A 243,649-nucleotide genomic window follows, 5' to 3' on the forward strand; every position below is an offset into this window, starting at 1 on the left:
ATTAAAATTCTCTCTGGTCCAAGTATAAGGGTCAAGATTCTGTTGTTCAGAAAAAGCAGGTCAGGTAAGCAGCCCCTCTTAACAGAATGCTGCTGCTGCTAAGTTGCTTCAGTCGTGTCCAACTCTGTGCGACCCCATAGACGGCAGCCCACCGGGCTCCTCTGTCCCTGAGATTCTCCAGGCAAGAGTGGATTCTCCATGCATGAAAGTGGAAAGTGAAAGTGAAGTCGCTCGGTCATGCCCAACTCTTCGCGACCCCATGAACTGCAGCCTCCAGGCTCCTCCATCTATGGGATTTTCCAGGCAAGAGTACTGGAGTAGGTTGCCATTGCCTTCTCCCTTAACAGAATGATACCTCACTAAAGCTTTTTTCCTGCGTGAATGGCCAGCTGCACTAATGCTGGCTTTCCTCATAAGCTAGTTGGGTTAGGCATTCACTCACAGACCATTTCATTTTATCTTATTTAGAGTTTGAATAAGCCTGATTATCTGGTTTCCTAGTCCTTAGCAGATTTGAAATAACAAACAAGAAAGAGAATGACAATAACAAACATGTACTGAGTATCCATTATTTTCCAGGCATTGTTCTAAACAGTTTTATTTCACTTAATCTTCATGACAACCTCATGAGGTAGGTGCTATTATTATCTGCCACTTCATTCAGGAGGAAACTGAAGAGCAGAAAGGTTAAGTAACTTGCCCAGGGTTTCCTGCTCTTACAAGACACATCTGAGATTTCTACCCAAACAGCCTGGCTCCACATTCACTCTCCAGTCCACCACCTCTACTGTGAAGAAGGAATATTAGCTGGCAGGCCTTAAGACAGCAGCAAGAAATGGCTTGACAGCAGGGAAAGAGAGGACATTTGAAAGGCAGCTGAACTGATTTAAAATTCACAGTAACCTTGGATCATTTAAAACACCAGAAAACTGCTCTTTAATTACATGTTTTCTGGATTTTTTTCAGGATACTTCAGATTTTAAGTATTTATTTCCATAATCTCCATAGTGACACTCAAAATTTTCCCACTGTTTTTCCTAATTTTCAATTAAAAAAAAAATAGTTAACTACATACAAAAGTTTCTTAGCAGTAAGTGCAATCAATGATGTAGCTCAGAGATCATGAGAGTCAGTGTCTGAAGGTGCTGGTGTCCTGGAGGAAATATCACTGATCCAAGTTCTCTGAAAGTTATTTGTGTTCCGAGTACTAGGGCCCATGATTAGGGGCCAGGATTTCTGTAAATGGGGGCCTGGGGTGTATGCAGACGGCCTCTGCTAAGAGGAAAGCTTAGAGAGAAGCCACCACAAATCTTATTCAGGTGGCAGGGCATGTGCCCCACCCCACTTGCAGAGCTAGTTACTAGGCATGCAAGTGTGCACACTAAGAAACCAGTTCTCACAGCCAGTCCTGTGACTCAGCCGAAGACAGGAAAGCTGCAGGAATACAGAGCCCTATCCATAAGACACGTGAACACGAGGGGACACTGGGGTACTACTGCCTGCTTCCCCTGGAATCAACATCCTGAGCTAGCTTTTCTGAGAAAGGAAAAACTAGAAAACCTTTGAGGGGATTCCGTCAACCTCCTATTGTTATTTAGTCAATAAGTCATGTCTGACTCTGTTTATGACCTCATGGACTGGAGCCTTCCAGGATCCTCTGTCCATAAGACCGCCAAGGCAAGAATACTAGAGTGGGTTGCCATTTACTTCTCCAGGGGATCTTTCCATCCCAGGGATTGAACCTGCATCTCCTTCACTGGCAGGTGGATTCTTTACCCCTGAGCCACCAGGGAAGCCTGTTAACTTCCTATAGGAAGACAAGAACAGCATAAAATAAAAAGCTCAGTGTATAAATTATGCTAAGAAAGTGGGACAGGTACAAGGATGGGTCCACGTTTTATGATGCATGATGCTAGCATAATTTGGGAGTATCTTTTAAGAAAAGGAATAAAAACTTATGAATTTAAAACAGGGTCAAAATGAATATTCATACAGAATAAGAACAGAAATTACAATAAATTATAAATTTTAAAAAGCTGAAAAATATCACAAACTTCCCTAAATCCAGAAATAAAACAGTTTACTAATTAATTTTATGATAATGTAAAATAGTTTTCTATATTTTTGGCTATGTATTCTCTGATAACATCTTTAAATGATGATGATTTTATAAAATTACCTATAAAAGAAATTAAAAGATAATTCATCTTTCCTCTAGAATGATTGATCAAAGATTTTTAGTTCCCTGACCAGGGATCAAACCAGTGCCCCCTACTTAGGGAGTACACAGTCTTAAACACTGCACCACCAAGGAAGTCCCCAAAGTTTTTTATTATTATATTATTACCAATAGATTAGAAAAGTTTCTTCCAGGTTCACAGTTCACTATTCCCAATGTCATTTTTAGGACTGCTGTCAAACTCTGAGAATATCAAATTTTTATTATAAACCAACTACAAGATTTTAGGGCAATTCAAGTTTTTGTGGCAAGAACTATGATAAGAATTTTGCTGGCATATTGAGCATAGCACTTTCACAGCATCATCATTCAGGATTTGAAATAGCTCAACTGGAATTCTATCACCTCCTCTAGCTTTGATCCTAGTGATTCTTTCTAAGGCCCACTTGACTTCACATTCCAGGATGTCTGGCTCTAGGTGAGTGATCACACCATCATGATTATCTCGGTCGTGAAGATCTTTTCTGTACGGTTCTTCTGTGTATTCTTGCCACCTCTTCTTAATATCTTCTGCTTCTGTTAGGTCCATACCATTTCTGTCCTTTATTGAGCCCATCTTTGCATGAAATGTTCCCTTGGTATCTCTAATTTTCTTGAAGAGATTTCTAGTCTTTCCCATTCTGTTGTTTTCCTCTGTTTCTTTGCATTGATCACTGAGGAAGGCTTTCTTATCTCTCCTTGCTAATCTTTGGAACTCTGCATTCAGATGCTTATAGCTTTCCTTTTCTCCTTTGCTTTTCATTTCCTTTCTTTTCACAGCTATTTGCAAGGCCTCCCCAGACAGCCATTTTGCTTTTTTGCATTTCTTTTCCATGGGGATGGTATTGATCCCTGTCTCCTGTACAATGTGATGAACCTCCGTCCATAGTTCATCAGGCACTCTGTCAATCAGATCTAGTCCCTTAAATCTATTTCTCACTTCCACTGTATAATCATAAGGGATTTGATTTAGATCATATCTGAATGGTCTAGTGGTTTTCCCTACTTTCTTCAATTTAAGTCTGAATTTGGCAATAAGGAATTTATAATCTGACACACAGTCAGCTCCTGGTCTTGTTTTTGCTGACTGTATAGAGCTTCTCCATCTTTGGCTGCAAAGTATATAATCAATCTGATTTCGGTGTTGACGATCTGGTGATGTCCATGTGTAGAGTCTTCTTTTGTGTTGTTGGAAGAGGGTGTTTGCTATGACCAGTGCGTTCTCTTGGCAAAATTCTATTAGCCTTTGCTCTGCTTCATTTCGTACTCCAAGGCCAAATTTGCCTGTTTCTCCAGGTGTTTCTTGACTTCCTACTTTTGCATTACAGTCCCCTATAATGAAAAGGACGTCTTTTGGGGGTGTTAGTTCTAAAAGGTCTTGTAGGTCTTCATAGAATCGTTCAACTTCAGCTTCTTCAGCATTACTGGTTGGGGCATAGACTTGGATTACTGTGATATTGAATGGTTTGCTTGGAAACAGAGATCATTCTGTCGTTTTTGAGATTGCATCCAAGTACTGCATTTTGGACTCTTTTGTTGACCATGATGGCTATGCCATTTCTTCTAAGGGATTCCTGCACACAGTAGTAGATATAATGGCCATCTGAGTTAAATTCACCCATTCCAGTCCATTTTAGTTCGCTGATTCCTAGAATGTTGATGTTCACTCTTGCCATCTCCTGTTTGACCACTTCCAATTTGCCTTGATTCATGGACCTAACATTCCAGGTTCCTATGCAGTATTGCTCTTTACAGCATTGGACTTTACTTCTATCACCAGTCTCATCCACAACTGGGTATTGTTTTTGCTTTGGCTCCATCCCTTCATTCTTTCTGGAGTTATTTCTCCACTCATCTCCAGTAGCATATTGGGCACCTACCGACCCAAGGAGTTCCTCTTTCAGTATCCTATCATTTTGCCTTTCATACTGTTCATGGGGTTCTCAAGGCAAGAATACTGAAGTGGTTTGCCATTCCCTTCTCCAGTGAACCACATTCTGTTAGACCTCTCCACCATGACCCGTCTGTCTTGGGTGGCCCCACACGGCATGGCTTAGTTTCTTTGAGTTAGACAAGACTGTGGTCCGTATGATCAGATTGGCCAGTTTTCTGTGATTATGGTTTCAGTGTGTTTGCCCTCTGATGTCTTCTCGCAACACCTACCGTCTTACTTGGGTTTCTCTTACCTTGGACGTGGGGTGTCTCTTCACGGCTGCTCCAGCAAAGCACAGCCACTGCGCCTTACCTTGGACGAGGTCACCCCTCCTGACCTTGACCGTGGAGTAGCTCCTCTTGGCCCTCCTGCGCCCGCACAGCCACGGCTCCTTGGACAGGGGGTTGCTCCTCTTGGCTGCCACCCCTGGCCTCGGACATGGGGTACCTCCTCTCGGCTGCCGCTGACAGAATGACGACTTGTACCAGAAAGCCTTCAGTTAGCAATTATTATTAAAGTCTGTCCACAGTAAAGCCAATCTACTGACACCAGGTTGTGTAGAAGGAAAGTGCAGGTTTCAGTGATGGAAGTGTACCAAAGAGTTCAGGAGAGCATGTGCAGGAAAAAAAATAATAAACACCTGAACTCAATATGCCAGCAAATTTGGAAAACTCAGCAGTGGCCACAGGACTGGAAAAGGTCAGTTTTCATTCCAATGCCAAAGAAAGGCAATGCCAAAGAATGCTCAAACTACTGCACAACTGCACTTATCTCACACACTAGTAAAGTAACGCTCAAAATTCTCCAAGCCAGACTTCAGCAATACGTGAACTGTGAACTTCCAGATGTTCAAGTTGGTTTTAGAAAAGAGAAGAACCAGAGATCATATTGCTAGCATCCACTGGATCATCGAAAAAGCAAGAGAGTTTCAGAAAAAACATCCATTTCTGCTCTATTGATTATGCCACAGCCTTTGACTGCGTGGATCACAAACTGTGGAAAATTCTGAAGGAGATGGGAATACCAGACCACCTGACCTGCCTCTTGAGAAACCTGTATGCAGATCAAGAAGCAACAGTTAGAACTGGACATGGAACAACACATTGTTTTCAAATAGGAAAAAGAGTCCATCAAGGCTGTATATTGTCACCCTGCTTATTTAACTTATATACAGAGTACATCATGAGAAACGCTGGGCTAGAAGAAGCACAAGTTGGAATCAAGCCTGCCGGGAGAAATAGCAATAACCACAGATATGCAGATGACACCACCCTTATGGCAGAAAGTGAAGAAGAACTAAAGAGCCTCTTGATGAAAGTGAAAGAGGAGAGTGAAAAATTTGGCTTAAAGCTCAACATTCAGAAAACGAAGATCATGGCATCCGGTCCCATCACTTTATGGCAAATAGATGGGGAAACAGTGCTGACTTTATTTTTCTGGGCTCCAAAATCACCTCAGATGGTGATTGCAGCCATGAAATTAAAAGACTCTTACTCCTTGAAAGGAAAGTTATGACTAATCTAGATAGCATATTCAAAAGCAGAGACCTTACTTTGCCAACAAAGGTCCATCTAGTCAAGGCTATGGTTTTCCTGTGATCATGTATGGATGTGAGAGTTGGACTGTGAAGAAAGCTGAAGGCTGAAGAATTGATGCTTTTGAACTGTGGTGTTGGAGAAGACTCTTGAGGGTCTCTTGAACTGCAAGATCCAACTAATCCATCCTAAAGGAAATCAGTCCTGGGTGTTCATTGGAAGGACTGATGCTGAAGCTGAAACTCCAATACTTTGGCCACCTCATGCAATGAGTTGACTCATTGGAAAAGACCCTGATGCTAGGAGGGGTTGAGGGCAGAAGAAGGGGATGACAGAGGATGAGATGGCTGGATGGAATCACCGACTCGATGGACATGAATTTGAGTAAACTCCGGGAGTTGGTGATGGACAGGGAGGCCTGGCGTGCTGCGATTCATGGGGTCACAAAGAGTCAGACACGAGTGAGAGACTGAACTAAACTGAAGTGAACGTTAAGAAACTCCTTGAATTCACAACATTCAATTGGCCTGGTTGCTGGGTTCTTGGAATCAGCCCAGGCAGGTGTTGGGCCCTGAAGCTTAAGCTTCAATGACTTCATGATAAACCCTCTTCTGGGTGAGCAGACAATTTCCAGCTGAGATTTGGGAACCAGTAGAAAGCTCAGTGGAAGATGTCTGTGGCAGCAGTGGCAGCTAGCTATGCATAGTGGAACACTCCCACAAGTGGCCATCTGAAGACTGGGAACCACTTCCAATCTTAACGACTAAGCCACACAGCAACAACACAGAGGCTTTAGCTAGGGGATAAATCTCTGCAAGCAAAATAAGGAAGCATTGCATGAATTTGGACCAGTCAGTCAATAGTAAGAGTAGCCAGAGCTATCATATATTATTGGTCAAAAGGAAGACATACTCCTTCTATTTCCTTTCTCAAGGCCTGACTCCTTTAGAGGAGGTTTAATAAAAATGCAAAGGCAAAAGGAATAGTGCATCATAATAGGTGGTTTTCAAAAATCAATACTTTACTTCATTTTAGAGGAGACCTAGAAAATATGGTATTGCAATTGATGTTTGGAGGTCACTCCTGATAAAACAGTGTATTGGCTTTGGAAGCAAGTGGACTTAACCTCAGATTTCATCATCCAGTTCAAATTATTTTCATATTGACTGATTAATTGATTTGGCTGTGTCAGGTCTTTGATGAGGCATGCAGGATCTTCATTGCATCATCTAAGATATTTCACTGTGCTGAACAGATTCTCTAGTTGTGGTGCTTGGACTTCAGTAGTTGTGGCCCAGGAGCTTAGTTTCTCTGCAGCATGGGGAGTTAGTTCCCTGACCAGGGATTGAACCTGAGTACTCTGCATTGCAAGGTGGATTCTTAACCACTGGACCACCAAGGAAGTCCTCAGTTTCAAAATGTGTTAACTCATGCTAAGCTGGTTTCTCCTATACCCAACCCACACCCCATCTCCTTCATCTCCAAACAACTGTAAAAACAAATCCCAGGAATCATAACTGCTCATTGGCAAATATTCTAGAATGTATTTCTGAAAGAAAGGGCTTGTTTTGTTCAGCTTGGGCCGCTCCAACAAAATACCATAAGCTGGGTAGCTTATAAGTGACAGAAATTTCTCACCATTCTGGAGGCTGAAAGTCAGAGATCAGTATGCCAGCACATCAGGTTTTGGCCCTCGTCCAGGCTGCAGACAGCTGCCTTCCAGTTGTAACTTCACACAGCAGAGCCAAGAAAGGAAGCAAGCTCTCTCCTGCCTGTTATAAGGGCATCAATTCCATTCATGAAGGCTCCACCCTCATGCCCTCATCTAACCCTAATCTCCCAAAGGCCCCATCTCCTAATACCATCACATTGAGGGAAGGTGTCAACATATGAACTTTGGGGGACACAAGAAATAGCTAGTCATATCTTCCTTTACCAATGTAAAAAACCAAAAACTTAAAAAATGAAGAACAAAAATTTTAAAAGAACAATGAACTGAAAGTGAAAAAAAATATTTAAATCAGTTTTTTCCAGTATGCATACATGGCAAATTCTGGACTTTGATTCATCCTTATAAAATGAAGACAATTCCTATCCCACGTAACTCTCATTTTCTCATCATTATACAAAGAGCAAGTAACACTTCTCAGAGCTTTAGTACCTCATCTATAAAATGGGAATAATACATAACCACCTTATAAAGTTGCTATGAATATTGGAGGAGATGAAACATTTGAAATATCTGGCACATACCACCATTGAGAAAAAGAGATTAGTTCTTTTTCACTTTTGAATCCCAATTTCAACTTCAAACAATACTGCTACATTTCATGGTGTACAATCCTTGCTCTGATAATCTCTCTCAAGTATTCACAACAATCTGGAAAAGTAAATAGCTCAGGTTGTGTGTAATCCAGGGATCAGAGTGACTGACTTGCCCAAAGTGCACAGCTGTTAAAGGATGGAACCAAGATTTGCATAGAAAAAGCTCCTTAATCTTCTGTGTTCTTTTGAATTTGTGACTTCAAGTGAAAGCTAAGTTTTATTCTGAATATTAGTTCACAAAGGCATATATATATCATATATATATAATAGTCTTAAGGAAAACTTCCATCTAAAATGGTTATATATTTAAAGTTTTTCAAACTAATTTATCTCAGAAATTTGTTTCTTAGATGTTCAGGACAAGAGGTTTCAGTTTTATCTGTGCCAAAAAGAGCTATGTGAAGGCTTAAAAAAACTTAACTACATTGACACTCAAGTGTCCAGTTTGTACATATTTCAAGTGCAGTTTTTTAAAGTTGAATGTTTATTGGCTTTAAATAATCACATTTTAAATCTGTTAATGATACTTCACAATGATTTTTAATTTCTTAACAAACATGCCTATAGTTTCTGGTAAAATAAAACCAGAAACCATTCCTGCAAGAAATACCACAATCTGACCAAATGCTCATTCTAATTAGAATGTTTATTGCAATTCAGGTTGCAGGTGGCCCCAAACCCTTTACATTTCCTTGATTCGGTGTACTTAGAAAGTAACAAGTCACAAAGTGTGTAGCTTTCCACCACAGCTCTTCTGCTACAAACAACAGCATGCGTTCGCTTAACCCACTTCACCCCTGGGTGAATACTAAGTTTTTCTCAGCTACAAACCTGTAGGAAAAGTTATTTTATAGCTCAATAGTCCTATATTTTCTTTACATGAGTCTCACATGATTCTTCTTAAGGTCATTTCTAGGTATTTTATATAGTTTGCTGCTACTGTAGGTGAAATTCCCCTAGAGGGATTTTTTTTCACTGATATTTGCTGTGCCTGAGGGCTTAGTTGCTTCAGTCGTGTCCGACTCTTTGTGACCCTATGGACCGTAGCCCACCAAGCTCCTCGGTCCATGGGATTATTCAGGCAAAAATACCAGAGCTGGTTGCCATGCCCTCCTCCAGAGGATCTTCCCAACCCAGGGATCAAACCCATGACTCTTAAGTCTCCTTCATTGGCGAGTGGGTTTTTTACCAGTAGCGCCACCTGGGAAGCCTGATATTTGCTGATACATAAGTAAATGGTTGGGCTTCCCTGGTGGCTCAGTGGTAAAGAATCCGTCTCCCAATGCAGAAGACTCAGGTTCAATCCCTTGGTTGGGAAGATCCTCTGCAGAAAGAATAGAAATGGCAAAGTAATCCGATATTCTTGCCTGGGAAATCCCATGGACAGAGGAGCCTGGTAGGCTATAGCCCACAGGGTCACAAAAGAGTCCGACATAACTCAGCAACAACAAGCAAATTATTGCAAACCTGGGTGATAGAAGCTCCTAAATATTTCTGATAATGGATAACCATTAGCCAAAAGGTTACACCAGAATTCAAAATGACCTTGAAACATTAGCAAAGTGTTAGAAACAAAGAATAAAGTATTTAGCAGAGCAAGCACAACACAAAACGACAACCACCCATTTTTCAAAAAGAGGGATTCTGGAGAAGGCAATGGCACCCCACTCCAGTACTCTTGCCTGGCAAATCCCATGGATGGAGGAGCCTGGTAGGCTGCAGTCCATGGGGTCGCTAGGAGTCAGATACGACTGAGTGACTTCACTTTCACTTTTCACTTTCACGCATTGGAGAAGGAAATGGCAACCCACTCCAGGGTTCTTGCCTGGAGAATCCCAGGGACAGGGTTCTTGCTGTCTCTGGGGTCGCACAGAGTCAGACACGACTGAAGCGACTTAGCAGCAGCAGTGGCTATACAAAAGACTGTCAGCAAAACATGTAGGGTCAAAGTGAATAAGTGGCTGTCTATTAATAAGCAATGAAGCCCTGCATTTTTCTTATCTGGAATCTGATAAGAGAACCAGTCCAGATCCCTGGCGTGTTCAGTGCTAGTGGAACCTCTACCATGACACACACTAAATGCTGACAGCCACCTCTTTAAGAGCAATGCAGAGATCTTAGAACCTAACATGACAATGCTGAGGATACCTATACAGTTTTTTAAAAATTAGAAGATGGAATTACCAAAAAGATAAAGGAAAGGTCCTATAATAATAAGACAGAGACCAACAGTAGCCATGTACACAGATGACAAAAGATAAAACAGGCTTAACCTACAACTTGAAGTCTTGCCATAAATGGCAATGTTTTTGGATAGCAGGTTTATTAGTCACTAAAATGGATTAACACATGAGATTGTCAAATTTCCTGTTCTGGAAATGTAATTTGTTAAAGTTCTCTACTGTGTTTCTCAATTCTAAGAATACTGACAACTCCAGTGACCTCAGGCTGTTTTTGAAGATGCTAATAGCTAAGATATCCACAGCTAAGAAAGTAAATAATTCACCTTGCTCCTGAATACAAACAAAAGGATAGTCCAGCTAGTGAGTGACTGGGAAAGAGCAGAATGTTTATCTTACAGTGCTTAGTGGAAGAGGAACATGGCGTGTTTGTTATGCCCAGCAACCATCCGGGTCTAGTCTGTGGTGTCTGCTGTGTTTCACAAGAAAAGACAAGGAGAAGCAACTTGGAAATAAGGTAGCATCTTGTTGGATCAAATACAAAACTACCTCCTAACCAGTTCAGAGAACAGGCAAAAAGAGACTCCCAGCATCTGAGAAACCATCCTTAATCGAGAGGGACAAATTCATTTAAAGAGGTTTTGGACCAAGGTATGAGAGTTTAAGTTTGGTATGACCTCTTAGAGAAAAACGTTAAGAATTGATAGGGAAACATAACAGCAGTGCTAAAGATTATGGCACAGGTTTTCATTTAAAAATAAAGAGGAATATACCCCTTTTTTCATGGTATATTCAGATTATTTGAGATATGGCCTCTTGAACTGTCCCAGGTCAGTACTGATGTTTTTATTTACCTCTTTCTGGAGCCCCATGAAAGTCACTATTCTTTTTTTTTTTTTTTTTTTTTTAATACCAGTGTGTTTTCCTTTCCCATAATCCTATGTTCTTTCTTTTGTAATATGCCCTTTTCTTACTTAAAACTTATTCTACAGTTCATTACATTCATGTTAATGACTGTTTCCTATTGTCTTAAAAACTTAACCTCATGAAAATGCGCAGATAGATCTGTAATGCAAACTGACTCTCCCTAAATTGGCTGTCTTAGAGTTTGCCCCCTGTTTTTATTTTTTTTTTTTTTTTGCCCCCTGTTTTTATATCATTTCCTGACCTGTAATTCACTACACTAGCAGTACAGAGCAATGACACTGAGTAAGGCTAGATGTGAAACTGGAAATACATGTGGAAGAGTCAGTCTACTACTTACGAAGGAAAACTATATTTAGAATACCTATAGTACAAAGACTTGAGTTGGCATAGGTTGGAACAGAACACGTGCTCTCATTTTGAATACAGGGAAGTAATACTTTTTCCCTTTGACTTTCTTTCTCAAAATTTTCAGGTGTCCTTAGATTATCAGATTAATGCTGACCTGAGACAGCAGAGAAAGGATTCCAGTTCTTACTCTGCTGACAACAGATCTTTACACATGGCTAGATTATAGGATAAGTCAACATATTTTTTAGAGGCATGCTTTTGTTCATAAGGAATCCTTGGTTTGGTCTAAGTTAGGTTTAACTGTTTCAGAATATTTTATTAAAGTTCCAAATTTTAAAATTAATACACACTAATAAAATATTATTTTAGGGTCATTAAAAATGATGAAAATAATACAATATTTGATAGCTCAGTGAAATCTGAATTTGTATTTTTATCATTTGAGATTTGGCAGATATAGCAATAGAATATTACTCTGAATCAATGTAGATCACAAGGGGCCTTGTATGATATACAAACAGATAGGATTTTAACTGAGAAGTAATGGGGAGGCACCACAGAGGAGCAGCAAAATCTGATTTGCATTTTAGAAATGCATCTCTAGTGGAAGTAAAAAGATGTATTACAAGGAAGTGAGGATAGAGACAGGGAAGCCTTTTAGAAGGCAACTGCAGAAGCCCAGAGGCGATGACAAGCATCTGAGGGAAGATCCTAAGGCAATGGCCATGAGGATGATGAGAAGATTAATCTGAGATAAAGAGTAGGTTTGACATGATTAGTACTAGATGAGAGATAAAACACAGAACTAAGGAGGCCTTACAAATAGCTATGAAAAGAAGAGAAGAGAAAAGCAAAGGAGAAAAGGAAAGATATACCCATTTGAATGCAGAATTCCAAAGAACAGCAAGGAGAGATAAGAAAGCCTTCCTCAGCAATCAATGCAAAGGAATAGAGGAAAACAACAGAATGGGAAAGACTAGAGATCTCGTCAAGAAAATTAGAGACACCAAGGGAACATTTCATGCAAAGATGGGCTCAATAAAGGACAGAAATGGTATAGACCTTACAGAAGCAGAAGATATTAAGAAAAGGTGGCAAGAATACACAGAAGAACTGTACAAAAAAGATCTTCACGACCCAGATAATCACAATGGTGTGATCACTCACACTCACCTAGAGCCAGACATCCTGGAATGTGAACTCAAGTGGGCCTTAGGAAGCATCACTACGATCAAAGCTAGTGGAGGTGATGGAATTCCAGTTGAGCTATTTCAAATCCTGAAAGATGATGCTATGAAAGTGCTGCACTCAATATGTCAGCAAATTTGGAAAACTCAGCAGTGGCCACAGGACTGGAAAAGGTCAGTTTTCATTCTAATACCGAAAGAGTCAATGCCAAAGAATGCTCAAACTACCACACAGTTGCACTCATCTCACACGCTAGTAAAGTAATGCTCAAAATTCTCCAAGCCAGGCTTTAGCAATATGTGAACCGTGAAGTTCCAGATATTCAAGTTGATTTTAGAAAAGACAGAAGAACCAAAGATCATATTGCCAACATCCACTGGATCATCGAAAAAGCAAAAGAGTTTCAGAAAATCATCTTATTTCTGTTCTATTGACTATGCCACAGCCTTTGACTGTGTGGATCACAATAAACTGTGGAAAATTCTGAAAGATATGGGAATACCAGACCACCTGACCTGCCTCTTGAGAAACCTGTATGCATGTCAAGAAGCAACAGTTAGAGCTGGACATGGAACAACACACTGGTTCCAAATAGGAAAAGGAGTACATCAAGGCTGTATATTGTCACCCTGCTTATTTAACTTATATGCAGAGTACATCATGAGAAATGCTGGGCTGGATGAGGCACAAGCTGGAATCAAGACTGCCGGGAGAAATAGCAATAACCTCACATATGCAGATGATATCACCCTTGTGGCAGAAAGTGAAGAAAAACTAAAGAGCCTCTTGATGAAAGTGAAAGAGGAGAGGGAAAAAGTTGGCTTAAAGCTCAACATTCAGAAAACAAAGATAATAGCATCCAGTCCCATCACTTCATGGGAAATAGATGGAGAAACAGTGGCTGAATTTATTTTGGGGGGCTCCAGAATCATTGCAGATGGTGATTGCAGCCATGAAATTAAAAGACGCTTACTCCTTGGAAGAAAAGCTATGACCAACCTAGACAGTGTACTGAAAAGCAGAGACATTACTTTGCCAACAAAGGTCCGTCTAGTCAAGGCTATGGTTTTTCCAGTGGTCATGTATGGATGTGAGAGTTGGACTGTGAAGAAAGCTGAGCACTGAAGAATTGATGCTTTTGAACTGTGGTGTTGGAGAAGACTCTTGAGAGTCCCTTGGACTGCAAGGAGATCCAAGCAGTGCATCCTAAAGGAGATCAGTCCTGGGTGTTCATTGGAAGGACTGATGCTGAAGCTGAATCCCCAATACTTTGGCCACCTCATGTGAAGAGCTGACTCATTTCAAAAGACTCTGATGCTGGGAAAGATTGAGGGCAAGAAGAGAAGGGGATGACAGAGGATGAGATGGTTGGTTGGCATCACTGACTCAATGGAGATGGGTTTGGGTAGACTCCGGTAGTTGATGATGGATAGGGAGGCCTGGCATGCTGCAGTTCATGGGGTCATAAAGAGTCGGACATGACTGAGCAACTGAATGGAACTGAACTGAGGATAATTCTAAGTTTTCTGACTTGACCAATTAGGTGGCTAGCAGTGTTAATAACAAAAGTAGATAATATAGAAGGAAATGTAGATTTGAACAAAAACAATAAAATGAGCTTGGTTGAAGATAAATGGGGTTTGAGGTAGAACTACTTGGTTGTTCTTTAGAAATATTGTGGCTAGGACAAAGATATAAGCAGGATAAACATATGCATAAGTAAGTAAGTGTTAGTTGCTCAATCGTGCCCAACCCTTTGTGACTCCATGGAGTACAGCCCACCAGGCTCCTCTGTCCATGAGATTTTCCAGGCAAGGATACTGGAATGGGTTGGCATTTCCTTCTCCAGGGGATCTTCCTACCCCAGGGATTGAACCCATATCTCTTGCACTGCAGGCAGATTCTTTACTGACTGAGCTACAAGGGAAGCCTAATTATGCATAAGTGATAACCTAATTAACAGGAGTTGATGAATTGGCTCAGGTATGAAACACTAATTCTTAGCCATTTCCCAGGCCAACATACCTGCATGATATATCGCAGCCCCATTGGTGACTGTGGCAATAGTGGCTTTATAGGTACATGATCTTAGCACTCTCTCCTTTGTGTGCTGAGAAAGAAAGTGACAGAATCCTTAAGAATTGATATACTTAAAGCACTACTGCTTAAATTCAATGTGTACAGATCACCCAGTAAGCTTGCTAGAAGGAAGATCCCTAGACTCACCCCCAGAGACTTGGATTCAGGGTGTAAGACTCAGGACTACACTTGTTTAAAAAGTAACTTCTACTATGTTGTATACACACTGAAGTTTGAGAGGTTCTAAGAAAAAGAAAGAAAAGGTAGTCAGAAGTTTGCATATGTGAATTTTACCTTTAAAATGACCATATGTTTTGCTTGAATCCGATTATTCTTTTTGTTCATTTTAAAGTTCATGGTTTTAGTCAAAATCTAGAGACTATTTTTCCTAGAAAAGTTTGTAACAAACAAATTTTCCTGCTTTGAGTCATAGCAGCATAATTCCAAAGACTTAACAAGGAAAAAACCTAAAGTTAAAAACAAAACAAGCAGTGAAAAGCAACTGGTTTATAAAATCTGGAAATTTCTAATTTAAAATTTTAGACTCGTTACGCTTAATGGAAAGGGTGCTGGACTGAAATTCAGAAAACCTGCATTATTTGGTATTAGTATTAACCTTGAACAAGTCCCTGGAAGTTTCTAGGCCTTCATTTTCCCATTTACCACAAGAAAATCTTGCATTGGGAAAGTCTCATAAGATTCTAGATAAAGATGAAATGTGATCTTTTAACTTATATAGTAGTTTGCGTCAAGTAAAAATGATGCTATTATTATTTAACCATTTTGACCTACAAAAAATGGCAATTTCATATGTTTCAACATATCTAGGATCAAGCTGGAGGAGGGCATGGAAACCCACTCCAGTGTTCATGCCTGGAGATTTCCCATGGACAGAGGAGCCTGGCAGGCTACAGTCCATGGGGCGGCAAGGAGTCAGACACGACCGAGCAACTAAGCACAGCACAGAACAGCACCTGATTGAGCTGACCCACTAGGCAGGAGCAGCCCAGGGGCTCTATATCACCCCATCTGACAGTCACAGTTTGCTTTATGTTCTCCAGCTACAAGTAGTCTTTCTCTATGGCCCCAAGCAGAGCAGACACACATGTCTATCCTTCAAGTTCTGTAATTTCAAACTGAATACTCATGGCTTGGATCATACCTTCACCTCAGCCAAATGCTGCAGTCAGAGTACCTTTTCTGGATGGAAATGGATCACTTTCCTGTCCTAGTGACCAGAGGTATAGAATATCATGAATGGCTGCTGTTAGTCCCCTCAAAGAGGTGTGGCACTGAACAGAAAAAACTAGATATCCTCTACATGTCTGTATGGCTCTGGGTGTGTCATGACTTAAACCATACTTAATGCATTGAAAGTAGACATTATGAACAAACCAGCCAGAAGGAAGATGATTTGGATTCAAAATCTTTATGACTTGGGAAGTTATTTCCTTCTTTTGAATCTGTTTTCTCATCTGATAAAAAATTTATTATAAATACCTCAAAGGTTTATTATGGGATTATATGACAGCATGTATATGAAAATTTTCATGTGTATGACAGTATAAAATACCGTACAACTTAAAGAATCTTTCATTCAATCAACTATTGAGTACCTACTGAGGGCTGTGAACCTTGTTAGGTGTTGGGAACATAAAGATGAATGCAATATGATATTTTTGCCCTGTGTAAAATCACAATAGATTAGCATAACATCCAGTATTTATCTCAGTGCATCTTTTAAAATATTTTAAATAGATCAAGTGCTTGACGAGTTGAGTCAAAGAGTACAGTAGTTTAACAAATGCATGCGTGCATGTTCAGTCGCTTCAGTCATGTCCGACTCTTTGTAACCCTATCGGCTATAGCCCACCAGACTCCTCTGTCCATGGGATTCTCCAAGCAAGAATACTGGAGTGGGTCGCCATTCCCTGGTTCAGGGGAACTTCCCGACCCAGGGACTGAATCTGCATCTCTTATGCCTCCTGCATTGGCAGGCGGGTTCTTTACCACCAGTGCCACCCAGGAAGACCTTTACAAATGCAGGGGTAGGCAATATACTACAGAATAGAGATATTACTAAAAATTTGAGTATAAAATTAATTTCTTCAAAGCAAATCTTTCACTTGATTTACCTATATTGACAACACTTTATTTGGTTCTGTTCACCTCTTGAGCCGGAGAAGGCAATGGCGCCCCACTCCAGTACTCTTGCCTGGAAAATCCCATAGACGGAGGAGCCTGGAAGGCTGCAGTCCATGGGGTCGCTGAGGGTCGGACACGACTGAGCGACTTAACTTTCACTTTTCAGTTTCATGCATTGGAGAAGGAAATGGCAACCCACTCCAGTGTTGTTGCCTGGAAAATCCCAGGGACGGGGGAGCCTGGTGGGCTGCCGTCTATGGGGTCACACAGAGTCGGACATGACTGAAGCGACTTAGCAGCAGCAGCAGCAGCAGCAGCATCTCTCAGCAAATGATTAATTTCCTCGATTAAGATTTATTGCCTCAAAACTGGCTTTTATCAATAAACAATCATATAGCTAGTATTCTATTCTTTGTCTTATCTCTATACACACTTAGCCTGAATACAACAATTCTTACCACATAGTCTCTCGCACACACTATTTTCAAACTCTTTCCTAAACAAATCAATTTTGAACTTGATTTGTGTTAGTTTTTATTTTTATCTTTTCTCAGCACAATTCTCTTATTAAATTGTATTGTCCCACTCAAGCTCATGCTTTGGGAAAAGGTTGATAAAACTGAGACTTGTCCATAAAATGATCTTACAATTGTCCTGCCATTTGGAATCTAAAATTACCAATATCACTCAGGGCAGTCAAACATTTCTCACAGTGGTCTACATTCTCATCATTATGAAATATATTTTGAAACATGACTCATTCAAAATGTTAACAAGATTAAATAATAAATTATAAGAAACTTTTCAGGAACTTCCTGCTAAAAAATATTTGCTTGCTCTGCACACAGTTTATATGACAATCACATATTTATTCAGCATGAACTGGCCACACTGCTATGAGTTCCTGTCAGCATTGCTGCTGCTAAGTTGCATCAGTCGTGTCTGACTCTGTGCGACCCCATAGACAGCAGCCCGGAGGCTCCCCCATCCCTGGGATTCTCCAGGCAACAACACTGGAGCAGGTTGTCATTTCCTTCTGCAATGCATGAAAGTGAAAAGTGAAAGTAAAGTCGCTCAGTTGTGTCCAACTCTTAGCGACCCCATGGACTACAGCCCACCAGGCTCCTCCATCCATGGGATTTTCCAGGCAAGAGTACTGGAGTGGGGTGCCATCGCCTTCTCCGCCTGTCACCACTAGAACTGTATAATTCTCAAACCACAGGCTAGCTTAGAGTTCCTAATGCCACTCCTTATTGCTAGTACTTTATACCTATTGTTCAGTTTGGCATGGGTTCCTAGATCATTCTTCTTGAAATTCTTTGCCTGGCTTTGCATATTCATTTCTTCAGCAAATATTTACTGTATCTTTGGGGGGTAGTTACAAAATTAACAAGGCACAATCTTTGCTCTCAAGGCCCTTACAAAGCAGTAGAGGAGACAGAGACCTAAAAAGACAACACAGGAGAACAATGTAATATGGGCAGTATGGTTTGTGTCTATCTCCTCCTAGTTCCTTTAGGTGATTCTTCCTCAACTCTGCTGCTGCTGCTGCTGCTGCTAAGTCGTTTCAGTTGTGTCCTACTCTGTGCCACCCCATAGATGGCAGCCCACCAGGCTCCCCTGTCCCTGGGATTCTCCAGGCAAGAACACTAGAGTGGGTTGCCATTTCCTTCTCCAATGCATGAAAGTGAAAGTGAAGTCGCTCAGTCGTGTCCGACTCTTTGGGACCCCATGGACTGCCGCCTACCAGGCTCCTCCATCCATGGGATTTTCCAGGCAAGAGTACTGGAGTGGGGTGACATTGCCTTCTCCTGGTCTAAAAGCCCTACTGGCTGATCATATGGGTTCAAGGATGGGCATGAAACTGGCCCATGTCTGTCAAAGGACTCCTTAGAGCTTTCCTGCTGGAGTTAGAAGGGGAGGAGTATCCCTATGTCACAAGCTCCAGGTGTGGAGACTGAAGCATGCAGGTGATTTCATTATTCAAAATGAGAAGTAGCACTTTTCCCAACATATAGAGAAAACAATTCCGGAGAGACCACAGGTAACATCCAAGGAGTAGCCGAGGAGAGCAAGACCTGAGAGATGAAGAAATCCTCGCTGGCCCCTCGGTCTGGTATGCCTGAAGCTGTCACTTCCCTAGACTGACCATATGGGGTGGTAGGCAATTCTGGGACAGTATGGGTGGCTCCATAATCATCAGGGATCCAGGTTTCTTCTGCTTTTCTGCTCTGCAGTCCTTAACATTTGACTTCCATCCTCATATATCAACTGCACTTTCAGGCGCACTTTTACTACAGTCTCCATTATTTCTTAACATTTCTGGCACAGACACTGTGTTCTGTGCCAGTTGTCATTTATCCTCAAGTGGCGGTGTTTTCCTTATTCTCTGCCCACTTCACTCATAACTCACTTCAACTCTGTAAGCTTTGAGAGTATTGTCCCTAATCAAAATCAAGAGGGACATCTACTTAAGTACATTTCTATTGGGCTCAAGCAAGAAGTCTAACCCCTCCTTTGTTGTAAATCTTCTGAAGAAAAAAAAAAAAGACTCACCAATGGCAATGTTCTCAACTCCAAGGTTATGGGACAACGTACATCTACCTATTGTGAAGATGAGGCATATCTAGTAAACTTACTAGAGAGATGTAGATTGTTTTTAAAGTTTGCTAACAGTGCTGTCTTTCTTTTTAGAGAAGACTAAAGTTCATTCATATAATGACATCATTTTCTGTCTCTTGTACTCTTGTATGCTTGATAAAATAGGAAGATAAGAGGGTCAGAAGTACTGGTTAATTTACAACCTTGAAGCCTATTTAAATATATTCATACGTGTGGCATGGGGGGATGGGAGGGAGGCTCCAGAGGGAGTGAATACAGGTATACTTATGGCTGATTCACGTTGTTGTATGACAGAAGCCAACGCAACATTGTAAAGCAATTATCCTCCAATTAAAAAAAGGTGTGTCACAGATTTGAACATCTTTATAGGCAGTAGCAGCAGAATGTCTAAGTATAACCCCAAAGCAGGCAGACATTATGATCAAGCTTGGAAAGGGACAGGGAGTAGAGACCAACTGTCATCACTAAACATACAAGTTATTTCACTAGTCATGTTAAGTGCCAAATGGGATTCACTTTTTGGCCAAATGGGGCCCTGTGTGAACTCTAGCATATGGCAGCAGTCTTCTGGGAAAGTCCCACCTTAAGATTAGGAAGAGAAGATTGATGTTAGATTTAGGAATGGAGAGTTGTGGATAAGGAAAGGGAATGATCTACTTCTGAGACCATGGCTTACTCCTCTAGTAATTTGGAAGGAGCAAGCTGTAAATAAAGGGGATCTAAGACTAAGTAAGAACTTCAAATCAGAAATGATGCTGCCAGAGATGTGGACTCTGCTACAAAATTTGTCTTAATAGAAAAATAGAAGGAATCTGGGCCTTCAGGTGTAGCTGTTAGCCCCAAACAATGAAAAAAAGAGAAAAGAAAATCAGCTAAGAGAAAAATACTGGCAAGAACCTAGATAATAATTTGATGGTGGTGATGATGGCAATAAGCAGATCTTAGCAGCAGAAAATGGAGCAGCCAATTTTATAGGAACAAGTCACCCAAAAATTGTGTGATTTGGGAGAATGCTTAGTAAGAGATATTATGAGCCTATGAGATATATTAGAGACTGTGACTAGCAAAGTGGCCTTAGGAAAAAAACTAAGGGATAGAAGTAAGAAACACTCAGTTTAGTTCAGTTGCTCAGTCGTGTCAGACTCTTTGCGACCCCATGAATCGCAGCATGCCAGGCCTCCCTGTCTATCACCAACTCCCAGAGTCTACTCAAACTCATGTCCATTGAGTTGAGGATGCCATCCAGCCATCTCATCCTCTGTTGTCCCCTTTTTCTCCTGCCCTCAATCCCTCCCAGCATCAGAGTCTTTTCCAATGAGGTTGCTCTTCACATGAGGTGGCCAAAGTACTGGAGTTTCAGCTTCAACAGCAGTCCTTCCAATGAACACCCAGGGCTGATCTCCTTTAGAATGGACTGGTTGGACCTCCTTGCAGTCCAGGGGACTCTCAAGAGTCTTCTCCAACACCACAGTTCAAAAGCATCAATTCTTCAGCCCTCAGCTTTCTTCACAGTCCAACTCTCACATCCATACATGACCACAGGAAAAACCATAGCCTTGACTAGATGGACCTTTGTTGGCAAAGTAATGTCTCCGCCTTTGAATATGCTATCTAGGTTGGTCATAACTTTTCTTCCAAGGAGTAAGCATCTTTTAATTTCATGGCTGCAATCACCATCTGCAGTGATTCTGGAGCCCCAAAAAATAAAGTCAGTCACTGTTTCCACTGTTTCCCCATCAATTTCCCATGAAGTGATGGGACCAGATGCCATGATCTTCGTTTTCTGAATGTTGAGCTTTAAGCCAACTTTTTCCCTCTCCTCTTTCACTTTCATCAAGAGGCTTTCTACCTCCTCTTCATTTTCTGCCATAAGGGTGGTGTCATCTGCATATCTGAGGTAATTGCTATTTCTCCCAGCAATCTTGATTCCAGATTGTGTTTCTTCCAGCGTAGCATTTCTCATGATGTACTCTGCATAGAGGTTAAAAAAGCAGGGTGACAATATACAGGCTTGACATACTCCTTTTCCTATTTGAAACCAGTCTGTTGTTCCATGTCCAGTTCTAACTGTTGTTTCCTGACCTGCATACAGGTTTCTCAAGAGGCAGGTCAGGTGGTCTGGTATGCCCATCTCTTTCAGAATTTTCCAGTTTATTGTGATCTACATAGTCGAAGGCTTTGGCATAGTCAATAAAGCAGAAATAGATGTTTTTCTGGAACTCTCTTGCTTTTTCCATGATCCAGCGGATGTTGGCAATTTGGTCTCTGGTTCCTCTGCCTTTTCTAAAACCAACCTGAACATCTGAAAGTTCACGGTTCACGTATTGGTGAAGCCTGGCTTGGAGAATTTTGAGCATTACTTTACTAGCGTGTGAGATAAGTGCAATTGTGCAGTAGTTTGAGGATTCTTTGGCATTGACTTTTTCAGTATTAGAATGAAAACTGACCTTTTCCAGTCCTGTGGCCACTGCCACACTAAGGAAGTAATAAACAGACAAGACTTGGAAACTGACAATGGATGGGTGGGAAGGGAGTAGAGAGGTAAGGAATCAAAATTCACTTTGTTATTTTGGGTCAAATAACTAGAAGAAATATACAAAAGATATAGATAAACTACCTTCATGTAAATAAAGAAAACTGGTGGAAAGACGATTTTAAGGGGAAAGGTGATATGTTCAGCTCTAGATAATTTGAGTTTGAAGTGAATGAGAAATATTCAAGTGGAAATGTTCAGAAGAGTCAGTAACAGGAAATGTGAGACTGAAGTTAAATGAGAGAGGTCAAGGTACATTTCTAGATTGGAAGCTATTGCTCAGTGATATTAGTGGAAGCTGGAAGAGAAGATGACATCACCAAGGGAGATGCTAGAGACCAAAGTGTGCCACGTGAGCATGTCTTTTCCCTTGTTCATACACATTAACCTTAAATATGTGTACTGAAAATACTCATTTATTGCCTTGAACTGGTGGTCATTTATAGCCTATCATCTGAAACATAACACAACAGGGTACTTGGTTTGAATTTGAATTTCAAAATTAGATTAGTGCAATCAAGAAATTTAAATATATATGGTGGATGAGAATATTTGGATACCAAAAGTTGCTCCTAACTTGTGTTATAAACTAAGTTTAGTGATAGGTACATTAACATTTAAGTTTGCTGCTGCTGCTGCTGCTAAGTTGCTTCAGTTGTGTCCAACTCTGTGTAGCCCCATAGACAGCAGCCCACCAGGCTCCCCTGTCTCTGGGATTCTCCAGGCAAGAAGACTGGAGTGGGTTGCCATTTCCTTCTCTGCTGCTGCTGCTAAGCTGCTTCAGTCGTGTCCAACTCTGTGCGACCCCATAGACGGCAGCCAATACTAAATGCATAGGTTGACCTTCACATAATATTTTTCTTTAATTCTATTGCGATATGTTTTTTTAAAGAAGAATTTCAAAATCACTTTTGAATTTTCTTAATTGTATGGCTTTAAGTTAGATGAATGAAATATGCCTTTTCAAATATAGTGTTAAAGATTTTAGTATCCTGTATAATCCAAACTATTAATATCTGTTAATGTTTAATTATATAAAGAACATTATGCAAATATTTACCTGAACAAGTAAGATATCATTATTAACGATGACTTGTGAATATAATTAGAAATGAGTAATTAGGAAAAATACAACAGTAATAAAGAGTATATTTCAAAAGCAGTACACTAGGGATATGAAAATAAGCGCTCTATATGTCCTTTACACACCAGTAGAATATGCATATGGTGTTCCTGCCTATGAAATGATTTGAAATGGAAAGGTAGGAATAAAAGAATCATAATGGTCTCTTATCCTCTGAGTAATTTTAATCTTAACTGCTATATTCTATTACTCAGATTTGAATAGACTAGGTATCCTAGAGAAAGTCCTATCCTCTGAAGAGCAGATTGTTATCTTATCTTCCAAAATAACATATTAAAAAAGGAGCTTTGAGGCTGGTGGATCAAGATGGAGAGTAGGAATACTCTGAGCTTACCTTCTCCCATGGACACACCAAAACTACAACTACATATAGAACAGTTATCTCTGAGAATGACCTGAAGTCTAGCAGAACAAATTTTCTATAATTAAGGATGTAAAAAAAGGCCATACTGAGAATGGTGGGAGGGGTAGAGATATGGTCTAATCAGAACTCACATGCCCAGTGCAGCAACTCACAAGAAGAAGGGCTATCCCAACTAGGAGGACTCCTCTGAGGAGAAAGGGGTCTGAGCCTCACACTGGGCTCCTCAGCCAAAGGAACCAGCACCAGGAAATGAGCCCCCATTACAACTGGCTGAGCGCCGAAGAATTGATGCTTTTGAACTGTGGTGTTGGAGAAGACTCTTGAGAGTCCCTTGGACTGCAAGGAGATCCAACCAGTCCATTCTGAAGGAGATCAGCCCTGGGATTTCTTTGGAAGGAATGATGCTAAAGCTGAAACTCCAGTACTTTGGCCACCTCATGCGAAGAGTTGACTCATTGGAAAAGACTCTGATGCTGGGAGGGATTGGGGGCAGGAGAAGAAGGGGACGACAGAGGATGAGATGGCTGGATGGCATCACTGACTCAATGGACGTGAATCTGAGTGAACTCTGGGAGTTGGTGATGGACAGGGAGGCCTGGCATGCTGAGATTTATGGGGTCGCAAAGAGTCAGACATGACAGAGTGACTGAACTGACTGACTGACACCTGGCTTTTAAAAAAACAATGGGGCTTACCTCTGGGAGAGGAGGAGGGCTGTGGGAAACCAAGACTCCACTCCTGAAGGGACTTGCATAAAACTTACTCCAAGTCCCAGCAGAGAGGTAGCAGCTTGGAAAGCAGAAGGGTCATGTGAAAAGAACATTCAGATTTTAATTTTAGAGCATGTGCCAGAGGGAATGGATCTGATGGAATTCTCTCCAGGGATGGAAGCATTCAGGGCACCATATGTTTTTATTAAACTCTCCTTCCATCTAGCTGGTACAGGAGCTGGTAGCTACCATTTTTTTGTCACTCTCTATCAACCTTGCTAACATCATGCACCTTGCCCAGGCATTCTTTGAGGATCAGCCCTGCCCAATAGGCTTGCCCTAAGAGGCCCCTCCAAAATGGCTCCAACCACTCCCTACTTGGTGGGCAGCACTGGCCTGCACCAGCAGTATCCCCTCAAAATGGCTCCAGCTTTGCGGGGGTCCAGCCCACACATCACCATGCTCACAACAGCTGTAGCTGGACAGTCATGCTAGGGACAAATCCTGCAGATTAATGTGCCCAAAGTCATCATAGCCAGGCCTCTCATCCAGCCAACTAGGGGGCAAACTCACCCACCAGCAATCCCACAGCAGTCACAGCCCAAACACAGCAGTGAAATACATGCAGCATATACAGGGGATGCCCCTAGAGCACCTAGCTCTGGGGATGGGGGGCGGGGGATATACCACTGGCCCCACTGAACACTTCCTACATTAGGCTACTCTTTCAAGACTAGGAGACTTAGCTGACTTACCTAATACATTGAAACAAACACGGAGAGTTAGGTAAAAACGAGGAGACAAAAGAATACCTTCCAAAGGGAAAAATAGGACAAAACCTCTGAAAAGGAACTAAAGAAATCAGAGTAAACAATCTACCAGGGAAAAGGTCAAAGAAATAGTCATAAAGACGCTCACGAAATTTGAGAGAAGTCAGTGAAAGGTCAACAAACAGAAAATATTAAAAAGAACCCATCATAACTGAAGAATATGATAACTAAAGTGAAAAATACACCAAGGGAATCATCAGCGGATTAGAGGAGGCAGAAGAGTGGACTGAGGGTCTGGAAGACAGGGTAACGGAAATCACCCAATCGGAACAGCAAAAAGAAAAGAGTTTAAAAAATGAGTGTAGTTTAAGGGACCTCTGGGACAATATCAAGCATGCTAATGTTTTCATGAAAGGGGTCCCAGAGGAGAAGAGAAAGAGATACAAAATCTATTTAAAGAAATAATGGCTGAAAATTTCCCTCACCTGGCAAAGAAAACAGACATCCAAGTCCAGAAAGCAAAGAGAGTTACAAATAAGATGAAATGAAAGAGACTCACACCAAGGCTATTAGACTTAAAATATCAAAAAAGTAAAATAAAATAGAGAATCTTAACAGCAGCAAGAGAAAAACAACTAGTTATGTACAAAGGAACTCCCATAAAACTATCAGCCAACTTTTCAGTATTGACTTTACAGGCAAGAAGGGAGTGACATTATACATTGAAAGTACTGAAAAAAAAACTAACAAATAAGAACACTCTGCCTGGCAAGGTTATCATCAGAATTGAAGGAGAGATAAGAGTTTACAGATAAGCAAAACCTAAAGGAGTCTGTCACCACTAAACTGGCCTTTTAAGAAATATTGAAGGGACTTCTTCAAAAGAAAAAGAAAAATCCATAACTAGAAACAAGAAAATTATGAAAAAAAAATTCACTGGTAAAGGCAAACATAAACTAAAGGTAGTGAATAAACCACCTACAAAGCTAACATTAAGGTTAAAAGACAAAAGCAGAAAAAAATTACCTATATCAAAAATAATTGAGTGTTATATAAAATTAAAAGATGCAAAATATGATATAAAAACATAAAACAAGGCAAGTGCTTTTAGAATGTACTCAAACTTCAGTGACTATCAAAACAGACCCTACATACATAGGTTGTTACATATGACCCACATGTTAATCATGAACTAAAACCCTGTAATGGATACAAAAAACATAGAAAGGAATACAAACATATTAATAACACTAAAGAACATTATCAAATCACAAGAAAATAAGAAAGGAACAGAGAACTAAAAAAAAAAAACCCAGAAAATAATTCACAAAAGGGTGACATGTACATACCTATCAATAGTTACTTTAAATGTAAATAGGCTATATGCTTTAATCAAAGGATATAGGATGGCTGAATAGGTAAGAAAAATACAAGATCTATATATAAGTTTACCACAGGAGACTCACTTCAGATCTAAAGACACACACATACAGAAAGTGAAGGGATGGAAAAGATATTTCATGCAAATAGAAATAAAATATGAATGGAAATTAAACTGGAGTAGCAATACTTAGACAAAACACAAATATTTGTCTCTCCTAACAAGAGACAAAGAAGGGCATTAAATAATATAAAGGGTTCAAGCCAACAAGAAGATAAAATACTTGGAAATGTATATGTACCCAACATTGGAACACCTGAATAAATAAAACAAATATGGACATAAAGGGAGAGAATAACAGTAATATATTAATAGTAGGGGATTTTGACACCTCACTTACATCAAAGGGTGGGCCATCCAGACAGAAAATCAATCAGGAAACACTGGCCTTAACACATAAATCAGACAAAGTTAATGGGTATATGCAGAATATTCTATACCAAAACAGAATACAGATTTTTTGCAAGTGTAAATGAAATTTTCTCCAGAATAGATCAAATGGCATGCCACAAAACAGGACTTCATAAATTTAAGAAGGTTAAAATCATATCAAGTATCTTTTCCAACTATACAGTATGAAACTAGACATTCATTACAAGAAAAAAACTGGAAAAATAGGATACTACTTGGCATAAATGTTTATTATTGTCATAAGAAATCTATTCAAACTATGCAAATATACACATTCACATAACACATACATATTACATTTTGCTGTTTGTGATGGTTAGGTACAAAAAGTACCAAGGTAAACAGGTAGACACAAAAGGGAGCTTCAATTCAGTCTCAGGAGTTAAACTTAGAGCTAGTATAGGTCCTCTGGAGAGAGGTAAAATTGAATGTGTGTTTTATTTAACTTCAAGTTCTACTGTTGTTTTAACCTCTTTGCTTCTTTATTCTTTACTGTTTTACTCTTTGTGACTCAATTAAACAGATGCCAATATAGTCATGCAGAGAAATACAAAATAGTGCCAACACAGTCAGGTGAAAATAATAACAATAAAATTGTAGGAGCAATTTGAACTAAAGCTAGAACTCAGATCTTAAACTCTGTCTAAAATGAAAAGGAAGAATTTTCTTTTCTCTAGGTTGGCTGGTCATATTGATCAGATTCACAGGATAATTCAAATTAAGAATCAAACGGGACTCTACTATATTCTTTTGATATTTAAGGAAATTGAATTTGGGTCACAAGTAATAAGTTGACAACTGATAGAGAGTTGAATAAGTCATCCCATTAATTTAATTCTAGTATATACATATATCTGTAAATTATTTTTGTTTTCAATTGCTAAATATAAACATAATTATTCATTTTGCTATCTATTCAGATACTCTATTTCACAAGTTGAGAGTGGAGAACTGACGTAAATTTGAAAAAAATGTATAGATCTGACCAAAGGAAGAATTTTAAGATTGCAATTCATGGGGAAAAGGCAGATTATTTTCTTTTGGAAATTTTAAAGTAAGAGTTATTCTCCTGGTTGGGTTAGGTACAAAACACTTTAGAATTCTAGATTCTTAAATTACATGTATAGACAAAAAAATCCAGACCCTGAAATGAATTGATGCCATAGCTGTGGGATATTACACTTATTCTACATGTCTTACTTCACCAATTTATTGTGAGTAATTTCTAACCATGTGAGGTAAAGGAGGTGAGTAGGGGAGGGCAGGGGGTCTGTGTCAGGGGGAAAATGATGGTATGTTGGAAAACATATTTTGCCGCTTATAGATATAACTACCATTTTTCTACAAGCTACCTCCATCAAAGAGATACATCAATATCTCAGCACGTGTGGAAGGAATGAATATGTAGAAAACCCTGACTATCACACTTCAGATCTTTCTCAGGAATGTCCTATCTTTCATCCATTAACATTGCCTTAGACAAAGATGTTCTGTATGCACTGCATAGTGATAACACATTACATATTTAATATATTTTAGCCTCATTTTTCACAAAAGTTTTTATAGCTTCTGGCCTCATTTACTTTTCAAAGAAAAACAATGGATTGAATGTATTATCACAGCTAAGAAATGTAAATTTCTTTCAGCATTTAAGGGATAAGAGAAAGCCTGAATTGAAATCAGCTTTCACTTGGTACATAGGGCAAGGAAAACAGGTGTTAATGAAAAATGATTCACTTAGGGCTGTCATTACCAGCATTGTTAATCTATATCAGAAGCCAGTGGGAGGAGAAAAACACATTAGAAGGTTAATAGTTTCAGAATGACAGTTCAAAAATGAACATTTGAAGTAATGTAATATCTGTTAAATAATCAACAGGCTGTAAAAAATTATGTGCTTTATTTTTCTGTTAACTATGCTGCTGCTGCTGCTGCTAAGTCGCTTTAGTCCTGTCCGACTCTGTGCGACCCCATAGAGGGCAGCCCACCAGGCTCCCCTGTCCCTGGGATTCTCCAGGCAAGAACACTGGAGTGGGTTGCCATTTCCTTCTCCAATGCATGAAAGTGAAAAGTGAAAGTGAAGGCACTCAGTCGTGTCTGACTCTGTGCGACCCCATAGACGGCAGCCCACCAGGCTCTTCTGTCCGTGGGATTTCCAGGCAAAAGTACTGGAGTGGGGTGCCATTGCCTTCTCCGTCTGTTAACTATACTCAATGCCAAACTGAGATGTTAAAAATGAGAAATTTTTGTTTATCTGCTGGTTTGTTAAATATAACAGATTTTTATCATTATACAGTTATATGCAAACAATGTCTACACTGTGAGCTATAACATATGGCCATAACATAAATAATATCTATTAAAATAACTGAAGAAAGTAAAAAGTGAGCATTTATTTCCCATTATGTAGCTCCTCTATCTATGTTCCTTTGTCTTTATTCATATACTGATGAATATATTTAATGAATTTCAACTTTTCATATGGTTTGATGAGTATGAAAGGTTATAATGTAATTAATTGATTAATGCAATATTTTATTAACTGTGTTAGTACAGAGAAGTATTTATGAGAAGTGTTTCAAGTCAGGAAGGCATGCATTTCTTAGGTGAATTACTCCAAGTACAGATTTTATCAGCAAAAGAAAACAGTGAAAATGGATATTGATAATATAGGTAAGCCATTTACCACTACTTAAGAAGCATTTATACTAAAACAAACATAATCTGGAAAAAACTTTAAAAAACTTATGTTGCTTTGAGTAAAAGCCCATAAAATATGTTTATACCCAAAATAGGTTGTATGATTATATATCCATTACTAAAAACTTTTAAACATTCTAATTGATAAGGTCAGTCATTTTCATTCTTTGTTTTAATATAGATAGCTCTGAAGAGCTTTCCATTCTTAGCACGTGAAAAATAGGAAGTGTTTTTCTATGCCACAAATGAACTCATGAGAAAATCTTTGAATATCTTCTCTGCAGCCCCAATTTCAAGTCAATAGATTAAGTGCCCACATTGTTTGCAACGAAGTCACAGCTGTCTAAATTGCTTCAGAAATGTTTAGCAGATTGCTTTATAGCAGGATAACACAGTTTGAACCACAGTTTCTTGAATACATCTTGCTGAGAGCTTATCTCATTCAAATGATGAAGGCAGCTGAAGCATGGTATTTGAATCAACCACATTTTGTTCTAATAAAGGAAAATTTTAGGAAACTCTAGTTGTGATAGGCAACACAGTAAAGCAATTGAAATGTGGATATTATATTTTACACCATTCAAACTGCTTGCGTATATGTGTGTGGTGATATTTTAAAAATAAAATTTTTTCATCTGGCGAGAAGCTTACAGTTAAACTGTAAAAGCAATATACAAATCATGTGAATTGCGAGCATATAAAAATAAAAATGCAAATGAGTACAATATTCTTTTCCAAAATAGCATCTTTAATAGGAAACCCTTCATAAGAATCTTTACAAAGTGACATATTTTAAAGTCATTTTTATATTTCATAAGTACTTATAACTAGCAGTTCTTATTTTTAATTAGAAAATACACATCTCTTCAGCCATACTGAATAAACTATAGATATGAACATGAGGAATGGGTACATCCACTTCTAAATTTTAAAAATTCTTATCAAAGAAGTTCTTATAAAGTACTTTCTACACATGAGCTTTACATACACTAGATGTGATTACAGAAGTCTGATATATACATTTTTTCACTCAAGAAGCTTAAAATCTACTTGGGAAACATGAGTATAATAGGATCCTAAGGTGTGTGGCTTATAAATATAAACCCAGTAAGTTGTAGATACTTCAAAAAGTTGTTGAGAAAGTAAATGTGTTATATACAAGCTAAATTTTGTTTTTAACTGCTTCAGTTCAGTTCAGTCTCTCAGTTTTGTCCGACTCTTTGTGACCCCATGAATCACAGCATACCAGGCCTCCCTGTCCGTCACCAACTCCCAGAGTTCACTCAGACTCACGTCCATCGAGTCAGTGATGCCATCCAGCCATCTCATCCTCGGTCATCCTCTTCTCTTGCCCCGAATCCCTCCCAGCATCACAGTCTTTTCCAATGAGTCAACTCTTCACATGAGGTGGCCAAAGTACTGGAGTTTCAGCTTCAGCATCATTCCTTCCAAAGAAATCCCAGGGTTGATCTTCAGAATGGACTGGTTGGATCTCCTTGCAGTCCAAGGGACTCTCAAGAGTCTTCTCCAACACCACAGTTCAAAAGCATCAATTCTTCGGCGCTCAGCCTTCTTCACAGTCCAACTCTCACATCCATACATGACCACAGGAAAAACCATAGCCTTGATTAGACAGACCCTAGTCGGCAAAGTAATGTCTCTGCTTTTAAATATGCTATCTAGGTTGGTCATAACTTTTCTTCCAAGGAGTAAGCGTCTTTTAATTTCATGGCTGCAGTCACCATCTGCAGTGATTTTGGAGCCCCCCAAAAATAAAGTCTGACACCGTTTCCACTGTTTCTTCATCTATTTCCCATGGAGTGATGGGACCGGATGCCATGATCTTCTGAATGTTGAGCTTTAAGCCAACTTTTTCACTCTCCTCTTTTACTTTCATCAAGAGGCTTTTTAGCTCCTCTTCACTTTCTGCCATAAGGGTGGTGTCATCTGCATGCATTTAAATATTTCAGAAAAATTCTATCAATGGCAAGTTTGAGAAGAAGTCTTATCTAAATATCCAGCTTGGAATGTATGCTCCAATTATCTATTGCCATGTATTGAGTTCCTGATTTTTTAAGTAAAAATAAAAAGACACACTTTTCATTTTCACTAAGAACTTTATAGAACAATGGATTCACCATTTTATTACACTACCTTATACCATTTTGCAGGTAACTTCATAAGTCCATGTTCCCAAAACTTTTTAAGCAAAGAACTGTTACAGGTGCTTTTTCCAGTCTTCCAGGAAATTGAAATTTTTTTCCATTAAAAGAATTTTTTAAAGACCAAAACAAATGGATACTAAAGGTGCAACATCTGGTGAATAGGGCAAATGAATCATAATTTTCCAGTCAAGCTGTAAGTTTTTGCCTGGTCATCAAAGACACATGCAGTCTTACATTATCCTGAAGGAAGATTATGCATTTTTGACTAATTTCAGATGCTTTTCATTGAGTGCTGCCTTCAGTTGGTCTAACTGGGAGCAGTACCTGTTGGAATGAATAGTTTGGCTTTCCAGAGGAGCTCATAATAGAGGACTCCATTCCAATCTCACCATATACATAACATAATCTTCTTTGGATGAAGACCGGCCTTTGGTGTGGTTCATGGTGGTTCATTTCACTTGCTCTATGAACTCTTCCATTCCACATTATTGTACAGTATCCACTTTTCATTGCCCATCACAATTTGTTTGGAACATGGAACATTTTCATTACATTTTAGTAGAGAATCACATGGAAAAATAAGGTTCCAAAGATTTTTTTGGCTTACCTTATGTCGAACACAAGCATCAAAGTGATTTAACGAAAGCAAGCTGGTTCAAGTGATTTTCAGCACTTGATTTGAATATTTTGAGTATGTCCCAGGTGATATAACATTGATTGTTCTCAACTGTCTCCATTTGATCACTATTAACTCCAATTGGTCTATCTGACCATGGAGCATCATCCAGTAAGAAATCTCCTGCAACTAGAATTACCTTACAGAAAAAAACAAAATGAACTTTTTGGCCAACCCAATATATCTATTGCTCCCTACCCCTGAAACAAACAATTCTATTATGCTCACAAATTATAAATTCAGAAATTTGGACAGAATATAAAAGGGATTGTCTCTTCCCATAATGTTTATGGCCTCAAAAAAAATGATTCTAACATTTGGTGACTTGAACAAACAGGGGCTGAAATTGCTGAGACAAGATTTGTTACCAAAATGGTTCTTCACTCACCTGTTTGGGGCCTGGGCTAAAATGATTTGAAGGTTGGGCTTAGCTGGGACTGTCGACCAGAATATTTACATACAGCCTCTCCATGAGGCTTTGGCTTCTCACAGAGCAGTGGCTGGATTCTAAGAAAGCTCAGATTAAGAGGGAGTGTTTTAAGAAAGAAGTGTTTTAACATAGTAATGTCTGCAGGAGGAGAAGGGGATTACAGGATGGGATGGTTGGACAGCATCACTGACTCAATGGACAGGAGTTTGAGCAAAATCCAGGAGATAGTGAAGGACAGAGAAGCCTGGTGTGCTGCAGTCCATGGGGTCTCAAGGAGTCTGACACGACTTAGCAACTGAACAGCAACACTTGCCATGACTGTGAAAAAAAAAAATTTTTTTTAACTGACACAATGTATGTTTACTCTACGACACAATGTAGTCACTCAGTGACTAAAGAATCTGATAGTTACAGATTTGGAGCTTGCATTTTAAAGCCTGAGAAGTAGAACACTTTGCTGACTATAAATTCTATGTAATGGATACTGTGAACTGTCAATCAAAATCCAAATTCCTCTTCTTCAGTAAAAGGGTTGACCCATGACTAGTCAGACAGCACAAATCTCAGCCTCATTTGAGGCTGTGTGGTCAAATACCTACACTCTTACAATGGAACAGAAACAGAAATGATGTGTGCTACTTTTGAATCTGGGCCTTAAAGTACATATCATCCCTCATGCTCTTTTTCCCTTCCTACAAGGTAGATCATGGAGTTGCTTGACCCAGGTTCAACCATGCAATTGAAAACAATGCCACGGAGGATAGTAGAGCAGTAAAATAGAAAGCCCCTGGATTTCTGGATGACCTTATGGAGCAGAGCCATTCTGAAAACTTGGATTTCGTGTGTGTGATGGAGTAATACATTTCAGTGGTTTTTAAACCACAGTGTTGTCTGTTAAAAGTTTAGCTTTACTCTAATTTAGACAGTAGATGCACATGACTCAATAGCAGCTGGGTGCTAAAGAAATTATGGTAAGAAAAGCCAACTCCCTGCCGTCCAGCTCCCAAACACTTTAAAATGCTTGGTATGACTGATGTTGCATTCTTTGTGTCCATTCATTTTTATTGACATTTTCCAGTTCCTGAAGTTTTCTTCTCGAGGAAGTGCCACTAGCAAAACGGTCATGTTTGACATAATTCTTTTTTCATACCTGTACTTCTTTTCTATTTTGAAAAGGATATATTTTTCATGTACCACATCAATGTTCCACTTGAAAACTCCAGAAATTTGTAATTATTTTGACGTGGTTGTAGACCTTAAACTCCGGAAACACAGAGATCACACTCCCATATTCACATTCAGAGAAACTGTACTAATTCAGAATCATCAGAGTAGCTTCACATGTTAGAAGAGCAGTTCACAAAATGTGGTTCAGGTGGTGAGCAAGGTCAAACCTATTTCCATAATGATATTAAGGTGTTGACTCACCTTTTTCACTTTTATTCTCCCACAGATGTAAGGTAGAGTTTTTCAGAGGCTAAGTTCGTGGGAAGAGATCATCACTCTGATAGACAATGAAATGTGAATTTGTATATTCTTGTACTTTAAAAACTCTTCAGTTTTAACTTCTAATATAGTATACATTAGAAGATGTAACCCACATAAAAGTTCTTTAGTCTTCAATAGTTTTTTGGTCCAGAAAATTTTAAGTTTTAATTATTAAAATGCATTACAGAATACTTTATACATTCCAAAAGAACAAAAAGTTAACAGAAATCTATATGCTAACTACCAGCTGGTTTGCCAACTATAGAGTACGTTTCACTTGAATTATGTAAACACAGAACACCTTTTTTGCAACAGGCAAATGAATGGCTGCAGATTAATTTTTTTTTTTTTTTTGTCCAGTTGACATTTACTCACCAGTGAGATCTCAGAATAGTATAAAGTACTTGGGAAAGAATCAACTGACCTGTGTTCAAGGACTCTGAAATCACCTTCTTTGTTATTATGTCTCTTTAACTAAACTACAAGCCCCATGAAGACAAAGACTAGGTGTGTATTGATAATCATTATACCGCAAGTGACAAGGAGGAAGGAATTTTCTCTTTCCAAAAAGCAGCTTTTTCTGCATCTTTGGACACATGGCAGAAAGTAGTCTTTCTAGCACTAGGACCATAACACTTCCCACTCTAGGGCCACCAATTGACCAGTATTTCAATATCCTATTTCCAGTAGAATATTCTATTCTAAATCTGGACATGTTCTATCATGGTCCATCCATAATTTTATGGATGATCTAGGTAAAGACAAATCAACATGCCTACAGACACTTCTCTGGTGACAGAAGCAATTCTCAGAGAAGGGAATGAGGCTGAGCAGATGCCTCCAAAAGCACCTGCTACAGTCGCTACAGAACACATATGTTCTGAACTTTAACAATCTTGCTCTTGAAATTATCTTCATAGAGCTTATGAGGAAACAACTGACAAAGGGTTCCTAAGGAAGAAAAGGGTGGTGACCAAGTAGTTCTGACCCTGTCTCTCTTCTGAGTTTGCCTCTCCTTTGGGAATCTCTAACTTTGATTACCTACCACTGTTACTTTACTTTTATCCCTTGGGAGTAGGGAGTTACTCTTTCTTTTTTTAAAAACTAATGTTGCAAAAACAATAATAACAAAACAAAAACAAAAAACCCTTCCATGAATTCTCCATAATGCTGTTGGAGAATTTCCAAAAACACTTTACTATTTAACAACAAAAGAGAAATTAAAAAATACAAGGTAATAAAAAGTGTGGCTCACAAAGTAAAGGTTTCTGACCCTTTCCCTGGATATACAGTTCTTGTCTCATTTCTAAGAGAAAACAGAAGTCTTACCATTTGAATAGCTGACTGTCTGTTTCTTGCCACTAGCCCAGAACACAACAAAAAATAAAGTTCAAGTCTACTAGGATTTTTACTGTAACATTTCTTCTTTCTTAGAAAAGAAAACAGAAGATACTTTGTAATTATTGTTAATTAAAACTATTCTACATGTTTGGTCATTTCTATTTCTTAAAGATTTTATTTTCTTGGACTCCAAAATCACTGCAGACAGTGACAACAGCCATGAAATAAAAAGGCACTTGCTCCTTGGAAGGAAAGCTATGACAAACCTAGACACCTTATTAAGAAGCAGAGCCATCACTTTGCCAACAAAGGTCTGTATAGCCAAAGCTATGGTTTTTCCAGTAGTCATGTACAGATGTGAGTTGGACCATGAAGAAGACTGAGAGCCGAAGAATTGATGCTTTTGAACTGTGGTGTTGAAGACTCGAGTCCCTTGGACTGCAAGGAAATCAAACCAATCAATCCTAAAGGAAAGCAACTCTGAATACTCATTGGAAGCACCGTTGCTGAAGCTGAAGCTCCAAAACTCTGGTCACTTGAAACGAAGAGCCGACTCATTGGAAAAGACCTTGATGCTGACGACAAAAGGAAAAGGGGGTGGCAGAGGATGAGATAGTTAGATAGCATCACCAACTCAATGGACATGCATGTGAGGAAACTCAGGAGATAGTGGAAGACAGAGAAGCCTGGCATGCTGCAGTCCATGGGGTCATAAAGAATAGGACATGACTTAGTAACTAAATAACAAAACAACTTCTTAAAGACCTTTAAAACTTCCATGAAAAAAATTAATAGCTACCTGCATAATTAGTGACACAATTCAGATACTTTTTAGGTCTTTCTTATATGGAAATTAAATTTAAAAAACCCTATTTTTCATTATTTTTTCCCATTGTTAACATAAATGAGAACATAACTTGAGATGAACTGTATTTAGGATTCTCTAAAGACATTTGCAAGTAGGGACTGAATACAATTCATTTGAAGCAACATGATACATGTGTCCATTAAAACTTTTTCAAGTGTGCTTCATCTTGATAAACACATTCCACATTCTACTACTTGTTCTTTCTTCTCACTATTCCCCCCATCATAGACTGGGATCTGGGTAGTAGTACCTTAAGCTAATTTACTGTTTAAAACACCACGTTTTTTAGATTATCAGGCAGTTTTTATTTTGTCTTGACTCTCTTTTGTACTTATTCTCCCCAACATAAACTAATATCAGAAATAATTCCTATAACTTTAAAAACTTTTTATGCTGGTTACTTATATTTACATGTGATACTTGAAATTAAAATTACTATCAATACTTGATTTAGCATTGGAAAACATGTAAGGTTTGAAGTCTTTTTCTTTGGTAAAAAATATTAGAGAGACTATAATGTTTTGAGTTCAATTTAAATGAGGAATCTATTTTAAAGTACTTATAGCAGCATGGTGTAGGTTTAAACCAGTACAGGATTGGCAATTAGGAGACTAAGATTCCAATTTCCATCTCTGCCACTAATACTGTTTCCATGCTCCTAATTAGTTAAGTAAATTAAGGCTTTTCTTCTACCTAAAATAAGAATTGGACTCAACATTTTAAGTCTCTTCTAGTTTTAAAATTCCACAGTACTAATAAGTAAACATTTTTATATCTGTTTATTTTTAAAAAGAATGCTCATTGGGTATCTAACTTGTTACATGGGTATTTTTTTAATTACGTCATTATTAAGCACTTACTATGTGTGTCAGCCATCTTAAACCCATTCTGGAAAAAGGCAAAAATAAGCAAAATATATCTCATGCATTTGATGCCACTGAACGGTACACTTAAAGTTAGTTGATATGTTTATTATACACAGGCAATACATATATATATATATGTATCAGTTCATTTCAGTTGCTCAGTCATGTCCGACTCTTTGTGACCCCATGAACTGCAGCATGCCAGGCATCCCTGTCCATCACCAACTCCTGGAGCTGACTAAAACTCACGTCCATCACAAAGGTGATGCCAACCAACCATCTCATTCTCTGTCGTCCCCTTCTCCTCCCACCTTCAATCTTTCTCAGCATCAGGGTCTTTTCAAATGAGTCAGTGCTTCACAACAGGTAGCCAAAGTATTGGAATTTCAGCATCAGTCCTTCCAATATTCAGGACTGATCTCCTTTAGGATGGACTGGTTGGATCTCCTGGCAGTCCAAGGGACTCTCGAGAGTCTTCTCCAACACCCCAGTTCAAAAGCATCAATTCTTCGGTGCTCAGCTTTTTTCACAGTCACACTCTCACATCCATACATGACTATTGGAAAACCATAGCCTTGACTAGATGGACCTCTGTTGGCAAAGTAATGTCTCTGCTTCTCAGTATGCAGTCTAGCTTTTCTTCCAAGGAGTTCAGTTCAGTTCAGTTCAGTCGCTCAGTCATGTCCGACTCTTTGCGACCCCATGAATTGCAGCATGCCAGGCCTCCCTGTCCATCACCAACTCCCAGAGTTCACTCAGACTCATGTCCATCGAGTCAGTGATGCCATCCAGCCATCTCATCCTCTGTCGTCCCCTTCTCCTCCTGCCCCCAATCCCTCCCAGCATCAGAGTCTTTTCCAATGAGTCAACTCTTTGCATGAGGTGGCCAAAGTACTGGAGTTTCAGCTTTAGCATCATTCCTTCCAAAGAAATCCCAGGGTTGATCTCCTTCAGAATGGACTGGTTGGATCTCCTTGCAGTCCAAGGGACTCTCAAGAGTCTTCTCCAACACCACAGTTCAAAAGCATCAATTCTTTGGTGCTCAGCTTCCTTCACAGTCCAACTCTCACATCCATACATGACCAGTGGAAAAACCATAGCCTTGACTAGACAGACCTTAGACGGCAAAGTAATGTCTCTGCTTTCAATATGCTCTCTAGGTTGGTCATAACTTTTCTTCCAAGGAGTAAGCGTCTTTTAATTTCATGGCTGCAGTCACCATCTGCAGTCATTTTGGAGCCCCAAAGCCTGACACTGTTTCCACTGTTTCCCCATCTATTTGCCATGAAGTGATGGGACCGGATGCCATGATCTTCGTTTTCTGAATGTTAAGCTTTAAGCCAAATTTTTCACTCTCCTCTTTCATCAAGAGGCTTTTTAGTTCCTCTTCACTTTCTGCCATAAGGGTGGTGTCATCTGCATATCTGAGGTTATTGATATTTCTCCCGGCAATCTTGATTCCAGCTTGTGTTTATTCCAGTCCAGCATTTCTCATGATGTTCTCTGCATATAAGTTAAATAAGCAGGGTGACAATATACAGCCCTGACGGACTCCTTTTCCTATTTGGAACCAGTCTGTTGTTCCATGTCCAGTTCTAACTGTTGCTTCTTGACCTGCATACAGATTTCTCAAGAGGCAGGTCAGGTGGTCTGGTATTCCCATCTCTCTCAGAATTTTCCACAGTTTATTGTGATCCACACAGTCAAAGACTTTGGCACAGTCAAGAAAGCAGAAATAGATATTTTTCTGGAATTCTCTTGCTTTTTCGATGATCCAGCGAATGTTGGCAATTTGATCTCTGGTTCCTCTGCCTTTTCTAAAACCAGCTTGAACATCAGGAAGTTCACAGTTCACATACTGCTGAAGCCTGGCTTGGAGAATTCTGAGCATTACTTTACTAGCATGTGAGATGAGTGCAATTGTGCAGTAGTTTGAGCAGTCTTTGGCATTGCCTTTCTTTGGGATTGAAAAGAAAACTGACCTTTTCCAGCACTGTGGCCACTGCTGAGTTTTCCAAATTTGTTGGCATATTGAGTGCAGCACTTTCGCAGCATCATCTTTCAGGATTTGAAATAGCTCAACTGGAATCCCATCACCTCCACTAGCTTTGTTCGTGGTGATACTTTCTAAGGCCCACTTGACTTCACATTCCAGGATGTCTGGTTCTAGATGAGTGATCACACCATCGTGATTATCCGGGTTGTGAAGATCTTTTTTTGTACAGTTCTTCCATGTATTCTTGCCACCTCTTAATATCTTCTGCTTCTGTTAGGTCCATATCATTTCTGTCCTTTATCGAGCCCATCTTTGCATGAAATGTTCCCTTGGTATCTCTAATTTTCTTGAAGAGATCTCTAGTCTTTCCCATTCTGTTCTTTTCCTCTATTTCTTTGCATTGATCACTGAAGAAGGCTTTCTTATCTCTTCTTGCTAATCTTTGGAACTCTGCATTCAGATGCTTATATCTTTCCTTTTCTCCTTTGCTTTTTGCTTCTCTTCTTTTCACAGCTATTTGTAAGGCCTCATCAGACAACCATCTTGCCTTTCTTTTTTCTGGGGATGGTCTTGATCACTGCCTCTTATACAATGTCACAATCCTCCATCCATAGTTCTTCAGTCACTCCATCTATCAGATCTAATCCCTTGAATCTGTCACTTCCACTGTATAATCATAAAGGATTTGATTTAGGTCATACCTGAATGGTCTGGTGATTTTCCCTACTTTCTTCAATTTAAGTCTCAATTTGCAATAGGAGTTCATGATCTGAGCCACAGTCAGCACCCGGTCTTGTTTTTGGTGACTGTATAGAGCTTTTACACCTTCGGCTGCAAAGAATATAATCAATCTGATTTCAGTGTTGACCATCTGGTGATGTCCATGTGTAGAGTCTTCTCTTGTATTATTGGAAGTCTTCTCTTGTATTGCTATGATCAGTGCATTCTTTTGGCAAAACTTGAGCATAAACTCAGGCTTTGTGGTGGCTCACTGGTAAAGAATCTGCCTGCAACCCAGGAGACTTGCAGGAAACACGGGTTCAATCCCTGGGTTGGGAAGAAAGGAAATGGCAGCCCACTCCAGTATTCTTGCCTGAAAAATCCCATGAACAGAGGAACTTGACATATATGTATATGTAAATATGCATATATACACATATCAGTTGTGTACAACTCTTTGCGACCCCATGGACTGTAGCCTACCAGGCTCCTCCGTCCATGGGATTCTCCAGGCAAGAATACTGGAGTAGGTTGCCATTTCCTTCTCCAAGGGATCTTCCCAATTCAGGGATTGAACGTGGGTCTCCCGCATTGCAGGCAGACGCTTTAACCTCTCAGCCACCAGGGAAGCCTCACATATATATATGAATTGAGTGGGACCCTAACATTTCACAAGAGCCATATAAAATTGCATTACAGTTTTGGATACAAGTTGGTTTCTCCAAAAGACTCAGTCACTTTGGGGACAAAGACTTTCTTAATCCTAGCTGTAGCTCCAGGGTCTAGAATGCTGTCTGGCTCTTACAGGGAGGACATTCGTTCTGGCTTTTCCAAGTGTTTGATGTATTTTATTTATCATTTTCTACCAATCAAGGTACTAAACATGTTGTTACTGTTTAGTTGCTAAGTAGTGTCCAAGCCTTTGAGAGCCCATGGACTGTAGCCTGCCAGGCTCCTTTCTTCAAAGGATTTCTCAGGCAAGAATACTGGCATGGATTGCCATTTCCTTCTCTAAGAGCTCCTTCCTACCCAGGGATCAAACCCACATTTCCTGCTTGGCAGGCAGATTTTGGCGAATTCTTTACCCCTGAGCCACCTGGAAAGCCCAGTGTATTAAACATATGATCAGTGTTTAAACTTTTGAAATACTTATCAGAAAAAAAATCTTTATCATGTGGAGTTCAGAAAACATCAAAGAACACTAGACCTTCAACAAATGTTTGTAAAACAAATGCATTAGACTTTAGAAGACAAAAAGATGAACTTAAGCCCTAGCATCAGCCCAACAGATCTTACATGCAGCAATAAAAGTTCAGGACAGCATACTTAAAAAGTACACTAAGGAAGCCATCCTTCAAGTAGCTGTCTAACTAAATAATCCCTATCACTTTCCTTAAATAGCTTTTAACAAAGTCAAGGTGTCTCAGTCTCATATAATAAAAGTCACCCAGTTGCCTAGAATATCCATTCACTGCTCAGACAAAAGCTAAGGGTCGGAGATTTTATTGACATTCCTGAATACTATAGTGTCACTTCTTGAACCCAAACTTAAGGCTATCTAACTCTAGGTTACTAATAGACAGGTTAGCTTGGATGTTTACTACATCAGGGAAAGCTGGCCTTTTCCCATTCATGAGGGTAAAACCGTCCCACCTCCTTCACTTTAGATTCAGTTAAACAATTCAAGAAACTACCTAATTAAACTCTAAGCTCAGCGGAACGCTACAGCCCAAACCATACTGCTAGCGGTAATCGGTCTGCCAATGCAAGAGACTCAAGAGAGGCGGGTTCGATCCCTGGATTGGGAAGATCCCTTGGAGGAGGGAAAGGCAACACCCTCCAGTATTCTTGCCTGGAAAATTCCACGGACACAGGAGCCTGGCGGGCAACGGGTCCATGGGATTGCAGAGTCCGACACGACTGAGCACACACACACACAAATACTTATACCATAGTGCAGCGCTTGGGAAATGGTATCTTTAAAACACCGTGCATTAAAAGTTGCCAAAGGTCGAGAGCCGCTAACACGTCCTGAAATGTACAGACCACACCCAAGTTTCACCAGCTGAGCACCTTACTGGTCGCGGAGCGGCGCAAAGCAGGAGAGCAAAACGCAAGATTAATCGTTTGGGCTGCGGAATAATCTGTAAGGTTTGAGTCTCGAAACTCTTGGCGTTGTGGAGATTAGAGAGGGGTCCCTTTGCGTTAGGCCTAAACGGGCTAGAAAAGAGAAAGGGGCCTGGCGAAAAGAAAAGGAGTAGGCTCCCGACTTCCAGCGTTCTCGGCAGGGCCGTTAAACGCAGCAGGAAAGCGGGCGTGTGTTTTCTTCTTCCATTTCCCGCCTCCCAGGAGACGCGAGCCCAAGTCCGTTCCCCTCCTTTTCACCCCGACGGGGTCCAATGGCAGTCCCCGCCGCGGAGTCGCGTCGGAAGCCATCCCGCCCTTGGGGTCCCTACGCCCCACCTACCCAGCCCGGCGGGAGGCGGTGGCCGTGGCCGTCACGTGACCTGGCTGCCGCCAAGTGAGGCCGCTTTTGCGACGAGGTGACAGCCAAATGGTGCGACAGGAGGAGCTGCCGCCGCGGCCGCACCGCCCTGCACCGAGAGGCTCAAGGCGGCTCCTGGCGTCGCCCAGAGGCAGCGACTGAGCAAAGGAGTCCGGCGCAGACGAGCGGGCGAGCGAGCGGCGGCGGCGGGCGGCGAGGGGGAGCCCGCTACGAGTACCCTCGCTCCCCGCCGCTCCCCATGAACCTAAGCCGCGCCTCCAGCAGGGGCTGCGCCTCCATGAATCCCTAGGTTTTTTCTTTCTCTCCCCGCTCCTAACCCCCCACCCCGGATCCCGTCCCGCCTTCTCCTTTCGCCGGCTGCGGCTGCGTCCAGGTGCGGAGTTCAGAGCGGATCGCAATGGCGTCCAACCCCGAACAGGGGGAAATTGTGCTCACCGAGCTGCAGGTAAGGGCCGCGGCCCGGGCGTGAGGCGGTGGCGGAGGAGAGAGGGAGGGAGGAGGGTCTGGCTCCGGGTAGGGGGCCGTGGGGAGCCGTGTGGCCGCCGCGCCCCTAGCCCGCTAAGTGCGGAAACTCGGGGATGTCACTCGGGAGCCGCTTCCTTCTGAAGCCAGAACCTCTGGCCCCGCCGGAGCCCTGGCCTGCCACCGCTTTAATTTGACTCTACCCACCAGAGGGACCCCATCTTGCGGCCGAATTCCGCTCTCACCCGTTGCGGGGGCGGCCAGCCCGCTGCCCCCTTGTTAGTGTCAGAGCCGCCGGCGGACACCCCTGGCGCCCCCTCCCTCTTCTTGGCCCGGCCCCGCCCCGCCTTTCCCTCGAACACCGCTCCTTAAACTCCTTTGAATGACTCCCAAGCTGTTTTCTCGTCCCTCCCCTTCCCCTCCGACTCCGCACAAAGAGCGCCCCCATAACTTCCAGCCCCCAGACAAGTTTTTTTTTTTTCTTTTTTTAAGAAAAAACAAAAAAAAAGAAAGGGGGGGGGGAAAGTATCTCACCAAATGCTTGCTTCACTTCACCAACCCTTTTCAGGTGACTAGATTTTTTTTCTTTTATCTTGCGGGCTACTCTTTTTTTTTTTTTTAAAACTAATAGATACTGGTCCCCTTCTCAACTACTCCCCTGCTCAGATCCGGAAGCCCTGATGCTGATGCTTTTCAGGCTTTCATTTTCCCTCCTGTTTGAATACCAGAAAAAGAGCTACAGAAGTTGTTTACAAAGGGCAAAGCAGTCGACTCAGGGAAAATGTTGGGCACCACATGCTTGCAGAAGATGAGAACAAAATAGATCTCTTAATTAGTTAAGTCCACTTGAGTAGCTATATTATTCTTTCCATTTTCCAGCTAAATATTTGATGATGTAGGCATGATTTTTGTTTTTAGATCTCTATGATGTGCGCTACCTTGTAGAGTTTATTTTTTACTTTGGAGTGTACCAGAGATGTTTACATCTGGATTAAAGTTTCATGTGCTTGTTCTCTGACTTAAACTTATTTTGGTTTGTTTAAATATAGTCGTTTTCTAGCTACTTGAAGATTGAGATGGAAATAAAGAGAAGAAAAAAATAGCCCACTTAAACATTGATTGTGTGTGAGTGTGTGTGTGTGCGTGCTGGGCAATTAATTTTTTTGAGAAGGCTTAATCTAGGCACCCTGAAGGATTGATTCTTGATTTCTAATTTCAGTTGCTTCTACATTTTCTGCTCTTCATATATATTTTTCGGTAAAATCCTGTATTAGTTGGTTTATTGTGCGTTTAGATGTAAGTTTAATGGCATTGTTGTAATACTTGATATTTCCTCCATAAAAATAGAAATTTCAATAAGGTGTATCAATGCACGTTTTTGAATTTGGCATCCTGTAGAAAAGCACAGCTGAATTTCATATTATTGAACATGTTGCTGTATAGTGTTCTAATTACTCTTAGCTTTTTCTAAGGAGGTCTTAACAACATACCAGTTTGCTAAATGAATGGAATTTGTTTTATTACTTTACATGAGCTTTTGAAGTGAAGTTTGAGGCACATTGGAAATGCTTTCCATTATCTAGTCTTGAAATATGAAAGGCATACTAATGACTGAAAAAAACCTTGAAAATGACAGGAGAATTTTCTTTGAGTGGCTTCAGAATCATTAAGTATTTGGTATCCTTATTTGTATTTATAGAAAGTTGAGGTAAAAGATTCTTACTTTGGCACTGAATGTGAAAGTCTATCTTCATCTATATTAAAATATAAGATGTAGGAACTTTTGATAAGACCGTTTTTTACAGTAGCAAGGAAGCATGTTAAATAAATAGGAATATTTAAACATGAGTATTTTAAAAATGGGACCAAACTAGGGGAACATCCCATCTAAAGCTAAACTTTTAAATAAACTAAAATATAACTCCCTCCAGAAAAAGCATAGTTTCTATTAAGTGTTACTGATAGGTTGTCATGAATAGCCAGGGCATTTTTTCTTGGTATACTTGACTCTTAGTTCTAATAAAGATTATTGCATTTGAACTTTATCATGTTTATTAAAATAATTGAGAATAGTATTTATATCAGCACTCAAGATACCATGATAAAATTTGCTTCACGAGTATTATGCATCTCTTCAGACATTCTGTCATTTCATTGGGTTATGAAACTAGAATATAGTAACCAAGTATTTATCAAACTTGTTTGGAGAACCAATTTTAAAAACCTTCTAAGTTGTTTGAATTTATTTAAATTGAAAAGTTGTTTAATGTGAGGTTCTTAATGCTTTTCTGCTGTACAGATTTTAAGTATTTAAATAGTAATTTATGTAGCAAAATTTTAAATTGTTTAGGTGAAAACTGTTACTTTCCCGTATCTTATCTGACTGAAAGTTACATGTTACAGCCTGTTTTAATGAACTTGATATTTATTTAGAAATATTGTATATCCAACTTTTAAAAATTTATTTTTCAAATTATATTGCAGAATTTGAAATACTTTACTACTTGAGATGAAACCAATAACTTTTGGTTATGAAAAGACACAGAAAACCTGAAACCAGTCTTGTTAATTACTGTAATATTTATGTATAATGTAAAGTTTCTCACTTTTGTTAGTCATTTAGGAGGCTTATTCAGCAAGGAATCATTAATAAAGTATACACAAACTTTGATGGCTGGAGGGTTTAGTGTGTAAGGAAGAATATTTGCTGTGGTAAAAACAAAAATAGGCTGTAAAAAATAAACTTGGTTGGCAATTTCTAATTAATTATCTCTTATAATTATGTCCTGTTCTCTTGTTTTTTTATTTGAAGTGTATTGGGAAAATTAGTGAGATACTTTTGTGAAGCCAAAGAAATTAAAGTTTAATGCCATGAAAACTGAATTGATGAAAACTATATAAAGAATCTCAAAATGAAAATGTTGGCTACGACAGTAATTTTGTAGAGTGCAGACTCAAATATTGAGTAGCATACTAATAAAATTACCTGGTTGATTATTGGAAATTCATCTTCATCAGAATGGTTAATAAAGTGTTGGGAATCTTAAGTTCCCTTCTCAGCAGAATTTGTTTAGGTAGAGGTGACTTGCTTAAGTGGAAGGTTGAGTTAATTAGTCTTAAATTACAGGGATTCATTTCAAGAAACATTTATTGAGTAGTTACCAAAGGTATATCAGAGGGAATAAAGATGACAAGATATGGCTTTCACTTTCTACAGGAAAGTACAAAACCATTTCTTGATTATCTGCGCTATGTCAAACATTGTACTTGGTACCCTGTGTACTTTATATAATCTTGAAAACCATCCAGTAAAGTTCATGTTGTTATTTCCATTTTACAGATCAGGAAACTTAAGTTCAGAAATAGTAAGTCATTTATGTTCACACTGTAAGTCTTGAGTTAGAGTTTGGATTTATATCTTTCCCACTATACCATTTGTAATATGTGGACCCATAAATAAATGTTTTGTATTCTGATGTTGTAAATATGTGAACTTTCTAAAAATTGGCCCAGAATATAGTTAAACAAAGCTAACTTTAACATAAACTTCTCTTTATTAGGTTCCTCTATAACAAGGAAAAGTGATTTCCACATTTGGTTAGGTCATTTAACAGTACTTTATTACTGCAAATAGGGTGTAACATTCTATAAAGAATAACAGTACAAATAACCTTTTTTGCAGGTTTTCTTCTTTTAACAATTACTGTTTCTGATGAAAGTTGTCAAATGTTTGCTCAAAACTTTCCAAAAGATTACATATTTCTCTGTAGACTATCCATAAGATAAACTTTGCTTTAAAAATTTAAGCTATGTAACCAGGCTATGCATTTGGCACTGAGTAAGTACTCAGTACATTGATACAAGGCTCAGTTTGTCACCTAGGATGGGAAATGTCTTGACTATTAGAAGTTGCTTATGATTACTTAGTTTTCTTTAATTTACATAGCTAATCACTTGTCCCCAGAATATTCCCTTAAAAAGTTCAAAAGGATTTCTGCAGTAGTTATGTTAAATCTACATAAAGCACCCCCTTATTTTACTCATTTGATGGGAAATTAGGAGGGGACATCTATTTTGCAGTGATACTGAAAAGTAGACAGTGTCTGTGTTGTGAGAATTAAGACTTTAGTGTGAGTTGGAGGAATGTAGTATGAGAATGTAGGCACATGGGTAAGACAAGTTTCACAGCTCTTTCCAAGTTATCAATGTAATACAGGTTTATTCTAAAAAATCAGGAAAATGCAGAAAAGCACAAAGAAAATAAAATGTGCTCATAGTCTCATAGTTCTATCAGTCAATTAACTGACAAACTTTTCCAACGTATGAGTCCCAGGGCATTTTGAGTTCCTTTCCTCTTTTTCCTCCCTTTTATTAAAAAAAGAGAGGGAGAGATATTTGACACGCAATGTGTAATTTTAAGGTATACAACATACTGATGTGTTATTTTTTCTTCCTTCTATATCCTGTATTACTTACTAAGAAATTTACAAAGAAATGACGTTCATAGAGTTTTAAGACAGAACTAACTATAAGTTAAAAATTGCCACTAGTTCTCGATAAATGGATCTAATTAGTTTTATTGACTGTTTTTGTCTCAAAATATTTTGATTTTGAGTAAGTCTTTGTGCTGAAACTAGTATTATAAAATGATAGCTCTAAAATGGTCATGTTTTCTTATTGTTTCTAATTAGTACAGTAGAGATTAGTTCTAGTCTCCTTACAGCTCCTACTATTCACAAATGATGAATATATTTTTAAATTTTTTTAAGGTTTTATGTATTTATTTTTGGCTGCGCTGGGTCTTCATTGCTCTGCGAGAGCTTTCTCTAGTTGCTGCGAGTGGAGGCGTTGTGTTGTGTGGAGCACAGACTCCAGGTGCACGGACTTGAGTAGTTGTAGCACGTGGGCTCAGTGGTTGTGGTGCATGGGCTTAGTCGCTCCATACCATGTGGGATCTTCACAGACTAGGGATCCAACCCACATCCCCTTCATTGACAGATGGATTCTTATCCACAGAGTCACCAGGGAAGTCCTGTTATCAGTGTTGAAGAGGGAAAGGTATGGACAGGGAGGCCTGGCGTGCTGCAGTTCATGGGGTCGCAAAGAGTCGGACACGACTGAGCGACTGAACGGAACTGAAATGAAGGACGCTTTCCAGGTGTTTTCTGTTGGCCCCAGGGCTTTGCATCTGATTCCTTGGGCTCTCCTCTCTGCTTTTTAAATTTGGCAACAGTAAATTTTCATGCCTTTTATCAGGTCGTTCCTCTCTGTCTACTTTTAAACAAATGGAAAGAGTGGAGTGGTAGTTTGTAGAGATGAATATCACTTAAAATAATGTTACTTCCAGATGCATATATGATATGTGAATAGAGTAGTTAATTTTGCATCATTTTCTAGTATTGTGTTCTATGTTAAACAATTGTCAAGTGTCTACTGTTTTTCAGAAACCCATTTTACTCTAGAGTATGACAGAATCGTGACGTTTAATACAGCAGAGTTCAAACTTGGCAACAAAGACAGTTAAAACTAGTTAAAAGCTTTAAAAAGATAGGTAAAATTTTGACTGGAAAAAAATATGGAAAAGTAAGCTTCTAATGTCTTAGAAAAGTGGAAATAGGGAACATTTATTTTGATACATGTCTAGATTCCCTTAATTTTACCTAGTGAAATCTTATTTGAAGCTATCTCGTCACATTTAGTTTTTCGCAATCTCAGAAACATTAATATTTTCTAGCAGTATATACATAACTATTTTCTGTTAAAATGAAGAACAGGAAAGCCTGAGGAGTGTATTTGGTGATGATAATAAATACCTTAGATCCGAAGGTAACATCGTTTAGACATCAATAATGTTGATGTCATGTTATAGAGATGAACTGATAAGAATTATATAATATATACCATTATTATAAGAATTTGTCTATTTTAGGAACTTGGCAATGTTTAGTTTTTATAATTGGTTGAAGCTTTACTGCTCTGGCTTACAAACATCTTAATTTATTGGAATGTTGTGATTATAGAATTGAGAATTTATTTTAGATTATAGAAAATATACTTATAACCCAATGTATGTGCTGAAATTATGTATTTTACAATTAATCATATTGTTTTCCCTTTGCTATAGTTGTTTGTGTAGTAATTCTCTAAGGAGGTGCTCCTTTTGTCTGTTTCAGAATTTTCATTGAACAAATTTCATTAAATTTTCAGATTTTATTTTTCTTTTTATTAAACCTTAGGTACACTGGTTTGGATTAATCATCCACCTATATATATTGTAATAAACACCCAGGAATCACTACACACTCCCTAACTCCCCCACAAAGCTAGGACCTTAACCTGTACATAGTTTTTCTTTATTCCATTCCCCTACCTCCACTTTCTTGTCATCCAGAGTAACTGTCATGTTGAGTTCTGTGTTCATTCTCTTTGAATTCAGTTTTCTGCGATATATAATTCTAAAAGTTGTATCTCTTATTGTTTATAGTCTCTCCAAACTTGATTTTTCACTTATATTGCTGATTTAACCATATTGTATTTGCTGTGTAACATTTCAATAAGTAAAACATTCAGCTCTTCCCTTATGGGATATTTGGATATTTATCCACTGATTCTTCCTTATTGGGTGTTTATTTTATGGTTTTTGTAATTGTGAACAATGATGGATGTTCTGTGCATATTTTCTTCTTGCATATATATGAATTTCTATTAATTATACACCAACATGTAGAATTGTTACTTCACATGGTAATGCCCAACTTCCAGTGTGGTTGTGCCAATTTATATTCATGTCTGCATATAATAGATAAAAGATCCTTTGCTTATCCATCTTCTCTGACATTTGGTATTGTCTTAATGTTTTGCAGATGAGGAAAGTGAAAAATGCGATCTTGTCATGGTCTTGATTCAGGTCTTGATTTACATTTTCCTGAATTGGTTATTCAGTTATATTCATAGCTTGGCAATAAAGTGCTGTAGTTGATCAGATTTAATATTGAATATAAATAGAAAATAGTCTTCTCTTGCAGGATTTATTGGTATTTACAGATCTAGAATACTAAATACAGTTCTTGTCATTTCTATAGTATCTTTTGATGAAAAAATTAATTTTCATTTTAGTTAAATTTATTGATGGTCTGCCTGAAAAACTTTTTGACAAACTGAGCACTCCTTAAAATTCCACTAAGAAAAATGCATTTGTTGAATATATAAATATATTTATATCATATAATCAAGAAAACTTTATAACTTAAGGAACATTTTTGATAAGTAAACTGATTAATCATGTAGCATTTTGATCCATTGGCAAATTAGCCTGCTTCCTATTTTGCAACTCTTATAATTGAATATATTATCCAATATGGCAATTGGATGTGTATCCAATTGTTAAATTATATGTGTATCTCTCAGTTTCAGGATAAGAATTAAATCTTACTCAATTTTCTGTCCCTAGCACCTGACATATGGCTTATAGTTAATATATGCTTGCATAAACAAATGCATGATAAATAAATGATGTCTGTGACTACTTCTGTGACCAGTTACTACATCTGATTTCTCTGATTTCTCTGTATCCCTAAAGGTAATCATTCTTTCCCTGGTTGACCAAACTAAAAAGTCTGCTGATCACTTTTACTTGACTGCTGTCTCAGCCTATTCAGTTGATTCTTCTACTTACGTAAAGTGAATTCATTCATCACTTTGCCACTATCTAAGTTTGGGCTCTCATTATCATTTGGATTGGATTACAATGTCTCGATATTCCACCTCTACCTCTTCAGTCTCATTCTGTTTTTGTTTAGACTATGTACAACTGCTAGATTGAGAAGTTGTCCGCAGCATTCAGGGACTCCTGACTGCTTGTGAGATGTAGTCCTAATTCCTTAGCTCAGCACTGAAAGCTGTCATTGTTGTGGCCTCAAAATACCTTTTAATTCTTAACTCTTTTCATGCAGACAACCTATTTTTTAGGCATACTGTGATTACCGATTTTTTTCTCACCTATATTCTGTCTATATTGTTACATTTTATCAACTGGAATGCTTCTTTAGGACCTGTTTTGTTTTTTTTTTTTTTTTAATTTTTATTTTTACTTTATTTTACTTTTACAATACTGTATTGGTTTTGCCATACATTGACATGAATCAACCACGGGTGTACATGCAATCCCAAACATGAACCCCTCTCCCACCTCCCTCCCCACAACATCCCTCTGGGTCATCCCTGTGCACCAGCCCCAAGCATGCTGTATCCTGCATCGGACATAGACTGGTGATTCGATTCTTACATGATAGTATACATGTTTCAATGCCATTCGCCCAAATCATCCCACCCTCTCCCTCTCCCTCTGAGTCCAAAAGTCCGCTATACACATCTGTGTCTTTTTTGCTGTCTTGCATACAGGGTCATCATTGCCATCTTTCTAAATTCCATATATATGTGTTAGTATACTGTATTGGTGTTTTTCTTTCTGGCTTACTTCACTCTGTATAATTGGCTCCAGTTTCATCCATCTCATCAGAACTGATTCAAATGTATTCTTTTTAATGGCTGAGTAATACTCCATTGTGTATATGTACCACAGCTTTCTTATCCATTCATCTGCTGATGGACATCTGGGTTGTTTCCATGTCCTGGCTATTATAAATAGTGCTGCGATGAACATTGGGGTACATGTGTCTCTTTCAATTCTGGTTTCCTCAGTGTGTATGCCCAGCAGTGGGATTGCTGGGTCATATGGCAGTTCTATTTGCAATTTTTTAAGGAATCTCCACACTGATTTCCATAGTGGCTGTACTAGTTTGCATTCCCACCAACAGTGTAGGAGGGTTCCCTTTTCTCCACACCCTCTCCAGCATTTATTGCTTGCAGATTTTTGGACCGCAGCCATTCTGACTGGTGTGAAGTGGTACCTCATTGTGGTTTTGATTTGCATTTCTCTAATAATGAGTGATGTTGAGCATCTTTTCATGTGTTTGTTAGCCGTCCGTATGTTCCTCTATGATCCACCTCCCAGAATTCTGGAAATAAAAGCAAAAATAAACAAATGGGATCTAATTAAAATTAAAAGCTTCTGCACAACAAAGGAAAATATAAGCAAGGTGAAAAGAAAATAATAGCAAATGAAACAACTGACAAACAGCTAATCTCAAAAATATACAAGCAACTTATGCAGCTCAATTCCAGAAAAATAAACGACCCAATCAAAAAATGGGCCAAAGAACTAAATAGACATTTCTCCAAAGAGGACCTGGTTTAAATCAGGTTTTTAATTTTTTCCCTTGTATTCCCCTAGTCATGTATAATGTCTCCTCAAAACTTAAGTAGGCTATTTTCTATCTCATGACTTTTACCATACATTGTATTCCACTATAGTTGTTTGTATCCTACCTCATCTTCTCTCCTATGTTGAATGCTTAAAATCTTTGATGAAAAGAACTATATATCCTGTCTTCATATTTACCCTTTTGTCCTGAGCAGAGCAACTTGTAAATAGTAGCTATTTATTAAAGTTTGTTGAATAAATATCAGTCTTTTGCCTAAAAGTCCCCAAATTTTAAGTGTATTACTTTAAATTTTTTTTCTTCTATTTTTGCTGTGGTATTTATGAGGGAATAGAACTGCATTATGTTGTTGTTGTTGTTGTTGTTTTTAGGTGGAGCCACTTGACCAGTATATGATTTTAAGCTCATTACCTTCAGTAGTAGTAATTTGGTCTTCCCAAGTGGCTCAGTAGTAAACAATTCACCTGCCAAAGTAGGAGTCACAGGAGCCACGGGTTCAATCCCTGGGTCGGGAACATCCTCTGGAGGAGGGAGTGGCTGGAGGGTTGGGAAGATCCTCTGGAGGAGGAAGATCCTCCGGAGGAGGAATACTGGAGAAGTTCTAGTATTCTTGCCTGGGAAATCTCATTGACAGAGGAGGCTGGCAGGCTATAGTCCTTGGGGTCACAAAAGAGTTGGACACGACTGAGCCACTGAGCATGTACACAGTAATTTAGGGACCCTAAATTATTATGGGATTACGTAGTAATCCTAAATTCTTGAGGAATTCAGGATTTCCATAGGACAGAGGAAGCAGGCTCCTCTGTCTGTGGGATTTCCCAGGCAAGAATACTGGAGTGTGTTGCCATGTCCTTCTCTAGGGGATCTTCCCGACCTGAGGATGGAACCCATGTCTCCTGCTTGGCAGACAAGTTCTTTACCAGTGAGCCACCTGGGGAACCCATTATGTAAGTTACAGTGTACAGTATAGTGATTCACAATTTTGAAAGGTTATACTCCATTTATCAGTTCAGTTCAGTTGCTCAGTTGTGTCCAACTCTTTGAACCCCATGGACTGCAGCACGCCAGGATTCCCTGTCCATCACCAACTCCTGAAGCTTGTTCAAACTCATGTCGATCAAGTCTCGGTGATCTCGGTGAGCTCATCCTCTGTCATGCCCTTCTGCCTTCAGTATTTCCTAGCATCAGGATCTTTTTCCAAGGAGTCAGTTCTTCGAATCAGGTGGCCAAAGTATTGGAGCTGCAGCTTCGGCATCAGTCCTTCCAATGAATATTGAGGACTGATCTTCTTTAGAATGGACTGGTTGGATCTCTTTGCAGTCCAAGGGACTCTCAAGAGTCTTCTTCAGCACTACAGTTCAAAAGCATCAATTCTTTGGCACTCAGCTTTCTTTATAGTCCAACTCTCACATCCATACATGACTACTGGAAAAACCATAGCTTTTTATTATAAAATATTGATTGTATTCCCCGTGTTGTACACTATATCCTTTTTTGTACTACTTAATCCCCTCCTTCTGTATTGCCCCTACCTCCACCCCTCTCCCTACTGGTAAGCACTAGTTTGTTCTGTCAGTGAGTCTGCTTCTTTTTTGTTATATTCACTAGTTTGTTATATTTTTTAGATTCTACACATAAATGACACCATACAGTGTCTGGCTTATTTCACTTAGCATAACACCCTTCAAGTCCATCCATGTTGCTGCAGATGGTAAAATTTCATTCTTTTTTATGGCTGAGTGGTATTCCTGTGTGTGTGTGTGTGTGTGCGTGTGTGTGCGTGCGCATGTGTGCGTGTGTGTGCGTGCGCATGTGTGCGTGCACGTGCACGTACCGCAATTTCTTTATCCATTCATCTGTGGGTGGACACTTAGACACTTAGATACCTTCCATAAACCCCACTCCAGTACTCTTGCCTGGAAAATCCCACGGACGGAGGAGCCTGGTGGGCTGCAGTCCATGGGGTCGCCAAGAGTCGGACCCGACTGAGCGACTTCACTTTTCACTTTCATGCAGTGGAGAAGGAAATGGCAACCCACTCCAGTATTCTTGCTTGGAGAATCCCAGGGATGGCGGAGCCTGGTGGGCTGCCGTCTATGGGGTCGCATAGAGTTGGACACGACTAAAGCGACATAGCAGCAGCAGCAGCAGCAGCTTCCATAACCTGGCAACTATAAATAATGCTGCTATGAACATTGGGATTCATATATCTTTTTGAATCTTTTGCGGTTTTTTTGGATATATACCCAGGAGTAGAATTACTGGGTCCTGTGTAGTTCTAGTTTTAGTTTTTTTGAGAAAACTGTTTTCTGCAGTGGCTGCGCCAATTTGCACTCTTACCAACAGGTTAAGAGCGTCCTCTTTTCTCCGTATCCTCACCAACGTTTGTTTATTTTAACTTTTTATTGCATGTGGAAGCATAGTCGATTAACAGTGTCGTGTTAGTTTCAGGTGTACAGCAAAGTGATTCAGTTATATAATACATGTATTTATTCTTTTCACATTGTTTGCCCAGTTACGTTGTTACATAATACTGAGGGGAGTTCCTGTCCTATACAGCAGGTCCTTGCTGGTTATCCATTTTAAATACAGCAGTGTATATACATGTCCATCTGAAACTCCCAAACTATGGTTCCCCTAACCCCACCCTTCACCTCTGGTAACTATAATTTCCTTCTCTGTGAGTCTGCTTCTGTTTTGTAAATAAGTTCATTTGTATCTTTTTTCTTTTTTTTTTAGATTCTGCAATAGGGGATATTAAATAGTATTTTTCTTTTTGTTATTTGTGTTGTTTTTGTTGCTAGCCATTCTGACAGATGTTAATTAGTATCTCATTGTGGTTTTGATGTGCATTTCCCTGATGTGCTTTTTTGAATGATTTACATAAAGTTCCTGGTATATAGTAAACAGTAATCTTTCCCTTGGAAGTTTATATTTTAGGATTACTTCATTTTTCTTTAAATATTTAAGTTTTGTGGTTGACAGGCTGACTGAAGTTGGGCATAAGAGCTCTAGAGAACTGATCATACTTCATAGGTTGTTTTCCCTTTTCTTCCCTCTTTTGCTTCATGTAGAATATAATGTGGATAGCTGTCTAAAAGGTGTATGTGTTTCCATGATTGTCTTAATTTAGAGTATCAGTATGCTGAAGTATGGTGTGTAAGGATAATAAAAGAAATCATAGATAAATGATGAACTTCCAGGATTAAGCTTTCATTTGAGAATCTATTTCCTTGTCATGCAAAAAATATGCATTCTAAATATTGAGCAGTAAAACAGTTCAGAGATTTCAGATTCTTATCTTCAGAGAGTTCAGATTCTTATCTTGTCCTTTCCCAGAGGACTTTTTATAAATTTGAACTAAGATTATATAGTTCAAATTCCAAAATTGTCTTGTACATTTCAGCATTGAAAAACCAGACTTGTGGTAATAGACTTCTGAATTTTAATAAGTAATGCCAACTCTAATTGAATATACTTGAGCTTTGATGTGTAAGTTATAGTAAAAGTCCAGTTGTCTGTTGCTTATTTGTTAGCATACTTGACTTTTCATTTTTATTGTTTTGGAGACCTTGTCTTTGCACCCCAGCATCAAGAAAGTTCTTTTTACTATAATTTTTTTTCTGGTGTGTTTTCATTGTGTTAAAACCTCATAAAACTCTGTACAAAATTCTACAGTTAGTTTTGGCTTGTCCTTTTAAGGACTAGAAATCTTATGTATCAGATCTAAGGTAAAATTATTACTTACCAAATCCCTAAAAGAAAAGCCGGGAGAAATATCAATAACCTCAGATATGCAGATGACACCACCCTTATGGCAGAAAGTGAAGAGGAGCTAAAAAGCCTCTTGATGAAAGTGAAAGAGGACAGGGAAAAAGTTGGCTTAAAGCTCAACATTCAGAAAACGAAGATCATGGCATCCGGTCCCATCACTTCATGGCAAATAGATGGGGAAACAGTGGAGACAGCGTCAGACTTTATTTTTTTGGGCTCCAAAATCACTGCAGATGGTGACTGCAGCCATGAAATTAAAAGACGCTTACTCCTTGGAAGAAAAGTTATGAGCAACCTAGATAGTATATTCAAAAGCAGAGACATTACTTTGCCCACTAAGGTCTGTCTAGTCAAGGCTATGGTTTTTCCAGTGGTCATGTATGGATGTGAGAGTGGGACTGTGAAGAAAGCTGAGCGCCAAAGAATTGATGCTATTGAACTGTGGTGTTGGAGAAGACTCTTGAGAGTCCCTTGGACTGCAAGGAGATCCAACCAGTCCATTCTGAAGGAGATCAGCCCTAGGATTTCTTTGGAAGGAATGATGCTAAAGCTGAAACTCCAGTACTTTGGCCACCTCATGAGAAGAGTTGACTCATTGGAAAAGACTCTGATGCTGGGAGGCATTAGGGGCAGGAGGAGAAGGGGACGACAGAGGATAAGATGGCTGGATGGCATCACTGACTCGATGGACGTGAGTCTGAGTGAACTCCAGGAGTTGGTGATGGACAGGGAGGCCTGGCTTGCTGCAGTTCATGGGATCGCAAAGAGTCGGACACGACTGAGCGACTGAACTGAACTGAACTGAAAAGAAAAGCACTTAACTAAATTTTTAAAAAATGGACCTTTCCTCTCCTTTTCTTTGAAGTTGGCCAGATGGTGAATAGCCTATATTTGACTATACTGTAATGATAATTACAGAAATGGCACTAGTATTAGTTATAACGTTATCTCATATAAAATAAAGAGGAAAACAGTGAAAAAATATGAGTAATATTACTAATAGCAATACCACTCTATGTTTGTAAAGCATTTTTGAGTTATAAAGCACTTTTATATGTATTATTTCAGTTGATTCTTAAAATAATCCTTTTAGTTAGGCATGGGAAGGGATTATTATACCCAGTTACAGGTGTTCACGTTTACTCAGCCAGTGCTTGCTTTAATATGAGCTGTTGTCTTCTGATTCCTACCCTTCATTTTAGTCCTGTATACAATTCTAGTTTATTAACTTTTAAAGTTGTAATTTTTTTCTTTAGTATACCTAAAAGTGGTTAACATTATTAGAGCTATTTTAAAAACGCTTGTCATTTTTTTTTCAAGAGAACAGAACTGAAAAGGTAATATTTAGTTTCCAACTAGCTATCAGTATTCATGGTAGTATCAAAGTCCTCTGTAGAATTTTTGTAACATAAAAATACTGTAGAGGTTTAGTGATGCTGGCAGCAGTAGTATGTAACTTCTGAAGAGTTTATCATGATTTAAAATTTATACAAAATTTAAAAATAATTTAAAGAAGCTATTACTAATGAAGTTGAATCATATTTTCTATATTTATGTAAATTATGTTAAAATGGGCCAGTGATGTTACCCACAGTATCAGCCTGCAAAGTGTTTCATTGTGCGTGAAATGCATTAGTGCACTGAAAAAATACTTGTTTGTTTTACATCATTTAAAGGAATAATATATTTATTCCTATAAATGATGTTAAAGTTTAGTTTGCACTTATTTCTAGTTTATGACTGTGGGGTCAAATATAGTAACAAACTATTTTAAGTATATAAGTTTTAAAAATTTTTATACACCCTTCATTTTATACACCCTTTTCCACTTGAGCATCTAATAACTTTCCTAAAATATTTTGTTGTGATGTGTTAATATTTTTAGTGATTGGAGCATTTGGGCCTAACATTCAGATAGGTGTGTGAGAAAAAGGATGATCTGTTTGTTTTTGTTATCTACATTAATTTTATCCTCCTATCTTGCGCCTAAGTAATTTCTCATTAGTGGTAGTATTGTCATCCCTACCCTAGTTTTTCCCTGCTAGGCTCTTTACACCCTGAGAGCTGTACTTTTATTATGCCCTTTTACTAAAATAGAATTCATGTTATCTTCTAAGAAAGTTAAAAATAATTGTACAGTTAACTGAATGTTTTTTTGTTTTTCTTGTTGCTCATTATGAGCCTCGCCCAAGGCCAGCTCTTTTGCCAGTGCCTAAAACCAAATTAAACCAAACAGCAAAACAGACAGTACTTTACCACTCAGCTTTGACTTTACTTTGTCTAGCCTTGTGCCTTCTTAAAAGAGACAATATTCTCCGTCCAGCTAGATCCTGAAGAAGCAGAATGCTCAGTTCTTGGGTCTAGTGGGTTAATGTCATACACCTTTATTCCTTATGGGCTTACTATAGTTTTTTCTCAGCAGATCTGATGTTTTCATGTGTAGGAAGCACGGTATCCCCTATAGATTTCCAGTTAGCTATTTTATCAGAAGTACTTACTTGGTCAGATTATGATTCTTTTAAAAAGTTTTTTGATTGTGGTAAAATGTACGTGACATTTGCCATCTTAATAATTCTTAAGTGTGCCTTAAGTTCAGTGGCATTAAGTGTATCCACTGTGTTGGGCAGCTGTCACCACCATCCATCTGTGGAGCTCTTCTCACCTTAGAAAGCGGACATTGTGCATCCATTCAGCACTGACTTGTCATTACCACCTTTCTTCAAGTTCTGGCAAAAACAATTCTACTTTCTGTCTTTCTGAATTTGACGTATCAATGGAAGTATGCAGTGTATATCTTTCTGTGCTTGGCTTATTTCACTTCACACAGTGTCCTCAAGGTTCATCTTTGTTGTAGCGTGAATTTCCTTCCTTTTTAAGCGTGAATAGTATTCTGTTATGTGTATATACCATACTTTGTTTATTCATCCATTGATGGACACTTGGGTTGCTTACTGTAATGCTTTTTTTTAATATGTATTACACTGAGGTATTATACCTGGTTGTGATCATTTGATAGGCTGTAACTGTTGTTCAGTACAGTAGCCACTAGTCATATATATGTAGCTATTAAAACTTAGACTAATTAAAATTAAAATTTAATTCTTCAATTGCATTAGCTACATTTTAAGTACTCAGTAGCCATATGTGGCTGGTGACTGCCATAGGGGCAGCATTGGTATAAAGAACATTTTGATCATCACAGAAAATTCTGTGGAATAGTACTATATAATGAATGCACAGGCCTATTTTAATGTTTTTAATTTAAGGAAAACAGAAAAGTCTCTTGTGGATTATGGAAATATTTTTATTTGTATTTAAATAAAGAAATGTTTTAGTTTTGCTTAGAAAATAATTACGTCTGTTTAAAGATAGTATTCTTTTGTTTTTTGTTTTTTGTTTTTTTTTTACAGTGAGTCGAGGTTTTGGTTCACACTGATGGGACAGTGTTTTAAAGTACTTTGTACTGAATGAATGTTAAGTAAATTGGTTTTCAAGGGAAGTAAATAATTAATGTCTTAGAAGTTTAATACATTAAAAATGTATAAAGTGTCATATATATTTATATATATCAGAGATTTTCAGAAAAATAGATTGCATTTGAAATGCTGTTTTGTGTCCATCATTCTCTTAGGACAGTATGTGGTGTGTTCTCTTTTAAGAGTTGGAGTTTAGTTGATCTCAGGTGTAGAAGACAGCATATGATGATTAGTAGTAATTTTTCCAGTTTTTCTTCATGTTGAAATCTTAAAACAGCTTTATCCTAGAAATTTTATGTTTAAACATTTTAATTGTGTTTTTTATCAAGATATAATCGCTGTATAATGGTGTAACAGTTTTAGGTATACAGCGTTGATGATTTGATACAGTGTATGTTGCTAAATGATTATCACAATAAATTAACATCACTATCACACATAGTTACACGTTTTTCTAATAAGAACTTTCATAAGATCTGCTCTTAACTACTTTCTAATATGCTGTACAATATTGTTAACTAGAAATTCTGTACTGTATTCTAAGCATTTTTACTGTCATTGAAATTAGTTGAAGCTGTTCTCTTTTTTCGCTGACAATCTCAAATGCCATCTTTAGAAAACTAGAGGGGCAAGTGGGATGTGTGTGTGTGTTTAGCATTCCTTCTATTATTCTGTGTTGTGTGTGTTTGTTAATACCAGTTTGTTGACCTGTCTTTTTAGATTACTTTTTAAAAATATATCAGAGGATATTTTAAAATGCATGAAACAGTTTTTTAACCTACTGGTTATGTTTAGAAATTATTTTGATTGCTGAATAATTACTTGAACTTGAGAACTTATTTAAATCTAGCATTTTTATAGTAATTTAAAAAATTTTATTAATTCTGAGTATATTATTTGAAAGACTGTAAGTCAAAAATAAAATTCCTCATTTCGTACGAATAATGGTTCATATATTTCTTTTCAGAAGTAAATGGGAAATTGATCTAATTTCATTTTTAAAAGTCTATCAAATGACTTTTTTGTGTCAAAACTTTTAACTGTTATTGCACTAATTTGGAAACAGTTTTTAGTTTGAACTAATATTAAGGAACAAAAATTAGGCAGTTGTTTGTTCTATCTTGTGGAAAGAGAATGGAGTGATATTGACAATAAGCAACTTTGGAATAGGTATCTTTTTAGGCTTAATTATTGAAGTTAGACTAAGAAAGGATACCATTTCACATTCCAGCTCTTTGTAAAACAGAAACTTTTTGTTTTTCTGTTAATAACTTGGCTTCCTATAGTTACAGTTAATGAGCTGGTACGATAATGAGAAGTGGCTGAAGCTGAGGAAAGTAGGTAATTTTTTAAATCTTGTGTATGTAGATACCATAAAACACCTACAAATAATATACATTGAGTTCAGGAGTTACAAAACCAGAATTGCACAATTCACTATTTGAACATTAACATTTTATTTTTATCTGATGATGCTTAAAGCATTTTTTTTTCATATCTAGACAACGATAGAATTCATTAATTCAGTCATTGCTGCTGCTGCTGCTAAGTCGCTTCAGTCGTGTCGACTCTGCGACCCCATAGATGGCAGCCCACCAGGCTCCCCCGTCCCTGGGATTCTCCAGGCAATAGGAACGCCTATTGTGTGTCTGCTATTGTTATCAGTATAAGCAAATGAATTTTGGTATTATTGTGAAGTTAAAATAAGCACCTCTTAGTTTCAGTAGTCCTCAAAGGAAACTTTTAAAAAAATTAGTTTTAAAAGTTGCATTATTAAGATGTGTATTTGAGAGACTCTCCCTGAAAGGCAGTCATTAGGCACTGCCAACTAGACAGCATACGAAAATTTTTTATTCAGAACTTTTCATTTGTATAAAAAGGAACAGTTTATTTTAAGGACTTGTAATGTTGAAAGGATTATGTGTCAAACTGGCCGTGCAATTTTAAGTACGCTATAACTTTAGAAAACTGATCAAAATTATTTCTTATATTACTCAATAAAAAATAATTTTTAAATGTCCGTAGAGTTTAGAGCAGAGGTCGCAAGTAATATGCCTTCACTGTCTAGGCAAGTAACAAGATGGTGAAACAGGTGAGTGTAAGAAACATACACACAGCGTGGAATTGACAAGTATAAAAGCAACTGGCAGCAGTCATTTCTTGACTGTGGTTGTTCATTTCTATGCTTTTTTTTTTTTTTCATTCTCTCATTGCTTTTTTGGGAGGAGAGATGCTCTAAATTTTAAAATATTTGTTTAAATTTTTAAAAGACTTCAACAAGACATTTGTAGGACCCTCTCTTCCAGTACAGTAATTTGTCTTTATTAAATTAAATATTGAAGTGCCCACTATATTCAGGTACTGTGTTAAGAACTATAGGGTATACAAGTAAACATTGGACCTGGCTACTACCCTTTAGAACAGCATTATTCAGTAGTACTTCTTGGGATGGTAGAAATGTCATATATCCTTATGGTAATTGTTCCATATGGTAGCCGCTAGCCACATGTAAATGATGACTAGTACAACTGAGAAACTTGCTTTTTGGTTTAATTTAAATTTAAATATACACATCTGCATGTGGTTAGGGTCTTCTCACTGACAGTGGTCTCTCAAAACTAAATTCAGTTGCTAAGAGCATCAGGAATAGTTACCAGTCCAAGATTTAAATTCTATTTCAGAACAGCAGTGGAAGAGATGGCTGGAGGTCACACAATTTCTAAGGGTGTTGTCTGGGCAGTTGCTATAGGACTTCAGAGAGGGGAGTGGTCACTTAAAGATAAACTTTAGAGAGGAGGTGAAATCTAAACTGGCTCCAGGGATAGGTGGAATTTTATTAAGAGGAAAAGATGTTCTTGGAGAGTGGGATAATGGGAACCAAATGCATGCAGGCAGGGAAAGTTAAAGAAAACTTTTCATTCAGAAGGCTGCCTCAAATTATGTTTCTTGTTTTTTTCCTATTTTGACAGGCAGATACTTTAATAGTTGAAGTTGGCCTTAATATATTTGCTGGTTCTAAACTTTGGTCAATAGCTCAAGAAATAAGGCATTGTACTGTTTTTATTCTTTGAGGGGAACAGCCAAAAAGATGTAAAGAATGTAAATTTCTAAAAAATAGCTTTAGTAACTTTCACTCAGTTTCACTGTGAATCTAACACTACTGTAAGAAATAAAGCTTTCCACTTTATATCATATTTACTCCTTTTCCTTGAAGTATGCAGATTTCACCACTTTTAAAGTTTTTTCATCAGTTAGGTGTTTTCTTTCTCTGATGATGAAAGATTTTTTAACTCAGAGAGCTAAGGGGAAAGCAAATGAAAGCTCTCAAATGCTTAGTTTTCATGAGATATCCTAGTTTCAGTTGAAAATTTTCTCTGTTTAATAGTTGCTGAATCTTTTTTGGGGGGGAGTTTAACTTGCAGCATAGTGTTTGAGGTATTATGTGTCTGTTCATTCATATATCACTTTAAAGGGACTTCTTAAGTGGTTTAGCCAGGGAAATCTTTGGCTAATGCACTGATATTTTGTGTAGAAAAATGTTTTGTGAATTAAAATACTCTAAAACCCTCTGAAATAATACCTTATGAGAGAGCATTTCCTTGATTATCTTATGTAAAAGTAGCGGTACTTGCCACTCTACCTTCCAGCACTCCTTTCCGCCTTCTGCTTCTGTGGTTTATTTATGTAGATTACATGAAATAAGGGCATGTATTCCTCCTTTATGTGCCCCATACGTAGATGGGCACTCAGTAAGTAGTCTTTTCTAACCTTCCTCATTCATGATGAGTAAGCAAACTCTTGCCTTTTAAAATTTATAGTGAGCGATACTTTTTAAAGTGGTAGTAGTTATTTTAATTTATGCTAATAAATGGTAATTGTTTTCATGTAATACAATAAAACCTGAAGCATGCAAATAGTTCTATAACTTAAACCACTGTTTTATCATTGTTATTACCATTTATTAAATACTTGTTATATGACAGTCATCTGCTGGACATCTTACCCTTTTTATTTCACTGATCCTCACAATAACTATGAAGTATTAATTTATTTTCTTTATTTACATATGACAAACTGAGGCATAGGGAAATAAAATTACTTGCTGATATTACACAGCAAGTTAGCTCAACAGGCATATGAAACTAGGTCTGTCTAAGCCAGTGCTTTTTTCTGTATATTTTATATTTTAGTTTTTTCTTCCAGTTTTATTGAGCTATAGTTGGTATATCATACTGTATAACTTAAAAGATGTATAGCATAATTATTTGACTTAACATGTACCATGAAATGATTATCACAGTAAATTTGGTGAATATATCTCATCTCATGTAAAGAAACAGGAAAAATATATTGTTTTTCTTTTTGGTGAGAACACTTAGGAATTTACTATAATACCAGTATATGTATATATAACACAGAGCAGTGTTAATCATATTTATCATGTTGTTTATTATATCCTTGTCCTCATTTATGTTATAATCCATTTCCTTCTCCCTCCATCCCTTACCTGTGGTAACCACAAATCTGATCTCTTTTTCTATTAGTTTGTTTGTTTGCTTGTTTTTGAAGTATAATTGACCTACAGCAATATGGTAGTTCTCGTTACACAACATAGTGATTTGGTATTTCTGTACATTTCAAATAATCACCACAATAAGTCTAGTTAGAATATGTTACCATACAAAGATATTGCATAGTTATTGACTTTATTCCCCAAATTGTACATTTTATACCAATTACTCATTTATTTTGCAATTGAAGTTTATATTTCTTAATTTTGCTCACCTATTTTTTTCCTCCTCCACTTCACCCAGGGATCAAACCTCAGTCTATATTCCATGATATATTTATATATACATCATACCTTCTTTATGCAGTCATCTATTGATGGATGCTTGAGTTGCTTCCATATGTTGGCTGTTGTATATTGTACAGGCACAGAGAAATAAAATTACTTGTTCATGTTACATAGCAAGTTAGCCCAACTGGAATTTGACAGTAGGTCTATCTAAATCTAAATTTATGCTCTTTTCAGTGTATAGTTCATATTTTAACATTTTAAACAATTAAAGAGGTGTACTGTTGAATTTTGTAATATTTTCCCTGTCACAGATGTGATTTGATTTACTATAGAATTTTTGGAACAACATAGTGTGATAAAAAGCTGAGGCATCTTGTCTAGTCTATAGATCTATAAAGTATTAAGTGAGATGGCAGTATATCAATTTAGCCTGCAGTATATCAACTTCAGTTCAGTTCAGTCGCTCAGTCATGTCCGACTCTTTGCGACCCCATGAATTGCAGCACCCAGGCCTCCCTGTCCATCACCAACTCCCAGAGTTCACTCAGACTCAAGTGCATCGAGTCAGTGATGCCATCCAGCCATCTCATCCTCTGTCGTCCCCTTCTCCTCCTGCCCCCAATCCCTCCCAGCATCAGAGTCTTTTCCAATGAGTCAACTCTTCGCATGAGGTGGCCATAGTACTGGAGTTTCAGCTTTAGCATCATTCCTTCCAAAGAAATCCTAGGGCTGATCTCCTTCAGAATGGACTGGTTGGATCTCCTTGCAGTCCAAGGGACTCTCAAGAGTCTTCTCCAACACCACAGTTCAAAAGCATCAATTCTTCAGTGCTCAGCCTTCTTCACAGTCCAACTCTCACATCCATACATGACCACTGGAAAAACCATAGCCTTGACTAGACGGACCCTATTCGGCAAAGTAATGTCTCTGCTTTTCAATATGCTATCTAGGTTGGTCATAACTTTTCTTCCAAGGAGCAAGCGTCTTTTAATTTCATGGCTGCAGTCACCATCTGCAGTGATTTTGGAGCCCCCCAAAATAAAGTCTGACACTGTTTCCACTGTTTCCCCATCTATTTCCCATGAATTGATGGGACCAGATGCCATAATCTTCATTTTCTGAATATTGAGCTTTAAGCCAACTTTTTCCCTCTCCTCTTTCACTTTCATCAGGAGGCTTTTTAGCTCTCTACACTTTCTGCCATAAGGGTGGTGTCATCTACATATCTGAGGTTATTGATATTTCTCCCGGCAATCTTGATTCCAGCTTGTGTTTCTTCCAGTCCAGTGTTTCTCATGATGTACTCTGAATAGAAGTTAAATAAGCAGGGTGACAATATACAGCCTTGACGTACTCCTTTTCCTATTTGGAACCAGTCTGTTGTTCCATGTCCAGTTCTAACTGTTGCTTCCTGACCTGCATACAGATTTCTCAAGAGGCAGGTCAGGTGGTCTGGTATTCCCATCTTTCTCAGAATTTTCCAGTTTCTTGTGATCCACACAGTCAAAGGCTTTGGCATAGTCAATAGCCTAATCTAATTTTGCAGATAAGAAAAATGAGACCCAGAGAGATTAAGTGATTTGTCTGCCATCACTAAGTAAGAGAATTGAGACTAGAACTAAGGTATACTAACTCGAGGAGAGTATGGTTTTTAATAAACAACCTTGAATATAATAAAAGGAAAATATAACCATTCTACAATAAGGCAATAAGATAATGAAAAGGCTTTCTCTTAAAAAAAAAACAAAAACAAAACCTTTCTTTGTTGAGATCGAATTGACATACAGTAAACTGCACAATTTGATATAAGTTTTGGCACACCTCTACACTCATGAAACTGTTACTCATGAAAGCAATCATCATAATGAAAGTGTCCCCCAAAATTTCTTTTTGACCCTTTGTGATCTTGCCATTACACACTCTTTCCTCAGTTCCCAGGCCCAGAAAACTTCTCTTTTTTTTTTAAGATTTTTTTTTTTTTTTAATGTGGACCATTTTTAAAGCCTCTTTATTGAATTTATTTCAGTAGTGTTTCTATGTTATGTTTTTTGCTTTTTGCTGCAAGATAGATGGGATCTTAGCGCCCTGATCAGGGATCAGACCCACACACCCTGCACTCAAAGGCAGGGTCTTAACCAATGGACCACTAGGGAAGTCCCTTTCTATACTATATATTTATTTGCATTTTCTAGAGTTTTACATGAAAGGATCTTACAGTGTGTACTTTTTTAAAAACATAATTTCTTACACTGTAGTGATTTCTGTGATTTTACCATGGTATTGTATATAGCCATAGTTTGTTCCTTTTTATTGCTGAGTAATATTCCATTGTGTGGATGTACCACAATTTATTTATCTGCCTGTTCATGGATATTTGGATTGTTGCCAACTTTTGATTACAAATAAAGCTACTTACTAAGTTGGACTTCCCTAGTGGTTCAGTGAGTAGGCCACCATGCCTTTACTTAAGGGGGGCATGGGCTTGATCCCTGGTTAGGGAACTAGGATCTGGCATGCTGTGTCGCCACACACACAAAACACACACACAAAAAGCAAAGCTGCTGGGAACATCTGTGTGCGGTCATTTTAGCGTATTTATGCGTTTATTATTCTTGGGTAAATGCTTATGAGAGAAATACTTTGTTTGGGTATGAAAAATATCTCATTATTTTAATGACATCTCCTAACAGAGGTTTGGTGGGTTTTCACTTACTTATTGTTCATTCTGAATTCTCCCTGGTTGTGGGTTTTTTTTGTTTGTTTGTTTTATTAACCAAAATATTGAAGGAAAGCAACTCTTATCAACATTTCACATTTGTTCTCCCCAGGATGCTTTAGATGATGACAAAAGTAATCCACAAATAATTTACATTTGAATTGCTACAGCACTTGGATCAATAATTGTTTTTACATTTTTCTTTTGAATCATTTTATCTTATTTTGTGTATTTGAAGAAAATCCAGCTTATCAGACAGTATGTGGGAAGAAGATTACTTGCCATTTGGTTACATTCAGTGGCACGACTAGCACTAATGCTGATTGACAACCTGGAGTGGGGAGGGGAATCTCACATTATTATTATTGTTACTGGTTCCTTGATACATAATGCCTTAGTGCCATTCTGTAGATTTGCAGTAATAGCCTACCTGTTATCCTCTAACTCCAGTGTTCATGGTTTAACCTGTCCAACTTGTAGTTCTTGTGTTAATGTGAATAGACATAAGGAAACTAGTGATGGCTGTTGACTGGCTCTCTGGAGGTTTTTGTTATCTAACCCCACCCGTAATGGAGTATGTCATTTTATAAACTGTGTTCTATTTAAGTAATAAAGAATAAGATAGTTCAAAGTCTTATTGTAACTATTATCTTATTTTGGGGTACTGCTTATATCAGTGGAAAAGTTGGTTTTTCATTTTGGAGAATGTGAAATTGGATGTGTTGTGATATGATAGTCATACTTCAAAATTACCAATTTTAAATTGTGATTAAAATGTAGTTTAATTAAGTATTCAGACATAATTCATCGATGGGAATAAAGTATATATTTTCCAAATAAAGTAGTCTAAATCCTTTAAACATATGAAGCATTGATTTTTGACATTGTTTTTAGAAATTACATTTATGCAGTATATGTCACCTTTTGCTGCCTAATTTACATAACATACATAGGAAATTTGACTCGTTCTTGAAATATGTAGTACTTCTTATTTCTGTACCAGATGACTTCAGTGGTAATTCTTTTTTCTTCTTTCCACTCAGGTATTATTTCTCACTGAAGTATGTCAGCTTTTCTCCCCTCAAAGCCATTTCTCTATTCAATAAATATTTACTGAGCACCTTCTGTATTCAAAGCATTTTGGGGCCTGGTCAAAATATTTAATAATGATCCAAAATACTTCCTTCTTTCAGGGAATTTAAATTGTGAAAGGGAAGATAAATGTTAAGAACTTATACAGGGATATTGGGACCTCCTTCTAAACTAAGATAATGAATGAGGGGTTCAGTTCAATTCAGTTGCTCAGTCGTGTCTGACTCTTTGCGACCCCATGAGTCACAGCACGCTAGGCCTCCCTGTCCATCACCAACTCCCGGAGTTTACTCAAACTCATGTCCATCGAGTCGGTGATACCATCCAGCCATCTCATCTTCTGTCGTCCCCTTCTCCTCCTGCCCCTAATCCCTCCCAGCATCAAGATCTTTTCCAATGAATCAACTCTTCGCATGAGGTGGCCAAAGTATTGGAGTTTCAGCTTTAGCGTCAGTCCTTCCAGTGAACACCCAGGACTGATCTCCTTTAGAACAGACTGGTTGGATCTCCTTGCAGTCCAAGGGACTCTTAAGAGTCTTCTCCAACACCACAAAGGAAGCATATAATCCCAAATCATGGCTAAAGCAAAACTTGTTTGTAGGATTCACAATGGATACAAAGTAAAGTTGGAATTAAAATTAGAACTAATGACCAATCTGTTGGTTAGAAAAGTTTAAACAATTTAAGAATTTACCATTGGTTTTATAGCAAACCAGTGACAGATCCATGACTAGAATTTCAGTTTTCTTATTCCTAATATCTCTCTCTGTCTACTGCCTTTAATATCCTACCTTTGCTTTATCATTGTCGATAGTTTTGGTTGTGAGAGTTTCTGTGTGTTGGAAGCATGTGAGAGCCTGAGATTTGCACATGCTCTCTATTAAAATAGACATGATTTTCAACTACATTTTTTATTGAGATGTCATTTTACCAGTAATAATTTTAGTAATATTGAGTAGGAGATATGCAGATGACACCACACTTATGGCAGAAAGTGAAGAGCCTCTTGATGAAAGTGAAAGAGGACCGTGAAGAAGTCGGCTTAAAATTCAACATTCAGAAAACTAAGTCATGGCATCTGGTCCCATCTCATGGCAAACAGATGGGGAAACAATGGAAACAGTGAGAGACTTTATTTTGGGGGAGCTCTAAAATCACTGCAGATGGTGACTGTTGCCATGAAATTAAAAGACGCTTACTCCTTGGAAGAAAAGTTATGACCAACCTAGACAGCATATTAAAAAGCAGAGACATTACTTTGCTGACTAAGGTCCATCTAGTCAAGGCTATGGTTTTTCCTGTAGGCATGTATGGGTGTGAGAGTTGGACTATAAAGAAAACTGAGCACTGAAGAATTGATGCTTTTAACTGTGGTGTTGGAGAAGACTCTTGAGAGTGCCTTGGACTGCAGGGAGATCAAACCAGTCAATCTTAAAGGAAACCAGTCCTGAATATTCACTGGAAGGACTGATGCTGAAGCAGAAACTCAATACTTTGGCCACCTGATGGGAAGAAGTAACTCATTTGAAAAGACCCTGATGCTGGGAAAGATTGAAGGCAAGAGGAGAAGGGGACGACAGAGGATGAGATGGTTGGATGGCATCACTGACAGAATGGCCATGAGTTTGAGTAAGCTCCAGGAGTTGGTGATGGACAGGGAAGCCTGGCGTGCTGCAATCCATGGGGTCACAAAGAGTCAGATACGACTGAGCGACTGAACTAATAAGAGATATGACTGAGCTGAAAAAAATGATTTCCGTATTAATGAAGTGATTAAATCATAGATATTTAACTTATTACTTTGGGTATACAAAGCATTTTAATAAAATGAAAATACTTCAGGAATGTTTACTGTTCTTGTTGTTCATCTGCTAAGTCATGCCTGACTCTTTGCAATCCCTTAGAATGCAGCAGGCCAGGCCCTCTTTGCTCGGTTGTCTCTCAGAGTTTGCTTAGATTCATGTCCATTGGGTAGTTGATGCATTTTAACCATCTCATCCTCTGCCAACCCCTTCTCCTGTTGCCTTTAATCTTTCCCAGCGTCAGGATCTTTTCCAGTGAGTTGACACTTCATGTCATGTGGCCAGAGTATGGGAACTTCAGCTTCCGCATCAGTCCTAACAGTGAATATTCAGGGTTGATTTCCTTTAGAATTGATTGGCTTGATCTCCTTGCAGTCCGAGAACAGCACCACATTTGGAAAGCAGAAATTCTTTGGCCCTCAGCCTTCTCAGTGGTCCAACTGTCATGTCCATGACTACTAGAAAAATCATAGCTTTGAGTATATGGATCTCTGTTGGTAAAGTGATGTCTCTGCTTTTTAATATGCTGTCCAGGTTTGTCATAGTTTTCCTTCCAAGGGGCAAATATCTTTTAGTTTCCTGGCTGTAGTCACCATGCACAGAGATTTTGGAGCCCAAGAAAATAAAATCTGTCACTGCTTCTACTTTTCTTCCTCCTATTTGCGGTAAAGTGATGGGACTAGATGCCATGATCTACTTTTTTGATATTGAGTTTCAGGCCAGCTTTTTCATTCTGCTCTTTTACCTTCAAGAAGCTCTTTAGTTCCTCTTCACTTTCTGCCATTAGAGTGGTATCATCTGCATATCTGAAATTGTTGATATTTTTCCTGGCATTCTTGATTTCAACTTGTGATTCATCCAGCCCAGCATTTCCCATGATGTGGTCTGTATAGAAGTTAAATAAGCAATGTGAGAATATACAGCCTTGTTGTACTCCTTTCCTTATTTGAACCAGTCAGTTGTTCCATGCAAGGTTCTAACTATTGCTTCTTGACCCGTATACAGGTTTCTCTGAAGACAAATGAGGTGGCTAGTACTCCATTTCTTTAAGAATTTTCCTCATTTTGTTGTGATCCACACAGTCAGAGGCTTTAGTGTATTCAATGAAACAGAAGTAGATGCTTTTCTGGATTCCCTTGCTTTCTCCATGATCCAGTGAATGCTGGCATTTTGATCTTGATTCCTCTGCCTTTTCTAAGCCCAGCTTGTGCATCTGGGAAGTTCTTATTTCATGTACTGCTGAAGCTTAGGTTGAAGGATTTTGAGCATAACCTTACTAGAATGTGAAATGAGAGTAACTGTATAGTAGTTTGGACATTCTTTGGCATTGCCTTTCCTTGGGATTGGATTGAAAGCTAACCTTTTCCAGTCCTGTGGCCACTGCTGAGTTTTCCAAATTTTCTGACATATTGAGTGCAACACTTTAATAGCATCACCTTTTAGAGTTTTAAATAGCTCAGCTTGGATTCCATCACCTCCACTAGCTTTGTTTGTAGTAATGCTACCTAAGGTCCACTTGACCTCATGCTCTAGGATGTCTGGCTCTAGGTGAGTGACCACACCATCGTGGTTATCTGAATCATTTAGACCTTTGTTGTATAGTTCTTCTGTTTATTCTTATCACCAATTCTTAATCTCTTCTGCTTCTGTTAGGTCTTTGCTGTTTCTGTCCTTTATTGTGCCCATCTTGGCATGAAGTGTTCCCTTGGTATCTCCAGTTTTCTTGAAGAGATCTCTAGTCTTTCCAGTCCTATTGTTTTCCCCTATTTCTTTGCATTTCTCATTTAAGAAGGTCTTCTTATCCCTCCTTGTTGTTCTTGGTACTGTGCCTTCATTTGGGTGTATCTTTCCCTTTCTCCCTTCCCTTTCTCAGCTATAATATTTGTAAAGCCTCCTCAGACAACACTTTGCCTTCTTGCATTTCTTTTTCTTTGGGATTGTTTTGGTCACTGCCTCCTGTACAGTGTTCCAAATTTCCATCCATGGTTCTTCAGGCACTCTGTCTACCGGATCTAATCTTTGAATCTGTTCTTCACCTCTACTGTATAACCCTAAAGGATTTGATTTAAGTCTTATTTAAATGACCTAGTCATTTTCCCTACTTTCTTCAATTTAAGCCTTAATTTTGCAACAAGGAGCTCATGATCTGAGCCACAGTCAGCTCCAAGTGTTTCTTTTTGCTGACTGTACAGGGCTTCTTCATCTCCAACTGCAAAGAACATAGTCAAGCTGATTTTCATATTGACCATCTGTTGATGTCCACGTGTAGAATCATCTCTTGGGTTGTTGGGAAATGGTATTTGCTATGATCAGCATGTTCTCTTGACACACCTCTGTTAGCCTTTGCCCTGTTTCATTTTATACTCCAAGGCCAAACTTGCCTGTTATTCCGGTATCTCTTGACTTCCTGCTTAAACACTTCAGTCATCTGTGATGAAAAGAATATCTTCTTCTTGTGTTAGTCCTCGAAGGTGTTAGAGATCTTCGTTGAACTGGTCAACTTCAGCTTTTTCAGCATTAGTGGTTGGGGCCTAGACTTGGATTACTGTGATGTTGAATGGTTTTCCTTGGAAGCAAACCAGTATCACTCTCGTTTTTGAGACTGCATCCAAGTACTGCCTTTCCGACTCTTATTGACTGTGAGGGCTAAGCCATTTCTTCTCAGGGATTCATGCCCATAGTGGTAGATATAATGGTCATCTGAATTAAATTTGCCTGTTCCCATCCATTTTAATTAGCTGATTCCTAATATGTCGATGTTCACTCTTGCCATCTCCTGCTTGACTACGTCTAACTTATCTTGATTCATGGACCCAACATTTCAGGTTCCTTCTTTCTGGAGCTGTTAGTAATCGACCTCTGTTTTTCCTCACTAGCATATTAGACACCTTCTGACCTGGGGGGCTCATCTTCCGGTGCCATATCTTTTTGCTTTTTCATGGGGTTCTTGTGGCAAGAATACTGCAGTGGTTTGCCGTGTCCTCTCCAATGGACCACATTTTGTCAGAACCCTACACTATGACCTGTCTGTCTTGAGTGGCCCTGCACAGCATAGCTCATAGTGTTAGCGAGTTACATAAGCCCTTCTCCATGATAAGGCTGTGATCCATGAAGGGAAGAATGCTTAAAAGACCCTACAACTGTAGATAGAAATATGATCATTTACTAATATATTGCTGAGGAGGGATAGAGATGAAATCTCCATAATTTCAAACAAACAGGATTAAAATGAGGTTTGAGGAATAGTAATCAAAATTTGAGGAGGAAGGAATTGTATTTTATGTACTTTTCTTTCATTGCCCACTACAGTTCTAATATAAGCATATTTATGATTTGGTTGGTTTATAAAATTACTATACTTGGTATATTTATATATGTGTAAGCCTGCTAAGAGAAATGGAAACTTTAAGATAACATGACTGCAATTTTCAGATAAAGTAGATATGCTTCTATGAATTTCAGTCTGAGCCACTGCTTTATAGGAAGAATGGCATGATCATCTTTGTATCATCAGTGTCTCGAACTTTACATTTAATAAATTGTTGCTGAATGAAGCAGTTTTGAAAATGCAAACTTGTATGCTGTGTTATAGGACAGAAGATATATGAGAGTTCCTATGCCAAGACCCAAATTATGGTTTATATCTGAACAGACTACTCCTACTTCTTTCCATGAATGTTTTTGTAGTACCTTGTGGAATATGACTTTTATAGGAGGAACATGCTTGTAATTATGATTATTGTATACTACTATATAATTTGCCAAGAGAACTAAACACTCCACACTCTAAATTGTTAAGAATGTATGATTCCTTCAGATGGGTAATAATCAGGGGTTTTATGAGTTATTAAAACAGTATATTAATATACTGTATTAATGTACCATAAAATATAAAATATTTTAAATTAAAGCTATAATTCAGAATCCGTTTAAGACACCAACTTGACTCCTGATATATTGGTGTCATTTTGTTTGATATATTAATATTTGTGAACATCATCTTTATGAGAAAAAATCAGATACCACTGTAATTAAAAATGTAATTAAGTAATAGCTAGGAAGCTTCATTTTTAGCAATTATAAAAGCTTATGTGTTGCATTGGACACAAATTTAAATATGTCTTTAATACTTACATTCAGTATACTCTGTAACGTGCCATTTAAACTTAATTCTTATCATGTCTTCAAGCAAATATATTCTCTGAGTAGAACAATTTTAAGAGGTTGAGGGGCCATTACCTTCAAAATTTCAGACAGGGGACTATTCTACATTAGATGACCATCCCTGAATTCTGTAGTCTTCAAAACTCCTTTCTCAGTAATGAAATCTAGTATCTTTTACTGTTAGATAGCTCCTCCTTTGTTTTCTGTATCACTGTTTCAAATGTGCAGAAGGAGTATTAATGACCCATCTAAAGAAGTAAACATTACAAGTGCAATCGAATGAAGCCTTCTGGATACCTCTTTCTAGCATTTTTTGCCTTACCATCCAACTACTTTACTTTATCCCCAACTACCTTACTAAATCTGGTATATTTAGAAATCATTTCCACACCAGAAGTTATTTCTTGATAAAATCTCTAACTCTGAAACTGTTTTTCCTTGTGTAATCAGCAGACCTGAAGACCAATATGGACGGGGTAGTGGTTGCTCTTGTTTTCTTTCATATACCACATTTCTATCAACTTGCCAGTACAACACTGTATCTTGTCATTCACTAAGTTTTAACTTGTTTCAACCAAGTCACTGGGCTCTTTTTTTGTTCCTATTTGTAAACAGCTGTTACATATCTAGCATTAACTAATAAGTTTTACTCCTTCAGGGACCTTCTTTTGTGTTCTATATAGTTTCATTGTTGTGTTCCCCAGGCCCCTCTCTGAGTAACGGACAACTTGCTTTCTATTTCTTCACCCTAATCAGTAAAATAAAACATTAAATGAGAACCCCAGGTCTGTTCCCCGCTTCCGACCTCTCCCCTCCTCGCCTCCTTTTACTGTCCTTCCTCCCTCCCTTCTTCTCTCCTGTCTGTCTGTCTGTCTGTCTATAATCTGTTTATGATCTTAGTTTGGTTGCCTTTTATTATATACTTTCAAACAACATGGGCATCTCTGGGCTTTTCCTTTGCAGTCTCTTTTCTCTTAATATCTCTTTATTCTTATGCTCCCAAATTCTTACATTATGCTTGAAGGAAATATGCTACATATATTTTGTTTATGCCTATGTTTTAAAAAATATTTGCCTGGTAGGCTACAGTCCATGGGGTCGCAAAGAGTCGGACGTGACTGAGCGATTTCATGTCACTTCACTTAGCTAGCACATTGGAGTTTTTGTGTGATAGGTCTGCTCTAAATTAAGCATGACAAATAAAAATTAATTTTAGTTCCATATTTTCTTCACTTTGATATCCTATAATCTTTTGCCAAAGCACTTTTGACTGGTTTTAGTAATAATGGTAATGATTGAACTGACAAAAGATTTTTGTATTTTACTAATTTAATCAGTCTATATTCTCTCAAGATAAAACTTTGATTGATCTTGACTCTTCTGGTATACTTGTAGTTTTTACTATTTTATTAGAGGCTTTTGGCTTTCTTTGTCATAGTATTTGACTCTGCCTGGTCACTTCCCTACCTATCTGACTGTCTCTATCTTATTGTCATCTTTATAACCAAAATTTCTGAGTATTTCCAGAATTATCTTAGGAGGTGATAAAGCCCCTAGTAGAAACTCTGGCTAGAAGAAATGACTTGTGGTTCACAAGTATAGATGAAACAAAAATACAGTGTGTAAGTAGACCTTTAAAAATTTTGTTTACCCTTTGTTTTTAAAAGTTTCAGTTGAGGTTCAAGAGGGAGGGGATATGTGTATACCTGTGGCTGATTCATGTTGATGTATGGCAGAAACCAACACAATATTGTAAAGCAGTTGTCCTCCTATTAAAAATAAATAAATCTTTTTAAAAAGTTTCAGTTAAAGTATAATAGTAATAGGTGTTTGAAACTGTTATCATTATTTCTTTTGGTATTAGGACTAGGACTATAGACACAAAACAGGGTTTGTATGTTTTATCTCCTGGGAAGCACAGGAATGGGGGAGGTTCGGAATGAAGATCACCAGTTTTACCTTCAGTCCTGTGAGGACAAATAAAATCTAGACACTAAGAAGGATTTGTTTCTCTGATCACCTAGAGCACTGCTTAATATAATTTTTGAAGTTGTTTAAATTTTTAACATGATTAATTTTGTATAAAGGAGGTATTCTGGGAAGTTAATTAGTCAAGGCCTTGTTGTATGCCTTTTTGTGAATAAGGTGTATTTTCCTTAAAAATCCTTTTTGCATATTAAGCTCCTAAGAAATAGGTAATAGCTAGAACTGGTTGACAGAAGGGTAGACCTACTTAGGTTCTGAACTTGGAACACTTGAAGGGGCTTAGGGATCTTTGAACCTCTTAACCTCTTGCCACTCTCTGTGTGTGTGTTACATACATGCAATTTTCTGAGAGTCCATTACTTTCATCTGGATCCCAGAGTAGATCTGTAATCTGTGCCCTGCCCCCACCCACCTTTACTCCAATTCCATGTACACAAAAAAAGTTTGAGAACCACTGCTGGAAAATTGGTAAAATTGATCAGTGAAATGGTGATTAGAGTTATTGGTAGCTGTATTATCTGTCACTTGATAATGAAACCTAAAAGATTCTAAGAATTTGAATAAATAAAAAAAGTACAGGAAAATTAATCCAGTCACTAAAAGAACAGTTATTAACAAAATTTGGATTTTACTCACTGTATAATTTATTTTGTGCTTGAATATATATGTGACTTAATTGAAAAGAACAAAGACTTGTGTCTGAAAGTGAAAGTGTTAGTTGCTCAATCATGTCTGACTCTTTGCAACCCCATGAACTGTAGCCTGCCAGGCTCCTCTGTCCATGGAATTCTCCAGGCAAAAATACTGGAGTGAGTTGCTATTCCCTTCTCCAGAGGGTCTTCCCAACCCAGGGATTGAACCCTGGTCTCCTGCATTGCAAGCAGATTCTGAACCTACAGAATCTGAGCCACTGTGTCTGAAAGTACTTTCTATATTATAAATGTGAGGATTTTCCTGATTTTTGACTCTAGCCATTTGTGTGTTTCAATATCATTTCCTATAACTAGAGCTTTTGGTGGGGGAGGGTAGAGTTTTGGATTTGGATTTTGGGGATTGCTGTTCTACTTAGAAAACTTGAAGCATATCACTTTCTTTAAAATTCCCTTAAGAATATTTACTGGAAACTTTCTGGTGGTCCAGTGGCTAAGGCTCTGTGCTCCCAGTGCAGGGTGCTTGGGTTTGATCCCTGGTCAGGGAAGTAGATCCCATATGCCACAACTAAGAGTTTGTATGCTACAACTAAAGATCCTTTGTGCTAGAGATCCCACATGCTTCAACTAAGGCCCAGAGCAGCCAAGGAAATAAATAAATATATTTTAAAAAAATATTTATTAATTAAGTATGATGTTCCAGACACTATGTTGGGACTATGTTGTAACATATTACCATGTTACATAGTAATGAACAAGACAGATAATGCCTCTGTACTTAGGTCTTGTCTTACTGTCAATCAGGGAAGACAAAGAGAATAAATTTTATAATACATAGAAGTATGATTTTTTTTTTTAATTGGAGGAATGCTTTACAATATTGTGTTGGTTTCTGCCATGCAGCAAAGTGAATCACCCATAAGTATTCATATATCCCCTCTCTCTTGAACCTCCCTCCCACTTTCCCTTCCCACCCCTCTAGGTCATCACAGAGCATAAGCTGAGCTTCTTGTGCTATATACCACCTTCCCACTAGCTATCTATTTCATGCATGCTAGTGTATATAATGTCAGTGTTACTCTTTAAATTTGCTGCACCCTCTCCTTCCCTCACTGTGTCCATAAGTCCATTCTCTGTGTCTGTGTCTCTGTTCCTGCCCTGCAGATAGGTTCATCAGTACCATTTTTCTAGATTCCATGTATATGCATTACTGTATGATAAATTTTCCTCTTTGTGAGTTACTTCACTGCATATAACAGACTCTAGAGTCATCCACCTCACTTCAACTGACTCAAATTTGTTCCTTTTTATGACTGAGTAATATTCCATTGTATATATGTACCACAACTCCTTTGCCTGTTCATCTGTTGAGGGACGTCTGTTTTGCTTCTGTGTCTTGGCTGTTGTAAATAGTGCTGCAGTGAACATTGGGGTGCGTGTTTCTTTTGGAATTGTAGCTTTTTCAAAGTACATACCTGGCACTGGGACTGCTGGGCCATGTGACAGTTTATTCCTAGTTTTTTGAGACATCTCCATACTGTTCTTAGTGGCTCTATCAGTTTACATTCCCACCAACAGTGTAAGAGGGTTTCCTTTTCTCTACCCCCTCTGCAGCATTTTTTTGTTTGTAAGTTTTTGATGATGGTCATTCTGACTGATGTGAGGTGACACCTAGTAGTATGATTGATTTTTGAGTCTTCTTGGATCCTGTGATATTATTGAACTCTTTTATCCTAGAAGTTTCTGGTAAATTTCTTGGGATTTCCTATGTAGATGACCATGTTATCATGTAACAATGACAGTTTTACTTCCTTTTCAGTCCACATGCCTTTTGCAGTAAGTAGATTGTCCACTACTGTGTTGGATAAGAGTGCTGAAAGTAGACATCCTTGTTCTGGTCCTGTTCTTACGGGAAAGTATTTAGCCTTTCACAGCTACATATAATGTTAGTTGTAAGCTTTCTGTGCATGCTCTTCATCAAAATGGGGAAGTTCTCTATCTTAGTTTACTGAGATTCTGAGTGTGAATGCATATTGAATTTTGTCAAATGCTTTTTTTCTGCACTGTTATGAACTCTTGTTCAGCTTAAAGTAGATATGAATGTCTTTTTAAAATCATATGTCCAGTGTCAAGTACAGCATCTAGCACAGGTAGTAGGTATTTAGTAAATATTTGTGGGATAAATGGATCAGTCATGTTTGGTCAGGATATGGGACAGTCAGATTTAATCAGAGATCTATAGGATCGTGTAAGAGCATCAAGGGGCTTCCCTGGTGGCTCAGATGATAAAGAATCCACCTACAGTGCTGGAGACCTGGGTTTGATCCCGGTGTTGGGAAGATCCCCTGGGGGAGGGAGTGGTTACCCACTCCAGTATTCATGCCTGGAGAATCCCCATGGACAGAGGAGTCTGGCAGGCTACAGTCTGTGGGGTCACAGAGAGTCAGAAACAACTGAACAACTAAGCATAGCACAGCACAAGAGCATCAAAGACCTCACTAAAATCATATGGTTTGAGTGAGATAAATATTTCCCAGAAGCTCAGGGGAGAAGAGCATGCAAAATGAGATGAAAAATTACTAGTGGCATTCTTTAGAACAAGGGTGGAAATATGACCCTGAGTTCAATTTTGTGGTGTAAAATGAGATTATTTAGTGTGATAGAGAACACAAATACTTATTGGGGAATATTTTTCTTGATACTGGAGAAAAATGATATATAGAAATTTGAATTGCAGTTATCATTAATAAATTAGAGAAAATTTCATGTTTCAAAGCAGGGAGCTACATCTGTCAATATTTGGAACTCTGATTTGTGGTAAGAGAAATCTTGAAGTCATACTAATTCAAGCAAAAAAGGAATTGGTTGGCACTGTCACTAAGAAGTAGGGGCATGAGGGTATGTTTGCTTTAAGCATGTTTAAAGATTTAAGGATTTAGATGCCCAATCTGTGTCCTTAGTGGTCTTTTTCTCTTTAATTCTCATAGTTGGCTTTTCTCTGAGTTAGTTTTGTTTTCTGGCTGTCTATGGTAAGAAAAGTACTTCTTTCATCAGTAGCTTCAGACTTTTGTTGTCTTTGGATCCTGTGTTCTCTGGAGTGGGATTTCCTAATCAGCCGTGAAAAGGGCATTCAGTTCAGTTCAGTCGCTCAGTCGTGTCTGACTCTTTGCAACCCCATGAACCACAGCACAGCAGGCCTCCCTGTCCATGACCAACTGCTGGAGTCCACCCAAACCCATGTCCGTTGAGTTGGTGATGCCATCCAACCATCTCATCCTTTGTCGTCCCATTCTTCTCCTGCCCTCAATCTTTCCCAGCATCAGGGTCTTTTCAAATGAGTCGGCTCTTGCATCAGTTGGCCAAAGTATTGGAGTTTCAGCTTCAACATCAGTCCTTCCAATGAACACCCAGGACTGATCTCCTTTAGGATGGACTGGTTGGATCTCCTTGCAGTCCAAGGGACTCTCAAGAGTCTTCTCCAACACCACAGTTCAAAAGCATCAATTCTTCGGCGCTGGAAATGACTTATTTCAAGCACATGACTACTCCTTAACCAATCACTAAATCTAAGGTTGAATACTCTCACCCACATGCAGCTTATGCTTAGTTTTGTGACAGGAATGGTGGAGAAGCCAGGCAAATTTTTTAAGCAAGTCTGTTTTTTAGTAAATGACTTTTTGTTTTGTTTTTTAAGAGGATTGTTGTCTGTGCCTGTGTCTACTCAAAGCATTAGGATGGTGAGGTAGAAAGTGGGAAAGAAAAGGAAAATTGTTTTTTCTAACATAATGATAATGTTAAGCCATCCCCATTCCCACTTTTTGTCTGTTGAGAATCAACAAAAAGCAATTTATAATCAGAATTGAAGAGACTGCTTAAAGATCTCATTGTCTGTCACCTGGATTGCTGTAGTAGCCTCTGTATCATGTCTGTGAGTGAAGTGAAGTCACTCAGTCATGTCTGACTCTTTGTGACCCCACGGACTGTAGCCTACCAGGCTTCTCCATCCATAGGATTTTCCAGGCAAGAGTACTGGAGTGGGTTGCCATTTCCTTCTCCAGATATTGTAGTGAAATAATCTCACCTCAGAATTCTTTGGGTATAAGAGGTGTTTCTTCTGCCAGTCTTGCCTGTGCTCAGTTATGGAGCTGCATTTGTCTGGTGGCTAAGCTGGACTGGAATGTCCACTGTGGCCTTTCACAAGCCTGGTGCCTCAGCTGGAATGGCTGGCACAGCTGGAAAGCTTTGGTTCTCTTCCGCATGGCCTCTCTCCACATGATCTCTCTCATTCTCCAGGTTCCTGCCTCTAGTGGAATAATCAGGTCTTCTTTAAATAGTAATTGAGTTTTCAAGAAGCAGTACAAGCTATTAGGCCTCTTGAGGCCTCTTCTTGAAACATCCTGCCCATCATCAGAATGTTACTTCCACTATACTGTTAGTTAGAGTAAGTCAAAAGGCACGCTTTGAGTCAGTGTGGAAGGAGGCTACATGACGATATGAATATAGAGAAGCAAGATTCATTTGAGGCCATTTAGTAACAATCTGCCATAACTTCATAGCAGGTTTCCCTGCCTTTCCTTGCCCCCCTCAAATCTACTCTTAACACAGGAGGTCATACACTATTACTTCTCTGCCTAAACCCTATATCATTTCATTTTGAATAAAAGCCAAGGTCTTTTTATTGGCTTATGAGGCCCTGTATAATCCTTAGTCAGATTGGGATTTATAGTTCATCTGAAACACGAAGTACAAAGTAGGCAGTCTTGGACTTGTGTAGCAGTTCAAGAAAGCTATCAGCGTTCTGGGCTCTTCCTCTCTGCTTTGTCATCCTTGTTGTTTTTGTCTTATTGACCTATTACTGTCATAGGGTGGCTCCTGCACCTTTGCCTAGGCTTTGGGTCTGCGTTCTAGGCAAAAAGAAATGGGAAAGTGGAAGTTTTTTCCAAAATCCTGGGTGTCTCTTTGACAAGGATTTTCATATGACTACTTCTAGCTGCAAGGGAGTCTGGTAAAGTAAGAATTTTCTCTGCACTTTGTTGCATCTAACAAAATGGAAATTTTCTTAGTAAGAAAACAGAGGCTGGATATTATCTCTCAGTGCTATGAGCCAGGATCTATACTGTTGCTATAAAAGCTAGTCCTAGGCATAACTGTTATGAGACTTAGAAATAATACAGTCAAGGTAGTTATAATAATTCCATTGTACTGAAAAAGAAATTGAAGCTTTAGCATGGTTACAGTATCAGAATATATGCATGGCCAGTCTGCATATAAATGCTCAGTCCTTTCCGTCACACTGTATTCAGACTGAACTTTTTGTTAAAACACACGTGTGCACATGTGCACACGCATACACACAATATAGCCAACATTTGCTGCTTCTTCAGATTTTGTTTGGTTTTTGTGTCTGTCTTCCTTAATAAATTGAATACTTGAAAGAAAGTAGGATTGTGTCATTTCCATTATCTAGTACTCAGTGAATATTTGAATAAATGAAGTTTTGTTTTGTTTCTTTTAAATGAAAAGATGGGAGAACCAAACATAATTTGGCAGATGGGCAAACAGGTAAAGAGATATAGGATAACATGCTTGGGTTGTATAACTAGACACAGATAGTTGGTGTTAAAAGTGGCTTCTTGGTTTCTGGTGAGAGCATTCTCTTCTTAGATATGGAAGGTTGGAGGCTGCTGTGGCTGCTGCTGCTAAGTCACTTCAGTTGTGTCTGACTCTGTGCGACCCCATAGATGGCAGCCCATCAGGCTCCCCTGTCCCTGGGATTCTCCAGGCAAGAACACTGGAGTGGGTTGCCATTTCCTTTTCCAATGCATGCAAGTGAAAAGTGAAAGTGTAGTCGCTCAGTCAGTCGTTTCCAACTTTTAGCGACCCCATGGTCTGCAGCCTACCAGGCTCCTCTGTCCATGGGATTTTCCAGGCAAGAGTACTGGAGTGGGCTGCCATTGCCTTCTCCGTATGTCCTGCTAGTATCTCTGAATTAAGGCACATAATAGTCCTTACTTAATGCAAATCAGTAAAATAAAGGGAAATGGATACTCGTCTCAGAAGATGGTATGGAGTAAAAGTGCCCAAACTAGGGGTTAAGAGAACAATATGCTAAACATAGCCAGGTCACTGACTTCTGTTTGTGACCTTCCGTGCTTTGACCCTGCTTTCCTCAAAACTAAAATCAAGGGAGTTATACTACATGATCTTTGAAATCCCTTCTAGCTAGATAGTGTATGAATCCTTGTACCCACTGAGTTTTTATGGGTTCTTTAACATTTCTTGGCATCTATCAGGTCAGGCTGTTTCATATTTCTATAATATAGAGAAAGTAACAGCTTTTTCACTTCTTCTCTGGGAACTTGGCCAGTGAAAAGTAAACATCCTTTCCTGTTTCTCCCTAAATGAAGTACTTGGTCATAAGTGACAGACTTTTTTCTTCATTTTGTTCATTGAATGTGATCCTGTTCTTATTTTAATGTTTTTCTTAACTTCACTGTGCGTTTGTTGAAATATAGTAAAGTGAAAATGTCAAGTCTATGTTTTAACCTACAGATCAGAATTTCAGTATTTTGTAAAGTAAAAATATTTGTGTTTATCAAATACATATTAACACATTTGTGTATTTGAAAATACTTGTCTGGCACATGATGTGGTCTAGTTATAATGAGTGGGATGTGTAGTCTCATCTTTTGCAGTAGAATTTTATTGACTTGAAATAGCCTAGTTAAATAATAGCAAATATACTGTAGAGTATAAGATATCATTATAAGTTTTTATACTTGCCAAAAGTGAAATAAAGGGAAAGTTACTTTTGATGTCTTTAAAAAATGTAATCCCCTCCTTATTAGACAGGCAACATATATTAATTGTTCTAAAAATTGAGAAAATATGGGAAACTTTGAAGAACGAAAAGAAAATCCTTCTTAGTTTTTTTTTTTTTTTTTTAGCTCAGACGTAATGTTTTAATCTCTCCCCTTCCAGTCTTTTTTTTTTTTTCTATTCTTATTTTAAACATATTTTTAAAATAAAACTGTGTGTACATAGCAGCAATACACTGAGGTGGACATACTGCTGAGAAATAATAAACAGCATAAGTAAAAGAAACTTCTCTTTATTCCCCAGTCTGTTTGAAATTCTTTTGTTATGACACTTGGCATTTTGAACTTTCTCTTTTCTATATGTTGGTTTAAAGCCCTGCTACTTGTAAGTTTTGTATGGGAGTCTGTCTGTGCCCAGCATATATTATTATTTTAAAAATTACTGCATTTACCATTCTATATAGTAATTATCTTATTAGTTTACATTTGTCAAAGTAGAATTACTGGGTCAAAGGGAATCTCTATTTTAAAATTTCTTACATATTTCCAACTTTTATAAAGTCTTACAGCTTACAGCTGGATTATTGCCAACAGTATGATTAGAAAAGTCTGTCAATTTAAAAGGTAAAAATGGTACAGTCTGCGATAGCACAGGTTTTTGTTTCTTCAATAGAAATTAACAAATACATGAAATTGAACAAGGGAATGATGTTAAAAAGTATAACGTGGGCACTGGCTTAGTTCATCTGTCATTTTCCCAAGAATGTTAATATTTTGAAGCAGCTGGGTTTTAGATTTTTTTAATTTTAGAGAAAGCCGTAGCAGTATATGAAGACCTTAAGATAAAAACTGAAAATCCTGTTTGATAGTTTGGAGCCTCTGTTGTTATTAAAGAATAGTCTTCTGTTGATCTCATTTGCAGATGAAAATACTTCTGTTCTCTTTGTTGTTTTTGCTGTTATATTCATTTATTTTATTTGCAACTCGGGATGACCTTCCAGTCTAAGGGTATATCATGCTTCAGTTCTGGAATATTCTCATGCATTTATTTCTTCATGTAGTGCTTCTCCCTCATTGTCTCTATTTTCTTATTCTGGAGCTCTTACTAGGTGGATTTGGATCCTCTCATTCTGTCTTCCAGGCCTTTTAATTTCTCTTATCACTTTATGATGAATTCAGAGTAATTCCTTCAAGTTATCTCTCTGCCAGTATACTAATTTATTAGTTTAGTCTAATCTGCTATTTAACCTATCCACTGAGTTTTTAACTTTGGTTCTTTGGAACACAGTCTAATTTTTGTTCTTTGTTTTTTACTCATTAAAGTCTCTAGTCCTCCTTTTATCTGTTTCGCTACATGAAATCTACTTAACCTAAAAATCATTTGCTTGTACTGCTATAAATCCCCAGTGTTAATTTTACTAATGGTTTCCTTGATTTTGGATTTGATCCATCTAATTTGAATGACTGCATTAAGGATATGAATGATATAAAATTTAAAGTACATTAAAAATAGGTAGGATGAGTCATGAAAGAGTTGAAATATTTTTTGAACAGTATTTTGTGATGGGATTTGGATTGATAGTGAAAGGAATAGGGTATAAGAAAAAAGACAGATGCGAAAAAATATAGCAGCAAAAATGTTAGATTAATTTATGTTGAATGGAGTGGCTAACTAAGCTTGTTGATTTCAGTGGTAATTAATGGTATTTATTTTTTGTATAGATGCCTGGAGAGTCATGAATACTATTAGGAGTTTAGTTTTATGTTTAGGATTAAGTTTGGTTTTTCCTTTTCCTTCCTTTTATCTCGTTACTTTCAGAACATATTAATGAATTTAAAAGGATGCTTGTGATTAGAAGATGGATCAAACTTTGCTTCCTTTTGAAAACAGGAGAAAAGGTTACCTACCATTTATTTTGGAGGAAACCTGAAGTTCATTATAATAGGAGCACAAAGACTTGACTAGTGGATGAAAGTAAAACATTTGTAAACGTAAATTAATATAATGTTCCTACAGCCTTTCAGAGAACCTACTGTGACAGAGATTATCACTGAAGATTTTCACTGGTTAAATAGCTGTTTATTTTCCTGAGGCTGATTTATTTCACTGTGTTAAGATTATTATTACATTGCCTAGTACTGATTCCATTCATGATGTAATTGCTCTTATTATTTTTTAGGGTAGAGACATAATTTAATAGATGAAATATCTCATTTCGGTGTTCCAAATGGAAGAAAATTATATTTTCCAATAACTTTCACAATTTATTGCAACTAAAATTTTCAGGAAAGGAGTAATAGTACTGTAACCTTTCCTATCAGCTGTTAGGGGGCATAGTTTATCTTCAGTTCAGTTCAGTAGCTCAGTGGTATCCAACTCTTTGCAACCCCATGGACTGCAGCATGCCAGGCCTCCCGGTAGATCACCAATTCCCGGAACCTACTCAAACTTATATTCATTGTGTTGGTGATGCCATCCAACCATCTTATACTCTGTCGCCAACTTCTCCTCCCCCTACAATCTTTCCCAGCAACAGGGTCTTTTCAAATGAGTTGGTTCTTCACATCAGGTGGCCAAAGTATTAGAGTTTCAGTTTCACCATCAGTCCTTCCAGTGAATATTCAGGACTGATTTCCTTTAGTATAGACTGGTTGGATCTCCTTGCAGTCCAAGGGACTCTTAAGTCTTCTCCAACACAGCAGTTCATAGGCATCAGTTCTTTGGCTCTCAGCTTTCTTTATAGTCCAAACTCTCACATCCATGCATGACTACTGGAAAACCCATAGCTTTGACTACACAGAACTTTGTTGGTATCTGCTTTTTAATATGCTGTCTAGGGTGGTCATGGCTTTTCTTCCAAGGAGCAAGCATCTTTTGATTTCATGGCTGCAGTCACCATCTGTAGTGATTTTGAAGCCCCTCCCCCAGCCCCAAAAATAAAGTCTGTCACTGTTTTCACTGTTCCCCCATCTGTTTGCCATGGAGTGATGAGGTCGGATGCCATAATTTTAATTTTTAGAATGTTGAGTTTTAAGCCAACTTTTTCACTCTTCCCTTTCACTTTCATCAAGAGGCTCTTTAGTTCATCTTCACTTTCTGCCGTAAGGGCGGTGTCATCTCTGTATCTGAGGTTATTGATATTTCTCCTGGCAGTCTCGATTCCAGCTTGTGCTTCATCCAGCCTGGCATTGAGTGCAGCACTTTCACAGCATCATCTTTTAGGATTTGAAATAGCTCAACTGGAATTCCATCACCTCCACTAGCTTTGTTCGTAGTGATGCTTCCTAAGGCCCACTTGACTTCACATTCCAGGATATCTGGCTCTAGATGAGTGATCACACCATCATGATTATCCAGGTCGTGAAGACAGATCTTTTTTGTATAGTTCTTCTGTGTATTCTTGCCACCTCTTCTTAATATCTTCTGTTTCTGTTAGGTCCATACCATTTCTGTCCTTTATCGAGCCCATCCTTGCATGAAATGTTCCCTTGGTATCTCTGATTTTCTTGAAGAGATCTCTAGTCTTTCTCATTCTATATTTTTCCTCTTATTTTTTTTGCATTGATCACTGAGGAAGGCTTTCTTATCTCTCCATGCTATTCTTTGGAACTCTGCATTCAAATGTGTATATCTTTTCTTTTCTCCTTTGTTTTTAGCATCTCTTCTTTTCACAGCTATTTGTAAGGCCTCCTCAGACAACCATTTAGCCTTTTTGCATTTCTTTTCCTTGGGGATGGTCTTGATCACTGCCTCCTGTATAATGTCACGAACCTCCGTCCATAGTTCTTCAGGCACTCCGTCTATCAGATCTAATCCATTGAATCTATTTGTCACTTCCACTGTATAATTGTAAGGGATTTGATTTAGGTCATGCCTGAGTGATCTAGTGGTTTTCCCTACTTTTTTCAATTTAAATCTCAGTTTGGCAATAAGGAGTTCATGATCTGAGCCACAGTCAACTCCTGGTCTTGTTTTGCTGACTGTATAGAGCTTTTCCATCTTTGACTGCAAAAAATATAATCAGTCTGATTTTGGTGTTGACAGTCTGGTGATGTCCATGTGTAGACATGTCCATGTGTTTTTGGAAGAGGGTGTTTGCTATGACCAGCGCAGTCTCGTGGTAAAATTCTGTTATTCAGTTCAGTTCAGTTGCTCAGTCATGTCCGACTCTTTGCGACCCCATGAACCGCAGCATGCCAGGCCCCCTGTCCGTCACCAACCCCCAGAGTCCACCCAAACCCATGTCCATCGAGTTGGTGATGCCATCCAACCATCTTATCCTCTGTCATGCCCTTCTGCCCTCAATCTTTCCTAACATCAGGGTCTTTTCAAATAAATCAGCTCTTTGCATCAGGTGGCCAAAGTATTGGAGTTTCAGCTTCAACATCAGTCCTTCCAATGAACAACCAGGACTGATCTCCTTTAGGATGGATTGGTTGGATCTCCTTGCAGCCCAAGGGACTCTCAGGAGTCTTCTCCAATACCACAGTTCAAAAGCATCAATTCTTCGCCACTCAGCTTTCGTCACAGTCCAACTTTCACACCCATACATGACCACTGGAAAAACCATAGCCTTGACTAGACGGACCTTTGTTGGCAAAGTAATGTCTCTGCTTTTCAATATGCTATCTTAGGTTGATCGTAACTTTCCTTCCAAGGAGTAAGCATCTTTTAATTTCATGGCTGCAGTCACCATCTGCTATAGTTTATCTTAAATTTTTGATTATGTTGTATTTATCTCCTGTTCCTGTTCAAAAGGTATTTGAGCCATGTCACAACAGAAGATGGGAGTAAAATATGGTTACTAAAAATCCTTTTAGGAAAGGAATCAAACATGGTAACTACATATGGTTTACATCTAATATCTAATTCTAACCAGTATAGTTGCTGTGATTGAATATTAATTTTGCCTTTGAGCTTCCTGGACTATGAATTCTCTTTATCAGAAAGAGGAAAGCATGACTTCCGTAGCAGTGATAGATTTTCCTGAATTCTGAAAGAAGAATATTAAATAATTATATCCTAATCAACAAATCATTAAGAAAACAAAACAGAACCACTCTGCCAGGCGTAAACTCTGCTGTCAAATTGTTCACAGTCTTTGGAGTTGTCAGATAAGAAAAGGAATACTTGTTTAAATAAAATCCACATTATCAGAGTACACAGGAGAGAGGCATTTAATCTAAATTCTAAGAGAGGGCATAGGCAGGAAATTCTTTTCCAGGGAAAAATTATCGTAAACTTTGAGACAAAATTAAAGTTGACTAAGAAAAGAAGGGACTAGGAAGAGATAGTTGAAGGAAGAAGGAAACCATTACACCCTAAAGATGCAGCATGTGTAGTAGCTAAGCCAGAAGAGGTTGTCTTTGGCAGTTAATACCTGTAATTTGATATGATTGGAGTTTAGGGAGCAAATTGAAAAGAAGTAGGAGTTGAAGTTGCCCAAGGGTAACTGGGTAATTGTGTGTGTGTGCGCGTGTGTGTGTGGTTGCTTTTGGGTTTTGGCTTGTTTGTTTGTTTTTCTTTTGTTTTTGAAAGTGATAGTCCTTGTCTGACTCTTCCTGACTTCATGGACTGTAGCCCTCCAAGCTCCTTCATCCATGGATTTATCCAGACAGAAATACTGGAGTGGATTGCCATACCCTTCCCCAAGGGATTGTCCCAACCCAGGGATCCAACCCAGGTTTCCCACGTTGCAGGCAGATTCTTTACCATTTGAGCTATCCAGGAACCCCCTTTTGTTTTTATTAGCCTTTAAATATTAGTACCACGACTTCCAAACCCTGCCATAGAACTCTGTGGGGTGCCTCAGCAAACTCTCAGGAAGCTGCAGTATACTTTAAAAATTTCAAGGAAACATAGTGATACCATTCGTTGCATACCATGTGAGCTAACCAGAGTCTGTAAAACTTCAATATTAAGGTTATTCTACAACCCATATGTACTGGCAGAATAGGAGATCAAGGTGGGAATGTCCAATCTGATTTCAAGTTTTGAGAAATTCCAAGTTACCCGGTGGGCAGATCCTGTTAATAAGCAACTAGTTATTAAAGAATGAAATAAAAATTAATTTTTCTTTCAATGTGTATTATTTTAAACAGATACTAAGTTATTATAAGTATTGATTAAGTTATTTAGACTTACTACTTAATAAATGGAATTGTTAGGTATTTCTTTATACCCCTAGTCTATGGGGCATAAAGAAAAAATTTCCTAAGACACTTAAGTTCTGGATTAGTACCTAGTATTAAAGTACAGATTTGTGAAAGCAATTCATGTGGTATTTTCTAAGTCTATAAAGATAGAAGCAAAAATATCAGTTAGCTTAAACTTCTTCATTTAAGAATTGTTTGCCTCAGTTTACTTTACCTGAAGCTAGACTACTTTACCTGAAGCTAGACAACAGAAATTTGGGATTTTCTGTTTTTATAATAGTCCTTCGTATTTGATGACCAGTCAAAGGTGTATTTATAAAGTTTGGGAACTGAAGAAATAGATGATAGGACTTACATTCCATTATAAATAGTGACAAACCTAATAGACATTTTAGTCCAGATAGATCACTTTGTTTGTATTTAAGGCCAGTTGGTGTAGATCACCTATTTCAAGAATTTGTAAGAGCTATGATACCTAGAAATTATACTTACAGATATGAAATCTTATTTGTTCTCCTCTTTTTTGTTTTTGGTCAGAGTTTCAAAGGAGTTCTTGGCCCTAAAAGTTTAAGAACAAGTTTATACATCAACTATATACTTCATTTTTGGGCTTCCCAGGTGGCGCTTGTTAAAGAACCCTGCCTATCGATGCAGGAGACAAGAGACTCAGGTTCAGTCCCTGGGTTGGGAAGATCCCCTGAAAGAAGGCGTGGAAACTCACTCCAGTATTCTTACCTGGAGAATCTCATGGGCCAAGGAAACTAACTGGTGGGCTATGGTCCGTAGGGTCTCAGAGAGTTGGGCACAACTGAAGCGACTTGGCACACACATACTTCATTTTTTGCATAGTATGCCTGTTGGCACCAGGTAAATTCGTACCAAAGCCAAGACAAAGTCCTGGTCTTTGCATCTGTTAACTCACTATTTTGCAAAATACATGTTTTTCAGAGGTTAAGAATTAGACATAATTCTTGCACCAAGAATTTAAATAGAAATAATTTTATGGGTGTGATGAATTCTCAAAAAAATAAAAGAAAATCTTTTAATTGCTTAAATCTGTGGTTCAAAAGATGCATAAAAGGGTGAACATCTCTTCTGTATCCTTCACAAACTTAATTCCTCGTCCCAAAGGTAAAAGTTAACTTAAAAAACCAGTAGTGTTATAGTATTCGAATTTAAAATAGTGAATGATGTATCAGTACAAATAGCCAGAACATGTTTTCTTGTTTTAAATATGGATTAGATGTGCTTACCTGATTTGATTTTCATTTTAAGATGAATAATTGATACTTTGTATTCTCTTAGCTTCTATCAGTAGGATATGGTTTAGACATTTTTTTTTAGTAGTTATTTTTATGTGATGTCAACCAAATTATCAATTGGGATAGTTAGCCATGAGATACATAGAGTTCTGAAATAGTTTTCCCAAGCCCTAATGCTTTTAATTGCTTAACTAAAAAGTGGTCATAAGGATATAATTTTATTTTTGCAAATATTATTTTATTTTTAAGAGATTTCTTATAGAAGATAAAATAGAATTTTATCTTACCTATGGAATTTAATAATAATCTTTACTTATTAAGTGACTATATACTGAGCCAGGAATTTTATTTGAAATTTCACATACGATATTTTAAATTACCATGTTACCTCTGAAAACTGCCTAATATTTAGATGTTGCAGGCATTTAAACTGAGTATTTGAAAGGTTAAATAACTTGCTCAACATTCACTGGGTAGGTGCTGCTGGAATCTAATTTGGGCTTGTGGAATATCAAACATCCACTGTTTTTAAAGCCCAAAGATGCCTTTATGTGCAGATGTGTTTATTTTAATGTAAATTTGTCCGGTAGTGCTATTTAGTGATTGGGCAGAGATTTTGAAGAATTGCCTTTAGTACAGTTTTATTCTTATACTGAATATTTTACTGAGCAAATAACTTTTTCTAAACTCCCACATTTGTATGTTTTTTTTTTTTTGTAGAGCGATTCCCGAAGTCTTCCTTTTTCTGAGAATGTGAGTGCTGTTCAAAAATTAGACTTTTCAGATACAATGGTGCAACAGAAATTGGATGATATCAAGGATCGAATTAAGAGAGAAATAAGGAAAGAACTGAAAATCAAAGAAGGAGCTGAAAATCTGAGAAAAGTCACAACAGATAAAAAAAGTTTGGCTTATGTGGACAACATTTTGAAAAAATCAAATAAAAAATTAGAAGAATTACATCACAAGCTACAGGAACTAAATGCACATATTGTTGTATCAGATCCAGAAGATGTTACAGGTATTTTATTTGATGTTTATATAGTGTACTAACAAGAATGTATTATTTTACAAATAGTAAGATTTTTGCCATATATAGTCTTTAGCCTTAACGAAAGTACAGGGGCTATATTTTCTCCTACAGTTAAGGTCTTATTTATATTTTATTCAGAAGTGCATTGAGTTGATGGATGTGAAGATTAAAATATTTACTTAGAGATGAGTAATTCTGCTGTCTATTCTCTTACTCTCTGTCACTAAGACATTACTTATTTTCCATATTTGTGTTTTGTATTGGATCAACCACATGCTCTTACCTGATTCATTCTTGTGATCAGCAGCACGAGTTTGCCAGATGACTTTTTAAAGTTGAAAATGCACTGTATGACCAAGGGATATTTTTATTTTTTTGCAAATGTCGTTGTTCAAACCTGTGACCTCTGTTCTTTGTGCTCTAAGTGACTGAATTAACACCTTACACTACCAGGCGTTTTGTTTAAAAAAGAAGAGAAACATTTAAAAAGCCAAGCATTATTTTTTTTCCTTCAGTATAGAAAATGAAAGGAAAATACAACCTATAAGTCCAGCTTAAGATCATAATTTCTAAACAATAGAATTAACAGATGTTCATGTTGGAAATTTTTCAAATGGTACAGAAAGTAAAAATAGAAAAATGACCTCTATCCAGTCTAGGCCCTCTCCCTAAAGGTAGTATTGCTTTTTTGTTGTATATCCTTACAGAAAGAAAAGTCTGTATTTGTATCACTGTTCATCCATTTATATTTATACATTCTTTCTAAACCTTTTTACTTAACAAATCATATAAGACACATTTGATCTAATAGTTTTGTCTTTGCAAAGAAAATATTGTAAACTAGTAATTTAATGTCTACAATCCTTAGTTTATTTATTTGCAAAGACAAAGAGTGGTATATGTAGAATGATGTATCTAGCACCATAGAAATTTTAGAAGAACCTGTGTGATTAGCTAAGAAAAAATGATATAAGTAAAATTAAAGTGAAGGAAGTAGATAAATTTGATTAAGATCCATAAATTGCCAGTCTTAAATGTTGTACTTCTGATATTCCATGTACTTGATAGAACTTGTTTTAATACATTCCTTTCAACATCTGGGACTTACCTTAGGGGTTTCATTTGGAGATTCAATGTAGAGATTTTAATCATGTAAGAATAATTAAATCTTAAAAGTGAAAGAAATCATAAACCAGTCTTCTTATTTTAGAGCTGAAATAATCCCAAAGATGTAAATTAATTTGCCCAGAATTACAAAACTAGCTAAAGAACTCTTCAGTCTAGTATTTTTTTATCCACATGTTCAATAATTACATTATAAATGGAAATTTGTATTATGAAATGCTTTTTTTAGCAATATCATATAAACTTGGAAATAGCCTGTTCTGCTGGAACTCTGCCGAGCTCTACATTCTTTGCCCATTACTTCTTTAGGAGAGTTCTAAAATAAGAAACTGTGCTGGAGCTTTAAACTCCATTTAGAGAAAACATTTTGCTAATCACGGAATACCAATAACTCCCTTCTAATTGGAATATAAAAGTGTTTTTGTTACACAGAGATAGCCCATTTGGTTTCCCAAGTCATTTTTAAAACAACTTTACTGAAGTATATAAATTACTTCTGATAAAACGCACATATTTTAAGAATATGATTTGATGTGTTTTAACAAATGTCTATATCCAGGTAACCATCACTACAGCTAGGGATCCTGACCATCACTTCAGTGGTTCTCATATAGTATACATAATAGTCCCCGTCGGGTCTCTGATTCCCATCCCAGGGTTTAGGTAACCACTGGTTTGCCTACTATCACTTTAGATTAGACTTGTCTTTCCTAGAGTTTCATATGAAGAAATGACCTTATAGACCTTCTGTCAGATTTCTATTCTACCTCAACACTCAATTTGGATATTGCTGAACCCTTCCTTGACTTTCTCTTATTATTTATTCTCTACTCTGCTTTGTCCACTCATTGTTGTATTATGTTGTATTACAATTTATTTCTGCACATTTTAATAGTACTTACTAAACTGTATGATCCTTGAGGACAGGACCATTGTTTTTATTCAGATATTTTCAAGGTTTATCATAAAAGAGTGGAACATAGTAGGTGTTTAGTTGTGAATATTATATCTCAAAAAAATCCCAGTAAATAACAATCTTATATTAGTTTTTATAGTTACAATGATACCAAACCATAATTTATCATGGTATTTTATTTAATAACTTGGGGAATAAAACCATAAATAAAGTTTTAGGATAAATATTTCCAGAAACTTTCTTTGCTGTTCATTTGACTTATCAGATAATTACAGGGCAGATGTTCTATGAAACATTTCTACTGTTACTTCTTAATGCTTAAGTTTGTTGCAGTGAACTTGACAAGTTGGTTAAAATTTGAATGTATTAAAAAAATAGTTCTCTTTGCAAATGCCATATGCACACATCTTGGTGATGTTTTTTTTTTTTTTTTTGCTTTGTTTTGTTTTCATTTTCTCTTTTACTTGACTGCATTAAAATCAACAAAAGCACAGAGGATTAAGGTAGTTGATCATTAATTTTACGTCAGATTGCCATGGAATTTTATGTTTTACATCATATACTAAAGTGGACAAAATCATTTAACTTGATTAGATCTGCCATAAAGAGCGAAGGACCTGGTGTTTGCTTTCAGTTCTCTAAAGTATGTGGATTAATAAGTATGTGCAGAAGTATTTGGCTAATTCCTGTTGACTTGAGGGTATGTGAGCAGAATGAATGATTCAAGGAGAGAAGGATAGAATATAAATTTGCATTGTATATATGATTGCCATGTAAGCAGTTAGGAGACCTGCTTTTAACTCACTTCTGCAACAATTAACTCCTTTAGCCATTAGTTTCTAATTTGTAAAATAAAGACATTTATCAGATAAAGTTTAAGACGTTAGCCATAAAAGTCTCTGAAATATTGCTTATTATAATGTGAAAATGATCATTTGAAACTGTTAATGTCTAAAATATATGTGTTTGTTTATTCTTGAGTAGCCAAAAGTGCATTTTTTTTATGTTCTCTTCATGTTTATGGTACTATAAACTTCCTATTCACCTTCCATAATACTTATAGGATAGTCTCATGGAGTATTGTTATTATTCCCACTTGGAAATTAGAAATGTATTGTAAAATGAGGCTGACTGTACTTTGTGAAAAAAGCTTTGGATCTCTGTAAAGTGGATTTGTAATCTAGGTCATAGTTGATAACTATAACTCTAAATATTTAAGAAAGAACTGATTTTCTGAATCTTTGGAATCTTGTACGTTATCCCTAAAGAAGAGGACAAGAATATTTCTCATATTTTATTAGGTATAACTAATGATTTGTATAGTTTAAATCCCTCTGTTTTTACCTTATTTCCTTCTCTTGCCCTCTTCCCATTTCCATTTTCTCCTACCCCAACAAGCTTAGATTGATTTTTTGCCATTTGAGGTGGGGAATATTTTCTTTAATATGTAGAATATTCAGAAAGGAAGTATTGATTTAGTATAGAACTAATAGTGTTGGAATTTTGTGTGTGGTTTTGTTTGTTTGTTTTGGCCAAAGTGCATAGCATGTATTATCTTAGTTCCCCAACCAGGGATTGAACCCATGGCCTCTGCAGTGGAAGCACAGAGTCCTAACTATCGGACTGTCAGGAAATTCTCTGGAATTTTTTGGAATTAACTTTGGAAACTTCTCAGTTTCTGAGCTGTATCTGTATCAAGGGAGCCAACTTAGTAACTAGAATGTAGTTTATGAAGTCTTTCTCAAATGAGTACAAGTGAGAATTTAAATTTCTTTTTTATAATTGGCCTATCCACCTAAATGTAGCATAGAAATTATAGTTGACTTTTATGTTTATGAAAATGTGTAGCTTGATTTATTATGCTATTTCTACATAATCCTTATTTCTGATTGAATTTCTCATTTTGAGGTAAGCATATGTTGAATTAAGTTGTGAACTCCTAAGGAAAGGATTGCCATTAGGTTGGTAACTATAATCATTAATTAACAAGTCACTTTTAATGCCTCTGGGTTTATTTTCTTGTCTTTAAAATCATGAAATTAGTTGATTCATAGACATCTAATATGTGAATTCTTGATGATATATTTTTTAAAGTTAATACACAGTAAAACGGATTCTTCCTGAGTGCCTCATTCAATGAATTTTGATACACAGATAGGTTCATCTAAATACCTCCACAATCAGGAGAAAGGGCAGTAGTATCCCTTTGTAGTCACACCCTCTTCCTACTCCATATCCCCTGGCAACCACTGATCTGTCCTCTGTCACTTACAGTTTGCTTTTCAAGAATATCATATAAATGCAGCCATAAAGTTTATAACCTTTTAAGTCTGACTTCTTTCACTCAGCATATTTCTGTGTGAGATTCATCTAGATTACTGTGTTTAGCAACAGTTTATTCTTTTTTACTGCTGAGTAGTAGTCCATCATATAGATGCACCACAGTTTATTTATCCATTCTTCTACCAGGAACTTTAGCGTTCTTTTAAATTTTTTGGCAGTTATCAGTAAAGCTACTATAACTGACCATTAACAGGTTTTTGTTTGAACATGTTTTCAGTCCACCTTGGTAAAAACTTAGGTGTGTGACTGCTAAATCATATGTTAATATGTTTGATAATATAAGAAACTGCCAAAGTGGTTGTATTATTTTTCCAGAGTGTCTATATTATTTTTCATTCTCACCAGCAATATATGAGAGTTCCAATTGTTCCACATCCTCTCCAGCACTTGGTATTGTTAATGTATTATTTTAAGCCATCTAACTGGTATGTAGTCATTGACCATATATATTATAGTAATTAGGAGAGGAAAGAAGAAAAAATGGCACCATCTTAAGCAGAATTTATGAAAGAATTGTGCATGCTGTAGGTACAGAATGTAGGCCTTTTCTACCAAGAGTTAGGCAATAAGCAGTTTTTGAACATTAAGGTGTCATGTAACAGATGAATGCAGTTATGAAATTTTAATGCCTAAGTTGCTTATTTTAAACAAAAAAAATTACAGCCCACAATCTTGTTTCTTTTTTTCTTAATCTCAAGATCATCAACTAAGTTTTGTTTATTTCATATCTGTATCACCTAACATCATGCCTGAGAGTAAGCAGATCCTCATTACCTGCTTGTTGAATAATCAAAATGAGTTATCTTTTAAGTCTGTATATTAAAAAGCAGTCTTTGAGCTGCAGATTGATCAAAGACTGTCAAACTCAGCTTTGTGCTTCTCCCTGAATCTTAAGTTGCATTGGATTTGTTGCTAAAAAAGCTCCATTTTCCCATCTCCGATGTGAGTTGGCCAGGGTGTAGTCTAGATGTTTCTGCCACATGCCAGATCACCCTTAGAGCTCAGAAGGTTTTATAGCTACCGAGTGGTTCTATCCAGCTTCCCTGGTGGTTCAGCCAGTAAAGAATCCACCTGCAATGCGGGAGATCTGGGTTTGATCCCTGGGCTGGGAAGAGTCCCTGGAGAAGGGCATAGCAACCAACTCCAATATTCTTGACTGGAGAATCCCCATGGACAGAGGAGCCTGGCAGGCTACAGTCCATGTGATAGCAGAGAGTCTGACATGACTAAACACAGCACAGGACAGTGGTTCTGTCATTTCTTAGAGATGTTTTCCCTATGTTTTGACTCCAAGCTTCAGTCGTCAGTTTTGTTTTCACAGTTGGAGCTCAGTTTCTGGCTTTTATAAATTAGCTCTGGGCCTTCTCGGTACTTCATTCCTTTTTAGTGCTGAATGGTATTCCATTATATGAATATACTATGTTTTCCTTAGTTATTCACCAGTTGATGAGACATCTGGGTTGTTTCCATAGTTGACCTTTTATTATGATGATGATGATGATGATGATGATGATGATGATACTGCTGATACGAACATTCACATAAAACTTTTATATAAACTTATCTTTATGTAGGTATTTAACTTTTCTAGAGCATTTTATTTCTTCATGTGGATTTAAGTTACCGGCTGGTGCCATTTCTTCTCAATCTGAAAAACTTTTAATATTTCTTGTAAGAAAGATCAGATAGCAATAAATCCCCGCTATCTTTGTTTAAGTGGAAATTATTTCACCTTCCTTTTTGAAGGATAGTTTTGCTGGATATAGAATTGTTGGTTACCGGTTTTTGCATCTAGGACTTTGACTTTGTCATCCCACTTCTGGTGGTCCTGTATCCTTTCATATGAGGAGTCTGGTGTTGATAGTTATTGCTCTGTATGTAGCGAGTCTTTTTCCTCTTGCTGCTTTCAAGATTTTCCTCTTTGTTTTCAGTTTTTAATGCTTTGACTACGATGAGCTTAGGTGTGAATTTCTTTGTATTTATCTGGGGCTTCTTAGGTGTGTGGATTAATGGTTTTCATCAAATTATGAAACTTTCTGGCTTTCATACATTTTTTTCTCCTTTTTCTGTTGCTGGTATTTCTGCTTAATTAAAAAGCATCACTACAAACAAAGCTAGTGGAGGTGATGGAAGTCCAGTTGAGCTATTTCAAATCCTGAAAGATGATGAGCTGAAAGTGCTGCACTCAGTATGCCAGCAAATTTGGAAAACTGAGCAGTGGCTTCAGGACTGGAAAACGTCAGTTTTCATTCCAATCCCAAAGAAGGGAAATGCCAAAGAATGCTCAAACTACCGCACAATTGCACTCATCTCACACACTAGTAATGTAATGGTTAAAATTCTTCAAGCCAGGCTTCAGCGATATGTGAACCGTGAACTTCCAGATGTTCAAGCTGGTTTTAGAAAAGGCAGAGGAACCAAAGATCAAATTGCCAACGTCCGCTGGATAACGGAAAAAGCAAGAGAGTTCCAGAAAACATCTATTTCTGCTTTCTTGACTATGCCAAAGCCTTTGACTGTGTGGATCACAATAAACTGTGGAAAATTCTGAACGAGATGGGCATACCAGACCACCTGACCTGCTTCTTGAGAAACCTCTATGCAGGTCAGGAAGCAACAGTTAGAACTGGACATGGAACAACAGACTGGCTCCAAATAGGAAAAGGAGTACATCAAGGCTGTATATTGTCACCCTGCTTATTTAACTTATATGCAGAGTACATCATGAGAAACCCTGGGCTGGAAGAAGCACAAGCTGGAATCAAGACTGTCAAGAGAAATATCAATAACCTCAGATATGCAGATGACACCACCCTTATGGCAGAAAGTGAAGAGGAGCTAAAAAGCCTCTTCATGAAAGTGAAAGAGGAGAGTAAAAAAGTTGGCTTAAAGCTCAGCATTCAGAAAACAAAGATCATGGCATCTGGTCCCATCACTTCATGGGAAATAGATGGGGAAACAGTGGAAACAGTGTCAGACTTTATTTTATGGGCTCCAGATTCACTGCAGATGGTGATTGCAGCCATAAATTTAAAAGACGCTTACTCCTTGGAAGGAAATTTATGACCAACCTAGATAGCACATTCAAAAGCAGAGACATTACTTTGCCAACAAAGGTTCGTCTAGTCAAGGCTGTGGTTTTTCCTGTGGTCATGTGTGGATGTGAGAGTTGGACTATAAAGAAAGCTGAGCACCAAAGAATTGATGCTTTTGAACTGTGGTGTTGGAGAAGACTCTTGAGAGTCCCTTGGACTGCAGGGAGATCCAGCCAGTCCATTTTAAGGGAGCTCAGTCCTGGGTGTTTATTGGAAGGACTGATGCTAAAGCTGAAACTCCAATAGTTTGGCTATCTCTTGTGAAGAGTTGACTCATTAGAAAAAGACTCTGATGCTGGGAGGGATTGAGGGCAGGAGGAGAACGAGATGACAGAGGATGAGATGGCTGGTAAGGCATCACTGACTCCATGGACATGAGTTTGAGTGAACTCCAGGAGTAGTTAGTGATGGACAGGGAGGCCTGGTGTGCTGCGATTCATCGGGTTGCAAAGAGTCGGGCATGACTAAGCGACTGAACTGAACTGAAAAAATATAATATTCTTATCTTACTTTTATACTTAAGCTTGGTTTGTTGGGGTTTTTCCCTGTGACAGTATAGCATAGTCACAGACAGTGATGGGTTAGATGTTACGGTCGAATGCTTTGAGTCAGATAATCTTATATCCTTTGCTGGTAGGAATGCAAAAACAGTACAGTCACTTGGGAAGACAGGTTTGTTTGTTTTTTAATTGGAGTATTGTTGCTTTACACTGCTGTGTCATTTTCTGCTATACAGCAAACTAAATCAGCCATACATATATACTCCTTTTTTTGGATTTCTCTTCTAATTAGGTCATCACAGAACACCAAGTAGAGTTCCCTGTGCTATACAGTAGGTTCTCATTACTTACATATTTTATACACAGTAATGTGTACGTGTCAATCCCAATTTCCCAATGCATAACACTCCCCCACTTCCCCTTCTTATCCGTTAATTTTTTTTATACATCTGTGTCTTTGTTTCTGCTTTGCAAATAAGATTCCACACATATGTGTTAACATTAGTTTTCTTTCTGACTTACTTCACTCTGTATGACAGTCTGAGGTTCCATGTACATCTCTGCAAGTGACACAGTCTTTTCTCTTTAAATGGCCGAGTAATATTCTATTGTATGTATGTACCACATCTTGTTTCTCCGTTCCTCTGTTGATGGACATTTAGGTTACTTCCATGTCCTGGCTGTTGTAAATAGTACTTCAGTGAGCACTGGGGTTCATGTATCTTTTGGAATTATAGTTTTCTCTGGGTATATGCCCAGGAGTGGGATTGCTAGATCATGTGGTTCCTCTTGTTTTTAGTTTTTGAGGACTTTCCATACTGTTCTCCAGAGTGGCTGTATCAGTTTACATTCCCACCAATAGTGTAAAGGGTTCCTCCTCTCCATACTCTCTCCAGCATTTATTGTTTGTAGATTTTTTTAATGATGGCCATTCTGACCAGTGTCAGGTGATATACCTCATTGTAGTTTTGATTTCCATTTCTCTGATAATGAATGATGTTGAGCATCTTTTCATGTGTTAGCCATCTGTATCTTTGTCTTCTTTGGAGAAATGTCTAGCTCTTCCGCCCATTTTTTGATTGGGTTGTTTGATTTTTGGAAATTGACCTGCATGAGCTGCTTGTATATTTTGGAGATCAGTCCTTTGTCAGTTGCTTTGTTTGCATCTATTTTCTTCCATTCTGAGGGTTATCTTTTCTTCTTATTTATGGCTTCCTTTGCTGTGCTCAAAATTCTCCAAGCCAGGCAACAACAGTACATGAACCGTGAACTTCCAGATGTTCAAGCTGGTTTTAGAAAAGGCAGAGGAACCAGAGATAAAATTGCCAGCATCCGTTGGATCATTGAAAAAGCAAGAGAGTTCCAGAAATAGGCTTTATTGACTATGCCAAAGCCTTTGACTGTTTGGATCACCACAAACTGTGGAAAATTCTGAAAGAGATGGGAATACCAGACCACCTAACCTGCCTCTTGAGAAATCTGAATGCAGTTCAGGAAGCAACAGTTAGAACTGGACATGGAACAACAGACTGGTTCCAAATAGGAAAAGGAGTGTGTCAAGGCTGTATATTGTCACCCTGCTTATTTAACTTATATGCAGAGTACATCATGAGAAACGCTGGGCTGGAAGAAGCACAATCTGGAATCAAGATTGCCGGGAGAAATATCAATAACCTCAGATATGCAGATGACACCACCCTTATGGCAGAAAGAAGAACTAAAGAGTCTCTTGATGAAAGTGAAAGAGGAGAGTGAAAAGTTGGCTTAAAGGTCAACATTCAGAAAACTAAGATCATGGCATCTGGTCTGATCACTTCATGGAAAGTAGATGGGGAAACAGTAGAAATAGTGTCAGACTTTATTTTTCTGTGCTCCAAAATTACTGTAGATGGTGATTGCAGCCATGAAATTAAAAGATGCTTATTCCTTGGAAGAAAAGTTATGAGCAACCTAGACAGGATATTAAAAAGCAGAGACAGTACTTTGCTGACAAAGGTCTGTCTAGTCAAGGCTATGGTTTTTCCAGTGATCATGTATGGATGTGAGTGTTGGACTGTAAAGAAAGCTGAGTGCTGAAGAATTGATGCTTTTGAACTGCAGTGTTGGATTAGACTCTTGAGAATCTGTTGGACTGCAAGGAGATCCAGCCAGTCCATTCTAAAGGAAATCAGTCCTGAATATTCGTTGGAAGGACTGATGTTGAAGCTAAAACTCCAATACTTTGGCCACCTGATGCAAAGAACTGACTCATTTGAAAAGACCATGATGCTGGGAAAGATTGAAGGTGGGAGGAGAAGGGGGTGATGAAGGATGAGATGGTTGGATGGCATTACTGACTCAACGGACATGAGTTTTATTAAACTGAGTTGGTGATGGACAGGGAGGCCTGGTGTGCTGCAGTCTATGGGGTTGCAAAGAATCAGACACGATTGAGCAACTGAACTGAACTGAACTTGCTGTGCAAAAGATTTTAAGTTTAGTTAGGTCCCATTTGTTTATTTTTATTTTTGTTACTCTAAAAAGTGTATTAAAAACATGTTGCTGCAACTTATGTCAAAGTGTGTAAAGCTTTGTTTTTCTCTGAAGAGTTTTATAGGGTCTAATCTGTAACCCGCAATCCTATCCATGCTGTTTTTGTAAAATACTAAGAAAGTTCAATTAAAGGTTGTACTAGTTATAAATTACTTAAATTGATAATGTTGGATGGCATCACTGACTCAATGGACATGAGTTTGAGCAAACTCAGGGAGATAGTGGTGGACAGAGTGGCTTGGTGTGCTGCTATCCATGGGGTTGCAAAGATTGGACTCAATTTGGCAGCTGAACAGCAACAAGGAGGTTTTAACCATGTCGTATTTTCTACTAACTTCTAGAGTGGTATTTCAAACCAAGATGGATTTTTCTGGGCTTCATCTGAGAATTTATAACCTTATTACCATTTGGATAATTACAAATCTATAAATGAAATCTGATGTTTACTATAGATTTCTTTCTCTCTTTTTTACTTCTAGTCTTCAGTGTAAGTCAGTCCACCAAGCCCGTAGATTCTACCTCTGACATAGGTCTCGAATTTTTATTCTGAATCCTCACTGCTAAAGCCTCCAAGTTCAGGTTTAATCCAACCTAAACAGTGCTACCAATAATTTTTACATAGTATTCAGTTTTGATCCTGTTGCTTTCTTGCTTTAAACCTCTCAATGACTTTCCATTCTTTACAGAATAGAGTACAAATTTGTAGCATTACAGATACCCTTCATATAATCTGGGCTCTGTCTCTTACTTCAAATCTGATGCTATTCCTCCCAAATCTAATTTTCCCATCTTTCCTACCATTTATATTTGCTTTCTCTCTCTCTCTCTTTTTTAAAAATCTTTCTTCACATGTGTGTGGGGTGTTTGTGTATTTGTATGAGTGTGTGTATTGGCAGAGTCTAGGTGGTGGGAATATGGGTGCTCACTACACAATTCTTTGAATTCTTCAGTATACTTGAAAATGTTAATGTATGCACACATATACTATTTAGAAATGGACACACATACCCCTTTATGTAAGTATATAGACTGTATCTTCTAAGCTATTTGAGAAAAGGAATTTTTTTCTCAAATCCTTTGCACAATACCTGAATGTTTATGATGTAACCATTTCCCTGTGTTAAATTCCCTTTGTTCGAAATATCTAGTGTGGTTTCTGTTTGTCAACTAGACTCTTAATGGTATACCTGCTTTCCATACCATGTAAGAAATTTAGAATAATTTCAGTCTACTTAACTCCACTTATGTGCTATCATCGTTCATATTCTAGTTCTATCATTGTATCTTCAATTCCATAAATCAGATTTTTATTTTATATAGTCATTGTTGGTTTACATTTATTTTCCTTGTACATCATTTCTTCATGCTTCTCAGACCTTCCTTCATTTCTTTTTCTTCTTAAAGGTATAGACTTTAGAAAGATATTTTCTCTGGTATATCATTTTAGGTTGGCATTTAATTTCTATCAATAGCTGTAAACTATTATTTTATGTCTTCTGGATTGCCCTGTTGTTGAATAGGCAGCTGCCAGTCTAATACTTAAACTGTGCTGATATTCTTCCCTTTCTCCCTAGCTGTTTTTAACAAGCTGTTTGTCTACAGTGTTCTGTATAATGGTATATGTTTCTTTTCATTTGATCTGCTTGGGATTTGTTGGGTTCCTGAATCTGAGATTTGTGTGTTTCATTGATTATGAGAAGTGCTTAGCCCCTCTCTTCAATATTGCTCCTCCTGTATTCTCTCTTCTGTTTCATTTTGGTGTTCCAATTAGACAAATAGTAATTTCTTCAAGTCTTTGTCCATTTCTCCAATAATTTCTTTCTGCGTGTCCAGTTTGCTCTTGACCATGTATATTATATTTCTAATTCTGCTGTCCGTCTACCTATCTATATATGTATATTTCTTTACTACTATAATTCATGCTTAGTTTTGTTAATCTTTGACAGTCTCTTGCTTTAGTCATTCTTTTGATACCTTTTAAATGTAACTTTACCTATAAAATATACTTTTTCACATTTTGTGCAACATAATGACAACAAATGAAATCTTTGCTATGCTAATCCTAGTTTTTTTTCTCACTCATGGTGAGTTTCTTTTTCTGCCTGTACTTTGTGATTTCTAATTGTTGTACGTTTTCACTGGAACTTTATCTATGGGAATTATTTTAGTGCCTGGATTTAAAATGCCTTCTTTCAAAAAGGATTTGCATTTGTTTCTATAACGTGCCTGAAAGCATTGTTAATCTGAGGCCAATTAAAATTCATGCTTAGTTTTGGCAGGGTCACATAGATAGTATGGTTTCCTGCATCAAACCTGTATGAGAGCAATAGGAATTGTTTTTTTTTTTTTTTTAAAGAATATCCATTTCCCTTCCCCCAGTCACCCCATGCCAAAGGCAAGTCAACAAATTCAGCTGTTATGGATGACAACTTTTGAGGTTCCTGTCTTTAATCATGTTTTTCCTGATCTGACTGACTACTTTGTAAGAGTCCTTAGGCCTTTTCTTGAACTCTTATTAAAATCCAAGCTTTACTTCACTAGGATGATGAGAACCCAATAAGTCCTTTTGTTCAGAAAAGCAAGACCATTCTCAGAAGCACAAAGGTACAAATGTCCACTTATATCTGTGATTTCTGTCACATGCACCATGAATGCACTGCCTCCCTCCCTAGGCCCCAAGTGCAAGTAAGTCTGAGAAATCTTGCTTTTTTGTTTTTATTTTCCCCTTAAGCTTCCTCTTAGTATAAGCATGAAAGAAGGAGATTACACATGGAGTATTAAGTTAGTCAGCCTATCTTGTCAGGTACTTAAAGACTTCAAATATCTCCTAGCTAATTTATTTGAGGTGTTTTGTAGCACTGTGATTTTTTATAACTAATTGTTATCTCTTCTAGAGTTATTTTTTTGGAATTATAATTTCCTAGAATGTTCTCCAAAGATATCACACACACAAAAAGACAGTTACAGGCCAATATCACTGATGAACATAGACACTAAAATCCTCGATAAAATACTAGCAAACCAAATCCAGCAGTACATTAAAAGAATCATACACAATGATTAAGTGGGATTTAGCCCAGGGATGCAAGGGTTTTTCAGTATACACAAGTCAATCAGTGTGATACACAACATTAACAAATTGAGGAAAAAAACTGATCATCTCAATGGGTACAGAAAAAACTTTTAATAAAATTCAACATCCTTTTATGATAAAAACTCTCAAGAAAATGAGGATAGAGAGAACATACTTAAACATAGCAAAGGCTATATATGGCAGTCCCAGAGCTAACATCATACTCAGTGGTGAAAAGTAGAAAGCATTTCCTCCAAGATCAGAAATAAGATTCTCACTGCTTTTATTTAACATCATTTAGTACAGAGTTGGACACGACTGAAGCGACTTACCAGCAGCAGTAGCAGCAGCCAGAGCAATCAGAGGGAGAAAAAAAAAAAAGAGTGCAAATTGGAAAGGAAGAAGTAAAACTCACGGTTTCCAGATGACATTGTGCTATACATAGGAAATCCTAAAGATGCCACCTAAAGATGCTCTTTGATGAATTCTGCAAATTTGCAGGATACACAATTAATATACAGAGATCTATTGCATTTCTATACATTCACAGTGAACAGTCAGAAAGATAAGGAAACAATCCCATTTACCATTGTGTCAAAAAGAATAAAATAACTAAGGACACAAAAGACCTGTATTCCAAAAACTATAAGATTCTGATGAAAGAAATTGAAGATGACACAGATGGAAAGATATACCCTGTTCTTGAATTGGAAGAATCACTATTATTAAAATGACCATATTACCCAAGGTAACCTACAGATGCAGTGCAATCTCTATCAAAATAACCAATAACATTTTTCACAGAACTAAAACAATTTTAGAATTTATATAGACACACAAAAGTCCCTGAATAGCCAAAACAATCTTGACAAAGAACAGAGCTGTAGGAATCAAGCTCCTTGACTTCAGACTATACTGCAAAGCTACAGTTATCAAAGCAGTATGGTACTGGCACAAAATCAAGGGAATAGGATAGAAAGCCCAGCAATAAACCCATATTCTTATGGTCAATTAATCTGTGACAAAGGAGGCAAGAATATACAATGGAGAAAAGACATTCTCTTCAGCAAGTGGTGCTGGAGAAACTGGACAGCTGCATATAAAAGAACGAAATTAGAACATTGTCTGTCATTATGTACAAAAATAAATTCCAAATGGATTAAAGGCCTATTTAAACCCAAAAATGTTAAACTTCCAACAAGAAAACAGGCAGAACACTCTTTGACATAAATCACGGTGATTCTTTTTTGGAACCCTCTTCTAAAGTAAAGGAAATAAAAGCAAAAATAAACAGATGAGATCTAACTGAAAAGCTTTTGCATAGCAGAGGAAACCATTGACAAAACAAAAAGACAATGTATTGAATGGGAGAAAATGTTTTCAAATGATACAACTAATAAAGGATTAATATCCAACATATGTAAACAGCTCATACAACTCAATGCTTTTTTAAATTTTTAAAATAGCCCTAAGAAATGAATAGATACTTTGCCAAAGGAGAAATGCAGATGGCCAACAGGCACATGAAAAGATGCTCATTATTGCTAATCATTAGGGGAATGCAAATCAGAACCACAAAGAGGTATCACCTTACATCTCTCAGAATGGCTATCATCAAAAAGCATATAAAAAAACAAATGTCTGCAAGGAGATGGAGAAAAGGGAATCCTTGTACACTGTTGATGGGAATGTAAATTGGTGGAACCACTGTGGAAAAAGTATGGAGATTTCTCAGAAATAATATGACTCAGTAATTCCACTCCTGGGTATATATCCAAAAAAAAAAACCCCAAACCACCAATTCAAAAAACTGCATGCACCCCAATGTTCATAGCAGCATTGTTTATAACAGCCAAAGTATGGAAATGATCTAAGTGTCCATTCACTGATGAATGGATAAAGAAGCTGTGGTGTGTATGTGTGTGTGTATATATATAATAGAATACTACTCAGCCATAAAAAAGAACAAAGTTTTGCCATTGTAGTCACATGGGTGGATTTGGAGGACATTGTGCTAAGTGAAATAAGTCAGAAAGATAAATACTATATGATACTGCTTATCTGTGGAATTTAAAAAGTAAGACAAATGAATATAACATAAAATAAGCAAAGTTGTTGAAAACAGAGAACAACCTAGTGGTTACCAGTGAGGAGAGAAAAGTAGAGGGAGGGCAGTATAGGTGTGGGAGAGTGAGGTACAAACCGTTGAGGGTAAGCTAAACTCAAGGATGTACAATACAACGCTAGTAATTGCAAATATTTTGTAATAACTATAAATGGAAAGTAACCTTTAAAGATTGTATAAAAGTTTTAAAAAAATTGGAAATAAACTAGAGAAAGTAGCAGGTTGAAGAGAAAACAGCTGAGATCTAAAGAATATAGCACAGTGTTTTCCTAATCTCTAAATGAGTAAAAAAGTGGGCTTTATAAAACAAGACATTTCTAAAGTTGAATTTCTGACTTGGCATATACTTGTGACTTTTCAAAATTACTTAGCCTCTCTGAGTATGCTTTTTTATTTGTAAAATGAGGTTATATTACAAAATTTGTGAGTTCCTTTGGAGATTAGATAGCAGAAATTTCGGCTGCTTAACTGAGCCCTGACATGTAATTTTATTGAGCCCTACAGTTTAGCCTAAGCACTACTCAGGATTTATCTTCACAATAACACCCAATTTGTGGTTAGGTAATTATAACAGATATTAAGTATCTGATTAAGATCACACCAATAAGTAACAGTCACAGGATTTTAACTCAGACATTCTGACCTCAAGAGCCCAGACTCTTAACCATTGTGTTCTTTCTTTCTTTTTTTAAATTCTATTTATTTATTGGCTGTGCTGGGTCTTTGTTGTTGGGTGCGGGCTTTCTATAGCTGCAGCAAGTGAGGGCTAGCTACTCTTTGACTTGGTGTATGGTCTTCTTGTGGAGCACAGATTCAGGTAGTTGCGGCACACAGGGCTTATTTTCCCTGTGGCATGTAGAATCTTCCCGGATCAGGGATAGAACCTATGTCCTTTGCATTGATTGATAAGCGGATTCTCAACCACTGAACTGTCAGGGAAGTCCACCAGTGTGTTATTTCTTATGTTCTTAAAATTCTTTCAAAACTCAAGATGTAGTTTTCCGTGGAAACAGTATTAGACATTATAGTATTATTACAAATTCACCGACTGATTGAATGGATATTTCAGTGTCCTGGACAACGTGCTTTAATGTGCAAGAATTTCTTATTTAGTATCTTTAATAGTTTATAATCTAGTTTCTATGTAAGTGCTTATAGAGACAAGGGATTTTATTACATTTTTAAGGTAAACCATTTAATTTTTAGATAACTCAAATTTATAAGGAATTTCTCTTTTCCTGTGTTAAAAGTTTTCCTACCACTACCTTTACCCATTGTTTCTAATTCTCTACCCTTTGAAAAGATTGTGAAAGGACAGCTTCTTTCATAGTTTTTTAAATGTTTAGGCAAGAATCATTTCTCTTTCTCACTGTAGACTAAACACCATCAAATATTTTATAAGCAATACATTTCCATACGTGTCTCTAGTGAGGACCTTTTAACTCTGATTGCATTCCAGTTCTTTTAAAAAATGTGCTTACTAGAAATTAACTTTATGTACCAGATTTTGTATAATTTTAAGTTTTTTCCAAGAGTCTTATATCATTTATGTTTTAAAAACAGGGGAAATAGAGGAAAAAACATAATTGTTCACAAATCTGAATATACTTTTTAGTCATTACTGTAATGTTCATTTGATTTATGTATTCAGCAAACACTTGTACACTGACTAGTTCTAGTTAATGTTTATTGGATTTATTATGCACCCTGCCCTTTTCTAAGCTCTTTACACATAACATTTAGTCACAATAATTCTGTGGGGTAGAGGTCATTTTCACTATTTAGCAGATGAGAAATACGAGGCACAGAGCTATTAGGTACTTTATCCCATATCTCATGGTTTGTACTAAATCTCAGGGCCAAAACAGATTCAGACCTAGGCATAACCCCTGAAGTGTGTGTGTGGGGGTATGTAATACCGTAGGGACTTCCCCAGTGGTCTAGTGGGTAACACTCCACACTACAAATGAAGGGGGCCTGGGTTTGATCCCTGGCCAGGGAACTAAGATTACACATACCACAGCCAAGCCTGTGTGCTGCAACTCCTGAGCCCACACAGTGCAGCTAGAGAAGCCCTTGTGCAGCAACAAACACCCAATGAAGCCAAAATACATAGTAAATAAAAATATGATAATAATTAAAGGAATTACTTCTTAGCAATTAAAAAAAAGAATTTAAACAAAATTTTAATTGTTTTAAATTCTTTTTGTTTAAAGAATTTAAAACAAATACCATAGACTGTGGTATTAAAACAAAATGCCATAAACTAGAAATTTGTTTCTCGTAGTTCTGGAGGCTGAGAACTCCAAGATTAAGGTGCCAACATAGAGTTATAATGATGGCCCTCTTCCTCATTTGTAGACATCTTTTCACCATATCCTCACATAACTAAGGGAGACTGCCATTATGACCTCATTACTCCTGAAAGCTTCACCTCCAAGTTTTCTCACACTAGAGATTCAACATACGAATTTTGGGGGTGAACAAACATTCTGTCCGTAGAAATATGTTTAATAGTTCTTTTGTGTGCCTGAAAAATTATCTACCTTTTATAGTAGTTTTAAGTGTATGTCACTTATTAAAAAAATCAACTTTTGGAGCAGCTCATTTGTAATATGAGAGTTCAGTAACAATAAAAACCATTCATGAACTTCATCCTTGTGGCTCAGAGGTTAAAGCGTCTGCCTCTAATGTGGAAGGGGTTCAATCCCTGGGTCGGGAAGATCTCCTGGAGAAGGAAATGGCAACCCACTCCAATATTCTTGCCTGGAGAATCCCATGGACGGAGGAGCCTGGTGGGCTACAGTCCCTGGGATCGCAAAGAGTTGGACACGACTGAGCGACTTAACTTTCCAACTTTCACTTTCTAATAACTCTAACTTTACCTATTTCCTGACGTGTAAAGTGTGCCTAATATCTGTCTCAAATGGTTGTTTTTCTTAAAGAATTAATATGCATATATACACATATTTGTGTGTATAAATTATACTGTTAAATGTGTAAGTATACACACAGGGTCTAGGATACCTGTTTACAAGACTTATAAATGGCTAAAAGGTAGCATAGCACAGCAGTTACTAAGCTAGACTTTGGAACAGAACTGACTTACTAGCTGTATGACCTTGGGCAAGTTTCTTAACTTCCCTGTGCTGTAGCTTTTTTTCTGTAGTATAGGTATAATACTTGTTACAGGGCTGTTATGAAGCCTACAGAGTCAAGAAAGTCCTTAGATCGTTACACCTTGTAAAGTAGCTATATAAATTATAAAATGGTATTATTTTTTATCAGTATATAACGTATCTGTATTTTTGTAAGTTCATTAACTTGGTGTGGATAAAACACAAAATTGTGAACTTCAATATGAGGAATTTTAGGTATGTGGTCAAATTATTAGGTGTGTTTCAGCAATAATGGATAACCAAGAATAATTAGAAGGTTGTATTTGAAGTTTTTGTTTCCAAATAAAAGTACCATGGTATGCTTTATGAAAAGCAGTGGACTTGAATTTTTGGTCTTCCTACACCCCCTGCCATCCTAGTAGAAAATAAAATGTGAAGGCTTTATGCATACACTTAGATTATTACTTAATTCATGCTAGTATGATATTTGAAGTACCCTTAGTCCTGTTTATAAGTAATTATTTTAGAGTTTGTTTGAGAATGCTTTATTTTCTAACCAGTCAGGTAATAAGTAGGGAATTTAGTTTAATTGTTGAACAGATTAGTCAAAATGATTTGATTTAATTATAAAGTAATTGTGCTAGTAAAACTTTGAACAGTGATTAAACTCAGACTCCGGTTAGTCACTTCTGTAGTATCCTTGGCAGGTGGTCCTACAACTCCACTTGAATATTTTCCTGACTTAAATTCTCATATTATCTGTAAGCATGAAAGTGAAAGTGAAGTCGCTCAGTCTGTCTGAATCTTTGCAATCCCATGGACTGTAGTCTACCAGGCTTCTCTGTCCATGGGATTTTCCAGGCAAGAGTACTGGAGTGGGTTGCCATTTCCTTCTCCAGGGGATCTTCCTGACCGAGGGATGGAACCCAGGTCTCCTGTGTTGTAGGCAGACGCTTTACTCTCTGAGCCACCAGGGAAGACCATATAATAAATTCTCATATTATCTATAAGCATAAGGAGATTCTATTTGAATGACTTTAAGCTTATCTCAAACTTTATAATTCTTTATTCTTTGAAAATATTAACTTGCAATTTTAAGCAGCAATTCATCCTAGTAAATAATTTTTAACATGCTGTTTGACTTACAGATTGCCCACGGACTCCAGATACTCCCAGTAGTGACTCTCGTTGTTCCACCAGCAATAATAGGTTGATGGCCTTACAAAAACAATTGGATATAGAACTTAAAGTAAAACAAGGTGCAGAGAACATGATACAGATGTATTCGAATGGATCCTCAAAGGTAAGTACAGTAAATAAATGTAGGTGTATACTGTTGATTCTCGTTATTCACAGATTTCCCCATGTGTGAATTAGCCTACCTGATAAAATTTATTTGAAACCCGGAATCAGAATTTGTGGCACTTTCACAGTCATTTGTGGACAGGGTACAGAGGTATAAAAAATTTATCTGATGTGAATGTTCACAGTCCATGTGAGCAAGATGATACTCTTCTTGTTTAAGCTCTTATACTGTAAACAAGTATCCTTTTCATGGTCTATTTAGTACTACATTTTTTGCATTTTTATGCTTTTCATGATTTTACTGCTTAAACACTGTATTAGGATTTCTGAAATCTCTTTAACCTCCAAATTTATAAGTATTGACATAAAACAAGTTGGAAACTAAAGATTTCTAAAGTAATACTTTCTAAATTGCTTATTTCTACCAAAATCAATTAGTACAATTTTTTTAAGTGGAATTGTCTGAGTAGAGGGTGCAGAGGAACTGTCCATAGAAAACTGCAACTTTTCTGTAAATTTATAGTTGGTCTGTTAATGAAACGAAAAATTTATTTTAAAAGATTTAAGCTATAATGAGTTTTCCATCACTACATACAGATCTTTAAGAAAGCACAAATGAAAAGAGAAGACATTCAATTGTTAATGATTGGACTCATCTTTGGGTGCTTAGGGCATCTGGTATGGGCATGTTACTCCTAATTGAAAACCAGAGTTATAGGGAGCACTTGTTACTAATGGGAATGTGTCCTTTTTCTGAGATATAATGTGAAAGAGAAAATGTTAGGAACAACCAAACCAGTTTAACATGAAGGTCCTTTCCAGTCTCAGATTCTATAGTTTTATCATTTTCAAAAAGTTTTAGAAAGGTGGATTTATTATAAAATCCACCCTTTTACTTTCATTTTATTTATTTTAAAGGTTTTTGTCTCTGTGAATTAGTTTCTTCCATATTTTAATAGAGATTTCATAATTTCAGAATAAAAGTGAGTAGGAATTTTTTGCTTTTAAGTTTAGCAGGAATTTAAAATTGGGGGAAGAGAAGGGGACAGTGGGAGTCTTTGCTTGGAGATATGTACCCTACCTACTTGTGTGTGTTTATGTTATAAATAAGATTTTTTTAAGCTTAATTGTGAAAATTAGTTTCATTATATACCATATTTAAAAATAATTTTAAAATTATATTTAGAGAAATGTATTGTTCCTACTTGATATATTATTTACATGATCTAATACTTAATAGTATACTACTTCACTAACTTTGAACTTTTATTATGGGGTAGTAGAGTTGGTTTTTCTGTGTTATTATTTTTAGTATTGATCATCAGTTTGAGTTTTTGGTTTTTTTCCCACTTTTATCAAATGTTATTTTGGGCTTCTTTTTTAAAAGGCAAATATGGTGTTCTTGAAGCTGTGATGTACCATATTATGCTGAGAGTTTTGAAATGAAAACATTCTGGAGTAAACTTTTACCTAGGGTTGATGGATTAGATTGAGAGATTGATGAATCCTTGAAGTTAAAAGAAAACTAGCCTGCCAGGCTCCTCTCTCCATGGGATTTTCCAGGCAAAGATACTGCAGTGGGTTGCCATTGCCTTCTTCAGGGGATCATCCTGACCCAGGGATTGAATCTGCACCTCCTGCATTGGCAGGCAGATTCTTTACCACTGAGCCACCAGAGAATCCCCAATATTCTGATACATAGGATGAGTAAGAGTGCCAGAGATTTCACCGTATTCTCAAAGCGGTCTGTAAGCAACACTCTCCCTTCCCCAAGTTTAATAGATTTATGGATGTATTGAAAGGAAAACATAACTTATAATAACCACAGGTTGAAAAATAAACAGGCCTGTGAGTAGCCTGATAAAACAAATGGATAATTTCCAGTAGCCTTTTATTTTTAATTAGATTCATTAATTTGAGAAGGGGTCTAGTTCAATATCCAGAGCATATCAGCAGCCTATCTGAGATAGGTCTGTCAGTTATTCTTGTCTAGATTTGGTTCTAATAGTAATATTCATCAGTTCTAGAACTTATTTTCAATGAAAAGCCATGACCTAATGGGGAAATATCTGAATCTCCAGAAAGGCACAGTAAGACTTTTTCTGAACTTTAAGCAATGAGGTATAGTGAAAGGTATAGCTAGCCTAAAGACAAACCAGATTATAAAAACTTGGTACAAAATTAAGCAGTTGAAATTCTATCTTAAAGATGTGTGGAGCTGTTGAAAGACTTTTAGCAAAGAAAATACATGTTCAGATTTAAAATTTAGATAGTTCACATCCATCTTCCTCAGATTTGAAAAATTAATGAGAGGCTCAAGTCTACAGACAGCAAGTTTAAGGAAGCTTTTGTAGTAGTTCAGGTTAAACACGCTTAGAGCCTCTTATAGCACCAGTAAAAAAAAAGAAGACAGAGTCAAGCAGTTGTGGTATGATAAATATGTGCTGTCTGGATATGAGGAAGAAGGAAGAATCAAAGATAATTCTTAGATTGGTTGTGTGAATAGACTGATGAATGGTAGTATCCTTCACAAGGATAGGTGTTTCTTAATGAGGAGCAGATTTGGGGATAGGTATGATTAATTCAATTAGCCAGTAGATAGTCCTCTTCAGAGTTTTGGTTCTTTGATTCTGTGATACAGTTTTTACCCTTGTACATGTTAGAGCCTGAGTTGTCCTTTTGAAAGATAAGTCAGATATTTTCACATGCTTATTAAAAACCCTGCAGGAACTTTCTAGTAATTTTAGAGCAAAATCTTTGAAAAGAGTCCTTACTGTGATTCTGCATGTTCATACATGATTTACCCCTGGCTACCTTCCTACCTTAGCTTCTAAAACTCTCTCATTCTCTCTCATTACACTCTAGCCATATTGCCTTCTTTACTATCTTTTGGACATACCAAGCACACTTAGCTCAGAGCCTTTGCATTTACTGTCTCTACCTAGATAGCTCTTCTCCTAAGTACTTTCACGGGTTTCTCACTTCATTACAATCTCTGTTCATATGTACCACTTCGAAAAGTTCTTCATTACTATCTTATGTAAAATAGCACGCCCTGCCTCTCTTTATCCCTTTTCACTGCATTACCTCTACCTGAAGTGATAGTTTACACAATTTCTTTATCTGTTTTCAACATTAGAATGCAAATTCATGGCTCTTAAGTAGTACATTGATTTTCAGAATAATTTCTGAGGGCTTGATAAGACATGTTGAAGAAATATTCCCTGTTCTTATATTCAGATGACAGACCAAGGTGTTCATTAATATATTGGATTATTTCTAGCGTCTACCACTTTTGAAAAAAACTGCTTCTTTGTTTTTTCATTCCCTTTCATCATTGAAAGTACCTGACCATCTATATAAAGGCCTTCCTTTCCCAGTCTTTTAAAACAGATAGCCAGTGGGAATTTGTATGACTCAGGGAACTCAAACAGGGGCTCTGTAATAACCTAGAGGGGAGGGATGGGGAGAGAGGGTCAAGAGGGAGGGGACATGTGTATACCTATGGCAGATTCATGTTGCTTGGCAGAAACCAACAAAATTCTGTAAAGCAATTATCCTTCAGTAAAAAATAAATTTAAAGATCACATATTCCAATCTTATATATACCAAGGGAACATTTCATGCAAAGATGGGCTCAATAAGGACCAAAATCGTATTGACCTAACAGAAGGGAAGATATTAAGAAGAGGTGGCAAGAATACACAGAAGAACTGTACAGAAAAGATCTTCATGACCCAGATAATCATGATGGTATGATCACTCACCTAGAGCCAGACATCCTGGAATGCAAAGTCAAATGGGCCTTAAGAAGCATCACTACAAACAAAGCTAGCGGAGGCGATGGAATTCCATTTGAGCTGTTTCAAATCCTAAAAGATGATGCTGTGAAAGTGCTGCACTCAATATGCCAGCAAATTTAGAACACTCAGCAGTGGCCACAGGACTGGAAAAGGTCAGTTTTCATTCCAATTCCAAAGAAAGGCAATGCCAAAGAAGGTTCAAACAACCACACAATTGCACACATCTCACACGCTAGTAAAGTAATGCTCAAAATTCTCTAAGCCAGGCTTCAACAGTACGTGAACCATGAATTACAGATGTTCAAGCTGGGTTTAGAAAAGGCAGAGGAACCAGAGATCAAATTGCCAACATCCACTGGATCATCGAAAAAGCAAGAGAGTTCCAGAAAAACATCTATTTCTGCTTTATTGACTATGCCAAAGCCTTTGACTGTATGGATCACCACAAACTGTGGGAAATTCTTAAAGAGATGGGAATAAGACCACCTGACCTGCCTCTTGAGAAATCTGTATGCAGGTCAGGAGGCCTTAGTTAGAACTGGACATGGAGCAACAGACTGGTTCCAAATAGGAAAAGGAGTACGTCAAGGCTGTATATTGTCACCCTGCTTATTTAACTTATATGCAGAGTACATCATGAGAAATGCTGTGCTGGATGAAGCACAAGCTGGAATCAAGATTGCCGGGAGAAATATCAATAACCTCAGATATGCAGATGACCCCACCCTTACGGCAGAAAGCAAAGTGAAGTGAAGTGAAGTCGCTTAGTCTTGTCCAACTTTTTGTGACCCCATGGACTGGCTCCTCAGTCCATGGGATTTTCCAGGCAAGAGTATTGGAGTGGGTTGTCATTTCGTTCTCCAGGGGATCTTCCTGACCCAGGGATCAGACCTGGGTCTCCCACATTGTAGGCAGATGCTTAACGTCTGAGCTACCAGGGAAGCCCATAGAAGAAGTAAAGAGCCTCTTGATGAAAGTGAAAGAGGAGAGCGAAAAGTTGGCTTCAAGCTGAACATTCAGAAAACTAAGATCATGGCATCTGGTCCCATCACTTCATGGCAAATAGATGGGGAAACAGTGGAAACAGTAACAGACCTTATTTTGGGGGGCTCCAAAATTGCTGCAGATGGTGATTGCAGATGGTGAAATTAAAAGATGCTTACTCCTTGGAAGGAAAGTTATGACCAACCTAGACAGCATATTAAAAAGCAGAGACATTACTTTTGTCAACAAAGGTTCATCTGTTCAAGGCTGTGGTTTTTCCAGGGGTCCAATGAGAGTTGGACTATAAAGAAAGCTGAGCACCAAAGAATTGATGCTTTTGAACGGTGGTGTTGGAGAAGACTCTTGAGAGTCCTTTGTAGAGTATAGAATGCTAATTACTTGTAGTCAATTATTTTATCTAGTCTGTTAGTCTGTGTTCTCAGTCACATCTGATTCTTCCCAGCCCCATGGACTGTAGCCCACCAGCCTCCTCTCTTCATGAGATTTTCCAGGCAAGAATACTGGAATGGGTTGCCATTTCATTTCTTCCTCCAGGCGATCTTCCTGACCCAGGAATCAAACTCGCAGCTCTTGCATTTTCCTGCATTGGCAGGCAGATTCTTACAACTAGCACCACCTGGTCTGTTAGGTTGAACCAAATGAAATTGCTGTTTGTTTAGTTAAAATCAGTCAAATATTGGCATGTTTTTATGGTTCAACCTATTTATGTAAAACTTTTCTCATAATCTTAGGATAAAAATCAATATTTTTGTAATGTATAAACCAAGTCTTATACTTTGGATTTAGCTTTTCTCTTGCCTTGAATGTATTAGGTGCTCAATAAAAAAGCCCATTGGATGCCTGAGAAAATAAAACTGATAGTAAAAATTCATTGAATGCTGGAAAGCATTAGACTGACATTCAGTAACTGTCAGTTGCCTGTGATAGGTAGCATCCAATGTTAGTTTTAAAAACCTTTTTCACACTTAAGCATCTGTGCAGATCTTTCAGAAGTCCATGTGGAAACATCATTTACCTTTTAAAATGAAATATAAATATTTGTCTTTGCATGTTAAATTAAAATAGTTAAAGGTATTTCTAAAGAAGTAAATGACAGAAGTACTGTCTACACAGTGATAAAAGTAATAAGAGGAATAGCTTATTTGAAAAGCATAGTATTTTAAAAACATTTTACTTAATATTTATACTTTTACATTAGAACTTCATTAAAATAATTAATCATTGTTTTTATTCCTCTAAAAGGGAACTTTTTAATGGCAATCATGCTAGGCAATATAATTTTAGTTTTATCTAATGCTTACAGAAGCTCTCTATTGTAGAGAATGGTATTCCTATTTATGTGATTTCTTTAGGAAACCTATATATCCCATTAAATTAGAAGAGAAGTATTAATATTTCTATTATTTTAATCTGGTCTCAAATAGAAAAGTTATTTCGAATCTTTAGTCTTATTTTCCTAATACTGGATAACAGGAGGAAATTTTAAAGTTTTTTTCATTTTAAACTTGGAAGATTAATATGTATATTCATAAAAGCATATATAATGAGTCATAGACAAGCAGTTAGATTCAAACTAGTGTCCTTAATGGTAAAGCATAGTTTTAAAAAAATATACTGTGTGTGTGCACGTGCCTGCATGCACAGATACACACACACACTTCATGTAAATGAATATTTAAAGGACTTAATAAACTATTTAAGCCCAGCTCCTTAATGTGAAATCTGAATATTTTATTTAATAAACAACAAAATCTGACCAGATGCTCGTTCCTAAATTATTAACTGTAGGAATAGGAGAGAAATGAAAGAAAAATTCATATATTTGCTGATTGCTTTTGCCTTCAATGCATGTTAACCTAGTTTGGTGTTTAACGTGTTATATTTTTTACTTCACTTTTTTTTCCTTTTATATATTGTCTCTCCCATCATAAATATCTCCATCCTTCTCTTTCTTCAGTGTCGTGATATATTGTATGTGTTTGATTTATTGAAATGATGCTGCACATCTGATGCCTGTCTCTTAGCTTCTAGTATTTTCAAATTAGTAACAGACTGCCTTAGTGTTAAAAGTAGAGATGCGTAAACAATATGAAAAAATTGGTCTTTCCTATGATTAAGTGCTTTCTAACTTGATTCTTAGTTGTATTTATCATTCCCTTTTTTTTGTAGATTGAAGTGTATTAGACTTTGACAGCTAATATAACTAACTAGGAGATGGCATTAACTTCTGTTACTTGTCTCATGACTTTTTAAAAAAAAAACAGAACCCTGTATTGGTTACCAAAGAAGGCAATGGCACCCCGCTCCAGTACTCTTGCCTGGAATATCCCATGGATGGAGGAGCCTGGTAGGCTGTAGTCCATGGGGTCGCTAAGAGTCGGACACGACTAAGCGACTTCCCTTTCACTTTTCACTTTTATGCCTTGGAGAAGGAAATGGCAACCCACTTCAGTTTTCTTGCCTGGAGAATCCCAGGGACGGGGGAGCCTGGTGGGCTTATGGAGTCGCACAGAGTCGGACACGACTGAAGCGACTTAGCAGCAGCAGTAAGCAGTATATTGGTTACTGTGGCTGCTGTAATCGGTTAACAAATTCATTGGCTTAAAACAACTCAAGTTTATTATATTACAGTTTTATAATTGAGAAATTGGAAATGAATTTCACATTCTGGAGTATGTAGGAGAAAATTTGTTTCCTTGCCCTTTTTAGCTTCTGGAGGCTGCCATGTTCCTTGGCTCATGGCTCTATTCCTCTGTCTTTGAAGCCAAAAACAGTGGCTCCCGTTCTTCTCACATGATCTCCTCTTCTTCCTTCTTTTCTACATTTAAGGACCCTTATGATTACATTGGGCCCGTCTGACTCTGTATTTTAAGATTGGGTGATTGACAGCCTCAGTTCCATCTGCTATCTTAATTCCCCTTTGACATGTAAGGTAACAAATTCACAATGTTTGGCGGATTGCCCCATGGACATCTTTATGTGGATTGTTATTTTGCATACCACAATTCCTAAAATGGTAATTTTTTTGTGTTTCAGTGTTACCAGAACTAGAATGAGAAGGACATTATTTCTTAATTCAGGCCCTTTCTTGAAGTCTTAAGACATATAACAGAAGTTTGTTCAGTAAAACTAACTCCCTAGCTTTTAACTAATGGAATTGTTTTTCTTATTTTCCATCTGATCAGTTTGATAGTTTTTGAAATTAAATATATCTACACGTATATATTTTATAGTGCTCAGAAATATATTCTTTTGACCTTTGTTTTTCACTTGCTGATATCATTTGATGTTACTTAGAAGTTATAAAAATGTTTTATTTGTCTGTGTATCTGCTTACCTTTTCAAACTTACTTTTCATAGGATCGAAAACTCCATGGCACAGCTCAGCAACTGCTCCAAGACAGCAAGACAAAAATAGAAGTGATACGAATGCAGATTCTTCAAGCAGTCCAGACCAATGAATTGGCTTTTGATAATGGTGATGGAACAGATAAAATTGTCATTTCTTACTATTATGGGCATATATAGTACTAAATTAATTTTATATAGGAAAGAAGTGGTGGTTCAGAATTAAGGAGGAAAGAGGCATACTGTTTTTTATCTTGAGTTTTTATCTTTGAGTTTGGGTGGCTAAAATGAAAGATTCTGTATTTTAACATTGTGTCTGTTAAGTGTTTATTTACTTCAGTGTTTATTGATTTTTAAGTACTAACTTTTCTTTTAATATAAGAATTACTTTCTTTTTCTTGAGTTTTAGTCACTATGTATTAGAAAATCAAATAAATGGTTCAATTAAGTTTTTTTTTTCCCTCCTCTAGCCAAACCTGTCATAAGTCCTCTTGAACTTCGAATGGAAGAATTAAGGCATCATTTTAGGATAGAGTTTGCAGTAGCAGAAGGTGCAAAGAATGTAATGAAATTACTTGGCTCAGGAAAAGTGACAGACAGAAAAGCACTTTCAGAGGTAATTTTAAATAAAAATTTTAGCTTAATAAATATTCAAAGAATATAATTATTTAAATGATAATGTTATCTTTTCCCTATGTAAGGCTCAAGCAAGATTTAATGAATCAAGTCAGAAGTTGGACCTTTTGAAGTATTCATTAGAGCAAAGATTAAATGAACTTCCCAAGAATCATCCCAAAAGCAGTATTATTATTGAGGAGCTTTCACTTGTTGCATCACCAACACTAAGTCCACGTCAAAGTATGATTTCTACCCAAAACCAATATAGTACCCTGTCCAAACCAGCAGCACTAACAGGTATGTAGCATATATCTTCCTGATTTTTTTCATGGATTTTTAATCTATATTTGGTTCTGATTTAATAATAATAAATAAAAATGTGTTTATACAGTTTTTAAGTATTGTGGTAAGATAGAACAGAATTTATTATTTTAACCATTTTTAAATAATGGTTAATAACATTTTAATAATAACCAGATAATGGTTAATAATACTTAATTATATTTTAAAATAATCAGAATTCATAGGCATTTAGTATATCCACACTAATTGTACAGCTCTAACTGGTTTCTAGTTCTGGGATATTTTCATCACTCTGAAGGGAAACCCAGGACCCATTAAGTAGTCATTCCCAATTCCCCCTTTCCCCTCAACCTCTAGCAGTCAAAGTTGACTTTCTGTTTCTATAAATTTGTCTATTATAAATGTTTCCTATAAATAGAATTTTATAATTTGTGGCTTTCTTTGTCTGATTTCTTTCATTTTTCTGTACTGTTTTCAAGGTTCATTCTTATTATAACATGTATCAATACTACATTCCTTTTTATAGCTAAATATTCTGTTGTACAGGTAAATGTCTGGTTTTATTTATCTGTTCATTAATTGATGGACGTTTGGGTTATTTCCACCTTTTGACTACTGTGAATAGTGTTTCTGTGAATTTTTGTTTGAACACCTTTTTTCAGTTATTTTTAGAATATACCTAGATGTATAATTACCAGTTCATATGGTAATCTTATGTTTATATTTTTGAGGGACCATCAAACTATTTTCCATAGGGGCTTCATCATTTTACATTTCCAACAGCAAAGCATGAGGGTTCCCATTTTTCTGCATTCTCTTCAACACTTGTTACAGTAAGTCTAGATACAAACATGTTCCTAAGTCCAGTTGTTCATAAGTCTAACAAAGTTAGCCTAGATTACCAAACACAGTCAGTTGTATAATGCTGTGCTGTAATAGGTTTATAATGTTTTTCACACAAATAATACATAAAAAACAAAACATTTTTAATCTTATTAGTACCTTGAGAAGTATGGCTGTACAGTACAATAGCTGGCATACAGGGACTGGAATCAAGTGAACAGGCAAGAGAAGTTACTGAGTGGAGGAGGGAAAGAAGGTGGGAGATGGCAGAGTTGAAGGATTGTCAGCAATAGGAGATGGAAGGCAAGCTGCTGTTTCACTCACGCCTCATGTTGATGGCACAGGTTCTGGTTCTTTGCTGGATTCAGTTCTATCTAGCTCCTTGAAAAAATGATTCAGTGTTTATGCTCAGCCTCTCAGTCATGTCCAGATCTTTGCGGCCCCATCAGCTGTAGCCTGTCAGGCTCCTCTGGCCATGCCAGTGTCTGGTTAGTAGCTCTTTTCTTTTCTCATCATAGATGACACCATAGCATGGGATTGCTTTCTGAATGGTTGTTGGAACCTTTCGTGTACTGTTCTGTGTTCACGTCCTGGCCTCAAAAACTAATAGTGCTTCCTCACATAAAGAAAATCCCCTTGCCATTTCCTGCAGCATGAGCCTTTTCAGTTCTTCAGTTACTTCTTCTTTCTCTTGTCTCTGTTTGTCCTTTCTCTGGGCCTCCAATTCCAGTAGGTCTTCATTAGTTAGCTCCTCATATGGAACAACAAGTTCAGTGAAGTCATCCTCTTGCAGATGTAGCTTAAAATAATGATACTGTGCTACTGTACTCTATATAGTGTGTGCATGCTAAGTCGCTTCAGTCATGGCCAACTCGTTGTGACCCTGTGGACTGTAGCCCACCAGGCTCCTCTGTCCATGAGATTCTCCAGGCAAGAATACTGCAGTGGTTTGCCATTCCCTCCTCCAGGGAATCTTCCCAACCCAGGGATCGAACCCACATCTCGTATGTTTCCTACATTGGCAGGCCGGTTCTTTACCACTAGTGCCACCTGGGAAGCCACTCTGTACAGTACAGGTACAGAAAAGTCACAGTCACTTGTAGAGGATGCATACACATGACAGTATACCCCAAACGCATGAACTAACGTATATGAGCATGATTGGACATGAACGCATGTCACATCTGTGAAAGTTCTCAACTTGAAGGTTCCTTTGCGAGGAATTTACTGGATTTTTCCTTTTTTTTAAAAAATTTAAGTTACTGCCATCTTAGCTTCATTTTTGACAGTGTGGTAGTGGTAGCAAAGTCTCCAACTGTTTTTGTAGATTTGCATGTATTTCCTTTCAGTTATATAAATTTTTGCTTCATATGTTTTCAGGCTCTGTTGTTCAGTGCATATATGTTTATAATTTTTATATCTTCTAAATGGATTGACTATTTTATCAAAATATAATAACCTTTTTCTACTGCAACAATTTTGGATTTAAAGTAGTCTCTCTGATGTTACTGTAGCCATTCTGACTCTCTTTTGGTTACTGTTTACACTGAGTATCTTTTTCTGTTCTTTCTCTTTCAATTGATATATGTCTTTGGCTCTAAAATGAGTCTTTTTTAGACAGCATATAATTGGGTCAGGGTTTGGGTTTCTTTCAATCCATTCTGTCAGTCTCTGCCTTTATTTTGAACAGTTCAATCCATATATGTTTAAGATAATTACTGATAAGGTGCAGTGCAATTCTGATGCTGGCTACGCAGAGTAAGGTCAGATTTCATAGGTTTATGGCACAGTCCCCCACAAGACTGCCTTCATTTCAGACACAAGCTGTAAGCTTGGGGTTTCCCCAACCACTCATACTTCTGACCAACTGGCTACAAATTCAGGGGTTCCTACCACCACCTCAGAACAAGTCACAGAACTTAGGAAAGCTCTGTATTTATAAGTAAAGTTTTATTATAAAGGCTACAAATTAAAACCAAAGAAGAGACACTTAGGGAGAGATCTGGCTGTTTGCCTGTTGTCAGCATGCATCACCTTCTCAGAACATCAATTTGTTTTTAGCCAGTAATCTCACTTTAGCTGTGAGTATTCAGAATTTTTATTGTGGCTTTATTAGTGGCTTGGCCAAAAGGTTTGTTCGTTTTTTTCCATAAGATGGCTCTGCTGCTGCTGCTACTGCTAAGTCGCTTCAGTCGTGTCTGGCTCTGTGACCTCATAGAGGGCAGCTTACCAGGCTCCCCTGTCCCTCGGATTCTCCAGGCAAGAAAACTGGAATGGGTTGCCATTTCCTTCTCCAGTGCATAAAAGTGAAAAGTGAAAGTGAAGTCACTCGGTCGTGTTCGACACTTCACGACCCCGTGGACTGCAGCCCACCAGGCTCTTCTGTCCATGGGATTTTCCAGGCAAGAGTACTGGAGTGGGGTGCCATTGCCTTCTCCGAAGATGGCTCTCAGTTCAGTTCAGTTCAGTTCAGTCGCTCAGTCGTGTCCGACTCTTTGCAATGCCATGAATTGCAGCATGCCAGGCCTCCCTGTCCATCAGCAACTCCTGGAGTTCACTCAGACTCACGTCCATCGAGTCCGTGATGCCATCCAGCCTTCTCATCCTCGGTCGTCCCCTTCTCCTCCTGCCCCCAATCCCTCCCAGCATCACAGTCTTTTCCAATGAGTCAACTCTTCTCATGAGGTGGCCAGAGTACTGGAGTTTCAGCTTCAGCATCATTCCCTCCAAAGAAATCCCAGGGCATGGCTCTGGTAGCACTTAATTGTCTTTAACTTCATTGGAAAAAATTTTGTTGGATTGTATTGTGACAGCTGTAATATCAGCATGCATTTTTTAAAAACTTGTCAAAATTAATGAATTTTTGTGTAGCCATTTTAATATTGAAGGGGGCAGGAAAGAAGTAGCATTTCAGCATGTTATGCTTTATTATTTCAAGAAAGGTAAAAATAACAACTGAAACCAAAAAAAAAGAAAAAAATATGTGCAGTGTGTGAAGAAGGTGCTGTGACTGATCGAATGTGTCAGAAGTGGTTTGATAAATTTTGTGCTGGAGATTTCTCACTGGATGATGCTTCATGGTGGGATAGACCAGTTGAAGTTAATAGCAATCAAATCAAGACATTGTTTGAGATCTGTCAATAGTATACTATGCAGGAGGCAGCCGACATACTCAAAATATCCGAATCAAGCATTGAAAATAATTTCCACCAGTTTAGTTATGTTAATCACTTTGATGTTTGGGTTCCACGTAAATTAAGCTTTCTGGACTATATTTCTGCATGTGAGTCTCTACTTAAATGTAACAAAAATGTTTTGTTTTTAAAACAAATTGTGATGGGCAATGAAAAGTGGATACTGTGTAATAATATGAATGGAAGAGATCTTGGAACAAGTGAAATGAACCACCACTAACCACACCAGAGGCCAGTCTTCTTATAAGAAGATAATATTGTATAAACGGTAGGACTGAACTCTTTGCAGAAAACCAAACGTTTAATTCCATCAAGTACTGCTCTCAGTTAGACCAACTGAAGGCGGCACTCAATGACGAGCATCCAGAATTAGTCAACAGAAAATGCATTATCTTCAATCAGGATAGCCTAAGACCACATGTGTCTTTGATGACCAGGCAAAAACTGTTACAGCTTGACTGGGAAGTTCTGATTCATCTGCCTTATTCCCCAGACATTGCACCTTCAGATGTCCATTTATTTCAGTCTTTACAAAATTCTCTTAATGGAAAAAAAATTTCGATTCCCTAGAAGACTGTAAAAGACATCTGGAACAGTTCTTTGCTCAAAAAGATAAAAAATTTTGGAAAGATGGAATTGTGAAGTTGACTGAAAATTGGCACAAGGTGGTAAAACAAAATAGTGAATATGTTGTTGAGTGAAGTTCTTGGTGAAAATGAAAAATGTGTCTTTTTTTTTACTTATAAAAAACCAAAGGAACTTCTTGACCAACCTAATATATAGGAGCGAATGATTGACTCATTGGCCACTTGATTGAAATCAGTCTCTAGGCCCCGACCTTTTCCAAAAGACCATAGTTCTGACTGATAGGTGGGTCAAAACATGAGCCCTCTAACCGAATGGTTGGTCTTTGTGTTATAGCCAGCCCCTATTCTGGAACTGTGTACAGGCCTACTGTGAGTCATTTTGTTAGCATAAACTCACATGTGGTCTGAGGAGTCCAGCATGAATAACAAAGATACTGCTGTTACTAGGGAACTGACAAGGGTTTAGAAGCTCCCTCTTAAGAACCAGGGAAATAAACCAGCCAGATTCATTATTATGGAACAAAAAGGCTTACTTCTACCGTTTTGCTATCTGTTTTCTGTAAGTCTTAATCTTTTCTTCTGAATTCTTTTCTTTTATGTTTGATTGAATTTTTCTAGTTTACCTTTATTTTATTCTTTCCCTGACTTCTTTTCTGTATATTTTAAAATTATTGTTAGTGGTTACTCTAATGATTATAGTTAACATCCTAAATTTATAACAGTAGGTCACAAAAACTCTGCTCCTATACGTCTGTGCATCCTCATCATTATATTTTTGTTAACATAGATTATGTCTTTATGCACTGTGTGCCCATTTGATTAGATTGTATTATATATTGTACTACAATTATTGTTTTATCCATGTCTTTTAAGTCATAAAGTAAACACGGAGTTACAAACTGAAAATATATTAATAGTGATACTGGCTTTTTAATTTACCTATGTAGTTAGTTTTACTGATGCTACTTTTTTTTTTCTATGATTTCAAGTTACTGTCTAGTGTTCTCTTCCATTTCAATCTGGATGATTCCTTTTAGTATTGCTTCTATATCTGCTAGTGATAAGCTCCCTTAACTGTTGCTTATTCTAGAATCTTTTATTTTCTTCATTTTTTGAAGGTTAGTTTTGCATATATAGCATTCTTGGTTGACAGGCTTTTTCTTTCAGCATTCTAAAAATATCATCCCAGCCCCTCCTGGCTTTTATGCTATCTGATAAAGAATCGACTTTTAATCTTACTGAGGATTTTTGGTAACTAATGATTTGCTTCTCTCTGCTGCCGTCAAGATTCCCCTTTTTGTCTCTGGTTTTTCACAATTTGATTATAATGCATCTCAAAATGGTGATTTCTTTTGAGTTTATTCTACTTGGATTCTTTGAGCTTCTTGATGTGTAAATTCATGTCATTCATCAAATTTGGGATGCCTGTCCGTGTGTGTGTGTTTATTGCTTACTTTAGAGATTCATATATGCATATTGAACTTAATACAATCTGTGATCATAGTATATACTCTCTTCCAAATTAGTTGCTGACCCTTGAATAACACAGGCTAGGGATGCCAGGCCTCTGCAGTCACAAATCTGTATATAACTTCAGTCAACCCTCCACATGTCTTCAGACTCAACCAGCTGTAGATCATAGTATTTAGTGAAAAAAATTCACATGTAAGTGGACTTGCTCAGTTCAAAGCCATGTTGTTCATTTCCAGTGTATATCTTCTAGTTTTGTTTTTACTTTAAAGAGCAAAAAACTTTAAAGGTATAGGTGATCCATGTTTGATTGAATTAGTGCATATGGGATTAGAGACATGGAAAACCTATTATGAAGTTACATGCACATTTTTGACTGTGCAAATGGTCAGTGTCCCTAACTCCCGCATTGTTCAAGGGTCAACAAAGTTTTTTTTTTTTTTTTTGGAAAAAAAAAAAATTGTCCTTTGTATCTAGTGACTCATTCTTTCTGCTCTTGTTATATTTGGAATTTTCTGTTAAAATTTTCCTTTAGCCTATAGTCCTTTCTTTAGCATTTATTGTAGTAAACATGTGCTAGAGTCTAATTTTTCCAGTTTTTCTCTTCACAATAACATCCTTCATTCCCCAACACTGAATTTCCTTCATTTTGTTTTTCCCTTTCCTTTCCTAAGACTGCACTTTCAATTCAGATATCTTTAAGTTTTCTGATTTTTCAGCCTGCTCAAATATGGTATTGAACAACTCTAGGAAACTTTAAAGATTTCAGTTAGTGTACTTTTTGGCTCCAAGATTTCTATTTGGTTATTTATAAATTCTATGTCTTTATTAATATTCCCTACTTGTTGAAATACCATTCTCCTTTTTCCCTTTTGGTTTCTTTTAGGTCTTTGACCACATGTAAACTTTGACCATTTGTAAGACAGTTGGTATAGGCTTTGTGTAGTAAATCCAGTGTTTTGACTTCCTTAGAGATGGAGAAGGAAATGGCAACCCACTCCAGTGTTCTTGCCTGGGGAATCCCAGGGACGGGGGAGCCTGGTGGGCTGTAGTCTATGGGTCGCACAGATTTGGACATGACTGAAGCGACTTAGCAGCAGCAGCAGCAAGGATAGTTTCTGTGAATTTCTACTTTTCTTTTGAATTAGCCATACTCTCTTTTTTATGTGCTTGCTTCATAATTTTTTATTGAAAGCTGGATATGGTGAATATTATTATTTGTAACTCTGGAATATAGTCCCATTTTCTGTAATTTCTTATTGCTGTTTGACACAGGATGTAGTTGTTTAGTGACTATGTGTGGTCACTGAAGTCTCCATTAAGTTAACTAGTCAACTAGTGTTTTGACAGACATTTTTTTTTAATGCCTGCAGGTAGAAAGAAAAATTTGCCTTATGTTTGCACCTGAATTCTTTGTTTGTGTGCCAAGGCATACTTTTAGCATTCACCCAGACATTTTATAATTCTGCCTTTTCTTGTACAGAGCTTGAATATCAGCCAGATGTGAAAGCTTAGTGCCTTCTTAGATCTCTTCTGAGGATGTCTGCTTTTGCAGCTAGTCTTCTGGTTTTCCAGTAAGGTAGAAGCATTGCAGAGCTTTTATTCCCTAAAACAGCTTACTTCATATCTCCCGCCCCACTAAGACTATAGGATGTCTCTTAATATAGACAACTGATATCCTTTGCTCCAGGCTTCATTTGCCTTTCAGTGCCTTGTACTTAGCTGTTTCTCTGTCTTGAAAGATTTCTTAGTTAGGTGAAAGACAAAGGTAAACCTTTTCCGATAGTCCTCTAGGGAGCCTTCAGAGAGGTCAAAGCAGGCATCCAGAGTTCTTTGAGAATGAAGTCTTCTCTGCTCCCTCTGGCACCAAGAACCTATATCAGAAATATAGCCTGCTATCTTCAGGACTACTGGGCTTCCCTGGTGGCTCAGGGAATCTGCCAGCAGTGCAGAAGACACTGGAGCCATGGTTTTGATCCCTGGGTCAGGAAGATCCCCTGGAGGAGGGAGGGCAAGGCAACCAACTCCAGCATTCTTATCTGGAAATCACATGGACAGAGAAGCCTGACAGGCTACAATCCATAGGGTAGCAAAGAATTGGACATGATTTGAGGTGACTGAGCACAGACACCATCATCAGGGCTATCACCAAGCCATTGGGGTTGGGGAGAGGAGAGATGAAGCAGAGATAAATTAAAATGCCCCAAAGCTTTCCTACCAAGTGTTCATTGCATTTTTTGATCAAGCATTTGCTTGGTTGCAGTAAACCTTTGACTGTTTCCCAGATTTCTGGTAATGTTTATTCTAACCAGTTTTCCTGATTTTGTTTGTTTTCCTGTGTTTCTGTAAAGAAATTGCCTTTAAAGTTTGCTACCCTACCATTTTCTTACCATTACCTACAAAGATTTTTATGGCCCATGTGAATGTGACATTTTTGATACACAGGCCTTCCCCATCCCCAAGAATCCTTAATCTATCAATATGAATGTCAGCAGGGACTTTACCTTAAAAATAATGTCATTAAATATTTTGAGGATATGAAAGTGTTCTTCAGAATTGTGCAGCATACTGTCACATTCTAGTAGCTTTGGGTATCAAAATCAGTTTTATATTATGGCAGACTTCTACATTAAATCTTGAAGGACAAATTTATAGTTGGACAGTGCTGTTACTACTATTAAGATCACTCTGAAACTTCAGTTACCAAATTGAGTTCCTAAATTTGTGGTACCCTGGGATATCAAGTGAATTCACAAGGTACCCTGGGATGCCAAGTGAATTTTCCTTCACTGCTATATTAATAAATACTATAGGAAAATCAATATGGAATAGAAAATAATGGTGGCACTTTTCAATCTAATTCCAAAGTTTGATAAATTGTACAGTGCCCAGTAGGTACACACATCTCATTAGGAAGTGATCATGGTTATTTAAGAATGAAATATGATTACTTTTCAGTATATTGTTTTGTTAATAGTTATTAATTTGTTTTAATATCCTATGAAACAGAACTGTTCGGTGTATCATTTAGACTACTAGCACAATGAAAAAGTTGAGATACTAGGCCACTGTGAAACCGAAAAGCTTGGAAGCCTCTGGCCCAAACTTTCTATTGTATTTTAAATGTTTAAAGTATTTATTGTTTAAAGCATTTATCTTATGAGGTATCACTTTGCACTGGTAAGAATGCCCATCATCAAAAAATCTGCAAACAGTAAATGCTGGAGAGAGTGTGGAGAAAGGGAACCCTCTACACTGTCTTGGGAATGTAAACTGGTATAGCCACTGTGGAGAACAGTATGGAGGTTCCTTAAAAAACTTAACAGTAGATACCATATGATCCAGCAGTCCCACTCCTGGGCATATATCTGGAAAAAAACCATAATTTGAAAAGATTTCATGCACCCCAGTGTTTATTGCAGCACAATTTACAATAACCAAGACATGGAAACAAGCTAAATATCCATCAACAGAGGAATGAATAAAGATGTGTTACATATAAACAAAAGAACAGACTTTTGGACTCTGGGAGAAGGTGAGGGTAGAATGATTTGAGAGAATAGCATTGAAACATGTATATTACCATATGTGAAACAGATCACCAGTTCAGGTTCAATGCATGAGACAGGGTGTTCAGGGCTGGTGCACTGGGATGACCCTGAGGGACAGGATGGGGAGGGAGGTGGGATGGCGGTTCAGGATGGGGAACACATGTACACCCATGGCTGATTCATGTCAAAGTATGGCAAAAACCATTACAATATCATAAAGTAATTAGCCTCCAATTAAGTAATTTAAGTTTGAAAAAAGTAAAAAAAAAAAAAAAGTGTTACATATAAACAATGGAATGTTAGTCAGCCATATAAAAGAACAAAATAATCGCATCTGCAGTGGCATGGACTGACCTAGAGAGTGTCATGTGCGTGCATGTGTGCTCAGTTATGTCCAGCAGCTGCAGCCCGCCAGGCTCCTCTGTCCATGGAATTTTCCAGGCAAGAATGCTGGAGTGGGCTGCCATTTCCCACTCCAGGGAATCTTCCAACCCAGGGATTGAACCTGCATCTCTAGGGTCTCCTGCATTCGCAGACAGATTCTTTACTACTGCGCCACCTGGGAAGGCCATAGACTATCATACTGAGTGAGAAAAGCAAATATATGACATTGCATATGTGGAAATGAACTTACCTATCAACCCAAAATAGAAATAGAGTTGCTGGTGTAGAAAACAAACTTACCAGGGAGTAAGGTGGGGCTAGGGATATTGGGAGATTGAGATTGACATATATACACTACTATATATAAAATAGGTAACTAATAAGGACCTATTGTATATAACACAGGGAACTCTACTCAATACTCTATAATAGCCTATATTGGAAAAGAATCTACAAAAGAGTGAATATTTGTATATGTACAATGATTGACTTTGCTGAACACCTGAAGCTAGCAGAACATTGTAAATCAACTATACGCCAATAAAAAATTTTATAAGTAAATATAAAGCATTTATCTTTCCAACCACATCCTCTATAACTCATATCACGCATCTTCTGTCACAATCTGATTTGTGCACGGTGCCTATTAAATGTCTTTGACATATATATATATATCTTCTTTTTTAAAAATCAAAACTGGAATATAGACCTGTGAAGAACAATGACTTTGTCATCTACCTACATGTACTCTTAATCCCCATCACAGAGTACTTTATACATTCAGTTCAGTTCAGTTCACTTGCTCAGTTGTGTCCGACTCTTTGCGACCCTGTGAATTGCAGCATGCCAGGCCTCCCTGTCCATCACCAACTCCCGGAGTTCACGCAAACTCATGTCCATCCAGTCGGTGATGCCATCCAGCCATGTCATCCTCTGTTGTCCCCTTCTCCTCCTGCCCCCAATCCCTCCCAAGATCATTCTTTTCCAGTGAGTCAACTGTTCTCATGAGGTGGTCAAAGTACTGGAGTTTTAGCTTTAGCATCATTCCTTCCAAAGAAACCCCAGAGCTGATCTCCCTCAGAATGGACTGGTTGGATCTCCTTGCAGTCCAAGGGACTCTCAAGAGTCTTCTCCAACACCACAGTTCAAAAGCATCAATTCTTCAGTGCTCAGCTTTCTTCACAGTCCAACTCTCACATCCATACATGACTACTGGAAAAACCATAGCCTTGACTAGACGGACCTTAGTTGGCAAAGTAATACATTCAGTAGATACTTGGTAAATATTATTTGATAATAAGGCAGGGACTGTACTTATCTAAGTTTCCCCACCTAATGGCTCAGGACTGAACATAATATTCAAATCTTAAGAAAGATTCACTGATTAAAATATAGTTGCTAAAGTCTTTTTAGAAAAGTAATAAAGCTACATTTTAGAAAATCAGTTGGTGTGACTGGAAATTATTTTCCTTTTCTAGTCTAGATGGCGCCTCTTCCTAACTCTTTAACCTTTTTTTAGGTCTCTCCATGTTCTTCATTCACTTACTTTACTTTTAGTGATGTAAATTGAGCCTAAAAGGAAGTATGTTAAGATATTTTGTTTGTTTTTTTTTAATTCCTTTAATTATCTACTGGACTTTAAATTTGGAATTAACTAGAAAGAGAAATAGTAGTGGTATTAATAAAGGATTAGACATGATAATGAATTAGTCTAGATAAGTAGTTGGAGTATTTTTTGCCCTGACTTTTTACTGCATGCTGTTATTTATGGTTTGTCTCATTTACACTTGTTTCTTTTGCAGTGCTATGCTTAATAGTACTGAACTTTACAAATTACTTGGATACAAAGTATGATTGAATTTTTTAGTCCAAAATTTCAAGACTAGTTTCAAGTTTTTATAAAAGATTTCCTCAGAATTTAAAAAAAGTTACTCAATTGTACCAAGTTGAAATATTGAATTAGTAAAATTGACATAAAATAATTTTTCCAGAAAGTAAGAGAAATTAAAAAATATTTACTTATTTTAATGAAATTCATAGCTATTGCTTATGAACATTTACTTCTTGGCTTTGCTTGTTTTTAAAATTTCATATTATGGGTTATAAAAGTAAAAAGTTTAATTTCAAGCTATTTCTTATATGGTTATATGCAGATACAATTGTGTTGCCTCATAAAAGAAAGAAACTTCTATATACTTAATAAAGATCTTAAATGTCTCCAGGTTTTTCCCTAAATGAAAACAGGTGTTGAACATTGTCATCTCCTAATACATTTAGATTACTAAAATATTTAATTATTTACCAGGATTTGAAGTAGTAACCAGATGTTTTCAGTTTTCCCAGGATGACTTTTACATCCAAACATTTACAGTGGAAGTGAACTAAGTTTACCACCTTAACAATAACAAAAAAAGCAAATAAAACACACAGACACAAGTTGTTTCTTTTGAAGCAGAATTGAAATGATATTCATTAAACTTAAGTGAGCCTTCATACTTTACAGTGAGATAAGATTTCCATAGCCAAACCAAAAATAAGTTTGAAGTTTTCCCTCATGCTTAGCCATCTTTATTAGGACGTATTTGAAGTAATACACAAAATTTTCTGGTTTTAAATATAATTTTACAATTTTTAGTAAATATACCTGAGCTGCCATTATCAATATCCAGTCTATAGAACAGTTTTATTACATATATTTGAAGTGTATAATTTGAGAAGTTTTGTTATATATTTAAAGTTATGAAACCATTACCACAATTAAGATAATTATATACATCATCTCCAAAAGTATCCTCATGTGCCTCTGTGAAACCCCTCCTTCTTGCTCTTTTCATGCTTTCTTTCCCCATACCTGTCCCCAGGCAAATCACTGGCCTGTTTCTGTCACTAGATATTAGTTTGCATTTTGTAGAATTCTATATTAATTGAATCATACAGTGTATACTTTTGGGGGGGAAATCTGGCCATTTTCACTCTGAATAATTCAGAAGAATTGCATATATCAGTAGTTCCTTTCTGTTTATTGTTGGTAGTATTTAACTGTGTGACTATACCATAACTTTTTTATCCATTCACCTGTAGTTGATATTGGGGTTGTTTCCATTTTGCACTTTTTTCAAATATAACTGCTAATAACATCCTTGTATAATTTTTGTGTAAACATGCATTTCACTTCACTTGGATAATACCTAGGAATGGTGTAGCTGGATCACATGGTCGTCTTCTGATAATGGGTTCTTTATCCACTTTTATATTTGAAAAAGCTTCATTTTTGAAAGATACTTTCAGTAAATTTAGAATTCTAGGTTCATGGTTTGTTTCCTCGGTACTATTGCTTCTCTGTCTTGCTCTCATTGTTTCTAATGAGACATCTGCTGCTCTCCTGATCTTTGTATGTACATGTCTTTTTTCTCTGGTGGCTTTTAAAACTTTCTTTTTATCATTTGTTTTGAGAAATTTAATTATGTTATGCTTTGGTGTAATTTACTTATTTTTCTTTTGCTTACTTCTTTTGAACTTCTTGGAAAGTTTCAAGCACATAGTTTTAACCATATTTGGAAAATTTTTAGTCATTATTTTTTCAAATGTATTTTCTGTTCTCTATCCTCTCTACTTTTCATGAAGGTCTTTAAGTACTCATGTATTAGGACACTAGAAGTTAAACTCAGAGCTCACATATGTGTTGTTTTGGGAGTTTTAATTTGTTTTTTTGTCCTGCGAGTCTTTCCTTTCTATCTTCTATTTTTGATCATTTATATTGCTCTAGCTTCAAGTGCACTAGCCTTTTCTTTTGTGATGTGAATGTGCCACCAATCCCATCCAGTTGTTTTTTTCTTAATCTCAGACAATGTAGTTTTCATCTCTAGAATTTTTTATTTCTTTGATGTCTCTCTTCAACATTTTAAACAGAATATATTTATAGATAATGTCTGCTAATCATAATATTTATATCATTTTTATTTTTTAAATGAGTCCTACTTTTCTGTTTATTTGCTTTCATGGTATGATAGGCAGAATATTAAGAATGACTTCCAGAATCTCTCCCATGTGAATATGATGGGGCATCACTTCTGTGATATGGCAAAGGAGAGTTTTACATATGTGATTAAGGTTACTACTCATTTGAGTTAATGTAAAGGACAGTTATCTGGATCAGCTTAATACAGTCACATGAGCCCCCCCAAAAAGCAGAAGAATTTCCATGGCCAATTATTATTATTAAAGCTGCTCAATAAGATAGTGTGTTGGGGTTTGAGAACCAGGCTGGAGGCCGTCGATCTTCTCCAATATTGCGGGGAGTTGATGAGGAAGCAGTTCGCCAGTGCCCTAGATTGCTGAGCTCTCGCAGATTGCGTCCCCCCTCGAGCGCTAGCAGGGTCATGCTGGCTTCGCGGATGGCTCGCGCCTCTTTGGGGGCCCTGCGCATCGCCGCGTGGGCAGCGGGAGCGCGGCCCGGAAAGGGGTGCACCCGCGGGGCTCTGCTGCCGCCCGCGTCCGGCTGCCTGGGTTTCCTGGCTGAGCGCTGGTGGCTGCTCCCGGCTGCGCTTGGCTTGCGGCTGCCTGGGGCTAGCCCGCGAGCCCACTGCTCAGGCACGGAGAAGGCAACCCCCCGGCCCACGACCGGAGAGGAGGCTGCTGTTGAGGCCCGACGTGGCCAGTGGGGCCCGACGAGCGCCTCCAACCTGTATGAAAACCCATGGACAATCCCAAATATGTTGTCAATGACGAGGATTGGCTTGGCCCCAGTTTTGGGCTATTTGATTATTGAAGAAGATTTTAATATTGCATTAGGAGTTTTTGCTTTAGCTGGGCTGATTTGTTGGATGGATTTATTGCTCGAAACTGGGCCAGTCAGAAATCAGCTTTGGGAAGTGCTCTTGATCCACAGAAGTAAAACTCTCACTGTTTGCAGACGATATGATCCTCTACATAGAAAATCCTAAAGACTCCACCAGAAAATTACTAGAGCTCATCAATGAATATAGTAAAGTTGCAGGATATAAAATCAACACACAGAAATCCCTTGCGTTCCTATACACTAATAACGAGAAAGTAGAAAAAGAAATTAAGGAAACAATTCCATTCACCATTGCAATGAAAAGAATAAAATACTTAGGACTTTACCTACCTAAAGAAACTAAAGGCCTATATATCAAAAACTATAAAACACTGATGAAAGAAATCAAAGAGGACACTAATAGATGGAAAAATTACCATGTTCATGGATTGGAAGAATCAATATAGTGAAAATGAGTATACTACCCAAAGCAATCTACAGATTCAATGCAATCCCTATCAAGCTCCCCGCTGTATTTTTCACAGAACTAGAACAAATAATTTCACAGTTTGTATGGAAATACAAAAAACTTCGAATAGCCAAAGCAATCTTGAGAAAGAAGAATGGAACTGGAGGAATCAACCTGCCTGACTTCAGGCTCTACTACAAAGCCACAGTCATCAAGACAGTATGGTACTGGCACAAAGACAGACATATAGATCACTGGAACAAAATAGAAAGCCCAGAGATAAATCCACACACCTATGGACCCCTTATCTTTGACAAAGGAGGCAAGAATATACAATGGATTAAAGACAATCTCTTTTAACAGGTGGTGCTGGGAAAACTGGTCAACCACTTGTAAAAGAATGAAACAAGATCACTTTCTAACACCACACAAAAAAAACTCAAAATGGATTAAAGATCTAAACGTAAGACCAGAAACTATAAAACTCCTAGAGGAGAACATAGGCAAAACGCTCTCGGACATAAATCACAGCAGGATCCTCTATGATCCACCTCCCAGAATACTGGAAATAAAAGCAAAAATAAACAAATGGCATCTAAATAAAATTAAAAGCTTCTGCACAACAAAGGAAACTATAAGTAAGGTGAAAAGACAGCCTTCTGAATGGGAGAAAACAATAGCAAATGAAGCAACTGACAAACAACTAATCTCAAAAATATACAAGCAACTTATGCAGCTCAACTCCAGAAAAATAAACGACCCAATCAAAAAATGGGCCAAAGAACTAAATAGACATTTCTCCAAAGAAGACATACAGATGGCTAACAAACACATGAAAAGATGCTCAACATCACTCATTATCAGAGAAATGCAAATCAAGACCACAATGAGGTACCACTTCACACTAGTCAGAATGGCTGCAATCCAAAAGTCTACAAGCAATAAATGCTGGAGAGGGTGTGGAGAAAAGGGAACCCTCTTACACTGTTGGTGGGAATGCAAACTAGTACAGCCACTATGGAGAACAGTGTGGAGATTCCTTAAAAAATTGCAAATAGAGCTGCTTTATGACCCAGCAATCCCACTGCTGGGCATATACACCGAGGAAACCAGAATTGAAAGAGACACGTGTACCCCAGTGTTCATCGGAGCACTGTTTATAATAGCCAGGACATGGAAACAACCTAGATGTCCATCAGCAGATGAATGGATAAGAAAGCTGTGGTACATATACACAATGGAGTATTACTCAGCCATTAAAAAGAATACATTTGAATCAGTTCTAATGAGATGGATGAAACTGGAGCTGATTATACAGAGTGAAGTAAGCCAGAAAGAAAAATACCAATACAGTATACTGATACATATATACGGAATTTAGAAAGATGGTAATGATGACCCTGTATGCGAGACAGCGAAAGAGACACAGATGTATAGAATGGACTTTTGGACTCTGAGGGAGAGGGAGAGGGTGGGATGATTTGGGCGAATGGCATTGAAACATGTATACTATCATGTAAGAAATGAAGTGCCAGTCTATGTTTGATACAGGATGCAGGATGCTTGGGGCTGGTGCATGGGGATGATCCAGAGAGATGATATGGGGTGGGAGGTGGGAGGGGGTTTCAGGATTGGGAGCTTGTATACACCTGTGGTGGATTCAAGTCATTGTATGGCAAAACCAATACAGTATTGTAAACTAACATAAAGTAAAAATAAGAAAGAATAAAAAAAAAGCTGCTCAGTTGTGTCTGATTCTTTGTGACCCCATGGACTGTATAGTCCATGGAATTCTCCAGGCCAGAATACTGGAGTAGGTAGCCTTTCCCTTCTCCAGGGGATCTTCCAAATGCAGGGATTGAACCCAGGTCTCCCACATTGTGGGCAGATTCTTTACCAGCTGAGCTACAAGGGAAGCCCATGAATACTGGAGTGGGTAGTATATCCCTTCTCCAGTGGACCTTCCCCACCCAGGAATTGAACCAGAGTCTCTTGCATTGCAGGAGGATTCTTTACCAACTGAGCTATGAGGGAAGCCCTCCCTGGCCATTGGAAGGAGGGAAAATCAGAGAGATATGAATCATAAAAAGGATTTTATGTGCCCATGCTGACTTAGAGATGGGGTGGGGTCACATGACAAGGGATGCAGGTCATCTCTAGAACTTGAAAATAGACCCTGGCTGTCAGTAGCAAGGAAGTAGGATCCCTATTATTATGGCTTCAGGAAACTAAATTCTACCAATAACCTAAATGAGTTTAGAAGCAGGCTCTTCAGAGCTTCCAGGTTACGAGCCCAGCCTGGCAGACACAATGATTTCAGCCTTATGAAATCTTTAGCAAAGAATGCAGACCCTCCCACTCAAACTCAGGCCTGTAGAACTATTGGGTAATAAATGGATGTTGTTTTAAGGTATTATGTTTGTGATAATTGGTAATACAACAATAGAAAACAAATATACCTGGTAACCTCTGAATGAATGCCAGACATTTTGAATTTTAGCTTGTTAGGTGCTGGGTATTTTTGTATTCCTACAAATATTACATATATTTTTGAGCTTTATTCCAGGTCACAATTAAATTACTTGGAAACAGTTTGATCTTTTGGGTAATGCTTTTTTTAATCATTATTTTTTTGAATTATTCCTGGTAGTGCTGGGTCTTCATTGCTGCACACAGGCCTTCTCTAGTCATGGCGAGCGGGAGCTACTCTTTGTTGTGGTGCCTAGGCTTCTGTTTATGTGGCTTCGCTTGTTACAGAGCACAGGTTCTAGAGCCCACGGACTTCAGTAGTTGTGGCTCGAGGACTTAGTTACCCTGCGGCATGCAGAATCTTCCCAGGCCAGTGATGAAACTCCTGTCCCCTGCTTTGGCAGCTGGACTCTTAACGACTGGACCACCAGGGAAGTCCCTGGGTAATTTGGGACCACAGCGTTGTCTAGTCTAAGGGTAATTATTCTCTGTTCCTGAATCAAGACTGAACACTTAGTCTGAGGAACCTTCTGTACATCTCAGGAATTCTGTCTCTGGATAGCTGTATTTTTTCCTTTATGCTGGCTATGAAGTCTAGCCCTCTCAGTGCAGTCTCAATACTCGTTTCTGTCTCCTTAATTCAGGTAGTCCATTTTGGCTACACCTGAGTTCCTCCTTTCTGTACTGATGTTCATTAGCCTTTAACACTTTTTTTTTGTACTCTTTTTTTTTTTTTTTTTTTTTAGTTGTTTGAGTTGAGAGTAAATACAGACTTTCTTTACTTTGCTGAAAGTCCTTTGGTTACTTTTAAATAATTAAAAACTTTAAATAAAATTAAGTTTTAATTATTTAAGTTTAATGGGACAGCTTTTCCCGGGAAATACTCTTCCTAAAGTGCTTACTAGATGCGGTATCTAAAATTTTAATACTGAAGAACCATTTAAAAATTTTAGTACACTAACTCTAGCCCAAATGATGACAAAGCCATATCTCCAGATGGCTAAGCTCAGAGGTCCTCAGTTTCATTTGAACACCTTTCATATGTATTTGCCTAAGGAAACTACAATTATTTTATGCTTGGATAATTATAGCCCATTATTATTTGACTAAACTGTTAAAGTGAAAAGATAATGTTATTTTACATCTCAAATAGAACAGAAATCCATCTATTCAACCTCCTGAAAAAAAACCTATAGTCATTTTCTATATTAACTGTGCAACTATTGAAAACAACTGTTATTCACATAATCAGATTTCCTTGTTTCTAATTTCTGTATGTCTGTTTTAATAGGCATATTATTTAGCTTTATATTTGCCCTCCCACTTGTTTTATCCACATAATTCTGTAATTCTTCCATGTAATTACAGAAGTGACTAATCATATACACTAGAAGATGATGTTAGTTTTGTTCTGTGCCCCGTAGACAGCTTTTGGGAAGCACTTCGTTTTATAAATTTTTTTATAGTTGTCTTAAGTGAGAGTTTTTAATAAGTTTTCTAAATAAAGCAAGAAAGGGGATAGTTACCTCAAAGGATCTCTGGGAGAAGAGATTTTGTTATTTTAGCAAACATTTCCCTCCCTATTTCTTAATAGTTAACAAAGACATAATTCTGTGTGTGGAGAATTGATGTTTTCTTACTTGATACTTACATATGCTGTAGGTACTTTGGAAGTTCGTCTTATGGGCTGCCAAGATATCCTGGAGAACGTCCCCGGACGGTCGAAAGCAGCATCCGTTGCACTACCTGGTTGGAGTCCAAGTGAGACCAGATCATCCTTCATGAGCAGAACGAGTAAAAGTAAAAGCGGAAGTAGTCGAAATCTCCTAAAAACTGATGACTTATCCAGTTCAGTAATCAGATTTTTTTCTTTAAACAATCAAATAACAAATTAAAGTCCAATACTGAGGGCTGAGAGGTGGGGACAGAAGAGTGAGAAGAGTGAAAGTTGGACAGCAAACTTTAAAGTTAAGATTTCCATAATTTAAAAGATCAGAAACTGTAATGACAGGAGAACTTAAAAGGCTACAAAATTTACCATACTGAAAATGTTGGGAAACTGAATGACATAGAGCATTAATTTCTTTGGAATAATGAAATACTGAACACCACTCTTTATGACAAACTCTTTGTGTCACATCTTAATTCTTTAAATGGAATAGTGACACGTCTAAAGTAATGAAGAAATTTTGATAAATAACCATGTTAAATTAGGATTATAGCCTAGTGTCTGAGAAGTAAACTGAAATGGGGGAGTGGGCAAAGGTGGTAAGAATAAAATACAAGAGGTTTATGAAGTACTTTGGAGATACTCTAAAGTAGTCATAAACTATGATATAAATATATAACTGGTGGGAAAGGCATGTAACAATTCAGCCTAGTACAGTATATCTGCTTTCCTGTATATGGAGAGAGACTTTAGGAAAAATGTAAAAATAAAAATCGTTTAGGGTAACAACCTTAATAAATAGCAAATGTAGAGGGAGAAAAACTGGGTGATTGATAATGATATATAAAAATACACCCACACATACATGTGGCAAACGACTACTGGCCACCTGTCAGTCCTTTCAGTAATTTTCTGATGTAAACGAAATAGCAATTATTATTTATATTTTTATAAAACACAAAAGACAACTTGGACGGGTCTAGTAGGTGTGTGTATGTGTGTTTATATACAGCTAGCTGTTTAAGATTTAAAAACTTCAGTAGTGAGTAAGAAGAACTTATTTTCAAAGTATCATAAGACTTTTGTTGACATTAAACAGTGTTATTTCTATTTTAAAGGTTTTAAAATTCTTAATCAAATTTTAAATTGGAATTACAGATGATGTCTGTGCCGTTTTGAAGCTGGACAATACTGTGGTTGGTCAGACTAGCTGGAAACCCATTTCCAATCAGTCGTGGGACCAGAAGTTTACACTGGAACTAGACAGGGTAAGATGAGAAACTTTTTACCTGAATTTTCATTATATTTATAATTCATTTTTCATGCATATTTTATGTTTTAGAAGAGTTTGATAAATTTTATTCTTAACAGAATCCAAGAAGAACCTAGGTATTTTTGACATTTCTCATCTGATGAGGTATATATAAATCTACCTTATCAGATTGCTGCAGGAGCTTTCATTTGTGCAGTGATTTGAAAATATATACTTTGTACTAACCTGAAAGATCAACAACCAGGTGAGATCTAATATTAAACAATTTTTTGAATTTTAATAATGTGCTCTCTAACCACTAAGGAGAATTTTCTGACTCACCACTTGTGGGTTATATTATCAAAGCTGGATTTGAAGTGAACTGTTGTGCTCAGACAGACATTCCTCTATGTATCTCAGTGGATTTCATAGATACTGTGAGTGGCTAGAATGTAATCTGTAGCTGCAGAACCCAGCAGAAGTAAACTTGGACCAGAGTAGAGTTAAATCCATGGTGATAATTTTACTTACATTTTGATTTATCCATTGGTGTGTGGGAAGAAAATATTAAAATTTAATCATAATTTTATCCAAACGATAAGAAAGATGTTTTTATCATTTAGTATTCAGGTTAATGGTACATACGTCTTTAAAAAAGTACATGCATTAGTGAAAGCAGATTTATAGTGCTTAAGGATGATATGAGGTGGCACTTACTGCTCTGGCCTCTACTTTTTAAATATTTTTTCCAGTTTATTTCTTTTCTATCTCAGAGGCAGCATCTTAATCAGGCCCGCACCATTGCTTTTCTTGGTTCAAATACTATGTCACCCACTTTTTAAATGTATTTGGACAAAATGCTTAACTTTTTGTATATATCAGTTTCCTTGTCTTTAATACTATTCACCTCACTGAAGGGCTTTCCTGGTGGCTCAGCAGTCAGAGAATCTGCCTGCAGTGCAGGAGACACAGGTTTGATCTCTGGGTCGGGGAGATTCCCCTGGACAGGGAAATGGTAACCCACTCCAGTATTTTTGCCTGAGAAAGCCCATGGACAGAGAAGCCTGGCAGGCTACAGTCCATGGGGTTGCAAGGGTGAGATGTGACTTAGTGAGTAAACTACCACCACTAAAGAGCTTTTGATAGGAAAATTGACATCTAGTTTGGATGATCAGATATAAATAATACAAATATCATTGTTGTTCAGTCGCTAGATAGTGTCCGACTCTGCAATCCCATGGGCTGCAGCATGCTGGGTTTCTCTGTCCTGTCTCCTGGAGTTTGTTCAGACTTACATCCATTGAGTCAGTGATGTCATCCAACCATCTCATCCTGTTACTCCTTTCTCCTCTTTCCCTCAGTCTTTCCCAGCATCAGGGTCTTTTCTGATGCTCTGGACAGAGTCAGCTCTTTGCATCAGGTGGCCAAAGGGTTAGAGCTTCAGCTACAGCATCAGTCCTTCCAGTGAATATTCAGGACTGATTTCCTTTAGGATTGAGTGGTTTGATCTCCTTGCAGTCCAAGGGACTCTCAAGAGTCTTCTCTAGCATCACAGTTAAATGCATCAGTTTTTTGGCACTCAGCCTTCTTTATGGTCCAACTCTCACATCTGCATGACTATTGGAAAAACCATATCCTTGACTATATGGAGCTTTGTTGGCAAAGTGGTATCTTTTCTTTTTAATACGCTGTCTGTTTGTCATAGCTTTTCTTCCAAGGAGCAAATGTCTTTTAATTTCATGGCTTTTAGTCACCATCTGCAGTGATTTTGGAGCTCAAGAAAATAAAGTCTGTCACTATTTCCATCGTTTCCCCATCTGTTTGCCATAAGTGATGGGATCAGAGGCCATGATCTTCATTTTTTAAATGTTGAGTTTTAAGCCAGCATTTTCACTCTCCTTTTTCACCTTTATCAAGAGGCTGTTTAGTTCCTCTTCGCTTTTTGCCATTAAGGTGGTGTCATCTGCATATCTGAGATTGTTGGTGTGTCTCCTGGCAATCTTGATTCCAGCTTGTGATTCATCTAGCCCAGGATTTCACATGATGTTCCTTGTATGTAAGTTAAATAAGCAGGGGCTTCCCTGGTGGCTCAGACTGTAAAGAATCAACCTGCAGTGAGGGAGACCTGGGTTCAGTCCCTGGATTGGGAAGATCCCCTGGAGGAGGGCACGGCAACCCACTCCAGTATTTTTTGGGGCTTCCCTGGTAGCTCAGTTGGTAAAGAATCTGCCTGAAGTGTAGGAGACCTGGGTTCGATCCCTGGGTCAAGAAGATCTTCTGGAGAAGGAAATAGCAAACCACTCCAGTATTCTTGCCCATGAACCAAGGAACCTGGCAGGGTGACAGTATACAACTTTGATGTACTCCTTTCCCAATATAAATATAGAAGCTAATAAAAAACTTACTAGCCCATAATGGGAAAAAGTTTATAAAGGAAGGAAAAAAAAGCTCTAACAATCAAATCTTAAGCAGTATCCCTAGCATAGGAAAAGCAGGAAGATTTGCCAAGGAGAAGTAGAAAACTCTGGGTAGAATCAGATCATAACCTTATGAAAGCTTATCCAGTATCTAGTGAAGAGTTGCTAGGTTGGTGAGATGATGAAATTCCTGTTACAAATGAAACACTTCAAAGAAAATGGGATTTAAAATCAATTTAAGATTTGGTAACTGACTTTCAAGTGAAAAGAAGGGGCTTTCCTTGTGACTCAGTGGTAAAGAATCCACCTGCCAATGCAGGAGACATAGGTTCAATCCCTGATCCGGGAAGATCCCACATGCCTCAGAGCAACTAAGCCTATTCAGCCTGTGCTCTGGGAGCCACAACTACTGAGCCCATGTGTTACAACTACTAGAAAGCCCATGTGCCCTAGAGCCCATGCCTGCAACAAGAAGCCACAACAGTGAGAATCCAATGCACTGCAATTGGAGAGTAGCCCCCGCTTGCTGCAACTATTAGGTTGGTACAAAAGTAATTGCAGTTTCAGACCATGAATTTTAAATCACTATGATTAGGTTCAAACCCATTTTTAGTTATCAAAATAGGAACCATTGCAATCAACACATTTTTGCCAATGAGAAATAAGATTGTTTATTCTTGTACCATAAAAATCCATGCTTCAGGATTCAATAAACTTTGAAAGCATTTTCTGCCTCCTGCTGGTTGTGTGTTTTCCCTGCATAAAGTTGTTGAGATGCTTGAAGAAATGGTAGTTGGTTGGTGAGAGGTCAGATGAATACAGTGGATGAGGTAAAACTTCGTAGCCCAATTTGTTCAACTTTTGAAGCGTTGGTTATGCAACTATGTGGTCAGGCATTGCTGTGAAGAATTGGGCCCTTTTTGTTGACCAGTGCTGACTGCAGGCATTGTAGTTTTGGTACATCTAATCGATTTGCTGAGCATACTTCTCAGATGTAATGGTTTCTGAGATTCCAAAAGCTGTAGTGGCTCAAACTGGAAGCAGACCACCAGAAACCATGACCTTTTTTTGGTGCAAGTGTGGCTTTTGAAAGTGTTTTGGAGCTTTTTCTCAGTCCATCTGCTAAACTGGTCACTGCTGGTAGTCATACAATCCATTTTTTGCCAAATGTCACAATCTAATTGATAAATGGTTTGTTGTTCTTGTGTACAGTAAGAGAAGACATGCTTAAAACAACAGGCTTTTTTGATTTGCAGTCAGCTCATGAGGCACCCACTTATCGAGCTTTTTCTCCTTTCTGATTTGCTTCAAATGCCAAATGACTATAGGATGGTTGACGTTGAGTTCTTCGGCAACTTCTCACATAGTTGTGAGGGGACTGGCTTTGATGATGGCTCTCAGTTGGTCCTTGTCAACCTCCAATTGCCAGCCACTCTGTTCTCGTCTCCTTTGCAAAACTTCTTGAACCACCACTGCACTGTCTGTTTATTAGCAATTCCTTGGCCAAATGCATTGTTGATGTTCCGAGTTATCTCTGCTGCTTTATGAACTCAAATAAAAAAGTCATTCAAATAAAAAATGTCACTTGAATTTGCTTTTTGTCTATCATTTCTACAGTCTAAAATAAATATAAAATAAGCCTCAGTTATTAAGTCATCAGCAAAAAACATAAAGTAAGAAATGCACATTAAAGTGATGTATAACGTCATTCATTCACTGAGGTTGTCATCTCCAACTCTTTGCTACTCCATGGACTGCAGCACACCAGGCTTCCCTGACCTCACCATCTCCTGTAGTTTGCTCAAACTCATGTCCATGAGTCAGTGATGCCATCCAACCATCTCATCATCTGTTGTCCCCTTCTCCTCCTGCCTTCAATCTTTCCCAACATCCAGGTCTTTTCCAATAAGTCAGTTCTTCACATCAGGTGGCCAAAGTATTGGAGCTTTAGCTTCAGCATCATTGCTTGCAATGAATATTCAGGGTTGATTTCCTTTAGGACTGACTGGTTTGGTGTCCTTGCTGTCCGAGGGACTATCAAGAGTCTCCCCCTACACCACAGGTTGAAGGCATCAGTTCTTTGATGCTCAGCTTTCTTTATGGTCCAACGCTTAACATCTGTACATGGCTACTGGAAAAACCATAGCTCTGACTATATGGACCTTTGTAGGCAAAGTAATGTCTCTGTTTTTTAATCTTTGTCTACGTTTATGATTGCTTTTCTTCCAAGGAGTGAGAGAGTCACTTCCTAGGCAGGTTAATAAGAAGTCTAGGGGTCCCCAAGGAGAGAAGGGTCTGGAATTCTCAAGGAGGAAGAAAGGACAAACTTTTTTCCTTCGATACATTTCTTAGGATTATATAACAACAATGTATTCTACCTGAGGACAGTCTCTGGATTAAACCTTCTGGCTAATTCTGTAAATTATGGGAGTAGACCTGCTCTTTACAAGGATTATATAACAACAATGTATTCTGCCTGAGAACAGTCTCTGGATTAAACCTTCTGGCTAATTCTGTTATCTTAAAATGTAAATTATGGGTGTAGGTCTGATGAGGTCTTTACAACCTCCAGACATTCTTTGGATTCATTGGAGAGTATATAACTTCATTGCTACCACTAACAAGGGGTTACTCTTTCTGCCCCCTTCTGATGCCTATGTCAGAAGCTTTCTCTATCTCCTTTATACTTTAATAAAACTTTATTACACAAAAGCTCTGAGCGATCAAGCCTCGTCTCTGGCCCCGGATTGAATTCTTCTCCTCCGGGGGCCAAGAATCCCAGCGTCATGATTCAACAACAACCTTTCAGGAGCAAGTGTCTTTTAATTTCATGGCTACATGAAATTTATACATCATGAAATTAAATTTATACATCATGAAATTAAAAGAGCAGGAGTCACCACATTTATTTAAGAATGTATTCCAGTATCAAATGGCAAAGTTCAACAATGCAAAACTGCAATTACTTTTGCACCAACCTAAACAGAAAAGCCTATGGAGCAACGAAAACCCAGCACAGCCAAAAATAAATAAAATTATTATTATTATTCTTAAATTATAAGGAAGAACACATAAAACAAAAATTAAAGTAGGGATAGCAGTGAGATTTCCCTTTGTGTGTATTGACTAAATGGATTGGTAGTAACTTCCTCAAGCTCACTGTTAAGGTTTATTGGATGAGTTGTTTATGCTGATCAAGTAGCAGTGTTTGCCAAGTGCTTTAAAAGGGGCAAGTGGTAGGTTGTAGTACATGTTCTTTTCATCCTTGAACATCCTTGACTGCATGCTTTGTGAGTGTAAAAGATAAAGCAAAATCAGTGATAGTAGATCTTATTTCAGTATGAATAGTACTGTTAAAAAATAAACTAAGCTGCTACAGTAAGTTCTCTCTCAGTGAGGTTTTTTAACTTCTCATTTTATATCAGAGTGTAATTGATTAACAATGTTTTATTAGTTTCAGTTCAGTTCAGTTGCTCAGTTGTGTCCGACTCCTTGTGACCCCATGAACCACAGCATGCCAGGCCTCCCTGTCCATCACCAACTCTCGCAGTTCAGGAGCTCAAATCCATTGAGTCGGTGACGCCATCCAACCATCTCATCCTCTGTCTTCCCCTTCTCCTCCTGCCCTCAATCTTTCCCAGCATCAAGGTCTTTTCAGATGAGTCAGCTCTTTGCATCAGGTGGCCAAAGTATTGGAGTTTCAGCTTCAGCATCAGTCCTACCAGTGAACACCTAGGACTATTTCAAGCGTACAACAAAGTGGTTAAGTTACATATGTACATGTATCTATTCTTTTTCAAATCCTTTTCCCAATTAGATTGTTATAAAATATTCAGCAGAATTTCCTGTGCTATACAGTAGACCCTTGTTGGTTACCCATTTTAAATATAGCAGTGTTTAGATGTCAATCCCAAACTCCTTATCTTTCCCCAACCACCCATCCTCCTGGGTAACCATAAGTTTGTTCTCTATGTGAGTCTGTTTCTGTTTTGTACATAAGTTCATTTGTATCTCTTTTTTTCTGATACTGCATATAAGCAATATCATATAATATTTCTCTTTCTCTGCCTGACTTACTTCACTCAGTATGATAATCTCTAGGTCCATCCATATTATGCAAATGGTATCATTTCATTCTTTTTAATGGCTGAGTAATATTCTGTTGTATATATGTATCTTCCTTGTCCATTATTCTGTTGGTGGATATTTAGGTTGTTTCCATATCTTGACAGTTGTAAACAGAACTGTGATAAACACTGGGATGCATGTATTCTTTTGGACCATGTTTTTCTTGTGGTCTATGCCCAGGAATGATATTGCAAGATCATATGGTAGCTCTATTTTTAGTTTTGCAAGACTCTCACAATAATGTTGAATTAGTAAGTTATAAGAGAGACTTAAGGGAACATTTATCAGAAAAAGATCCTACTTCCAAGTTTTTTTTAAATTCTGTATTTTCTCTTTTTCCAACTCTGATATTTTATAGAACTAGCATTGTTACATGCTCTAAATTAGCTGTTTAGTAATCACTGCAGATGGTGACTGCAGCCATGAAATTAAAAGACACTTACTCCTTGGAAGAAAAGTTATGACCAACCTAGATAGCATATTGAAAAGCAGAGACATTACTTTTCAGGGCTGTTTTCCTTTAGGATTGACTGGTTTGATCTTCCAGAGTGATTATATATCGATAAATTTCAGAGCTGATAGTAGACCATGAGTGTCCTTCAGAATGCTCTTTCTTCCTTGATAATTTGTATGAGATAGAAAGTTAACAGTGGCAAAAATGAAGAAACAGCAGAAGATGATGAAAACCTGGTAAAGAGTGAATAATTTACTAATACCCAACCTATCCACTTAGAAAACTACAAAGTTTGATAACTGTTGTTTGGTAATGTTTTACTTGCACTGTAATCTTCATCTGAAATTGTTTTTCTTTTTCATGACATGAGACTTTCCTCCCACTTTGGAGTGATTCTCCCTTGAAACTTTGAAGACACTACATAGCTGAGTAAAGCTATTCATCCCTTAGGCCAGTTCGACCTTCTGGGTTCCTTTGTGCATGTCTATCCCTGACTGGATTAGAAGCTCCTCTTTGGGAAGGCCACATTGCTAATCATGATAAATACTTCTGTTTATGTAGTATATTTTACCTTTCATGTGCTTTTTTAGTTTTTATTTTATCCCTTATATTTTTAGAATATTTATTTATAGAAAATGTTTATAGAAACATTTATAGAAGATATTATTTTAAACTGACATGTTCATGCTCAGTATTTTGCCTAATGTGAAGAAGCTTCTTTGCTATGATATTCTAGAACTAAGTTGTCTGTACTGTTTCTTTCTTTTCCAAAATAAAAAAATTCATAGGTCTTTTCATTTATTTTTTAATTTATGTTATATTTCTGGTCATGCCATGTAACTTGTGAAATCTGTTTCCCAACAAGGGACTGAATCCAGGCCATGGCAGTGAAAGCCCAGAATTTAAACTTCTAGGCCACAGAGAACTCCCAGATAGGTCTTTTTAGAGTTTTGAGATACTCTAGAAATTATCTAGATTTAGAATGATCTAGAAAAGTTAAAATTATGTTCCTGGGAGCTCGGGGCTCTTGCAGAATCATTTCAGATGCAACACAAACTATTTTTCTGTGTGTGTTTTGATTTTGTTTTGAAATTCGGGGTAAGATGTCATTTGAAATTCGACAGTTTAAAAAAAAAGTTTTGACAATTACTGATGTAATCCAGCCTCCTCATTTTACAGATTAATAAGGATATTTTGTGTCCTAGAGGTTAAATAACTAGCCCAAGGTATAAACTAGGATTCTGAAGTGTACTATCAGTTCTGAGTTCTTTCTGTTCTTATCAGGTTACCCTTTTTATATTTTCTTATAAAATTTTGTCTTTATTAATGTTTATTAGAAACACAATAGCTGTCTAATTTCACACTTTTTCTGAATCCCCTCAGCCTTCCTCTAGTAAAAAGTTTAATCCTTCCATGAGAGATTGAAATAAAAAGCAAGAATCCTTATATGTAAACTCTTCCATTCACATTTCCTTTTGATTAACTTTGCTAATGTAATGGGGAACCATCTATATCAATATTAGAAACAGGATGAATTGAAGCTTGGAAAAATTTTAACAGGAACCAGTTCTGGAGAAGGCAGTGGCAACCCACTCCAGTGTTCTTGCCTGGAGAATCCCAGGGACGGGGGAGCCTGGTGGGCTGCTATCTATGGGGTAGCACAGAGTCGGGCACGACTGAAGTGACATAGCAGCGGCAGCAGCAGCAGCAGCAGTTAAGAGCAGAGTACTAGAGAATGTTCACTGATCAATGGAAAAAGAAGAGGAGAACGTTGATGGAGTGGGGGTCAGTAGAAAGATGGTAGAATTAGTGGATTAGAAGTAACAGGTTGAAGGATCAGTGGATGTTGAGGAGCTAAAAGACTGAGCTACTAGAATGTTAGGAGATGATGGTCAGAGAGAAGGATGCAAACAGCTGAGGCTGTGGAAAGATTATAGATACTGGTGGGAGTGAGAGGCTGAGATGTAGGAATGAGGACAAGATTAGTAGAGAACTTCTCAAGGGATTCCTATTTATTGTTTTTGCATTATCAGAAATTGCCAATACATACTATTAAACTATCCACACTCCTGTCCTCATTCTTCCAAATAATTAAATCAAATCAGTAACTTAGGGTTTATGTTATTATGAAAGTGAAAGTGTTAGTCACAGTGTGAAAAGTATAACAACTTTTAAGTATTACTAATTCCATTCCCAGCATCAATACTACTTTCATTTGCCTGATTCAAAACAAGTTTTCCTCCCTGACACTGTTGGAGAATACAGAAAGTAGACTTCTCCATTTCTAGTCTAAAATAACATAGTCTAAATTACCAACCTTTGGTTCAATGATGCAGTTTATAGTTCCAAAGATAACTGTTTTCAAAATACTTAAAATTCTAACTTGAGTAGAATATTATAGCATTAATACTTACCACTTCTAAATGCCATTGTTGATCTTGAAATAATTATACTTCCCCTTTCATGACAAATATTCTCTCCATTAGTAATATCAGAAAGAAGCAGTGAGGTAGGAGGTCCTCCGCTCATGTGCTTAGCGCCAAGGTGTCTTTTCCTCGTCATTTTTCCTGATTGTCTGTGAGACCTTCCAGCACATTGTGTCTTGACTAATTTTTTTCATGTGTTGTTTTCTGTAAGTATTTTCTGTAAGTCAAATGATTTTATTATGCATACTAGGAGTTTAGATAATAAGATGCATAAGTTCAAAAATTGCAAGTTTTTATATGAAAGAAATAGTGTATTACTTTGTTGCGCCTAAAGGAAGAAAACATTTATCTCTTTCTATGGATGATCCACAAAATTCTGAAAAACAAAATAATGGAGAAGTCATGCTTTATAATTTAAATCTATGTAGATTATGACTTGTATGTATAGGTCTATTTATGGCTTCACCTCCAAATTATAAACTGTGTTCTACAAGTATATTTAATAATTGATTGTTAAAACCTTAAATATATTTCTCCACATAAGCATTATGTTTAATGACTATAGAGTTTTCCCTCATGTAGACATAATATACTTGTCCCTGGTTTTGTGCGGCTTTTTTGTTTTGCTTTGTCTGATATTGTAATAAATGAACATCTTTCTGCTGACCTATGCAGACCCCTGTAATCACTGGTCCTGTTACTCAGTATTATTCTTTAGAAGATTAAATGACCTAACATTCTTAAAAGTGTTTGGCATAGTGTGTGGCACACTGAAAATAGAGAATAAATGCTGTTTACAGATGTTTTCCTGATTTAGCATTCAGATAATAAGGTTTGGACTTCCCTGGTAGTCCAATGGTTAAGACTCCACACTCCCAACGCAGGGGCCACAGGTTCAGTCCCTGGCCGGGGAAGGTTCTACATGCCGCATAGCCAAAGAAATAAATAAGAAAGAAATAAAAAGGTTTGAAATGGATTCTTTGAAATGAACACTGAGGTCATACAGTAGCACAACAAATGATGCCAGTTGGAAGAGGAAAATCCAAAAGATAATTGAAGCTGTGAGATGGGGAAGAGTTTCTGTGGTCATTCATCTGTATTGTTAGTTCCCAGTTATGTATTCTTTATCTCAAAGGAATACCTTAACTGAGGAGTGTCAGAATATGAATTTCTTTCTTTTAGTAAAATATATGTTTGTTAAAGTAATACATAAGAGAGAAACATTTATAAAAGCACTCTTTAAAATAGTGTGACTGTTGTATATGTTATCTTTGTTTACTGTGTTTGTATTTTGTACTTTTTGTAATATTTTATTCACATGTGTGTCCAATGATGTCTTCCCTGTTTTCTTTATTTTTTATTTAATTATTCTAGTCACGTGAACTGGAAATTTCAGTTTATTGGCGTGATTGGCGATCTCTGTGTGCTGTAAAATTTCTGAGGTTAGAAGATTTTTTAGACAACCAACGGCATGGCATGTGTCTCTATTTGGAACCACAGGGTACTTTATTTGCAGAGGTAATAAATGTATTTTATTTTAAATATGCATAACTGCAATTGAAATTATATATGTAAGCGACATGGTATAGAAGTGAGAAGAGTATTTAGGCTGAATGACAGATAACTTGAATTCTTGGCTCAACTCTGCCACTAAATGTATATTACTCGAAGACAAATCATTTTTCTTTTCTAGGTCTGTTGTCTCATCTAGAAAATGAGGGGATGGAACCAAATTATATCTCAGATTCTCTTAAGTTTTTAAAACTTACAAGTTGACTGAATCTCGTGAACCATGAATCTAATGCTGTATTCATGTCAACTTAAATTTTCTTCACTGCAGGTTACCTTTTTTAATCCAGTTATTGAAAGAAGACCAAAACTCCAAAGACAAAAGAAAATTTTTTCCAAACAACAAGGTAATTACTCAAGAAGTCAGGTACAAAGTGTTTCGATGTTATCTTAAATATTTTAAAATGTACATACTATTTAAAAAGTGATACCCATCTTTGGTTTGCTTATTTGTTCAATTATTTACTTAATTTTATTAGGGAAAATTTTAAACATATACATATGTATAGAGACAAGTAAATGTAACATCACTCAGCATCAACAACAGTCAACTCATGTCCAACTTTGTTTCATCCATGTTCCATCACTCACAACTTCCTCAGCTTACTTGAAGTGAACCCAGACATCATATTGATTCATCCATAAATATTATAGTTAATATCTCTAAAAGATAAGAATTCTTTTTTTTCAACCTTAACTGCTTATCATTACTAGACTTAAATGAGCAATTCCTACCTATCTATTTTTAAACTGATTTTGCTTTTTTGCACTAGCCTTTAATAACAAATAGTTAAGAACTGTTTTTTTTAAATGACAAATACTGTTTGTTCTTCATAAATTATAAACCAATGAATATGAATTTTTCAGTTATGGCTTTTGGTAATATATTTAAAAATTACTTGTTCGGTTTTATTTATTTACAATATCCACAGGCAAAACCTTTCTCAGAGCTCCTCAAATGAATATTAATATCGCCACTTGGGGAAGACTTGTGAGAAGAGCTATTCCTACAGTAAATCATTCTGGCACCTTCAGCCCTCAAGCCCCTGTGCCTGCTACGGTGCCAGTGGTTGATGTACGCAACCCTGAATTAGCACCTCCAGCTAGGTATATGTTTTAACATTTTTAAGTTTTTATAAAATAATTATTGTGACACTCATACATATTGATTACAGTGAATCTATTAGAAGTCTCATTTTTTCCAAATAGTATTTTGAAGTTAGTGCTCTACTTCCTTTTAAAAACAAAAAAATTGTTTGCTTTAATTTTAAAGCTATTTAAAATGTATACTTTTGATTACTGCTTTTGGTGAATTGCTTTATCTTTTATAAGTGATTCCACAGTAACCAAGTTGGACTTTGATCTTGAACCTGAGCCTCCTCGAGCCCCACCACGTGATTCTTCCCTTGGTGAAATAGATGAATCTGCAAGAGATTTGGATACACCAGGACAGGTAAGGCATTTTAAACCTTGTATAATTCCTTTCCACCAAATAAATTACCAGTTATAGCATCATGGTAATTTATCAGCCGTAGCATCATTGGGCTTCCCTTGTGGCTCAGATGGAAAAGAATCTGCCTGCAATGTGGGAGACTGGGATTGGATCCCTGGGTAAGGAAGATTCCCTGGAGGAGGACATGGCAACCCACTGCAGTATTCTTGCCTGGAGAATCCTCATGGACAGAGGAGCCTGCCGGACTACATGGGGTTGCAGAGTCAGACACAACTGAGCAACTAACACTATAGCATCATAATGAATGAGATGCACTTTTAAGTTGTTTCTTGTGAGTGAAACATAAAAACCTCTGGATGCCCATGAGCCACTAGAGATGGAATAGGTTGCTTATTCTAGGAGCCTGGGAGTATGGCTGGTATTAGATGAAGTATTTCCTGACACTGTGCATCTTCTAACTAGGTTAACATGATACCTGAAAATGCATATAAAATTAAAGTAATGTATTCATTTTTTAATTGAAATATGATTGATTTACAACACTGTTTCACGTATACAGCATAGTGATTCAGGATTTTTTTCAGATTCTATTTCATTATTTCTTTCTAGAAGATAATGATTATAATTCCCTGTGCCATATAATATATCCTATTATCTATTTTATTTATAGAAGTTTGTATCTAGTAATCCTATACCCTTAGTTTGTCCCTCTCCTATTCCTTCTCCCCCTGGTAACCACAACTTTGTTTTCTAAATCTATAAGTCTATTTCTGTTTTGTAAATACGTTCATTTATATGATTTTTTAGATTTCACATATGTGGTATATACCATTTCTTCCTCTGTCTGACTTACTTACCTAAGGGTAATATTCTCTAGGTCTATCCATATTGCTATAGAGGGCATTATTTCATTCTTTTTGTGGGCAGAGATTAATTTTCCATTGTATATCCATATACCACATTTTAAAACAATTTTATTGAAGTGTAGTTGATATACAGTGTTGTGCTTAATTTCTTCTGTAGAGCAGAGTGACTCAGTTATACATATATTTTTTCCATTACAATTATCACAGGATATTGAATATAATTTCTTATGCTTTATAGTAGGACCTTGCTGTTTATCCATCCTGTATATAGTAGTTTGTGTCTGCTAATCCCACATTCCCAATCCTTTCCTCCCCCAAACCCCATCACCGTTGACAACCACAAATCTGTTCTCTATATTTCTTGAGTGCTTTGTTTTGTAGATGTGTTCATTTGTGTCATATTGTAGATTCCACATATAAATGATATCATGTGGTACTTGTCTTTCTCTTTCTGGCTTAATTCCTTTGGCATGATAATCTCTAGGTCCATCTGTGTTAGTGCAGATGGCATTATTTCATTCTTTTTTAATGGCTGAGGAATTCCATTGTGTGTCTGTGTATGTATACACACACACACACACACACACACACACAATGTTCTTTATCCATTCATCTATCAGTGGACATTTAGGTTGTTTCCATGCCTTCGCTATTGTAAATAGTGCTGTAAGAACATAGGGGTGCGTGTATCTTTTTGAATTAGAAATTTGTCTCAGTATATGCCCAGGAGTGGGATTGCTGGATTATAGGGCAACTGTATTTTTAGTTTTTTGAGGAATCTCTGTACTGTTTTCTATAGTGGCTGCACCAATTTACATTCCTACCAACAGTGTAAGAGGATACCCTTTCATGTGCCCATTGGCCATCTGTCTGTACCGCATCTTCTTAAACCAATGGTCTGTTGGTGGACACTTTGGTTGATTGGTTCCATGAAACTAGCTATTGTAGATAGTGCTACTGTGTACATTGGAGCTCCTGTATCTTTTCAAATTAGTGTTTTTATTATTCATTTTTTACATTTTAAAGATGAGAGTAATATATAATTAATGACCATAAAAATGAATATCTAATAATAACATCTGAATTTTATTTTCTCATTCATATTTATATTGACAACATTTTTTCTCTATTCTTACCTAATAAGTTGTTTTCTGAATGTTTCTGATTTAATGAGCGTTTAATATTTTACAGGATTCAGAAACTGTTTTTGATACTGAGAATGACAGAAATAGAATACTTCCAAAATCTCAATCTGAATATGAGCCTGATATCCCTCAGTCAGGCCTAGAGTATAGTGGTATTCATGAACTTGAGGACAGAAGGTAAAGAATATATCCACAGCTTTACTTACATGTTTGGTCCCATACTTTTGCCTTATTTTTAATTGGCATTACTGTTTTCAGATCTCAACAAATGTTTCAATTCAATCTACAAGACTTCAGGTGTTGTGCTGTCTTGGGTAGAGGACATTTTGGAAAGGTAATCTTTTAAATTTTCTTTCTTTGTAGGCATGAGTAATCATTCAAATGAGAAATAATTACTTTAATCTAATTTTAGGTGCTTTTGGCTGAATATAAACACACAAATGAAATGTTTGCAATAAAAGCCTTAAAGAAAGGAGACATTGTGGCACGAGATGAAGTAGACAGGTTAGTTTTTTGAAAATGAAATTGTTACACTTTTCTAAAGTTATAACTTAAGAAAATTGATGTATTCAGTATATATGGAAATGATAAAATTATCTCTTTTAATAATACAGTTGATTGTTGAATAACATGGTCTTCAACTACTTGGGTTCACTTAATATGGATATTTTTCATTTAGTAAATGCTATAATATTACATAGTTTGTTGTTGGTGAATTCATAGATGTGGAAGAACTGCAGATACAGAGGGCTGAATGTAAATTATGCACGATTAACCCCCATGTTGTTCAGGGGTCAGCTGTAATAAGTAAAGAAACTAAATTAATGCATGAGGTGGGTATTGATTAAATATTATTTTTCTTTCTAGCTAATTCCCTCTTCCCATTCTTATGACATTTTACTGCTTGGTGAATACCAAAAAAAGTTGATGAAATCTTTAAACTAATTCTTATATTAAGTTTTTATACTTGGAAATGTTGAAATGTTTGTATGAATTAGGAACTATTACACATCTGTGGTTGCGTGAGGCTATTTTGCATTTCATACTACAGAAGTAATAAGATGTCATTTACAAGTAATCTTCAGTTAAGTGGTTAATTCCTTCTGCTTTTTAAAATACACCTATATCTATTTTTTGCTCTATTTCTCTTAAAATGGTAGCTTTTGACCACAGCATCTTTCCTTTCTGTGTGTAAATTGGTATGGATTCATCTTTATATATGATTATTAAAATGTAAGGACTTTGGGGATAATATTGTGATTAGGTTAGAGAATGTAAAGACTATCTCAAATTAATGGAGTGGTTCAACATGGAAATTGTTGTATAATAAAATGCATTTTATTACAGAAAGAGACATTTATTTGATATTTAGAAGAACTAGGAAGCATCAGTTGATAAAAGACAGCCCTATATAATGAAAACAGCCTGGGATTATGAGTGAGAAGATTCTCTAGTCCTGATTGTTCCTTCTTAATTAATGATTTAATCCCAGGGCAGTTCACTGAACATCTCTGAGCTTCAGTTAACCCACATATTTTTAAAATACATTTTTTGGTAATACTTGCCTTACTGAATTGGATTATTGCCATATAATATATCAAATTGCTATTTTTAATATATTTCCATTGTATGGGAAGTTCTTAGAATTAGGATCAATCTTAAAAGATGAGCATTTCCTTTATGTAAATCTTTTCCTTTTGGATTTGCCTATTTATTTTTTATCTGTTTATCATACTCCTCAATTATATCAAAATAAACTCTCAGGATTTTGCATAATATTTATAAAATATTCTGAACACCATAGTATATACTAGCAGTTACATCAGTAGTTAAAGCAAACCTTTAATTACACTGTCAGTCTGTTTTTAATTACAATAATAGTACGGTCAGGTGTTTTTCTTTTCTGGAAGAATATTTGCTTTATTCCAGATCCATAATGGTAAATTCATTTATAGCCTAAAATAATAGTAATATAAAAGTGGTAATTACTCGGTGGTTTATATAACTTCCTGTCACATTGTTACTGCTTCAAGCCACATCTCTGTAGGAAAAAAAACTTTCCAGTTAAATATAGATAGAATAATATTAATATTACTGTTAAAGAAGAATGTCTGGATCAGAGGATGAAGCTTTAGCCAGATTCAATGGACATGGGTTTGGGTGGACTCCGGGAGTTGGTGATGGACAGGGAGGCCTGGCATGCTGCGATTCATGGGGTCGCAAAGAGTCGGACACGACTGAGCAACTGAACTGAACTGAGGACATTACCCCTACTTTAAGAGGTGGCAAGAATACACAGAAGAACTATACAAAAAAGATAGTCCCAGATAACCACGGTAGTAGACTCACTCACCTAGAGCCAGACATCCTGGAGTGTGAAGTCAAGTGTACCTTAGGAAACATCACTATGAACAAAACCAGTGAAGGTGATGGAGTTCCAGTTGAGCTATTTCAAATCCTTAACGATGATGCTGTTAAAGTGCTATACTTAATATGCCATCAAATTTAAAAAACTCAGCAGTGGCCACAGGACTGGAATAGGTCAGTTTTCATTCCAGTCCCAAAGAAGGACAGTGCCAAAGAATGTTCATATTAGTACACAATTGCACTCATGTCACATGCTAGCAAAGTAATGCTCAGAATTCTCCAAGCGAGGCTTCAACAGTATTGAAACCAAGAACTGGCAGATCATCAAGCTGGATTTACGAATGGCAGAGGAACAGAGATCAAGTTACCAACATCCTTCGGATCATAGCAAGCTAGGGCTTCCCTCATAGCTCAGTTGGTAAAGAATCCACCTGCAATGCAGGAGACCCTGGTTTGATTCCTGGGTCAGGAAGAGCCTCTGGAGAAGGGGTGGGCTACCGACTCCAGTGTTCTTTGGCTTCCCTTGTGGCTCAGCTGGCAAAGAATCCGCCTGCAGTGCAGGAGACCTGGGTTCGATCTCTGCGTTGGGAAGATCCCTTGGAGGAGGGAAACGCTACACACTCCAGGTTTCTGGCCTGGAGAATTCGATGGTCCATGGGGTTGCAGAGTTGGACATGACTGAGCAACTTTCACTTTACTTTTCATTGGATTATAGAAAAAAGCAAGGGAATTCCAGATAAAAATGTACTCCTGTTTCATTGACTACACTAAAGCCTTTGACTGTGTGGATCTCAACAAACTGTGGGGAATTCTTCAAGAGATGGGAATACCAGACCACCTACCTGCCTGCTGAGAAACCTGTATGCAGATCAAGAAGCAAGAGTTAGATCGGGACATGGAACAACGGACTGGTTCCACATTGGGAAAGGAGTATGTTGAGGCTGTATATTGTCACCCTGCTTATTTAACTTATATGTTGAATGCATCATGCAAAATGCTGGGCTGGATGAAGCACAAGCTGGAGTCAGGATTGCTGGAAGAAATAGTAATAACCTCAGATAAGAGGAACTAAAGAGCTTCTTGGTAAATGTGAAAGAGGAGAGTGAAAAAACTGGCTTAAAACTCAACTTTGGAAAAATGAAGGTCATGGCATCTGGTCCCAAATGGCATTTGTCACGTCACGGCAGATGGATGGGGAAACAATGGAAACAGAGAGAGACTTTATTTTCTTGGGCTCCTATTACTGCAGATGGTGACTGCAGCCATGAAATTAAAAGACACTTGCCCCTTGGAAGAAAAGCTATGACAAACCTAGACAGTGTATTAAAAAGCAGAGATATCTCTTTGCCAACAAAGGTCCGTGTAGTCAAAGATATGGTTTTTCCAATAGTCATGTATAGATGTGAGAATTGGACCACTCAGAAGGCTGAGTGCCAGAGAATTGATGCTTAACTGTTGTGTTGGAGAAGACTCTTGAGAGTCCTTGGACTGCAAGGCGATCAAACCAGTCAGTCCTAAAAGAAATCAATCCTGAATATTCCTTGGAAGGACTGATGCTGATACTCCAATACTTTCATCACCTGAAGCGAAGAACCAACTCGTTAGGAAAGGCTGTGATGCTGGGAAAGATTGAAGGTAGGAGAAGGGGACAACAGAGAATGAGATGGTTGGATGGCATCACTGACTTAATGGACATGAGTTTGAGCAAGCTCTGGGAGATGGTGATGGTGAAGGACAGGGAAGCCTGGTGTGCTGCTGTTCCATGGGGTCACAAATAGTCTGACACACCTGAGTGATTGAACAACAAAATTAATCTCAGTTCAGTCCCTCAGGTGTGTCTGTCTCTTTGCAACCCCATGGACTGCAGCATACAAGCCTTTCCTGTCCATCACCTACTCCCAGACCTTATTCAGAATTAATCTAGCGTTAGTGAAAGTTTGATGAGTGATCTTCATTTAACTTCAGTTATAAATTCACTTATTCGGTAACATGGAAGTAAAATAATCTCCAATAGAAACAGGGAAATGTAAAATTCAGAATGAGAAATAAAACTCACTCTTAGAGGAATTTGAGGAAAGCATCAAAAAGAAAACAATTATAGGAAGGCAAGAAAAAACTTAATTTAGAAAACAAGAAAATAGAGCAGCATGTTTTTAAAAATAATGTAACTTGAAAGTCTGAATAGTAATAATAATAACTAAGCAGAAATCCACTATATCCACTTTTCAGTTCATTCTTTTAATAGATCGATAGAATTCAATGTTATTGCATATAAGTGCAGTTTTTTAATAAATATTCTGGAGTACTTGATGGTTCTTAATATCAGTTTCATTTTCTAAATTTTATTTTTCTAGTATGAATCTTATTATTTTCCTTACAGAAAATTCCAAACCAACTTATTTTTTGTTTTTTAGTTTGTTTTTGTTTTTTGCTACTTTTATTGAGACAGAATTAACCTGCAGTACTGTATAAGTTTAAGGTGTACAGTAACATTTGATTTACGTACATCATGAAATGATTATCACAGTAAGTTAAGTGAGCATCATATAGATAAAAAATTCAAAAAATAGAAAAATATATATTTTTCCTTGTTATGAGAACTCTTATGAATTATTCTCTTAACTTTCATATATAACATATAGCAATGTTAATTTTATTTATTGTACATTATATCTCTAGTACTTACCTATCTTATAACTGGAAGTTTGAACATTTTTTACTGCCTGTACACAAATTATGCACTAACTTCAAAGTAATGCAATTCATGTATGAAGATCACGTTTTCCACCTACCAATAGTTGAACTTTCTGAGTGCCGTCTTCCCTACTCCTAAGTAAGAATGTTAAATGTATGTTACAATTATGCCTCCTCATTCAGCTTAGTTTCTGTACCAGTTCAAATTTCCAAGCAACAGAATAGACTTGGAAGTCCATTTTTGCAGTTGCAGAACAAAAACATAGCTAGCCAGACTTTTTATATATATCATATATATGCTTTAATCCTAAGATTAGCCTTATTAGTGATGTAATTTTCCACTGACCAAAATAACTATTATACAGTTTTTAAGTTTCTAACATATCTAATAATGTACTAAAGGAAGTATGCCAAAAAATGGGAGATAAACCATAAATATATTAGTTATGCAAATAAAAGAAATTAGATATGTTTGAGTTAAAGATAACATACATAGTCACAGCTCATAAAAGGGGAAATATCAAAGTGACAGTGCACTGGTGGATTTAGGTAAAGCGTTGTAAAGAAGATTGGATTGTGCTGGTCTTTGGCAGATGGAAGATATTTGGGAACATGGAAAAGAGAAAGGACAATTTAGCGGAAAATGTTTTGGACAAAATGAATAAAGTTTCAAGTTTTTCATGGACTTTTAAGGAGAACATACAATTTAGATTAAATTGGGAAAAGTTAAAGACTTATGGAGCAGCTTTTTGGTGTGCTGTAATATGCTTAAAATTATTATTCTTGTTTGGGTCTGTAAAAGCTTTCCTCTTTTACCTAAGATATATATCCAATCCTAATCAATACTGTCAGTCCTCATCAAAGAATTCTATGAATGGGATTAAAACCATTTTAAGGAGCACTCTCATCAGTTCTTTAGACCATTAATATGTTGAACACAGGTCTAACCTTTAGTTACCCATCCAGTTGAGAATCAGTAATTCGCCGATGGTGAATTAGTAATTCATGCATGAGTGATACACAGTGAAGAGGCCATGTTTGTCATCTGCTTGACAGCAAAACATCTTGTCAGTTTATTTCATGTGTGTATTTTATCCTCATTAGCCACAATTTAGATAGACCTAGTAAATCACTTGTCTTAGAATCTAATTTGCAGATCTTACCCAATTGTACATTATTTCCCAATACATTTAAATGGTGATAAAGTCAAAGCTATTAACTTTTTTTTAATCATCTGTGAATTTATTTCTAATAGTGACTTAATTTGTAGTAGCATTTAGAAACCTTGCAAATGTATGTAGACATGAGCCAAACACTGTAGAAGCAATTACAATGGGGTTTTCTGAGTATATATAAAATTATAAACAAACTATGAAATAGAGGGTAAGAGCTCATCTAGAATGTGACCATATTAGAGGTGCTGTAAACACTATTTCGTAGGAGCTATATTTACTGTATTTAAAACTGAAGAGGTGTTTTAGTTCATCATTCAGAATACAACTATATTATCAGCAGTGAAAATTCCATGTTCCTTCTACACAACAGTTGTACTTTTAAATGTTTTAAAATTCTCTTTAATTTTCTTGAATAATAGCAATATATCTGGATATCCAGACAAATGCTTTAATTTTTAAATTAACCTTTTTAAAATTAATTCTTAAGAGATCCCAAAGAAAGGGAGAATGAGTCTACCTCCTTCTAACATTAGAATTTTGGTTTGGTATTGTGAAATCAACAACCACATACACACATAAACACAAAATCTAAACAATTCTTTAATTTTAAAAATAAAAGCATTATTAATGCTTTTCAACAAACTTTAATAGCAGTTTTTTATTCTGGTCTCAAAAGCAAACCAAAAAAATGCCTATTTTATGTTAGAAACATAAATGTAAAATTAAATTTGTATATTTATTTTGATCAGTCCTTGAACGTTAATTCAAAATTATATTTGAATAATATTTGACCTGGTTTTCTTCTGCTGTGAGTTTTTTTTTCTTTGTTATATGTATACGTGTGTCTGTTTTTCAAATTCTTTTCCCATTTAGGCTGTTACATAGTATTGAATAGAGTTCCTTGTTGGTTATCCACTTTATTTATTTATTTTCAATTCTTCAATTAACTATTTGTTTTGTTTTCTTTTGTTTTTTCCTTTTTTTTTAATTTTTATTTTTACTTTATTTTGCTTTACAATACTGTATTGGTTTTGCCATACATTGACATGAATCAGCCTTGAGTTCCCAATCCTGAACCCCCCTCTGACCTCCCACCCCATATCATCTCTCTGGATCATCCCTGTGCACCAGCCCCAAGCATCCTGTATCCTGTATCAAACATAGACTGACGATTCATTCCTTACATGATAGTATACATGTTTCAGTGCCATTCTCCCAAATCATCCCAACCTCGCCCTCTCCAACAGAGTCCAAAAGTCCGTTCTATACATCTGTGTTTCTTTGGCTGTCTCACATACAGGGTTATCATTACCATTTTTCTAAATTCCATATGTATGTGTTAGTGTACTGTATTGGTGTTTTTCTTTCTGGCTTACTTCACTCTGTATAATTGGCTCCAGTTTCATCCACCTCATTAGAACTGATTCAAAAGTATCCTTTTTAATGGCTAATTAATACTCCATTGTGTATATGTACCACAGTTTTCTTATCCATTCATCTGCTGATGGATATCTAGGTTGTTTCCATGTCCTGGCTATTATAAACAGTGCTGCGATGAACATTGGGGTACACGTGTCTCTTTCAAAAAATCCCAGCAGTGGGATTGCTGGGTCATAAGGCAGTTCTATTTCCAGTTTTTTAAGGAATCTCCACACTGCTCTCCATAGTGGCTGTACTAGTTTGCATTCCCACCAACAGTGTAAGAGGGTTCCCTTTTCTCCACGCCCTCTACAGCACTTATTGCTTGTAGACTTTGGATCGCAGCCATTCTGACTGGTGTGAAATGGTACCTCATTGCGGTTTTGATTTGCATTTCTCTGATAATGAGTGATGTTGAGCATATTTTCATGTGTTTGTTAGCCATCTGTAAGTCTTGTTTGGAGAAATGTCTATTTAGTTCTTTGGCCCATTTTTTGATTGGGTCGTTTATTTTTCTGGAACTGAGCTGCAGGAGTTGCTTGTATATTTTTGAGATTAGTTGTTTGTCAGTTGCTTCGTTTGCTATTATTTTTTCCCATTCCGAAGGCTGTCTTTTCACCTTGCTTATAGTTTCCTTTGTTGTGCAGAAGCTTTTAATTTTAATTAGATCCCATTTGTTTATTTTTGCTTTTATTTCCAGTGTTCTGGGAGGTGGATCATAGAGGATCCTGCTGTGATTTATGTCGGAGAGTGTTTTGCATATGTTCTCCTTCAGGAGTTTTATAGTTTCTGGTCTTACATTTAGATCTTTAATCCATTGTGAGTTTATTTTTGTGTGTGGTGTTAGAAAGTGATCTTGTTTCATTCTTTTACAAGTGGTTGACCAGTTTTCCCAGCACCATTTGTTAAAGAGATTGTCTTTAATCCATTGTATATTCTTGCCTCCTTTGTCAAAGATAAGGTGTCCATATGTGTGTGGATTTATCTCTGGGCTTTCTATTTTGTTCCAGTGATCTATATGTCTGTCTTTGTGCCAGTACCATACTGTCTTGATGACTGTGGCTTTGTAGTAGAGCCTGAAGTCAGGCAGGTTGATTCCTCCAGTTCCATTCTTCTTTCTCAAGATTGCTTTGGCTATTTGAGGTTTTTGTATTTCCACACAAATTGTGAAATTATTTGTTCTAGCTCTGTGAAGAATACCGCTGGTAGCTTGATAGGGATTGCATTGAATCTGTAGATTGCTTTGGGTAGTATACTCATTTTCACTATATTGATTCTTCCAATCCATGAACATGGTATATTTCTCCATCTATTAGTGTCCTCTTTGATTTCTTTCATCAGTGTTTTATAATTTCAACATCCATTTATGATAAAAACTCTCCAGAAAGCAGGAATAGAAGGAACATACCTCAACATAATAAGAGCTATATATGACAAAACCACAGCAAACATTATCCTCAATGTGAAAAATTGAAAGCATTTCCCCTAAAGTCAGGAACAAGACAAGGGTGCCCACTTTCACCGCTACTATTCAACATAGTTCTGGAAGTTTCGGCCACAGCAGTCAGAGCAGAAAAAGAAATGGAATCCAAATTGGAAAAGAAGTAAAACTCTCACTGTTTGCAGATGACATGATCCTCTACATAGAACACCCTAAAGACTCCACCAGAAAATTACTAGAGCTAATCAATGAATATAGTAAAGTTGCAGGATATAAAATCAACACACAAAAATCCCTTGCATTCCTATACACTAATAATGAGAAAGTAGAAAAAGAAATTAAGGAAACAATTCCATTCACCATTGCAACGAAAAGAATAATATACTTAGGAATATATCTACCTAAAGAAACTAAAGACCTATATTTAGAAAATTATAAAATACTAATGAAAGAAATCAAAGAGGTTTAAATGTAGTAGTGTATATGTGTCTGCTTTGAGTTTTAAGTTAGGCTGATTTACTAAATAGTTTTCAGGGGACAGAAGGTTGGTATTTCTTGTCATTTAGGCAAAATTAATGTTTCAGAGTCAATAAGTTTGACCGCTGTTCTTTTAAACAGCTTATAAGAATTCTTAGAGGGAAAACCTGTGATAGCTATATAGATTTTATAGATAGAAATTGTATCATTCTCCAAGAGCTTCCTTGAAGCATGTTATAGAATTCTCCATGAAATTCCTTTATTTTCCAGGTAGCCTTCTAAATTAAAATATTATGCAATGTATTTTTACCTCTCAGCTTTATATGATAGAATAATGGATACCATAGCTTATGAATTATAAATATATACTGTCCTTGAAATCACCTTGATCACAGAGTTTATATTTTAAAATAATGCTTTAGGTTGCTAAATCTTACTCTGATCAATTCCTGAAAATTTTTCACAATTCACTTCCAATTAAGACGTTTTTATGATTACCACTAGTCTTATGTGTGCTACTCTGATACTGCTGCTGCTGCTAAGTCGCTTCAGTCATGTCCGACTCTGTGCGACCCCAGAGATGGCAGCCCACCAGGCTCCTCCTCCCCTGGGATTCTCCAGGCAAGAACACTGGGGTGGGTTGCCATTTCCTTCTCCAGTGCATGAAAGTGAAAAATGAAAGTGAAGTCGCTCAGTCGTGTCCAACTCCTAGCGACCCCATGGACTGCAGCCCACCAGGCTCCTCCGTCCATGGGATTTTCCAGGCAAGAGTACTGGAGTGGGGTGCCATTGCTTTCTGATACTATCAATAGTGAAATTTATGTCATGGTAATCATATTTAGTTTTCATTAATATATTTCTATTAAAGTTATTTATATATCACATAGCCCAAATTTTCAAAGCATTTATAGCAAAATGACATATTTTATGGTTTTAAAGTCATAATGATTAAGAGCTTTGCTTATTTTAAGAGTTTAGTAATTTTTAAATAATGTTATTTGCAACTAGAACTTAAAAAAACAGTGATATTTTAATGTTTTCTCTTTCAGCCTGATGTGTGAAAAAAGAATTTTTGAAACTGTGAACAGTGTAAGGCATCCCTTTTTGGTGAACCTTTTTGCATGTTTCCAAACCAAAGAGCATGTTTGCTTTGTAATGGAATATGCTGCCGGTGGGGACCTAATGATGCACATTCACACTGATGTCTTTTCTGAACCAAGAGCTGTGTGAGTATTTTAGACATTTCTCTGAGTTTCTTCATGACTGATTGCTTTCTGGGAAGGAAGAAAACTCTCTGAATTTGAGATTTATTTTTTTCCCTCAAATGGAAAATAGAGGAAGGAGTCTTAGAACTCTTTACTTGCCTTTTTGCCATATATAAATGTATCTATTTTTCTCTGTTGTTCATGTTGAAAATTTCATGTATTACCCTAAGTCACACTTGATAAGTTAGATATACCATTTAGGTTTGTTTTAGTAGAATTTCTTTTTTTTCTAGTATATTTTACCCTAATTAATGCCATGTGGGACCATGGCTTTAAATATTAACTATACTCAAAGTACATTATTAAGTAAAAAAAAAAAAAGTAGAAGAGTTCTTCTCATATATTTGTATGAAATATTTATATTTGCATTTTAAGGGGTAGTTTAAAATAGTATGCCTTAAGTATTAAAATACTTAATGCATATGCTTAAAATATCTCTGAAAAAATATAAAAGAAATTGATATGCATGGCACCTCCAATGAAGGGCGTAGAATCCAGATTTATGATAATAAATAACTGAGTGTACTGCTTAAAATTTATATTTCACTGAATACTTATTGGATGTCAGGTACTGTGTTAATTATTTTAATTTATCACCATAATCCTTTTTGTAGTTTTTGAGTGTGATATTATATGGAAGTTTTGCTTATTCAGATGCAAAAGAATAAATAATAACAAACATTTGTGACTAAACATAATGTGTATATATTCTCCCCCTGTTGTTATCTCAGTTTTATAGCTCTTAAGTGTAGAACTAGGGATTTGACCCTAGGAAGATTTACTCTTAATAGCTACACTCTATGTGCAGGTGTTTACCAAATTTATGTCTCCAGCCCTTATATCGTTCCTAAACTTACAACTCCAATAGCATTCAGCAGCCAACTTGACTTTTCCCTTTAGGTAGCTGACAAGTATTTCAAGTATCTCAAAATGAACTTCTGGTGTTTCCCATTTCCCCACACTTCACCCACCACTCCCCAGCCTGTTGCTCTTCTAGTCTTTTCTCTTACTAAATGGTAATACCATGTACCAGTTGTTCAGACCAAAATACAAGGAGTCATTCTTGATTCTCTTTTTTCCTTACCTGCAACATGTAAATTCTGCCTCCAAAATATAAAAATCATAAACCAGTGATTAGCAAATCTTTGTTGTTGTTTAATCGCTAAGTTGAGACCGACTCTTTTGTGACCAAATGGACTGTAGCCTGCCAAGCTCCTCTGTCCATGTGATTTCCCAGGCAAGAATACTGGAGTGGGTTGTCGTTTCCTTCTCCAAGGTATTTTCCTGACCCAGGGATTGAACCTGCATCTCCTGAGTTGGCAGGAGGATTCTTTACCAGAGGGAAGCTCAGTAAACCTTTATTGGGTTTATTATAAAATTTTTATCTCTTGTCTGTATTCTGACAACTGACATTAGTGTGACATTTTTACTTTCCTCCCTTTATTTGATTCTTACCATAACCATTAGAGGTATAACAGAACAGATAGTACTGTCATATTTTCAAATTTCAAATAAAGAAATAGGGCATTAGTTCTGGTGGATGGTGAAGCTTTCAATAAAGGAGGCAAAAGCCACAATATAATAGATAGCTATTAAAAATTTGTTACCTGCATATTTAAAAATTAAAAGCAGGCCATCTATACTATGCCTAGCCCTGTACTAACTGCTGTGGAAATTTTGTTTTTGTTTTGTTATGCTTTTTTTTGAGATAAATATAAATTCCTATTCTGCATTAATGTACTTTTTATTCTTTCTGAGAGTACAAATTACATAGTACCAATGAAACAATTAACCCCAGTGAAATACAAGAATAAAATGCTACATTGCAATACTTTATATCTGCAATACACCCCTCTAATCATTCAGATCTCACCTGCAATGTCATTTCTTTGAAGGTCCTTTCTTGAGTACTTTATCTAAAATATCACTGTATCACTAATATCTAAATCAGGCCATTCTATTCTATTTTATATTTTATGTTCTCCATACCACTTTATTTATATCTGAAATTGTCTTATTTATTTTTTACATTTTTATTGTCTGTTTCCCCTCACTAAAGGGGCACAATGATGACTTACATCTATTCTGTGTACTAGTGGAACACCTTGAGGGGAGGGGTGGCTCACATATACTAGGCAAACATATTCTTATTGCTTGAGGCAATGGAATCAAAATTAGTCCTAGCCTTGCTGTGTTCTAGCTTTGTGATTTTAAATAAGTTACTCTATGAGAGCTTCATTTTCTGTTTCTGTGAAATATTTATCTTAAAGGTTTAATTTGAAAATACTCCCTGTACTTAGTTATTTACTAAGTATCATTCAGTTCAGTTCAGTTCAGTTGCTCAGTCGTGTCCAAATCTTTGCGACCCCATGAATCGCAGCACACCAGGCCCCCCTGTCCATCACCAACTCCTGGAGTTCACGCAGACTCACGTCCATCGAGTCAGTGATGCCATCCAGCCATCTCATCCTCTGTCGTCCCCTTCTCCTCCTGCCCCCAATCCCTCCCAGCATCAGAGTCTTTTACAATGAGTCAACTCTTCGCATGAGGCAGCCAAAGTACTGGAGTTTCAGCTTTAGCATCATTCCTTCCAAAGAAATCCCAGGGTGGATCTCCTTCAGAATGGACTAGTTGGATCTCCTTGCAGTCCAAGGGACTCGCGAGAGTCTTCTCCAACACCACAGTTCAAAAGCATCAATTCTTCGGTGCTCAGTCTTCTTCACAGTCCAACTCTCACATCCATACATGACCACAGGAAAAACCATAGCCTTGACTAGACGGACCTTAGTCAGCAAAGTAATGTCTCTGCTTTTGAATATGCTATCTAGGTTAGTCATAACTTTTCTCCCAAGGACTAAGCGTCTTTTAATTTCATGGCTGCAGTCACCATCTGCAGTCATTTTGGAGCCCCCAAAAATAAAGTCTGACACTGTTTCCCCATCTATTTCCCATGAAGTGATGGGACCAGATGCCATGATCTTCGTTTTCTGAATGTGGAGCTTTAAGCCATCATTTTCACTCTCCTCTTTCACTTTCATCAAGAGGCTTTTTAGTTCCTCTTCACTTCCTGCCATAAGAGTGATGTCATCTGCATATCTGAGGTTATTGCTATTTCTCCCGGCAATCTTGATTCCAGCTTCTGCTTCTTCCAGCCCAGCGTTTCTCATGATGTACTCTGCATATAAGTTAAATAAGCAGGGTGATAATATACAACTTTGACGTACTCCTTTTCCTGTTTGGAACCAGTCTGTTGTTCCATGTCCAAGTCTAACTGTTGGGACAATCTTTTTACAAATAAAAGAGAAATCAAGGTATTTTTATAATTTTCACAGTTTTGTTTTGCCACCAAAATAAATTTGCTTAAAAAAAAAAAACACCTTAAACAAGTTTAGAATCACATTGTTTTAATGGACTTTACTTCTGATAATTATTTAAGGTCTAATGTATAATAAAATATTTATTAATAGTTGAATTTTAAAATTCTCAAAATTATGGATCCATCTTTATAAAAATAAGTAAACACAAAAGATATCTGTATTATCTATATGTACATATAAATGTATTCTAAAAGTTTGAAGAACAGTCATCAAACTAATAAGAGCAGTGGATAGTAGTGGTGTTAGGATGAGATGGAGATGTATGAAAGAAAAATTGTGCTTTGGGGTACGGGAATTACGTGTTTTTTATCGAGGAAATATCCTTGTATTACTTGTAAAATTAAAATTCTCTCAAGTGTCTCCTTGTAGGCTATTCTACACTGAAGACAGCCCTGTAGTTTTTAATTCATTCATTTGTTATTGACCTACCTCCTCATTCGTTAAGGCTATTGTGTATCAAGCATTTGCTTGTGTATCAAGCATTTGCTCAGCATTTAGGCTGAACTCTGAAAAATACAAAGATGGTCCAGTCTCTCAAAAGTTGGTATTCTAGCTTGGATGAAGTTTTCCTAAGATCGAAACCTGTTTAGCCAATTTCCAGACGTCTTCCCCTGTCCCAAGGCAACTTGAGGTCAATATCCAAACACAAGCTCACTTTCCCCACAAAACTTGGGCTGCTTCTCTATTTCTTCACCTCTTCATTATAATAAAAAGGAAACCTTGAGAATCGTTTTCAGCTTTTCCTTCTCCCTCATTCTTTATATTAATAGCTAATGAGACACTAAGTCCTGTTGTGCTCATTTTAAAGTTTCTCTTAAATCCATCTCTTATTCTCTTTGTGGTCACTACATTAGAGGTTCTAATGATCTTTCATCGGTACTATCATTTTAGCCTTGCTGCTGCTGCTGCTAAGTCGCTTCAGTCGTGTCCGACTCTGCGACCCCATAGACAGCAGCCCACCAGGCTCCTCTGTCCCTGGGATTCTCCAGGCAAGAACACTGGAGTGGGTTGCCATTTCCTTCTCCAATGCCTTAAAGCGAAACGTGAAAGTGAAGTCGCTCAGTTGTGTCTGACTCTTAGTGACCCCATGGACTGCAGCCTACCAGGCTCCTCCATCCATGGGATTTTCCAGGCAAGAGTACTGGAGTGGGGTGCCATTGCTTTCTGTTCCTTATCCCTCTGAATATCTATCTACTTGCACTCCAGCCTTTACACTACTATCAAGAAATTTCTCTCTAACATAAATCTGATCATTCCGCTCTCTTTAAAATGGTTTGATTCAGTATTGCTAAAAGAAGAATTTTCAGTACAGGCATACCTCCAAGATATTGCAAGTTCAATTCCAGATCATTGCAATAAAACAAATATCATAATAAAGTGAGTCATGTGAATTTTCTGGTTTCCCAGTGCATTTAAAAGTTGCATTTACACTATACTGTAGTCTATTAAGTGTATGATAGCATTGTCTTTTTAAAAAATGTACATACTTCAATTAAGAAATACTTTGCTAAAAAATGATAACTATCATCTGAGCCTTTGTGATAGTAATGTCAGAGATCACAGATCACTGTAACAAACATAATGGTGATGAAAAAGTTTGAAATATTGAGAGAATTACTGAAGTGTGACACAGAGACTTGCCATGAGCAAATGCTGTTGGAAAAATGGCACCCATTGTGTTTCCATTCAGGGTTGCCACAAACCTTCAATGTGTTTAAAAAAAAAAACCAGAGTTATCTGTCAAACACAATAAAAGTGAAAATGCAGTGAAACAAGGTATGCCCTTGTGCACAATATGACAATCAGGGTCTTTTGCAACTAAATCTCAGGCTGTCTTCCCAGCCTCATCTTCCACTGCTTCTTCCCTCAGCATTTACTTCAGCCACAAACTTGTTATTGGTTGTCAAACATGCTATGCCTTGTACACCGCTGTTCCTTTCCCTCTTAGGGAAATGCCCTGTATTTCTCCCACAGAAGTTCTACCTTTTATAACATCCTTCTGCCTTTATAATGCATATTGTAATTGTTTGCAAAGAACCAGATCAGATATCTACTGTGAGGACTTAAGTGGCTCCCACTCAGACGAAGTTAATGGCTTCCATTTTAGAGACTGTCTTTTTTTTTTCTTATTTTTAAAACACTTAGCACATATCTTACATGTCTGGCACATAGTAAGGACTAAATAAATATTTGTGAAATGAATTAACTAGAGTTCTGCTTTGAAGCATAAAAGTGTAAACTCTGGGATTCAAAAACAGTGTAATTTATTTAAATTCTTTGATTTAATTCTTGAAACAGATTTTATGCTGCATGTGTAGTTCTTGGGTTGCAGTATTTACATGAACACAAAATTGTTTATAGGTAAGTAAAATTTTGATACCTTCTAATTGCTTATTGATATGAAGTAGAATTAAAGATGATTAAGAATAGTTTGTGTTTAACCATCTTCATAATTTTCTCTTTCATATGGTAAATGACCACTAAAAAAGTTAAAACCCAATTTTGAAAGACATAGTTAACACAGTAATTATATAATGAACTTCTTTGTTACTGGTCCTCTGACCATTACCTAATTAGAATAGTCAAATTGTAAGCTGGCCTATGATAACACAATTTACCAACAGTATTCATCCTGGTGAATATTTATATTCAGTCGATCATCTATAGAAAATTTCTGTAGACCACTACTACTGAAAATTTGTTCACGATAAATAGCTTGTGCCATTTTGCTTCCTTCATTAAGCCTTGCTTAATGAAGTGTACTTGAGGACATAGCTGATTAGCTGATGTATGTACTGGCACAAACTTCTTACCAAATTGTAGACCAGTTAGAAATACTTCATAGTCCAGCAGCTCGTCTGTGGGTAACACTTTGAATAGCATTGCTCTAGATCAGAAAAATTGTAGGAAGGCCAGTCAGAATTAAAAGACTATAAAGGTGAGTTTATTCAAACTTCTAACAATGTTTTCAAGGTAATGGTTTCCTCATGACCTTATTTTACTCAAAGAATAAAATATTTTCAAGGTAATTTTTAATCATTTAGTATGACTTAATACCTTCCTCTTTATTTTGAATTATTCTCTTAGAATGTTAAACCTGCTTGCTTATACCTTATTTTATGCTGTTCATTTGACAATTCTTTCTTATGGATGGTATGTAGGGAATTCAAACAAGTCCAAGAGTTCCCTGGTGATCTAGTGGTTTGGATTCAGTGCTTTAACTACTGTAGACCAAGTTCAGTCCCTCGTACAGGAACTGAGATCTTGCATGCCACGTGGCATGGCCATTAACTTATTTATTTATTAAGTTTGAATAATATGAAAGTATAGGTATCATGAAAGATACATGAACTCTTCCTAAGCTTTAAAATATATGTTTAAATAGATAAAACATTTCTCTTAGATACATTCTTACTTTTCTACATAGTGGGGGAATATTCAGAAATTATATTTTATAAAGTAACAATCTTGCCAAAAAAAATAGTATTTATAGTAAATCTCAAACCATAATATGAAAAAACTCATTTTTTAGTAAAGAGAAAGCATAACTCATATTAAAATGATGTTTCTACTTTATTATCTACCGATTTTATTGATTTTTTTTTTATTTTGCTTTTTTTTTTTTATCCTGAACAGAGATTTGAAATTGGATAACTTATTGCTAGATACAGAGGGCTTTGTGAAAATTGCTGATTTTGGTCTTTGCAAAGAAGGTAATTGGATATTTTAAAGTGCCTTTTCTAATCAATTACTATTGCTTTGTGCTTTGGAAGTTTTCAAGTTTGTCTATGGAAAGCAAAATGTATTTTTTAATGTATTAAAAATTAAACTTTATGCTTTATTGAGATATTACAGATTGTTCATATAACCTAATCTATAACAATTATTAAGAATTTATTCTGTGAACATAAATAAGATTAGGTTTTCAGAAATCACAGTATGGAAAATAAGAGTCTCTTTGTATGGTTAATAATTTTGTCACTACTCTAAGAAAGCATTGGTTAATCACCAGATTTTTTGCTTTGCTATTATTGTGCAGAGTAAATTTAAATTACATATGCCTAAAAACCTCTCCTGCCTCTTAAATCTTTTAACATTTTAAATAGGAAAAAAATGCATATGCCTCAAGAATCTTTTTTGTATAGATATGTGTGTGTGTGTACACAGAAGTAAATAAACATCTAAACTGGAAAAATTTGAATCATATGTAGCATAAGAAAGTGTAAAAAGCATGGGCTTAGGCACCACCCTTGGATCCTGACTCTGCCACTTATTTGCTCTGTGTCTTTGGACAAGTTACTTCTAACCTCATGGAGTCTGTTTTCTCACCTATAAAATAAATGTAATTCTTCTTGTTTAGGAACATTATGGCAACTAGAGATAGTGCCACAGTTTGTGGCACTGTGCCTAATATAGTAAATAGGTACATTTAATACATTGTATTGTAGGAAACATTGTCTCCCTCTCTACCCTGGTACTTCTTGTTTCTTATTCAGCTTTCTTTCTACCATATGCTGTAGTGCTTGGCACATCTTAAGTATTCAGTGAGTAATTAATAAATAGTTGGATAAATAAATGAATGAATGAATTTTGTAAAGCTTTGTCCATTATTTACCCACTGACCTCCTAATTATTGAATCCAGTGAGTTTTTTTCTTTTATTGGCTCTCTCTGTATTGGACATGTATCGGATACTGTTGACTGAAATGGTTTTGTTCCTTGGAGTCTGGCCTTAGCCCATTGCTATTCTTAGGGTAGTTTTTAGCTAGCAATTATATACTAATGATTCCCAAATCTATCATTTCCTTTCCAAACATATATAGTCAACTATTTACTAGACAGTTTTACTTGAACAGTCAGTAGGTACCTGAATCACTATCTAAACAAAAATAGTTTCTTGTCCTCAGCCTCATTGGCAGTTGATGGCGCCATAATCCTGTCAGTCTCCCAGTCTGAAAACGTGAAATTGTTCTAGACTGTCTCCTCTTCATTACTTTCCACATCCAGTTAATCACCAAATTGCATTGACATCTACCTCCTTAATGTTTGTTTTTCTTCAAACAATATTTAAGTTTTTCATCTCCCCTCTTATTTCCAGTCATCATCTTGTTTTAACAAAGCTACTTTAATAGCCTCTTAACTTTTCTGTCTCTGTTCTTTTTCTTCCTCAAATCTCAACTTGCCATATAATTGCTAAAATACAAAAGAGGCCCATATAAATTTAAAGCTGAGCATGGTACTTCCCTACTGAAAACCTTCAGTGGCAAAGGCGTGATATATGTTGCCTCACCTGATCTGCCTGCCTCCTTCTCCAGCTGGATCTCTCTCAGCTTGCTTCGTAGTACCTTCTGTTCCAGCAAAACCAAACTGCTTACGGCCTTTGTCTCTCCCCGACTGTCACTTATCTCAACTCTGTTTGCTGACTAACATCTGCTCACCCTTTATGCTTCTCAAGTATCACTTGCGCGTATAAGTTACCTGAGACTCATCTCCTCCTATCCCAAGTACCAAGTCAGCTTTCTAAGATGATGTGATCATAAGATGAATGAGCTTTTAACACTTTAGAATACATTCAGACATTTTCTTCAATAAGTAGAATTTTATTTGACTAATTTATTACTATATTTTGAGGAACATATTTGGGCTTCCCTTGTAGCTCAGTCAGTAAAGAATCTGCTTGCAACGCAGGAGACCTGGGTTCGATTCTTGGGTCAGGAAGATACCCTGGAGACGGAAATGGCATCCCACTCTAGTAGTCCTGCCTGGAGAGTCCCATGGACAGAAGAGCCTGGCAGGCTACAGTCCACGGGGCTGCAAGAACCAGACACAATTTAGCGACTAAATATGAAGAATGTATTTAGAAAACCAGTTAGCTAAAATGTTAATACTGTATCTCTATATAATATGATACACTCATTCAACTCTTAATTATCCAAGGGTTTGCTTTGGTAATTTTCAGACTATACTTAATGCTATTTTTATAATAAAGCAAGTAAGCATATTTTAAAATTTTAATTGACAGGGTAGAAATTAAAGTTTAGAATAAGTTTTTTTTTTTCTTTTTAACTTGTTAGGAGCACTTATAAAGTAATGACAAGAAAGAAAAAATAAGTAGTAAAATGAAACATGGAAATTTTATTTGTATCCATTAATTAAATAATAGAGTTGCAGTTTACTCCATATTAATTCTTAGCATTTTCTTTAAAGTCTTTTTCATGGGCTACCCTGGTGGTCCAGTGATCAGGACTCTGAGCTCTCAGTACAGAGGATCTGGATTTGATTCCGGATCAGGGAACTAGAGCTCATGTTCCACAGCTTAAAGATCCTGCGTGCTGCAACTAAAGATTCTGTGTGCTGCAGCTAGGATCTGGTGAAGTAAAAAATAAATAAATAAATATAAAAAAAGAATCTCTGATGTATTTTGAGTTTGATCACCGTGCACAAATGTACACCTTTAATTTTGCTTCCTAATGATATCTTCTGACTCTTACGCTAGATTTTTTCTTTGCTAACAAATATTTGCATTTTATCTTTTTCAGGAATGGGATATGGAGACAGAACAAGCACATTTTGTGGCACTCCTGAATTTCTTGCCCCAGAAGTTTTAACAGAAACATCCTATACAAGGGCTGTAGATTGGTGGGGCCTTGGTGTCCTTATATATGAAATGCTCGTTGGTGAGGTATGTAGTATAAGATAGATAAAGGGAAAGATGATTGAGAGAACAAAGCATGTCATTTATAAAACCACCTAATATGTTTCCTGCATAAATAGAACTTAAGCTTTATAATTACTTACATGTATTAGTAATGCTTATGATCCTATATTACCTTCACTGTCTTTTTTAGGTTTTTATATTTGTGGAATGTATACCAGTGTTTTGAAAATAGTTTATTTTAGTGTTGCTATGGGCTTCCCAGGTGGCGCTAGTGGTAAAGAACCTGCCTGCTTGTGCAGGTAGACGTAAGAAATCAGGTTCAATCCCTGGATCGGGAAGATCCCCTGGAGGAGGGCAAAGTAACCACTCCACTATTCTTGCCTGGAGAATTCCATGGACAAAGGAGCCTGGTGGGCTCCAGTCCATGGGGTCACAGAGCATAGGATGCAACTGAAGTGATCTAGCACACTGGCATGGTTATATTTTATGATTTTTAAACGCAGTCATACATAACTGATCTCTGCATAGGAAATAGAAAGCAGGAAGACTGATAAGAGGAATGTACTCTATATCTGTAAGGAAAAGTCAGCTATACATTGGTCAGAAATAAATGTTATCTTCAGAAGCAATGTAGCAGAATTAAAAAGATTAACATTTTTTCCTACTATTTTCTTTATATTAATTTAAAATAAATTTATGGGGATCACTTAGTTTTACACAGAAATTGTTACCACTTAGAAAACAGTGAATTATAGCTAATTAATAAAACGGTAAGAAGAGATTAATCTATTTTGTCATAAATTGTTGAAAATTATTAATTAGGGTGGAATTAAGAAAGAGTAAATATTTAGACAAGTAATTGAAAACTACTTAGATGGGCTTGATGGTCTTGAGATGAAAGAAAAATTTTCATAGGGAATTGGTTCCTTGTTATACAGTTTTTCCAATGCCAGTGACCAACCTTGTACATTCTAGGCATGAAAAAACTAGTAGCTGAATGAATGAATGAATAGCTAAATTTTTTTTTTTTGATAAACCAAAAATAATACTTTACTGGGAAAATCAGGTCAGACATACTAGGCACAGAATATATTCTAAAGAAAAAGAAAACAAAATTCTGAGTATACAACATTTGCACTTGACCTTCAACTGTATCTCATTGATACAGAAGTGGATGGATAGAATAAATCTGTATTAGTCAGACTTCTTGCTGCTGCTGGTGCTGCTAAGTCACTTCAGTCGGGTCTGACTCTGTGTGACCCCATAGACGGCAGCCCATCAGGCTCCCCCATCCCTGGGATTCTCCAGGCAAGAACACTGGAGTGGGTTGCCATTTCCTTCTCCAGTGCGTGAAAGTGAAAAGTGAAAAGTCAGTCATGTCTGACTCTTCGTGACCCCTTGGGCTGCAGCCTACCAGGCTCCTCTGAACATGGGATTTTCCAGGCAAGAGTACTGGAGTGGGTTGCTATTGCCTTCTCCAGGCTGAATTGTTGAATGTCAGAAATTTCTAGTTTTGCTCTGTGATTGTCATTTAGTGGCACTTATCCCAAACAAGTAAATAAATGATTTTAGTTCATCCACTGACAGTGCTCTTTGATAAGTAAATTGGAATGGAAACTTGGAAAAGATTGAAAAGAAATAGTGAATTAAAATATATACTATGTGCCGGCACTGTTCTGTGTGCTTTATAAGTATTAGCTCACTTAATTTTTCATCAGCTTTTAATGAGCTCAATAGTAGTCTTATGTTTATTTCCAGATGCATAATTAGAGACACAAAGAAGTTAGTAACTTTGAAGTTACTCATATAGTGAAGCTTGGATTTTAACTTAATCTCTAAACCATTGTACTTTGCTGCCTCCAAGATAGGGTATCCACACAAATTTATTTCACCTCTGTTTAGAAAAGAGAAAAGCATACAGTGCTTTAAGACAGAAAAATATATTTTACACCTTATTTGCAGTTTTCTTTACTTTCTACAAGTGCCAGAAGTACCATAATAGTTGTTTCTATAAGCTCTGATATACTTAAACATTTTTTTAAGTGACATTTTTGTTGCTTTTTTTTTAAATTTAGTGTTCAATTATGTATGAGATTTGTTACCAAAAATTAGATGCTTGCTTAAAATTTACTCTTCATATTGGCGATGACATGCAAAAAATGAGAGTCTATTATCAAATACTATAGAATTAAGAGCCAGTTAATTTTACTCCCCTCGATTCTAAAGTAGCTGGGAGATTTGGCAGTGAACAGTGAGGAAGTTCCTGTTTCATATTGTTTAAAGGAACTTCTCATTGGTTAAGCTCTTACCAAGAGATAAAAGACAGTGAATCTGGCTATTTCTTCACAATTGCCTTTTGCAATTTAATTTCTTTTTAGCACCTCCATAAAAGGAGAATTGGGAAAAGAAACTTAAAACTCACTGGTACATATATTTTGTAATTTTATAGCACTGGTGAAATCTTATCATTACCTTTTCTTAAATTTATAAAAGTGAGGTTTGGCTAAAGTTTATATCTAATTCCTCTATTAATACAAATGATTGAAAACTTACTGGATATATCATATTTTCAAATTTGTATGAGTTGTTAGGACTTGAATCAACCCTAGGAATAAGCTAACATCAGGTCCCCTTTCTGTGTGCAAAGAGTGAAGGTATCAGAGAAGTTTAAAATAACCTTAGATACTGGACTTAGATCCTTGACATCTGAACAGACTATTGAATTCTTTTAATATGTGCTTAAAATAGATTTGTTAACCTTCCATTGTTAGTACTGTTAGCTTATAATCGATTTGCAGAAAAAAAACTTTAACAACTTAACAAGTATGTAAATACATTTTCACTATTCAAAGACCTGTGGAGTGAGTTTTCAAATACAAAATTGACTTATCAGATAGGAGTCAAAATTGCTTCGTATTACCATATGAAATTCTCATTGAAAATCCTTGTGAAATAGGATTTTCCCCTGACTTATTGTCTCAATCCCTGAAATGATATTGTCCCATATAACAGGTATTCAGTGTGTGTATTTTGAGTGAATAAATGATCAAGCCTGATTTTGATACAACAAGCCTGAGTTTTATCAGGCCAAAACTGAAATTTTGATAACTGAAAAGTTTGAAATTTTCTTAGATATAAACAATAATATTAGCAGTTCAGCTTTAGTATATTGGGTTCTGAAATGATTTTCATAGGTTCCTCAGGTCAGAGATCCCTCTCTTGTTGATACTGCTTTCTGCTTGGCTCTTGTTCTTTAACAACCAACAGGAAGTAAGCAGCCAAATCTAAGGTGTCTGAAATTCTGAGGTAGTAAGTCATATTTCATAGCCATATTTTCAGTGTAGTTGAGAGTTTATCCCCATGTACATCAAATTGTTATACTGAATGTTTATTTAACTACTTTTTTTATTACTCAGCATAATTACTGTCACTATGAGCAACCATCTTAACATTCTTCTGCTGAACTGCCTCAAGACCTGTTGTGTATAGAGCATTAATTATGCCTGGAAATAACGTGTTTTTTGGCTCCTTTCAGTTTAATTTTGTTTACAGTTGCTTCTTAGTACAATCAAATTGTCTCTGATTGTGTTTTACCAGTATTCATTTGCTATTGACTGTGGAATTCAGGACACATTCATGTCTGATATGTCTCCACAAACTGTGCTTCCCTCTGTAGTAACACTTCACCTTATGCATTTCCTTCTGTCTTTCCACAAGATTTCAGTAAGCATATATGGTGCGTCCTCTGGATAATAGATACATATCTATTGTGTGTCTGTTGTAGCTTCTTGTAGTCCTTATTTTTTTTGGTGGAAGTTTTTTGTTTGATTTTGTTTTTCCTTTTTCTTTTTCTTAGTTTCCTCACTACATTGTTCTTTGTTGTGTTTCAGAACTTTGAATAGATAAGATTTTACTGTATTGAAACTCATTTTGACTAACTCAGAGATATTTCTTCTAGTCTCCCTTTCCTGGTGATGATGAAGAGGAGGTCTTTGACAGTATTGTAAATGATGAAGTAAGGTATCCAAGGTTCTTATCTACAGAAGCCATTTCAATAATGAGAAGGGTAAGAATTTTGTTTTAACATATATGTTTTATTTATAAAATAAATATGATACTCAAATACTTTGGCCACCTGATGCAAAGAACTGGCTCATTGGAAAAGACCCTAATGCTGGGAAAGATTGAAGGCAGGAGGAGAAGGGGACAACAGAGGATAAGAGGTTGGATGGCATCACCAAATCAATGGACATGAGTTTGAGCAAGTTCAGAGAGTTGGTAATAGACAGCGAAGCCTGGTGGTAATGGACAGGGAAGTCCACGGGGTTTCAAAGAGTCAGACACGACTGAGCGACTGAACTGACTGATAATTAAGAATATGTCCCAGTAGCATTTTAGAAATTGTTTTTCAGTCATAGATGTTCGTGGTTTAGACAAACACATACCAAAAGAAACTCTAAAAGGTTGCAAGTTACGAGAATCCTTCTCAGTGACTCTCTGGTTTTATTTTTACTTTCTTCCTTTGTATTGTGTTAGTTATTAAGAAGAAATCCTGAGCGACGCCTTGGAGCTGGTGAAAAAGATGCAGAGGACGTGAAAAAACACCCATTTTTCCGAGTAAGTGTGAAAGTTTACAAATTTTCTGATACTCGAGCAGTTAGAAGTAGGAAACTAAACTGGTCATTTTATATTTTGTAATCCAGCTAATTGATTGGAGCGCTCTGATGGACAAAAAAGTTAAGCCACCATTTGTACCTACAATTAGAGGACGAGAAGATGTTAGTAATTTTGATGATGAATTTACCTCAGAAGCACCTATTCTGACTCCACCTCGAGAACCAAGGATACTTTCAGAAGAGGAGCAAGAAATGTTCAGAGATTTTGACTACATTGCTGATTGGTGTTAAGTTCCTACACACTGTGAAACCAAGCAGACTGACTCACAAGAAGACCTCTTAAAAATAGCAGCCCTTCATTTGCTCTCTGTGCCAACAAAAGCTTCTGAGTTTTTTTAAACATATGAAGATGTGTTTAAAAGTACTATTCTAATACCTTCTTGAAAAGTGGCTTTTCAATGTATTTTAAACAAAATTCTGAACACTGGAAACAGTTTCATGGAGTTTAAGCTGAATGAACATTGGCCATGAAAATCTATCACAAATGAATACTTTTGGATCAATAATCTTATTTTTTAAAATCAGAGGGGAAAAAAAACACTCTTCTACAGTCCCTAGCTTTGCCGTATGCCTGCCTTAAATGGAAGGAAAGTTAATTAGTTAATTTTCCTTAGGTGTGTTTTACAAAAACAGGAAGAGGGCTTAGGATGTTATTACACGTAGTATGATTCTGTTTGAATAAGGCAAATGCTCTTATTTTTTTAAAGAAATTACTGTAATATCCAAAAAAATGTAGTAATAGTTTGTGCACATTTTGGGGCTTTTTAAAAATGAAATGAATTGATGTCTTGTATTATACATTTTCTATATTTATTAGAAAATTTTTATTGCCTTATCTTTACCAACCATATAACAGAGCCTCACAGCTTTCCGACTGAGCTACTTGCCAAACGATCTTATTAAATCAACCATGCTGAAACAAACAGGAACAACTAAACATCTGCATTTACTTAGAATTTTAAGAATGAGGACTTAATGATCATCCTGAACCAAGATACTGTTTTTACCTGTATGCATTCCCAAAGTCTAGATGCTTAGTACATTCAGTTGTGCTTTCTTCCAGAATCAGTGAACTGATGGCTCCTTTTTTTGATACGCATTGTACATTTATCAACCTAGTTCATCTTGTTCTTGTGTCTACTGTAGAAGGGAACTATATCTTTGTTAAAACATATGGATTATCCTTGTATACATGCTGTGAACATGTATATGTGCAAGTTGTAATGTATTCTATGTTGTAGGTTTATTATTTAATTTCACCACTTCATCACTTTTGTACAGTGGCCAAGCAGACACCTCAGACTCCAGCATTTACATTAAGTGCATTTGTACATTTTAGGCCACTGGATCCAGATTTTATATTGGCAGTTACTGAGGGCAGAAGCAATATATTATAACAGAATGTATAAATATTTTTGATAAAACAGTCTATATTTTATAAAAATTATTATAACACTAAAGCTGTACCTCAAAAGTCTCAAAAATAATTTGATCAAATACTTTGTACAAGGATCCATTTGTGGCTTTTTAATGCCCTTATAGGAAAGTCTTTTTGCAAGCCATGACTTTTCTACTTGCCTGGAGTTTTGGGTTTTTTTTTGTTTGTTTTGTTTCAGTTATTTTCCCTCCTGGTCCATGACTTTATTGTTTTTCCTTAGTTCAATAATAACATCTTTGATTCCATGCTTAGCATGTTAGGGTCGTCATACCTCAGGAATAGCAAGTTGTTAACTAACCAATAATGAGTTAACCATTTAATCACTATTGTCTTATGTCTTAAAAAATGCTGAAGTTTAAATCCTATGAGAAAATGAAATCCTGTTGATTTATAGAGGTTTTTTGAGCTTAAAACATATATGAATATTCCACCTTGCCAGGGTATGTTGGCATGTTTTTGCTATACTCTGAGAACAGTTAAAATTGTTCAGAGATAACTTCTATTTCCTTATAAATTGATTATAAACCATGATCCCTTGGGGGAAAATCTTATAGGAAAAGGGAGCAATATGTTGTTTTAAAATTATTTTAAAATGCCAGTTCACTTCCTTGGTAAAGGACAATAGAGGATCTTAGTTAAACTGTCTGCTTTTAATTTAAACAGTGTTAATACAACATTAAAAAAACACTAAATACTTTTGAGGTACAGTCTGCTCACCTTTTCTGGTTCTCAAATATGCATAGAAAGCAATGTCTAAAATAGGTTTTTAGCATTAAAAACTGACATAGCATTTTGTAACTACACAGTGTACAGAATTTTTTTTTTAATTAACGTCAATCACTAAAAAAATTAGAGGGCAGGGTATATTCACACAATTAAGCTGAAGAAAGCACTAATTTTTTTCTGTAGTTTTAAAAATATATATATTTTAGTCAGATTAAAAATTTTTAAACTCTATAGAGTGTAAATATATTTTGTTATTACTGTATGTGTAAGTGACTGCTCAAGCACTTTGTAAGGAAATTAGGATATTTTAGAATGGTACACTATGCATTCAAATGAAATGTGCCTTTATGTCATTTTAAGAAAAAGTGTTTTGCAGTCATAAATTACCACAAATGCACAAATTAAAGTTTAAATAGATTGTAATTTGTAACTTTGTTTTTAAGTATTATTTCCTTTTGGAAACTTACTATTGGTCAAAATATGTATTTGCTTTACTATATTCAAGATCTTGAAGACAAGTTAGCTTTAGTTAATCTTCTTGCAGGTTCTTTTAGTCCTGGGGAAGGGCAAAATCATTAAGAATCAAACTCAATTTTCTACTTCACTGGTAATACTGGGAAAATTTTGCATTTTTTTCCTGTAAGTTTAGTAGCATCTTTCATTCAGTGGTTACTTATGCAATGCCTTGTGCTAGACACTAAGGATAGAAAAGTACAAAAAAGAAAGCACCAAAGTCTTCATAAATGAAGAATGGTATACATTAATGCTAAAATGTATTATATGTACTTTTGTTTGAGATTTAATTTATTTAATTTTAGGACATGACTTTTTGAAAATAGGTAAACAAAACAGATTACTAGCCATTTTGTAGTCATCTTATTAAAAATTATGAATGGAATATTTTAAAAATGTAAAAAAGATCCTGTGACACAAATTAAGGTCATAATGTAAACCACCATTATATGTTGACAAAGTGAAAGCTGCATTATAGATTGAAGTCTAACAGAAGTTTTACAAGTGCTGCTAATCTTTCCAGAGCACTGAGGGGTGAGTATGAGAAACCCAAAAGAACAAATGCCAACCCATGGATCGCATTTTTAATTCAGAATTCTTATTTACCTTCTAGCTATTTTTTGATATCTAGTGTCTCTCTGATATAAGCTTCATATGTATATACAAATATAACTATGTGTATTTATAAACATATGTATATAAATATATACATATATAAATAGAGGTAAGTTTTAAAAGTATCTTTTAAGTGTCAAAGATCTTGCATGATTTCTACTTCTAGTATCATGACTAAATAGAAGCTCTCAGACATCCAAAAGGACACATATTTTGAGTCATTGCTAGTCTCATTAAAGATAAAAGTGGTCTTTGGCAATTCCTCACTCCAAAATAGTCAAACAAACTTTTGAGCATGAATCTGGACACATGAGGGCTTCAGCATCTAAGAGTTAGGGAGTAGCCAAGCACAAGAGTGAGAATACTCAGAGATGGGGAGATTAGTCCAGAGAAGTTGGAAGTTGGAGAGGATAAGAGCCAGGATGGAGGGTAGCTGACTTTGGAAATGCAGGCACCGAGAAGAAATAGAGTTGCCAAGGACGGATTTCTGTAGCACCACTGTTATGGGGATAACAAACTTTGGAATTGCAATAGAACTTACATTCTGTGCTAAAATTCTCTAGAGGAGCTCAAGTTCTATTTTACGTATCACTGTCTGTCTACTAGTAGAATCAAATGTTTTCTGAATGAAAACTTCTCTGGAATGGAAATATATAGGATTTTCACAAATTAAAATCAAGCAGTACACTATCACAGATCACCAAATAGATGAGTGACAGGAAGTTATCTTTAATGAAGCCAATAAAAAAAGCAAATACAGACATCCCCTTCAAAAGATTGCAAATATTAGGATCCTTAGATACAGAATATAACTATATAAAAATGTTATATGCCTAAAATTTACCAGCATAAATATGTAAAATGATATTTGAAAGAAATTAACATTTTGGAAATTTTTAAAATATATATATATAATTTACCAAGTTTGAAACTCAGTGGAAGCATTACAGCAGATGGGAAAGTTGAAAAAAGAACTTAGTAAGTCAAATAAAGCAATGAGAAAATGAAAAATATGAAAGAAGTTTTAAGAGGTATGGAAGATGGAAGGGAGACTCAATCAGAAGGAATGGAAGAGAGGCAGTATGTAACGAGATAATGGCTGTGAATTTCCCAGAGATGAAAAATATTTAAGAAGTACCATTTTCTCCATGCAGAAACACAAATTTATACATAGAATCACTGTTGTGAAGCTGCAAACCACAAAGACAACATCTTGAAAATAGGCAGGGGAAAGGACTAATAGAATAAGGGCTTCCCTGATGGCTCAGACAGTAAAGAGTCTGCCTGCAGTAACAGGAGACCCGGGTTCCATCCCTGGGTCAGGAAGATCCTCTGGAGAAGGAAATGGCTGCCCACTCCAGTACTCTTGCCTGGACAGTTCCATCATTGTAGTGAAACTGCAGACCGCAAAGACAACATTTTGAAAATACCAGGGAGAAAGGACTAATTATCTATGAAGGAAAGACAAAGAGTTAACTTTTCAATAGCAACAGTAGAAGGAGTGGAATATTATTTTCAGAGCATTGAAAAATGAAATGTCAACCTGGAATTGTGTAGAAAGTAAAATTATTTTTTTAAGAATCAGAGCAATTATAAATATTTTTTAAAAGAGGGTTTGGATCGAGAGTCATACTCAAAAGGAAGTGCTTCAAGAAGAAAATGATCCCAAAATGATGATCTAAGATACAAAAAAAGGCTTGTAAGCAAATAAAATGGTAAACAAGGAAATCTGAATAAACCAAGTCCACACATAGAAGCCTTTTTTTCCCTAGGTTAAGTCAACAGAAACCTGGATAGCAAATGTAAAAAAATGGAGAGAAGATCAGAGCTAAAGTATTCTGTTGTATTGTTGGGGTGTCGAGGTATTGATTAACTTTAGTTAAATGTGTAATCATCAAATGTCAAGGATGTTCACTGAAAGAATATAGTATATATAAATTCCAAATCAAAGATAAGATGGTGGAAGTCTAAATGTATAGCAGTGTAAATAGAGAAAGCTGACTGACTAGTTAAAAGCAAAGTAAAAAAGGAAATTGACTTTATAATGTTAAAAGCTCAATCTAAAATATACATACATAGAGAAGTTGAATGTAAAGGAGGAGGAAATATATATAATGCAAAAACTAGTCAAACTGAAGCTGTGCTGGCTTTACTTAAGATCGAACAAAACTGATTTTCGATGCATCTTGAAAAAAAGATGTTTTTGTCACCAAGAGTAGTGTTTCCACACAATGATAAAAGATTAAATTCACCAAAAAGGTACAGTAATTCAAAGCACATATGTATCTAATAAAGTAGTCTCTAAATACAAACTTTAATAGCTACTTAAAAATAACAAATATTCATTAGGGTGGAAGAGTTCAACTCACATTCTTGGACAACAGACTTTTTAATTAGCAAAGATATAAAATGTTGAAAACAATAAGCTTGGTCCAGTGGACATACATAGATTTTTGCATCCAACAAATAAGAGAATCTACATTCTTTTCAAATACATTTACATTTACAAAATGGAGCATTTACAAAAATTGCAGAAAATTATAAAATTATACCAATTATATTTTCTAACTAGTTAGAACGAAAAGATTAAATATATATAAATTTTATCTCATAAATAATGATATAAAAATACTAAAAAATATTACCAAATCAGATTCAGTGATATATACAAAACACACTATTACGTTAGCAAATTAAGGATGACAGTATTAGAAAATCTATAATTGTCATTTACCATAGTGACAGGTTATAGAAGAAAAGGTAACAGATTTAGAAACAGCTGATCACATTCATGCTTTAATAGGGCTTGGCAGAGTTGGTTAAACTGATAAGTGATATATATAGCAAGACAAAAAACACAAGTAAGAAAACTCAGTGGCATCATCCCATATGAGGAAACATTCTCTTTAAAACTAGGGAATAGGGCTAGGATGCCTGTCATTACTACTTTTCAACATTGAACTCTGCTATTCTCAATATAAGCATTCAAAGGAGGATGTAAAATGGTTATTATTTGCAGGTGATATGATTATCAACCTAGAAAACTCAAAAACTACAATTAGCTAACAATCATAGTTGATCTAAGATTCTGGTTATAAGATGAAGATACAGAAAGCCGGTGGCATGTCTTTGGATCATTATCAAGTAATTAGAATACAAAATATTTTTAAAAACCAACCTTACAATAGCAACAAAATTTAAGTTACATAAAAATAAATTTAACAAAAGATGTGCAAAATCAGTTGTTCTTGTTTTTTTTTTAATTCTTCATGGGAAGACATTAAAGAAGACCTAAGTAAATGTAAAACTATCTCATCTTATCATGTGCTGCCAAGTTTTCCTCAAATTGCTCTGTAGGTTTAATGCAACTCCCGTCAGAGTTTCAACATTTTTTTTGGTAGAACTTTACAGGTTCATTCTAAAATTTACATGGGGCTTCCCTGGTAGCTCAGCTCTTAAAGAATCTGCCTGCAATGCAGGAGACCCCGGTTTGATTCCTGGGTTGGGAAGATGCCCTGGAGAAGGGATAGGCTACCCACTCCAATATTCTGGCCTGGAGAATTCCATGGACTGCATAGTCCATGGAAATTTATATAGAATAAAAAGTCAATAATAGTAAAGAATAGTTTAAAAAATTTCTGAAGAACAAGAGAAGGAATTTACCCTATCACATATGAAGAATTTAAAAAGTATAGCGATTATTTGTAGAATTGGTACATACTACAAATTAAACAATAAGGCCAAGGAACAGACCCACACATATATGTAAAACTTGATATACAAAAGAAGCAACCTGGGGACTTCCCTGGTGGCACAGTAGATAAGAATCTGCCTGCCAGTGCTGGTTCAGCACTGACACAGGTTCAGTCCCTGGTCCAGGAAGATCCCAGAGAAAACCAAGCCCGTGCACCACAACAGGAGAAGCCACCACAGGGAGAGGCCTGCACACCACAACTAGAGCGCCCCTACCCGCCACAGCCGAGGAAGCCCGCAGAACAACGGAGACAAAGCCAACCAGTCAACATCTTTAAAAAGAGCAATGTGACAATTCAGTGGAGAAAAATAATGTTCCATAGGTAGAGCCAGGAAAATTGCTTATCCATATGGCAAGGGTTTAAAAGAAACCGAATTTCTGTGTTACACCATCCTAAAATTTCAAATGAATTACAAAAATGTTGAAAGTAAGACATGAATCAGTGTCTTTTTACTATACATAGGAGAAGAAAGCACTAAAATGTAAGGAAAATTCATAATTCAACCATAGTAAAATTCAAAAGTACTGTTTATGAGAAGACATCATAAAGTAAAAAGGCAAGTCACAAACTGGAAGATTATTTCCATCATGTAACAGAATGATAGCTAATATACATTAAAAGTTCCTGAAATTCAATAAGGAAGACAATGACAAAGTTCAAAAGATATGAACAGATATTTCATGTGAACAGTATATGTGTGCAATCTCAACTGTTCTTGGAAACTATAAAATCAAGACCATACTGATAAAATTGTGTGCTGTGCTAAGTTGCTCAGTCATTTTCAACTCTTGTGACCCTGTGGACTGTAGCCCACCAGACTCCTCTGTCCATGGGATTATGCAGGCGAGAATACCGGAGTTGCCATTTCCTCCTCCAGAAGATCTTCCCAACTCAGGAGTTGAACCCACATCTCCTGTGGTTCCTACATTGGCAGGCAGATTCTGTACCACTGAGCAACTGCACACATTCAAGTGGCAAAAATTTTACGTTCAGCTCATATCAAGTGGTAGAGATGGAGTGGAACAGTGAAATCTTGTGTAAATTGTGGTGAGGTGTATAACGAAATAGCCTCTCTGGGAACACAATTTGGTATTATCTTGTAAAGTTGAACATTTACATACTTTGGTACCCAGCAATTCCACTTGAGTACTATAGCCTTCCCAAGTGGAGCGAGTGGTAAAGAATCCGCCCGTCAATGCAGGAGATAAAAGAGACATAGGTTCAATCCCTGTGTTGGGAAGATGCCCTGGAGTAGGAAATGGCTACCCTCTCTGGTATTCTTTCCTGGAGAAATTCCATAGACAGAGGAGCCTGGTTGGCTCTAGTCAGTGGGATTGCGAAGAGTTGGACATGACCAAGCGCTCAGTGCACTGTACCCTAAGGAAACTGTTCTACACACACACAGCACTGTTCCCAGCACTATGTGTAAGCAAAACTGGAAACAGCCCAAATAGTTATCAATGGAAGAAAATGGTTTAATAAACTATAGTTAAACCGTGAAGTATAGAGCAATGATGATCAACTGCCCCTATAGTGAACAGTACAAAAGAGCAGAATATGTGAAAGAACCTAATAAAGATTATGTACAGTGGCATATAAGTTTTTAAAAGTTAAAAATTAAGCCAAACCAAACATAAATGTGATTAAAAAAAAAAAAAACACGTTGCTTTTCTTTTTTAAGCAAGTAATTGTTGAACAAAAATAAAGATAGGATTATCTGATGAAATGAAAGAATATGATAGGGGTGGAATACACATGATGATGTGAAGAACTGACTCATTGGAAAAGACCTGGATGCTGGGAAAGATTGAAGACAAAAGGAAAAGAGCAGCAGAGAATGAGAGAGTTGGGTAGCATCACTGACTCTTCAGCCGCTCAGTCGTGTCCGACTCTGCGACCCCATGGACTGCAGCACACCAGGCTTCCCTGTCCATCACCAACTCCCGGAGCTTGCTCAAACTCTTGTCCATCGAATCAGTGATGCCATCCAACCGTCTTATCTTCTGTCGATATTTGAGCAAAGTCTGGGAGATTGTGAAGGACAGGGACGCCTGGCCTGCTGCAGTCCATGGGGTCGCAAAGAGTCAGACATCAATTGGCAACGGAACAACAATAATACTGATAGGTAGAAGTGTAGATCTTCAGTTAGGATGGTGATTTGATCAGTTCAGTAATAATAAATTATATACTCACCATCTTGAATCCTCACTTTCCTCCTTTTCTACCTTACATTGTCATCTCCATCATAACTGTTTAATGTATATCCTCAGCCCCCTGCTCCTCTCTTGTTTCTTAACCCTGTTAAACCCATCCAAATCTGTATTGAATCTGTTTCTGCATCTAAACAACCATGCTAACTTGTCTCACTACCATGAAGTGAGCCAATACTAAATTTCCTTAGTCTGGTGATTCTCAAACTTTAAAGTGTATTAGAATCTCAGAATCATTAGATGAACTTGTACATGAGCCTTATCAATCAGATTGTTCATCTTTTTTTTTTTTTATATATTGGTTTGTATGAATTCTTTGTATATTTTGGATACTAACTCCTTCTCTGATACATGGTTTGCAAACACTTTCTCCCATTCCATAGGCTGCCTTTTCATTTTGTTAATTTTCTCTTGCTTTGGAGTAGCTTTTTAGTTAATGTAGTCCCATTTACTTATTTAGCTTTTGTAGCTTGTGCTTTTGGTATTGTATCTAAAAAATCATTGCTCAGACCAGTGTCCAGAAACTTTTTTCCTATGTATTCATGGAGTCTCATGGTATTAGATCTGAGGTTTACATCTCTGATCCGTCTTGGATTAATTTCTGTGCATGGCGTCTGACAGATCCAGCTTCATTGTTTTGCACATGCTGTCCAGTTTTCCTGGCACCCTTTATTGAAGGGGCTATCTTTTCCCCATTGAGTGTTCTTGGATCTCTTGTCAAACACTACTTGACTATAAATGTGGCGGGGGCATATTTCTGGACTCTACTGTGCTATGTCCACTTTTATGCCAGTACCATGCTGTTTTAATTAGCTATGTAGTATAGTTTAAGATGAGCAAGTGTGAATGAATGCCTTTGGTTTTGTTCTTTCTCAAGATTACTTTGGTCATTCACGTTTCCTTTTGTGGCTCCAAACAAATTTTTAGGATTATTTTTTTTCTATTTCTGTGGAAAATATCATTGAAATTGTGATGGAGACTGCACTGAATCTATAGATAACTTTGAATAATACAGATGTATATAGAAACACAACTGATTTTTATATGTTGATTTTACATCCTGTAACTTTACTGAATTTGTTGATTAATTCTAGTTTTTTTTTTTGTTTCAGTCTTTAGGGTTTTCTTTATATAATATCAAGTAATCTGCAAATAATGACAATTTTACTCCCTTTGCAATTTGGATGCCTTTTCATTTCTTGCTCAACATTTTTCTCACTCTATTTTGATTGCTTGCTGACTTTGCTGTAGCTTTATCTGCTTATACATTGGAGCCAGAAATACTGTCTTTATGTCAAAGCAGTCAGTATGTCCTCCAGCATCAAAACACATTGCCATTATTAAGTTGAGTATACATTTAAGTGATGGGCTTGCATCTAGAACTGTGTAGTATACCCCACCCAAAAATACGTGTGTGTGTGTGTGTGTGTGTGTAAACATCTGTGTCTCAAGTTTTTAAGTATTAGGATTACTTAGCACAGACACCTGTGAAAGGCATGTAAAATTGAGACCAGCTGAGAGACAATTCACCTGGCTCCCTTATGTTCACTCTGAAAAAGATTTATTAAGATATGGAGTAAAATAAGAGACAAACTGGTAGCAAAATTTACCTTTCTTTCTCTCTTGTATGGGTGTACATGCCAAGTAGGTATTTGTATAAATGAAATATGTGCTTGATGTTGCCAAGGAAATATAATTATGTAATTTGTAAAACACCCCTCCTCCCTTCAAATAATCAGCACTGTGTATCTCCTAGCCATGAACACACATAAACAGAAGGAAATCTAGGCTATCAAGATCACCATCTTGGCACTGGGCTTTCCAGGGCAGTTTAAGTGTTCCCATTTGCACTGGCCTTTTAGATCTTGCCTTTTAACCCCACCCACGTTCTATTCAGTTCTACTTTATTCACTTGCTTGGCATCCTAATCAGATCTCTGACCTGAAACCACTGCCTGCTTGTGACCTTAGCATTACCACTTTTCCCTGTTTTTAGGAGCACAATAGTAATATTTTAAAATTTCAGTATTCTACCATATATGATCACATTCAATCCCCAAGCCTATCCCTGTGAAGTTGGCCAAGTGACGTAAGTTGCCTCAGCTCACACGGCTGCTAAGTGGCAGAGCCAGAACCTTGACCCCTTCTTTGCCCAGTGTGGTTGTTTGTTTTTTTTTTTTCTGTTATGCTACCTTTTAAGTTGGTTTTAAATTAGACCAGTTGATAGTCAACTCCCCCTGAAAGTAAGATGAAGACAGAATAAAATTAAAACTCCCCTTTCCCTTCCCCCAGGAATACTAACTACATCAGTGGTATTACATACTTCTTATTGCATTACATCAGGAGAAATGTAGTATCACATTTTCCCACTAAGTTTGATCACTTGTTTTAAGTTGATGAGCATGAGATCTCTCTTTGTGAAGATACATTTTTCCTTTATAACTAACAGACAATCTGAGGCAGTACAGTTTTTTCCTAACAACCTTCCTCCCAGTACTTACCTGAATAACTTATTACATTGGGAGTTGCAGAATAATTTTCCAATGCTAGTATTTCATCTACATGCGATAACTGCCATTCCTGTTAAGCTTTCCCTTTATCCTCCTAACCTCACTTAAAAAAAAATTGAGTATTGTGGGGGTTTTTAAAAATCATTGTATTATAACCCACTGCTATTACTATTTTTTTTCTTGGATGCTTCAATTGTCCCCAGATTTGAACCCATTGGTGTTTGAGGACCTCCTTGCTTTCTTGTGCTGAGATGTTCCTGTCCCACTGTATGCATTCCTTGCAAAACCTGGAATTAGCCCTTTTTATGAGAAAGAATAGAAACTTAAAATCTGCTGTTGTGAAGTCATGATATCTAGATCCTTTCAGTTGATATAGAAATAAACCTTTTTCAAAGTTAGGAGTTTATGCTGATTTAAATGGAGCATTGCAGGATTCTTTATCAACTTTTCTTCATTTCATATTTTTATGTCTCTTCTGCCATTATAGACCCTCATTTTTAAGTCTGTATTTGTGATTCAGTTTCATACTAGAAAGCATTATTTTTCACTTGTTTTAGAAAAACTTGTTCAGTTTACCTAAAGTGATCACTATATTTGAAAAGTAACAGGAGGGACTTCCCTGGAGATCCAGTGGTTAAGACTCATTGCTTCCACTGCAGAAGGCACAGGTTTGATCCTTGGTCAGGGAACTAAGATGCCACATGGCCAAAAAAAAAAAAAAAAAAAAATGATATGAAAGCTTAAAAGCTTCATGTCACTACCTTCAATGCCTCAATGGGAAATAGGCAAACACATCAATGGTCCTGAAAAAATCCAGTTTTTAGGTAATTGTTGTTAAAGTTCCTAATTTCTATTTTCTTTTTTGCTATTTATACAAAGTCATCACACTCACAAGTTTATTTCTCCTAGTGTACAGATTCATATTTTAGATTCTCAGTGGAATCCAGTATTTTTGACAAGGATAGCATTGTGCTGAATTATAGTATTTGCTGCTTCATGCTTTTTATATTTTAGTGAGCTGTTTTTGAGTTGCTGGTTTACTTTGTGAATGATATAAAAAAATTATGAAAATGTGAACTAACCAAGACTGAACAATATGCAAATGAAAATACCTTACTGCCTTATCTGACTGGCACAGTCTGTGTAGTATGCATGCAATATTTAAGAATGTAATTATTAACAAGTTAGGTTTCTATGGAAATAGTAACTACTTTTATCTTTTACAAATTTTAAATTGTGTGAAAAGACCTTAATCCCAGTAATTTTATCTTTGGCCCCCAAACTGCTTATAAACCACTTAGTAGACTTCCAGGGATTTCCAGCATCTAAACACTGTTTAAAAAAAAAAAAAAAAAAAAAGTCATAGCTTTTTCGAATCCACCATCCTGGGCTCATCAAACCCCAGGCTTTTCTGATAAAGTAAATAAATTGCAATTTGATTTCTAAAGAACCCCTGATGCCTCCTTGGTACCTGCTTTTTCTTTACACACTGATACTACTGCTTCACTATTCCTTCAAGTTGTGTTATAGTCTAGTTAGAATAGGTAAGAAATAAATGCCAAAATGGCCTTTTAAATGTTGTCATTTGAGGCCAATGCTCCAAATTGGAGACCTTTGAAACGAGGCCTATGAAGAAAAAAGCAGTCTAAATTAAAGTGTGCATTAACTGTTTGAACTGGAAATTACTTATAGTTAATAAAACTATATAAATTAAAAACGATGCATATATATGTATTTCTTTATTCTGTGTTGTGTCTTTTCCATGTCGAGATGTCCAAGCCTAGAATTCAGGAAGAGGCCTGGGCTGGAGAGGTTTACACTGGGAACGAGGGTGATCTTTCAAGAAGTCTGGCTGTGAAGAGCAAGAAAGTGCCAAGGAGCAAAGAGTTTAGGACCCAGAAGAGACTGCAATGTGTTTACATGTTGATGGGAGGGTGCAAGCCAGCCAAACTGCTGTCATCCCCACAGGATCCAGGCAGTAGGCAGCCACCTGGTTTGATTCATGGTGATCATTTTCAGTCTTCCCAGACATGAGCCTAAACCCAGTGAAGTCAGTGTTAATCATTTTCCAGATTCTGCTAAGGGAAAAACAATCTCTGACCACTCACTCTGAATATAGAATTAATCAAGTTCTCACTTGGGTCCCCACCATAATCTGCAAAATACTCTCCATGCTGTATTGCATTTATTTGTGTACATCTCTCTTCTCGATAAGTTGTGTTTTGTTCAGCTTAGATGCCACGTGCACAGCTGTTGCTGATGCAGGTAGCATTCAATAAAGAATAATAGCCTTTTATTAACATTCATTTTTTAAAAATCAGGCCTTTTGTGTTACCCCATGAAATCTTCACAACCCTGTGAAAAACGCTAAGTATTTGCAGTTTCTAAGTAAGAAACTTGAGACTTAAGAAAGCTAAGTAACTTGTGCAAAGTCACACAGTAAGTGGAAGAGTCAGGACTCCAACCCAGTCTTTTAGCAAGATTCATGCTCTTAAGCTCACTATATGATTGAATAAGTGAATGACTGGATGGGTATAAAGCAATTCAAAGGGATAAAATTCCCATAAATGAACTACCACACCACTTTTTAAACGTAACACATACTCAGAATGTCTAGTTAGTTAACAAGTGGTTTTTGTTGGGAAAAAAAATGGGACAGTTGCAAAACTGAAATTAAGGGTAAATTGTTAACCACTGGAGGCTTCTTGCTTGCTTGCTTATTCTTTCTTTGTAGAATACAGAAAGGATTAACATCCATCCTATCTTTGTTCATCTTTGTATACACTGCTCCAAGAGTTTAATACTAAAAAGACCAACTCTTCATGGGAAAAGAAAGTGTCTTTTGCTTTAAAACTGTTGCCTGCAAAACAATAAGGCCCTATAGCAGAAAACTATATTCAATATTGTGAGGTAAACCATAATGGAAAAGAATATATATAATATGTATATATATCATACAAGAATATGTATACATAAATGTATATATATGTAACTGAATTTGCTGTGCAGCAGAAACTAATGCAATATTATAAATTAACTATGCATCAAATAAAAATAAATTTTTAAAAAGCGCTATTGCCTGAAAAGACCACACAAACCTAGTTGATTACATCTGTAACTGTCTCGGAGCCACCCAGAGCAGTGTGTGAAGCCCTTGCTTGTAGTATGTGCTGGGTGTGACTGCCACTCATGGTCCCCAAGGCCACCAGCCTAGGCCTGTTGGTCCTGCTGGCATTGTGTCAAGCCATCCCGACTGAAATGAGGATGTCATGATCTCAAATTTGAGATCTTAATTTATATCTAAGAACTCAATTTATATCTAAAATAAAAACTTCAAGGAAGTTTGGGATTTTTGGTTTGTTTCTGGTGGGTAGTTTTGCTTTCTAGCCTCTGCTATTCAGGGAAGTATGCTACAAAGAAGTTAGTGAAGTGAAAAGTGAAAGTCACTCAGTCATATCTGTTTGCAACTCCATGGACTATATAGTCCATGGAATTCTTATTGCATAATAATTACACTATATTCTACAGATTGAACTTTACTTAAATCATTCTAAAAGTGCTCTGTTCCCCTCCCCCCGCTTTTTTTCCAGCATTCTCAATTGTTTCTTTAGGTTTAACCTAAAGGCAATTGTAAGAAAATAACCCAAAGAATTCACCTTTATTTCAGGTTGCTTCTTCAGACAATACAAAGTAGGCTTTTACCAAACCCACTCATTATTTCCTCTGAATCATTTCCAGGGCCATTTTCATAGTAAGAGTTGAAACTTTCTCTTTAGTGCTTAACCATTTGATCTATAAATGAATCATTTTAGTCATAAGTATATACTCCAGTGTGGTTTCCTATCTCAGAAAACAAATCAACCCTCTTTATTAAATTGTTTTTCTTATTGAGGTATAATTGAAAAAGGTCATTATACTTCATTAATAGTTTCAGGTATATGACGTAATGACTTGGTATTTGTATTGGGTTGGCCAAAACGTTCATTCAAGAGATTGTGTTGTAAAGTTATCACCACAATAATTCTAGTTAACACCTGTCACAATACATGGCTACAAAATTATTTTTCTTGTGATGAGGACTTTTAAGATCTATTTTCTTAGCAACTTTCATATAAGCTATAATCACCACCTGTATTTTACATCCTCATGACTTATTTTTTAATGGCATATAATTGCTTTACAATGTTGTTAGTTTTTGCTATACAACAAAGTGAACTAATTTTATAAGAGTTTATACCCTGTGATCACCTTCAGCCATTTCTCCCACTCTCCCCAACCAAGCACCAATTTGTTCTCTGTGAAGTCATTTTGGTTTTTGTTTTTAGATACCATGTGTGAGATTGAACAGTGTTTGTCTGACTTATTTCACTTAGCATAATGTCCTCAGGGTCCATCCATGTTGTCACAAATTGCTGAAGAATATTCCTTTGTATCTATATACATCTTGTTTATCCGTTCAACCATCAGTGGACACTGTCATTTCCAGAGCTTGGCTATTGTAAATAATGTTGAAATGAACAGGGAGGTGCATAAATCTTGAGTTAGTGGTTTCATTTCCTTCAGATAAATCCCCAGAAGTGGAATTGCTAGATCATATAATAGTTCTAATGTTTTACTTTTTAAGGAATCTCTATACTGTTTTCCACAGTGGCTGTGCCAATTTACATTCCCACTGATAATGCATGAGGATTCCCTTTTCTTCACAGCCTTGTTTAACACTTACTTATCGTCTTTTTGGTAACAGCCAGTCTAATAGTTGTGAGGTTATACCTTACCATGGTTTGGATTCATGTTTCCACGATGATTATAGTGATGTTGAGCACCTTTTTCGAGCTCCTTTTCATGTACCTGTTTGGCATCTGTATGTCGTCTTTGGAAAAATGTCTATTCAGATCCTTTGCCTATTTTTTAATTGAATTGTTTGGGGGAGAGGTTGCTTTTGTTTTGGTATTGAGTTGTATGAGTCTCTATATTATTTTGGATATTAACTCATCAGAGATGTAATTTACAAATATTTTCTCCCATTCTGTAGGCTTCATTTTCATTTTGTTGTTTCCTTTGCTGCACAGAAGTGGTTTCACCTCACTAGTGATGTGAACATTTCACCCTAATGATGTTCTTACTGTAAAATGAAGGAGTTATAGTAGGTCATTCATTTTTAACCTTCCTTTCAAAATCTCCAACACATAACAAATCAGAGCAGAAATAGGCTGGGGGCCCAGGTCATCACACAGTAGAGGCCTGTCTTCCATCAAAGCCTCTTGATGTCCATGCTACTGGAAGACCCTTAATGAAATGCCTTTTAGAGTTGTCATTCAACATCCACCATCTCCAATATGATGGCAGACTTAAAAGTCATAGAGCTAAACTGTGGTGTAAGAGCCCAAATCCAAGTCCCTATTTTGTACTGAAGAACAAACTTCTGCTCACATTGACAAATTAGGAGTGAGAGGAGCTGTTCAAATACCAGATATTTGTTGGGCCACAGCAATGCAGCAGGATGTTGAAAGTTCTGAGTCCTCTTCTGATATTTCATCATTAAAGAAACTGATTTCTACATGTTAATCTTGTATCCCACTTCAGTATCCTAAGTAAACCATAATGGTAGAGTATTTTTAAAATGTATATATGTGTATAACTGAATTGCTGTGGCTATACAGCAGATTTACACATTGTAAATCTTCAGTTTTTTTAAAAAAAGAGGAATGATGACCTAAAAAAACACCCCAAACCAAATAATGGCTGTACCAACCATAGGTTGTTGCAGGTCAGAAAGACTATGAGGTTATGGTACTCTGCAGAAGAAAAGTTTTATGGTCACTTTTTCCCTTCTCCTCTTTCCCCAAGTATGAGCTTGAGCCTCCCAGAATGGCAGCTAAATGTCCCCTCAGCCAGAGAAATGCCAGTAAGGATTACGAAGTTTGTGTTTTTGAGAGACGTTGGTGCCCCGATAGCCTGGAGATCAGCTGAATGGCAGATTCACAGTGACACCTTAAGATCTTGAGATCCTGATGAATGAAGTATGTATATGTCATATCTGAGAGGAGGAGAGCGAGGTGTTTAGGGGGCCAGGGAATCTCTCAGTAGCTCCACAATTGGCAGATGAGATTAAAACTCCAGCAACAGGAAAAGTCAGGGCCACTGACAATTGGAAATATTGGCATGGGGCACAGAGGCCTCTTGGCTGGATTAGGACCAGATGGGTAACAAGCTGACCCCTCCCAGCTGTTCATCTTGATAATTAAAGTAAATCTTGCACCTGTGATACAAAATTAGCTCAGAAACCAAAGACAACCCTGGGTAAAGTACATTTGTTGCTCTGAACACAAAGGCTTACTATCAAGAGGCATTTAGTTTAAGCAGCATTTCAATTAGTCATATAAAAGAACAGTTTCTAGCTATTAACTCTTTGTCACCTGGGCTGATTTAAAAATAATTCAAACCTGACTTCAAAACTCAACTTTCCCCAGAGCCAGATAAAAATACTACATTGAATAATTCTGTTCATTTATAAACCGAAGTCTATTTGAAAGCTACAACTAAAATCAGTCCTGAAGCAGCATCCTACGAAATAAACTTCAACTTTATGGTTTAATATAAAAGAGCACTGGATTGAGAGACCACTAGACCCGAGTTAGTCCTCTAAGCAAACTTAAACACAGCTTTTGTTTTCTCTGTGCTTCTCTCAATTACAAAATAGAGAGATTAGATGGGAGTAAACTCAGATTCCATGAAATTCATAATCAAGTCCTTGAATGAGATTAATAGCACAGACTGCCAATTATTGGGGCTTTCAGTTAAACCTTTAAATACCCAAAGGGAAGGGACCACAGTAAACAAGTTTTCAACTGTTCCAAGACACTGGCATGCACTTTACTTTCATTGTTCACAGAAATGGCTTGCACAGCTCACTAATATTCCTAAGTTGCTGAAATGTAGGCCCCCGAACAAACAGTGGCTTCAGCTTCTACAGCTCTCAATGAGGTGGGGAGCTTTTGCCACCTCGAGGTTAGGGCTCCTAAGTGCTGTTCTCTAAAAATGCAAATACAACTCCTGCCTACAGGTTACTCTTTAAAATCAGTTTCATTGATCCATGTTTTTAAAATATATTTTTTAAAAAGACCAAGTTATTGACATAGCTGAGTAGCAGGAGCTAGATCCTTTTTCTTTTTGCTTACGTACATTTTTTCTAGTTATCTAATGGCATCCGGGGAGAAGGCAATGGCAACCCACTCCAGTACTCTTGCCTGGAAAATCCCATGAGTGGAGGAGTCCGGTGGGCTGCAGTCCATGGGGTCGCGATCAGTTGGACACAACTGAGCGACTTCACTTTCACACACTGGAGAAGGAAAGGGCAACCCACTCCCAATGTTTTTGCCTGGAGAACCCCAGGGATGGGGGAGCCTGGTGGGCTGCCATCTATGGGGTCACACAGAATCGGACACGACTGAAGTGACTTAGCAGCAGCAGCAGCAATGGCATCCGGTCCCATCAGTTTAGTTCAGTTGCTCAGTCATGTCCGACTCTTTTGCGACCAACTCCCGGAGTTCACTCAGACTCATGTCCATCGAGTCAGTGATGCCATCCAGCCAATGAGTCAACTCTTTGCATGAGGTGGCCAAAGTATTGGAGTTTCAGCTTTGGCATCATTCCTTCCAAAGAAATCCCAGGCTTGATCTCCTTCAGAATGGACTGGTTGGATCTCCTTGCAGTCCAAGGGACTCTCAAGAGTCTTCTCCAACACCACAGTTCACAAGCATCAGTTCTTCGGCACTCAGCCTTCTTCACAGTCCAACTCTCACATCCATACATGACTACTGGAAAAACCATAGATTTGACCAGACGGACCTTAGTTGGCAAAGTAATGTCTCTGCTTTTGAATATGCTATCTAGGTTGGTCATAACTTTTCTTCCAAGGAGGAAGCATCTTTTAATTTCATGGCTGCAGTTACTTCATGGCAAATAGATGGGGAAACAGTGGATGACTTTATTTTTGGGGGCTCCAAAATCACTACAGATGGTGATTGTAGCCATGAAATTAAAAGGTGCTTACTCCTTGGAAGGGAAGTTATGACCAACCTAGATAGCATATTCAAAAGCAGAGACATTGCTGTGCCAACAAAGGTCCGTCTAGTCAAAGCTATGGTATTTCCAGTGGTCATGTATGGATGTGAGAGGTGGACTATAAAGCAAGCTGAGAGCCGAAGAATTGATGCTTTTGAACTGTGGTGTTGGAGAAGACTCCTGAGAGTCCCTTGGACTGCCAGAAGATCCACCTAGCCCATCCTAAAGGAGACCAGTCCTAGGTGTTCATTGGAAGGACTGATGCTGAGGCTTAAACTCCAATACTTTGGCCACCTCATGTGAAGAGTTGACTCATTGGAAAAGACTCTGATGCTGGGAGGGATTGGGGGCAGGAGGAGAAGGGGACGACAGAGGATGAGATGGCTGGATGGCATCACCGACGATGGACAGGAGTTTGGGTAAACTCCAGGAGTTGGTGATGGACAGGGAGGCCTGGCGTGCTGCAGTCCATGGGGTTGCAAAGTTGGACATGACTGAGTGACTGAATACTTTTTTTATCCAAGAAAATAAAAAGACTAAACAAGTCATATTACTATACCCAAACTGCAGCTTTATTAAAAAAATAAATAAATAAAACAAACGGCTAGAAAGAAATTAAATACCAAAATGCCGGTGACTATTTCCAGGTGGCTCATGGGTGTTTTCATTATGCATTTTCCAAATTTCTGTAATGCACATGCACTAACCTTTGATAATTGCAAAAATAACTGTTAAAAAGATATACTTATCTGGTTGCAGCACGTCATTACTGAACAGTAGTTTTGTGGTCAGTCACCAGAAATTGTGGAGCATTAGAGGAGGGAGGCTACTGCTCTCAATCTACACTTGGAAAGATGGAGATGTGTGGTGCTGGGGACCAAATGTGATGCTCAGAAAGGGGGAGTAACCTAGGACTTCTTTCCTTCCTAGGTCCCACTCTGGGTGAGACAGGCTCTACATGCCTGGAGTCTACATTTCATCACTATCCTTGCAATCCTTCATTTGGGTTATAGTGTTCTTGTGTTGACTTGTCTAGTATTTTCCCACAGCTGTAAGCAGTGCTATGTCAATGTCCTACATTTTGTGCAAGGGAGAAATATCACTTGTCTTCGTCATCTGACACCTTTCCCCTACCACGGTCCACAGAAATGACAGAGGAGGTCTGATCTAATAGGGAAAGTTCTTCCTGGACCAGGGCTGGAATTTGCCCACCAAGGCCACAACAGGAGACTGCCTTTTAAATCTAGTTAGTACTGAGAAGTGAAGTGTTAGTCACTCAGTCGTGTCTGACTCTTTGTGACCCCATGGACTGGAGCCCACCAGGTTCCTCTGCCCATGAGTGGATAGCCATTGCCTTCTCCAGGGGATCTTCCCTACCCAGGGATTGAACCCTGGTCTGCTGCACTGCAGGCAGATTCTTCACTGAGCCACCAGGGAAGCCCAAACTAGTGTTAACCTCTTTACAAATGTGTTAAGAACCATGAGACCTATTTTGAAGCAGTACAGTTTACAGAGATGTTTAGCATGGATTCAAGGCCCCAGTACCAACTACCTAACTAGCAAAAGGGCAAAATGTTGTTGGTCTTCACTTACACTGCCTAGCAGTCAGTTCAGTTGCTCAGTCGTGACAAGAAACCTTAGTGTTCATCAAAGAGTGATATGCAAAACATCTTCACATCACAACCACCGAGGGGGAGGGTGCTTGATGAGTATCCAAAATGTAAAAATAACAAAGAAGTATCGATATGCAGATTCTATAAACTAAAATGTAAACATCTGAAAACAAATCTGTCTCTACTACTAATTATTTACTAGCATCATATTCCGCTCAATTAGCTCACTGAGAAAAAACACATACTTACACATTCTTACATTTCTAAAGCCAGTGCCTTTCAAGGCCCTGTTTAATCACTTCTTGCTTATTAATACACAACTATTAAAAAATCACACACATACCCTCTTTCAAACTGCAAACTAAATATGTTCAATAGTGGTTCCTCAAAAGCCTGTATATTTCCAGAACTTTATTAAAATAAGAAAAGTAAATATATATGAAAACAGTAATGGAAAACAAGGACCTCTATCAGCTTTATTAGCTGCAATATGCATTATATGTAATTATATATATAAATTTAAAAATTACATGTAATATAACAAAAACTTTAGTTTTGAAAAATGTTTTATTCAAGAATTTCAAATATTTTCCAAAATACAGTTTCCTAGATTGCTACAAAAGAAAGCAAATTTAATATGAAATTTAAATCATTAAATATGTTTCACTAGTATATACATATAGAATGCCAAGCAATTTATATTTAGCCCTGGAATGCGTACCATGTCTTTCATTTTTCCTTATTAAAGGCTCAATCCAGCACTTGGGATATAGGCTATGTACAACAGGCAAAGTTCAGTGTTCACAGGAATTTCACATTAGCTTCCTCAACTTACAGCTGTGGTAGTTTGTCCACAGGGGTGTCAAATTTGAAGTCTGTAGGAAACAGATCTGGGGCCCGAGGATAGATTAGTCTGTACGACTGCCTGATTGTAACATCAGCAACACCAGCAATATCTCCAATCTCTACAAGACAAAAATCAAAGTATTAAGTATAACTTCCGTCCTAACTCCCTTCTACCTGCATTCTAATTTTGGGACCTGGTGGTATAAAATGTCTAAGTGAAAATGAAAACAAAACTATTTTTAACAGTTAGAAAGTAGCGCTATAGTAACAATAATGGTCTCAATATCTATTATCTTGAAGGATTGTTGAATTAACATTAAAAAGTTTACTATATGTAAAACATCTGAACAGTTCGGGGCATAGCAGAATGTGTGATAACTATTATACTGCTTACTGTATTTAGAATGGACTTCTTCACAATAAATTTTTTTGAGGATCACAGAAGTAATCCACGAATACATTCTTGTAAAGAAATTCACTTTATTATTTCTGTGTTTTAAAGTTCCCCTACATCTCCCCTAGCAAACCTCTATTAAGAGGTTCTTATAAGGTTAAAACCAAGTGGGATCACACTATAAATATTTTTCTCAAAACTCTTTTTTCTATTTAACACATCTGAGATCAAATAGCTATATATTACAGCATGATATAGATGGTTTTCACTATTATAAACACATACTGGAGCATATATACTGAGCTCATTTGAGTTATTTCTATACTCAAGAATCCAAGGATCTGCATTTACCATTTAAACTCAAGTATGACTTTTTTCTTTTTCTAAATGAAGTCCCAAAGGACTGCCACATGACAATTATTTGGTTAGTTATACTTAATCAAAATAGATTTTTTAAACACACCCTTTAATACAACCTCATTTTATCTTTTCAGAGTTTTATCCAGTTCGATATCAGTGAAATTTTATGGCTTCAAAGTGTGGATGCAGCCATCAGTAAATAATTTTAAATTTCCTTACCTTATGTTACATTCTATTTTTCTGGACATAAATACCAATGAATATAAACTGTATGTATATCAACTAGCTGCTGGGCAGGGAAAGAAAGGACCTTATATTTCAAGAAAACCCGTCACGTGAAACACAAACAGAAAGTGTCAAGATGATTAGAATAAACTTTACAACTATTAATAGGAATGAAGGTAAGGACAATCTGCCCAGCCACAGCTTCTCAATTTTCCAAGAAGACTCAAAATTTTCTTGAAAAGTTCAAGTGGAGCCCAAAGGGAATGGATAATGGCACATTTAAATACCTAATGGCTGGCTGCTTCTGTCTAATCATCTTCATATAATTTACTACTTTTATCAACATAGGAGCATACAGCCTAAGCTGAGGTAAAGGCTATTCTGAATAGGGCATTCAGTTATGCAGCAAGTAATTTCACTTCCTCACTTTTAAATTTCTGACTGCTCCTTTCTCTTTATAAAACTTTTTGCGGATCACAGAAGTAATTAATTAGTGAATGCTGTGTGTTGTGCTGGAGGAGAAAATGGCAACCCACTCCACTATTTTCTCCCTTGAAAAATCCCATGGACAGAGGAGCCTGCTGGGCTACAGTCCAAAGGGTCGCAAAGAGTCAGACACAACTGAGTGACTGGGCAGAGCACAGCACACAGCTTCTCTTTCTTTATAAATCTTTTTGAGGATCACAGAATTAACAAATACATGCTTATAAAGAAATTCACTTAATATTTGTCTGAAAGTTCTACAACAGTAAATTTAAAAATAGCTGAAGGCTGAACAGTATTTTCATGAAGAAACTGTGAACAGCATACAAAAGAAGAAAGGGAATAGATTTCACAGAAAGGTAAAACTTGATGCTCAGCACACATTTATAGTGTGCCTATCTGTAGGGTTCATGCCAGCTCCAGAGAAACAAAGCATGGCTGCCTCCTATCAAGACTTAAAAGGTAAGTTTTGAGGTGGGGAAAAACAAGACTATTCCAAATAGCCAGAAATATTTAGGGGATACAAATAAAAACAACTTCTAAAAATGAAAAAAAAAAAATGCATGAACTAAAATTACTTAATTCAAATGAACAAAAAAGTTAAGTACACGGGGTTATGCCCGCAAAATATTTTTATTTATGAGCCACTTAAAAGCAAAATATTGTATTTTCTTAAGTTTTGATGCTAAGGAACTACCTCTTAAACACAGGCTCTGGATATTTACTGTCACACCTCAGAGAACTGCAGGTTCAGTTCCAGACCCCTAAAATAAAGCCAATATTGCAATAAAGCCAAACAGATGAATTTTTTGGTTTCCTAGTACATAATAAAAAATTATGTTTACACTGTAGTTTAAGCGTGCAAAATAATTTTGTCTAAAAAAAGAACGCACATACCCTAATTAAAAAAAAACTTTTATTACTAAAAAACAAAAATGTTAACCATCATCTAACAAACAGAATTGCCATAAATCTTCCATCAGTTAAAAAAAAAATGCAGTGTCTGTGAGGTACAACAGAATGAGGTATGGCTGTACCTGCTTCATAACTTAAAATGGACATACAATCACATACTACAGCCTTCACAATTTTACCAATACTCTTCCTGATAAAGAATCCTACCTTTTTGGGTCCTTTTCTCAGCTGATGCCTGTGAGGCCATGTAAATAGCAGCTGCTGCCACAGATATCGGGCTCCTTCCAGGAACCAAATCCAGTTCCACAGCTTTACGGGCTATATGAGTCGCTGCCATCTGTACTTGCTTAGGAAGACAAAGGTTGGAACAAAACCTGGACATGAAGTCCCCAGTTGTAATCAAATCCACACTGGTTTCTAAAGCTTTCAGAATAAGTTTAAAACATCGACCAATTTCTTTCTTAGAAATTCGTGATACAGCGCATATTTCTAAAAGACAAAAAAAGTTTAAATAAATAAATCCACCTAGGCCATGTAGTTCACCTTATAAATCTATCATTTTTTATTACAAAAGTAATATACTGCAAAATTCTATCCTGCCTTGAAGATCAATCTAATTCTCTCAGTGATACTTCTCACAAAACTAATTTAAAATTTCTCAATTAATTTAAATGTTTACAACACCTTTAAAAAAGAAAAAGCTAAATGTAGGTCTTACTATTTCAAAATATTAACTTCTCTGAAGTTTCAATTCACGCAAGTTTCTTCAATCAATCAAAAATTTCTTTGATATGTATTAATCTGTTATAAGGGGTATATCAGGAAAATGAAAGAAAATATTCAAACTAAAGAATGCCTCTCAAGTTACACAATGTCATACATACACGCAATCCCTGCAATTACAGACAACAGCAAAATGTGATCAACTATTTGACCCTGTTCTAAAATTTCAACTAACACTAAGAATAAATTTAACAGAAGTCTTAGTTTTAGCTGCAAGAACCACTGCCTCTTCAGTGTGACACAAGAAAACAACATATAAAATATTCCTGGATGAATGAAGGGTAATTATAGTCAAGCTAAAATGTCCAAGTATCACAGCAACATTGAATAAGCTGTAATGTTTTCATGCATAAACTGAAAACTACATGAAAAATATTAGTTCTATCAAAGCCTTCAACCTAGCTAAAAATGAAAACTGTCTAACTCAAGAGAAAAAATTTCGTGATTCTAAGGCTTAACTCTCTCACCTGTAGAGACCTGTGCCGGGAGCAGAAACTTTGCTGTATATCCAGTGCACACACTTGCAACCAAGGATTCTGAGGCCAGGCCTCAAAGCCCACAAAATACAGTCAGAAGACCTTACTAACAGGGCTTACATGGACTAACATGACTTTACATGGGAAAACAGCCTGAAAAGAACATGATCAATATGATCACAGAATTTTTGTCAAGGAACAAAATAAGGTGCTGTTTACAAAGATACTTACATGGATTACTGTATGTAACCAGGAAGCTTAATTTACTAAGCATCCAAGCTGCTGACTTTGGCCTGTCACTTTAATATGAAATAGATTAACATTTCTATCTAAACAATTAAAAACTTACCTTTAAATGTTCTAGGAACCCCTTCCTGTCTGCAGGCAATATAAAGACAAGCAGAAGCTATGGCATCATTGGCTCTCCCCTTCAGGCTCTTCTGTTCATACACTTGCTTGAATAGGTTATTTGTTCGATCCTTCAAAGCAGAGAAAAGTGAAAGTCGCTCAGTCGTGTCTGACTCTCTTTGTGACCCCATGGACTATACAATCCATGGAATTTTCCAGGCCAGAATACTGGGGTGGGTAGCCTTTCCCTTATCCAGCAGATCTTCCCAACCCAGGGATCGAACCCAGGTCTCCTGCCTTGCAGGTGGATTCTTTACCAGCTGAGCCATGAGGGAAGTCCTCATAGCAGAGAAACTAGGTTTAATTAATTCTAGGCCATTTAATTAACCATAATAGCAAACTTTCATGTGTTCACTAAAATTATGCTAAGTCAAAGCCAGCACAGTTTACAGAATATAGACAAGAACTTACAACTATATTTCGAGGGAGGTTGATTCTGTCTGCCATGGTAGTGATTTCTTTAAATGCATTCATCATTGCCCGATCAGAACTACTCATGGTTCTCCTATTCTGGTACTTAGAATTACCAAATTCATCAAAACTTGCAGCTCCTGTACCCTATAAAACAAAGTTTCATAACTTATGCAAAAAAACTCTGAAAACCTGAATGAACAATTATTCTAAGAAAACAACTTGCACAATCTGACTCCATATTGCCCAAGAAATCTACCCCGAGCAACCTCTATTCCTCAAGAGAAAAAATACCAGGTTAAGGTGGTTTTAAAGAGTTTTTCTAGCAAATACTTTAAATGAAAACTATTATTACAGAATAACATAAACCATGAAATTTCACAGACCTAGGAGAAAAAATCACGATTATCTCCAAAAGGTGCTTAAAAAAGGTAAGCAAACAAACCTCCCAAGTCCAGACTCAGCACACTGATTAATGGAGAAACATTAGCAGCATTACCACTAAAAGTCAGAAGACAAAAATGCCTCCTGTCACTACCATTTTCTAACACTGTACTGAAAAAACTAGCCAATATGACATGATTATAACTATAAAATGTAACTGTATAACAACTGTATTAGTATAATTATATTAAAATTTAGCAGGAAAGAGATATCAAGTACAAATCTGAGACCAAACTGATAAACTATCTTCAGATAATATCTCTGTATATACCTAGAATTATTCAAGAAAATCACTCAAACTGTAATGAATTCATCAGAGTGGCAAGGTCAAAATTAACAAACAGAAATCAATAGCCTACATACGTGTAATCAATCAGAACATGCAAGAAAAACCTGCAATTACAACAGCAACAAAAAAGACAAAATATCTAGATTAACTTAGAAAGAAAACTTTAAAACACCCACTGAAGGACAGATATGACCTAAGGAAATGCATACTATATTTCTGGATGAGATTTTTCATTAAGAAGTCAGTTTTCCCTGAGCCAATTTGAAAATAAATCTAATCCAACAGTGAAAATAATTACCAAGTTTTTTTTTTTTAAATAAACAAAGTTATTCTAACATTAAATGGAAAAGACCACTGAAGAAAATGCTGAAAAGGTTATAAAAGACGACTGCTGGTGCTGCTGCTAAGTCGCTTCAGTCGTGTCCAACTCTGTGCGACCCCACAGACGGCAGCCCACCAGGCTCCCCCGTCCCTGGGATTCTCCAGGCAAGAATACTGGAGTGGATTGCCATTTCCTTCTCCAATGCATGAAAGTGAAAAGTGAAAGTAAATTCGCTCAGTTGTGTCCGACTCCCAGCGACCCCATGGACTGCAGCCTACCAGGGTCCTCCATCCATGGGATTTTCCAGGCAAGAGTACTGGAGTGGGGTGCCATTGCCTTCTCCATAAAAGACGACTAATGCTCCCAAATATTAGAATAGCGTAGTGTGTCCTTAGACAACTAGACCAGGTTAGAGAAAGGATAAAAAGTCCAGAAATATTCCCAAATACATACAGAAATTTAACATATGACAAATGTAGCATCTTAAAAAATTTCTTTGCCACAAATGCATAAATAATTGTCAAAGGAATCAAAAGAACCTAGTAGCAGTGGTTACCTGTTTCTGACACGGAAAAGGGACTGTGGTAGAAACAGAGTTTAGGGGTCAAGAGTGAGGAAAACTACTGTTCTTTTTATATATCTTTGAATCATGTATTTCCTACTGGAAAAAAGTAAACATTAAAAAAAGTAACAGTATTAAATTAGTTGTAATCTTAAAATTTGAAAACATTCTTAGTATATATTTTTCCAGCCTGTAAAGCTACGTGCAGAAACTACCTACTTTTAAATACTCATTGTTAACTTTTTAACTTAGCCCACATCATGTTTTTCAAACTTAGTATGTAATTTATAGGCATGAAAAAATGACCTGCTTTTGCATAATTTCTTAAAAATAGACTATGCAGTAGTATAAATTAAGTCCTAAAATAGCATATGCTTCCTGGATGAGTTCTTTGAAATAATGCCACTATTACTTCCAATTCAGAGAGCAGAGCAACAACCAGCCAGGCTACCAGGAAGATTACGCTACTGCTTCTATGTAACAGCAGCAGGTGCCATTGACTGAACACATTATATACACTACATGTGTATAGATACTTTATACATATTTCCATGTAACCCTCAGAATGTCTCGGAGGTTGCAGTATTCTCACTTTACTGATGAGAAAAGTAAAGCTTAGGAGAGTCATAAATTCACCATTATTAGCAAATAGTCTATGATACAGTCATCCAATTTATCTTAGTGGTCTTGAGGGAAAAGAGAAAAGATTACTAGGAACATTTTAATATGAACTCAAAGAGCCTACAATACTCAATTTTTTTGTGCAAAATTGCTTCATTACAACAAGGGCCTAAGATATAGAGTCTGTAACTTCAGTGTATTAGTCTCCCATTTAAGACAGAAGAAATAAACAAGGCAACCGTCAGTACCACTAGTCTTAGTGGCTGATCTTAGTCTCAGATAGAGATTCCTCCCTGGAACAGTGACTGATAATTTTGAGAAGTTTCCAATCTCCAGGTCTTTGGTCAGTCTGCACCTGGCATTTCCTGCCAAATGGATTTATTACCTTGCCAATCATAGTAGACAAATCTCCATCACTCAGAAGAGGATTCTGAGAATCTCCAACTCGAGATGGATCTTTTGTTGCTTTATCATTGCTGAAAGTTCTCCACTCAGATCCTACATCGATAACTCGGTCACCTAAGAATATAAATGGAAATCTGAATTGTCTCGTCAAGATAGGATTTATTTAACACAGCCTAGTGCCCAACTTATTTCTTTTATTCCCAGAAAATCTCAACACAAACATCAGGCTTCAGCTTAAGTATCTTGTCTTCAGACTTTTATCTTAAAGTATTCCTATTGTGACAGTTCTATAATAACCCTCTTTAAACATTATGCTATGATTAGCTGTATTTTAACTCCTGGAATAAAGAAGTAGACAAAATAAAGACAAAAATAAAGTTAATCAAGTGAGAAAAAGATAAAGTAACAATGAAGAATCAAGATTTGAAAAAAAAAGAATAAAGATTTGAACAAAACGTGCAACAGGCACAGAAATAAAAACCAGAAAACACTGTTCATGATGTTATTAATATACAGTTTAAAGAAATTACAAAGTTTTCATGGGCAATGCTCTGCAAAGAACTAAGCCTAAGGGGATACTTTAGTAACTATTTGAAAATATTGAAAATATTTGGGGGTCAAATAATTCATACAGAATAAACTTAAGCCTAGAATCAGTAAGCAAAAAGGTAGGTAAACTTTTATTTTTACACAAAGAAGCAGTGGCTAAAAACGCCAGGCCAAGAAACCAGACAGGTAGATTTGGTGTAGATTACTGCTTTGAGGGGAATGCTCAACAGCTGGTAATACCTCTACCACAGACAAGCGTTAACAAGAACACCTGCATTTGCCAGTCACTGTGCCCTTTGTAAATGTTATTTTTCAATCCTTAAAGCTTTATAAAAATAGGTATCACTTTTATTGCCACATTAAAAATAAAATTAATTTGCCTAACATCACACAACTAGAACTGAAATGAGAATGGGATTCCAGAATCTGTTCTATACTGCATTTATAAAACATTAGCTTTTCACCAATGTGATAAAATTAAAAGCAGGAACCAGGCCATTTTCATCTGTGCCTATATATAGCAAACAGAAAGGAATGGAAGAAATAAGTTATCTCAGTAGTTAAAAAAAAGTTGATATTGACAGTCAATTAATATAATGGTTAACAGTATGGACTCTATCAGTTGCTGTTTAGCCTTGGACAAACTTCCTCATTTCTACAGTAGTGCAATGATTCAGCTTTAAATTTCCCCAATTACCTTATTTTAAATAAATTAATACAGTTTCAATCCATATGAAGTGCTTAAAAACCAGTTCAAAGTAAGTTGCTTGATATTAGCTATTTAATGCTATAAAAATAAGATGACATTCTGACAGTTTGTTATTAATTCTGAATAAGAAGAGCACCAGTTGTAAAACATTAACCTCCATACTAGACAAGTATCAGAGTGCTCTGCTGCAGTATTTGGTATGTAGGACAGCAAAGGAGGTGGGGAGAGAACAGAGGAACTCAATGCAGACTACTGAACTTTTTATATATGGTAAACTAAAATGCTTATTGGAGAAGGCAATGGCACCCCACTCCAGTACTCTTGCCTGGAAAATCCCATGGACGGAGGAGCCTGGTAGGCTGCAGTCCATGGGGTCACTAAGAGTTATTAAACAGAGTAGAGTGATCTGACCTTAGGGTTTTAGTTTAGAAAACAAGTAAATACATAACAGAATCATTCCTGATGATTTGGGGCAGACTTTTTCTTCTTTTGAATACTCAAATCACTTAGGAATAACCAGATCTCACTTGGACTACCACATGTCCATGTCATAAGACAAGTGCGATAGAGATAGGAACACCACTTGCCACACCTTAGGCAGTGAAAATGGCCAAGGAAAGCAGAAGCTAAATCAGGTAAGGCAACTTCTGTGGATCAGAGATTCAGCAGGCGGCCCAAAATAAGGAGAAAAAGTTACATTAATGGGATGGTCAAGATGCATTTCTCTGTTTCCTCCTAATAAGGGCAAACATCACTAAACATGAGAAGCAATTCTAATTATGTAAATTAATAATGAGTTTTAAAACTTACCTGACATTAATGTAAAATCTGTAACTGTGCAGAGTTTTACTACAATACTAAGCAAGGCCCATGTCTCAGAGAGACTACTCTAAAGAGACTGATTTTTGTTCCTTTTACAGAAGAGTAGCTGCTTACAAGAAACAGTTATATAAGCAAATTAAAATTACCTGTATTCCCAACACCCAAAGATAGCCACTGTCAATACTTTGGCATATATTTTCTCTTCCATTCACCTGTATACATACTTTTTTTGTGAGATTAAAATTATAGTGTCTATTTCATTACAAGCTCTTTTCACTAAATTTCTAATCAAAACACCAAAACAAAACTTTTAGACATAGTTTAGCCCTTTCAATAGTATCCACTCCTCAAAGTGTTGCCAGTCTCCATTCTTCATATTTTCAACGGAAGAAAAGTGAATCTAACTTTACTAATCAGTAAAATAAAACCACACAACAAAAACTACTGCAGCCTTCAAATCTAGATTTACTTAAAAATTTAAGTAAAAAAAATCAAATGCTATCATTAACTTTCAACACTTTAATTAACACAATGGATGTATGAAGAGACTACTTTCCTTATCTTTACTAGCATCTTTTCAGTCTCTCTGGAACACTAAAGATACAGTACTAGTTTGCTAGTAGTATGCTTCACTTCATAGCATTTTCCTTTTGACCAGAAATTAACTTACCATGAGTTTCTTTTGTGGTTGCTTTTACTGCCTCAAAAAAGTTGGATTAGGAGAGGAAAAAAAAAAGTTGGCCTAGGATAGTATAAATAGAAAGCCCAGAACTGGGTAGTGATGTAATTTTTCCACATACGTGGGGATGGTCTACATGACTCATTCAACAATCTGTGGTTTGTGCTCAGAGTCATTCCCTCTTTTTATACTTTACTGCTCAAAACATAGCATTTATAGAAAATAAAATTTCCAAAATAACTCAAATAGCACATCATGAAGCTACAACTAGACCATCAGATTATCTGCATGAGTAATAAGAAATACAGCAGATCATTCAGAAAAAAAGTCAGAACACATAAAAGATCTTCTTGAAGCACATCTAAATGCGGTCGCACTTTTTAACGTTGCTCTGGAAGGAAACTGCATTAGAGTCTTTTCAGGGAGTAGTGTACAAGGCAGCCGTACTGTTTAGGTATAGTCAACCTCTGACAAGCAGAAGCCCGATAATTAGCACATAAGTGCATAACATACGACCTCACATAGCCTTTTACTGTTCTACAAACAGAGAAACAAGCCAACTTTTAAGTTCCTTTTTAAACCACACCCTGATTGTTATAAAATCAACAACAGATAAAAAGTCTATATATAAAATTTAACAGCAAAATCATAGCACTACTACAATATATATAATAGCACTATTCCTCCCTCCATCTATATTATGTGATCTCTTAACACTCTGATAAGTTCCCATCCAAAAAGGTAGAGATTCAATATGTATACACACATGCACAGTTCTCAATCCACATTATCAGAAAGGTGTCTAGAGAGTATTAACTAAGACATTTTACTATATTCTAAAGCAGTGAGTTTCATCTCTCTTTTTTCAGGAAGAAATTGAGAGTAACTGCCAAAATCATTCACACTAGTTTAAAACTGTTCAACTACTTTGGCACACACCTACCCTATGATTTGTGCACCACAACGACTGAGCCTCTGCTCCAGAACCCAGGAGCTGCAGCGACTGAGCTCACACGCCGCAGCAACAGAAGCCCAAGCACCCTAGAGCTCGTGCTCCAACGAGAAGCATGCGCACTGCACCTAGAGAGCAGCCCCTGCTCTCCACAACCAGAGAAGGCCCAGGCAACACCGAAGACCCAGCACAGCCGAAAATAAACAAACAGTTTAAAAGTCTCACTTTCTAACTAGAAATTGCTATTGTATTTCATATGCCTATATTCGGCCACTTTTAATAGACTTAATTTTTTAAAAATGATCTAAATAATCCAGATATAGAGTCCCATCAATGGCAAGGAACTTGTTCCCTTTCCAATGCTTAACTCCCATTTATATTTTGTATCTAAAGCACTTGTCAGAACCTTCAAAACAATGCCTTTGATTTAAAACAAAAAATGTCCCCGATACTTCAACATTATGCATGAAAGTGACAGGTGAACAGAAAGTCTTCTGTTAAAGCATCAAGCATTACTGTACTCAGCGTATCTTAAATGAGGAAAAAGTGTTGTGTTTATTAAATGTCTATCATCTCAGTAGACTACAGTATTTATTACATATTATCTTCTTACATAGGACATTGTAGGCCATTATTCTTCTAGTATTTATGTGTTAAGATAAACTAAATTATTTGGAGATAATAAACAGATTCAGAAGTTAGGTGGCTTAAAACAAAGATTTCTTTCTTATTCACATTACCTGTGTATAGAAGGGGACAGGACTGCTTTCTATGCAGTCCTTACTCAGAATGATGGAATTCCTACCTCTTGAGACAAGCCAGTGATCATGGCTGGGGAATGAATTATGACTGACTTAATCTTTTCCAATAGTAACATTTCTACTCACAGGCCACTAGCCACGGCCAAAGCCAGCCATGGGATGTTTAAATTCAGAATGAGCGGAGAAATAAAACTGTACCATGTGGCCCAAGAGAAGAACCAGAAGTATCAGTGAGTGGTCATTGGTACTAAGTAAATAAAATTGGCAAATAAATTTGACAATCAGCAAATAAAACTCAAGCTCTGTATTTTTGTGGATTTATGTATAAATTAATTTTTAAAAGATTGTTCTATGACTTCTTTGTGTGTCACAAGACAAACAGGAATGAGAGTTAACTTCACTGTATCACAGCATTTGTCACAGAGAACTAGTCCATCAGTAAAATTGTAGGTCCCTTCAAGGTAACATTTTTACTGGTCAGCTGAGTACAAATTTCTGTTAATAAAACTTTTTAAATGTTAAAAGGATACATTCCCCAGTGGTGCACAGGAGTCTTGATTTTGCAACCCTAAGGTCTTTTGTGAGCAAGGTAAAGTTTTCTTGTACCTTTAATACTTTATCATATTCACCTGGATCTTCAAATAGTACCATAATGGCTACCTTGTCTTTACCACCTTCCAAAATTCACTCTCTATATTCTTAGGTTTGTTTTCTGTTTTACTGATTCAATTTTCTAGAACGTTAAATCAGCTTATTGCTATCTAAAACAATTTTACTGTGTTTGTCTCCTTGTGCTATCTTCTTTCTGACCCTTTTTAATAGAGACATTAAAGGAGCTTTAATTTCACTGATCACAAAAAAAGCAGTTATTTTCTATAATTTTTTATTGGTAAACTGTATCAGGAGAGGGCTTCCCTGGTAGCTCAGCTGGTAAAGAATCTGCCTGCAATGCAGGAGACCCTGGTTTGATTCTTGGTTCAAGAAGATGCCCTGGAGAAAGTAACTGGCTACCCACTCCAGTATTCTGGCCTGGAGAATTCCACGGACTATACAGTCCATTGGGCTGTAGAGTCAGACATGACTGAGCAACTATCACTATTACCAGGAGAAGAATTTTCTGTTAAGTCCACAGGACTGCTGTTCCTCCACTGTAGCTTGTATTCATAAGCCTCAGGTTGATTTTTATGCTTATTTATCCTATAATGAATTATCAATCAAAGTCCACTGGAAAACCTTCCAATCCACCACCTCAAGTATTCTCAGCCTCTCTGGATACTCAAAAATCCCTGGTAGACAGAAAAGAACCCAAACAAAACTAAGCTTCTGGTATGATTCAAAAAATGTATCAATATTAGAAAAGATACAGGTAGACTTGTAATTAAAGCAAAAACAATAAAAAGTAACAAAAAATAAATAAATAAATAACTTCAACAAGATAGAACTTTCTCAGGTTACCAGTCCATGAGTTATAATAGTTTCGGGTTGGTGTGACTCCCTGTCTTTTTGAGAAGGCATCTTCATCATGATTTGCACTCTGCAGCGTATGATGACTATTGGTAGTTCCCTCCATCATATTGTTCTAGCCAATGGGAAGCAGAAAAAGGGAAAGCAGATCCCTTAGGGCTGGTTCTAGAGTTGCACCAATCTTTTCTACTTTACAATGCATCTTAGAATTCAATCACATGGCCACAGCTAACTACAAGGGAAGATGGGAAATACAGGCTAGCTGAGCAGCCACAGGACCAGTTAAAATTCAGGGATTCTTATTATTAAAGAAAGAAGTGGGGCTTCCCTGGAGGTTCAGTGGTAAGGAATCCACCTGCCAACGCAGGAAACAAGGGTTCGATCCCTGGTTTGGGAAGATCCCACATGTTGTGGAGCAATTAAGCCTGAGTGTCACAACTACTGAGCCTGTGCTCTAGAGCTCATGAGCTGCAATTACTGAGCTTGGAAGATGTAACCACTGAAGCTTTGCATGCCCTAGAGCTCGTGCTCCGCAACAAGAGAAGTCACTGCAATGAGAAGCCCACGCAACACAAGTAAAGTAGCCACCACCAACCACAACCAGAGAAAAATCTGTGCAACAACGAAGGCCCAGCACAGCCAAAAATAAATAAACAAAATTACAAAGAAAAAAACAACATAGCAATAATACAGTGATCTTAAAAAAAAAAAACGAAAAGAGTTCAGTAATAGCTACTGGGAAACAACCAGCAGTTTCTGCTACATGGAGTAATGGGATCAAGAGAAAGAAAGTATATCCCCTAGAAACAAGGTACTTGGCCTGACAGTCTAAAGGAAACAGTTCAGTTCAGTCGCTCAGTCGTGTCCGACTCTTTGTGACCCCATGAATTGCAGCATGCCAGGCCTCCCTGTCCATCACCAACTGCCAGAGTTCACTCAAACTCACATCCATTGAGTCGGTGATGCCATCCAGCCATCTCATCTTTTGTCGTCCCCTTTTCCTCCTGCCCCCAATCCCTCCCAGCATCAGTCTTTTCCAATGACTCAACTCTTCGCATGAGGTGGCCAAAGTATTGGAGTTTCAGCTTTAGCATCAGTCCTTCCAAAGAACACCCAGGACTGATCTCCTTTAGAATGGACTGGTTGGCTCTCCTTGCAGTACACAGGGACAAATTAAACATTTAACCTTTGTACCAGGCAAGCTACTAAAGCTACAACCAGTGGTATTTTGTAATACAACATCAAAATCATAATGGCTTAAGATAGGAATTTTAATAGAGGGGAAAACTGCAACATACCAAAAGCAGCCAGGAAGCTAATACTGGAGAGATAAGTCTGACTTTCTAGCCTGACCTAGACTCAGGATATTTTTGTTTTCTGTTTTCTATTGTAAATTAACAAAAGAATTTTTTAAAATGGGATATTGAGAGGAACTGCCCCAAATTTCAAATCTTTCTGCCATCTTTCTGGAAAAGGATTTAAGTTATTTTGGAGTACCACCCACCTCTATTAGAGAATTAAGAATTAAGAGTCTTAGAATAGTATTTCCCAAGCTATTGGTTTTCATAAATTAGATTTCTCTAAAACCATTTAATTTAAAACAACAAAAGTTTTAAAAAGTGCTGGTAAGTCAAAAGCTTCAATAATCAAAATATATTATTATTCAGGACTTCCCAGGTGGTGCAGTGGTAAAGAATCCACCTGCCAAGGAGACACAGATTCAATCCCTGGGTTGGGAAAGATTCACTGCAAGAGGAAATGGCAACCCACTGCAGTATTCTTGCTTGGGAAATCTCATGGTCAGAGGAGCCTGGTGGGCATAGCCCACAGAGTCTGTAGAGTCGAACATGACTGAAGCAACTTAGCACACACTGGGCTTTTACTAAGTTTCAGGCACTAAATGCTTTACATATGACATCCAGAACCTTCCCTAATATTTGAGAGACCTGAGGCAAAATTATAAGCGAAGATCAACAGGGTCGCAAAGAGTCAGATACGAAACTATTTAGGACTAAACAACAAACAATGATTATTATTTAAAATGGATAAGTCCAAAGCATTGAATTTTTTAATTAGGTGCCTGGAAAACTGTTTAAGCCATCACATTGTATTTTTTAAATCTAATGCTGAAAATGAAATGCATCATTAGCTTCCACACCTTCCTCAGTCATCTAACCTTTCTCACGTTTCAAAGAATCCAAATTTTCAGTCTAGGGTTACTATATATTCTTATCAGAAATCTTGCATTGATGATAACTTTGAAGGGAACTTTGGTCAAGAGATACTTCATAAAAAATACTATTAATAATGTAGTCAGTCTCTAAATCAATTTATGTTCCCACAATGTAAACCAGGTACCAACTCATGATGAATTATCCTCTAGAAACAAACCAAATCATGGTTAATTTTCCAGACCATCCCATAAAAGCCTATTTTATCCATGTTTAGACCCTTGGAAAGGGGGTGAACCTGTACAAGTCAACAGTGATAATTACCATTTGGAAAATAGTTCCATCCTTGAATATGTGAACAGACCTTGCTTCTCCTGAAATACAGGCAGATTTGCAGCAGCAGCATCTAAGCTAAGGAGCTATGGCTCTGATAGGAGATGCATCTTACCTTAGCCACAATAACATTTAGTCATTCACACACTAATCCTTTCAGGCCTCTAACCTATGGTGTATGTTTCTTTACCCCTCTACCTGGAATGACTTTCCCTCCGTAAACCCTAACATTCATAATGATCATGTTTTCAATGTAAATTCAACAGTAATTTCCTCAGGAAGTCACCACTTTCTTTCTAGTGCTCTCCTCAAACTCGGAAGATTTGTAATAGAACTTTTACCACTTTCTGTTGTTTTAATTCACCCCTTCCTTCCACACACTAGCCAAAGAGCTAGTCCAGAGCTTGCTTACTGCATCTCATCTTTCCAGCACTCTCCCTGACCAGCAGTGCCTAACAGAAACACGTAGTACAACGACTAAAGGCTTTTCAAGTCCAACAGATCTAGATTTAAGTGACTGCGTCACTTACTAAACAGAGACTCTTCGAGTTAATTACCCAAACACTCCAAGCATCAGTTTCCCTTTTTGTGAAACAAAAAAATTACCTACCTCAAAGAACAGCTAGCTGTGTTACCTAAACAAAATTAGTTGTTCTCTAATGCTTCAGAGACAGTAGCATCTATACTAAAAATTCCGAATTAGGTAAAAACACTGTGTCTGAGGGCTTCCAAGCCATGACAAAGTAAGAATTTGAAAATGAATACAAATACTCCTTACTTTAAAAATACAACTTGGCCATCTTAAACTAAATGTTTTCCTTTAGGAAGCATTGCTAATGCAAATTTAAAGATGATAATTTGATAACGTTTAAAATACTATAATTGCAGCATTAAATATGATAGACCAATAACAATCTCTAAAACACATTCTGCAAACGACCTGCTAGGGAGAATGGCATCTCAGACTTAGAATCACTCTTTTTTCCTACAAGGTTAAGAAAAAAGGAGTACTTACATTCCAAAATATGTATCACTGAAATCTCATACTAAAATTCTACTGTATATTTTATACATTACCTCATTTGATTCTTAACAATTCCTAGTAAACATGAGATTTATGGTACATGCCCCTGCAGGGGGGCTGTACTTATTTTACATATAAAGAAAGCTAAGCTTGGAAAAATTATACAACTTGACCTAAGTCACATAACTCATTAAGTAGTAGAGCCAAGTCTAGACTCCAAGGCCAAGGACTACTAGTTTTTCCAGGAGCTATGGACACATACAGATATCTGGTTTACAGGAATAATTTGAAGTCTAGATCTAGAGACATGGGCAACATGAGGGCAAAGATGAAAAGTCTAAAGAAGTACAGGGATCTCAAAGAATGTGGCAAATTATAAAGTTTACAGGATAGATCTGTGTTTCTTAACATGTTACCAACATAAGACCTGAACCAGAGTTTCTGAAAGTGGGGCCTGGAGTCTTTTTAAACACATTTCTCAGCTGACGCTTAATGCACATTCACATCTCAGATTCACTGGTATTAACAATATCCAGAATAACTTAAGAGGGGAAGGTCAAAGTGATTCATTTTTGTCTTTCAAAGTCATCTAAACTATTCTCCCAAGAAAAAGAAATGCAAAACAGCCAAATGGCTGTCTGAGGAGGCCTTACAAATAGCTGTGGAAAAAAAGGGAAGCGAAAAGCAAAGGAGAAAAGGAAAGATATACCCATTTGAATGCAGAGTTCCAAAGAACAGCAAGGAGAGATAAGAAAGCCTTCCTCAGCGATCAATGCAAAGAAATAGAGGAAAACAATACAATAGGAAAGACTAGCGATCTCTTCAAGAAAACCAGAGATACCAAAGGAACATTGCATGCAAAGATGGGCTCAATAAAGGACCAAAATCGTATGGACCTAACAGAAGCAGAAGATATTAAGAAGAGGTGGCAAGAATACACAGAGCAACTGTACAAAAAAGATCTCCATGACCCAGATAATCACAATGGTGTGATCACTCACCTAGAGCCAGACATCCTGGAATGTGAAGTCAAGGGGCCCTTAGGAAGCATGACTACGAACAAAGCTAGTGGAGGTGATGGAATTCCAGTTTATTTCAAATCCTAAAAGATGATGCTGTGTAAGTGCTGCACTCCATATGCCAGCAAATTTGGAAAACTCAGCAGTGGCCACAGGACTTGAAAAGGTCAGTTTTCATTCCAATCCCCAAAAAAGGCAATGCTCAAACTACCGCACAACTGCACTCATCTCACATGCTAGTAAAGTGATGCTTAAAATTCTCCAAGCCAGGCTTCAGCAATACATGAACCATGAACTTTCAAATGTTCAAGCTGGTTTTAGAAAAGGCAGAGGAACCAGAGATCAAATTGCCAACATCATCGAAAAAACAAGAGAGTTCCAGAAAAACATCTATTTCTGCTTTACTGACTATGCCAAAGCCTTTGACTATATGGATCACAACAAACTGTGGAAAATTCTGAAAGAGATGGGAATACCAGACCACCTGACCTGCCTCTTGAGAAACCTGTATGTAGGTCAGGAAGCAACAGTTAGAACTGGACATGGAACAACAGACTGGTTCCAAATAGGAAAAAGAGTACGTCAAGGCTGTACATTGTCACCCTGCTTATTTAACTTATATGCAGAGTACATCATGAGAAATGCTGGGCTGGGAGAAATACAAGCTGGAATCAAGATTTCTGGGAGAAATATCAATAACCTCAGATATGCACATGACACCACCCTTATGGCAGAAAGTGAAGAGGAACTAAAAAGCCTCTTGATGAAAGTAAAGAGGAGAGTGAAAAAGTTGGCTTAAAGCTCAACATACAGAAAACGAAGATCATGGCATCTGGTCCCATCACTTCATGGCAAATAGATGGGGAAACAGTGGACACAATGGCTGACTTTATTTTTCTGGGCTCCAAAATCACTGCAGATGGTGATTGCAGCTATGACATTACAAGACGCTTCCTCCTTGGAAGGAAAGGTATGACCAACCTAGACAGCATATTAAAAAGCAGAGACATTATTTTGTCAACAAAGGTTCACCTACTCGCTATGATTTTTCCAGCAGTCATGTATGGATATGAGAGTTGGACTATAAAGGAAGCTGAGCGCTGAAGAATTGATGCTTTTGAACTGAGTTGTTGGAGAAGACTCTTGAGAGTCCCTTGGACTGCAAGGAGATCCAACCAGTCCATTCTAAAGGAAATCAGTCCAGTGTGTTCACTGGAAGGACTGATGTCGAAGCTGACACTCCAATACTTTGGCCACCTGATGTGAAGAGCTGACTCACTGGAAAAGACCCTGATGCTGAGAAAGACTGAGGGCAGGAGGAGAAGGGGACGACAGAGGATGAGATGGTTGGATGGCATCACCGACTCAATGGACATGGGTTTGGGTGGACTCCAGGAGTTGGTAATGGACAGGGAGGCCTAGCGTGCTGCGGTTCATGGGGCCACAAAGAGTCGGACACGACTGAGCGACTGAACTGAACTGAGACTATTCTCTGGTATTTTCCTTACATTACTTTTAAGAAAAACGAAGGAATTCTGTTTTAAGTGGTATTCAAAAAGTGGCTTTAAGTTGATAACACTATTTCTATACAACACTTCACTGTGAAATCCTAATTTATAAAAGTCTTGATAATTTACTAACTGAATACTTTACAGCCTGTAAGTACATATAAACAATGTACAAGGTCAGATTTATGAACAAATTGATAATCTAAATATGATTATACTGCCACCTAGTGCTCAACTTTTAAAGTGACATAATCACACAGGATTGTGGGTGGGGACCGACAAACAGTGCTGTTGGAGCCAAGTTTCATGGTAGAAATGACAAAGCTTTGCTTTAAAAATTGGCCCTATTTGAGAGATCACTACCAATATCTTAAGTGTCATTGACAAAACAGCCAATGACAAATAATACTTCAAATGTCTAAAATAATCTTATAATTCAAATGTCTACTGTTACATGTTGTAAGTAGTTTTACAAACAGCTAAAAAGAAATTGGAAACAATCTAAATTATAAGAGAGACTAAATACTACACAACCATTTAAATACTGCGGAAAAATTAAACAAGACATCAAATTGTATTTTCCAAAGATAGCAGCAATAATATCTCCCATCCATATTCTTCCATAATATGACATTGTTACCCTCACCTTGGGGCTTCCATGGTGGCTCAGCTGGTGAAGAATCCACCTGCAATGCGGGAATCCTAGGTTCGATCCCTGGGTTGGTAAGATCCCACGGAAAAGGGAATGGCTGGCTACCCACTCCAGTATTCTGACCTGGAGAATTCCATGGCTTGTATAGTCCACGGGCTCACGAAGAGTCAGACATGACTGAGTGACTTTCAGTTACTACCCTCACACTGGTGAAGGTGAAGTCAAGGTGAAGTCGCTCAGTCGTGTCCGACTCTTTGCGAGTCCCCGTGGACTGTAACCTACTAGGCTTCTCCGTCCATGAGATTCTCCAGGCAAGAATACTGGAGTGGATTGCCATTTCCTTCTCCAGGGAATCTTCTCGACCCAGGGATCAAACCCGGGTCTCCCGCATTGGAGGCAGACGCTTTAACCTCTGAGCCACCGGGGAAGCCTCACACTGAGGTGGGGCTACTTCTTCTCCCCTTCCAGTCTAGGTGGGTCCTAGGACTGCTGTGACTAACAGAATACAGAAGTGACTTTGTTTCACGGCACAGCCAGTAACTACTTGAGCCCAGCCTCCACTCTCCCTCAGAACACTTGCTCCTGGGATATCTTTTTTAGAAACCAACCACCATGTATGAGCTATTCTAATACAACTATGGAAAGGCTTTAGAGGATGACACTTCAACATAGGGAGGTCAAGGAACAGAAAGGTACCAAAATGCAGTTGAGAAGCCATTATGGAAGTGGACCCTCCAGGTCCAGTTAGGGATAAAGTAGTGGCCTAAGTGAGTCCTTCCCAAATTAATGACGTGTAAAATTTTGAGCAAAATTAAATGGCTGTTACAAGCCACTAAATTTTAAAGTGGTCCATCATGTAACTGAAAAAGAAACTGGTTCCAGAAAGTATGATATTGCTTTAATAAAGTCCTAAAATATGTGGCACTGGTTTTAAGACTGAGTGATGGGCCTCAAGTAGCCTACAAAGGATGGCTTGAAGGACAGTGAGAAGTGTTATTAGAGACTTTTATAAAAGAAGCATATCACACAAAACATATTTTTTGTATTATGAATTATTTCATTTAAAAAAAATAGTAGTAATGGGTACTCTTACTTGATGACTCAGTAGAGAGGGGTACAATACGGCTCCAAAAATGACAGTTAAGCAGTATCTGGTCTTGAGTTTAACATTAAAGGGAGTTAGTGACAATGGGATGCCCTAAGTTTCAAGAACATATTAATATTAAGTACAGAGTTGTCTAGAAACAATTCTCAAAGAGCTTGTTTCTAAAGTTGTCTGGTGACTATTTAAACAAAAAGCTATTCAAAGTGCTTGTTCAAGAAATGTTATAACCTAAAAACTTTCAGGCAGTGTAAAATTTCATGGCAAATATAATCAAACTATGTACACCAAAATTATTTATTAGAAGACGTATGATGATGCTATCTAAATATAAATCACTATGAACATCAATATCTCAAATGTTTAAAAATTTACAAATTTTATGCCCTCAGTGGACTACAGAACTGAGCTGACAAAAGAGCATATGTCTTTAAATCAAAATGATGGAGGAAATCTATTATTAATACATGACAATGATATATGTTTCTGTATATATGTACATATGTATATGTATTTTTAAAATTTAGACTCATGGAAAGTCATGATCAATTAAACTATTTTCAACATAATTTGACTGACGGTAACATCAGCAAAATGGAACTTTCTGTTTGCAGACTCTTTCTTGCTTGCCTCCCCTTGTCTGGTCATGAAATAGATTCTTCACTTGCAGGGCATCATACTATACATTTAACCACAATACCTGTGAATGAAGCTACTGTGTATGTTAAAACAAAAGTTTGTTATATTTTATGTCAGAAAACCCAGCATCACAAACAGATATTTCTATATATAGAAAAGTTCAATCAGATTATACTTCTAAATTTTCAGGCCTTAAAATCTAGCCTAAGGACTTCCCTGGTGGTCCAGTGGTTGAGAATCCACCTTGCAGTGCAGGGGACATGGTTTTGATCCCTGCTCGGGGAACAGAGATCCTACAGGTATGTCATGGGGCAACTAAGCCCACATGCCACAACTAGTGAAGTGAAGTGGAGTGAAGTGAAGAAGTGAAGTCGCTCAGTCATGTCTGACTCTTTGCAACCCCATGGACTGTAGCCTGCCAGGCTCCTCCGTCCATGGGATTTTCTAGGCAAGAATACTGGATTGGGTTGCCATTTCCTTCTCCAGGGGATCTTCCCAACCCAGGGATCGAACCTGGGTCTCCTGCACTGCAGGCAGACTCTTTAGCATCTGAGCCACCAGGAAAGCCACAACTAGAGTGTGCCTCAACTAGAGAGTCTGTGCACCACAATGAAAGATCCTGTGTGATGCAACTAGGACCAGAGCAAGCCAAATAAACTGAAGAAAAAATAATTTTAGCTTACATCGTTAGAATGAAAAATACCATTTTTGATGCTGTTCAATAATAATAATAAAGCAAAATTAAAAGGAAATTAACTATCTTTGGTTAGAGATAGGAAAAAAAAAAAAAAACAAGTAAAATTTAGGATTCCAAGCACTAAAAAGAATATAAGACTTGAGAATTATATCTTCCTTCTCTAGTAACTTAATTTTATCCAACTATCTTGCTAGTTACAGCAGAAGTGAAGCTGATGGACAGACTGGAAATATAACAGTATTTTTCCACTATTTATTTTTAAATGGTGACAGAAGTTAAGAGAATCAAGAAATTGAAATTCTAATTAATCTTCTGTCTCTGTCTCACTCTTACATATTATCAGTTCAATCTTACTACTTGGTAAGAATTCGAATGTTCTCATTTAACTTGGGCGTCAGCAAACATTTTCTGTAAAGGGCCATAGAAAACATTTTATAAAGGCTTTGTGGGTCCAGAGGCCAAACTGAGGTTATTTTATTTATATATATATATATATATATATATATATATGCATGCAATTAAACAAAAAGAGAAAAATCCACTAGTTTTTAATTTATTAAATTAAAAATATAATAACCAAATATAATCTGTTATAATACAATTTCTACTATTGGGAATAACAGAATTCTGTTTTGAAGGATAACACATCACTTAATCAGAGTTCAAAGTTAGTGTTCCCTACCATTAAAAAAAATTTTTTTTAATCAATTAAAAATAGTCATCTGTCAGTGTTATAATAAAATTTTATGTATCTTACTTTTAAAAATGTCTTCCCTCATGCAGACAAGTACAATCAAATACTGACATTAATCTATAAGCATTTCTAATAGAGCATATTCACTGTTTGGAAGGCATTTATAGAATCTTATTACATTCTTCTGATATTTGCCTTTTAACATGTCACTACATTGTAGATTAAAAAATCACTTCCAATTAAAGATTAGGTAGAATCTCCTTAATTACTGTTAAGCAGCTTTAAAATATGAAAATTTCCTTTGCACTTGTATCCTGGTCTGAAAAACACTGATTTGAGTTTGGAAAATATATTCACTGTAGATTTGAGTGGGAATTAAAATCTTAGTTTTTGTTTTAACTTCTGACAACAATGAAAGTATGTAAGATGTATTAAAGCAATTTGACATTACTTATGTTTTAAATAATGCTAATCGTCAAACTGGCTGTACTACAGTGTAATCAATCAATCACCGCTTTGCCTTTGCAGTTCTAGATTGAATTTATTAATAAACACTAGCAACTCTGCAGGAAAACCTAATTTCTGAAGCCATTTGTGTTCCATAGTAGTGGTTGACGGCAGTACTGGCTCAGAAAAACTTCAACTTTGCCCCAGAGCTTTAAAAAAAGTCATAAGAAAACTTTGCCATTATTAAGTTACCAAATGACTGTGTAGTTAGGCAAGCCAAGATACTCAGCTTCTATTTCTGACAAAAATTTATAGAACTGATGACAGTTAAGTCCATGAGAGTGCATGAAATTCACCACTGACATTATATATGGATCAAGATGAATTCAAACCTTTTCCACAACATAGCAAATGAATAATACAATGGATAACTATACACTTGAAAAATCTTCCATTTTCACAATCTTTATGAGTTTGTCCAACTAAGTCTTCTGCACTACACATTATTTTTAACACATCCTAGCAGATTCTACTTCAGGTTGTACTGAATCAGTATTTTGGCAATTTAATTTAGAAGTAGTTTCTCCTGTAGTTGTTCCATGCAGCTGATTCAGTCTATGAAACTCTGCACTGACTCTGTGAATAAACAAATCAGCAATATCATTAACACCTGCCTAGTCATCAAGAGTCTACAAAAAATACTTGAAATAAATTATCTTGTTTTTAATTCACTACTGATGTCACTCCCAACATCCTCAACTCTTCAAGCAACTGTTTCTGCCGAGAGGCTAGCGGTCTTAACTAAGTTTATATTCTCTGGACACATTTCTTTAGCTACTACAAACAGACACAAATAACTGATCATTGGTAAATGATCTTCCCTGTTTGGCCCATAAATGAGCCATTCAGAAACTTAACTGCAGCCTTATTTTTATTATTTTACTTCTGTGAAGAAATTCGGCTGTGATGAGATATTCTACTTGCTATTTTCTAAATTTTATGACCACTGTTTTCCTGAGTTAGCAGTATTGTGATGAGTGCTTAGCCTGAAAATGTCAATTGTCTTCTTTTGGTTTATCTATAGTATGGACCATATGATAAGGACAATGCTTTGCCATTTCATCCAGTAACAAACAACTTATGCTCCACTATGCCTTAAAAACATGACATTCAGAGTTCATCTTTTTCTCTCTCATTTTGACTTGATGGGTATGCAATGGTAACAAAATAAATAAATAAAAAGTTGCAGTATGGAGGTATGCCTGGCACTCAAAATGCTGCAGATTTATAACTGGGATTTATAGTGCACTGAGCAGCAGTATGATGTGATGAGAAGAACATATAAGGTTTTTTTTTTTAATTAATTTATTTATTTTAATTGGAGGCTAATTACTTTACAATATTGTAGTGGTTTTCGCCATACACATGTTCCTTTCACAACCACTAAATTCTGCTGTTGCAACATGAAAGCAGCCACAGACAATGTATAAACAAATGAGTGTGACTATATTCCAATAAAACTTTATTTATAAGTTTGACTTATAAATGTCCCCAAATATTATTTTGATTTTTTAACCATTAAAAAAATGTATAAGTCATTCTCAGCACACAGGCCACATAAAAATAGGTGACAGGTCATAATGGAACTATGGCAGTGGAACTAGACTGCTGAACCACTTAATCCTCAGTTTCTGCCATCTCTAAATGAAGATATACCTCACAGGTGTCACTAAGGAAAAACTGAGTGAATATGTAAGTCATTCAGAACAGTGCCTAGCATATAAGCTTATTAACTGTCAATATTGCTTACTGAGTAGGATATAATTGCAAATGGGTTTCAATTCCTACTAACAACTCTGTATGATTTAAAACTCCCACTGGAGGTCTGAGGCAAGCAGCCTACTTGGAAGAATATTACACGTGCTCCAAACAAGACACTTCCATAGTGTAACACTATCTGTGTTTCTGTTACACTGCCCACAATCCTACTAGCAGTTTCATTCTTGAGTATTTCAAACCTTGAAGTATTATACCTTTTCTCAGGTGCTGGAGACAACCCCCTCATAAGAAAAATTTCTGAACAGACTATCTCTTTCCTAAAGTTATACTACAGATCTAGATTAGTGAGCAAGGCTCAGACGGTAAAGCGTCTGCCTACAATGCTGGAGACACGGGTTCAATCACTGGGTCGGGAAGATCTCGTGGAGAAGGAAATGGTAACCCACTCCAGTATTCTTGCCTGGAAAATCCCACGGACCAAGAAGCCTGGTAGGCTACAGGCCATGGGGTCGAAAAGAGTTGGACACGACTGAGCGACTTCACTTTCACTTTCAGGAATAAAGTGAAATTTTAAGAAGCAGTATTTTGGGCAATAACAATTTCACACTAGAAATTCATAAATAAATCAGTCTGTATGAGCAAATGAAATTTAAATCTTTTTTTGATAACTAAAAGGCCTTGCATGAGACTCAATACCTCTAAAAGATATACCTTTATTACCCCAAAATAATTCATGCTTATCTAATTTCATTGCTGTGAAAAAATCATGTTTAAATATAAGAAAATCACAAAAGATAGATTACATTTATTCATTATTTCCATATGCACAAGTGTGCATCAGTATTTAAGCCAAAAAACTCAGGAAACAAAGGACTAAAGGCCTTTCCTTCTGGATTAATTACCTCAATTTTAGATGTTCCATCCTACCCCACATTATGAAATATACGTGTTTCTACAGACAGTAAAATATGGTGTCTCTGATTTTACTCTCACTTATTTCTTCTGAATCTATTTGCTTTACAAAAAAATATGTATTACCTGTAAGAGGAAAAAGTAAAAATGTATTCATTAAAAGAGAGTTTGGAAAATATACAAAAGCAAAGTACCCAAAATAGTGTTTTCAGTTAAAATCATAGTAACTGCTTACCTACAACCAGGCCACATTCAGGACAGATCATATCACCAGCTCTGTAGTCCTCCACTAGGATCGCATCTGGATGGTTTGGACATGTGACTCTTGGAAGAGCATCCAAACTACACGCAAGAAAAAAAAATTTAAATATCCTTCTAACCAATATGCAACAGAGTACTAATCTTTCGGAGGGGGAAAGAGGTGGATTCTGAACACTTTCCCAATAAATTTACAGTACATTTACACTTATAATACATTTAAGCTCCAATTTCAAAGTAAACATCCTAGTTATGTTACTTTAAATCCTACTCGGTAATTAAAGATACTACTGGAACTGCCTTTTGTAAGAATAGTGCCTGGTTTGCAGAATGGAAGGCTTTAAAAATGTAAACAGAAAACAAGCTTTTTTTTAACATGTAGACTACTAAAATGTTTATAAATCTTGATTGGTATGGAAATGGCTACCTACCATCGTAACACGCAACATGTACATATAACCATCTGGTCTGCGACCCTTGACACTTACTTCTCTGGTGAGAGAATAAATTTCAAGTCTGTGTTTTTCTACTCACTGGATACCTTAGTAATAAACTTGAATGTACACTGAACCTAAAAAGGATACAAACCAAGGTGGTAGATGTGGCTCTGCTGAACTTAGGATGATTTCATTTAGTCCAGAACTGAGTTTGTTAGCACTCAAGAAATGACTTCAAAAGCTACTTTTAAATCTATTTATGAGATTAATAATTTGCTCAATTATTTTATTTTGAAAATAAGGCAGTATGGGGAAGACACATCAGCCTTAACTGACCTGACAGAATCAGTTCTAAAAACTATCAAAGATATTTAACATAGATCTAATAATTATTTCTATGGCTGTGGTGTCTTACAATCACAAATGTCTGGTATCATTGAAAATAAGCCCTTCACTTGAAGTAATACAGAACAAGCTTCACAAATATATATATAAAAGACAACATCAACTATTCTTGAAGTATGTAAACAGGTATTTGTGGTTTTGGATAAAGTTTCTCAAACTAGCAAACACAGTTCAGAATGGTAACTTTCGACAGAGGTGATATCCACTGAAAAACTGATAAAATAATCCATATTCCCAAATGTACACATTCAGGTTAACCAGAACACATCTTGAATCTTCTCACTGGGAAAACAGGGAATGGAGGTTTAGTTTATATTCACGTTTATTAAACTCTTGAGAGTCCCTTGGGCTGCAAATCAAAACCAGTCAATCCTAAAGGAAATCAATCCTGAATGACGCAGCAGCTAAAGCTAAGTAAAGCTCCAATACTCTGGCCAGCTGATGTAAAGACATAACCCACTGGGAAAGACTCTGATGCTGGGAAAGACTGAAGGCAGGAGCAGAAGCGGGTGACAGAGGGTGAGATGCTTGGATGGCATCACTGACTCAATAGACCTAAGTCTGAGCAAACTGGGATATCGTGAAGCACAGGGAGGCCTGGTGTGCTGCATTCTATGGGGTTCCAAACAGTTACTGAACAACAACATGCTTATTCCATAAACTTCTACTAGGAAAAAATTTTAATAAATAATAAATAAAACATTAAGAAATTAGTATAAATTATTTTTCAAAAACTGTGTCAAAATAAAGGACAGTGTTAGAAAAGTTAACAGTAATTACAAATGTGTACAATGGGCAGCCATGTGGCACACAGCATTCAAAGGACTGATATATTTTGTACTATTAAAAAGCAGAATATTATGTGCATGTATATGTATATAAAAATGATACAGGAACAACTCAAAGATATGCTGAGTGAAAGAGTAACATAGGGATTTCAGAGAAAACTGAAAAAAAGAACTACAGTTACATGCAATAACCTGAGTAAATCTCCAAATGCTGACCAAAAGACACCAGACACAGAGGAATACATACGCATTTATATATAAAGTTTAAGTCAGGCAAAAAAAATCTATAATGTTAACAATAAGGATGTAGTTTTCTTTGAGAAAGAGTACTGACTGAGGGCATAAAGGAGGTTTCCAGAGTGCTGCTGCTGCTAGTGGTATTTATTCGGGAGACTTGGGTGACAGCTAAGTGTACATGCTCACTTTGTAACTGAACTGCACACTTAAAATCTGTGTGCTAAAAACTTCACAAAAAAAGGTAAAAAGCAAGATGGCATTCATTTTTTATATTAGACTACTTTTTGGAAGGAAGAGAGGTTAGGATTATATGAATATGTTTGTTAAACCACAGAATCATTAGGAAAACACCAAGAAACTGGTTACAATGACTGCTTTGGAGAAGAATTAGATGGCTAGGAGCGAGGGAAAAAAGAAACTGCTTTTCACTTTTCTTCTTGCTTTTTATGATTTGCATGTGTTACCTATTCAAAATAAAATAAAATTGTGCTCAAGCAGTTAACTTTTAATTAAATAACCCACAAGGGTAATACAAAAGAGGAACCACAAGAGTAGGGTAGTGGGGGAAGTCAGGGAAAGAAACAAGAGGGAAGGAATGGAGTATACCACCACCACTGACATTAAAACAACTTAGGCTGCCTAAGAAGCCACATAATTCCTAACTTCATTTTATAGCTATCCTTTACTGTGTCTAGTACTGTACATCTATTATTAATCTTCATTAGCAACCCTTCAAATTAAGCATTGCTGCTACTGCTGCTAAGCTGTTTCAGTCGTGTCCAACTCTGTGCGACCCCACAGACGGCAGCCCAGGAGGCTCCCCCATCCCTGGGATTCCCCAGGCAAGAACAATGGAGTGGGTTGCCATTTCCTTCTCCAATGCATGAAAGTGAAAATCGAAAGTGAAGTTAGTCGTGTCCGACCCTCAGCAACCCCATGTACTGCAGCCTTCCAGGCTGCTCCTTCCATGGGATTTTCCAGGCAAGAGTACTGGAGCAGGGTGCCATTGCCTTCTCCACAAATTAAGCATTACCTCTATTTTAAAGATTATGCTCAGAGAATGATTTTCCTGAAGTCACAGAACTAATGAGTGGTAGAGTTTAGATCTGAACTCACAACATTTGTGTTCTTCTCTGTGAAAACACCAAGCAGTTTCATAGTCCAGTAACTGTCCCTCTTCCTCAGGGGGAAAAAAGCTATCACAGAAATACTAACATCCACCTTTGTTCTCACGGGTAAAAAAAACTCAGAGATGGACAACTGCAATAAACCTAGGGAAAATTTATTTCAAAGAAATATCTCACATTTTTTCTTTTAATGAAGAGAATAAAGCACACAAAGGAAATGTTTCCGTAAAGAATCTATCAAGTGAATTTCCTATATGTAACTACTACAATATGTTATAATAAAGCCCCAATATAACCATATTCATAGCAGATCTGCCCTAGGAGAATGTTATATATAGGTGTTCTTGGGAAGCTAGTTCTCCATTTACCTACAAGGAACCCTAACCTGACAGAGCCACACCCAAGTAGAATGATTGAACATTTAATCACAGAATTAGAATCAGTAAACAAGTATCACTGGCCATAAGAGCTGTTTCCAAGTAGTTTAGCTAAGGCTGCCTCCTGCCCCATCTTTTTAAAATACAGTAACACAAAGTAGTAAGCCTTGGTACTCACCAGAAAGGGCCTGTACTACTCAAAGATTATCATTTTGTGATGATGGCTTTCATCAGGAACTCAATTCCAAAGATGAGAACAAGTTCAGAAAAATTATGCCAGAGTTACCTTGCCTTCCAGAAGCTACAGAACTTAATCTGATATGTTTAGTACATTATGAGTTACCAAGTGTGACAACAGGAAACAGATATCTGAGATTCTATACTCTGTTCTAATACTAACCTTCGAAAAGCCAACATGGGCATGACTCAGTTTACACTTAGGCAAAAATCCTAATATCTACCTCAGGGTCATGAGAGACATAATTAGGGTCTGCAAGCATTTTTCACGTCACAGGATTAAAGGCTGTCTCTAATGCCACTGTATGCATTTGCAGTAGGTATCAATCAGTACATCACATTTTAAAAATATATTAGTGACTTCTCTGCTGCGGCTGCTGTTAAGTCGCTTCAATCGTGTCCGACACTGTGCGACCCCATAGATGGCAGCCCACCAGGCTCCCCCGTCCCTGGGCTTCTCCAGGCAAGAACACTAGAGTGCGTTGCCTTCTGAGTGACTTCCCAGTATGTTAATTTTCTGCAGGCAAAATTTTCTTCAGGAGTATGCAGATGACATCTCTAAAGAAATCTCTTAAGGAGACTTATCAACTCTTCAGAAATGCCTTAGCTTCCACTTCAAAAGGCCTCGGGGATGGTTATCAGTTTCCATCAGGTTTACCAACGCTGACGTCCCTAACTTTTTGTCAGATGGATAAAGGCCTAGAACTAACCCTTTCCCGCTCTCTAGAAGAGGATTCACGGACCCTCCGCTGGCAGACCAACAGATTAAAAAAAACAAGCGTAGAAAATTTAGGAAAAAAGGACAGTTGGATCATACGCAAAAGACCCGAGGCCAGGGGCTGGGGACACCGGAGCCCCCCACATGATAGTGCCTGAGTGAGAAAACGACCAAGGACGCTGGAGGAGAAACGCCGGCGGCTCGTTATCCCCTGCGACACCCCTGACAGCCCTGCGTCTGGAAGTGCCTTTGTCCCGGGCGGCCAGCCGGTCCGGCTGCCTCTCCCCGCACTTCCGAGGCGTTCTGCTCGACGAAGCAGCGGGAGCGGCCGCCCTGCTAGCCCCGGCACTCGCCGCCCGCCCTTCAGCTGGCTGGGCTCTACATGACGTACTAACCGGCTGGTAGACGCCATCTTCCCGGCCACTGCGGCTCCAGCTACAAACAACGACAGACGCAACCGCAAACAGGAAGAGACAGTGGCGACGAAACGCAGCGAGACGGGCTTTTATAGGCGAATCGCCCACGCAGTCGTAATAGGGCGTGGCTACGGGTCCGGAGAAGGGCCAAGAACAGTGAGCTCGGGTACGCCCCGTGCTTTGCGTTTTCTTACTTCCCTATTCACTTTCGATCATTTTCTATGTGGCTGGGCAAATATAGGAAATCACCCGGGAAAATTCCCAAGGGCACTCTGCAAACGTGCTGCACCAGAGATACCCTCAACTTGACTGAGTTACAACACAAAATACTGGGCTCCGTGGAGGGGGCAAAGCCCGCATCCGTTCACTTCAGTTCAGTCGCTCAGTCGTGTCCGACTCTTTGTGACCCCATGAATCGCAGCACTCCAGGCCTTCCTGTCCATCACCAATTCCCGGAGTCCACCCAAACCCATATCCATCGAGTCGGTGATGCCATCCAACCATCTCATCCTCTGTCATCCCTTTCTCCTCCTGCCCTTAATCTTTCCCAGCATCAGGGTCTTTTCAAATGAGTCAGCTCCTCGCATCAGGTGGCCAAAGTATTGGAGTGGCAGCTTCAACATCAGTCCCAGCAATGAACACCCAAGACTGATTTCCTTTAGGATGGACTGGTTGGATCTCCTTGCAGTCCAAGGGACTCTCAAGAGTCTTCTCCAATAACGCAGTTCAAAGGCATCAATTCTTTGGTGCTCAGCCTTCTTTATAGTCCAACTCTCACATCCATACATGACCACAGGAAAAACCATAGCCTTGACTAGACGGACCTTTGTTGACAAAGTAATGTCTCTGCTTTTTAATATGTTGTCTAGGTTGGTCATAACTTTCCTTCCAAGGAGCAAGTGTCTTTTAATTTCTTGGCTGCAATCACCATCTGCAGTGATTTTGGAGCCCAGAAAAATAAAGTCAGCCATTGTGTCCACTGTTACCCATCTATTTGCCATGAAATGATGGGACCAGATGCCATGATCTTAGTTTTCTGAATGTTGAGTTTTAAGCTAACTTTTTCACTCTCCCCTTTCACTTTCATCAACAGGCTTTTTAGTTCTTCCTCACTTTCTGCCATAAGGGTGGTGTCATGTGCATAACTGAGGTTATTGATAATTCTCCCAGCAATCTTGATTCCAGCTTGTGCTTCCCCCAGCGCAGCGTTTCTCATGATGTACTCTGTATAGAAGTTAAATAAGCAGGGTGATGATGTACAGCCTTGACGGACTCCTTTTCCTGTTTGGAACCAGTCCATTGTTCCATGTCCAGTTCTAACTGTTACTTCTTGACCTGCATACAGGTTTCTCAAGAGGCAGGTCAGGTGGTCTGGTATTCCCATCTCTTTCAGAATTTTCCACAGTTTGTGATCCACACAGTCAAAGGCTTTGGCATAGTCAATAAAGCAGAAACATGTTTTTCTGGAACTCTTGCTTTTCCGATGATCAAGTAGATGTGGGCAAAGCCCGCATGCCCGAAGGCTAAACACCCCTCCCCCAGCCTGGAGTCAGCTGCTCCAGTTTGACCACAATTCTTACTTGCCAAAGGGGCAATTCCACCAAGGTGTTCAGAAAAAAGAGAAATTCACTTAGGTCAGCCCCAACAAGTGTCAATTCAGGCTCTATCATCAGCTAGCAAGCTTCTTAGGTACGTCCTTTGCACTTTGGGGTAAGCGGCAATAGTATATCTGCCTTGCGTACCCTTTTAGAATTGGCAGGAGATGAAACAAAACCATGTGAGGTCACTGTCCCAGTGAGGCAGGGAGATGTGGGTCCTACCTTGACTGTTGTTTTCATGATCTTTGCAAATGTGGCATAGCTGAAATATAGAGAACTTGGCAAAACTGGTTAAATACTGCAAAAGGTCTCCAGGTTTATTAATTAGCCAAACTAATATCAGAATAGTAATAACAATAACAGCAACACTATCACTACTTTGCTGAAAACAAATCACCCTTGACCCTGGGGGAATTGGAAGAAAAAAACGTGTTCCGGGCTTCTATGGGGAGGAGAACTTAGAATATAGTGGCTGCTTTGTTCTTTGAGCATGGGACTTAAATGCCACTGAGCCCTCATTGTTTCCTTGAAAGGTGGGACAAACTCCTTTCCTTAGAAAGAATAAGAGGCCGAAGTTTAGGCACTGAAATCCAGATGGAGTTGGGAGAGCATTTTGTGTGTGTATGTGTGTGAGGGTCTTCTGTGCCCTAATACTGTAATTTAAAAACTTGATTGTGCTTTTGTGGGAGATTTCTCCCTCAATATCTGGAAAAGTTTCAAAAGGCCAATTTATTTGAGCTGTGCCAAGTAAAACCCCGGAAAGAGATTGGGGGTGCTGCACCCTCATCCAGCAAGAAGTTTTCATAGTGGAGCACTTTGGCTTGGGAGAAGAAAACAGAGAGGAGAAGGAAGGGAACTGGGCACCCCTTGAGAATCAAGATAAGGACCTAATTGTTTATGGTAGGCATTCAGTAATGTTTGTGGAAGGAAGAAACCATCAAAGAAACTGAAACTTCAGAGGAAGGAAGCTGGGCAATTGGTAAATTACTCCTGCCCCATCTGGAGAATCTCTGTCATAATCTAGCTAAGATTTCTTTTATATTAAAACACAAGCAGCTAAGGTAGGCCATTCCTCTTTTTGTTGTTAGAACAGCATTGGCATTTTGTAAAGCATTTTCATCAACATTATTCCACTTGATCTTTGTACCTGATCCTAAATTGGACCCCACACAGAGAGTTGGGGTTTTGTCACCTAGGAATCAGGATTCACCAACACTGCTGGTTGGTTAACATCATCACTTTATTTAACAACATTTACTTGATTAATTAATTTAAAATGTTTATTCAAATCAATTATTTAAGCTAACTTTTTTTAAGCTAACATTTTTTAAAACAACTTTATTTTAAAAGTTTATATCACTACTGTGAAATCACAACTTAATAGGTTATAGCTCTTCTTATTTACATACCTAATAAATTTTTTTTGTTTGTGACCCACTTAGATATATATTTTTTAATTTATTGAGGTATGATTCCACACCATAGAATTTACCTGTTAAGAAATCAGTGATTTTTAGTAATTTTATTGAGTTGTGCAACCATCCCCACGATCGAGTTTTAGCACATTTCCATCATCCCAATAAGATCACTCGTGACCATGTACAGTTAATGCCCACTCCATTTCCAAGACTAAGAATCACTCATCTACGTTCTGTCTCTGTTGTTGCTGTTAAGTGGCTAAGTTGTGTCCGACTCTTTGCAAGCCCATGCATTGCAGCATGCCAGACTTTCCTGTCCTTCACTGTCTCCCTGAGTTTGCTCGAACTCATGACCATTGAGTCAATGATGCCATCCATCTCATCTTCTGTCACCCCTTTTCCTCTTGCCCTCAGTCTTTCCTAGCATCAGCATCTCTTCCAATGAGTCGGGTCTTTGCATCAAGTGGCCAAAGTATTAGAGCTTCAGCTTCAGCAGCAGTCCTTTCAATGGACATTCAAGACTCATTTCCTTTAGGATTGATTGGTTGGATCTCCTTGCAGTCTAAGGGACTCTCAAGAATCTTCTCCAAACACCACAGTTCAAAAGCATTAATTCTTCGGCGCTCAGCTTTCTTTATGGTCTGACACTATAGATTCGCCTTTTCTGTACTTTTCATGTAACTGGAATCATAGTAAATGTGGTCTTTTATGTCCAGCTTCTTCCTCTTGGTTTAATGTTATGGAGGTTCATTAGATTTATCTTATGGCTTCACTTTTGGAAGCATTGATATGTAAGTATCTGTTATAAAAGTGTCTATATGATGATATTGCAGAAGGTGACAAATTCCTAACTTAAGCAAGATTTGACAACTATTTGACTGGAAATTATGGAATATTTGAAATATGTCATGTGACATATTCTGCTGAACTAGGAATAACTGAGGATTCACTGAAATGCATGACCGGCTCTGACTAGGATTCTTTTGGAAATGAGATAAAATGCCTGGAACATTAGACAAATCTTGCTTGCCTGGTGGCTGAGTGGCCATATGTATTACTTCTAGAAATGTGAGGAGTTCGTATTTTAATTTTTAAAACGTTTTATTATGTATGAAGATTTTCAAACACACTAAAAATTAGAGAAAATACTATAATCCTCATATACCTATCATCCTGATTGAACAGTTATCATGGTTATCATGAATTTGCCACATTTGTTTTGTGTATCCTTTTCTTCTGTGTTTTCTCCTTTTGCTAGAGTATTTTAAAAAACAAATCCCATATATCATCTTGGTGCATACATTACTCTACATTTCTAAAAAACATGGACTTTTAAACCTTTTTATATAGCTAAATGGCTGTTGTCGTTGTTCAGTCACTAAGTCGTGTCCAACTCTCTGCGACCCCATGGTTTCATGGGGTTCTCGTGGTAAGAATACTGGAATGATCTGCCATTCCCTCCTCCAATGGGCCACATTTTGTCAGAACTCTCCATTATGACCCGTCCATCTTGGGTGGCCCTGCATGGTGTGGCTCATAGCTACATTGAGTTATGCAAGCCCCTTTGCCACAACAAGGCTCTGATCCATGAAGGGGATAGAGCATAATAACACTTACAAAATATTTTCTCACTAAGTTTCCAGGTGGTAATGGTCCTGGGCCTGCTTCTTGCTGGTTTGGCTACACTGGGCAGAAAGGTAAAGCCCTGCTGAAGGTGGCAGGGGGCCAGAGAGGGAAAGGGAAGGCCCCACATGGAACTGCAAGACCTAGGTAAGTTCTTGAAAGTAACCCTGAGATTCTTCTGCTTTGGGCCATCTGTCAGGTACCTCACATTCATCATCTTATCTAGTTCTTAGTTACCTTGTCAGGCAAGAATTATTAGTCTCCTTTTAAAATCTTAGGTTGAATAGATACATTGCCCAGGGTTACACAAATAAGTTAGTGCTGATGATAGAATTAAAAGCCAGGAATGACTGATACCAAAATTGTCCTACTTCTCTGCAGCCCTACTATGTAACTGTTACTGCAGGACTATATTTTTAAGTCCAATCACTGTGCCCCGGGAAATACAGGTTACATCTGTAGAAGCATTCATTATTCTTTTGATTCTTTAATAAAGGCATTAAGTTTTATTTAAATTCAGGTAGAAGTAGTAATAAACATTAATAACCATGATATTAATAGTATTAGTAAGCACTCATATAGCACTACCTATGTGCCAGGTACTATTTTAAGGCTTTGCATGTATTAAATATTAACTTATTCAATCTTTCCAACAGCTTTATAAGTTGGATACTATTATTGTCCCCACTTTATGAATGGATAAATTAAGGCACAGAATGGTTAAGTAACTAGTCTGAAGTCACACAGCTAGTGAATAGAAGAGCTCGGATTTGGAGCCTAGCGATTTGGCTTCAGAGTCCTATTAGAAACTCAATATACAGAAATTTAGCTTACAGACTTTAAGATCAGGAAATGAGTTTAACAAGCAGTGTACCTGTAGCTATTGTGTGGGCTTGATTTTGTGGGGCAGCTGTACTCCAAAATATTCTAGCCAGCTGTCTGCCTAGGGACCCTTGTGTTTGTCAGTTCATTACTATCTAAACTGAAACGTGCTTGGCTCATGTGCATAGTCCCTGCCTGGCTCATATCCCATTGCTAAATGTACTTGCATATGTGATCCTGAATTTAACCTTTCCATTTGTTTGTTGGTTTATTTGAAAGCCTTGATTCTCCTGTACTGGCAGCTTGTTGTCCATTTGAGAATAAATCTATTTTTCCACTGAGAAAAGGCAGCAGCTTCTTAAAGTGTTAGGAAGGAGAATATAGAATTAAAACATTAATAATCTATAAGTAGAAAATATTAATTGGCATTATCTCCCTACAGAATCAAGGAAGAAGTGTGCAGAAATTAACTCACTTTTTAATTCAGTGTTCAGTGGGCAGTAGTTTCTTTTAACCTTTGAAATTACTCTGCTAAAAACAAAACAGAACAAAACAAAATAACTCTAAAAGGTTCACACTAGTAGCTTGTGACTTTTAATATCAATATTTTTTCCAAAAAGATGTCATTTGACAATAAGTATATGACTTCAAAAGTTATGCTACACTATTTAATGTCATTTTATTATATGTCTTGAAGTCAATATTTTTTCCAAAAATAACAACATTCTCATTTTATAATTTTTAAAAATGGGGATATTGAATGATATATGAGACTGTAATTTTCTAAAAATGTTTCTTAAGTCATTTATTTAATGTAAATAAGATTTGGCTTTAAAGTCCTACAGTGGTTTTTGTGTAATGAACTGTTGGGAGAAAATGAGAACATGAAATTCATGTGATCCATTACTTGATACTTTTTAAAGACAGAATTTTAACATTACTGTTTTCATGAAAATCACGTTAAAAATCTTATTGTATAAAATGCCTATTTTCAAACAATCTCTTATTATTTGTGTATTAAATTAAGTTTATTAATTATAAAGTATAACTATGTGATGAGAATATAAAATTGCTCTCATTACTGTTTCTCCTAATGGCCACGCATTGCTCACAGTATTATAAATTGATACAACTTCTTTAGAAAGCAATTCAGTGATACTCCAAAATGATTTAGATGTAAAAGCCTCTTGAGCCAGTAATCTCACTTCTGAGATCTAGAGTAAGGAAATAATGTAAAATATGAGATACTATATTCAGGAAGATGTCCATTGCAATATTATTTATAATTTTAGCAAGATAAATTATAAAAATTGGAAAATTGCAGTTTTTGTTGTAACGTTATAAAACAGAAGCAACATTTACCTTTGAAACAGGAGAATAATATACAGACAGTCCCTAAAATCTCAGTGCAATTTAGGCAGCAAAACCAAGGCATGTGCCGAGAACCTTTTCTAAGCAACGCTTTACCAGGGTTGATTCTGTTACTACAGGTGCTTAAAAATAAATGGTGGTGAGCTCACTGAGAGGTGAAGTATCCTAATTTATTGTTTGGACCTTTGTGACTAATCTTTCACATAGAGAAGACATCCAATAACTGTGGTTTAAGTGAGCTATTGGTTGACTGAATGAAAGAATAGATTTTAAAATATCTTTATTCTGACTATTTTTCACAATAATTAAACCAAATTAGTGAGGTTTTACAGAGTTTTCCCATTATGGCTAGCTTTTCCTTCCCGCCTCGCCCCCCATCCCACCCCCAGTACTTTCTCCTGTCTATAGAATTGTATATTACCTACTCATTCTCACTATTTTCTGATCTTTCCTACTACCTAAGATTTTGCTCTTTTGCATTAACAAGATGAAAGGACCCACCCCACACTTGTGAAATAAAGCATTTTCACCCTCTGTCTTGCCACTGAGTGAGTGAGTGAAAGTCGCTCAGTCGTGTCCGACTCTCTGCGACCCCGTAGACTATACAGTCCATAGAATTCTCCAGGCCAGAATACTGGAGTGGGTAGCCTTTCCCTTCTCCAAGGAATCTTCCGATCCCAGGGATCGAACCCAGGTCTCCCGTATTGTAGGTGGATTCTTTACCAGCTGAGCTATCAGGGAAGCTAATCTTAGCCGAAACAGGTAGTCTCTATTCAGTTTCTCATATTCAGACATCAAAAGAGTTCATATTATCACTACTAGTATCATTATTATCTCAGTATTAACAATGTGCCCACTATTTTTTCCTTTATTGTATTTATTCGTGTTTTTTGCTCTGCACAGCCTGTGGGATTTTAGTCCCCTGATCAGGGGTCCAATCCACATCCCCTGCACTAGGAGTGAGGAGCCTTAACTACCACACCACTAGGGAAGTCCCAAAAAGATGCCCACTCTTAATGAGTATTTTAAATGACAGTATGGTAAGTAATTTCCATATATAGCTTAATAGAAGTGGTGTTCGATACACTATCAGTTATTTAAAATACTTTTGTTGGGATGGGTTCTTTCAAGTTAAAGAAAAATGAAAGTTAACATGATTGTAGTTTTTTCTATTAAAAGCGCAAAACTGACAAAGGGTTAGCAATCTTTTACTGTTTTAATGACTTTACGGCATTTATATCCAGATGCAGTATAAAAAGCTGCATAGGAAGCCCCTGTCACTTAATTGAATTCATCTGTTCCCACCCAGTATTTCAACACCTCAGGCTAATTTTGTAGAATTCTCGTCAAAATGCTCACTCCGAACATGTCTTTGGACTATCATCTTTACTTTTTCAGTTAGGTTAAATTCTGACTGTAGTCTGACGCTATTGTCTACTTTGTAGGTGAGGGATTGGTTATGCCTTTCTGAGTTCTTTTCTGTTATGTGGAAGTTATTGTTAAAAAAAAATTCCCTACAAACCCGAGGTCGGTA

The 243,649-nt window shown here is 37.1% G+C and overlaps 2 protein-coding genes and 1 pseudogene across 3 annotated transcripts; 2 read left to right on the top strand and 1 right to left on the bottom strand.

The window, feature by feature from the left end:
- The first annotated feature begins 42,703 nt into the window (after positions 1-42,703).
- On the top strand, positions 42,704-184,577 carry PKN2 (protein kinase N2). Of its 2 annotated transcripts, XM_012175410.4 has the most exons (22): positions 42,704-43,074; positions 91,790-92,090; positions 112,079-112,233; positions 120,404-120,521; positions 120,862-121,007; positions 121,093-121,306; positions 140,719-140,904; positions 141,884-141,993; positions 152,777-152,920; positions 153,243-153,318; positions 153,904-154,078; positions 154,304-154,424; positions 156,482-156,612; positions 156,694-156,769; positions 156,848-156,939; positions 167,058-167,234; positions 172,949-173,011; positions 174,287-174,363; positions 177,189-177,331; positions 181,266-181,373; positions 181,844-181,924; positions 182,011-184,577. In XM_012175410.4, exons 1-22 carry the CDS (start codon positions 43,027-43,029, stop codon positions 182,212-182,214), a joined length of 2,946 nt encoding a protein of 981 aa, XP_012030800.1. In that variant the 5' UTR covers positions 42,704-43,026; the 3' UTR covers positions 182,215-184,577. The 2 variants fall into 2 exon arrangements, with proteins under 2 accessions (XP_012030800.1, XP_042106672.1); XM_042250738.1 differs by lacking the exon at positions 152,777-152,920.
- On the top strand, positions 135,606-136,665 carry LOC114115609 (cardiolipin synthase (CMP-forming)-like; annotated as a pseudogene).
- A 17,786-nt stretch (positions 184,578-202,363) lies between the features above and the next one.
- On the bottom strand, positions 202,364-235,348 carry GTF2B (general transcription factor IIB). Its single transcript, XM_004002169.5, has 7 exons — positions 235,263-235,348; positions 230,519-230,625; positions 211,351-211,484; positions 208,728-208,874; positions 208,258-208,387; positions 206,857-207,138; positions 202,364-204,391 (listed from the first exon to the last, which is right to left on the bottom strand). Exons 1-7 carry the CDS (start codon positions 235,277-235,279, stop codon positions 204,258-204,260), a joined length of 951 nt encoding a protein of 316 aa, XP_004002218.1. The 5' UTR covers positions 235,280-235,348; the 3' UTR covers positions 202,364-204,257.
- Between the last annotated feature and the right edge of the window lie 8,301 nt (positions 235,349-243,649).

Source organism: Ovis aries, chromosome 1, assembly GCF_016772045.2.
Source record: "Ovis aries strain OAR_USU_Benz2616 breed Rambouillet chromosome 1, ARS-UI_Ramb_v3.0, whole genome shotgun sequence".
NCBI classification, from domain to species: Eukaryota; Metazoa; Chordata; class Mammalia; order Artiodactyla; family Bovidae; genus Ovis; species Ovis aries.

Coding starts and splice junctions, on each gene's coding strand:
- PKN2 (XM_012175410.4), top strand. CDS start 43,027: ATGGCGTCCAACCCCGAACAGGGGGAAATTGTGCTCACCGAGCTGCAG. Junction 140,905..141,883: donor AAAAACTGATGACTTATCCA/GTTCAGTAATCA, acceptor TTGGAATTACAG/ATGATGTCTGTGCCGTTTTG. Junction 156,613..156,693: donor CATGAACTTGAGGACAGAAG/GTAAAGAATATA, acceptor TACTGTTTTCAG/ATCTCAACAAATGTTTCAAT.
- GTF2B (XM_004002169.5), bottom strand. Junction 208,875..211,350: donor TGTCTACTATGATTGGCAAG/GTAATAAATCCA, acceptor TTTGTTTTATAG/GGTACAGGAGCTGCAAGTTT. Junction 208,388..208,727: donor ACCTCCCTCGAAATATAGTT/GTAAGTTCTTGT, acceptor TCTGCTTTGAAG/GATCGAACAAATAACCTATT.